Consider the following 288358-nt stretch of genomic DNA (forward strand, 5'->3'; position numbering starts at 1 on the left):
CGAATTCAATTTTGGTTTATTTTCTCTATTATCTGTCTGTGTTTTTATTGTGTTGATTTGGGCTCTTGACTTAATTTTCCTTCTTCTTGCCTTTCATTTGTTCTTTTTCTTTTCTAGCTTCTTGTGGAGGACTCATGATCATTGATTTTAGATTTCTACTATTTTCTATAAAAACATTTAAAGCTATAGGTTTTCCTCTGCATGCAGCTTAGCAGCCTCTCACAAATGGTGATGTGTTGTGCTGTAATTTTCATTCACTAACAATATTTTCTAACTTCCTCCTCCTACACGTGCATTATTTAGGTATGTGTGTTTTTATTTTTAATTTGCAAATCTGTGTAGTTCTAAATATTTTATTGTTATTAACTTCTAAAGCAATTTTAATTTCTAATTTTTGTAGTTATTGAACATGTTCTGTATGAATGTAATCCTTCTAAATTCATCAAGACTGTTTTTTTTTTAATCGCCCTGTGTATGCTCTATCGTGTTAAATGTACTATGTGCATTTGAATGGATATCTATTTTGCAGTTGCTAGCAGTATGTTTTATAAATATCTCACTTATGGTTAGTAGAAAATGATATTCAATTCTTCTGTCTTACTACTCTGGTTCTAGCTTTATAAACTGGTGAGTGAAAAGTATCAATATCTACCCCCATGATTATGGAATTACCTGTTTTCTCTTTTAATTCTTCAAATATTGTTTCAAGCATTTCAATGCTCTATAATCAGATGTGTACTTATTTACGATCTTTATGTCTTACTTATAAAGTTTTCCCTTTAGCATTATGAAATGTCTCATTATCTTTGGTAATACTCCTCATATTGAAGTCTTTTTTATGTGAATCATATACCATCTCTGGCTTTCGTATGCTTATTGCTTAAATGGAACATACTTTCCCATTCTTTTACTTTTATCCATCTGTGTGTTTATATTTAAAATACTTCCCTTGTAGGTGAAATATAGTTGGGTCTTGCTTATTTTATCTATTGTGATTATCTCTGACTTTTAATTGGAGCATACTGCCTCAATATTGAATGCAATTTGTTATCTTCTAGTTCTGTAGTTAGAAGTCCTTCATGGATCTCACTGGCTAAAATTGTTGGTAGAGTTGTGTTCCCATGGGGAGTCTTTAAAGGAGAATCCATTTAACTTGCCTTTTCTAGTGTCTAGAGGTTGTCTATATTTCTTAATTCTTAATGCTTTTCTATCTTCAAAACCAGCAACATAGCATCTCTCTGACCTGGCTTCCACAGTCACATATCTTTCTCTGATTCTCTTCTTCCTCCTTCTTTCAATTTGAACGAACCGGGTAATTACATTTGGCCTACTCTGATAATCCCGGATCACTCCTTATCATAAGTTCAGCTAGTTAGCAACCTTAATCTCAATTGCAATTTAATTTCCTCTTTCCCATGTAGCCTATAATAACCACAAATTCGAGAGATTTGGACTTGGACATCTTTGGAAAGGGGCCATTGAATAATTGCCTACTACAGATCCTAAGGGGCAGTTTGGTGGGGACTTAGGTCAGTGGAGGTTAATAGTCCCATAATCTACCCTATTTTTTTTACTATTAGTAAATGTCCTGTAATAGAGTTAATTCCATGTCAACATAATTATATCTTATTACAGTGGAGGGAAACTTGGCTTCAGATTATTCCACTAATTCAAAGAGGATGTCTTCACTGCTAAGAGAAACAATGAGCTATGTTATTCACATTCCCAAATTTATTGGACTTTTCTCTGGCATCCATCTCTACATCACTCACCGCTAACAGAGGGAGCGATGAGGTAACCCTAGCACCTTTTATCCATATTTACTGGTTCATAGAGAACCTACTGGTGTCTCTCCCTCAGAAAATTTTATTTTTTCATATTTTGCTTTAACCATCTATGTCTCTGAAGAAAGAAAAAGACATTGGGAAAAAAGCTATAGTGTGGAAAATTTCTTTTAGAAACCACACATGTCAATATATGATTATCTTTAGATTGGCATATGTGTATTAAAGAAAGTTTTTTAAGGTTTTAACCTTTCACTTTTCATTGGTTTGTTTGGAATTTTGAGGGATTTGGGTCAGCAACTGCATAAAACCCAGCTGAGATAGAATGGTTCTCAAAAATGACTAAATTATACTACATCCTTTCTTAGTTTTAATCATTTCTATTAATCATTGATTCATTTTTTTTAAATTTTTTTTAAACGTTTTTTAATTTATTTTTGAGACAGAGAGAGACAGAGCATGAACGGGGGAGGGGCAGAGAGAGAGGGAGACACAGAATCGGAAGCAGGCTCCAGGCTCTGAGCTGTCAGCACAGAGCCCGACGCGGGGCTTGAACTCACGGACCGCGAGATCGTGACCTGAGCTGAAGTCCGACGCTTAACCGACTGAGCCACCCAGGCGCCCCAATCATTGATTCATTTAGTTCATTTTGTTATTATTGAATTGGGATTTCAAGTATAGAGCTTTTCATCTTTAACTTTATTCTTCCTTCTGAGGTTGAAAAACATATGCATTTGTGTGTATATGCTTACATACATGTAGATATCAAATAGAATATGCATATAAAAATTTTCCACTTAGAGTCAGTTATTCTAATATACTTAATAGATAGGATTTTTTATTTGTGTTCTTGAAAATTTAGTATGTTTATTTTGTATAGATATATTTTTAATTTATAGAAATTAGGTCATGTTTTATATCTCATTCTTCATTTTCTTTTATTAATTGACATTACATTTAAAAATGATACATCCATATTTTTTATTTTTATGATTACATTGAGTTCATTGACATAAACTTCTTCATAATTCTCCACATTGTATCCATGATACCTTACTTATACAGCCTTCTGATGACAGGGAGAAGATTGGTTGCCTCCAAATCCTTGACATCAAATATGATGTGGCAGTGAACATTCATTCCACCATGTGTCTACTTAGGTACCTATTTGAGAATTTGTTTGAGTCTGTACCCAGGAGCAGAATTTCTGAGTTAAGTGGTATATACATATTCAATTAAGTTCCCAAAGAGTGCTCTCTAGAATGGTCACACAAGCCTTTATTCCCAACAGTAGTGCATCACAGCTCCTATCTTCTACAGTTCTGCCAACAAGTCATTATTCTAAGAAATTCCTAAACAAAAGGCAACTATTTAAACAAAATGAGAGTATAGATATCAGAAATATAGATGTTTAATTCACAATCCTTTTTTAATTTGAAGCAATAAATACCTGAAAATACCTTATAAAAGATAAACTCACTAACTGCAACATGAGAATTTCTATCAATTCAAATTATACTATTTATTCTAGATATTGAGGGGCAGACTTAATCATTTATGTTTACATAGGTGTAGAGGAGTGGGAAATGTAAACAAGATGACACAGAGAAGATCCTAGAGTTATAGTACAGCAATAAGAAATATTTTTTTAAATTTTTTTTTAACATTTATTTATTTTTGAGACAGAGAGAGACAGAGCATGAACGGGGGAGGGGCAGAGAGAAAGGGAGACACAGAATTGGAAGCAGGCTCCAGGCTCTGAGCCATCAGCCCAGAGCCTGATGCGGGGCTCGAACTCACGGACTGCGAGATCGTGACCTGAGCCGAAGTCGGACGCTCAACCGACTGAGCCACCCAGGCGCCCCAAGAAATATTTTGATGTAATGATTATCCAAAGTTATATTGTTAAACTGTGTCACACCCAAAACCAACAGCACACTGTATACACTGTATATTAGCCAACTTTACAATAAATTATATTAAAAAAATAAAATACTTTAAGAAATGAAAAAAAAATTTTTTTAATAAAATTAATTTTAAGTGACCAAAAAACTGCATCATTTTCTGTGACACAAGTTGTCTTATCTTTGTCTTTAAAAATGTTGGTTTAGGGGCACCGGGGTAGCTCAGTTCGTTGGGTGGCTGACTACAGCTTAGGTCATGATCTTGCTACGAGTTCGAGCCCTGCATTGGGCTCTGTCTTGAGTGCTCAGAGCCTGGAGCTTGCTTCCAATTCTGTGTCTCCCTCTCTCTCTGCCCCTTCCCTGCTGCTCTTTATCTCTGTCTCTCTCTCTCAAAAATAATAAACAATAAAAAATTTTTTAATGTTATTTTACAACATAAAATATTATACTTATTACCATATTTGATAGTTATTTTCTTTGCCTGTCCACTTCGACAAATTTAGGTTTGTATCAGTCCATAATTTATTCTTAGAAATTGTCTAAAAATATATGAGGGATTTTTTAAAAAATTGGGATTATAGTTCAAAAAGTGTTATGATAAATAAAAAAGTAACTAGAAAAATATTTATATGCTAAGTGAGTTTGGGGAAAACTGCACACTAACTGATTGAAAACATTGAATTATAAAACAAGTAGGCTTTGGCTTGATAACATTGGTTTAAGTTTATTAACTGTGCTTCTAAGAAAAATCAGAACTGTCCATATGATACAAATATTTTGACTTTTCTTCTTGTTTAATTAGAAGTTTCTTGGGTTAATGTAAAATGGGGAAATCAGATAATATGACTATGAATGGCTAAGTAGAAATGTGGATATGGTGCTCTTTTAAATTATTAAATCTCTGGAGAAGCACATCAATATGAAATATATGCTAATTACGAAGAAAACAACATGCCATAAATATACCAATGACTATTATAGGGAAATGGCATACTGTGGAATATAGAGCTACACTGCCATAGCTCCTTTATCAGGGCATTTGAGAATCAAAGGGACAGGAAGTGATGCCTCTAATCTGTATAAGATCTCAAAGAGAAATGTCTCAAGATTCTTATGTTTTATTTTCCTTAATCACTCACCACAGAATGTTATTCCATATACTTGGCAACATTAATAAGTCTTCTCTTCTGACCAGCATAATTATCCCCACTGATTCTGCTCTTTGAAAGGGCTCAAGAAGTGGATGCTGGATAGTGACCAAAGAAGGCTGTCTTTGACTGGGAGGTAACCAACTCTACCAACTAGTGCTTAATGAAGCTGAAGGGCTTAGCATGGATGCCGTTTACATAGCTTCATGCTTTCAGCAAGGCCAAACCAATATTTTGCCTCATGAACAAACTTCTGAAGTTGGATACAGTATTTTTGGAACCTTCTTTTTCTCCACTGGGGAACTCTGTAATGTTCATTTTTAATACTTCTCCCCTGTCCTCCCCCCTACACACAAAAAAGTAAAACTACAGGAAGAGAAGATTCTTAATGCACTCACTGTAAGTTCTGAGTCCTCCCCTCTCACACACACATTCACATGTGTATAGTTATCCCCCAAGATGCTTCAACAATTGAGATCATTTTATCATGTTCTTCAATTTTTTCTGAACTCTTCACAAAAATGTTTCTTGATTATTCTCAGTCTTTAGTAACATAGTAGTCTATAAAGTATTATGCATCACAGTATTATATAGAATAGCAATATAACAATAAAAGGAGAATGTAATATATAATCAAAGAATCGTTTATAAATTGTGACATTTCCTTACAAAGAATGCTATGTAGCCATTAAATATTTTTAAATGCTTCAATTGCCATTCCTTATCTATCATTTTTAACATGGAATTTCACAGTATGCTGAAAGTTATAAACAGTATAAATACATATTGTCATTTACTGTGATTGTATATAAATATATTTCTATGCATAGATAAAGCCTTGGTAAATATGTAACAAAAGTATTTACAGTGGTTATTTCTGGACTGACTACTAGATAAATTTTTTTCTTTCCCTTTTAGACTTTCCAATATGCCTGAATTTTGTGCAATAATATTACTTTTATGATACAAAGAAAACTATTTTTTAAATGTTAACATTAAAATATTTTATTTTTTTATTTTACTTTTTAAATATAATTTATTGTCAAGTTAGCTAACATACAGTGTATACAGTGTGCTCTTGGCTTCGAGGGTAGTTTCCCATGATTCATTGCTTGCATACAATGCTCAATGCTCATCCTAACAAGTGCCCTCCTCAGTGCCCATCACCCATTTTGCCCTCTCCCTCAGCCCCTCATCAATCCTTAGTTTGTACTCTGTATTTAAGAGTCTCTTATGGTTTGCCTCCCTCTCTGTTTTTAAATGAAATGTGACATATAACTCCACAATGAGACCTGCATAAGCAAAATATAGGACAAAATATATTCCAGCTCTTAGGACACTGAAGGCCTTATTGTTGCCTCACCAACATACATTTCTGAAACAGAATATTTTATTTATTTATATTTATTTATTAGACAGTTTGAAGCATATCATGTGAAAAGAATTTTCTTCTTAAAACACAATTTTTTTAATGTTTATTTATTTTTGAGAGAGAGAGAGAGTGTGCAATCAGGGGAGGGGCAGAGAGAGAGAGGGAGACCCAGAATCCAAGGCAGGCTCCAGGCTCTGAGCCATCAGCACAGAGCCCAACACAGGGCTTGAACCCACGTACTGTGAGATCATGACCTGAGCCGAAGTTGGACACTTAACCAACTGAGCCACCCAGGCACCCCATATGTGAAAAGAATTTAATAGGTGGTGACAATACACTGTAAATAAGACAAATTAGTCTCTCTTTTTTGTTGTATGTATGTATGTATGGATGGATGGATTTTATTTATTGTCAAGTTAGCTAACATACTGTGTAATCTTGGCTTCAGGAGTAGATTTCTGTGATTCATTACTTACGTACAACACCCAGTGCACATCCCAACAAGTACCCTCCTCAATGCCCATCACCCACCTCCCCTACTCCCTCAACCTCCCACCCCCATCAACCCTGTTTGTTCTCTGTATTTAAAAGTCTCTTATGGTTTCCCTCCCTTTCTGTTTGTAACTTGTTTTTCCTTCCCTTCCCCTATGGTCTTTTATTAGGTTTCTCAAATTCTGCATATGAGTGATCATCTGTCTTTCTCTGACTTATTTCACTTAACGTAATACTCTCCAGTTCCATCCATGTTGTTGCAAATGGCATGATTTCATTCTTTTTCTTTGCCAAGTAGCATTCCATTGTACATATAAACCACATCTTCTTTATCCATTCATCAGTTGATGAACATTTGGGCTGTTTCCATAATTTAGCTACTGTTGATAGCACTGCTATAAACATTGGGGTACATGTACCCCTACGAATCAACACTCCTGTATCCTTTGGATAAATTCCCAGCAGTGCAATTGCTAGGTCGTAGGATAGCTCTATTTTTTATTTTTTGAGGAACCACCGTACTGTTTTCCAGAGTGGCTGCACCAGTTTGCATTCCCACCAACAATGCAAGAGAGTTCTCCTTTCTCCACATCCTTGCCAACATCTGTTGTTTCCTGAGTTGTTAATTTTAGCCACTCTGAGCAGTATGAAGTTGTATCTCAATGTGGTCTTGATTTGTTGTATGTTTTCTAAAGAGATTGGTAATAAAACAGTGGACAGGGGAAGTTGTCTCTATGTTCATCTTGTTGAATTTTATAACTATTACCCTTAAAGTATATCTCAAAATAATTGTGCCATAACCTGTTTTGTTTTGTTCTGTTTCTTGAACTATATAATTTGAAGTGTCCATGATGACCTGTCATTGTTTTTGTTGAATCTAATAATATTTTCTTAATACAAAGGTTTGTTGAATGAATAATTTTCAACAAATTTTCTCCTATTTCATAAGTTCAAAATGTCTGACCTATTCCACTTCTAATATATACATACTCCTTGTCAAAGTTTCCAGAATTTGGGTAAAATTATATACAGTGAAATGCACACATTTTAAAACTATGATTCAAGTTATGATAAATACATAAAATCATGTAACCACAACTCCAAACAAGATATACAACATTTTTATCATCCCAGAAAGCTTCCTTGTTGATCTTTCCAGTCACTCACATGGGCAATCCTTCTTCTGATTTCTATTATCTGACTATATATGTATGTGTATATATATATATATATATATATATATATATATATAAATGGAATAATATATATTCCATGTATTATAAATGGAATCATTTTGTACTCTTTTGTGTCTTGACATAATATATATGACATAATGTGTGTATGACATAATACTTTGAAATTTACCCATTTAACTCTTGTTGAACTACTATTCATTCTTTTTTATTGCTAAATAATATTTTATTATGTGACCATACTTTGTTTATCTGTTAATTTTTTTTAATGTTTTTATTTATTTTTGAGAGACAGACAGAGAGAGAGAGAGAGCACACAAGTTGGGGAGGGGCATAGGGAGAGAGGGAGACCCAGAATCTGAAGCAGGCTCCAGGCTCTGAGCTGTCAGCACAGAGGCTCGAACTCGTGAATCGTGAGATCATGACCTGAACCAATGTCAGACGTTCAACCATCTGAGCTACCCAGGCACCCCTGTTTATCTGTTCTTTTGCTGATGAACATTTGAGTTGTTTCAAGTAGTAGGCACTTACAAATAAAGCTGATATGAACATTCATGAACAAGTTTTTCTTTTTTAATATATATTTTCATTTTTCTTGGGTAACTATATAGTCAAGGGTTTTCTGGGGAGGCATATGTTTAATTTTTTAAGAAAATGACAAACTTCTTTCAAAAGTGGTTGTACATTTTTATTCTGGTATCTGTAATGTGCAAGAGTTCTAGTTTCTCTGCATTCTTGACAATACTTGTCAGTGTCAGTCTTCTTAATTTTAGTCATTTTGTTGGTATGAAATAGTATTATATGTTGTGTTATTTCCTTGATGAATAAAGGTCAACTTTGTCTTATTGGTCTTTGCATCTGTTATTTTAATAAATGTCTGTTCAAGTTCTTTGCCCAGTGAAAAAACTGTGGTTGTACTAATTCAAAAAGATACATGCACCCCTATGTTTATTAGAGCATTATTTACAATAGTCAAGATATGGAAGTGTCCATCAGTAGATGAATGGATAAAGAAGATGTGGTATATATATAAAGGGATATTACTCAGCCATAAAAAAGCATGAAATCTTGCCATTTGCAACAATGTGGATGAGTCTAGAGGGTATAATGAAATAAGCCAGAGAAAGACACATATCACATGATTTCACTCATGTGGAATTTAAAAAACAAAACAAAGAAAAAAGAGACAAATTAAGAAATTTAGACTCAAATATAGAGAACAAGATGGTGGTTACCAGAGGGGTGGTAGGTGGGAACATGAGTGAAATAGGTGAATGGGATTAAGTATCATGACGCACCTGGGTGGTTCAGTCCATTAGGTGTCCAACTCTTGATTTTGGCTCAGGCCATGATACCACAGTTCATGGGATCAAGCCCTGCTTCAGGCTCTGTGCTGACAAAGAATTCCTGTTTGGTATTCTCTCCCTGTCTCTCTTTCTCTGCCTGCCCCCTAACCCCTCACTGGTGTAGGGTCTCTCTCTCTCAAAATAAATAAACTTAAAAAAAAGAGTACATTATCATGATGAGCACTAAGTAATGTATAGAGTTGTTGAATCATTGTATTTTACACTTGAAACTAAAGATAAAAAATAAAATAAAATAATGAAAATAAATTTAATTTTTTTAATGTTTCTTTTTGAGTCAGAGAGAGACAGAGTGAACGGGGGAGGGGCAGAGAGAGAGAGGGACACACAGAATCTGAAGCAGGCTCCAGGTTCTGAGCTGTCAGCACAGAGTCTGATGTAGGGCTCAAACTCACAAACCATGAGGTCCTGACCTGAACCGAATTCAGACACTTAACCTACTGGGCCCAACAGGTGCCCCTGAATATAAATTTTAAAATGTAGTTGTTTTTCTTTTTTGATATCGATTTGTTGGAGTTTTTCTTTTTTTTTTTTTTTTTTTTTTTTTTATTTATTTATTTTTTATTTTTGGGACAGAGAGAGACAGAGCATGAACGGGGGAGGGGCAGAGAGAGAGGGAGACACAGAATCGGAAACAGGCTCCAGGCTCTGAGCCATCAGCCCAGAGCCTGACGCGGGGCTCGAACTCACGGACCGTGAGATCGTGACCTGGCTGAAGTCGGACGCTTAACCGACTGCGCCACCCAGGCGCCCCAGTTGGAGTTTTTCTATATTTCAGATCAAAGTTTTTTGTTAGATATATGTACTGTAAATATTTTCTCCTAGACAGTGATTTGCCTTTTCATCTCCTTAATGGTGACTTCTGATTAGCAGAAGTTTAACACTTTTGTTTGTTTCAAGTTTTTACTTAAATTATAGTTAGTTAACATGTAGTGTAATGTAGTTTCAGGAGTAGAATTTAGTGGTCCATCACTTACATACAACATTCAGTGCTCATCACAAGTGCCCTCCTTAGTTCCCATCCCCCATTTAGCCCATCCTCTGCCATGTTGATGAAGTCTAATTCATCTACATTTACATTCAATTGCTGCTGTAACAAACTTAGCAGTTTCAACAACACAAATATACAATTTTAAAGTTCTATAAATCTACCATGGGTCTCAAAGAGCTAAAACCAAGAGGTCAGCAGGCTACATTCCTTGCTGGGGGCTCCAGGGGAGAGATCTGATCCTTGTTCATTAGCATTGTTGGCAGGATTCAGTTCCTTGCAATTGTAAGGACTGGGATCCTATTTTCTTGTTGGCTGCTCACCAAAGGTGGTTCCCAGATTCCAAAGATTTCCTTCATTCTTTGGCTCATGACTCCTTCCTCCATCTTCAGAGCCAGAAATGATGGATTGAGTCCCTCTAACACTGTGAATGTCTCTTTCCTCCTTCTGTCTCACTCTTTTTTGACCCAGTTGCTTTTAAGCACTCTTGTTCGATTGGGCCTACCAGATAATTTCCCTACTCAAGGTCTCTATTCTTTATCACATCTGCAAAGTACCTTTTCACATGTAAGGTAATATTCACAGATTCTGGAGCTTAAGGCATGGACATATTTGGAAACCATTATTATGCCTACCAAATGATCAATTTTGTTCACGACTAATGCCTTTTATGTTTCAAGAATTGTTTGCTTTTTCTATTAGGACAAATTTTTTTTTATGATGCATTCAATAAGTTTTATAGGTTTAACTTTTATGTTTAAGTCTATGATCCATTTCAACTTAATTTCTGTGTGTAGCGAGAAGTTTGAAGTTGAGGTTAATTTTCCATTCATTTATCAATTTTTCACAATGCTGTTTGTTGATAAGACTTTCCTCATTCAATAGATTTTGGGTCTTTGTCAGTAAAATTCATTGATGGCATACATGTAGATATATTTCTGGACTGGATATTCTAGATATTTTCGAATCACAGTAAATTTGGAATCATTGGTCCTCACTTTACAGATAATTCTAACTCCCAGAACTTTTTTTCTCTATTTACACCTAAAATGTCTACTTTGTCCTGTATTGTTATTATCTGTCTAAAAAAAAAACTTTAGGGGCACCTGGGTGGCTGAGTCGGTTAAGTGTCTGACTTCAGCTTAGGTCATGATCTCATGGTTCATGGGTTCAAGCCCTGTGTCAGGCTCTGTGCTGACAGCTCAGAGCCTGGAGCCTGCTTCAGATTCTGTGTATCCCTCTCTATCTGCCCCTCCCCAACTAGCACTCTGTCTCTGTCTCTCAAAAAAAAAAAAAAAAAAAAAAAAAAAGATAAAATAAATTTTTTTTAAAGATTAAAAAAAAACTTTAAACTTCTTCATGTTAATTAGCATTTTTCTCTGAATATTTGAGGGATTTTTTCCCCTAAATATAAAATATGTAGATGACCATAGTGCCATGTAATTTACTTAATGTCAAATGTTTAAAAATTGTTTTAAATTGTTTAAAAAGCTTTGAGATATATATATATATATATATATATATACACACATATATATATATATATTTATACACACATATATATATATATACGTATAAGTATATATATACACATATATATACACATACATACCAAGGTATTTTCCCCAACTCCCTAAAAGGAAGAAAGATTAGACCTTGTAGTCTTGAGTTGTGAGGCTACATTTACTTAGATGTACTGATAGCACTTCTTTCTAAATGTGTGTTCTGGCCAAGTAGGGGAAGATTGTTCTAGAGACAACCTTCTGCACACACATGCAGATAGACCCAGAGCATGGCTTTGTTCTGAAAGCTTTTTGTCCACCAAAGGATTTGGTCAGATTTCCTCAAAGAAGAGGTGATTTGATGCTATTGTTTTAAGAGGGCAGAGGAATTGACACATCGCTGGAGAATCACTTCCCCAGTATTGGGAGAGATTCTAGAGTTTCTGGTTCTTGGAAAGGTAGAGACTCTGCCCTATTCACACAGAGTAGCATGGACAGATCTGCTATATTGTATCATTCCAGAGTTTCTATATACATAGCACAGAGAGCGAAAATGTCCCCTATAGTTTTGTATCTCAGTGTCTCTACAACACAGAGCTGACAAGACCTTGTAAAAAGATGGTTACATAAATGACTGTACAAATTTGCTACTAAGGCTATGGACTTAACAGAAATGGTGAGGGTTGAAAGGTTAACCTGTGGTCAGATGAGAGAAAATCATCTACACAGCCTGTCTAGACCACATTGTCAGATACAGTAATTGAGAGTATCATTATTTAATAAGAATACTGATAATGGTCATTGTTTTGATTGCAAGCGACTCTTCTTATTTTCCCACAAGTTTTAAGGTGATTGGCATTGGAATCTGAACCAAGGAAGGAGGAAGGAGCCATGCAAAACAGGAGATCTAGAATTTATTGCCGTCACAGGAAGTGAGGATTAGAATTAGATTGATTTAATTAATAAAAAATGAAAATAATAAAAGTAAATGTAAAACTGTCAAATTTATATATATTTATGTCATACAATTCATATTGTAGGTGTTGTTTATTTTTTTAAATTTTTAAATTTATTTTTTGTAGGTGTTTTTTTTAATTTCTCTTTGTCCTTAATTCTATATTGTTAGTTTTTGCTATTCATTAAATTTATTTAAAGTCATGATCTGAATTCTAAAGCATATTTCATAATATGGATGTACCATATTTATTTAATCATTGCTGATTTTTAATAATTGTCAAATTATCTTTAAGAAATAGTATATAACTTATTCTCCCATTCATCAGTGCTTGGCTACGGTGCCAATTACATCTCTCAGACCTGAGTTCATCTTGTTTCAGCTTGAAAGGTGAAAATGGCAATGATTTTCCCTTTATTTCTTTTTTTTGAAAAATGTTTACTTATTTTGAGAGAGAGAGAGAACGAGTTGGGGAGAGGGGCCAAGTGAAAGAGAGAGAATCCCAAGCAGGCTCCATGCTATCAGCACAGAGCCCACTGCGGAGCATGATCCTCTGAACCGTGAGATTATGACCTGAGCTGAAATCAAGAGTTGGATGCTTAACTGACTGAGTTACCCAGGCACACCTTCCCTTTATTTCTTTTAAAAAAACTTTTAGAAAACTTTCTCCCTAGAAAACTGTTTCTATTTGTCAAAATCATTGGGATCATTTTGCATAATTTTTCCAAATACTTATTAAATATCTCAGTTCAAATGAGAGCTAATTATGATACTTATAGAATATCAACTGGTACACTTTCTTCATTAACAGCAACCTACTTAAAAATACTTTACAAATATTGTTTTGACTTAAAGACCTGAGAATCCAGCAGATTTATTCTCATTTTAGATTATTTCATTAAATATTCTATGAGTAATTTAGAGTTCTATTATTCCAATTCATTAAGCACAAATAGATTTTTCTAACGTGCATTCTCATATCATTCTGCTTCTCTTTCTGGAGTAATCTATAACAGGATTTGAAGCCAATAGATGATGATGATATGCCTAGTTCCTAGGTATTCCAAGTATCTTGACTATAGCCTTAACCTGGACTGAAGTTTCCTGAATATTTTTCTTGTTCCATAAACTTGTATGAAATATAACCCATAAGTTTTGGTCTGCTTCTTGTAATGGTGAGGCCAGGCTCAGTGTAAGTTATATTCAATACAATTCAAATAGGACAATCAAAATTAACTGGAAAGAAATGTAAAATTTAATTAAAGTTTTAATGGTCAGGGGTATTTCATTTAAAACACACATCAAATTTTTTTGAAAATCACTTTCTTTTGCCTGTTCTCTCTCTAATAACAGTTAGCCCAAAATCTTTCCCCAACTCTGGTCTATCTCCCCTTAAATTGCCTTAAATTTAGATGCTCAAGCTGTGTATCAGATATCTATTGTTATGATAATGTTGCAAAGCAACACAGCAAACCCCAGGCATATAAACAATAAACCCTTTTTAGCTCACAAAACTGAAGGCTTCATTTGATTTGTGCTGGGTTCACCTATGCATCTGTCGTCCCTTATAGGTCAATGAGGCAGCTCTGCTGAGCTTGGCCAGGCTTATTCACATGCTGGAATTAGCTGGCTATTGATTGATCTAGAATGATCTGGATTGGTATGGCTGAGGGCATTTGGGTTTGTTACATGTGTCTCATCCTTTAACAGTTTCACTCAGACATGTTCTTTGCATGGTGATGAGAGAAGGCAAGAAATATTAAGCTAATTGCACTTTTCAAGTCTCTGTTTTCATTACATATTGTAACATCTTTTTGGCCAGAACATGTCACCTGGAAGAATGAAAATTCAGAGTGGAAGAGTTAAATGCAATGAGCCTCCTTGTAATGTAGATAGTAGAGAAGAATCAAGGCCATTAATGCAAACAATAGGCCCAAGGCAGTTTTATTTCTCGTGTGTGTGTGTGTGTGTGTGTGTGTGTGTGTGTTTGCGTCTACCCTGCTGCAATCTCTCCTCTCCCAATAGATTACCTCCATTTGCCCTCTAAATTTACTTTGGTTTGTATAATTAAAATAAAGTAGTTAAGGTAGAACTAACATCAGTGTGGGCATGTGAATTAAGAGTAAGTGGAGGGGAAATAAATAAAATGCGTAATGTTTGGGAAAAGGGAAAGAGGCTGTGAATTTTTCACATGTTAATGTTTTTATCTTGTCACCAAAAAAGTAATGTTGGAAAGAACAGATCCTAAGAGCTTGTTCTTCCACTGAAGAAGCTACCCCAGAGAACAGCTCAGACTTTGCTCCTAGCTATTAGGGAGTCGTTACTCCTTGGCCTGCTCATCTGAATGCAATATTATTCAAAATCAGTTATCCCACTGGAGCAATACTATGGCCCAGATGGTTGAATTATAACATCTCCTCTTCCATATTTTCCAGCTCGAATAATTTCTCTCAAGATTAATGGTGAATAACTGTGGAGTGAAAACTAGTATTTTATCAGTGCTTGAATAGATCCAAAGTTTTCCTCAGAGGTACGTTAGCAGTCCACGACATTGTAAAACTGGCATATGGGGAATAAGACAAGTCAAATCCTTGGTTTTTACAAGAAAATATAATTTTCCCCCAGGACTGCCTGATATTCAAAGTATGAATCATGAACTATGGGTTATAGAAACAGAGAGAAATGCCTCCGCTTATTAATTTTATATTCTTTGGAGTTTCAATTAATAGCATTATGTTTTAATTACCTTCTCAATATAATGGAGGCAGTAAGATTTTTTAAAATAAATATACTAAAATGAACACTTTCAATGCAATACCTTGTAACAGGCGTATCAGTACTCTTTGGTTCTTCTCAAAAGTCCAGCCAATGTATACTCTGGACAAACTGACTAAAAGGAATGATATCCATTTTTTTCCACTATGACAGTGGTTCTTGGCCTTGGCTGCGTATTAAAATCGCCAGAGGAGTTCATGTAAAGCTGTATGTCTGAGATCTACTACAGACCAATGAAGTCAGGATCTCTAAAGAGTTTCTTTCAGCTTAGGTATCCACGTTTTTTGGCAAAATTCCCTGGGTGACTGTGATGTACAGCGAAGGTTCAGAACTATTGCTCTCAGCCAGTGGTTCTCAGTGTGGCTCCTCAAGAAGCAGCAGCAGCAGCAGTGGCAGCACCTGGAACCTGTCCAAAATGCAAATTTGCAGCCCCTTTCCCAGAGCTGCTTAATCAGAAATGATGGGGGTGGAGAGAGTGCCTGGGTGGCTTAGTCAGTTAAGCGTCTGACTCAATTTTGGCTCAGGTCGTGATCTCATGGTTCATGAGTTTGAGCCCTACATAGAGCTCTTCACTGACAGTGCAGAGTCTGCTCGGGATTCTCTCTCAAACTAAATAACCTTAAAAAAAAAAAAAAAAAAAAAAAAAGTAATGGGGGTGGACAACAGCAGGGTTGTGTCTTTTTTTTTTTTTAATGTTGATTTATTTATTTTGAGAGACAGAGATAGAGGGCGAGTGGGGGGCGAGTAAGAGGGAGAAAATCCCAAGAAGTCTGCAGCTGTCAGTCCACGAACCGCGAGATCATGACCTGAGCCGAAACCAAGAGTTAGACCCTTAACCGACTGAGCCACCCAGGCATCCCAGGGTTGTGTATTAATAAGCCTCCCTGTGATTCCGATGCACAGTGAAGTTTGAGAACCAATGATGGAATCAATGGTGATCAAATTTAATGGATAAAAGAATCACCTGAAGTACTTGCTCAATTCGTGGATTTTATTTGTCAATACTCCCAGAACTTTCCACTAAAAAAGTTAATTTTACTGTTGTAACATATAATTTAATCTAAAAATGACCCCAAAATGTCAAGTGGAGGGTTCTGTCCTGAGAGATTCTAAATCAAAATGTAGCAAACTACATTTTTAAAGCATCCAGGAGACCCTAATCCAGAGGACCAATCTCTAATATGAGTAGTATGATCTATAGTCCTCCATCACTGTAGAACACAGAGTCTGTATATATGTGTATATGTATTTGTATGTATATGTATATGTATGTGTATATGTATATGTATATGTATATGTATATGTATATGTGTATATGTCAGTACCCTAACCAATGACCTGCTTTTTTCCCATATCTTCACAGAAATGCCTTCATGAAAATATACCTTCAGGCTATGTTTGGCATAATATTCTTAAGGGTTAAAATAATAGTTCAGTAACAATAATAATTGTTCAGTAGTTCTATTTATAAAACCAATATAATGTATTATAATATATTTCACTTTATATATACAAATATATATTTATACATATATTATATAGAGAGTTGTAACTATAGAAACTATACTTTATAAGGATAAAATTCATTTCTAAGTAAATTATCTTCTATACTGATTACTGAAACAAATTTGCTTATTCAAACAATTAAATTTAAAATATTTCACTTTAGCTCTAACTGCCAGAGAACTCAGAGACACACTTAGTGTCAATTACAATAACTATGTTGACCTAAGTGTTTGATAGTTTCCCCCTCACAGTATTTTTATATTGGCAATTTTATTGAATGTATCCTTTGTTATATCACCTTAAACTCTTAATGAATATAACAAGATGAGAAATACTGTAAAAATATTAACCTTCAAAGTAATTGAAATCCCATTTAAGACATTCGATTATCCTGAGGTAATGAATGTAATACACTGGTTTAAGAAATTCTAAGAACAGGAATATCAAGTACTGGCCAGTTTTTAAAAAGACAGCTGGAAATAATTTTTCAGACACAAATGTGGATGCGTTCTTTGTGTTTAGTTAAAACCTGTAGTCAGCACATTGTGTCAATTGTCTGAATACATTTGACAATATAGATGACAAGACTTATGAGAACTCAATTTCTGGGTTTCTATGAGAAAAAAAACGTAATCTCCAGATTGTGGAAAACTGTGTGGCCTGTTGACCTGAATGCTCCTGAGCCTGGAACTATAGCTCTGAGAAACTCTTGTTGTGTGGCTCACACCCACAGACTGGGCAAATCTCTGGTTGTTTCTATCTGAGTAGAATTGTTCTTAGCACATCCCTGTGGGCTAACAGTCAAATTTTTAGTCTCCATACAAGAAGACTTTAGAACTTCCGACGTAAGTATCAGAATACCCACAGTTTGTTTTCAATAGGCCTCTTAATAAGTGAATTAGGCTCACAGCCATGATGTGCCTAAAAAAAGAAGAAAAAAGTTAAGTGGGAATATATCAAACTATAGACTTATAGAAGGATTTCATTTTGTTTTTAAAGGCAGTCAAGTTTATGAATACTTCCTTAGAAATTCTCTAAGAGATAGTAAATCAACATATTTTACATATTTTCCACACTTCGCTAAGCTTTTATTAAACCAAGGATTCCAACAATGCATGTAAAAATTCATTTCTTTATCCATAGAACTCCATGGAATAGTCTCTTCATGTATTATCGTGAAAAAAATACCACTGAAAAGACAGATGTTTATGATTATCTGTTTCTAGAGAACATGTGCCTCTGAGTATGCCACGTGCAAGGGAGAGTCTCAGCATACAAAGTGGCCTGATTTCTATGTCTATACAAGGAGTTTTATTTTCAAAATATTAGAAATATTTTTAAATTTAAGAAAATTACAATTTTTTTAAAAAATAAAAAAATTATTTTTAAAAAATAAAAAATATTTTTAACCATGTCTTATCAGGCAGAGAGAGCTTTTGCAATACTAACCACTGTCAAAAGTTGCTGACTTTTCAGCTGAGCTAACCCATTTTTAAGTAGTTGTGTATATGTTTTATATTTTTGGACCTTCAAGTGTAACACATAAATTCAAGAACAGGACACCTAAACATATACCTTAATGAATCAGCTGTACCGCCATTTTTTTAAATAAAAAGCATGAAGTGAATAAATCATTAGGTTGTTAAAGGGCCTGAGGGTTCAGCAACACTCTATGAATAAATTTCAATAACCTCAGGAAGAAGTCTAGAAGGTGGCTAGGTTTGGCGTTGATGAAGAGAAGTCTGTGGTCTGTAGGCTTGTAATAAAGAATCCGACTCCATTTTTTGATGTCTGACTGCTAACAGCTTTCAAGTATTGCCATATTGCCCCACACCTGAGCAAGTTAAGGAAGTCCAGGTGCTCCCTGCTTTGGCACACGTGAGAAATTCAAACTTTGAAATGTTGGTCCACAAGGGAATTGTCCTTCTAGCCCCACCCTGTAACTACCATAAAACCCCAAACAAGTTTCTCCTTTCTGCCCTCTCAGCCATTTTCAAGCCTGAGAGACAAGCACACTGTCCCCAGAAATGCCCACTTTGTGAATAATAAACCTTTCAGTACCCTCTTGGCTCAAGAGTGGCTTCATCGGGCTGAAAAGCTGAACCAAGTTTGGGAATGAGGGTCCATTCCTCCTCTGTGGGGTGATTAAAACAATGTTGGATTATACATTATGTCCCTGATTTGGAAACTAAATTTTATAGCTTAAATGAATTTCCTCTTTTTATTTAAGAGAAAATTGATGTTCAGGCATCGATGTTCAGGCAAAATGTATAGCTTAGCTAACAGTACACTTTGATTTACAGAAGGGTTTGGTTGAGACCTAGGTTCTACCATGCTGATATTTTTCTAGCTCACATCCCTTACTTGAACAGAACACTTAAAAGTAAATGCACAAATGTTAATGGTATAGAAAGAGTATGAACACTTTATAAAAGGACTTTATTGTACATGCATATTTTAAAAGCACTGTCCTCACCTTTATGTAGTTTCTACTGTTGTGAACCTCAAACTTCCATCATGCTATCAATCAGTTTATTAAAATTTGTTGGCTATTTTCTTTAGTTCATCCTCCTTGTTTAAATTGTTACATTTGTAGTTATTATAGCTTTTCCTGCAATCTTCTCTTTACTATTTAAGATGCAAAATTTATATTAAGTCAGGAGTCATTAGGTTAATAGGTCCTTGAGGGCAGCAATTCTGTCTTCTTTGATCATTGTTCTCTCCAGTGCCAAGAAAAATAAAAGGGATTATCATGTATAAATATTCAATAAAGATTTTTGAATGTATGGATGAATGCATCAAAAATCTCTGAAAAAGTATAATACAACCTCTATAAACTTGGAGACTCTCACATTTTGCAGTAGAAACTTAAAAAAAAAGTCATTCAAGTCAAATTGTTTGCTGCTTTTATTAATAACACGAATTGCTTATTAGGCATTTATCTTGCCCAGCATTGGGCTAATTACTTTAATTGTATTATTTAACATACTATCCTACTGATTTTATTTCCATTTTATAACCAAAAAATATCTCTTACAGAGGACAATTAGTGTGCCAAATATTTCATTTCTTCTTTTTTGTATAGCTTGGTGAACAAAACTAGTAGAGATTTAGATTCTGCCCCTTCCTGAATAGTGGAACAAAAATAACAGTAAAATTGGAGCATTTCTTGTAATCCCAGGTTTTAGTTGAGTCTGGGGAATAACTAGAACATACCAGCTGACCCAGAGTCTAAGTCCTGGTCAAAATTGACTTGATGAAGTAATGAATTTTCATCCACAGTCCTTCCCTGTATGATTCAGTTCTATATATTATTTCATTCACGTGTTATTAACACATATTTATTAGGTGCCTGTTCCATGCCGGATACCATGGTAATCAATGGTGACCAGTTATGATCCCTCTCTTTGCGGGACCTTCAGCCTAGTGGAGAGGAGGGGAGAAACAGACAAGAATCAGGTTAAAAAGAGTAAATATCTTATTCTAAATGAAAGTTTATATTATATGAACAAAAAGTTATTCTACAAAAAAAAAAACCCCACACATACACAATAAGTTGTCATAAAGAGTGGATGTATTATATGCTACCTGATAAGAAAACTTGATCAGAGACTAAACTCTTTCCCAGAACATCCTGCCTCAGAGGATTATACTCAGCTGAGATTCTTCAAAGGGAAGCTATGTTATGAAGAACAGTGATACTTTCAAACCCCCACCCTAAGGTGGTCACAGGAGCATCCATGCACCATGCACCTGAAAGTACAGCTCAGCTCAGTTGAATGCTAGTTGTGGTATTCAATGTCCCATATCCCAAGAACTCCTCTGGTTGGATCATTTTAGTTGGATTATTCGTGTCTTTCATTGTTAGTAAGTTTACTAAATTGCAGATACAAGTAGTGCTCTCTTTTATCTTTAATGAAGCTAATATAATGGCTCCTCATCTGTTTGCTTGTTTGTGTTAGCCTTCAGTTGGCTTTGAAGTCAGGAAGAGAAGGGTGATATTTATTGGGTTCCCCTAGATTTCCAATTATCACATTTACCATCAAAGTTTTGAACCCAGCTGTCTGCTTTTTATCCCAAGCATTCCTTTTTTTTTTTTTATTCTCCCTCTCATTCTTTTAAACCTGTGCTTGTTTTTCTTTCATAACACGTAACCCATAGACAAAAGAATCTTTCAATGATCTAGAGATTTTGGGTCCTACAATCTGAGACAAATTATGGCAGTGAACCTAGCTATTTTATTTACTATTGTATTCCTAGGAATTAGAACTTTACATAGATATCACTAAACAATAAAAATATTTCTTGAATGTTAAATTCTCTTCTCTTGAGCTAATACTCTTTTAAGATGCTTCATAGTTATCTTCTTTCAAATTATTTTTATAATTATGTGTATGATTTCTTAGATTTGTACACGAACTGGATTATATCACAGGCAGGTGTGACTTCAACTCAAATCCTAGGAGCTGAGATGACAGAGGTCTGCTTGTACACATTCCTGTTTACTTTCTGCTCAAATTGTTCCCATCATAAGGATGTTCATGTATTTTTCTTCATGATATTTATTTATTTTTTTAATTTTAGAGAGATAGAGCATAAGCAGTGGAGAGTGGCAGAGGGAGAGAGAAAATCTTAACACTAGGTGCGGAGCCCGATGTGGGGCTCAATATATGGTTATGGGATCTCATAACCCTGAGATCATCACTTGATCTGAAATCAAGAATCAGACACTCAACCAACTGAGTCACCCAGGAATCCCTTCGTTGTATTTTAAAATCTATATAAACAATATATATGTAACTGAGAATTATTTATTTGTCTAAATATGTGAATCATTCTTACTCTCACAGTGATATCTTCTTATTTGGGCCGGTTGCAAGGCACAGAGATGTCTAACATAATGGTGCTTATGCTATTGTCATTTGCCTTTTTATATGTATATCATTAAGATTAACAGTATAAAAACTACTAGGAGATCCAAAAGGTTGTTATCTTTATGCGCCCACCACTGAAAACACCCCTCTTGAACAAATTCTTAGAAATACCATGAAAAAAAAATATAGAGTTCAACTATAGTTTTATATTAGCTAACTTAAAAAAAAAGATTTAATTTCATAAAATTGGTATATATGCAGTTGAATAGGTATTTTGCTTTACTACTTTTAACAAATGTAAAATATGACTCTTTTGTATTGTCTTTCGTGAAATTTTACATATTGCCTTTTGTGAAATTTTAACTTCTGTGCTATATGAATCACTAACTTAACAAACTAGTATTTATTAAGTTCTTCTTATGTGCCAGAAATTACACAGTCTCTTCAGATGTTTATACAATGCAACACTTCTGATCTCCAGGCACGTTTGTTGTCTAGCAGAGAAGACCAACATATAAACAAGTATTGATACAATGGAGGTATGCGGGGAGGGAAGAGAAATATCTGGTATTTCTTAGCTACTGTAGGACATTTTATTAAATATCAGTTCATTAAATCAGAGCCATTTTCTCTTTTAACAGATAAGAAGCCTAAGTATCAAAGAAGTCATTCCACTTGACCAAGGTCAAAGTCATTCAAGAACACATACTCACATTGGTTCAGCTCTTGCCAGTGTATTTTCATTTTTATTCAGTTTCTTAAGAGGGAGTATCTATAAGAAAAATAAGCCAACAATTGATTCTTTTCCTCTTATTTTTTATACTTATAAGTGATTTTTTTGTAATTTAACTTTATTTTTTATTTTTTAAAATTTACATCCAAATTAGTTACTATATAGTGAAGCAGTGATTTCAGGAGTAGATTCCTTAAATGCCCCTTACCCATTTAGCCCTTCTCCCCTCCCACAACCCCTCCACCAACCCTCAGTTTGTTCTCCATATTTATGAGTCTCTTTTGTTTTGTCCTCCTCCCTGTTTTTTTTAAACATTTTTTTTTAATTTTTTTTTCAACGTTTTTTATTTATTTTTGGGACAGAGAGAGACAGAGCATGAACGGGGGAGGGGCAGAGAGAGAGGGAGACACAGGATCGGAAGCAGGCTCCAGGCTCCGAGCCATCAGCCCAGAGCCCGACGCGGGGCTCGAACTCACAGACCGCGAGATCGTGACCTGGCTGAAGTCGGACGCTTAACCGACTGCGCCACCCAGGCGCCCCCTCCTCCCTGTTTTTATATTATTTTTGTTTCCCTTCCCTTATGTTCATCTGTTTTGTCTCTAAAGTCTTCCTATGAGTGAAGTCATATGATTTTTGTTTTTCTCTGACTGACTAATTTCACTTAGCATAATACCCTCCAGTTCCATCCACGTAGTTGCAAATGGCAAGATTTCATTCTTTTTGATTGCTGAGTAATACTTCATTGTGTGTGTGTGTATATATATATATATATATATATATATATATATACCACATCTTCTTTATCCATTCATCCATTGATGGACATTTGGGCTCTTTCCATACTTTGGCTATCGTTGATAGTGCTGCTATAAACATGGGGTTGCATGTGTCCCTTTGAAACAGCACACTTGTATCCCTTGGATAAATGCCTAGTAGTGCAATTGCTGGGTCGTAGGGTAGTTCTATTTTTAGTTTTTTAAGGAACTTCCATACTGTTTTCCAGAGTGGCTGCACCAGCTTGCATTCCCACCAACAATGCAAAAGAGATCCTCTTTCTCCACATCCTCACCAACATCTGTTGTTGCCTGAGTTGTTAACGTTACCCATTCTGACAGGTGTCAGGTGGTATCTCATTGTGGTTTTGATTTGTATTTCCCTGATGATGACTGATGTGGAGCATTTTTTCATGTGTCAGTTGGCCATCTGGATGTCTTCTTTGAAGAAGTGTCTATTCATGTCTTTTGCCCATTTCTTCACTGGATTATTTGTTTTTTGGGTGTTGAGTTTGATAAGTTCTTTGTAGATTTTGGATACTAATCCTTTATCTGATATGTCATTTGCCAATCTCTTCTTCCATTCTGTAGGCTGCCTTTTAGATTTGCTCATTATTTCCTTTGCTGTGCAGAAGCTTTTTATTTTGATGAGGTCCCAGTAGCTCAATTTTGCTTTTGTTTCCCTTGCCTCGGGAGACATGTTGAGTAAGAAATTGCTGCGGGCAAGATCAAAGCGGTTTTTGCCTGCTTTCTTCTAGAGAATTTTGATGGCTTCCTGTCTTACATTGAGGTCTTTCATCCATTTTGAGTTTATTTTTGTGTATGGTGTAAGAAAGTGGTCGAGAAACCAGAAGCTGGTTCTTTGAAAGAATTAACAAAATTGATAAACCACTAGCCAGTTTGATCAAGAAGAAAAAGGAAAGGACCCAAATAAGTAAAATCAAGAATGAAAGAGGAGAAATCACAACCAATACAACAGATATAAAGACAATAATAAGAGAATATTATGAGCAATTATATGCCAATTAAATGGAAAATCTGGAAGAAATGAACAAATCCTAGAAACATATACACTACCAAAACTGAAACAGGAAGAAATAGAAAATTTGAACAGACCCATAACCAGTGAGGAAATCGAATTAGTTATAAAAAATCTGCAAAAAACAAGAGTCCAGGGCCAGATGGCTTTCCAGGGAAAATCTACCAAACATTCAAGGAAGAGTTAACACCTATTCTCTTGAAGCTGTTCCAAAAAATAGAAATGGAAGGAAAACTTCCAAACTCTTTCTATGAAGCCAGCATTACCTTGATTCCAAAACCAGACAGAGACCCCACTAAAAAGGAGAACTATAGACCAATTTCCCTGATGAACATGGATGTAAAGATCCTCAACAAGATATTAGCCAACCAGATCCAACAATACATTAAAAAAATTATTCACCACGACCAAGTGGGATTTATACCTGGGATGCAGGGCTGGTTCAATATCCGCAACACAATTAATGTGATTCACCACATCAATAAAAGAAAGGACAAGAACGATATGATCCTCTCAATAGATGCAGAGAAAGCATTTGACAAAATACAGCATCCTTTCTTGATAAAAACCCTCAAGAAAGTAGGGATAGAAGGAGCATACCTTGAGATCATAAAAGTCATATAAGAACGACCCAATGCTAATATCATCCTCAATGGGAAAAAACTGACATCTTTCCCCCTAAGGTCAGGAGCAAGACAGGGATGTCCACTCTCACCACTGTTATTCAACATAGTATTGGAAGTCTTAGCCTCTGCAATCAGACCACACAAAGAAATAAAAGGTATCCAAATCGGCCAGGAGGAGGTCAAACTTTCACTCTTCGCAGATGACATGATACTCTATATGGAAAACCCAAAATATTCCACCAAAAACTGCTATAACTGATTCATGAATTCAGCAAAGTTGCAGGATATAAAATCAACACACAGAAATTGGTTGCATTACTATACCCCAACAATGAAGTGACAGAAAGAGAAATCAAGGAATCGATCCCATTTACAGTTGCACCAAAAACCATAAAACACCTAGGAATAAATCTAACCAAACAGGTGAAAAATCTATACACTGAAAACTATAGAAAGCTGATGCAAGAAATTTAAGAAGACATGAAGAAATGGATAAAGATTCCATGCTCCTGGATAGGAAGAAGAAATATTGTTAAAATGTCGATACTACCCAAAGCAATCTACATATTCAATTCAATCCCTATCAAAGTAACACCAGCATTCTTCACAGAGCTAGAACAAATAATCCAAAAATTGGATGGAACCAGAAAAGACCCTGAATAGCCAAAGCAATCTTCAAAAAGAAAACCAAAGCAGGAGGCATCACAATCCCAGACTTCAAGCTATACTACAAAGCTGTAATCATCAAGACAGTATGGTACTGGCACAAGAACAGACACTCAGATCAATGGAACAGAATAGAGAACCCAGAAATGGACCCACAAACGTATGGGCAACTCATCTTTGACAAAGCAGGAAAGAACATCCAATGGAATAAAGAGAGTCTCTTTAGCAAGTGGTGCTGGGAAAACTGGACAGAGACATGCAGAAGAATGAACCTGGACCACTTTCTTACATAAGTGATTTTTTTTAACTTATGTCTTTCTTTGGAGATAGAGTCACTTTGCAAGTGAAAATATATGTCTTTCAAACTAAATCCAAAGCCCTAACTGTGGGCTTGCAATACCAGAGAATCTCCCATTATAACTTAGCTCAAAGTTGTTGCAGCATTTGGTTAAGTTACTTACTTGTAAAAGTGACTAGTTACCCTGTTTCTTGATTTTATATACACCATTCCACTTCCCTCACTTGAGAGTAACCTACTTTAGAACAGTGATTGGATATTTCTTTGGTGTAGTCTGTCCATTTGGGATATGAGTCAAATTTTAATATGTTAATATATTATGTACATTAGAAAGAAAATGTTATTTCAATTATATATATTTACCAAAAATTCTATCATACTCCCAACCTTTGGGAAGAGAGTAGTAGCTAGTTTATCCTTTCTTTCCACACCCATGCCTACCATGACTCTTTCTAGTGTTTGTATAAAGAAAACTAAATTAGAAAATTAGCAATATTTCTCCTATTTAAGAATGCTAAACTTACCATCAAGATGACATTATAAGTTTTGGGGCATCTGGGTGGCTCAGTCGGTTAAGCAGCTGACTTTGGCTCAGGCATGATCTTGTGGTTTGTGAGTTCAAGCCCTGTGTGGGGTTCTGTGCTGACAGCTCAGAACCTGGAGCCTGCTTCAGATGCTGTGTCTCCCTCTCTCTCTGCCCCTCCCCTACTCACGCTCTTCCTCTCTTTCTCTCTCTCAAAAATAAATAAACATTAAAAAAATTTTTTTAAAGAATGACATTATAAGTTTCATAAAAGGATAACTCTAATGTTTAATATTTTAATATTTTTATAATTTATATATAATTTAATATACATATAATTTTAATATTTTAATAATTTAACATTTTTTAAGTACAAATTTGTCAGCTTGTCATGTGTTAAGGCAGGCTGTTATGACTATCATTTAGGGCTGATGCACTAATGCATAATTATCCCATATTATAGCATAACAAACTATCCAAAGAATTATTTATCTATAATTATGGCAAGTTAATTTGTTTCCCGTTGAATTTATAGGACATGAAATATTTCCAAATGTTTGTGTGTGTTTTCAACACAGTGCCAGAAACATCAACATGTGTCTCTTGATAAAATTTGCATTAGAAAACAATATACAAATATGTATATTGAACCCCAATAATGAGTATCCTCAAGTAAATCCTAAGCAGTCATTTTCCAACAGGTTAAAGTATGGGAGGGTAGGAGGTGGAGGTAGGATTAATTTGCCCTGGCCAGGGCACTGTCAAATGGTTAATATCCTTGTTTAAGTTTCCTGTGATCAGAAGTACAATGAAAGTTCCTATTTGAAACATCATGGGGCAGCAAAGGGCATGGCATGAGGCAATTCAAATCAGGGTCTTTGGGAAAATCCAGAAGTTCAATAGTTTGATGTTATGGCTGAGAACTGGGGATGAGAACAGAACTGATCAGGAACAAACATGAAAGATTTTGAGCAACCCTTCTTAATAACAACTTTGCAATTTCGGTTGGTGGCTGCAAGGCTGTTTATTGGTTTGGAATGGCTTGAAGTGTAAATACATACAAGTTGTACTATAATAGTGTAGCTTTGGGATAGGGCTACTGAGGGCTCTGCTACAAAGGGCATTTGTGTCTCTGCTACAAAGGGCATTTGGGCCCTTTTTATGTTGCCAAGAGACCACCTGAGTGTCCCCTTCCCCTCCCATCACTTATCTATTGAAATGCAAGGCTCCAAAGACTAAGACAGCATCTTGTGAATGGTGTTCTACTATTGCTAAACCTTAGGATGACACACACTGCTTTCATCCTTTAAGTATGTATAATATCTAATCTATTCATAATGTCTGTATTATTTGATTACTGACCTATTTTCTTTCACATAACTCTCATTACAGAATTCATATACAAAGCTGACAATAGTAGGAAATGCTGTTCATATGGCCGAATTTCGTCCCTTCTTGTGCATTTCAGTATTTAAATCCATTCCTGTTTTTTGTTTTTCTTTCTTGCTAGACACCTCACATTCACCTCCAGAATATTCTAAAAGTTTAGTGACATCAACTTCACATTTAAATCATAATATGGTTATGAAATTGGTCCATAATACTTCAGTGTAGAAATGGACTAAGATTAGAAAAATTTGTTTTGTTTAAATTTGCATAAGTTATCTAAGAAACACAACACATAAAATTTTAAGTAGTTTTTCTTAATCAAGTAAAATAAAATGAGAATAGTTGAATATATTCTTATTAAAATCTGTCAAAGTCAAATTTTCGTGATTCAAAAATGACTGAATAACTACTTCTGATGTTTTTGTTACTCTGAAGTTTTTCCTAAGATACATGAAATGTTATTACTAAATAATTTATAGCAGTTTATATAGAAGAAAAAACATAAATCGTATGACGCAAATATAAAGTTGGAGAAACTACCTTTGGGTATCATAGAAGTCCTGAAAATATGGAAAGACTAGTCTGGATATATTTGTTATAAAATGCCAGAGCCCTTATATGGCAGGCCTGATGGGAACTTCAGCAGAATGCTACTCAGAAGAAATCCAGGAAACAGACCAAACAGTGCCTCCCATAATGATATCTCTACCTAGATCACATTTCTTCACAAACTTCTGGGATGTTTCATCACTAAGTTCCTAAAATATGATGAGAACAGCAAAACCAGTCTTGGTACATTTATTAAGCAAGAAAAAGTTGCTTGTATTCTTCCACTTGATTTTGGAAATCCAAGTGAAATTTCATGATCTCAGTTTCTCACTACATGGAGTTTGAAGGCCATTCTGTAGATCATTCTGTTAATGTTATTTCTCAGTGACAGTCATCTGATATCAGAAACATTGTGGAAAGTGGTCTAAATCTGACATCAAAAGGTCTTGATTTTGGTCCTATTTTTCTTAGAATATTCAGAGTCTATCTACATAACCTCAGGGTATAAGCTGAGACCTGGAGATGAGAACAACAGGCAACAGGTATCCAAATCTGAACAGAGGTGATTGATTACTCATGCATCACTTGCTAAGAGAAAAGAACACCAGTTCTGCTACCCTTAGTCTCCTACCCAGCTTCTGACCAAATAAGCCTAGAAATTGATGAATTTCTAGAAATTGATGAAGATGAAAGTGTGAGCTTTCTTTGTTGGGTATTCAGTCAAAAAAAGAGTGCTAAATATAACTAGTTGCTTCCTCATCAGAGAGGAAATAGCAGGAGTCTCCCCACTCCTTCAAGCCATCATATGGGCATCCATGGGTTCATCATGGACCTGCAGACAGTGTCTCCTGGAATTTGAGCCTCACAAGGATTGATGCTTGACTCTACTGGAAGATTCTATGAGGTAGAATGAATGTAACTGTGACTGATAAAAAGTGTTGGGAGTGTTTTTGTTTTCTTTATATGGAAGTTTCTATTTTTTTTCTCTTTATTAAATCCTTTTTAAATTTTATTTAAATCCAAGTTAGTTAACATATAGTGTAATAATGGTTTCAGGAGTAGAATTTAGTAATTCATCACTTACATATAATACCCAGTTCTCATCCCAACAAATGCCCTCCTTAATGCCCATCCCCCATTTAGCCCATTTCCCCACCCAAAACCCCACCAGCAACCCTCAGATTGTTCTCTGTATTTAAGAATCTCTTATGGTTTGTCTCTCTCTCTGGTTTTATTTTTTTCTTTCCTTCTCCCTATGCCCATCTGTTTTGTTTCTTAAATTCCACATGTGAGTGAAATCATATAGTATTTATCGTTCTCTGACTATTTCACTTAGCATAATACATTCTAGTATCATCCACATCATTGCAAATGGTAAGATTTCATTAATTTTTATTGCTGAATAATAGTCCATTGTGTATATATATATATATATATATATATATATATATACCACATCTTTATCCATTTATCAATTGATGGACATTTGGGCTCTTTCCATAATTTGGGTATTATTGATAGTACTGTTATTAACATTGGGGTGCATGTATCCCTTCAAGTCAGCATTTTTGTGTCTCTTGGATAATTACCTAGTAGTGTAATTGCTGGATTATAGACTGTTCTATTTTTAATTTTTTGAGGAAAATCCATCCTGTTTTCTAGAGTGGCTGTGCCAGTTTGCATTCCCACCAGCAGTGCAAAAGTGTTCTACTTTCTCCATATCCTTGCCAACATCTACTATTTCCTGTGTTGTTAATTTTACCATCAAACAGGTCTGAGGTGATATGTCATTATGGTTTTGATTTTTATTTACCTGATGATGGGTGATGTTGAGAATTTTTTCAGGTGTCTGTTAACCATCTGGATGTCTTCTCTGGAAAAGTGTCTATTCATGTCTTCTGCCCATTTTTTCACTGGATTATTTGTTTTATTGGGTGTTGAGTTTGATGCGTTCCTTACAGATTTTGTATACTAACCATTTATCTGATATGTCATTTGCAAATATCTTCTCCCCTCCCATCAGTTGCCTTTTAGTTTCGCTGATTGTTTCCTTTACTGTGCAGAAGGTTTTGATCTTGATGAGGTCCCAATAGTTCATTTTGGCTTTTGTTTCCCTTGCCTCCAGAGACATGTCAAGTAAGAAGTTGTTGCAGCCAAGGTCAAAGAGGTTGTTGCCTGTTTTCTCCTCTAGGATTTTTATGGTTTCCTGTCTTACATGTAGGTCTTTCAACCATTTTGAGTTTGTGGTGTAAGAAAGTGTTTATTTTTCTGCATGTGGCTGTCAAGTTTTCCCAATACCATTTACTGAAGAGACTATCTTTTTCCCATTGGATATTCTTTCTTGCTGTTGAAGATTAATTGGCCATACATTTGTGGGTCCATTTCTGCATTCTATGTTTCATTGGAAGAGCCTGAATTTTAGAATTGACAAGATAATGGTGTCAAGTTTGCCTTGGAATTAAATGGGTACCACAGAAGGCAGAGAACTCTACAAATAGAACTTCCTGCTAGAGTATCTCTTAAGGTTAATGTCACCTTTGACTAAGAGAAAACTCAAGATAACAGTAGCTTAAACAATGTAGCCTGACTGTATTTATTTGGCAAATAAGTTGCCCAGGGCAGAAATAGCACTCTATAGTGTCAACAAGCCAGGCTCCATCTTTTTGTTCCACTAGGCATGGTCTCAAGGCAACTTGTCCAAGACAGCTGCTTTTAATCCTTATAGGTCTATGTAGAGATAGTAGAGGTCATACAGCAGAAGAAGAAAAACAGAAAAAAGATTTTTTAAGGATACTTATTAGAAATTAAATATACCAAATATGTACACCATTAGCCAGAGTCAAATCATAGTCACACAAAATTACAAGGTAGCTAGATGATCATTTGGAATATTTCAATTATAAATGAAGGAATCAGCCTGAATCTGATATCTCATACATGAAACCTCAGCTTAATTATTAGATGACTAAAACTATATTATGCCTCATATACAAGTTAGATTTAATTTCACATAGTTTCAACCGAGTATTTGCTACTGTCTTGTTATTTGACCATGGCCTGTCCTCCCTCTGTAGGTCACCACACCTAGTTTCCATGCTCCTGTATTCTGAACAATTGGACGCAGAACAGCTTTTATTCTGTCTTAGGGGAGAAAAAAACCATATTGTGGGGTAAATACTGTAGTCAGGAACAGACTATTTAACTTACTAGACCACATGCTCCTTCTACAGAGTTGAACCTCAGATTAAGGCGTCTGGCCTTGTTTTTGTTTTTGTTTTCTCTAAGAATGTAAGATTCTGCCCTAAATTAAAGTTTTCAGGTTGCCAAACACAAAGCCTTTGGAAACTGATCTCAAAGGAACTGTTTTGTTCTAAGATAAAACCCAGCTGCGTTGTTGTGTGATAAATGGATTCTATCCACTCCACAGTTAGACTCTGGCTGAAGTGCCTATCCCCTCCCCACTTAAGGTTTATTAACAAAAGTTCCAACCTGGACCTGGTTGATATAGGATCTGGATCTGATAACATAATGCATCTTAATTTGTTTTTGAGACAGACCTTTTTCTAAAACTAGGGAATGAAAATAAGAGCAATGAAATTACAAGCTATCCACTATTTGGTCAATTAATTTATTTATAGGGTTCATACTCAGACTACTTCCAAAAGATTTTGAGCAAGCTCAGTATTCAGAACGCTATTCTTCCTCTGCTGAGGGTGGTTTCTGGGTTTTGTCTGTGATCTTCTCATCCTCAATAACTTTCATTCCCGTGCCATCTTAGCCACCCACTCCTGATGGTCCCGAAATGCTCCATCTATTATATTATTAATTCCGAAACACCATTGAAATAACTCCAATCTTTATTAACTAATTATTTCCACTCTATATTTTGAGTAGACTTCCAGGACATGTATGGTAACCTCTCCATTATCACCTGACTGCGTTCCTCTTTTAATTCCTTTTCACTCAGCTTGTATTTCCCATCTAGCATCTCACTGATTCTCATTCTGCAATTCTGGGTCATGCTTTAATCCTTATTTTTTGTCACCTTCCGTATCCATACACACAGCAGGTCTGCTGGCTCAACAACAAACTATATCTTGAATCTATGTAGCACTCTTCATTTCTTCTGTTATGACCCATAGTCATGTTGCCATCATCTCCTTCCTGAATTACTATACTTACCTTCTGATAGAACTGCCTTCTTGTTGTCTCCCCCTCCCATCCTGCAGTCATTTCTCCATGCAGCAGTCTGAATTCTTTTTAAATTAATTTTTAAATTAAATCTTTTATCTTGAGATAATTGTATATTCACATACAGTTGTAAGAAATACTACAGAAAAATCCTGAGTATGTTTACCCAGTTTTCTCCACTGATCACATTTCAAAAATCTATAGCACAATATCACAATCAGGATATTGACATTGATATGGGGAAGATACATAACATTTCAATAACCACTAGGATTCCTCTTGTTCTCCTTTATAATCACACATACCTTCCCCTGGTGACCACAGACCTGGTATCCATTTCTATAATTTTGTCACTGAAAAAATGATTTGTAAATGGAAAAGTACCTTTGGGTTTGGCTTTTTCACTCTGCATAATTATCTAGAGATTAATCCAGGTTGTACATATGTCAATAATTCATTCTTTTTTTTTTTATTGCTGATTAGTACTCAATGGTATGTATGAACTACATTTTGTGTAATCATTCACTATTTGAAAACATGTGTTTACAGGTTTGGGCTATTACAAATATTAATAAAGCTGCTATAAACATTTGTGTACAGGTTTTTATGTGAACATAACTCAGCAATGTAATTTATGGGTTTAAGGTCATGCATGTTTAGTTTTCTGAGTAACTGTGAAGTGGTTTTCCAGAGTGTCTGTACCATTTTACCTTCCCATTAGCAGTATATGAATGATCCAATTTTTCTGCATCCTTGCCAGCATTTGGTGTTGTCTTTATTTTTATTTTAGATATTCTGATAGACATCTAGTGATATATCATTGTGGTTTACCTTACATTTTCCCAAAGACTAATGATATTAAACATATTTTAATGTGTTCATTTTCCATCTGTATATCTTCTTTGGTGAAGTCTGGTCATGTATTTTCCCATTTTCTATTTGGAATGTTTGTTTGTTTTACTTACTATTGAGTCTTGAAAGTTCTTTTGCTTTTGTTCTAGATAGTTCTCTTGACATTTTTTACTATAGTGAGTCTTCTAATTCATGTACATGGTAGACCTCTCCATTAATTTAAATCTTTGATTTTTTTTCATCAGTATTGTATTGTTGTCAGCATACAAGTCTTGTATATGGTTTACTACATTCACAGTCAGGTGTTTTTATTTTTGAGCAATTGTAAATGGTATTGCACATTTGATTTTAGTATCTGTGTGCTCTATTGTTAGTCTATTGAAATACAACTCTTTTTTAAAAATGTTTATTTATTTTTGAGAGAGAGAGAGAACAGAGCAAATGGAGGAGGGGCAGAGAGAGAGGAAGACATAGAATCTGTAGCAGGATTGAGGCTCTGAGCTGTTAGCACAGATCCCCATGTGAGGCTCAAACTCGTGAACTGAGAGATCATGACCTGAACCAAAACTGGACACTTAACTGACTGAACCACCCAGGTACTCCATAGAAATACAACTTTTTTATGTCTGTCATGTATCCTGTGGCTTTGATGTACTCATTTATTAGTTCTAAGAATTTTTCTTAATAGATTCTTTGGGTTTATCTACGTAGACAATCGTGAAATCTGCATATAGGGACAGTTTTATTTCTTCCCTTCAGATATGTATGCTTTCAATTTTCTTTTATTATGTTATTACACTGACTGGTGCTTCTATAATTATGTTGTATAAGGGTGGTGAGGGAAGATATTTCTTATTGTATTTCTATCTCAGGTAATACGCAATCTTTCACTATTAAGTGTAATGTAAATTGTAGATTTTTTTGTAGTGCTGATTATCAAATTAAGGAAATCGTTCTGTCTTTATTTTTCCAAAAGTTTTGTCATAAATAAGTTTTGAGGATTCCTACTTTCAGTTCTGGCATGTAGAGAGCTTGGAAGTCATTACTTCCATGTTACAACAAGAAAAAATGCTGAACAAACTGAAAGTCAATTCCTTTTTTTGGACCCATTAGAAGATTGACGTTCTTAGATCAAACTACCACTCCAAATCTGAAGATGAATATAGAAAATCATAGTCGAGATCAGTCTATCAGAAACAGAAGCCGCTGGAACCATTGCTGTTAGATAAACTTAAGTGATTATTTTGTCAAATTGCTAGAAGCAGAATGTACACTAGTATAAGAGTGGGAAACTCTTGGGGCTTCAGTCTTAAAGGGTCCTAAGACTTTCATGAGTTGTGCCTGTGGAAACCTCACCCACTTTTCATAGTGAAGAAATAAGAAAAAAATTCCTTGTGTTTCTGTCAGAGGGAGGAGAAAACTAACCTTTCTGAGATATTCCCAAAGAATTCACCATAAGGAAAACCAATATTCTAAGAGAAGTAGCTTTACAATAGCCTTATTTATTATGGGGGAAAGGAAGTTACCCATCTCTAACTCCCTCCAGACTTCTTGTCTCACCTGGGGGCAGGCAAGGATAACAGAAGCTAAGAAACAATTCTGATGATTGCAGCCCAGGGACATAGGTCCACTAAAGACAGAGACTTAATCACAGAAATACAGAATGCTTCCCACTCACTCACACAGCTTCCCCCCACATGAACAGGGCTTAATGTGATAACAGTGGATTATAGCTGAAAGAATTGCAAGGATCAATGTTTACTTAAGGAGGGATTAATAGGAAAACCCAAAGGCAACAAATGAGACAAAATCAAGAACACTACCATTTGAGCCTCTGGCAACTATAGCCACAACAAACATTAAACACAGCTGGACTCCTAGTCAGAATCACATAAAACCTTACACTAAAAGCCTATTTAACTCTAGACCTATTTTTCAATATATTGTGTATGGCTTTCAATATAAGCCATAATAAAAGACAAGAAAAACACAGGCTGAAAAGACAAAACAAATATTATAATCAGATTCAAATATGGCAGAGATGTTGCAATTATCAAACTAGGAATTTAAAATAGCTGCGATTAATATGTTAAGGGCTCCAATGGAAAAATATAGAAAACTAAGAAAGAATCAAAGGAAATGCTAGTAATCAAAAAGACTGTAACATAAATTAAAACATGCCTTTGATGGATCCATCAATAGACTGGACACTGGTGAAGAAAGAATCAATGAGCTTGAAGATACGTCAGTATAAACTTCCAAAACTGAAATGCAAAGAGAAAAAAAAGAATGAAAACACACACACAAAAAAACTGCATGGACAATTTCAAAACATGTAACATATGCTTTATTAGAATAACAGAGGGAAAATGTAGATATAAGGCAGCAAAAGTAATATTTTGCTTAAGGCCATTAATTGTTAGGAAAATGCAAATCAAATGCCACAGTGAGGTATCACTCCATACCTCCTATTACGGGTATAATAATAATAAGAAAATAACTGTTGGAGAGAAATTGAACCCATGTATATTGCTGGTGGGAATATAACATGGTTCAGACACTGGAATATAATTTTTCAGTTCCTCAAAAAAGTTAAACACAGAGTTACCATATGGCCTAAAATTCCACTTCTAGATGTATATCCCCAAAATTAAACCAGATACTCAACAAATACATGCACAAGTATGTCCATAGCAGCACTATTCACAGTAGCCAAATGTGGAAACAGTTTAAATGTCCATCATTAGATGAACGGATGCATAAACTGGTATATACAGCTATAAAGAGGAATGAAGAGCTGATACTTGCTACAATATACATGCACGTTTTGCTAAGTGAAAGATGCTAGGTCACTTAAGGTATAACTTCATTTACATGAAATGTCCAGAATAGGTAAATCCATAGAGATAAAATGCAGATTGGTGATTGGTAGGCACTGAGGGAGGGAGGAAAGGGAGAATAACTGCTTAATTGGTATGGAGTTTCCTTCTGGGGTGATGACAGTTTTGGAACTAGATGAAGGTGGTGGGTGCACAGACTGTACTAAATGCCACTGAACTGTTCACTTCAAAATGTCTAATTTTTTATTATGAGAATTTTACCTGAAGAAAAGAAAAAGTATTATAAAAGTCAGTGGCTAAAAACCAAACATAAAAACAAAGTTTAAAAAGCAGCTAGGGATAGGGGCGCCTGGGTGGCACAGTCAGCTAAGCGACTCTTGATCTCAGGTCACAATCGCAGGGTTCGTGAGTTCAAGCACCGCATTAGGCCCTGCACTGATGGCGCTGAGTCTGCTTGGTATTCTGTCTCTCCTTCTTCTCTGCCCTTCCCCCACTTGTGTTCTCTCTCTCTCTCGCTCTCTCAAGGTAAATAAAAAAAACTTAATTTAAAAAATTAAAAAGCAGCTAAGGATACAAAGCTATGTAGGGAACAAAAACACTAATTATGGTAAATTTTTCAATAAAAATAGTGGAGTCCAAATGAAAATAGAAACATATTTTTAAGTGCCAAACACAAATAAATAACCAAACTAACCTGTCAACTAGAATTCTATATCCAGCAAACAAGATCTTCCAAAACTAAGAGTGAAATAAAGGTATATTTAGAAAAATAAAAGATGAGAGAATGACACCAGCACACACCTTCACAATAAGTAATGCTAAAGGAATTCTTTGGGCTGAAGGGAATGGTCAGTAGATGACAATTGAAATCAATGGAAAGACATAAATAGCCCAGCAAGTGGCAAATACATTAATAAATATAAAAGGTTATAACTTTTCTTATATTAATTTTTATTAAATAAGTAAAATTGTCTCTTTAAGCAAAAAAATTAAAAACAAAATTGTATTATCGAGATCATAATATATGTTCATATATAATATATGCAAATATAACCCAACTGATGGGGACAACACAATTGAATTATACGGTTATAGGTTTATTTATATTACCCGAAGTAATATAATAATAAACATAGGCAGGCATATCAAAGGAATCAATAGAGAAATTAAAATGGAAAACTAAGAAGTAGTCTATTAAATCATTAAAAATATGAAAGGAAAAATAACAAAAAACATTTTAACTATCAAGATCGAGCAAGCGCTGATCCGCTGGGGAAGGGGCAGAGAAAAAAGGAGACAGAAGATCTGAAGAGGGCTCTGGCCTGACAGCAGAGAGCCCCCCATACAGGGCTGGAACTCATGAACCATGAGATCACGATCTAGGCCAAAGTCAGATGCTTAACCGACTGTGCCACCCAGGTGCTCCAAGAATGGAAAAATTTTCAGATATGCTTAGGGAATAGTGAATAAAATAGACTCAATGAATCTCCCCAAGATAAGCCGTTATATCTAAACATGAAAATGATTACAATTTCTTTTTCCTCCATATCCATAGACATCACTTTCTAGTTCGCTGCCTCAGAGGAGCATAAAACTTAAAATTAAAACTGAAGTTTTAAAGAAATGACACCTAGTGTTGACATTCTAAATTTTTAGTTAATCTTGGAAGAAGAGAGAGCAGTTAATTTGTGAAAAAAGTACTTTTTCTTTAAATGGTTTTCTTTAAATGAATTATAAGGTGGTGAGGAGAAATCTTGCATAAATGAGTGATGGTGAATGAATGAAAGGTGGATAAACATGGTCACTTGACAGATTCAAAGAAATATATGACATTAGCTATCATGGAGAATTAAAGCATGAAAGCAGGAATTGGAAAAAAGATGAATAAGAAGTTACAGTAATGCAGAAAAATATGATGTTATCAAAGGATGGATGAGAGAGTTGGCAATAGAGCAAACGACATGGATTCAGAGGATGTAAATTGACTTACAAATGTGATCTCAACAAGCCATTTCCTTCATTCTTCTCTGCTGTCTTCATCTCTTAGACCTCCATAGCTTTTTCACAGTCTGTATGGTGAACTAACTTAGTAATGAAAGCAAAATTCCATAACAGTTTTTTGTTGGATTTAGGTAGGACTCAGATCACAGAGATTGAGATTAAATAATTCATGAATGGTATAAAGATGATTGTGGAATTTTGCTGAAGAATTTAAATTTGGAAGGAAAGCAAAACACAGGATTTGGTTAAGAAAATAGGATCAAGTGAAGTATTTTAGGGTTTGTTTATCTGGGGTTGGTTTTTAAAATTTGTCTCCTATAAACTGGAGTGCAATAGCACATCTGAAGATTTGTGACTGATAGTTTTGTGAGAGAAAAAAAAGGCTTAGAGAGTGATTTGGGGAGAACATTTCCTGAACTGATGATCATAATCATTGCCAATTAGCAGTAAAGTTCATTTCATTGTGGATTTTAAAAGTATGTAAGTATAAATAATGCACAGTTTTGTGCGTATGTGTGTGTTAGACTGTTTTGAGAATTGGATAAAAATATCAGAGGTCTTTACTAGATATTATATACATATAACACATATGTACACACACATATATGAAATTACACAATTTTAGTTATTGACAAACCCCTCAAAGTGCATTTAATGAGGAGTACAGTTACCCCTGGTTAAGAGTCCCTGCTCTATAGTTACTGGTGACTGTGTATCTTTGTATGAACACAAAAGTAATTGTAACATTATTTAGTGCAACAAAAATATTAAAAATTTATATCAGTATTTTTGAAGTGAAGATGTATCATACCATATTTCTCTACGATATAATGAAAAAAAGTTATGTCAAATATGCTTAAAAAGCTGTTCTATTTTAGCCTTCAGTGGATTAGAAAGGCAGTTCAGTAGTTTTGAAAGTGAATAATTACAGAGTAGAGCAAGACAGACCTAGAGAGCTCAACTTAGTACTTGAGAACAATGATGTATGTGGTTTACAGAAGTAGGCGCATGTGAAGAATGAGGGAATGCATGAGTGAATGTGTGAGTGAATTAATGAAATGAAAAGGCTTTCAGAGCCAGGTAAGAAAAATGGCAACGCCACAATGATACTGAAGTGCCAAGGGGGTTACTGAGTTTTTTATGTCCAGGCAGCTTTAAGTCCAAAGACCAGCTGTGACTACAGAGTAATCCATCTTTCAGCCTCTGATATAAACTCAAAATATCTGTGCCTTTATGCCTTTCTGCAGCTGAAGAATTTCTTCTTTTTTTTTTTAATAAAACATACCTTCTCCTCAACAAATGAACTCCCACACCCCATTCCACCTTCCCCCATGTTACCTTCCTAATCAGACTCAACCACTGAAGGATTTAAAACTTGGCCAGTTGTAAGCGGAAAAAGTCTCTCTTCTATGAAACTGTGTCTGCAAAGACTGGCTTTTGCCCAAGCCACAGGAACTTTAAACAGTCTGCTAGCTCAGTCAGCATAGACAGGTTCAAGCAGAGTGGGATAAAAAGCTGCTACCAGGCTTTTAATCTTGCAGGTTGCAGGAGCCCTTGATGTTTTATGTTTTATTCTCTTGAAGATGGTTTACAAATGTACAACAGCAGAGTCAAAAACTGCTAAAATCTATTGGTATGTATATCAAGATAGGGGAAAGGGGAAAGAAAACCAGATAATGAAGATGAGTGTTTATTCAGATCCAGATGACTATTCAGATGACCAGACTGCTTAATAGTTAAAATTCTGATTTGGCATTTAATTCAACTCCAAAATTTTTCAAAAACCACTCTAATTTTCACTTCATGAAATAGAAGAATGAGACTAGCTCTGACCCTGTCTTTGACAGTCAGTGCCTATGTGACTTCTGATATCTTAGCATCTCTGAGCATCCATATCTTTATCTGTAAAACAGGATAACTGTTCTATCTGTTGAATGTGTGAATGAAGCATCAGAGACACACAGAGAAGCTGTTCCGTAATCAATCCTCTTTCTTACTGTTAAAGTTATGTCACTTAGTTGGCTTTTTACACATGCTGACATTTGGGACACCTTACCTTTTAAAATATTTAATTGGATATGTAAAATATAATATGACTTCCATTAGAACTCATACTTGACACACAATTTTAGGAAGCATTGATCTACATTTGTCATGCTGGTGAGATTTGTAGCTTAAACATTAAAGTCACTAACTACATCTAAAATATTCTGATCATTTCTAAGGTTAGTCTTTATAGTACAGGTGTTGAGTGTGTAAGTGTTGCATTTTAAGAGGGAGTAAAGATTTTCCTTTCTCTAGAAGCTAAAAATAAGATGCAGAAAAGAAACACAATGTGGTGTTTGGGAACCTGATTCATTCTGATCAACAAAGTATATCCTCCATCAAGAAGGCCTTCTTCATACATTGTTTCAAAACACTTCTTTTACATGATTAGATTATTTCATTTCTTTTAGACATATACTGTCCACAAACCATTTTTCTCTCATCCCATTATTGACACAGGAATAGGAAACAAACCACTTCTAAAATGTAATGATGTACATTGTACTCTTGTTATTCATTTAGCCCCAGCAGGTTGACCTATCAGGTATTGTGAAGGACTCACCCCACATTATCCATCATGTATCATCTATTGATCATCTGTCTATCATCTATTTAGTAGGCTTCATGCCCAGCACAGAGCCCAATGCAGGACTTGAATGCACGATCCTGATATCAAGACCTGAGTTGAGATCAAGAGTCACATGCTTCATCTATTGAACCACCCAGGTGCCCCCCCCCACTTAATTTTTCGAGTCTAAAAAATGAAACAAATCTCAGAAGTTATATTTGAGTGTAGATGAAACTTTATAGAAGTAAAGTCTTTTTTTGGAATGATATAATAAATCATCTAGAGTTTTTTTTAAAAATGAGGTTACCTTATCTAGATGTAATATTCGAACGTAAATAGACCAAGTTGCTTCAAATATATGTCTGGGAAAAACTTATCAGGAAGAAGTATACAAAAATAGAAGTAGGTAAGAAAATTTAGAAGGTGATTTGTGAATTGTCCTCTGAGAAGATGAAGATCTTTACAATAATCTGGAGAGAGTTATAACAATATAATTATAGTCTATGCATCTATCCTTTATTGTGCTCAGTTTCTGCCCTTTTCCACTTTCAGATCCCTTTCTAGCTCAATATCTTTATTTTTTAAAATATTTTATTTAGGGTGCCTGAGTGGCTGTCAGTCAGTTAAGCGTCCAACATCGGCTCAGGTCATGATCTCATGGTTCATGAGTTTGAGCTCCGTGTCAGGCTCTCTGGCCTCAACACAGAGCCTTCTTCAAATCCTCTGTCTCCCACTCTCTGGCCTTCACCCACTCATGCTCTCTCTCTCTCTCTAAAAAATAAGTAAACATTAAAAAAAATATTTTATTCATTTAAGTAATATCCACACCCAACATAGGACTTGAGCTTACAACCCTGAAATCAAGTGCTCTTCTGACTGAGCCAGCCTGACTCCCCTCTAGCTAACTATCTTTAAAGACTGTATTCACATTTCTTTTTTGTGTAGTAACTCTGAATATACTGATCACAAAGTAAAATGACATTTATTGCCTTAGGTTGCTCCAGCTATGGTGGGTGTAGTTAAAAATGTACTGAAATATTGTTTCAGCAGGGTCTGTGAATATTGTACGCAAATATTCTTTGCAGATACAGAGGTCTGAGAATTTTTATTATCCACTTAGAGTACCTCAAATTGAATCACACTAAGTTCATGTGTCAGAAGCTGGAAAAGATGATCTGTTTAAAACAATTATGCAACCAGCAGGTGTCTACATTAATGGCAAAGAGCTTTGCCGTTTTCTCATTGAGTTACATTTAATTCAGCTGGCTCATGGGACAGCTGACAGGATGTGATGGGAACTAGCCATAGTCTGTCCCTAAAAAAGCCCAACTGTGTTTCATTTTATAATGGTTTGTCTCATTTTCCCCTACAACATCCTAGTAATAGTAATGAATCATATGAACTTCTTTGAAACAAGCATCATCTTATCACCTTCTCACATATGTCATTGTCACACAGTTGTCCTTTTTCTTCTTTGCAGGCTGCCCTTTTTCTGATTGTGTTTTTGCCCTGGCAGGCTGCAGCAGTTTGTAGCAAGAGTGACTAAAACCTTTAGAAGTGGAGATGAAGACTTGGGAACCACAGTGTTTACCAAAAGAAAAAGAAAGAGAAAGTTGGCCACTGCACACACTTATCCAATTGTTTTTATGATTTCTTTAGAACAAGGAAAATGATGCTCACAGCTGCATTCCAGCGTGTGTGTGTGTGGTGGGTGGGAAAGCTGTGGAGAGGAAAGAAGGCAGGCAGGGTGCTCCAGTGACCTGGATAAAGTTACTCGATTACAACAATTCATTTTTCTCTAAATCACTCTCAAGCGAAAAAATAATCCAAAATCAGGACAAGGGAATGGAAAACCTTCATAGTTTGGGACTCTATGACATAGTGTGAAACACATTCATAATGAATCAGAGGCATCATTAGTTCTAAAAGGATCCTTAACGTCATTATTTATTTTATTTTGTTTGAAATGTTGAGAGGAAAGTGTAAGTGGGATTTGAAACACGTCTTATTTGACTACTCTTTGAGAGAGGGAGAGGGGCAGAGGGAGAGAGAGAATCTTAAACAGGCTCTGTGCCCAGCACAGAGCCCGATGTGGGGTTCAGTCTCATGACCATGAGATCATGACCTGAGCCGAAATCAACAGTCAGTCACTCAACCTACTGAGCCACCCAGGCGCCCCTTATTTGAATATTGTTTAACAATTCTTATGGCACAGACCCTATTGAGCTGTGCAAAATGACTGTGATGAAATTTGAAGCTATGTAGAGATTGAGATGATTCACTTTCTGCACCCAGAGCAAAGACCAACATTCAGCACAAAGGTAGTAAGTCACAGTAATAATCCAAGATTACCCAGAGGGGAGAAAAAAACTAAAATAATATTTTTGTTTTTCAAAATGTGGATTTTCTTTCCTTCTCTGAGTCTGCCCTCTCATCACTGAACAGGGTGGAGGGGGGGAACATCAGCGTCTACAAGAACACCACAAGAGTAATTAATGAATTTTATAAAGGGTTTGTATAAACACTTGCAGGTTTTTATAAGGGAAATAATATTGACTTGTGTTGTATCCTATGCCCAGTAATGTGGAATGACTTCTCCTGGGTTACAGTGTTAAAGGAATTGGAAAACCCAAAACCTTTCATTGAAAATAAGGCTGCTTTCTGAAGCAAAGTTTGGCTTTGTCTTAAAACATGTTTCCTTTAAATGGACTTTGGTGGATGAGCTAATGCAATGATAATAAGGCAAAGAAGTTTAAAAAAGTAGGAACGGGTTTGAATTTAGAAACTGTGACACAGGCTTTAGGTATTCATCAATTTGCAGTATGCTTGCTAGCCTGTCTTTTTGTAGGCAGAAGTAGTTACATACATCATAAAACCTAGATTAGAGGTTGGATGTCAATGTATTTAATTAGCTGAATAACAATTCCTATAAATTACTCAATATTTCAAATGTGTCCATAATGATTTAAAAAAAAATTACCTTAGCTCCTTGTCTCTTAAGATCTCAAAGTTTTGATATTAGCTTGACTTTTAAAAGCTAAAGGATCACAAATTAATGCAAAATTTCCCTGAAATCAAAGCAGGTATTTGAAAGAAGTTAACTGGGTATGATCTTCCTCTGGGGTTGAGGTGCACAAACAGGAGAGTCTACTTTTTTTTTTCCCAAAATGAACTTTTTCCTAATTTATCTTTTGCCTTCCTTTCTAATTATTTGTCTTATATCTGTGGGTTAGAGTTAAAAGAACAGTAATTAATTTGTCCCTCTCACTTACTAGTGTAATAAAATAACCTAAAAAGTATTCTGTGCTCATACTGCTGTTTGACTCCGTTAAAATAGCACCAGTTCTTAGATGTTTTTATAGCCAGTCCCTAAGACCTTCCAAACCAAGTGAATAAATCCTCAATAAATTGTCTGACATTTTCAAGTGCTAAAATTGTTCAAATAGTTTCCTATATCCTGTGCCCCTCCTCATTTTATTTCACATCTGTGTTTGCCACTAATTAATACCATCTCGTTTTTTATTATTCTTTAAATAGAGAGGCTTTAGAAAATATTTCCCTCTAAGAAATATCTGTTATACAATTTTTTTTATTGCTATGCAGGTTAATTTGACAGCCTTGGTTCTGCCCCCCACCCCTTGAGCAAGAAAATTTTGAGTTCCTCCCTTCAGAAACTAGTGTGGAGTAAAGTTGTGCTTATATTTAGAGCAAAGTAACAGATATTTGTCTAATTTACTTATATATAAATATGATTTTTAAATAAAGTTTGATTATGCTTCCTTTTGAATTTTGTGTACATTGGACCCAAAATGCTAAATGAAAAATCAAGCAATAAAGTTTAATTTAAAAATTGTGTCTTTTATTTTTGACTTTTTATGAGTCTTATAATACTACACCAAGCCTTTCACCCCCCCCCTTTTTTTTTTCCAGTAAAGTCCTTCAGTAGGTACTGCAAAGAAACAGTTACTCAGGTTACTGACCTCTTTTTTATTGGGACGTGTGTGTGTGTTGAAGGATTTCACACTTATTTTCAGTAATGTCAAAAAAGAATTATAATGTGAATATGTATGATGCCATTTATTCTGTTTTTCCTCATATTCAACTTATTTTCATATGCATAATAAAGCTTGCTTATAACAGGAGCTCCTATAAAGATTTCCTCATCACTCTTCTGTAATCTATGCCACATATATATCACACACACAGGCAGTCTACATCTTAAAAATTAAAACCAGATTCACTAATAACTGTACAATCCTAAATTGTAAATCCTGTGGATGGCTTACACAAAGGTATTGAGGATAGAGACACATGCTAAAAGATTCAAGATTATGAATCAAGACACCAGAACTATACAAGATGAAGACCAAAAAAAATGTAAGAACGAGAAAATATGAATAGTTTTCTTTTATTTTTACATGGTGTCTGCTTTTCAAATGGGTATGGGACAGAACAGGGAGCAAACGCAATAACTCTTCCTTTTGTTTTCTTTCTACTCTCAAACATTTTGCGAGTCCTAGTGAGCCAACAATTGGACATGAAAGTCATACAAGAATTGTAATAGTAATAGGAAAAAGAGTATGTATTTTTGCAAAACATCACTTTTCATTCCAGCAGGAGAAAGTATGCGCGGCTGTTTATCTTGGTTTTGCTGCTGCTTTGCACTGTCCAATATGGGCTGGCTGTCTGGAGAGCTTTCCACAGTCGCTTACAAGAGCTTCACTATTCGTCAGGGCAATAAGGAGATGCTTTTGAGTGTGTTGAGTTAAAAGCTCCATTTAGTCTTTCTTTCACTCAATCTGCTTATGTAACTTAAATATTTTTAGTGCCCAGGAGTTCAAAGCAACTAATGTGTTGTGTTTCAGGATGACAAATAGAACACACTAAAAACAGCATTAGAATGTTTTCCTAAGCAAGTTTCAGGGAAATGTGCGGTGCTCTGAATGGGACTCCACATAGCATTTTGGCCCTAGAGCGTTTCCTTCCTTGTGCTCAGGCCTGAATGACTCATTGTGCCTGGCCTTCCCTGCTCTCCAATAGGCCTGAGCCTGACCACGAACAAGCAAGAAGCATAAGCTGAATTCATATGTGGCTCCCAAGTGACAGAAAGGAAATATTCCTTCTGGTAATTTATTGATGAGCTAAGTCCAGATGTAGATGCTTGTTTCACTGAACAGGGCGTCTTCGCAGCTTGGCTCTCCTTTTGAATGGCAGCCAAGGAATTCCTACCAGGAGTTACCAAGAAAACACACTCTTTCTTACTGAGGTTTGAGATATGAATAGCCTTGGAGAATTAATCCAATCTAGGGAACATAGTAAGAGGCTTTTCTGCTGTAGACTGACTGTTAGCAGAAAGCTATTTGAGATATTGTAATAACTCTAGCATTGTAGCCTTATTTCATCTCCAGAGGCATTTGATTTACGAAAATTTTATTAGTGGAAATATCACAGTCTTCACTCACTGGCTGATGTGATCAGTTGTGACACAAGAGGTCCTCTTTGGAGAAATAGAGAAATTTTTGTTAGTTCACTGCATTCAGTAGATGCTGCCTTAAAAGTAAGGATTTTTTCATGTTTATTTATTTGTTTTGAGAGAGAGAGAGAGAGAGAGAGAGAGAACAAGTGGGGGAGGGACAGAGAGAGAGGGAAAGAGAGAATCCCAAGCAGATAGTGCTCTGTACTATCAGCCCATCAGCTATCAGCACATCGACATGGGGCTCAATCTCACGAACCTCAAGATCATGACCTGAGTTGAAATCAAGAGTCAGATGCTTAACCAACAGAGCCACCCAGGTGTCCCAGTAGGGAATTAAAGAAAAAAAAAAAATTGAATTTCATTCAGAATATTTTAATGTCTTCATGAGAACAAAAGAATTGCAAAATGCAATTGCAAAGGTGTTTTTATCACTGGAAATGCAAATGCCTGTCATTCAGTAGATCTTCACATCATTCGGACCACGTGGAAGGTCCATTGAATAAGGCTGTCAGTGAAAGAATACTGAAAGACCTCGGTGGTCATGCTTGATGCTATTTTTCTTACAATAGTACCTATGTATGTAAAGATCCTTTTCCAATACTTGAATAATTCTCCATGGATTTTAATGTATAAAGTCCCAGACTGTAACCGTGAGTTTAGTTTGATTTAGTAAAATGATACATATTGAGAAAATGTCCATTTATCCCCCAAGAACATATGTAACTGTAAAAAATACAGCTAACCAATTTTTTAGGACCTGTTTTGAAAACATATTCTCCTTCTCAAGAAATGTGCGTCCTCTGTGTTTTAATTATTCAATACATCCACCTTTATTTTTTTTACTCCACTTTTCACTGTCTTCCTCCATCTGTGGCTCCTATGACTTCCTGCATCAGACCTCTCTGCACTCCAACACAAGGGTGTGACTCATGTTTACAATTCATTTTTCTCTTTCTGTATTTTCCTCCACATTCGGATACAAATTAGCCAAGATAGGGGAGATTTGATTACTAATTACACAATGAGATTGTTTAATATACTTTTCATCATCTACTTTTCTTCATTTTATCTTCTCCTAGTAATGCATTGTGAAAATACTTTTGAGTTAGCTTGTACAGCACTGATTTACTTTTTTTTTTTAATAAATGCAAAATGTTCCATGGAATAGCTGTGCCTTAATTTACTATTCCTTTCTATACTGAATTGCATTCACTTTTTCCTAACATATCTTCACCCATTACAAGGTAAGTATGTTTGTACAAAGGTTTGTTGTTGTTGTTGTTTACTAACTGATGTTTTTGCTTCCATGTGACTGAATTCCTAGGAATGGATGCTGTGTTTCAAGACCTTATTTTTAATATTAAGAGATATTGTCACATTGCTTTCCAAAAAGACCATAACACTTTATATTTCCATCAGCCATATGTGAAACTTCCCTTTCCCCCAAACTTCTCACCCCCAATTATGACATAGATATTATAATTCTTCCTAAAGGCTACTAATTTAATGACTATGAAATAATAGAGTTTCATAATTTTATTATCAATTGGCAAAATGCAAATTAAAAATATCATGGTTTTTTTCATGCTTGCATCAACTTTTTTAACTTTCTTTTCTTTAGTTTTTGAGCTTACTCTTCCATAAATTATAATTATATAATTGCTGCCAGTTTTATCTGGGTTGATTTTGTTTTTCAATTCCTAAGAACTTTTTGCATATTCTAGATATAAAATCTTTCTTTCATTTGGGTTTACAAGTGTTTTTTCCAAACCTATTTTATTATGTTGAAATTATTTATAATATTTTACCATACAAAGCTTTAATTTATAATAAATAATTAAATTCTAGTTGCTGTTCTTTAAGTTTATTTATTTTGAGAGAGAGAGAGACAGAGAGAGAGAGAAAGAGAGCACTAGTTGGGGAGTGGCAGAGAGAGGGGAGAGAGAGAATCCCAAGTAGGCTCCACACCTTCATGGCAGAGCCCGATGCGGGGCTCCAACCCATGAACCGTGAGATCATGACCTGAACCAAAACCGAGTCCAGTGCTCAACTGTCTGAGCCACCCACATGCCCCTCTGGTTGTTTTTGTTTTTTTTTTAAGCTTTTAGATTTCCAGTCTTGTTTAAGAATTCTTCTGCATCCTCAAATTTTACACATGATCTCCTTGATTTACTTGTAGCACTTTCCTGTTTAATGTTTACAGGTAAATTCTTTATCCATTTGAAATAGATTTTCGAAATAGGTGTTAATGTGGCAGGCTCACTTCATAAGATTTCACAGGGTTTGTATTGTACAACACTAGGGGGTACTATTCACAAAATAGATATATGAATTTTATATATTTAGCTTGACAATTTCCAGTAGCTGGTAACAAGGTTGTGAGAGGCAATTAGCAGCTAATAATAGTTTACTGTTGTAATAAATTACTTTAAACATTTTGATTCAATGATCATAAATGAAATTTCTCCATAATTTTCTTTACTTATATTACTTTAATTAGGTTTTAGTATGAAAGTTATTGTGACATTATACACTAAACTGGAGACTTTTTCATTATTTCCCATGGCATGAAATTCTTCAAATAGTATTGAATTTTTTATAATGTTAAAGTTTAACTGTGACCTTCATCTAATCTGTGCCCTTCTAGATTACAGAATTTTAATCAGTTTTCTAATGTCTTCTATAATTATTAAACTGTTCAAATTTAAATTTAATTGGAAATACTTAGTAATTATATTTCCTAGAACAATCTTATGTTTCTCAAAGGTTTTATAATGTGTTCCTATGGACTAGTATCTAATAATCATCTCAAAAATCCTATGAGGTTTCTTTTGGCTATAGCTGTATATCCCTCCTTAATACTAATTTTATATAGTTTACTTAGTTTTGTATTATCCATTTTCTATCATCAGGCTTATAGGGTAATTTTATTGGTCTTCTCAAAGAACTAGCTTTTGGACTTATTCAACTTGGTAAGTGTGTGTGTGTGTGTGTGTGTGTGTGTGTAGTTACCAGTTCATTAATTTTGGATTATAACACTAATTAATCTTCTGGTATATATTTTTTTATTTTAAATATTTTAGTTACTACTTTGTGCCTTTACAATTGTTTCCTTCTATAATAATTAAGGATTTTAAGCTATACATTTTTTTCCTCCTGAATATAGAGTTGTCTAGTCCCTTAGGTTTTAATGTAAATTGTTCCTATGTTGTGCACGATTTTCTCTCTTGATTTCCTAATTGATTCCAGGTTTGTTTAGTGGTGTGTTTCTTAATTTCTACACGTGATATATTTTGGTCAACACTATTTATTTCCAATTGTATTAGATCATAACCAGAAAATGCTGGCTGTAAGACTATATTGTTAATGTTTTCTTTGTGGCCATGCAGCTAATTAAATTTGCGCAAATGTTCCAGAGTCTGAGAAGACTGTATATACTTTCTTTTTGAAAGAGGCAATGTTTTACACACCTATATGTGTTTGTTGAATGAGTATTCACTTTCTTATATCCTCACTTGTATCTTGGCTGCTAGATGTATCTAATTGGAACAATTGAAGTCCTTCTATATATCTATATATATTGCTTGTTCTCTATGCATTTGTAACAGTTTCTCCTTTATATATTTAGCTGTAATTTCTATGTTACAGATTTTTACCGTGATGCCTTTCACATAGAATCATATCATTACATAATGATATGCTGTTTCAATTCTACCTTGTTTGGTATTAATCAGACTGCTGCCACTTCCACTTTACAAGCACTTCCTCATTTCTCTTTGTTCATTCTTTTATTTTCATCTATTTAATTACATTATCCCTAGTGTTTCTGTAAATAGCACAAATAAGTGTTTTTTCAATCCAATTTTGCCATACTATCTTCTAATGATAAAATCTATTTACTTTCAGTATGAGGAATATTTACTTGATTTTAGTTTTTTTTTCCCCTATCATAGTTATATGTCTTTACATTATTACTTATTTGATCATTCTACTTTTGCAATTGTGAATTTAGGAGTTTGTTTCCCCTTCCTCAGAATTTATAACAAAACATATCTTACTCGATTTTATTTTATTTATTCTATTTTTTCTAATGTTTTTTATGTTTATATTTGAGAGAGAGAGATAGAGAACAGAGGAAGGGCAGAGAGACAGAGGCAGAATCTGAAGCAGGCTCCAGGCTCCAAGCTGTCAGCACGGAGCCCCATGCAGGGCTTGAACTCATAGAGCTTGAACTCATGAGCCATGAGATCATGACCTGAGCCAAAGTAAGAGGCTTAACTGACTGAGCCACCCCGGCACTCCTATTTTACTCTATTTTATATCAAAGCAAGATACCACCTTTTGTTTTCACCTGATACTAAGCCTTCTTACTGCTTTCCCTTACATCTCAATAAGAAGAAACTTTTTGAATAATCTTCATTTCACACCTTCTTCCCTCTTTTCACCTGTTAGAATTTTTTCAAGTTTATTTTTATTTCATTTTGAGAGAGAGATAGAGAGCAAGTGGGGGAAGGACAGACAGAGAGGCAAAGAGGGACAGAATCCTAAACAGCCTGATGTGGGGCTGAAACTCAGGAACCATGATATCATGACCTGAGCCAAAATCAAGAGTCGAATGCTTAACCAACTGAGCCATCCAGCTCCCACCCGCCCTTTAGCTAGAATTTAAGAATACATTTATTACTACTTTATCCAACTCTAAGGCATAAGGTTTTCTTATATTTTGTCTGTTCTATAGTAGTGATTTTTCACATTACACATCACATTAGCAGAAAATCTAGCATTCTCCATTTATATTCAATTAAATGTTACATAGACTAAATGACATACCCCATACATAATTAGGGATCTATTTATCTATCAAATAATTATGGAATGCTCATTGTAAATGACTGTTCTAGGTGCTGGACTGCAGCCATGAACACAACAAATATGTGTGTCCTCATGGAGTCTGCATTCTAATGAGCTTTCTCTCATTTCTTTCTACACCTTGCCTTTCCCCATATTGAATTCTCTGTTCTGGCTGATTACTATTACACTATAAAATTTTCTCAAATATTTTTTTCAATGGGATAAATGAAAAATAATTTTCTTGAATTCTTTTAATCAGTTTGTTAAATGATATCTCAGGGAACAGGTTTTTTGTCAGAATTCTATTGATGTTATTTGACTATATTCAAATAAATACTTGAAGAAACTCAAGTCAATATAGGAGTATAGCAAATGGAAAACTTATATTCAAGACATAGAGATACTTGAACAAGATAGACAGTAATTTAAAATAAGTATGACTATTTGTAGAGAGATAAAACACTTTTTCAATTGATCAAGAATATTTGGTTACAGAAAATATCATTACTGAAAATACAGAATATTATTGAAACAAATATTATTATGGAAACCTTAATATATAAGATAGTGTCAAAATGGCACACTACCAATGAAAATATTATTAAGCTGATCATTTAAGCCAAGTGTTCTATTTCCCTCAGATTGCTGACCGAAAGGATAAGGAGATGATGAATGTAAAAGAAACGTGAAGAGATGTGGACAATAGAACTAGAAATTCCTAAACTCATCAATAGTAGTGGCAAGAAGTAAGAAATGGATAACCTGGAAAAAAGGAACTATATGCAAATAATCATCTAAAATATTTCAGGTCTGAGGAAAGACATGATTCTTCAGATTGAAATGATGCACAAATATTTCTGAATTAAAGAAAGCCCAAACTTGACTACCTTGTTAAAAATTTTCAACACAGAGATAAAGAAGTCTGAAAGCTACCAGAGAGATTATACACAAAGGAATGACCTTCAGATTGCTGGTATACTTTTATTAAGAATTTTGAACATAAGAAAGCAATCGAACAATGTATTTGAAATACTGAGAAAAAGATTAACACAATGATTCTGACTCATTCCGATTATCACTTCAAGATCAAGAGTAAACATATTTTCAACCGATAAGTATTTAAAAAGTTTACCCCATGCAGTATTTGTTCAAAATATCACTAGAAAATACACTGTAGCAGGAAGAAAAAATAAAGCTAAGATAAAAAATAAACAAATAATAAAATAATTAAAAATAAAATAATAATTAAAAAATAAATATAATAAAGAGTTCAGAAGGATTATATGACATGTGTTATCATTTTTAACTGAAATGTAGGTTTTCATACAGTATCATTCATATAGATATAGACAGAGATACAACCTAAGAGTGAAAGTTCACTCTTAAAATGTCAAAACACATCTTTAATTTTATCAAGAAAATGAAATGTTTGCAGTGGAGAAAACTCTTAATGGCCATTGTCAATTAATATTCATTGTTAATGAAACACATATCCAATTGATAGAATAAAGAATTCTATGTCTTAATTGAGGTATCCTATAAAAATTCATGTTAAGACAAATGCAAACTTTTTCACATATGTGAAAGTAAATCAAGTATTAAATGTCCAGTGTTATGGGAGTCATACAGAATTCCTTTAAAGTTAGTATATTATCGGGGCACCTGGGTGGCGCAGTCGGTTAAGCGTCCGACTTCAGCCAGGTCACGATCTCGCGGTCCGTGAGTTCGAGCCCCGCGTCAGGCTCTGGGCTGATGGCCCGGAGCCTGGAGCCTGTTTCCGATTCTGTGTCTCCCTCTCTCTCTGCCCCTCCCCCGTTCATGCTCCGTCTCTCTCTGTCCCAAAAATAAATTAAAAACGTTGAAAAAAAAAATTTAAAATAAAGTTAGTATATTATCATAGAGACACTAAATAAATGAAATAAAAAATCAAGTTAAATAAAAAATAACAATGTCAATGATGTCTCAAAGCAATATCAAGGTTAAACGCCAAACACATGAGAGCTAGGACTACTTGTCTCTTTGAAAGATAACTATATGTAAAATTTTGGTACACCTCTTATGCAATAAAAAATAATAAACTATTTACAATGTACTATTAAACATAACATCTAAAAGGAAAGTAAATATTGTCTGGGCAGAGCCACAAACTAGTCATTTGTTGTTAAATTTCCATGTTATGCATAGCTATCCCATTAGTTTCCTTGGTGGGTAGATGAAATTTCTTTTTTTTTTTTTAAGTTTATTTATTTATTTTGAGAGAGAGAGAGAGAGAGAGAGAGAGCGCGCACATGCGCCTTGGCAGGGGAGGGGCAGTGAGATAGGGGGAGAGAATCTTCAAGCAGACTCTGCATTACTAATGCAGAGCCAACGCGAGGCTGAAACTCAGGGTCTGTGAGATCATGACCTGAGCCAAAATCAAGAGTGAGATGCTTAAACTACTGAAGCACCCAGTTGCCCCAATATGTGAGATTTCTGATGTTTCCTCACTGTATATCTAGCAGCCTCCATTTCCACCAAAGCTTTCCAAATCCATCCTTCTCAGTTACTTTATACCCTAAATACACTATTGCTAGATTTTTCTTCATGAATCACACCACTGAGCATCCTATACAAAACCCCTCAAAAGCTATTTGTTCTTTATAACTTTAGGTCTAAATTCCTTAGTGAGGATTTCAATACCTTAAACACTGCCCTCTAATTATTGTCTCTACTGCTAATTATGTTCTTTACAAATTGAAATGTAGGTGTACTCCTTATATACCTTTTACTTCCAAGACATTAACTTTGCCCCTTTGTTCATGGCACTTCCTTTTCTGGGAGCTTTATTCCCTACCTATTCACAAGTCCAACTTGTACTTAATGCTCCAAGCTTCAGAGCAAGTGACACCTTCTCCATCAACCATGCATTGATTCCTGAGATGGAAGTTCTTTCTGTCTTCTCTGGAATACCATTTTTTTTTTCATGGAGAGCAAAAAAAAAGTCTTTCATATTTGTTCAGTCCCTAATATGTGTTATAACTATATTAGGGACTTCACCCATAGTGTCTCATTAACAAAAAAAATACATATTTTATAGCTGAAGAAAATGAGTCTGATATAGGTTAAGTACCCCATCCAAATCTATCTATCTCATAAATTGAGGAAGTGACCAAAGTTGTCAAAGGGAGGGATCTTACATTCTTGTATATTAAGCTCCAGAGACGTGTATCTGTGCATGATTTGTTAAGCACAGATGAAGTTTAGGAATGAAGGTGGTAGGTGTAGAGAAAACATTAATGTAGTTAAATTCGTAAAAAAGAATTGTATACAAGATCAAGAGAAATTCTGTGCTGAGTAATAAGGAGGATCAACAAAAAGTGATTACAGGAAGAGGATGGGCAGACCTATTCCATTCTTGTCTCTAGAAGAGTGAGTTTTCCCCCCAAGTACTGATGATTTTAACAATCAAACTTCAGGCTTGGTTGATTTGCATTCCACTGAAATCCTGAATCTGGCATTCAAGCTAATGTTTGCCGAAATGATTTTCATTATATTACTTCTAACTTTCTGAAAATGTGCAACTACCTATCTATAAGGTACCTTTAAAGCGGTATCCTTACCTGACATTAATCCTTCATCTCCTAGTAGGAGCTTCAAAAATGTTTGAGTATCTTAAACATTTTTGGATCTTTATCTAGGCTTGGAAACAGTGATAATAACCTCCAAGTGACTGTGACCCAAACCTGATGGTAACATAAGGTTCTGGAGAACAGGCAGATGCTGACCATTTTATCATTCCATCAACGTTAGTCAAGAAGGAAGACAGGCAGAAAGCCAATTTTTCATTTGTGCTCAGAATGACACTTAGCTTAGTGGTGGACAATCTAACTAAATCCCTTAAAACAATTTTGAATGGATTTCAGATAAAGTCTTAAAAAGCCACATTATCTTACTTCCCTATAATACCTTTCTAGTTACAAAAGTAAAAAGGTGTTCTTTCATTTAATATACCTAGTTATCTTAGAGTATTTAAGTATTTTATATATTAAAATATTTTGCAGTTAATTTATAATCAGCAGATAAAAACATATTACACAGATATTTCTATAAAACAAGTCAGCGATATATGGAATTATGGTGGATCACACTGTGTTTTCAACTTTATCCTGCGAAATTATAGTCATGAACCAAAATCAGAGCTCTCTGCATTTGATTTGCATGGCCCTAAGCCTAGCAAGGTTAGCAGGATATAGAAAGGGAGAAATGATTGCCTCATTTTCAGGTTAGGCTTCATGACAACAGATACCACAAGTGAAAGGCCATCATGCAAGACTTAGAAAAAGAGATGGAAGACAGCTAGTTATGTGACATTTTGCTGGCCACTCCCAGCCTATACAATAGGATTGAAGAAAATAAGGACAGAATTGGAGGTTAGGAGAAGGTTCTGGAGAGAGTTGGTGGGTTTTTAAGTCCCACTACTCACCACCTTCACTCTAAGAGGTAATATAGGAAATGGTTTCCTCTCATCAGCCTGTGAAAAGGGTTTCAGTGGGGCTTAGTGCAACCAATTGGAGAGCTTAATATATGGCCTCACAATTTTACAGACACAGTGAACAGTCTGACTCACCTGGCAAGTTGAAAGGGCCAAAGACTGACTGGATCTTTTGATGATGAACACAGAAGAGATGCTACATTGGAGACTTCTGGAATTTGTTGGAGCAAATTTGAGTATTTCCCAATGTCTATACATGGGCTACATACAACAGCGTACTGGTATGTTGTTCTTAGAAACTATAGGGAAATACACTAATGTCGAGGGAAAAGCTCTGGATTATCAGAACCTAAGAACCAAGCTATAAATACCCAGCTAAAGAAGATCCACTTGTCTACATCAAAAGAAGGATCTACAGGTAAAAGATGCTGAGTTAAGAGAAAATTTTTTCAAGAGACCTTGAAGATACTCGTGAAAAGAAGTAGTTTAAACAGCTCCAAGTGCTAGGTGAGTAAGCCAGTGCCACCTTGGATGTTGCTGGTCAAACAAGAACTTTCCTGATATCATTCCTTCCCCTGCAGTTGATAAGATGAAGAACAAAGAGAAACCTATGCAAGGAAAATGAGAAGATGCCAAATACGCCCTTTTGCCATTTCAGTTATCTATAAAATTGAGAGGAAAAAGAGTATTTTTAAGTGAATTTTCAAGAGTTGATTATTAATAAAACTGATATCTGAATTTTTTGAACCAATACTATCTTTTACTTAAGGGACAGCAAAGACTTTATGGACTTTGCCTGGATTTTCATTCAGAGTATAAACTAGTGCCTTGGATTAAATTAAATTTAAATTTAAATTAAAGCTGATTTCTATTATACCATTGGATACCTCTGGTACATTATTAGTTTCAAAGGCACATTAGAAGAAAATAATTTTTAAATGCTTTCCATAAACAGTTTGTCTGTACTTAACAATGGATTCTCAACCAATATGTGAGGACTCTTTTACAATGGCGATGCCCCTTTTCCATTGTAATTATTGGGAGACTCATTACTTGCATTCATTTTGGAAAATTTCTAGAAATATAATAACATGCTTTCTGAAGTCCATTGTTATTTTCAGAGTTGATATAAACTTCCTTTCTAATGAACACTGACAAGGTAAACCCTAATATGCCAGAAACAATAGAGCATATCTTCAATGCTGAAACTCATCTGAAATTCTTTTTGTTCCAAATTAACACTAAATGTCACTTTGGTCATATTGAAGTGATACTATCTAATAAATAGGACTATTTTTAGTTAATTTTAAAGTAGTCATCATTGTCCCAGTATAAATGAACTTAAAAAAAGAGAGCTTAATTTCTATTGTTATTTCCTTTTGTTAATAAAATCCAACCTCTGTCAAGAGTTTTCCTTATTGTTTTTGCAGTGTAGCAAAGTGCACATTGCATATCTCTGCAGTATTTAACATGCTTTGGTAATACCCTGGAACCTTATTGTAGCACACTGAACAATGGATCAGGATTTGGCATAAGGAGGCTATTTCCTTGGTATCACCTAAGGAAATCTATTTACTGGAGGACCAAAGGATCTTGTTAATAAGACCTATAAGGCAGACAACCTGGCCTCAGAGGATAGAGGTATTGGAAGTCTTTACTATAAGTATACGATGGTTTCTCAGTTTCTCCTTTACTTCTAAATTATTTGCCTTCAGCAACCCTGTTTAAATTTTTTTATAAGGTGCACCTGGGAGGTTCAATTGGTTAAATGTCCTACTTCAGCTCAGGTCATGATATCATGGTTCATGAGTCTGAGCCCTGTATTGGGGCTCTGTGCTGACACCTCAGAGCCTGAAGCCTGCTTCAGGTTCTATGTCTCCCTCTCTCTCTGCCCCTCCTCCACTTACACTCTCTCTCTCTCTCAAAAATAAATAAACCCTAAGAAATATAAAAATAAAAATAAATAAAATTTTTATAAGTTTATTTATTTTTTTTGAGAGAGAGGGAAAGAACGTGAGTGGGGGAAGGGCAGAGAGAGGGGGAGAGAGAGAATCCCAAGCAGACTCTGTGCTGTCAAAGCAGAGCCCAGTGCTGGGCTTGATCTCATGAACCATGAAATCATGGCCTGAGCTGAAATCAAGAGTAGGATGCTTAAGTGACTGAGCCACCCAGGCACCCCCAGGGACCCAATTTAAAGTTAACAATTGACATTCCTCTACTCAGTTTATCTTTTTTCCAAAATACATGTTCTTAAATTATTTTTTTCTACTGAATTTGGAAAATTCTATTGAAGATAGTAATATTCTATATTTACTCACTTGAAAATAGGACATAGTTGAATGCAAAATAGCAAAAATAAGACTAGAGGAGAGAGACAATTTTTCTGTTAACTTTGGTTTATCTGTTATGTAAGTATATCACTGCCATTACACTGAATCAACAATATGACACAGATTCATCATTAAGCCTCATTAAGAGGTTAGAACTAGTGGGATTTTTTTCAAATGAATGACATGTTTTACAAGAAAGGAGAGATAGGGGCGCCTGGGTGGCGCCGTCGGTTAAGCGTCCGACTTCAGCCAGGTCACGATCTCGCGGTCCGTGAGTTCGAGCCCCGCGTCGGGCTCTGGGCTGATGGCTCGGAGCCTGGAGCCTGTTTCCGATTCTGTGTCTCCCTCTCTCTCCGCCCCTCCCCCGTTCATGCTCTGTCCCTCTCTGTCCCAAAAATAAAAAAAACAAACAAACAAACAAAAAAAAAACGTTGAAAAAAAAAATTAAAAAAAAAAAAAAAAAGAAAGGAGAGATAATTTTGAGAAGGTTGTACCCTTGATATGCTTTAATAAGGGTATCTAAAATAGAATTTAGTGGGGAAAAAAGGGAGCTGGAACAGATAAGAGGACAAAACAGCAAGGTTTACTTGCTTGATGACTTTAGCAGATAAAAAAAGAATTTTGAGGAGTCAAAAATTCTGAAGTTCAGAGGCAAGGATAATTTTATGTACTGCTAAGAATAATCAACTTGGGAGTAATATATACATGGAAGGTGTGATGAGACATTCATATATAGAGTTCGCAAAAGAAGTAGGGATTATTCTAAAGAAGAGAGCATGATAGTCTAAGGTCATCTAAGATTATGTATGAGAAGATACTAACTAGAACCTGGAGTTGTAATCACGGTCCATGGAAAGTGATGAAAGTACTCATGCTTTATGGAGAATGATTAACTTCCTCATGTTCATTTTATTCTCACTAGAAATGGAAGGTGGGCATTCTGCACTCTTACCAGAGTCCATGCACTGGTAGCCAGTTAAATAATCTTTGTCACTTCAGGAAAAAACATGTTCCATTCCTCTACTTCCCCTTCCATGGCCCTGACATTTAAGTGACTAGAACAGGAAAAAGGTTGTTTATACCCAATTTCTCTCATTCTTCACTTTCTATCACTGCAAATTATTTTTTGAAAAATTTTGACCTCTTTTTGCCAGTATGATCGGTTGTGATACAATAGTTTTCACAGCATTTTATATTTTAAGGTGATTTAATTTTGAATAGCAATATGAGATCATAGTTAACAACCCCAAAATATAGGTGAAAATCTCTCTTCCATCCCAGTTCCCCATCAACCAGCCCTGTTCTTCAATACTGCCAATGGTAAACATTGTTACTAGTTCCTACCCTTCCTTTTATTTACTTCCAGAGTGTCTTTATGAATATACATACAAATATAAATACAGATTATGTCCCACCATTTTACCAAAAACTCATGTCTATTATACACATCATTTTGTATCTTGCTTTTTATTACTTAACAATATTCCTATATGTAGAAAATGTCATACTCCTTTTGTATATCTTTCTTTTTGGTGTAATTTGTTTAACTAATCCTCAAATGACAGACATTCAGTTTATTTCCCAGTGTTGCCACTACAAATAATGATACAATGAATAAACTTACACATTACCATTTCCTATTTCTGCAAATAAATATGTAGATTAAACTCCAAAAATAGAGATGGTTTTTCTTGTTTTTCATTTCTACATACCAAAAACAGAGTCAATCTAAAATGTTTTATGTTTATATATGCCCTTATATGAATTATATTAATATACCACTCCAATAATATAAGTTTTAAAAATATCCCAGACTGCGTCCAACAAATAATAACTGTGACCTTGGGAAATTTTTAAAAAAATCTTTGTAATTCAGTTTCATCACATTTTAAAATTCTCATATAACTAAGTTCTAGTTTTTTTGTTAGATTCCTCACAACTAAATCATATAATGTTATTTGACACAGAAAGTCATGATAGCTTGAACTTTCAAAGATACGTTCTTCTATTGTAAAGTTCTATTGAAATATTCAACAAATAAAGGATATGATTGTTTCTATTATGTTTCTCTCTATGTAATGCCTCAACAAATATGCTATAAAAGTAAAAAATTCAATTAACAAATTATTTGGCCTTCAAAATGTGATATAATTATTCTGATTAAGTTTCTTCAAAAAATTAAATACATTGAATATTTTTGTGTTGATATCTGTAGAAAACTACGTATAAATGTTGGACATGTTTACTTTCAGAGAAAGAGTAATAATTTCATACCATTCATTTTGTAAAAGTGAGACTCGTGTTCCCTCAAAAGTTAAATGGTAAAAATAGATTGTTATGATTCATAGCAATAAAGAAAGGTTTACATCAACATCATTGTATGTTCCTGGAGACTAATTTGGACACCCATACTCAGGAGAGATGGGATGGAAGGAGTAAAATAGAGAATCTTTACATTTCTTATAAAAAATAAAAACAAAATCTATGTGTCAGACAAAAGAACAAGAGCAGAATCTTACTAAAATTACTAAATAGTTTTCTTCTCAGAGGTACAAAATAAACTTCTTGAATTGGTGGCTAACCACAGAATCCCTCAGTGTTATTCAAAAAACAAAGTGACAGCTTTCAGAAGATGTGATTTTTTAAGCCAGATATAATTATAACAAACATTTATTGCTGTATTATTCACAAAGTGTGTGTACAAATCAGATTTCTATATGCATAATTCTTTTTTTTAAGTTAATTTATTTTGACAGAGAGAGAGAGAGGGTGCAAGTGGGTGAGGGGCAGAGAGAGAGAGAGACAGAGAGACAGAGACAGAGAGAGAATCAAAAGCAGGCTCCTCACTGTAAGCACAGAGCCAAATGTGGGGCTCGAACTGTGAGATTAGGACCTGAGCTGAAGCCAGATACTCAACTGACTGAGCCACCCAGGCGTTCCAAATTATGTATAATTCTTAAATGACAAATCGTGATTAATATAAGTGGCATTAATTAAAAATTTGCTTTTAGGGGCACCTGGGTGGCTCAGTTAAGCATTGTACTCTTGATTTTGGCTTAAGTCATTATCACACATTCATGGGTTTGAGCTCTGCTTAGGGCTCTGCACTGGCAGTGCGGAGCCTGCTTGAGATTCTCTCTCTCTCTGCCCCTCCCCTGCTCATGCTCACTCTCTCTCTCTCTCTCTCTCTCTCTCTCTCAAGAAAGAGAAATTTTTAAAAAAATGAAAAAAAATAAAATTTTGCATTTAGTTATGGAGATAAATATTAATGCCATTATACTTACATGCATTATGCACTTACTTGTGAAATATACAGTATTATTCATTGTATGGCCACCTTTTTTATAAAATCATCATGACAATCCCGTGAAGAAAGTGCTATTAAAATTATCCTAAGTGAAATGAATCAAACAGCAAAAGACTAACACAATATGATTTCACATATATGATACATAATCTAAAAAATGAAACAAATGAAGAACCAAAAGTAGGAACAGACCCATAAATATAGATGATAACTGATAGTTACCAGAGGGGATGGAGGCAAATGGAAGCGGCAAAATAGATGTAGAGGAGTGGGAGGTACAGGACTCCCGTTATGGAATAAGTCTTGAGATGAAAGGCACAGCATAGGAAATATAGCCAATGATACTGTGATAGCTTTGTATGCTGATGGATGGTGGCTACACTTGTGGTGAACATAGTATGTTGTACAGAAACTAATGCAACTAACCAGTATGTTGTACAGAAACGAATGCAATGTTCTGTGTCAAACATACTTTAAAAAAAAATCTTCTCAAAAAAATAAAATAAAAATAATCATTTCACATCGAAGGAAACAGGCTTTGAAAAGTTAAATAACTTGCCAAAATGTACAGCTAGCCAGTAGCAGAACCAAAACGCAAATCTGAATCTGTATGTATGCAAACCACCTATCACCATCCTCTTTCCTTGGATTAATCACGTTTTATACTAATTAGAGACTCTAATTTATCACTTTCTACTTTGAAACAGATAATGAAGAAATAATCCTATTAAGGCATTGACTATAACTGTTTTGCTTATCACCAGCAACTACTTAGATTCTTGGTACAAAACTTTAGTATAGTAACAGCTAATGGTTATGGAGATGTTTTCACATGTGAGGGAAGGTGCCATACCGTACGTGATTTGATCTTAATCAAACCCTGCATGGAAGAAATTATTATTATCTTTGTTTTAAAAGTGAGGAAACCAATGTTTACAATGTTTAAATGTTTTCCTCTAGCCAGTATAAGTGCAGCCAAGATAGGAGTACAACTCAATCTGTGCTTTTGGCTAAATTTTGTAGTGAGTACTAAGTAAACTACTTAACTAATTTTAAGTGTTTTATTTGATCACTAAGAGAAATACTGCTTATAATATTTAAATAAAAAAGGAAATATGATAAATACATTTTATTTAATAAACGCAATATAATAATTCAGTGATGATATGTTGACAACTACAATATCCAGACAAGAAACAGAGATGAAGGTAAATCCTACCGATAAGTAACCCAAATTCATCTAAGGAACTCAGAAGAAATAAGCAACAAAAATCTCTGAGGAAAACAACTGTTATATAGCCTACTGTTTTATTTAACTACATTAGAGACACGAGCCCTTAGTGCCAGAGAAACAAACTTCAACTGTTAGTAAAATAAATGTCTCGACTACAAATTTGTTATTTGATTTTTTTAGTTGATAAACTCTGGTAGACAGGAGGTATTTAAAAAGGAGCAAAATGGGTGAAAATAAGAGTTATAGCTATAACAGTAGACAGCAAGGTAAGATAAAAAATATCAACGTAATGGTGATCTGTGAGTATATTCATAACAAACTTCACTACATATCTCAACTGCACCTGAAATGTTACTCTTCCTATTGATTAAATCAACTAGTTTTCATTAAATAAAGATTAGCAACAATAGCCGAAAGAATATTTAGTATACAGAGTCTGTTTAAGATAGAAAGCAAATGAGCACTGCATTTAGGAAGATTTCTACCAAAAATTAATGAAGCAATTTTCGATAATTTGAAAAGTAACTTTGGTTTTCTAAAATTGTTATTTTTTCAAAATAGCTTATTGCTTGGTCTTACCAGATTAATGATTGCTGTCACACATGTTAATAAGCATACTGTTTATATTTCAAAGGCTCAAGTTTGGAGCTAATTTATTGCTTAAAATAAAGATAATAGGAGGGGCACCTGGGTGGCTCAGCTGGTTGAGCATCCGTCTCTTGATGTTGGCTCAGGTCAGGATCCCAGCGGCATAGAATCAAGCCCCACATTGGGCTCCATGCTGAATGTGGAGCCTGCTTAAGATCCTTTTTCTCTCCCTCTTCCCCTCTCCTCTGATTTCTCTCTCTCTCTATTCCTCTAAAATAAAATTAAAAAAAAATAAAGGTAGAGGGGAAAGCAGAAAAATAACTACCAAATTAAGAGGAGATATAAAAATAATGACATAACTGAATATCCTATAATAGTTGTGTTAATGAAGTAAATTTAAAAATAGTTGAATAAACTTGCAATTAAATGTGGCAGGTTAAAGGCATACATGTATGTCTTCTCCCTTATTAAGATCGTTTAGATGAGAAAAGTTATAATTATACAAGGACAAAGAGAAAAAGGGGACAAATAAAGGAAAAGATACATCATTAATATGGAGGCAATAAGAAGCTGGTGAGGTTTTTTTTTTTTTTTTTTTTTTTTATTTATTTTTGGGACAGAGAGAAACAGAGCATGAACGGGGGAGGGGCAGAGAGAGAGGGAGACACAGAATCGGAAACAGGCTCCAGGCTCCGAGCCATCAGCCCAGAGCCTGACGCGGGGCTCGAACTCACGGACCGCGAGATCGTGACCTGGCTGAAGTCGGACGCTTAAACCGACTGCGCCACCCAGGCGCCCCAAGCTGGTGAGGTTTTTAACCCAACTGAGCAAACAGAATTCCAAATGACCATGGAAAGGGATATTAACAAGCAGCAAAGCCTATTTATGCTGTAGAACCAAATAGATTTAAAAATTGGAGATGCTTATTTCTTCAGAAAAGGGTGATGTATGAGATGAAAAGATGAAAAGATGACATTCGATAGGAGAGAGAATTAGCAAATCACGCCATACAAAATATCCAAAGAGTCAGAAAAATGGGTGAACAAAACAAATCCTATACAGGAGATCAGACACCAAAATGGTATTACCCATTACAATTGAAGATGCCCTCAGAATTTAGAGTAAACTTAGTCTCTAACCTAGATTCTATTACCAGCCAAACAATCAAGAATAAAAAGACTATTTCACATGTGCACAGTGTACAAAATTTTTCCTCTTATGCACCTTTTCCTGATAGCATGTTCCACCAAAGTAATGGAACAAACTGAGGAAAAGGAAAATACATAACTCAACATATAGGCACTGGAAACAAAAAAGATGAGTACTTTTTAGGGTAATAGTGAAAATTCCATGATCTCATAGCTATGAAGCGAATCAAATCTGAGCAAGAGGATAGAAAACTATCTGAAATGAAACTGATTACCTGAGAAATTCCACTATTGAGCAATTATATGGGAAGTCATCAAAGTAAATAGTATGGTTCTAATTAAAAATATATCCAAGCAAATTAAAATAAGTAGGTATCAAACCCTTGAAGAACACACAAAATGAAAAATAATGAAAATGTCCATAAGACAGTAGATGTTCAACACAGGACACAATATTTACATAATACAAAATCAATAATGTTTAAATTAATGGACCAAAAATACTATTATATACATTTTATGGATAAAAATTCTAGAATGAGCAGCTAGAATATTTGAAACTGTTTACTTCTAAGGAACTGGTCTTTAGGAATAAGGAAAGTGACACTGAACAGCTGTTTTTCATTATGAATCTGAAGTAAACTTTCACTTTTAAATTACTTACATGTGCTACTTTGATAATCTCTCAAGCATTTGAAAAGATAATTAAATCAGAGAAAAACTTTTATAGATATGAAGAGTTGAATTTTTAACTTATATAAACTTGATTTTTAGGGCACCTGGGTGGCTTAGTCAGTTGAGTGTCTGACTTCGGTTCCGGTCATGATCTCACAGTTCATGAGTTCGAGACCCACATCAGGCTCACTGCCATCAGCACAGAGCCTGCTTCTGATCCTCTGCCCCTCTCTCTCTGCCCCCGCCTCACAATTCTCTCTCTCTCAAAAATAAACATTGAAAAAAAAAACCACTTGATTTTCATATATTGCAGCTTACAATTTTTCACTACTTGATCAAGTCCACACTTAACTGCAGGTAAGAAAGTGTACATAAATTGTACCAATTTTCTAAAAGTGGTAGAATATTATATGACTGAAGTAACTATCATTTATTAAATCACTATTATCTTTTTGCACATAATTTAAATCCAAGAGCAAGTAACTTAACTATTGTTTTTTTTTCTTAACTGAAAATATGAGTATATGCAAAGTATCTGAATTGTCTTTGTAATTTATAGCTAAGATATATAATGTGTAAAATTAAAATATTGTGAAATTTAGTTCTGATATTTCTCATTAAATGTTCTTAATAAACGTTTCACAATCAAATCAATACTTTTAAGTAAAGGAAACTGTGATTAGTTTAAAATACAATCAACATTAATTTTAGGGCTTTTTTTTTACTATCTTGACAATTTTGAGAAGTGATCATTATAAATTCTTTAGAATTTCCCTCAGTAGTCTCATCATTATATTGAAGTTATAGGATTTTAGGAGGAAGACCACAGAGTTAAAGCTCCTCTCTTACCACATTACCTCAAGAACACACACTATTGACATGACTTATCACTGTTGATATTGACCTTGCTCACCTGGCTGAGGTAGTTACTGTTTGTTAGGTTTCTTTATGATACAGTTACTCTTTACTCCCCTTTCCATATTGTACTTTTTGAAAATGAGTCACTATGTCTAGGCACTTTTCAGGTGTGTGGTTGCTTGGATTTCCTTGCTGCTACTGAGGTATCATTTCTTCTAGGCCCTCTTCAGCTAACAGAACAAGGAAGTATATGCATTTATACTGACCTCTCTATATACATATATGTATAAACATTTCTCTATGTTACCATCCATATCCGTTTTAAGCCAAAACATGATTTTATACTGATGTGTCCAACTTTACTCCATTACCAAATGGATCATTCTAGCCTTCTCTCTTTGCTTGTCTAAAATCTCCCAATGTCAGTGGGAAAACCTAGCTCCCATCATCCCTTATTCATTTACTTAAAAATTTAATTCATATATATATATATATGTTTAAATAGATATTCACAGTGATTTCAGAAATTGCAAACATGTTCCTCCAAGGGGAGAAACTTTATCAACTAGAGTAAAATGTTTATATAGAGATATTTTATCTTTAGTCTCCATTCATTGTCATAGTTTCTTAGGTCAATGCTTTTTTCCCCCACATCCACTTCAATAGGTTATTTCATTCATCAACCTAGTTGCCTTTTTTTTTTTAATTTTGCATATGTTCAGGTCCACTTCATGCTGTAAAGTTCTATGGGTTTTGACAAATGCCTAATGTTATGAAGTACTACAGTACCATGCAGAATAATCTCATAGTTTTTTTTTTTTAAAGAGCCCTTCTGATTTACTTATTCAACACTACTCCTTCCACAGAACCCCTTAGCAACCACTGATTTATTTACCGTCTATAGTTTTACCTTTCCCAAAATGTCATGTAAAGTGATTCATATTAGTACCTAGCCTTTTGTGACTGGCTTCTTTCATTTGGCAATATGCATAAGATTTATCCACATTGTTGCTTGGTTTGATAAGCTCACTCTTTTTATCACTGAATAGTATTTTATCATATGACTGTATCACAGGTTATCTATATATTCACCAAATGAAGGGCAACTTCATTGTTTCCAGTTTTGGGCAATTCTGAATAAAGCTGCTATAAATTTTTATGTGCAAATTTTGTGTGGAGATAAATTTTTCTATCAGTCGAGTAAATACTTAGAGGCATGAATGCTGGATCATAACATAAGATTACGCTGAGCTTTGTACGAAACTTCCAACTGTCTTCCAAAGTGGCTATATCATTTTGCATTCTCACTAGCATTAAATGAGAGGTGTTGCTCCTCAACATTATCAGCAATCAGTACTATCAGGTTTTGGATTTGAGACATTCTAATAGGTGGTAGTCATATCTTGTTTTAACTTCCATTCTCTACTGGTAAATTATGATGAAAATTGTGCTATATGATTATTTGTCATGTGTATATTTTTCTAGATGAAGTGTCTGTCCAGATCCCTTGCCTATGGTCTGATTTGTTCACTTTGTTTTCTTATTGTTTTAAGAAATTTTTTTGTATATTTTGAGTGCCAAGTCCTTTCAGATATGTATTTTGAAAATATTTTTCCCTGTCTGTGGCTTGACTATTCATTCTCTAATAGTATCTTTCACAGAGCAGAAGTTTTGAATTTAAGTCCAACATCACCAAAAACTAGGCAATACAGAGTTTTGTCCATGTTTTCTTCTAAAGGTCTTATAGTATTGCATTTTAGATCTACAATCAATTTCAGTTAATTTTGTGTAAGGTGGATGACCTATGTTTAGATTAAATGTTCACATATGAATTTTCAACATTCTAGCACCATTTGTTGAAAAGATGATCCCCTCTCCATTGAATTGTGTCTGTGCTTTTGTTAAAAACAAACAAAAACCCAACAGTTGACTACATCTGTGTGGGTCTATTACTGGGCTCCCAATTCTGCCCATAGATCTGTGCGTCTATGTTTTATCAATACCACACCATCTCGCTTACTGTAGATATTCCACTTGTCTATTTATCCTTGTGAAGGCTTTAATAGTTTATGTCTTTCAAAGAATTGGTTCATTTTCATGTCATTTATCAAATTTGTAGGCATAAAGTTGTTGATAGTATTCCTTTATTATTATTTTAATGTTCATGCACTCAGCAGTAATGACCCCGCTATCATTTCTGATATGGGTAATTTGTGTCCTTTCTCTTTTTTTCTGACTTAGCTTGGTTAGGGATTTATCAATGTTACTGATGTTTTCAAGAACTAACTTTTAGTTTTGTTTATTTTTATCCTTTGAATTGTGTTTTTGGTTTATTGGTTTTTGGCTCTAATTTTTATCATTTCTTTCTCTCTTGGTTTAGTCTTAATTTTCTTTTCATCCTCTGTCTTCCTAAGATGGAAATTTCAGTTATTGATTTTAGAACTTCCTTTTTTTCTATATATATGCACTCAATACTATAAATTTCCTTCTAAGAACTGATGTCACAGCATTCGAACATTTCATTTTCATTTAATTGAAAATATTTGTCAAATTTCTCTTATAATTTCTTCTTTGACCTCTGCATTATTTGGTAATATATTTTTTAATGTCCAAATATTTGGAGATTTTCCAGTTATCTTCCCATTATAGATTTCTAATTCAATTCTCTTGAGTACTGACAAGATATTTTGATTTCTATTTTAAAAGCTTAAGGTTTATTTTAAGTCCATGAATGTGGTCTTTCTTAGTGACTATTCCATGACAACCTGATAAGGATTTGTATTCTACTGTTGTTGGACAGAACATTATAGGAATGTCAACTAGATCAGGTTGATTGATGGTTCAGGTCACTGGTTTTCACTGTACTGTAGCTACCCATTACTAATGGACACGTTTTGGAGGCTTCAACTATAATAATGGATTTGTCTATTTCTCCTTGCAATTCTATCAGATTTTGCCTCACATGGGTTAATTATGTAAAATACTTAAAAATCATCAAAATATTAAAACATAGCAAAATATTTTTAAAAACACCTTAATCTATGAGCATCTCATAAACAGTGTATAAGTGCTCTGCTACTATGGCTGGAAATAGCATACTTAATTCATATTTTTGTTACTTTAAAAACCGTAATAGGAGGATATAATTTCTTAAAGTTACCTTGTAGATAAAAATATCTGAAATGTAGTTTATATATTTTCTCTATTATAAAATCTTTGCATCCTTAAATATATTCAAAATTCAGAATTTTCTGTTAGAAATGGTGTATACCAAATCAAAAGGAAACATGATAATAGGTCTTTCAAGCAGGAGTTCTGAGATGCCACACAGCTATTTACAAACGAATTGCTTTCAGAAGGAAAATGAACCCATACAGATATCGTGGAGAACAGATTCATATCTTTTGTGTTGAGGTTAATGATGGGAAATGTAAAATGACATGCTGGAGAGAAGTAAAGGATAATTAAAGTATTCAAAATTAAGATGTAAATGCCAATCTGACATTTTCTTTTCCATTCCTTTATCTTTCTTAGGTTTGTGAAGATGTTTTTATCAAGCTTCTGTCTTTTTATCATCTGCATAGGCAATAGTTCACCAGTCCAAATGCAAATTTATCCCATGATCTGCTCCGTGGCCTGAAAAGGTGACCTTCAAATATCACTAATCTTCTAAAGAATGAGATAATAGGAAAATAGAATATCACCAGAAGGGATATTTTGAGAGAAATATCATTTGCAAGTTAGTATTTTAAAATGAAATGTCATCAGTAGTAAAATGAGCCCCAACTTTCAAGGATGACTGATTTATAGTTGAAAAAAGAACAAACCTTTAATAAAACTCCTAGTAAATTGGTTGCTTGCACATTCGCAAAATAAAATATAAGTCTGAGCTATCTGATAAAATTATCAAAAATATGCTTTTTCTCTCCTAATTGAACTGAATAGATCTGCAACTAGAATGCAATTCTTTATATTAGACTTTCTCCAATGTTGGTCCTGTTTTGCATCTTAATTCCTTATACCTAAGGAAGTAGGATTGGATTTTTTATGAGACAGAATTAGTAACAAAAAAGCTTTAAAGATATCTCACATTGAAAATTATTTTAATAATATTCACATTATAGATATATAGTTATAATAATATTAAATCAACTGTACCCTGAGAGTTACAACTCTTCTGAAAAGCTCTCATTGAACAAAAGCATAATCACTTAAGAGTATTTTCCTAAACTAAAATAAGAGTTGATTCTAAATTGGTTTTTTTCCCTTATAGTTTAAAGCTTTTATTTACATTTCAGTTAGTTAACATAAGTGTTATATTAGTTTTAGGAGTAAAATTTAGTGATTCATCACTTACTTATAACACCCAGTGCTCCTTACAAGTGCCCTCCATTGTATACATCACCCATTTATCCCATTTCCCTGCCCACCTCCCCTCAGCAACCCTCAGTTTGTTCTCTATAGCATAGTTTTGCAAGTTTTAGTTAGTTTGTTTTGATGGTCTAAATGTCCTATAGTACATTTGTTTGCCTGTGAAATAAGCCAGACAAATATTGTAGGATCTCACTTATATTTAGAATCTAAAAGGAAGCCAAAGTCAGAAACAGTAGGATGGCAGTTACTAAGGGCCGTGGTGATGGAGGAAAGAGGAAATGGGGAGATTCTGTTCAAAGGTTATAAACTTTCAGTTATAAGATGATATCTTCAAGGTATCTAATATTCAACATGATGACTATAGTTAACTATACTGTATTATATACCTGAAAGTTGCTAAGGCAGTATATCTTAAATGTTCTTACCATTCACACACAAAAAGGTATTTGTGTGGAGTGATGGATGTGTTAACTAACTTTATTGTGGTGGTCATTATACTGTGTGTGTGTGTGTGTGTGTGTGAGTGTGTGTGCGTGTGTGAGTGTGTGTGCGTGTGTGTTTTGAATCCTTACATTGTACTCCTTAAACTTTTACAATATTATATGTCAGTAATATCTCAATAAAGCAAGAAAAAAATCTATTTTACTTTGAGGTACAAAGTTGGAACTGTTTTATATTTAACTGCTTGTCCCTGGACTTGCTTATGCTGATGAATATAAGGCTGGCAACTTCTAAGAATAACTCTCTAGGTCATTACACTCTCTTTTAACATGATTAGTCATTTTAAATTTGCTGCATTTTATTTCAATTAGTTTAGTAAATTCTACAGGAAACTTTTTTCATTTCTTCTCTGCAGTTTGTTGGTAGCTAAGTAAAAATATCTGCTCAAAACCAAAAAATTCATTAAAACGCCAAATGATTGCTGCTCATAATATCATCTCTCTTTGAAAACTGCAGCAACCATGAATGAGACTCATGATTTTTCAACATTCACAGGTGGAACCTTGTACAGTCTCTCTAGGAGAAATCAAAGCAAAACTCCAGGTAGTCCGCAGCCCCTTTGCGACACAGAAGTAAAACCCTGACTTGCAAGACATCATGGCAAATTCCTTCAGTATTGCACCTAAAGCTCAGATTGCACCTGCTAACCAAAGCACCTCCCCAGAGGAACAGGTCAAAGGTGGAGAACACATATGTTAAAATTTGTGTAGGGTTGTGTTAGTGCCCAATGGCCTGCCATCTTTTGTAGTTTTTATTTTTTAATAAGCATATTTAGATATAAAATATCCATTAGTGTTTATGAGTTTTCAAGGTTTGAAAAAGGCATAAAAATGTATTATTAGTCCCCCAAAATCTCCCACTTCTCATAGTAATCAACCCCTCCCCTAACCCCCAGCCAAGAACAAACACTAATATGTTTTCTGTACCTACACAATTTGCTTTTCCAGAATGTCATATAAAAAGAATCAAATAGTATATAGGATACAAAAATGTACCCGATATGTACTTTGAAGACATTTCTCCCACTTTATAGCATGTCTTTTCATCCTCTTAACAATATCCTTTGAAGAGAAAAATTCTTCATTTTGATGAGCTCTGTTGGATCAATTTTTCTTTATGAATCATTCTTTGATGTTGTATCTAAGAAATACTTGTTTAACCCATGATCATAATATTTTCCTCTTGAAGTTTTATAGTTTGAGATTTTATATTAGCTCCATAATCAATTTTGAGTTTTTATACATGATACAAATCATAGTCAAGGTTTGTTTTTTTGCAAATGGATGACCAGTTGTTCCAACACCATTTGTTGAAAAGACTATCCTTTCTCCATTGACTTGCCTTTAGAATCTTTGTCAAAAATCAAAGGACCATACATATGTGGGTCTATTACTGGACTCTTAATTCTGTTTCTTTGATTTTTGTGTCTCTTCTTTCACCAATACTGTACAATCTTGATTACTGTAGATTTATAGTAAGTCTTAAAATCAGGGAGTGTGAGGCCTCCAAGTTTGTTCTATTTTTCCAAAATGTATTAATAATTCTTGTTCCTTTGTCTTCTCATATAAATATCAGAGTAATTTTTTCAATTTACATTAAAATTTTTTCAGATTATGGTTGAGATTATACTGTATCAATAGTTCAGTTTGGGGATAATTGGCATCCTAACAATATTGAGTCTTTCAATCCTTGAACATGATATGTCTAATTCTGATTAGCTCCTTTCATCTTTTATCAGTGTTTTGCAATTTTCAGCATATAGATCTCACACATATTTTGTTACATTTGTATCTAAGTATTTTATGTTCATTGCTGATTTATAAATTGTACTGTTTTTATTTTAATGTCCAATTATTTATTATTATATGAAAAAATATAGCTGATATTTGCATATTAGTCTTGTGTCCTGTGACCCTAACAAAAAAGTGGAATTCTTAGACCTGAGGAAAAAATGCTTCATTAGAGAATCCTGAGAATATTCCACCCACAGGATTCCCTTAACCAAGAAAGGCAGCTCTGACTCCTTTCTAGAGAAGTTCTGGCTTGCCTGAAAACCCTGCAAAGAACTTACCTAAGGAATAATGCTTTCTCTCCTCTACATCAGGTCAGGTCATATCTCAGCCCAGCCCAAGTACTAGAAATACAGTTCTGTTTCCATGAAGAAATAGATTACATAATTAAAGGTTTCATAACTAATATGTCCAATCTCATAGTGAGTTCAGTGATTCAGCAGATCTACTCTATATTCATTTTCATCATCCCAAGTGCATATATTTTGTAACTAAGAGAAAACTCATGTTTGTTCTTTTACCTGTATTCAAATCCAGCCTTCAGTTAAAATAAAATAAAATTGCAAGAGGAATCATTAAAATCTTAAAGAATGCACAGGGTTCCTGCGTGGCTCAGTCAGTTAAGCATCTGACTTCAGCTCAGGCCATGATCTCATGGTTTAGTGAGCTGGACCCCTGCATTGGGCTCTGTGCTGGCAGCTCAGAGCCTGGAGCCTGCTTTAGATTCTGTGTCTCCCTCCCTCTCTCCCTGTCCATTTCCTGCTTCTTCCTTATCTCTCTCAAAAATAAATGAACTTTAAAAAATATTTTTAAAAATCTTAAAGAATTCAGAGAGGATGATCCCTACCATTTCTCAGTTAAATTCACCAACATGTCTTCTGCAAAAACCACACTGATCAAAGTGAATGATGCTAGACTATCATGAACCTATAATGTTAGCCCTAATTTCAGTTGCCATACTAGATAAGGTGTCTTTACTGGGATGACCCATACAGTTTTTAAATCTTTAGAAATTCTTTATTTTACCTTAAGGTAGAAATCAAATACATTAGAAGTTTCAAAAGGAAATCATTAATATGTAATGTCTTCACGAGTAAAGAGTACATTTGACTTTTACACATACAAACCAAATTTCCTTTTTTTTTCTTTTTTACTGGAAAGTAAAAATACACTAACAAATAATATAAAATATTTGTTTTTGCCAAAAGCGCAAAGGATTTGCATTTTAAAGTCCAGTATACTTAAAAATTTGAAAAAGAATGAGAAAGACTACTTCACATATTAATCTATACTTTTGCATGAATAAATATTTATCATTGATTACAATGACCCTTCCATTTGCAAACTTTGAATTTCATATAATTGTAAGGTTTATGTCCCAAATATGACCTTTCTGTCATCTGGCAGAAGAAACCAGATTATTTTCAGCAGTTTCAAATATCAAGATCTTCATGGTTTTCTTTTCAAATCCAAATAATAATAACATACCTTTAAAAGGAAAAAAAAAAAAAACTAACTCATGTATACGTGTGACCAATGGCAAAAAGAGATGACCCACTGTATCTTTCAGTGTGTTAAAGCTTTTTAAAAAGTCTATCTTAAACAAAGACAAACAGGTTATTGGAACTTGTATTTGACACTCTGCCAGGCAGAACAAGTGGTCTATTTTAAGTTCCCTCCTTTCTGGGTCGCCTGGGTGGCTCAGTCGGTTAAGCATCCGACTTCAGCTCAGGTCACGATCTCGCGGTCCGTGAATTCGAGCCCCGCATCGGGCTCTGGGCTGATGGCTGGGAGCTTGGAGCCTGCTTCCGATTCTGTGTCTCCCTCTCTCTCTGCCCCTCCCCTGTTCATGCTCTGTCTCTCTCTGTCCCAAAAATAAATAAACGTTAAAAAAAAAAAAAATTTAAGTTCCCTCCTTTCAATTTCATGCCATCTCAGTGAAAATTCCTTGTCTTACATCATTGAAAGATCTGAAAGCAAAGGACTTTTAAGCACAAACGTAAAGTAATAAGCTTTATTGGTGGCTCCTTGTCCTTTGTCTACTTTCTCCAGTAGAGTACTCATAATTGGGACATGTCCTAAGGTGCATGCATGTCTTCTTCATTGATTACAGGTTTGTTTCCAGTAAGTTCTCCTTCAGAATGATTTCTTTATGTAGTAAACCCATCGTGTCAGTTGGATCTGGCCTTAATCACATTTTTAGTTATGTTTATTTTTTAAATCAAAAAGGATTATTGATTGAATAACTTGTGTTAAAAATGTCCTCATAGAAAAAATAGTCTAATAGTTCATTATTTTCTATTGGTTCTATTATTTTATTGCTTGTACTTGTTTGTTTTCTCCTGTATGTGTTTTGGGGGAAGTTCACAGTGTTGAGGGGCAGAGGCCTGGTTTAGAATCCTGTTCCACCCACTATTTACTCTGGGACTTTAGATAAATTGTGCTTAAACAATTTATACCTTAATCCACTCATTTATAAAGTAGAGACTTCAATAATACTTCTTTTATGCAGTTATTGTGCAATATAAAACAAAAAAATCTCAGTGGTTGTGCCATGATAATGACCAGTATACTAGATCCCCAAAGAGTACTAATTTCTATGGTAATAGTAATTATAATTATTGTAAATATTAGCAACATCTTTTCAGTTACAAAGGTTCTCAGACCTCATTTGGTGGAACATTAAGCATTCTGAGAAGGACCTAGTGATCCAAGGTGAATCATGGAGGCACCGGTTCCTTTCTGGAGTCACTGTAAATCACTGGGATCACTGACATTTGTCATTGTATGGTAATGGGGGTGGCGGGGGGGTGGGGAGCATAAGATCAAGGTTTTACAGATTGGAACCTACCAGCCAGATTTCTCAGAATTAATATCTGAATGAGAATATACCATGTATTATATAGATTGTTTTTAATTTTAAAAAATGAATTCCAAAGAAGATGCATATGCTGTACTTCATCTACTTTAATTAAAATGCATCATTATTTTATGTAACACCAAGAAGGAAAGAAGAAATATCACCAAATAAATTATGACACAATATTAAGGCACCATGTATTGTTTGGCTCGTTTTGACTTCAAAGATCTTAAAATGAGTAAAACAATGTACCTCTCAAATGACGATTTGTCATTGCCTATAAAAATGAGAAAGATCAGGCAATATATGTATTGAAGAATAATTGTATTAAAATGTTTCTCTTTAGATTTTCGAGATATTTGAGTATATGAATTAAGCCTTGTGTTAAAAACCTCTAAAAACAAGAAGTACCTGTAATTTGTGGATTTAATTAATTAACTGATAGATAAACAACAAATAATAAAGAGTATATTGGACCAACACCAGCTTGAAACCATTAATCTCTGAACCAGTCATCTTTCTTAGACAACTTTATACTATTGCTCTTTTAAGAGTCAAGCCAGTTCACATCAGAAGCCTACTTTTCTAAAATAAATTGTCAATAACTTTTCATCATATCCATGAGGGGTCTTTTTACTCTTTCACCCAGTTGAGTGAAGCATTAGTTGACCTTTTGATCACTCCTCGCTTTGTTTCACCTTTTACTCAAAGGCTGTCAATACTCAAAACCTAAGGTGAAGAAAGTTCCTGGGACAATTTATTTTTGCCTAAACTTTTCTTCTCTTTTTTTCATATACAATTTTTAAAATTAATTTATTTAAATTCAAGTTAGTTAACATAGAGTGTAGTATTTGTTTCAGGAGTAGAACCCAGTGATTCATCATTTACATATAACACCCAGTGCCCATCCCAACAAATGCCCTCCTTAATGCCCATGACTCATTTAGCTCATCCCTCTACCCATCTCCCCTCCAGAAAGCCTCAGTTTGTCCTCTGTATTTAAGAGTCACTTATGATTTGCCTCCCTCTCTGTTTTTTTTTTCCAACGTTTTTTTTGTTTGTTTGTTTGTTTGTTTTTTTTATTTATTTTTGGGACAGAGAGAGACAGAGCATGAACGGGGGAGGGGCAGAGAGAGAGGGAGACACAGAATCGGAAACAGGCTCCAGGCTCCGAGCCGTCAGCCCAGAGCCTGACGCGGGGCTCGAACTCACGGACCGCGAGATCGTGACCTGGCTGAAGTCGGACGCTTAACCGACTGCGCCACCCAGGCGCCCCTCCCTCTCTGTTTTTATCTTATTTTTAATTCCCTTCCCCTATGTTCATCTGTTTTCTTTCTCTAAAATCTACATGAGTGAAATCATGATATTTGTCTTTCTCTGACTGACTTATTTTGCTTAGCATAATGCACTCTAGTTCCATCCACATTGTTTCAAATGACAAGATCTCATTATTTTTGATCACCAAGTAATTAATATTCCACTGTTGATAGTGCTGCTATAAACATTGGGGTGCATGTGCCCCTTTGAATCAGCATGTCTGTATCCTTTGGATAAATACTTAATAGTGCAATTGTTGGGTTGTAGGGTAGTTCTATTTTTAATTTTTTGAGGAACCTCCATTCTGTTTTCTGGAGTGGCTGAATCAGTTTGCATTCCCCCCAACAGTGCAAGAGGGTTCCCGTGTCTCCACATCCCCGCCAACATCTGTTGTTTCCTGCGTTGCTAAATTTTAGCCATGGGCTGGTATCTCATTGTGGTTTTGATTTATATTTCCCCAATGATGAGTGCTGTTGAGCATCTTTTCATGTGTCTGTTAGCCATCTGGATGTCTTCTTTGGAAAAGTTTTTATTCATGTCTTCCCATTTCTTCACTGGATTATATGATTCTTGGGTGTTGAGTTTGATAAGTTCACTATAGATTCTGTATACTAACCCTTTATCCAATATGTCATTTGCAATATCTTCTCCCATTCCATCAGTTATCTTTTAGTTTTGCTGATTGTTTTCTTTGCTGTGCAGAAGCTTTTTATCTCGATGAGGTGCCAATAGTTCATTTTTACTTTTGTTTCTCTTGCCCCCAGAGACATGGTTAGTAAGAAGTTGCTGCTGCTGAGGTCAAAGAGGCTGCTGCTTGTATGCCTAATCTCTTCTGTTTCTTGCACTTACAAAATTATAGAGCTAAGTAGGTTTTAGTTGTCTTGTATTCTAATTTCTTCCTCTTACTAAAACAAAACATAACAAAAAAAGCTCAAATCCTGGGGTCCCTGGGTGGCTCAATAGGTTAAGCATCCAACTTTGGCTCAAGTCACGATCTTGTGGTTTGTGAGTTCGAGCCCTGCATTGGGCTCTGTGCTGACACCTCAAAGACTAGAGCCTGCTTCAGATTCTGTGTCTTCCTCTCTCTCTGCCCCTCCCCTGTTCACACTCTGTCTCTCTCTCTCTGTCTCAAATATTAATAAAAAGCTCAGATTTGATCAAAAAAAGCTCAAATCCTGAAAGATGTTAACATTTGCCATGTGAATAATTTACCAGTTAATAACAGAATTAGAAATGGAACACAAATCCCCCCAGATCTGACCATAATAATCATTCTTCTGGGCTATACATATTTTCAGTGAGAGTTCAGTTCTCTATCTTCTCATAAGATATTGATCTTGTGTCTATAGATTATGATCTTCTTATCAACATTGATAGCATCAAAAGAGCACTTACACATGGTTTAGCCACCACCTTGTCTTCATCCATCTGTTTATATGAACAGCTGAAGTTTCATCAATCTTATGTAAACTATGACAAATGCTATCTTTAGATAATGGCTACTTTGTATTTACCAACTCTACCTCCCACTTGGACCTCTGCACTCATGCCTGAATATCCATTGTGGCATATCTAAGGGACCCTTCTTTCTGGTGATTTAGAGCTCTGACAACAGTTGCCAATCCCCTCATAAAGAGAAAATTAAATTGCAGGGCTAAGGTTCCAGACAGAATATGAAAGTCTCACAACAAATTTTTCACCTGGGAGTTAATCTCACTTCAACAGATGATAAAATAGGAGTCTTTTTTGAGTGCCATGGTGAAGATTCTTACTTAGATATTTGCTTTTGACTGCAAGAAGCATGATAACTAATTAGTGAAGGAACTCCTTGCATTTCCTATCAATTATTTATGGTCTTACCCCTAAACTCATGTTTATATGCATTATGTGATTCTTAATGGAGACAGATCTTACATGGAAACTTGCCTATAGAATTTTGTGAACATTGAAAAATTATGCTTCTCGAAAAACATTTTTATTGGCAACAGGCTTGCCAAAATATGAGTCAAATATGAGAGAAACATTTTATTTGTGAAGGGTGAGAAAATCCCTAATGTGACAATAAACCAAAACAACTACTTAGAGTCAGCGTTTCAGTAAATTAATCCAAACCAATTGATATCACTAGCCTGTTAGCCAACAACTTCATGTGTGTTAACCCTTTTCATTCCTTCTTACATTTGGAAAACTGGCCTATTTGCTGATTGGAAACTCTTTCAGTATTCTATCTTCAATTAGATGGGTCTGTTATTGTCACTGATGTAAGTTTATTTAAAAAAAATAATATAGATAGTAGCTCTAGTAAAGGCAAGGTATCTAGTTTCAGATGATACTAATAACAGTTGTAAAAATAAAAAATATATATAATCATCAATGGCTTACATCTAGATATCACTAAAAATAGAAATCTATGGATAAGGCAAACACGGTGAGTGAAGTCCACATGAAAACTGCTTTGACCTGAAGAAAGTTATTTTGTTTACTCCATAGAGAATAAAGCTCTAGCAGAAATCAGAAGACTTGTTTGGTTGAGGAGTTAGAAGTCAAATTTCCAGGCTGCCACCAAAGTAGCTGGAGATTAGGCAGAAAATGCAGGGAAAATAGAGAGCTAAGAGAGAGAGCCCCAAATTTTGCATACAAACATCCTATCAAATCCTATACCGATTCCTGAATTCATGTGGATGTAGCAAGTCTCCAAGGCACCCAACCAAAAGTAACAGCTAGATGCTAAAATAACTAATCAGGTATTATGACAACTGACTAGTGCTGAGGAGAGAGTTTGGAATTCACTTCCAAATTATAGGGTCTTGGTAAATACCTGAAGCTTTCTATTGAAACGCAAGGACCATATTTGGACCCTTGCAGGAAATGAAAGAATGTGGCAGATACAACATCTGGAGAAATATTGGATAATAAATTTTTGAACATTCTTATATTAACACTATACTGTCTCCATTACTGTAATTTTATTTTTTAATTTTTTTTAATGTTTATTTATTTTTGAGACAGAGACAGAGCATGAGCGGGGGAAGGTCAGAGAGAGAGGGAGGGTCAGAGAGAGAGGGAGACACAGAATCTGAAACAGGCTCCAGGCTCTGAGCTGTCAGCACAGAGCCCGACGCGGGTCCAAACTCACGGACGGCGAGATCATGCCCTGAGCCGAAGTCGGACACTTAACCGACTGAGCCACCCAGGCACCCCTCCATTACTGTAATTTTAAAATAAATGTTAAAATAAGGAGTATAAATTACTGCAACATTATTCTTTCTTCAGGTTTTAATTTTTTTGGTTATTTAGGTTCTTTATGTTTCTGTATAAATTTTAGAATCAGTTTGTCAGTTTCTACAAAAAAAAAGCCTACCAGTTTTTAAAAATTTTTATTAAATTCCAGTTAGTTAAAACATACAATGCAATATTATTTTCAGGTGTACGACATAGTGATTCAACACTTCCATACAAAGACCTGGTGCTCATTACAACAAGAGTACTCTCCTTAGTCTCTATCACCTATTTCACCCATCCCCTACCCACCTCTTTTCTAGTAACCATCTGTTTGTACTCTATAGTTAAGTCTCTTTCTTGGTTTGCCCCTCTCTCTTTTTTTCCCTTTGCTCTTTTTTTTTTTCCCTTACATTCCACATATGAGTGAAATCCTATGGTATTTGTCTTCATCTGATTAAGTTATTTCACTTATTATACTCTCTAGCTCCATCCATGTCATTGTAAATGACAAACTTTTGTTCTTTTTTATGGTTAATATTCCAGTGTGTGTGTGTGTGTGTACCACATCTTCTTTACCCATTCATCAGTTGATGGACGTTTGGGCTCTTTCCATACTTTGGCTATTGTAGATAATGCTGCTTTAAACATCAAGGTGCATATAAATCACAATTTCTTTATCCATTCATCAGTTGATGGATGTTTAGGCTCTTTCCATAATTTGGCTATTGTTGAGAGTGCTGCTATAAACATTGGGGTACAAGTGCCCCTATGCATCAGTACTCCTGTATCCCTTGGGTAAATTCCTAGCAGTGCTACTGCTGGGTCATAGGGTAGGTCTATTTTTAATTTTTTGAGGAACCTCCACACTGTTTTCCAGAGTGGCTGCATGAAATAAGCCATACAGAGAAAGACAGATACCATATGGTTTCACTCTTATATGGATTCTGAGAAACTTAACAGAAACCCATGGGGGAGGGGAAGGAAAAAAAAAAAGAGAGAGGTTAGAGTGGGAGAGAGCCACAGCATAAGAGACTCTTAAAAAATGAGAACAAACTGAGGGCTGATGGGGGTTGGGAGGGAGGGGAGGGTGGGTGATGGGTATTGAAGAGCGCATCTTTTGGGATGAGCACTGGGTGTTGTATGGAAACCAATCTGACAATAAATTTCATATATTAAAAAAAAACCTCGAGGTGCATATACTTCTTTGAATTAGTATTTTTTGTATTCTTTGGGTAAATACCTAGTAGTGCTATGCTGGATTGTAGGGTAGTTTTATTTGTTTATTTTTAATTTACTTTTAATGTTTTTAATTTTACTTTTGAGAGAGAGAGAGAGAGAGAGAGAGAGAGAACAAGCGGGAGAAAGCAGAGAGAGAGGGAGACACAGGATCTGAAGCAGGCTCCGGCACAGAGCCTGATGTGGGACTCAAGCTCACAGACCAAGAGATCATGACCTGAGTCGAAGTTGGACACTTAACCAACTGAGTCACCCAGGTGCCTCTATTTTTAACTTTTTCAGGAACCTCTATACCATTTTCCAGAGTGGCTGCACCAGTTTGCGTTCTCACCATCAGTGCAAAAGGGTTCCCCTTTCTTCACATTCTCACCAACACCTATTGTTTCTTGTGTTGTTGATTTTAGCCATTCTGACAGGTATGAGGTGATTATCTCATTGTAGTTTTGATTTTATGTCCCTGATGCTCAGTGATACTGAGCATCTTTTCATGTTATCTGGTGGCCATCTGTATGTCTTCTTTGGACAAATGTCTGTTCATGACTTCTGCCCATTTTAATTGGATTATTTGGGTTTTAGGATTCAGTTTCATTAGTTCTTTATAAATTTTGGATACTAACCATGTATTAGATACATCATTTGCAAATATCTTCTCCCATTCCATAGACTGCCTTTTAGTTTTCTTGATTGTTTCCTTCACTGTGCAGAAGTTTTTTATCTTGATGAAGTCCCAATAATTTATTTTTCTTTTTATTTACCTTCCCTCAGGAGATATATCTAGAAAGAAGTTGCTATGACCTATGTCGAAGAGGTTACTGTCTTTGCTCTCCTCTAGGATTCTTATAGTTTTACTTAAAAGTTTTTATTTCCAAATGCTTGTTTTTAACATAAAGACTATGATTAATTTTTGTATATTGACTCCATACTTTGTAACTTTGCTAAATTAATTGATGCCAGTGATTTTTTGAAAATACCTTAAAATTTTCTATATACCTGATTATATAGTCTGTGAATACATACATACTGTTGAACAACATATTGTTGAAGAGAAGTGGTTGAAGGTTAAGATATCCTTGCCTTGTTCCCAATGTTAGAGGGAAAGCAGTTTGTCTTTCATTATTACTTATGATGTTAGCTGTAGGTTTTTCATAGATATTGCTTAATAGTTTGAGAAAATAAATTTGTCTTTCTAGCTTGCTGAGAGTTTTTTTTTCTTGCATTGCTCTGATAATTCCCACTTGGTCAGTTATGATGTGAGATACATACTTGTGTGTGTGTGTGTGTGTGTGTGTGTGTATCCTATCAAGATTTTTTTTCATGATGTAGTTTTATTTTCATATAACATCTTTTTTGGTTTTGGTAAAAGGGTAACCCTATTCTTATATATATTTATAGAAATAATTTATTCCAAGAATGTTTCTGTATTTTTTGTCCTTGTAATCAAACATTTAATGTATTAGTTCTAAACTGTTTTGATAATAACTAAAGCTTTATGCTATATTTTCACATATTGTGAAACAAGTTAAGTATGCATACAATGCAGATCTAAGAGCTGGAAATTATTTTCTCTGGCTATATATTCTATACCTTACAATTATTAAATGCTATTTCATCTCCAGTATAGACAATTCACTTTTGTAAAATATGTGAAGGTCTCTAAATGTTTCAGTCTTAAAGTGCAGCTTGTCTAAATTCGACAAAATGCACATAGAATTTGATGCACTTTGGTGATTGACATAGCTTCTCTTTGTAAATGTCATTGTTATAATCAGTTTGCAAAAGGAAAATGGACAATAATGAGTTGCCATCAGTCAATTGAACTGCTGAATAGGTATCACCAAGAGTAAATGCTATAAATGCCAAGATCTTCTTCCCCATAATTTTGGGGAAAATAAAGATAGATAAGATATCTGGCACTACTAAAATATGATCAGATTGAAAACATTCTACATACTTCCTTTTCCATTGATGGTAATAACAAGATCCTAAAAAGCAATAATATGCCTACAGAGCTTCTCTGAGAATGACATTTTAAAAATCAAGTGTTTTCACTTTCAGAGGAAATTCCATTATGAAAATCTATGGGAACAGTCAAGTACTAAAGTCAAGTGAATGAAGTTTTAGGCAAATTCAAATATTCTATATCAAGCAACTACTTCCAAGAATTTGTTCCTGATTTCTCTACATTTTAGCAATGGAAAAGCTGGATTAAAAAGTAAATGAAGTCATGGTGATTTAAACATGTAATAAATACATCCCTTTACATTGTCAGCAAATATCCCAAATCTAGCTCTATCCTTTTTGCTTTTTTAAGGTTATTTATTTATTTTGAGAGAGAGAGTGAGAGAGAAAGCAGGGGAGGGACAGAGAGAGAAGGAACAGAAAATCCCAAGCAGGCTCTGTGTTGTCAGTACAGAGTGTAACACGGGGATCAAACTCACAAACCCCAAGATCATGACCTGAGCCAAAACCAAGAGTCAGATGCTTAACCGGCTGTGCCACCAAGAGGCCCCTCTATCCTTTTTAGAGACAACTTTGCATTTTTTCCTGTAAAAACAAGAAAATAAGGCAAGATTTGGGCCAACCTTGCACTGAGTGACAAAAGCATGAACAGTATGAGGCAGCAAATCTTAAAAATGTGGTCTGGAGACCCCTGGGGGTGCACAAAATCCCCTCAGGGTTCAAGAGTTCTTCATTATAATAATGACATGGTGTTTATCATTTTCACTTTCATTCCTTTCACACAAGGATAGAGTTTTTCAAGACTTCATGGTAAGCAATATCTCAGTGAATTGAATGCTGAAACAGGTTTGAGAATCTAGCTTTCTTCAATTAAATCAGACATTACATAGATATGCAAAAATGTAAAGCAAGGAGGCCAGAATGATGCATGTAATAGTGGATTAGTTGGAGACATCAATATGAAGAAATTTTGAGGTTAGTATATCAATGTGGATGGTTACATATAGAAACATTTATGGATATGTGTATATACATGGATTAGTATACACACATAGAATTCTTTGCTATGATAACAGATAAGGCCTAGAAGCAATGAAGGCAACAAGTTCTGTTAACACCCAGATCTTAATTTCTAATACCAACTCTTGGTTTTCATTAGGAATGAAAGAGCCTTCAATAGTCAAAGTTGAAACATTTGTGCAATATCAAAAAATTAAGTAGTATTGGATTATAAACAATGCATAAATATCTATGAATCCATATTGATATAAATAAATTATGAAATAATCAATCAATAGAAGACACAAATCTCCAATGTAAAAAATTCAAATAATATATATAATATATATACTATATATACTATATATACTATAATATACTATAATATACTATAATATATATACACTATATACTATATGTGTATATATACATATACATATAGTATATAGTGTGTATATATATATATATAAATATAGTATATATAGTATATAGTGTGTATATATATATACACTATATATAAATATATAAATATATAGTGTATATATATAGTGTATACTATATATAGTATATAGTGTGTGTGTATATATATATATATATATATACTATACATATACTATATATAGTATATAGTGTGTATATATATATATAAAACAACCCACTCCTGTAGACTGTTTGTGTCCACTTCAAATCAATGTATTTGGAGGGATGATTATCTTTGGGATGTGATTATGAAGTAGGAGCCCTCATTAATGGGATTAGAGTCCTTATAAAAGAGACTCCAGAGATAGATCCACTCAACCTTCTGCCATGTGAAGTTACAATGAGAAGACAGCCATCTATGAATCAGGAAACAGGTCTTCATTAGATACTGGATCTGCCAGTGTCTTGATTTTGTACTTCCTAACCTCTGGAACTGTGAGAAATAAACATTTGTTGTTTGAGCCACACAGACTATGGTATTGTTTTTTTTTTTTAATTATTATGTATTTATTTTAGGAGAGATACAGAGAGAGAGCATGAGTGAGCTGTGAAGGGTCAGAGAGGGGAGGGGAGATAGAATCCCATGCAGACTCTGCATTGTCAACACAGAGTGCAACATGGGGCTCAACCTCATGACCATGAGATCACGACCTGAATGAAAACCAAGAGTTAGGTGCTTAACCGACTGGCCACCCAGGCTCTGCCATGATATATATATATATAGATAGATATATAGATATATAGATATATAGATATATAGATATAGCTGTCAGAATGAACTGAGATGAAAATCAGTACTGACAAGAGGTATTTGTCACTGAGAAGTGACACTGAGTATTAGTACTGAGAAGTATTTGTCACTGCTGTAACAAATATTTAAAAATGTGGAAGTAGCTATGGAATTGGGTAATGGAACTGGGAGCTGGAAGAGCTTTGAGGTGCATGTTGGAAAAGCTTAGATTGCCAAGAACAGAATCTTAAAAGTGATTCTGGTTAGGGCTCAGATTAAAAAAGAACTGTAGAGATGAACAAGAAGAGGAGAGAGCTTCAGACTCCTTAGAGAATACCTAATGGTCATTAACAGAATGTCAGAAATATGGACAGTAAACGCCATAGTGATGAGGTCTCAGACTGAAATGAGGGACATGCTATTGGAAACTGGAAGAAATTAGCAAAGAGCTTGGTTGATTTGTGTTCATGTTCCAGTGTTTTATAGAAGGTAGAACTTACAAGTGATGAAATGGAATCTTTAGATAGAATTACTTCTAAGCAAAATATTGAAGATATGGAGTGGCTTCTCCTGATTGCTTATAATAAAATGCAAGAAAAGGAAAATGATTTAGAGATAGAGTTGTTAAGCAAAAGGGAATTGGAACTTAAAGATTTAGAAAATCCTCAGTCTATCCATATTACTAAAAATGAGAATACTAACAATGTAGCCAAGTGACTATTTGATAAGGAGATTAGTATGGCAAAGCCACCCAATCAGAAGCCGGGAGATATTCTCTGTGCAGGGCCATCTCCGCAGGTGTACAGAGTACAAGGACCCAGGGCACAGAACAATCTCAAAGGGTGGTGTTACCTCTCCAGTTAAGGTGGGACCCATGCCTCCTCGTAGTTCCTCAGGGATGAGGCTGTCTCAAAGAACTTCAGTGTGGGCTGTGACCAATAAAGCCACCTTTGGGACAGGACCCAGGCCAAGAGCCAATACAAGGAAGTCCCCTGAACCTTTGAGGTGATGTTGCTACCCCAGTGGCCTGGACGACAGAGCACGGAGCCAAAGAGGATTATTTTCAAGCTTTAAGTTTTAAAGGAATTTTCCTGTTAAGTTTTAGACTTAGCTGGGACCTGTGACTCTTTTCTTCTTTTCTATTTTTAGAATGGAGATGTCTATGCCGGCTTTGTCCTATCACTGTATTTTGGAAGCATGTAACTTGTTTGGTTTTATAGGCTCACAGCAGATGAAGAATTTGCCTCATGATGAATCATCCTGCAAGCCTCACCTGTATCTAATTTAGATGAAAGATGAGATTTTGGACTTAGACTTTCAAATTGATGCTGGAATAAGTTAAGACTTTGGAGGCAGCTGTGATGGAATGAATGCCTTTGCACACGAGAAGTACATGAATTTGGGGGCCAGGACCATAATTCTATAGAATAACTTTTTGTGTCTCCCCCAAAATTCATATGCTGAAACCAAATCCCCGGTGTGATAGTATTAGAAGGTGGGCCTTTGGGAGGTAATTAGGTCATGAGGACACAGCCCTCATAAATGGAATTAGAACCCTTATAAAAGAGACCCCAGAGAGCTTTCTTCCTTTCACATCATGTGTGGGCACAGTAAGAAGATTACATTCTATGAACTAGGAAAAAGATCCCTATCAGACACCAAATCTGCCAGCACCTTGACCTTGGACTTCCATCATCCAGAACTTTGAGAAATAAAATTTTGTTGTTCATAAGATACCCAATTTATGGTATTCTGTTATATTTTTTTTTGTTTGGCAAAACAGTTATTTTTCATAAACTACATTACTTATATTAACATGTAATGAGCTTTTATTGAATTTATAAATAAATTTTAATAAAAATTTTTAAAAGTATAATGTATGCTTTCCCTTCCTACATCAGCAGATTATGATTCATACCTAATACACTTTGTTTTATTTGCCTATTTATCTCTAGGACTTAAAACAAAATGCTTAACATATAGTAAAACCTCAAGATACATTTTCTGATAGAGTTATTGAAAGCACAGTAACCCTGATAAGACCAACCTAGTTTTGTGTTATACAGAAAAACTTACTTCTGAGAAGCAATAAAGTTTTAGGCAGTGATTATAAGGTAGAGGAAGAAATCAGTCCAATCTAAACCACAGGTGTTCAGCCAAGAGAGTTGATGCTTTGATCTAGAGAAGAATAGCCCAATTTGAAAATCTTGAACTTGAATATGATTTTAGTCTACATGAAGATTGATAAATCATGGAAATAGACCTGAAAAAAATAAAACAAATTTGAGTCACATAAAAGTGTCATGATAAAAAAGAAAAAAAGAAACCTTGTAGTGTTGGTTTTAAGATCAAGAGATTTGTGGAAGCTGGGAGGACTTTGGAGATATGCTAAGAGAAGCCTACAAGTCTTTTAGGAGGCTGTCACTGGAGGCCTAAGAAGACTTGAGGAGGCTGGGGGTGAGCTAGGAAAGGAAAGCAAGGGAAATGTTATTAGTACCAGCAGGAAAGGGCACCTAACTCTATGTAGGTAGAAAGTTTGGCAACACCGTTTCTGCAGTAAAGTGGAAAGAAGAAAACTAACTCCATGATCTAGCTAGGAGAATTCCCAGCAGAAGATTGAAAATGACATGTGGCTTCATTTTGCTACCTACCATTACAGTACAAGAGAAATGAAATAAATAATAAGCTGTTAATATAAAGAGACTGTAGGGGTGACTGGGTGGCTCAGTTGGTTAAGCATTCAACTCTTGATTTCATCTCAGGCCATGATTTCACAGTTTCATGAGTTTGAGCCCCACATTGGACTCTGCACTGACCTGGCAGAGCCTGTTTGGGATTCTCTCTCTCTCTCTCTCTCTCTCTCTCTCTCTCTGTCTCCTTCCCTTGCTCATGCTCTCTCTGTCTCCCTCAAAATACATAAATAAACTTAAAAAACAAAAGAGACTGGAAGCTTCTGAGTTCAAAAATGAAACTGTTTCTCATTCGCAGCCACTCTATATGAGAATCATCCTCAAATTAAGAAGTATTTTCAGAGCACATATCAAATACAGGGACTATAAAATTCTCTATTAGAATATCAGAAATTTCAAAGGAAATGCCTCATAGAAACTTCCATACATTTAAAAGCCCCACTAAGAAGTCTCGGTGTCTTATAGATTCTATTTAATAGTGAGATTTTTAAAGAATTCTAAGCATATTGTTAAACAGCAATTTCCCAGGGAGACTAAGAGATCTGTGGGTGTGACTTTCTTCTAGTGTAATGAATTATAAGTTGATACAAAAGAAACAGATTTTAAAATAAATATTCCAATTTGGACTGAATGGTACAGAGAGGATACAAAATTACACAAAGATTCTGAACCTCAAATTTCCATTGGAATGAAGCATTGTAAAAAACTTAGCTACAGAGAAGACCTACTTTGCATGGGAAGGAAGGATTGCTCAGGATGGCAACAAGAACCAAGTGTAGAGCTGAAGACCATGGAGAACTCTCCTCAGGAAAGTAGGACTGAGCCATATTTAAGAAGGTGGTGGGGCGCCTGGGTGGGTCAGTGGATGAAGGGTCCGACTTCACCTCAGGTCATGAACTCACAGTAGTTCATGGGTTCAATCCCAGCATCAGGCTCTTCACTGACAGCTCAGAGCCTGGAGCCTGTTTTAGATTCTATGTATCCCCTTGTCTCTCTGCCCCTCCCCCTGCCTATTCTTTCTCTGTCTCTCTCTCTTTCTCTCTCTGTCCCTCTCTGTCTCTCTCTCTCTCTCTCTCTCACACACACACACAAATAAACATTAAAAAAAGGAAGGTGGCAACATGTTACCAGCTGGATTTCAGAATTGTTATGACCAATGTCTTCTGTTTGCATATCATTTTTTCTCTTTTTAGAATGGACTTGACTACAGCAATTATTCACTCCTTTTGCACCATTGTATAAAGGGTGTTTATGGGCAAATAACTTGTTTCATTGGATTGTAGATTTTAGATTAAGAATACTATCCAAGGAGCCGTACCTGAGAATTATCATCTGTAACTAATCCTGATTCATATGATGAGATGTTGGACTTTTAGTTGATGCAATAATGGGATGAGACTTTGAGATTCTTGAGAGAGAGACATAACTGTATTTTGCATATCAGGGGGTATAAAATGTGTGGACAACATTTTCCATCCCATATGTTCTTACAATTTAACATTGACACTGCTTTCATCAAATGATGGGATCCATGCTACCACTTAGGTTTGACTAGCCAGGAGATACTTTTTTGTATGTTTGTGTATTTTAGGATATCTCTTTTAAAAATCTATAGCAATTATTGTGGCCAGAGAATTACCAAAATCTCCATTTTGTGGTGCTAATGAGTTCTTAAAAGGTGTAACTGAAGAAACAATTATCGTTGACTTTACATTGATTTTACATTGTCCAAATTACAGTAGATTAGTTGATCTACATGACTTAAGGAGAAATGGAATTTATATGAACTTGGGTCCTTGTAAGAAGGGCCAAGTCCATGAGGTCATACATAGAATGAGTATAAGTATAATGACAGAGCACCTGGGAAGGAGCAGCAGCTAGGGAACATGAATTTTGGAGTTGGAATTAGATAGAATCATTGGAATCAATTCTACTTGTCTTAATCATATAAATATTTAGCACTTCTAGAATTATTTCCAGCTTCTGAGAGGTTTAAAGATAAGTGACACATCTTTGAAAATAAATCATGCATAGTTTGTTTCTACAAGCAAAAAGAAAAAATGGTATGATTATTTGAGTCTAGTCATTCATAAATTCTTATTTGGATTCATTCTAGCAAGTAGCAAATAATGTATTTTAAGTAACATACAACTTGTTGTAGTGGTTTGACATCTTATTAAATATTTTTCAAAGTAAATGAAAAAACACTGGAGAAAATAAAATATCTTCTTCACTAGAGAGCCACAGTACTGAAAGGTTATCATTTTCCCATTTAATATAAATCTAGATCTCAATCATATGTATTCAGTATCACAATTTTTTAGAAAAGTTATAATTTTTTGCATTCTATATCATTACAATACAGGAAATGGCAAGGTGGAATAGAGTTTTAAAGAAAATGACATTTGTTTTCCTTTTACATATTCTTTTTGTTTCAAATTTTTATTTGAATTCTAGAAGTTAACATATGGTGTAATATTGGTTTCAGGAGTAGAATTTAGTGATTCATCACTTACATACCCAGTGATCATCCCAACAGGTGCCTTCCTTAATACCATCACCCATTTAGCCCATCCCCTACCCACCTCCCTTCATCAACCCTCAGTTTGTTCTCTATAGTTAAGAGACTCTTATGATTTGCTTCCCTCTCTTTTTTTCCTTACCATATGTTTATCTGTTTTGTTTCTTAACTTCCACATATGAGTTAAATCATATGGTATTTGTCTCTGACTGACTTATTTCACTTAGTATAACATACTAGCTCCATCCACGTAATTGCAAATGGCAAGATTTCATTCCTTTTTCATCACTGAGTAATATTCCATTATATATATATATATATATATATATATATATATATATACACACACACACACACACACACGCACGCACACACGCACGCACTACATCTTCTTTATCAGTAGATGGACATTTGGGTTCTTACCAGAGTTTGACTATTATTGATAATGCTGATATAAACATTGGGGTGCATGTGCCCCTTCCAATCTATATTTTTGTATCCTTTTGGTAAATACCTAGTAGTGCAATTTCTGAGTCATAGGGTAGTTCTATTTTTAACTTTTTGAGGAACTTCCATACTGTTTTCCAGGGTGGATACACCAGTTTTCATTCCCACTAACATTGTAAGAGGGCTCCCCTCTCCCCACATCCTTGCCAACATCTGTTTTTTTAGCCATTCTTACAGGTGTGAGGTAATATTTCATTATAATTTTGATTTGTACTTCCCTGATGATAAGCGATGTTGAACATCTTTTCATGTCTGTTAGCCATCTGGATGTCTTCTTTGGAAAAATGACTACTCATGTTTTCTACCCATTTTTTAAATGTTTATTTTTTGAGAGAGAGAGAAAGAGAGAACACAAGTGGGGAAGGGGCAGAGAGAGAGGGGGAGAGAGAAAGAATCCCAAGCAGTTTCCACGCTCAGTGCAGAGCCCACGCAGGGCTTGAAACCAAAAACCATGAGATCATGACCTAGCTGAAACCAAGAGTTGGACACTTAACTGAGTGAGTCACCCAGATGCCCATCTTCTGCCCATTTCTTAATTGGATTATTTGTTTTGGGGTGTTGAGTTTGATACGTTCTTTATAGATTTTGGATACTAACCTTTTATCAGATATGACATTTGCAAATATCTTCTCCCATTCTGAATGTTGCCTTTTAGTTTTGTTGATTATTTCCTTCCCTGTGCAGAAGCTTTTTATCATGATGAAGTCCCAATAGTTCATTTTTGCTTTTGTTTCCCTTGCCTCTGGAGGATTGTATAATATGAGGTTGCTATGGCCGATGTCAAAGAGGTTGTTGCCCGTGTTCTCCTTGAGGATTATGTTGGTTTCTTGTCTCGTGTTTAGGTCTTTCAACCATTTTGACTTTTTTTGTGTGTATGGTGTTAAAAAAGTGGTCCAGTTTCATTCTCTGCATGTTGCTGTCCAGTTTTCTCAACTTGTTTTTTTTTTCCATTGGATATTCTTTCCTGCTTTGTCGAATAATTCAACAAACAGTATAAGAAGCACTATGCTTGCTAAGTTAACAAGAAAAGTAGTCCCTATCTTTATTAGATCTTACATTCTAATAGTTAGATATTGATAAAATAATCACAAGAAACAAATTTAAATTATAATAAGAGCTTAGAAGAAAGGTACATAGCAACTCTTGGTGGGAAGTAGTCAAGGAAGACTTTCCTGAGGAAAAGAAATAACCCGAGATATACAAGATGAGCAGGCATTAGAGTTATGCGAGATTTACCAGACTGGGTAAACAGAGATGGGTAAAGAAAATCTGGAGAGCACCGCCTGGCAAAGTCCAGTGGCAAAGGGTGGTATCAGATACTCTAGGACCTGAGAGGAACCAGATGTAGCTAATGTGAAGACAGCAAGAGGAGAATGTTGTAAGCCGGAGGGGGTCAGGCCAAGGGAATTTTTAACTGTGATAAAGAATTTGGTCTCAATACAAAGGGCAAAGGGAAGTCACAGAAGGGTGTAGGTATGATTTCAGCTTTTTAAGCTCATGTTGGTTACCTAGTAAAGAAATGATGAAATATGGCTGGAAAGGATACAAGAACAATAAGAAAGATATTGCGCTAGTCTTTATAACAGGTCATAAGAGAAGTTGATAAGAAAGGTTGCGAAAATGGAGAAAATGATACTTGGGGAAAATTTAGCAAGTATAAGGCCTTAGAGATAAAAGAGGTATGTGCAGAGTAGGTGTTAAGAGTGAGCTCTGCTGTCTAGCTGGGACATTTGAGTGATTTCTGAGATAGAGAATCATGGAGGAAAGAACTAAGTTGCATCAGTTAAGCTTCAACAACAGGCAAGAGATACTGATGATGAGTTTAACTGGAAGGAATATTTTCTTGGGTACCAGTTTAATATTCATCTACTCGTAATCAAATATGTTTTTAAAATAATGAATTGTGGGGCGCCTAGGTGGCGCAGTCGGTTAAGAGTCCGACTTCAGCCAGGTCACGATCTCGCGGTCCGTGAGTTCGAGCCCCGCGTCAGGCTCTGGGCTGATGGCTCGGAGCCTGGAGCCTGTTTCCGATTCTGTGTCTCCCTCTCCTCTCTGCCCCTCCCCCGTTCATGCTCTGTCTCTCTCTGTCCCAAAAATAAATAAAAAACGTTGAAAAAAAAAATTTTAAAAAAAATAATTAATTGTGTTTCACAGTCCTGTAATTGCATAATTGCATGCACTCAGCTAATTCATTTCCACATCCAAACCTGTGTATACTATTCTATGATTATTTATTGTGCATATGCCCTGTTTTTCCAATTAAATTGAAAACTTCTGGTTGCTAAAGTAAAGACCATGCTTTACTTTATTTTCATATATTTGTCTTGTTTACTAACATATTCTCAAATCCTCATTAAATATTTGTTGAATGAATAAATGAATGAATGGATATGGTGCTTTCTCAATAACTACTTCACAAATGAATAATGCATATTTATATCCTTGTATGTGCTTGTGTGAATTGAACCTGAAAATGTGTTTTTAAATCAACCTAGTGAACATATTTCAAGTATGTCAAAAAAATATTTCCACCCTCCTCTCTCAATCACCAATGACAATTCTTCAAAAACAGAAGTTAGGGAAAGAGAAATAGGAACAGCAGAAATGTCAAGGATGGATCCTTGCCAAGTCAAGGATGACTTGGGTGCACAGATTATACTCACATGTCTGCCCTCTATTTTGGAATCTGATAATTCCTTCATATTAGATATAAAAAGAAGACTTATGACAATAAAAATTACCATGGACAATATATTGTGATATTCTTCATTCATCAAAGGCTTCCTGAATCTTTCTAGCTGGAAGTATGTTTCATTCTCTTTTGAATTGCAATTGCCCATATTTCTCCAAATGCCCTATTGGCAAAATTTCTACTTTTTAAAATTATGTCTCTTTATGATTATGCAACAAACACTCACTCAATTATAAATGAGTGGATGGTGAATTGGTTTTTCCCAGCAAATAAAGCGTTGACTTACTTATTTGTAAGACATATTTTTTTAGAAAGGAATTTGGCAAAGAATGACTCATTACAGTGAGTTTTGTTTTAAAATAGGTCTTTTCTCCAATGATTTTATTCCTTCCTGTATATTTTCAAGTTTGTTTGCTTTCATAGATAATAACTACCAGAAGACTAAAAATGTGAAAACAATTTATGGTTTTCAAAAATTTCTTGGTGTTCACACTAACATGCACCATTATACTTTGCAGAGGAGTTAATATCCCTCAATAAATAGCAAATCAACAAATGTTGCCCTTAATGTTACAGCTGTCCTCAAGCAACTCTGTAACCTCACTGCTTTTTTTGTGTATGAAAATGAAAAAAGATAATCCTACAGAATTATTTTTACAGTTTGAACAAATATAATTGTAATGTGTAATAAGTCTCACTCCTACAGACTGTTGACAGTTTTGTCAGCTCAGTACTCTTGCTTCCCATGGCAACAGCATCTCCTTCTGTTTGGAAATGATTTCTCCCTGTCAGTTCCAGCCCTAGTTTTCTGACCCAATGTGTGGATAGTTATGAGCTAACTTCGGCTTATCAATGCCCTTCTTGGGATATTTCTAAATGAAACTAAGGGATATTTTTTTCCTACCCGTGGACCATATCCCAGTCACATGGAGGTGCCAGACTGAATGACAAAGCTGAAACTCAAAGGAAAATAGAAATGACAGACCCAGGAAGAGTCCTGATGGCATTCAAATTCCTGGTTTCTACTTCCCCAAGACCAGCTATTCTTTGTTCTTATAATGGTTTGGTGAATAAATTTCCTTATTATTTGTGTTACTTTGAATTGTATTTCTGTCATTACAATCAAAGTAGAGTTAAATAAAATGCTAGAGGATATTCATCTGGGTCATTTTGGCTCTAGCAATAGCAAATATAACCAAAGCTATGAATAGACCATTGGGTGAATATGCTTACTGAGAATGTGTTTCTCCAGCCAAGTATGAATAGCCACTATACATGACTGCAAAGTGAGAATTTGGGCATTTTCTCTTTTATGTCTACCTGTCATTAAAAAAAAAAAAAACATAAAAACCAAAACGAGGTAAATTTTCATGGGACCAAAGTGGATTAAAGAACAAAAATTAGTACTTTTCTGGAAATATTAAATAGGCATATTTTAATCATAGTATCTAAAAAATAGTAATGCAAGTTAGGAGAAGTGTTAGCTTGTCCTCATAAATCATATACATGTATTTCTCACTTGGTTTAAATGTCAGAGTGTTTCAGATGATTTCCTCCTGTGGTATTTTGAGTGCGGAAGATAGCAAAGGTCATGACCATTTGTGGTCAATAAACAGTTTTGTTCTACCCTCTCCCAGAGCAAGAAGATTTAGGCTGGTTATTAATTCAGGTGGCCTGGCTAAAATCCATCTTCAATAATTATGTTTCTGTCTACGTAAAATTGATAATGTAGTTTCAGCGAGAGAACTTATTCATGGTTGTCATCAGTTTAAAAAAAAAAAAACAAAAACGCAATATCAACAAACACTCTATTATGCTCTAAAAAGAACAAAGGTTTCATTTTGCTTCAATGTGAATGCTCTTGAAGACTAAAATAACTAAGCAGATAACATTTACTCTATGTCACCAGCTAGCGCACTTTAAGCAACAAGAAATCTCTCAGACTTGTAAACATTCTGTTAAGTAATTTATATGAAAGTATCTTAGAAAGTCTACTCTAATCTCTCTCTTTTATCCATTTACCTTTCTGCTCCCAATCCCTGCTCAACTTTCACTTGTTCTCTGAAGACTTTGGTGCCCCCACCTCTCATCTGCTAGGTTAAATTAAGCACCCTTTTCCACTGACCTGGAACACTTCGATTATAGCACATACTGTGCTATCCCTTCTCCTTCTTGGACTGCTAGGTCATTCTGTTCTATTCCATTCCATTCCATTCTATTCCATTCCACTTCACTCTACTTTATTCTATTCTTCTTTCTTTGCATCCCCCAACTTAGTATCATGCCTTATATATGCTATATTTAAGTATGCAATAAAGGTTTATTGAACACATGAATGTGAAATCAACATTTTTTGCACATTTAAATGGAAACTGAAATAATCCTCTTGAAGAACAAATCTAGTACTATTCAATATATGTAAAGGGATTAAGACTTTGCATCCAGAAAGAAAAAAAAAAAAGGAGTATTTGGAGATTAATGGTGCCCAGTGTCCTAAAAAGACACCATAGTCCTATTTGTCAAGTGATGAGCCTGGGGTGTGTTGCAGCTGGAAAACCATTTTGAGTTGGTGTGCATGCTTTTGTCGCATCCATGGAGATGGCTTTACCTTAGGAGAGCATGTATCTTCTGAGGAAAAGAAATATCATTTCTGAGGAAAAGAATATCAAGGCCTGGTCAAGTGAACTAGAGTTACAGATGGGACTCTTAGCCCATGAGAGGCAGGAAATCAGGTGATTAATGAGGAGAAAACAGAATGAGGTCAAGTCAGTACCCAGCCTTAGTGTCCCAAGCAACACCAGGAATAGGGATACTAACGGTTACAAAGTATTAGATATACCATCCCATTGTATGCCTTTAGAGCAATTTACCCAAACCAGTTCCACATTAATAGACATTTATGCTGTGCACAGTATTTTCTATTGCTGCAATGAGAAATGGAAGTACAAATATATATATGTTCACTATAAATTCCTAGAGGAGAATATCTGGGTCAAAGTGTTCATGAATTTGTAATTTTGATAGTTATTGCCAGATTATTTACCATATGGTTTTACCTATTCATATTCTTCCCAACAATATATGAATGCCTTTTTCATACACCTTTGTCAATCCACTTTATTATTCCTTTTTGATCTTTGCCAGTCTGTTAGGTGAGAAAAATTTTTTACATAGTTTTAATTTGCATTTCTTGTACTAAGAGTGATATTTGCATTATTTCATATATTTAAGAACTAATTGTGTTTCTTTTTTATGTGCTGTCCATTTATATCTATTCTTATTTTCCATTAGATGTGTGATATTTCTCTTATTGACTTACAAATATTCTATATATTATCAAAATAAACACTTCATTGTGAGCTGCAAATATTTGTTACAATATATTGGTTTTTTTTTTAACTTTACTTTGTTTTTCATTATGCCAACTGTTTTTTAGTCTTAGGTAAACAAAGGTACAATCTTCTCTTTTCTAGCATTAAGTTTTTATGTACCACTTGGAAAAGTTTTCTCAGTCATAAATTCTAAAAGCTTGCTTGTGTTCAAATCCTAGTTTTCCTCTAACTAGCTGTGTGACCTGGACAAATCATTTAATTGCTCTGGGCCTATCTTTTCTCTATGAAATGGAGTAACAATACCACATAATTCATAGAGTTGTTGTGAGGAATAAATAAGCTATAATGTAATTAACATAAAGTTTGTCTTATATTAACAAGATAATAACAAGAGTAATAATAATAAATAGTTGTTTTGTTGTTGAATGAAATGAGTGCTGGACCAATTACCTTTTTTCCCCCCAAAGGATCCATTTCTCACCCCTCCTCCCCCATTTCTTAGATTGGTAAATGGAGACAATATTGAGCCAGCCAGTCCTTCTACTTGGAGATTAACTTCATCAGTCCTCTCTTTAAAATCCTTATTGAACATGAACAAAGTCAAATCTAAAATGATGCTTTAGGAGTTGACATAGGAAGTGAATGTTACTAAATAACTTACTCTCTTATTGTAAACAAGCCTGCCTAGAACCAAACTACTGATGTATTCTGAAACTCTCCAGATTTTGTTGAACATATGTGTTTGTATGGGCAGCTGCTCTGTTGATTTCAGAGTAGTTAGATTTATTTATGATTGCCATAGAAACGACATGAAGATGCATTTTCCACCAAACACACCTAGCAACTCTGTGGATGTCTGTATATTCAATTTATCCATGGTTACCCTGGGGATTGCTCAGAATATGAATGCCCCTACCATTTCTTCAAGCTCACAATTATAAACTAGCATCTTGGTGATTTTGTTGCCCTGCCAACAAGAGAAGGTGCTTCCCATGGTTACATAGCTCTACTACCAGCATAGACTAAAAAGCAAATGTCTATCTAAAATAAATGCAATAATTTAGACCCCCTTGTATTGTTACATTGCATGTGGAAAAATAGTGTGTTCCAAATTAAGTTCTAATATTTACTAAGGATTTTGGTATTTCACATACATTACATATAAAAACTTTAGTATTCAATTTTTTTGCTTCTAAATGTGTTAATTAAATTTTACTTCAAATACCACAAAATCACAAGCTCATTACAATCAGTAAGCCAGTTCAAATCATCATCACCAGCATCATCTTCTAATATACTAACCCCATCCCACAAAGATTGAATTACAGTGGGAAAAGAGTTTGTGAAATTAATATCTGGTTAAATTATAATAGATTCATTTTACTCCAACATTTGTTTGATGAACAATTCCTTTTCCTCCATCAGAGCTCTACAAAGAGAAAATGTTAAATTGTAAAGCAGGGAAGGTCATATTGTAGAGAATTGAAATAATAGCATTTTAAACTTTGGAACTTAGAAAGACTTTAAAATGAATTGATCTTCCTTTCATTTGAAATATAACTTGACGAGGGTCACCCAACAGAAACTAGTCTAAATTCAAGGACATTAAACCGATAGTCATTCAACAGACATTTGTTTAACAACTAGTATAAGCTTGACAATCGTTGGGTCTTAAGAATATGAAATATATAAGACATAGCTTTTTCCTCAAGAAATTCACAATATTATAAAGAAAACCTCAATTTTTAGATTTTCTGGTCCCTTTCCTCTTCTTTAGATTGATCCAGGTCCTTTATTTTCTAATCATCTAAATCAGGGGTATAACATGGATATGGGTAAATTGGCAAGTACAACTTGGATGTAGGTAAAATTAACAAAAACATAAAATGTAACCGGAAGAAAGAGTCTGAATGAACAAATGAATATAGTTTAAAAAGGAAGATCCCAGAAAGGAGAAGAGTGGATATATTTGATTACGCAGATTTTGACATGACAAGGTATATATCTTTTCTTTTTAACATAAGGAAGGAAAAGCCTATGAGCCACCTGACAGAGTTTGAATTAGCTAAGGAAAAATATTATGTCTGTAACCTGAAATGAGATTATTTCAGTCACAGTTGGTCTAGAAAAAGAACTTTCAATAAGCACCCATTTAATAATCATTTATTTAATACCTAATATGTATATTTAAACTCAGAAATATGGTGTTATAGAAAGAACCAGGCAGGTTAGATTCCATTTTACAAGTGTAGGTTGAGTGGCCAGCTATATGACAGAGATTCTGGTAGGTGCTAGGGATATGGAGTTAAACAAGCTTTGCCTGGCTTTTGTCCCAGGACCTTTATCAGAAGGCACAGGCAAGAAAAGAGGTGATCCTACAATGCAATATGTGCTTTCAGAGGAGAAGGCTAGTTTTCTGTGGGTCACTGAGGAAAACTTATTCCACACTGAAGAATAGCTTATAAAGCTTCAGAGGTAAAGGGATACATTACACACCTTAGAAATGAAAAATTAAAAGTTTATTATAGACTATAAAGAGAAGGTAATGTGAGAGGAAGCTGCCTGAATCACATCATTCAGGACTTTGTAAACTCTGAAAATGAGTTAGGATTATATTAGAGGTCAGTGTGGAGACTGAGGTTTCAGATGGGGGAGTGATGGGAGTAGATGCACTCTTTGGAAGGATTACTCTGGCTTCAGTATGAATATCTGAAGAATGGCAATACTAGATGCATAAAAGCCAGTCAGGGGTTTTATCTATAATTCTGGAAGGAAATTACAATAACTTGTACTAGTGAATGGCTGTAGAGATGAAGAGCAATTTCTTGCCTGGATAATTGGTTAGAGGGTGATACCATTCTCTGAGGATAAAGAATGAAAACTCAGCTTTGCTTGTGCAGATATTAAATTAAGTTATGGACAGACTGAACTGAAGTGTTCTTGGTCTTCCAGATAGAGAAGATGTACAGATTTTATTTAGGTTGAGGATTTGGGCATAATCTCTACTTAAATGCTTGTTAAAGCCCTGAAAGAAGAGATCACATAAGCAAAGAGTATGGAGTGGAGAGAAAGAAAGGAACCAAAATAGCATTCCAAGAATGTGTATGGTTAGGATATGGAGAGAGGAAGAAAAGGATGAATAGAATACCAAAGAATGGTGATAAAGGTGAGAGCTGGGGAATCAAAGAATGTAGTAATATGACTCTCAGTGAACGACCAAGTTGGCATTAGCTGGAGGAGGAATGTGAGAATGAAAATTAAGAGCTACTTTTAAAAGATGATTATCCTTAAATATTCAGTCCAGAGTGCTCACCATTACACAATGGAACCTATCCTTAAATATTCAAGAGAAGGATCCATTACAACAAAGAATCTGGATATACAAGAAGGAGGAGTGGCAGTCATAGAATTGGTGATTGATTGCATTAACTTGCCCAAATAGATGAAGAAGCTGGGTGCCAGAGCACAGCGAAGTTCAATTTGTACAAGAGAAATCATGCTACTTTCCTTGCAAAATGCTCAAAGAGAAGTAAAGAAGGTAAATAGGTAGAGGTAATTTATAGCTTTAATGGCAAGAAGTTGAGAGACTTCTAATCTGATGCGTTCTACAGTCTCTGTCTATTAAGGGATGAGGTCATCTGCTCTGAGTGAAATGGACGTGATGGGCTCAGAGGTGCGAGGAGAATGGGAGATCTGAAATTGTCACTGTGGAAAACTGAAAAAGACCTCACTAGGAAAATATAAATTATTACTGAGCAGCACTGAGGGCCCAGAGTTGGAGACCAGCTATTTTCAATGGTTCAAATGGTTGAATGAATTTCTCAGCAGAGTTCAGAATCACAGGAGAATCAGATGGATATAGATTTGTAATTTTGCCAGGCAAATATCATAGATATTCTATAGGGTAAGTTAATGAAGCAAATATCTTGACTTGAGTGTGTTTCATGTGATGGGCTATAAATTCTAAGTTCTTTACAGAAGGAAGTGAACCCAAGAAGATATTGATAACTTTATGGTGAAAAGTAGGAGCTAGAAACCCTGTGAGGAGAAAGAACAGGTATAGAGAAAGATATGTAGTGAACAAGCAGGAAAGCTATGGAGCCTGGTGATAAACACACACACACACACACACACACACATGCACACACACACACACACACACAACACCCAGTCATATCTGTGTAAATGGTGGCATATTACACTGCTAAGAATACATGTGTTTATATCCTATGATGTTATAGAAATTGTCATTTATAGGAGAGATATGAATAGATCAGAAGTATAAATGTTGTTACATAGAAAAATTTACTTAATAATGGTTTTCTTTGTAATTTACTTTATGTTTGGGGTTTCCTGCTGAAAAATTGCATTAAAAACTGTCCATAATGCTTTAAAATTTTTTCCAAGTTTTTAAATTGTCTTTATTTTTTACTTAAAAGTCTTCCTTACAAGGAGCTGTTATGGAGGAGAATTGGTGATTGTGATGAGAAAGAAGATGTCATTGATTCTCATTTCTCAACATGTGAATCCCTTCATGAATGTGAAAAGAGAATCAGAACACTAACAAGCATTTTGGCACCTTATCAGCACTTGAAAAGTGCTAGGTGGTAACACCTAAACAATTGCTTGTACTTTTTAAATATATATTTCACAAAAACAATTTGTAATGATTTTCTGTATGGTGGAAGACTGCTATTGTTACTGACATCTATCAATCAATATCTGCTTATTTGACACTAATAAAAAAAAAAAGGAGCAGCACATTAAATAGAGGACAATTTATTTACCCATTTTACCACTGGTGGATATTTGGTGTGTTTCAAGTGGGGGGCTGTTAAACTACAATGTGGCTATGGACATTATTTTATATGTCTCCATTATGCATATAAGTAAGATTTTCCTTGAGGTGAATATTTAAGAGGGATCATACTCCATTGTGGGATATAAACATGACCAGCTTTTTAGTTAATGTTAGTTTTCTTAAATGTATGCACGAATTTATACTCTTCTCAACAGGGCATAAAAGCTCCTATTGCTCCACACTTTTGGGAACCCTGGGTCTTAATTCAAGACATGAATCTGAACTTCCATCCTCCTAGAGCTTTGTATCCTGTCACTTCTTTGTAGTTGACAATTTACAACATAGATTCTAGCCTCTAGGGTTGGCTGGTGCCTCAAGCAATAGCAGATTATAACACTGGTTTACACCTAGGGGATCATGCTTTCTTATAATTTCTGGCCACCTTTGTTTCCATTACCTTACTGACAGCCAAGACAGGCTTTATATAAGTTTTTAGTGTTGCTTGTTTGTTTTTAATACAGAGTTTTAGGTGTTCTGGGTGAGAAAATAAATGAATAACATCATGATCAACAGGCAAAGGATCATGAGATACTACTATGAACAACTCTATACCTATAGACTGGACAACCTAGAAGAAATGAAAATATTCCTAGAAAAATACAACTTCCCCAAACCGAATCATCAAGAAATAGAAAATTTAAACAGAACTGAGTAAGAAGATTGAATCAGTAATCAAAATTCTCCTAACAAAGAAAAGCCCAGGACCAGATGGTTTCACGGATGAATCTTATTAAGCATTTGCAGAAGAATTCATGCCAATCCTTCTCAGACTTTTCCAAAAAACTGGAGAGGAAGGAACACTCCCAAACTCATTTTATGAAGCCAATATTTTTCTGGTGCCAAAGCCAGATAAGGACACTACAAGAAAAGAAAAGAAAACTATAGGCCGATATCCATGATTAATATAGATGCAAAAATTCTCAACCAAATACTAGCAAACCAAATTCAACAGCATATTAAAAGTATCATGGACCATGATCAAGTAGTATTCATAATGGAAATGCAAGGATGGTTCAACATATGGAAATCAATAAATGTGATTCATAATAGAATAAAAAATAAAAATTATATGATCATCTCAATAGATGCAGAAAAGGGATTTGACAAAATTCAACATTCATTCATAATAAAACTTCTCAACAAATTAAGTATAGAAGGAACATACCTCAACATAATAAAGGCTATAAATGACAAGCCCACATGACTAATATCATACTCAATGGTGAAAGGCTGAAAACTTTGCCTCTAAGATCAAGAACAAAACAAGGGTGCCCACTCTCATGCTAAATGTGACTAGATTACAATAAATGAACCAGGGAAATCTAATTTATTTAACACATCTTAAGAAAAAAAAATACATTTAATAGAGAAGCTTTACATTATTATATAATATGATATTATTAGATGAACAACATTGATGATACTTTTCTAGGAGCTGTGTTGCTTCATTTCAGAGCAAATGTAAGACCTATAGAACCTTGGGTGATAGAGCCATGCGGTAATAGCAGCATGTGACTTGTAAAAACCTAATGACTGTGAGAAAATCAATCTTAATCTATTCCAGTCTCCTGAGTAGTTTGTCTCATGGGATTTTTGAAGAATAACATAAATTAATGCATTTGTGATATGCTTGCAACTGCTAAAGTGCTGTGTTTAAAGTATTAATGAAACTAAAATAAAATAAAGATGTCTTTTATATCCTCAAATATATGTTGATGATTTTTTCTGATGGGGCCTTATTTCAAGAATATTTATAGTTTATTATAATGTTAATATATAAAATAAATTCATGCTATACATGGTACCAACAAGAATCAGGTCATGTACAATTTTATTATTTCAATCCTGTGATGCAGTTAATATTATAGTTATTATAATTATGGATCACGTTTTATAGAAGATGAAACTGAAGTTTAGAAAACTGTAATGGCTTAACTAAAGTCATTCTGTTGGGATTGGATTCTGGATCTTCCTAGTAAATCTGGAGTGGCACAGGCAAAACCCAAAGGAGGGCTTGCTTAGGAGTGAAATTTTAAAACAGAGCTCACTAGTGTTTGTTGGTTTCCATAAGAACATTTTCTTTTTTTTAATTTAATTTTTTTAATGTATGTTTATTTTTGAGAGAGAGAAAGAGCATGAGTGGGGAGGGGCAGAGAGAGAGGGAGACACAGCATCTGAAGCAGACTCCAGGCTCTGAGCTGTCAGCACAAAGCTTGATGCAGGGGCTCAAACCCACAACCTGTAAGATCATGATCTAAGCTGAACTCGGATGCTCAATTGACTGAGCCACCCAGGTGCCCCAGAACACTTTCAATTAATATATGCTTTGCAAAAAATACTTCAAGTAACAATAATAAACTAGAATTCATCATAAATATTGATATTATAAGTCTCTAAAAATACAGCTTAAATTCAGTAATCAAGAATAATTTGTTTATGCATTGTGAGTCATCGTAGGTATTCTATTCTATTAGATATATTTATACAAATTATGTTCTGTACTGTCCTGTACAGGATTATCATGGCAAAAAACAAACTCAGACAATTCTGATTCATTAAGGGTCCCCTGATTTGCTCTCACTCCTGTGTACAGGCTGTGCCCTTGAAGAGGGCCTAGTGAGTTTAGGAGTCTCCTTCTGGGGGTGTCTTCCAGGCATGGTGACCTATGATGACGATTCCTTTATTTATTTTATTTATTTATTTTTTTAAAGAATTTTTTTTTTAACGTTTATTTATTTTTGAGACAGAGAGAGACAGAGCATGAATAGGGGAGGGGCAGAGAGAGGGGGAGACACAGAATCGGAAGCAGGTTCCAGGCTCTGAGCCATCAGCCCAGAGCCCGATGCGGGGCTCGAACTCACAGACCGTGAGATCCTGACCTGAGTTGAAGTCGGACGCCTAACCGACTGAGCCACCCAGGCGCCCCGATGACGATTCCTTTAAAAACAGCTCGATTATTTATCCACTGAAGACTTTGTCAGGTCAAGTAATGTCTAATGCTACTTCACATTCATGTCTGTAGAAGTGGTCTTCATAAACCTCAGTATTCCATTTATTTGTTAATTACTTTTAATTTGGGTGAGTAACCACAAGGAAAATATTGATGGGTTAATTACAGCCTTGTGTTCCATAAAATCAGACAACATGGGGCATGTTTTCTATTTTATCATAATAAAATATTTTTCTATAATATTAAAATACTCAAATATTTCTATTTTTCTATAATAAAAATGTTCTCACTTAAGGAACCAATGTTATATGAAATAAATAAAAACTTAAAGCACAAATAAATTTATAATAATATTATAATGCATGTAACCTAATCTTGGAAATACACTAGAGTTAGTGTTGAGTTAGTAGAGTGTAAATCTTTTGAGTGAGAAATCTCCCGTAAGCCACTGCTGTTCTAGGACCCCAATCAATTTTGTTATCTAGAAACTCAAGGACAGCTTTAATCTGTCCTTATTAGCCACATGGCTTTGCGTAAACTGGTATCAAATGATGAGAAATAACATATTCTCCATTCAGTACAAACATCACAGTGGTGTACCTAACATCTCATCAATATGGACATCACCTTTCTTTCCTTTTCTAGTCCCATTAAGAGCTGCCAGTGACCATCTGGAGGTTATGTGGAGAGACCCTGTTTGAAAATGCAGCCCTTCAATGGAAAGCAGAATCCAAATATATAGAAGGAGATCAGATAAATTATTTTTTTTTTAATTTTGCAAATGTGAACTCTGTTTCTAACACTGTTTAAGGGAAGAAGTCTAATAAGTACACATTCCTAACACTCTTCATCAGCTCTAAATCTCTCTTTGGATCCTTTTAATAGCATTCTCTCTCTCTTAAGGCAAAACAGAAAGAGAAGCAATTGTAGAGTTGAATGATGGTGCTGCTGTGCAAGTAAGCCCCCTCTAGTCTGTTTTCTACTGCTAAAGTTTCCTGTTACCTAATCTGGTTTGTCAGAAAGATAGATGAGCCAAAGGTGTGTTATAGATGGGCCGAGATATTGCTCCTTCCAGCCTGGGTGCAACTGGTTGGAGCCTGGATCTCCGGAGGTGCCCCAGCCCTTCTTCCAAATGTGCCGTATTAATATAACTTTCTGTGTGAGCTATGACGTGAAAAAAAGGTTGTGCACATTGAGTTAGACCTTATGTCATCCCTAACTTACTTAGAAGGCTTAACAAATTTTACAAATTAAACACAGGTTCCTGGGGATATTGATTCAGTGGGTCTGAGGTTGTATAATATGTATTTTAAAAGAGTTCCCCAGATGATTCTGATTATCTCTCAGGTCTAAGAAGCATTAGACTAAATAACCTTTCCAAATTATGAAATTAAATTATTCTAAGACTGTTTCAATTCGTTTATGGGGTTACATCACACGGGAACATTATGTTTTAGAAATACTTTATTAGAAGCTGACGAGGTTGTTAAGAAGCTGTGGTTGTGGTGATTCTTCCTTAATTAACACCCACAGAAGAACATCCCTGGTAGCCATGCAGAAATGTGACTATTGGGGATGGCATTGTATTTGCCAATGATACATGTATGCATTACAAGAAGCATGCAGCAGTGAATGGGTTCCCCATATGGCCTTACTTAATGCCCTTCCTTCAATGAGGTATATTAGCAAATAGGATGATGGAAGAAAACAGTAATAATAATAATGATCACAATAACAATTACAATAAATAAAAATTACTGGCAACCTTTACTTAGAAACAACAGGCAAAAACACTTCCATTATGGTATTTTCATTTTTTTGGTCACAGTATAAAGACAGAATTTATCATATTTTACTAACAAATGAGTCCTTTTTAGAGTTCCAGACTTTACTGGACAAAGAGAAAAAAATTACTCTGAAAAAAGTATTAATTTCTTATCCTATTTGAAAATGTTGATCAATCTCTGAGATCAAGAAAAATGTTTCAGTTTTGAAGAGTGGATTCAATCTGACACATGAAATGTACAATGGCAAGCAGCCTGAATGAAAGATAGCCATCTTGGCAAAGGAATTAGTGTGATGCAAGATTAAACACCCAAGCTGTTAGGGATGCCTTTCTTTCTTTCTTTATTTTTTTGGAATAACTTCCTTTGGTCCAAATGGTGCCGGGTACTCCTAATGAAACACTGCCAAACAAGGTTATCTAAGGCAACATGGTATTGAAAGGAGATTGCAAGTAATCTTAAAGAGCTGTCTTTTATCAAAACTTCCAGTTATCAGATTCAAGTAAACATAATTCAGTTAGACTAAGTACAAGTCAAAATATAACACCAACAAGAGATAATTAATTCCCCATGGCAATACTTCAGAAGATGTCAAAGTGCTTGTATTTGTACTCTATGAAAAGAAGGCAATACTTCTTGGTGTTTTCAATGCCTATGCCTATTGTTAATCAGAAACTTACACTTTAACATAATGTTATTAATGAATTTCTCAATGTTTAATGCAACATTAACAGAACACAACTTACTTCATTATGCATATTCTGCATATTATACTTATGAAAACATATTATTAGTGGGTTGAGAATCCTAATATGTCATGACTGCAACAATGGTCAAGATATTAGCCCTTTAGTGATACTTAATTTTATTGGGTTAGCAGAAATGGTAATGCAAACAAATGACCTTGAAGGACATGCTTTCCACCATAATAGCAAGTGAAAGCATATAAGAAATACTGAAAAATCTCTTGTTAGGAAGCAGAAGCATACAAATAATGAATTGCAAACTTCAGAATATATTAATCTGTGGTATGAAGGAAGTGAAGATTCAAAAAATTTAGTCTTGAGGATACAATATAAGATACTAAAAATGGGATATTTCACTATGTAACCAGTGTTTTAAATTTTTAATATATACAGAGTATAAAACTGAAACATGTAGACAATCTGATAGGTGCTGTACAACAACCTTAGAATCTAGATAATATTTAACTGCTTAACAGACTTTTGTCAATTACGCATCACCTTACCTCGGTGAACCAGTGATGAACTTCTTGAACTAATGCACTGAGAATGATGCAATACCATTTCGGTGATGTTCCTGCCAAAAAAGCTTTAACCTGATGCTAATCATGAGGAAAAAATCAGACAAATCCAAACAGCAAAACAAGTGGCTTAGAGTCTTCAAAAATGTCAATGTCATGAAGGACTTTTAGAAAAAAAAAATGTAGAATTCTACTCGATGCAAGAGGACTAAAGAGAAATGATAACTAAAGCAATGTTGATCCTTGATTGGATACTGAATTGGAAGGAAAAAGAAATAGATATAAGATACATTACTAGAATAAAAACAATATTTGAATATAGATGGTAAATAGATAATAATATTTTATCAGTTTATATTTTATAAGTGTAATAACTGTATTATTGTAAAGTAAGAGAATTTGGGAAGAGGGGGGAGGAGGAAAAACATAATAAAGTACCTAGAGGTGAATTTTCATGATGTCTGAAACATTTGTCAGTGTCAGAGAAAATATATGTATATAAACTTTTGAATATATATGTGCATATATACATGTGTATATGTATAAATATATGTATATGTCTCATATATGTGCATATATGTATGTAGAGATGGAGAGAGGAAGGGAGAAAGGGAGAGAAAAGAAAGAAAGAAAGAAGAAAGAAAGAAAGAAAGAAAGAGTAAATATTGAGAATTGATGACCCTAGGTAAAAGGTATGTGTATGTTTATTGTATACTTGTTACATTTTTACCGGAAGTTAAAATTTTTCAAAAAAATTTCTTGGGCAGAATGAGCTATTTTCTGGTTTACTTAATTCATACCTTCAACAACAATGCCTTTTTTTTTAAAAGTGTCTTTATTTTTAGAAAGAGAGAGAGAGAAAGAAGTTGTGAGCAGGGAGGGGGCAAAGACAGGGAGAGAGAGAATCCCAAGCAGGTTGTGCGCTGTCAGCAAAGAGCCAGACGCAGGGCTTGATCTTGCCAACCATAAGATCATGATCTGAGCCAAAATCAAGAGTTGGTCGCTTAGTCAAATGAGCCACCCAGGTGTCCCCAAACCTTTTTTAAATTTTAAAAGAATGTTTAATTAAAAAATAAGTGACATACAACAGTGTGTTGTTTCAGTGTCAGGTATACAACATAGTGATTTGATATTTATATGCATTATGAAGTGGTCACCATAATAAGTCTAGTTGCCATCTGTCACCATACAAATTTGTTACAATAGTATTGATTGTAGTCCCTATGTTGTATACATCCCTGTGTTTTATTTATTTTATAATTGGAAGACTGTACTTATTAATTCCTTTCACCTATTTTGTCCATCCTCCTCACCCCTTCCCCTCTGGCAACCATCAGTTCTCTGTTTCTATGAGTCTGTTTCTATTTGTTTGGTTTGTTTATTTTTTTTTAGATTCCACCTTATAAGTGAAGTCAGATGGTATTTGTCTTTCTCTGTCTGACTTATTTCACTTAGCATAATACCCTCTAGGTCCACCCATGTTGTCTCAAACAACAAGATTTCATTATTTTATATGGCTGGGTAATATTCATTGTGTATATATGTATATATGTATCTGTGTGTATACGTGGTGTGTGTGTGTGTGTGTACCACATACAATCCAGCACTTCTAGGTCTTCAACTGAAAGAAATGAAAACACTAACTTGAAAACACATATGCACTCCTATGTTCATTGTAGCATTTACACTAAAATATGGAAGCAACATCAAACCTTTATGGCCGGGGTGCCTCAGTGGCTCAGCTGGTTAAGTGTTAGACTTGATATCGGCTCAGGTCATGATCTCATGGTTCCTGAGATCCAGCCCTGTGTCAGGCTCTGCACTGACAGCGCAGACCCTGCTTGGGATTATCTCACTCTCTCTCATTCTGCCCCTCCCCCCACTCTCTCTCAAAATAATAAACATTAAAAAAAAAAGAGTACACCTCATTAAAAAAAAAAAAAAACTTTTATGGCATAAAAGATTTGATAGTGAGAACATGACCCAAACTGCAAGAAGAGCAGGTGGTTGGAAGAGAATTGTAACATAGTGTAGCTTGAGAACCCAGGTTCAAGTTCCAGGTGAGCACTGACCAACTAGGAGGTTATGGTTATTTGTTTCATCTTTCTTACCAGCAGACTGCTTATGTCTAACATGATGGAGTTGAACCAGGATGACTTCAGAAGTCACATATAATTCAGATTTAATGATTCTAAGGCAGACTGACAGGAAAAAGATAATTCCATAAAGGACTTGAAAGCAATCAGCAAGCTATGTTAGATACCAGAAATGTGCAGGAGTGTTTGGCACTTAATCATCTGGAAAACTATGACATTTCTATTCTCCATTATTATTTTTTAAAGAAAAGCAAAAATGGAGTTGGAGCATCACCAATCACATTAAACTATTGCTACTAGCATGTGATAGAGTACCTGAGGCTGATGGGATTTCTACAGAAATCTGAAAACAGAAAAACTAAAAAGTTGTTCAACCATCCATATATGGCTTGGAAAAGCAAGCAATGTATCAGTTGTACATTTGCACAAATAAAAGATGAACTGTGCTACTGCGAAAGGCATTGAGGCAGGTTTTTATTTCTTTAGTTCATTGTGAGAAAGATTTTTAACATAGAATGAACTATGTTCAACAGATCACCTATATGAATCAATGGCTGAGGATTCTTAATTGAATAGTATGACAATTTCTTTGTCCATTTCTTTCTGTTTATCAAAGTGATTTTTGGAAAATTTGAAAAGACTAATTGTTTCAAGACATTCTGAAATGCTGTGATTACCATAAAGAAATGTGGATATGAGATCTAGAAAAGGGGAGATACTGACTTACTTAAAGTCCATCAAAAAGGTAATTCTAATAGTGCTCTGTCCATATGAAAGGAGTCTCAATGTACCTAGTAAAGTCCAAGCTTCTTTCCTGGTACTTTAGGTTCTGCCAGTCTAGTCTTATTCTTTATTCTGTATGCAAAGCATGTATGTTATACTTGTTGCCCAAAGTCTTGCACATGACACTCTAAGCTTATTATACTGTTAGCACTTTCTGGACAAACGCTGTTCTGTCTCATACTCTTGACTTTGGAGAACGCCCTTATCCTCATCTTTACCTCATGTGAGGTTATATTTACACTATCTCCATGAAACTTTCCCCTAGGAGGCAGTATAGTGCAGTGTTTAAGAGGACCTTCTAAAGTCAGAAAAATCTGAGTGTGTGAACGGTCCAGTTGGAGAAGTGTTTTAAGAAGTTACTTAACCCCACTGAGCCTCATTTTAAAAGGTTTTTCATTAACAAAAGGACATAATAGTGCTTATAGCATAAAATTATTAATAAGATTCAATGAAATAATGTGTATAAAATGTTTAGCACAGAACCTGACCCAAAGCAAAAGAATTCCTCTCTGCTCTCTTTCCACAATTCCTCTCCTACCACTACTTTTACTACTATTTGTGATCCCGTAACATTTTATTTGCCCTCTTACGACACTTAATCACATTCTGCCTATCACTCAATAAAACGAGCATTCTGTCTTCATCATTAGATTGAGAAAACAAAGACTACACAAAGAGAATAAACACAAAGTTTCCCATCTTTGTTTATCTATGAAATAAAAAAAAAAAACCCAGTGGTTTATATAACATAGGTGTTTAATAAATATTAATTTGAATGGATTGAAGTGTTGAATTTTTAAACATGAACACTTTATCTTTTCTTTTGATGTTAATGTTGAATCTATTAAATCTATTATACTAACACTGACTATTCAAAAGAGAATATTCAAATTACAATAAATTGACATAATAGCAAATCATTTTTTGAGATTATTTAAAAATATGTCCTCAATATTGTATGCCTATTTCAAGTAACAAAAAATTACAACTTTGTTAATTCTATGTCCCAATAACTGGAGCCATCTTATGTCTGTAGAGCTATCTTTAAAATTCCTTTGAGACCTCCATTCTTTCATCCGTTTACCACACATTCTATCAAATGGTTGACAAAAAAAATTGCCTATTAGGAAAGCCCCACCTACCCATCATTTACTGATTTAATGGTTCATCCTAGAGATTCTGATGAGTTGGATTAATTTTGTAAAGCATCTGGTGTGATCACTGAAAATAAAATTCCAGTGTTCCAGTACTGACCTAGCCCACACAGTCAGAGTTCAGCTTAGCCATCAAAAGTTGTTTGCTCAGAGAAGATACAATTTTAATTTATTTTCCAACAAGATCACTCCTAAATATTAGTTTTCATAAATAGAAACTTTTAAAATAGTAAGTATGATAAAGATATGAATTGCTTTTTTGTGTGTGAAAAAGTTTGTGAAATACACAATGCAGACCTTGTACATATTTTCAGTCATAGAATGTAGTATCTCTCTTTCTTTCCCTCGATGGGCCCTCTACAATTAGCCAAGATTACTCATTTTATTTTCCCCACATTCTTTTTCTCTCTCTCTACTTTTGCCCAAGCTAAACTCCCTCATCTAAAAATTATTTCCTTTATTCCAGGCTTCTCTTCCCACCAATATATGTCCGTTAAGACCTAGCTGAGGTCCAAGTGGTCTCTCAGTATTCTCAAGTTCTATTACACTTCTCTCTACATTTTACATAAAAATATCATCAAAGTTATGACTTTGTAGCCTTATGTGGAGGGAAATAAAGAATACCTGCATTTACAAACCAAGGGAAATAAGTTTGAGACCAAAGGTAATGTTAGGTGGCAAACAAGTTCTCCATTTATTGGATGAAGATTCCTCAAGAGTTAGGATATTTTTTAGCAAAAATAATTTTTCATCATGGCTAAATATTTAACAATCAGACTAAACAGGAAACACATTCAAAGCTTATTTTGTACAACTGTTTGATTCTTCCTAATAATTTATATTACATCTTTTGAATTTGTTGGAATTCTGTTTTAGTTGCCAGAATTAATTTAATAATTTGCTTTCTACAAGAAAAAGTTATATTTTTAAAAAATTCCACTCCAAAATGCTCATTTTGCTAATGAATGGGGTAAATGGACATAATAATACAATGTATTTATTTTATTTGAATTTATTATATTTATATTATATTTATTTGAATACTTTACTTTCGTGTCACAATAAAATACTTCCAGTAGTAGGCAGAAACTTAAGATGATTATACTTTTCAAAGAAGAGAACTGTCCTGGGTAAATTCCACATTTACAGAGCTTTTCTCCTGAGTACAGTCCAGAGTCCATGTGCTACAGTTTGGCTAGAACTCAAAAAGAGAGCCATGGTTTTCTGGTTCAAGCTTTCAAGAATGGATTTTAGAGCTTCCAATAAAACCTGAAATAGAGGAGAAATAACCAGGAAAGAAGACCGCCATAGAGTGGAAGACCTCAACATTGCATGTTAACTCCCATGAAAGTCTTGACTGAAATGAAACGAGTTTGTGGGGATGGAAGGAACTCTGAGGAACCTATTAAAAAGCAAAAATTAAAGGCTAACAAGGAAGAATAAAGACTAGAGTTTGGAGATTTAGTCCTACATTGTTAGCCTTGGTAAATAATTGTGAATTTGTATTAAAGTCCAGAATGACTACGTAGGAAAAAAACATATTAGAACTAAAGGATTCATCCTAAGAAAAAAAAAATCTATCCTTCATAGTTTAAGGTAATCAGGCTGTAATTTCGCGGTTTGCTAGAACAAGAATCAATACTCTTCATAAGAAGAAAACCTGGAGGCATCACGATTCCAGACTTCAGGCTATATTACAAAGCTGTAGTCATTAAGACAGTATGATACTGGCACAAAACAGACACACAGATCAATGGAACAGAATAAAAAACCCAGAAACGGACCATAAATATGTAGTCAACTAATCTTAGGCAAAGCAGGAAAGAATATCCAATGGAGAAAAAATAGTCTCTTCAACAAAAAACCTAAATGTGACATAGGGTACCATCAAAATCCTAAAGGAGAATACAGGCAGCAATCTCTTTAAACATTGGCCATAGCAACTTCCTACTAGACACCTCCAGAGGCAAGGGAAACAAAAGCAAAAATGAACTACTGAGACTTCATCAAGATAAAAAGCTTTTGCACAGGGAAGGAAACAATCAACAAAACTAAAAGGTACCATTCAGAATGGGAAAAGATATTTGCAAATGACATATCTGATAAGGGGTTAGTATCCAAAATCTATAAAGAACCTATCAAACTCAACACACACACACACACACACACACCAAAAACCAAAACCAAAACAAAACAAAAAAACAAATAATCCAGTTAAGAAATGGGCAGAATACACAAATAGTCATTTTTCTAAAGAAGACATATAGATGGTTAACAGACATATGAAAAGATGCTCAACATTACTCATCATCAGGGAAATACAAATCAAAATTACAATGAAATACCACCTCATACCTGTCAGAATGTCTAAAATTAACAACACAGGAAACAATAGATGTTGGCAAGGATATGGAGAAAGAACAACACTTGTGTACTGTTGGTGGGAATGCAAACTGGTGCAGCCACTCTGGAAAACAGTATGGAGGTTCCTCAAAAAAGCATTATCAACAATATGGAAAATTATGGAAAGAGACCAAATGTCCATCGACTGATGAATGGATAAAGAAGTTGTAGTATGTATATAAAATGGAATATTACTCAGCCATAAAAAAGAATGAAATCTTGCCATTTGCAATGTTGTGGATGGAGCTAGGTTATATGATCCTAAGAAAAATACTTCAGAATAGACAAATACCATATTATTTCACTCATATGTGGAATTTAAGAAACAGAACGGATGAACATAGGGGAAAGAACATAAAACAGAAAGGGTGGCAAACAATAACTTAACAATAGAGAACCAACCTAGGGTTCTAGAGGGGAGGTAGGCGGGGTATGGGCTAAATGGGTGGTGGGGATTAAGAAAAGCACTTGTGGTCAGCACTAGGTGTTGCACGGAAGTGACGAATCACTAAATTCTACACCTGATACTAATATTATACTATACGTTAACTAACGAATGTAAATAAAAACTGGAAACATTAAAAAAAGAAGATAACAATTTCTAACTACTCTAAAACATATTCAAAATATCAAGTATGCAATAAAAATTAATTAAATGGTGAAGATAAAGGGAGAGGCTTAAATTATTATATCAAAATCTCACTGCTGATATTAAAGATATTAAAAGTATAGTAAAAGAATATTATAAACAACTACATAAAAATAAATTTACCAACTTGGAAAAATAGATAAAATCCTTTAAAAAACAGAACCTTACTAAAATTAACACAAAAAGATACAGAAAATCTGTGCATAAACTCCTTAAAAATTTTTTACCAAAATGGATTCAAGAAGATACAGAAAATCTGAAGTGCCCAATATCTATCCAGTAAAGAAACTGAATTGATTTTCAAAACTGTGCCACAAGGGAAAAAAACATAAAGATTACTTTAGCAGTAAATTCTACCAAGGACTTCTTAATTAGGAAATAAATAATAGTTACACAACCATTTCATAAAATGGAAGAAGAGAGAACATATCACAAATCCTTCATGAATACAGAATTACCCTAATACAAAATCTGACAAAGATATTATAAGAAATGAAAAGTACCATCAAAAATCCCTCATGAACAGGGGCGCCTGGGTGGCTCAGTCAACTAAGCATCTTCCTTTGGCTCAGGTCACAATCTCATGGCTTGTGGGTGTGAGTACAGCATAGGGCCCTGTGCTGGCAACTCAGAGCCAGGAGCTGATTTGGATTCTGTGTCTCCTATCTCTCTGGCCCTACCCCCCTCATGTTCTTTCTCTCTCTCACTCTCTCAAAAATAAATGTGTTGAAAAAATTTTTTTAAATCCCTCATGAACAAAAATTCTTATTAAAATATTAGCCAAATAAAGTCAGCAATGGATAAAAATTATAATGTATCATGATCTAGTGAGATTTATCTACTCCTCATTGGAAGGTTTTTAAAATATCAGTAATTTATAAAAGATAAAGGGGAAAACTATATGATCATCCAAATAGATACATAAAAAGCATTCAATAAAAGTAAACTTTCATTTACAATTAAAAATAAAGTCCTTTGCAAACTAGGGGTAGAAAGAAAATTTCTCAATATGAAATTACCCATGAAAAGCTGCAGCCAACATTTAATTTAAAAAAGAACTATAAGAAAAAACCAAAAATTTCTTTTCTGTCTACTTCCAGTCAACATTTACTACTAAATAAAATAAACTAAGAAAAAGAGAATGGCATAAATATTGGAAGGAAATAAATAAAATTGTATTTATTTATAGATGATGTAATTGTTCATAAAAAATCTGAATATGTGAAAAATAACCTCTAGAATCAACCAATTTGGCAGTTACTAGATAAAGGTAAATGTAAAAAAATAATTATATTTGTAGGTGTTAGTAGCAAATAGTTGGAAAATCAAAATTAAAATTCATTTAAAATTTCATTCACAATAGCATCAGAAACCTAAAATATTTAAGAATAAATTTAACAAAGATGTGCAAATTCTCTATTCTACAAACTTAAGAAAAACAGAGAAAAATTAAGGAAGACTTAAATTGAGAAATATGTCATGTTAGTGATGCAGAAGAGGCCTTTTGATTATGGTATCAATTCTCTCCAAATTGATCTTAAAACCAATACAATCCAATCTAAATCCCACACATTTTTTTAAAATAAATTGACAAGGTGATTTCAAAATGTATGTGGAAATACAAAAGATCTATAATAGTTAAAGCAATATTGAAGAAGGAGTAGAGAGAACACACATTACCTCATTTAAAGATTTATTATGCTATAGTAATTATGGTATTTTTATAAATATAGACAAACATTCCTGTGACTGATTCATTCCATAAGTGGAAGTCTATTATCTCCCTACCCCTTCACCCACTTTGCCCAACCTCTTCCTCTGGCAACTATTAGTTTCTTCTCTGTGTTTATAGGTTTGATTCTGCTTTTGTTTATTCATTTGTCTTATTTTTTAGATTTCATGTATGAGTGAAATTATATGGTATTTATCTTTCTCAGTATGACTCATTTCACTTAGTTTCACACCCTCTAGGTCAATTCATGATGTTGCAAATGGTAAGATCTCAGCCTAGGAAATCTAGTCAGTGATATTGTAATAGTATTGAATGGTAACAGGTGGTAGGTACAATTGTTGTGAGCATAGCATAACATATAGAGAAGTTGAATCCCATGTTGTGCACCTGAAACTAAGGTAACATTGTGTGTCAACTATACTCAAAATTTTTAAAAAACACCTATAGACAGGGGCGTCTGGGTGGCTCAGTGGGTTAAGTATTCTACTTCGGCTCAGGTCACGATGTCACAGTTTGTGAGTTTGAGTCCCACGTAGGGTTCTGTGCTATGTCAGCATGGAGCCTGCCTGGAATTCTCTCTCCCTCTCTTTCTGCCCCTACCCCACTCATGTTCTCCCTCTCTCTCAAAATAAATAAATGTTACAAATTTATTTTAAAAATATTTAAAAAATATTTTTGATAAAAAAAGAAATATGTAGACAGATGAATAGAACCACTTAAACTGCTCAAATAATTCAAAACATATATGAACAGTTAATGTTTGACAGAGGCTCCAAGGCTATTCAATGAGGAAAAGAAGTTTTTTGAACAAATAGTGCTGAAACTGAAGGAACATGAAAAAATATGAACTTTTAACCCTACTTCTCTCTATAATCAAAAAACTAATTTGGGGTGGGTGATAGGCCTAAATGTAAAAGCCAGAAACAAAGTTTCTAGAATAAATGCAGGGTAGCATCTTCACAGCTTCAATGTAAACAAGGAATTCTTGAACAAGATACAACAGAATAAAACATAAAAGACAAAATGTTGATTAATAATCATAATAATTAAAAATTTTTGTTCACCATAGGATACTAATAAGAAAATAAAAATTAATCCATAGACTTAAAAATATATTCACCCTGTGGATAGCAAACAAGAAATTATATACAGAATAGATAATGAATGTCTACTAATAAAAAATGTATTTAATTACTGATCAAAATAATTGATTTTTTGATCAATTTTTAAAAGTGTATCTCATCATTTTTACTTCTTATCTAAAATGTCCATCATTATTAATCATAGGAATATAAATATTAAAACTTCCCTTAAAATTCCATTAAAATGACTAAAATTAAATTGCCTGAAAACATCAAACATTGGCAAGGATTTAGAGAATCCAAAATATTCATTCATCGCTGATTTGAATGTAAGACAGTTACCAGACAGTTACTAGCACTTTAGAAAGCTGGGAATTTCTTATGAAATTAAATGTGCACCCATCACATGACTCAAGAATTCTGCTTCTAGTTTGTTCCCAAGAGAAATAAAAAGATGTGTCTGTGGATGCTATAGCAGCTTTTTTAATAATAGGTCAAAGACTAAAAACAGGCATGTAAGTGTTGAATCATAAATTGTATATCTGAAACGAATATTACATTGTATGCTAATTAACTGAAATTTAAATAAAAAATTTTTTAAAAAGCGTAAAGACAGTCTTATTTCACTCAAAAAATATAAATAAAATAAAAATAAGTCATATGTTTATTACTCAGGAAATGGCTAAACAAGTTGTGATATAATCATACAACAAAATTCTACTCAACAGTGAAAAAAAAATAAATTTTAATTGTAGGCAAATGTATGACAGAATATCAGAACTTTATGTTGAGCAGAGGAAGGCAGCCTCCAAGTATCCACTATATAATCCATTTAATGAGGTTCAAGAACAGGTGACACTAATGTATAGGGAATTTCATCTTAATCATGGTTGTCCATTGAGACAAAGTTGGTATTTACTGGAAAGGGTTATAAGAGAACTTTCTGAGGTGATGGAAATGTTCTGTGTTTTTACTGCACTAGTGCTTACACGGACATATTCACTTTTAAAAACTTACATACTCAAAACACTTATGATCTACATTATTTGAAAAGTTTATCAACCTCATAAAGTTGCTATCATAAAAGGACACGTGGTTGGTTAATATACTAATTCAACAAGTTTTTATGTGCTAGACATTTAAATTGGCTTTGGGGAAATACCTTCTTAAACTCCATCCCTCACATTTACAAGGTTTATGGTTTAATAAACACACAAAAAGTGTCAAATCTAGTAGAAGAAAAAAATATGAAAATCATTTAAATTTACAACATACTTGCTATAATAGCCAAGTTTTGGCACAGAGGAAGGGATAATCAACTTTCATGGCTGCGTCAGTAAGGCTTTCCTAGAGAGAAGGATTCTCAAATTGGGATCTGAAGTTTATGTAGTAGGATTTTGTTTGTTTTTTTGTTTTCATTTTTTTAATGAGTAAAAAATAAAGTGGAATGTACGCACACATACATCTTTGCTTTGTCAGCTGAAAGAGCCTAGAAGCAAGGACATCCCAGTAGCAATAAGCACACTTAGTTTCAAGATCTTGGTTCCTAATACAATTATCAAAAAAAAGGAATCAGGCCTCCTTGGGAAATGTTTGATTCTAGGATTGGAGGAGGAAATAGACAAGATGAACCTGGAGTATCCTGTGAGAAGTGCTAAAACAAACAAACAGAACACCAACAATAACATAAAACACAATGATGGGGAAATGTCAAAAAGACAGAGGGACCAACTGAGAGCTCAGGTAATGAAAATGGCACTTTACTTCTCTGGACTTCTTCCCTAAACCATATAATACCAGCCTCATAAATTAAAAAAAAAATCAGAAAAATCCTAACGGAGGGACACTTTACAAAATACCTCACCAGTACTCCTCAAAACTATCAAGGCCATCAGAAACCAGGGAAGTCCGAGAAACTGTAACTATCAAAAAGACTGAAAGGAAACATGACAACTAAATGTAGTGTGGTATCTTGGATGAGGTCCTAGAGTAAAAAGAGAACACTAAGCAAAAACTAAGAAAATCTGAATGAAAGACGGATTTTAGTTAATAATGTATCTACAGCAGTTCATTAATTGTAACAAAGGTATCATACTTATGTTATTTATTAATAATAGGTGAAATCAAGCATGGAGTATATAGAAACTGTACTATTTACTCAATTTTTATGTAAATCTAAATCTGTTCTAAAAATAAATTCTTAAAAAAATGAATGCATAAAGACATAGATATAGGAAATTTTAAGTAATTCCATATGTCTGGAAGGTGTAGTATGTCAGAGAGTGACAGGAAATGACATTAGAAGAGTAACCACGGGGGCGCCTGGGTGGCTCGGTCGGTTAAGCCTCCGACTTCAGCTCAGGTCACGTCTCACGGTCCGTGAGCTCGAGCCCCGCGTCGGGCTCTGGGCTGATGGCTCAGAGCCTGGAGCCTACTTCCGATTCTGTGTCTCCCTCTCTCTCTGTCCCTCCCCCGTTCATGCTCTGTCTCTCTCTGTCTCAAAAACAAATAAACGTTAAAAAATTAAAAAAAAAAAAAAAAAAAAAGAAGAGTAACCACGGTGTTTTTTCATCCCTTGTTGATTACCTATGTCATGCTAAGGAATCTGGATTTGATTCCTTATAAGAATTTAATTGGACAATCACATCACAGAAACAGAAGTAAGTTCGTTTGTAATATTTAACCTCAAGCTGACCTTCATAAGAAATTTGTGCCCTGGTGCTTCCTGTCTACTAAATGATAATTTTGTAAAATTAGTTAGCACAACTAGAAGCATATGAAAGCCAGTGAATTAGGTCCCAGCTGTAATGATAAAAGAATCAGGATCCATTCGGTACTCAATGCACAGTGATTATTATTGTTTTATTTTGTTTTGTTATGTTTTATATTTGTTGCTAACTACATTCCAGCAAACTGCTAAACTTTTAAGATATGGCAACAAACTTAGAGTTCCTGTTCTAGGTGTTACTTCTTTTCAGTAAAAGATAAAAGAGTTGGACTCATAACCCTTGTCTAATAATCATCATTAAATATTTGGCATTTAGTTAGATATCTGTTATGTGCTAGGCCTTCATACATATTTTTTCTACTTATTTTAACAATCTCTTGAAGATTATTTCTATTTTTTAGGCAGTGAGACTCAGGCTTGAAGAAGTTGACTTGTTCAAATTCAAAATGTTAGTCAGAAGGACTCTGAAAAGAGAATCAAGAAATCAGTAAAGAAAATTTCTCTGCAAACACACCCTCATGTGTTCCCAGCTTTAATTGGGTAGATAAAAGTGTCCTTGTACTTCAGCCAAGTCTGTGTACATTCCGCATTAAGACTGAACCAAAGACTGGCTGTGAATTTTGTCTAGGCTCTAACACTATACAATAAAACTGTGAAGCAAGTTTTAGTTTTGAAATTCTCACTTGGGAGAGCCCTTTAGTTTAATATCTTCTTTTAAAATAATGTCTCCTTGACCTTAGAATGAGAACCCAATCTGGCTTCTAGTGATCAAAATGATGTCTGGACCAACATTACAAGCAAGGTAGGTCATTTTAAATGGAAGACACTTGGTTGTGTTTATAATCATGTTGTTGGCCTTATCGATGCAGGTTTAGAAGCAGAGGCTCTGTATCATGCAACTGAGAAAAACCAGCCCCATAAGCTCAGTGTGGGAGAACTATTTATAGTTAAGGTAAAAAAAAAAAACAACAAAAAACTTTCACTGACATTGGCCACACTACCAGGAGAGCATTTCCTAGAACTGACAGAACCTTGGGGTTGTTTACATACTTTGCTAAGGGATATACAGTATTAAGGTCATCCCTTGTCTCCCATGTGAAATCTTCAGTAAAGCATACAATGCGTGGAATTGATAGCATGTGACCAGATTCTTAGAGGAGTTTGACAGGTGCTGAGCTCTGATGCATTTACCCAGAAATTGCACAGTAGGGCAGCTGTAATTCCTGATGAAAATCTAAAGTAATTTTATGCTGAGATTTATCTTGGGCAGAAATAGAAATATCATGGACTAGTTCACAGAACTGGTACTTCTAATATAAAATATTCTGTAACACAAGTCAGTTGGCTTTCATGGTTTCCCAGAATAATATTTTCTCCATGCACACCGAAAAACAGACATTTACAGTAATATTTCCAGATTTCACATTTTATTTTCAAATATGGATCTTGTGGAGCATTCACCTCTTAATTTCCTGTGATGTTTTTTTCTTGACACTTGAAAATGGAAGTAGTTTAGACTTATTTTATGTATTTTTTTCTGAATATGAAACCAACTTTGAGAATAAATTAAATATGCACATGATTTGGGCCACACTAAATTTTTATCATGCTTCAGTAGTTTTCTTCTACAGATGCTCTAGAATATTATAGTTCTAGGTGAATTTATTAAATGCCTTTATAGCATCTTTTGTTATTATTTATGGAATTTTTTCTTTAGTTCTTTGATTTAATAAGTTATGCTCATTGATTTCTAATAATGAGTTACCCTTGAACTATTGAAATGAGCACTTTTTAAAATACTATTTTGCTACAATATGTAGTAATATTTTATTTGAAAAATTGCCTTTTTTTTTACAATGGGGCTGATATGCAATTTTATTTTTTTACATTTGCTAGATATAACATTTTTATATTAAACTTTTTCTGACTTTATAAGGCAAATGGAGAGTCTATAAGTCAGTATAGATGAGTTTATTTTGCAAAAAAACCACAAAATTTTGGTGGATCAAAGCAACAAATCTGTGAATCTAAAAACATTCGCCCCATATTTTACTATATTTTAGTATTATCTATGTTCTTGAGGTGTGTGTGTGTGTGTGTGTGTGTGTGTGCGTGTGACTCAAATTAAATTCTTAATTTGGTCTTTGGGCTTTCTGTTGCATGGCCTGTGGGATAGTTTGCCTCATTTTATAAAGGAATATTTGTTATTTTTCTAAAATACAACCAAGGTCTTCCATGCATAGGAAGCTTGGATTATCCATCTAAGCAAAAATTAGGTTACCACATGAAATTTTCTGTCAAAAATGTCATGTTTACTACTTATATACCTGATATCTTCAGCACATGGATCTCCTTTCAGTTGGCAAAGATAATGTGGCTACTTGATCTAGGAAGCTCTTGACAACATCTACCAGATAATTTCTGATGCGAGAGTAGCTGGGTGCAAGTCAGACATCACCTCTTTACTATATGTCTTTGAGCAAGTTTCAATGAGAGGGGACTTGATCAAATCAATAAATTAGGAGAATAGTAAAAATGTCCCGCTTTATGCTTTAGGTCTCACAAGCCAGGAGCATATCTTTTTCATAAAATCTTTACGTCTATAACACATAGAAGATAATAAACATTGACGAAAAAATCATGCTTCTGTTTTTTAAGCTCTATCAGAGAAATATCTTCAATATATTAAAGAAATTACACTTTAGGTTTACATCAAAGATATCAAGGGAAAAAATCAATTTAGCTGTAGTCTGCTGATAAATTTACTGAATCAAAGAACCTATATTTGGAGCCTATATACTGGGTTTTAATCTAGTGCCCCTAAAGGTTTACAACATTAAAAACATTTAATTTAATATCCATTTCATAATGACCCATAAAATGCATCACTCCTTGAATTCAGTTGCAAGAAAAATAAATGTCTCTTCAGATAAAAAGCACAATATAATTAATTGAGTTCCATTTTTATTTTGCTTCTAGAAAATTTGAAACCAAATCGGCACTTACCAGAATTAATCTGTTCAGGTTACAAAGTGACCACCATAACTTTGTTTCTAATAATCAGCCTTATTTTAATTATATTTTTAATTTTCTTATCTTATATTGTCTTAAATTTTATATTCTAGCATAAAGGATGTTAGTAAAATAAGTGAATCACAGAATTCAGCTAAAAGGTGGAGTGGTATCAAAATGAATATACAAAAATAACATTATACAACTGATAAAATTGCTGATAAATATTCAATGCCTTCCCTTTTCCTTACTTATCTGTGTTTAGTGTTTTTTTTTTAATAAAGTTATTTTACAGTCTTATAAATAGTGGAGTGAGGGCAAATGCACAACAACCAGCTTTTGGGGGGCCAAAGAGCCCTGCTTTGTAGCATTTATTGGTTTCAAGCTAAAAACATGAAATCATTAAACACAGTCTTGGAAAGAAATGCTCAGTAGCTCACTAGTTTATAGTATCTCCACCATAACGAGGCAGTAGATGTAAATAATCTCAAGAGCATTGATAACATTAAAATGTAGCAAAATAGGAGCATCTGGGTGGCTCAGTCGGTTGAGTGTCTGACTTCGGTTCAGGTCATGATCTCATAGTTCATGGGTTCAAGCCCTGCATCAGGCTCTGCACTGACAGCTCAGAGTCTGGAGCCTGCTTCAGAGTCTGGGTCTGCCCCTCCCCCACTCATGCTCTGTCTCTCTATCTCTCTCAAAAGTAAATAAACATTAAAAAAACAATATATCTTAAAAATGTAGCAAAATAATTAAGATATGATGAATTTTTAGAATATATTATCTTTGTTTCAATACAATTTGTTAGTTTATAGAATTTAATATTTAATCACTGGTATCTATAACTGGCTCACAAAATTTCTGACAATTTAACACTCTGCAGTGTAAGCCAGTCCTAGCACATAATAACCCATATATATCAAGATAAGTATTTTTAAAACCTTCCAAATAACCATTTACAGTTAGGCAAATGTTGACCCAGATTTCCAAAATTGCCTTTTAGTTCACTTTCAGAGTGACTACCTCAGTTGTTAATTAGAATTAAATGTAATGACTTATCACTCTCTAGGTATGAACCCTAAAGTTTTTCTCTGCTCTCTCAAGTAGTTTAGAGAAGGTAAATCAGCTATGGATAATTATCAGCTTGTCATCTTCTATCCATTCTGAATGAAATGCAATAATGAGTCTCTGCTTTCCACACAGACCAGTGAAAACACAGTGCTAACAATAAAAGAAAATCCACCTCGAAAGGATGATAAATATAATTTTAGAGTTTCCTAGCTTTCTTTCATGGAACACTACAGATGGAAAAAAGGAAGAAGGCAAGGTAATTTTCATGCGAAGGGCACACTTCATTGTTAGTGTCTAAACACGGAGAAGGAGTGGGAAGAAGGGGTTCATATTGGCAAAGTTCTGCCACTTTTCCACTTTTCCCTCAGATTGGCTTCCTACAATTCAAATACACAGAAAGACGGGAGGTCTGCTGGAGATGGGTGCCAGGTAAGGAAGCTGGTGGAATCATGTTAAGAAAAGAAAGCTTCTAGTTCACCATTATTCGAGACCTCCTTTGAAGCTTGACTAGATTAATAGCTTTTTAAAGATGTGGTGAAAAGTGTTATCATGTGAAACTTTGCAAAACCAGACTTACAGTGTTAGGAAATATGCTGTAGGGAACTGTTCAAATTTAGCAAGGGAAATACTAGATGACCTAATAAGCCATTTCCTCCTTCAGATTCAATGGTGCTGTAATTTATGTATTTGGCTCAATTAGAGCAGAAGGTCACATAAGGTTTTTAAATCCTGTATTTTTTTTTCTAGATTCATATCATGTCTGCTTCTAAACGCTAAATATTTTTAAGGCTAAAGCTTTCAGCACTACAAAATGTCTACTATTTACTATAGGGGTTGAAGCATTCTTATAGCTTACCATTAATTTCAAATGAAGAGTCCAGCTATAAGATTTACAGTTTCTAATGACAGTGCTTTAAAATTGTTGCTAAGAAATTATATAGGAAAGGTATCCAGTTTTTGTTTGTTTTATTTTTAAAGCAAGTTGCTTTTTATAAGAATGGTTACATATGAATGTCAAGTCCACAAAAGCAAAGTAAAACGTAAAAGTATGACAATAATAAGATCATTACAAAATGTAATAGTTACATGGTTTAAACATATGACTATATAAAACTTTGTGCTTTTATATTTCTACCTTAATTTATCTGGATAATAGCTGTAATCATACACTTTATTTAGAATGGATAGCATTAGAAGAAATTTTCAAATTTGAGAGGAGGGAAAGAAGGAAGAAAGGTAGGGAGGGAAGGAAGGAAGGAAGGAAGGAAGGAAGGAAGGAAGGAAGGAAGGAGGAAGTCCTAAGCAATCATTGTATTTTGTTTTTATTCTCTCAATATTGGACAGATGATGTCTACTGGTATAACCTTTAAAATGAATAACTAGAAAATCACAACTTTCAAGTCCTTAGTTTCTTCATCTATAAAATGTAAAAAGTAGATTAAAAAGTGGGGTGAGTGATCTCTGAGGTGTTTTTCATGTCTAAATTATCTTTTCTAATATGAATAAACCAAATAATGTATTTAAAAATGCAATCAATTTTAATTACAATTTCCCTTTGAAACAACAATATGACAATGATAACATCCAGCCCATCTGGGCCCTAAAGCCCCTCTATCAGTGTTGTGTTTTCCTCCTTTCCTTTCTACTAGGAACATGGGAAAGTCACATACACTTCTTCATTTTTATAAACCTAAAACTAAATTGTTTTTCAGTTTACTACAATATTTCCATCTCTGCCATTCACTAAAACTGCTCATGCTAAAATCACCCATCACTTTCTAATTCCCAAATCCAAAGAACACTATTAAGTTTGATTTTGATTTCTTTGTGGTCTTTAATAATGGTGGTCCCATCTCTCCTAATGGAAACCTGTTCTTCCCGACTTTCTTTTCATCTTTGTATTCCTGAAACATATCTTGTATTAGCAAAGAATAGGCTGTATGTGGATGTTCTTTGAGTAAGTGAACTGCTCAGAGTAACTTTCCTTCCTCCAACTTAGTTTCGGTCACATCATCAAAGATATGCTTTTCCTAAGCATTACTTTAATATTCCACAATTATATCCACAAGCGAAAGAGTAAAAGGTACCTAAGTGACCTTTCTGGTTTTGCTTTTTATAACTCGGGATTTGGATATTTTTTTCCTACCGGCTCGGGCTCCACCTCGGCTTCCTCTCTCTCCAGACTGTCCCAGACCTGGCATTGAGTGTGGCTGCTCAGCTTTCATCATCTGTCCTGGCCAGCGGAATGTTCCCTCTGATGCTCCTCCCTTGGCTGGCTGTAGCTCCCTACTTTCATTTTCACTAGGGGCACAGCCATTCACCAGCTTCCACTGGAAACACTTTTCCAGACATTCCTTCAGGGTAAGTGCCATTTCCATAACTGGCCACTGGATTCCGTCATTATTTTTTTTACACTTTACTATCCTCAAATTTGTCTTTTTCAACTTCACAATCACAGTAAAAGAGGTTTCATTTTCATTGCTTTGTTTTTCTCCTTATATGAAGCAACGATTTGTATTTTATTTACTTTATGAAAGAAACCATGCATATTTTTTCTCAATTACCTCCTCTTTCTCCTATCTTTATACTTCTTTTCCCTGTGATTCTTCATAGAGATGTGTCTTAATCTGACAAAGTCTTAATCTGGATTTTAAGTTTAAAAAATAAATTTATTTAGTTCACAACCCCAATGATAGAATCTTCTCTTTTCCAGTTGAGGTATTTAATTTAAAAAAGTTTAGCTCTAAGATTGTTGTGAAATATCTTCAGGTATTAAAGCCTGATGATCTCCTTTGAGAGAAATCTGAGCTCAGCGTTTTCCCTTGATAAACTTTCTTACCTTTTACCACAATCTTATTACCATCCAGAATAAAATCATATGGAGTGTGAGGTTGGCGTCACCCATTGGCCCCATCTCATTTGAAGTGTCTGTAACTCTATCTCTGATTTGGAAACAAATCCATATTTCTTTGAATAAATTGCCTACTGAAGAATCATTCAGCAAACCAAAAGAGTTAATCTGTATAAACCAAGGAGAATTATAGAAATGGTTAGAAGATACTTAAGATGTGCTTTTATCTGTGTGTCGACTGTTCTTGATGCAATGAACTGTCTGGCTCCAGCTGACTTTTTCCCTCGCTCTTTCTCCTGCAAGAAACAAGAAAGAGCTTGAGGCTTTCTCATAATGTATTCATAGGAACATAGAGTTTCTGTTAAATATTTAATTTCCCTGGTGATATTCTGAAAGAAGTTTTCAATAGCATGACATTTTAAAGTCAGCCATTTTAGGTGTATAAAAACTCATGCTCAGTTGTGAAGATGTAACATATCTTAAACTTCAGAGAAAGTAATCACGTGCTCAAAGTGTTGTAGAATCACACTTTTGAACTTCACTGTCATCTATTCCTATGAAAAATACTGCTGCAGAAAGTCTGAATATTTTCTGAATGTAAAAATTCCTTCTTTTTCTGTTTCCATAATGTTGGTTGGAGTAGTGCTTTATTTATGGATATTGGATTATGTTCTGACTGAAATCTGTTTCTTTCATTTATTCTGCCCTTCAAAAGCGAATTTCAGCCTTAAAACTCAGTCCATTTCAATAATGCAGTTGTTTTGGTATAACTTTCTTCAAAATGGTAATGTCTCAAACAACTTCGATGAAGAATTTAAATAGTCCTGTGGAAATGAGGTCAAATCATTTGCTGAAAATTCCACTTTGCTGCTTTTTTTTTTTTCTAAAAAGGTGTTACTTTATGGAGTTCTTTCTTGGCATCAGTAGAAGACCGTGACTCATAATGAGTAGACGTCTGTGTGTCATAGGGATGTGAAGAGGTCACGCTCTGTCAAAGTATGTAGGCGGAAAGGAGAGCTGTCCTCTTGTGGAGAAAGTAAAATAAGGCTCATATATTTTTTTAAGAGCCACTCTCTCTATGTAAAACTTGGCTATACTTGTGGTCTCTCTGTGAGAAGAAACTTCTTTATACAGATCTTCCTTGACTTAGGGTGGGGTTGCCTCCTGATAAATCCATCGTAAGTTGAAAATATTATAAGTTGAAAATGCATTTAATATACCTATTCTACTAATCATAGCTCAGCCTACTCTTTAAATGTGCCCAGAGCACTCACATCTGTCTACAGTTGGGCAAAATCATCTAACACAAAACTTATTTTGTAATAAATAAATTAGTTGAATACTCCTATGACTGATAGGATACTGTACTGAAACTGAATGGCTGGAAGTATGTCAGTTGTTTACCCTCATGGTTGAGGGGCTGACCGGTATTGAGAAAAGATGAAAATTTAAAATTCAAAGTTCAGTTTACTGAATGTGAATCACTTTTGCATTATCATAAAGTTGAAAAATCATAAGTTGAACCATTGTAAGCTGGCGACCATCTGTATTCAAAATGTTTACATAGAAGTTTGGTTAACCCACCACATTTTTGTCTTTGTGCATGTGGGAATTGCTGCAGCCATAGCTAAATGGTAGATGGTGGTGGCAAAACTGGTAGTGAAAGCAAAACTGAAAATGAATAGTAAGCATCAGTCTCTGGAAGGTTTTCTGTCTCAGCGCTCAGGCAAATTGGGGTTCCCAGACACTGCAGTGAGTCCAGAACCTACATGTAAGCTGAAGTTTTTGCAAAAAACTACAACCAGAAGTAAAGGGTAAATGATGCATCAGAGATTGGCAGACCTAAACTTGAGGCAATGCTGCCCCACCTGTGGCAAATTTATGAGTAAGGTAGTTTAACTAATTTGAAATACGGGTAGATTCTGAAGATAAAGCTAACAGTTTTGTATAATTCATAGCATAAAACGCTGGGAACTTACCAGCGCTTGGAAAATAATGGCTATGTGACCATACCAAAAACTGTGAAATTTTGTGGAGGTGAACAAGGAGACTGAAATTAGTATTGTATGTGTTCTTATGAAGTCAGCACAATCCTCGTGTTCATATGTGAGAACTTTACAAAATAACAACGAAGGTTGATATTCCCTTCGTAAAAATATCAGACTAATGTTTTACTACCACTTTCGCAAGGCTATTATTATTTTCCACATTTACTAATGAGGAAAACAAGGCCATACACGGTAAAAGGATTTGTCCAAGATCTTATGGGCAAAAAGTGGCAAACATTTTTACTGAAATCAAGATATTTTGGTTCCAGGCTCCTGTTCTTTCCACCATGCACACTGCCTCCAGGTGAGGCACACTGGATGACTTTCAAAATGCTGAGGGTACCTGGAATATCTCTTCTTAATTTAATTAAAATAAAAGACACACATAGTATATGTTTTCCTTACTTGGAAATAGCTGAAGTAATTTTGGTTTTCCTCCCTCACTTTCCCTGAAGACCGTTTACACTTGGTCAGACCACACAAGAAACATTTCAAGAAAAACAAGCATTTTTAAAGAAGTTGAAGTAACTGAAAGCAGGGATAAGAATGGAAACTCCTTTTAAATATAAGTATATCATTTACCCTTTGGTAAGCTAGATTATATATACCCATATCAATTGCATTTTACAGCTTTCAGTCTTAACAGAATTGTAAGCAATGCTGAGATTCAAAGGCAAGTTGGCTCATACACGTATATGATAATGTGTAAGTCCTATTTTCATCTTTTCATTTTATTACTGCCTTGTAAAATATTGGCCCTGGAATCCAACTTATAAAATAATGAAAAGTGCCATTCATTTTGTCTTGTGGTTTTCTTAGAGAACTGTGCAGCTCTTTATAAATCACTGTTGATTGAAAGCGCATGTTCTAAACAAGTATATGCCACGGGCAGATATGGGCTAAAAAATGAAGGGAAATATAAAGCATATTACATAGAGAGTATATATTTTCAACCACTTTCACATCCCTTTTATCCCCTCTTGTTAAACGAGTAAAACTCTTTTGTTGAGTCATTTCTTGGTCATGGATATTTATTAAGAACTGATTATGTGCAAGCACTATTTATAGGCACCACGGGCCCGTTTATGAATAGGCACCACGGGCCCGTTTATGAATGATGTAGGTAAGATCTTTGCATTCTTTTTTTTTGTTTTTTTTAAATTTTTTTTCAACGTTTTTTTTATTTTTTTTTATTTTTTTTATTTTTTTTATTTTTGGACAGAGAGAGACAGAGCATGAACGGGGGAGGGGCAGAGAGAGAGGGAGACACAGAATCGGAAACAGGCTCCAGGCTCCCAGCCATCAGCCCAGAGCCTGATGCGGGGCTCGAACTCACGGACTGCGAGATCGTGACCTGGCTGAAGTCGGACGCTTAACCAACTGCGCCACCCAGGCGCCCCAAGATCTTTGCATTCTTAAGGTTCACATAGTAGATGAGAAAAAGGTCTTGTGAATCAAAGCTCACTATACATATATTAACCACAACTGAAGCTCTTTCAACTGACCCCTGAATTATCCACACTCTTGATCCTCTCTGTAAAAATATAATGGTGGCTGCCTCTGGTGCCCAGAACATGGTAGTAGCATATTCCTCAATATGCTTACTCCCTCTGTTTCTGAAAGCTGGGCTCCTTATTAATAATTAGTGTTAATAACTAACTTAAAAATAATTAGTTATGTTTTGGGGTACTAGGTGGCTCAGTCGGGTAAGCTTCTGACTCTTGATTTCAGCTCAGGTCATAATCTCACCGTGTGGGGAATTAAGCCTCCATGCCTGGTGCGGAGTTTGCTTCAGTTCTCTCTCTCTCTCTCTCTACCCCTCCTCCCCACATGCACGATCTCTTTCTCTCTCTCTCAAAATAAATTAAAAAAAAAAAACTTAAAAAGAATTAGTTGTGTTTCTTCTCCAAGCTACTATTGGTTTCATCTCTATAAATAAGTGTGTTAACATATATATTAATATATAATTACATATTCTAATTAAATTCTATAAAAATGAATAAGATAAAAGTGCAAAAAGAGGATGATGCTTGTATTAAAAACTAACTGCAAAGGTTTTATATGCTTGCTCCAATTTTTTAGTCAAATTATGTGTGAACAAAGCAATTGTGAAAGATTGGTGGAAAGAAAATATTGAAAATGATTTACCAAATTGCCTCCCAAGTTTCTCTATTTTTTCCCATTGTTTTATAAAACACAAACTACCAGGGGCGCCTGGGTGGCGCAGTCGGTTAAGCGTCCGACTTCAGCCAGGTCACGATCTCGCGGTCCGTGAGTTCGAGCCCCGCGTCAGGCTCTGTGCCGATGGCTCGGAGCCTGGAGCCTGTTTCCGATTCTGTGTCTCCCTCTCTCTCTGCCCCTCCCCCGTTCATGCTCTGTCTCTCTCTGTCCCAAAAATAAATAAAAAACGTTGAAAAAAAAATTTAAAAAAAAACAAAAAACACAAACTACCAGTTGATAGTGATACATCATGGTTTTTTTTTTTTTCATTTCTCTTTATTTTGGTAGAATACACATCATATAAAATCTACCAATTTAACCGTTCTAAAATATGCAACTCAGTGGCATTAAGTGTGTTCACAATGTTGTGTAATCTTTACTAGTTTTAGAATTTTTCATCACCCAACAATGGAAATTTTATACCCATTAAGTTGTCACTCCCCATTACCTTCTCTCAGACCCTAACAACCACTAATCTGTTTTTTGTCACTGTGCATTTGCCTATTCTAGATATTTCATATATATAGAATCATACAAGATGTGGTCTATTATGTGTTGACTTCTTTAATTTAGCATAATGTTTTCAAGATTCTTCCACGTGTAACATATGTCAGTACTTCATTCTTTTTTTATAGCTGAATAATATTTTACAGTATGGATATATCACATTTGTTTATGCATTCATTTGCTGATGTACATTTGGATTATTTCCACCTTTTAGCTATTGTGAATAATGCTACTATGAACACTTGGTGTACAAATTCTTTGCTTTAGTACTTGTTTCCAATTCTTTTGAGTTTTTTTCTAGGACAGGAATTACTGGGTCATATAGTAATTCTATGTTTAACACGTTGAGAAACCATTGCTCATGTTTTGGTGTCATATTTAAGGAAAAATTTTCAATGCAAGGTCATGAACATTTGCTTCTTGGTATCATAATACTACTGGCCTCATGGAATATGTTAAATATTCCTTCTTTCTCTATTTTTTGGAAGAGCTTGAGAATGATTTGTGTTAATTCTTGTCTAAATACTTGGTAGAATTCACCAGCAAAGCCCTCTGGTTCCGGACTTTTCTTTTTTGGGAGTTTTCTTTTTATTTAAATTATTATTATTATTATTACTATTATTACTATTATGGCTTCAATCTCTTCACTTGTTATAAGTATTTTCATCTTCTTTTAAAAGAAATATTCTTTTATTTCTTCTTGAGTCAGTTATGGTAGTTTATGTGTTTCTAGGAATTTGTCCATTTCATCTAAGTTACAAATTTTTGATGTACAATTGTTCATGGTATTTTTTATAATTCCTTTTATTTCTGTAAGGTTTGTAGTAATGTTCCAACCTTCATTTTTTATTAGTTAACAGCGCCTTCATTCTTTTTGTCTTAGTTGATCCAGCTAAAGATTTGTCAATTTTCTTGATCTTTCAGAGAACCAAATTTTGGTTTCTTTAATATTCTCTATAATTTTTCTACTCTCTATTTTATATATCTCCTCACCAATCTTCCTTTTTTAAAAATTTCATTTTTTTAAAATTTACATCCAAATTACTTAGCATATAGTGCAACAATGATTTCAGGAGTAGATTCCCTAATGCCCCCTACCCATTTAGCCCATCCCTACTCCCACAACCCCTCCAGCAACCCTTTGTTCATTCTCCATATTGAAGAGTCTTTTATGTTTTGTCCTCCTCCCTGTTTTTATATTATTTTTGCTTCCCTTCCCTTATGTTCATCTGTTCTGTGTCTTAAAGTCCTCATATGAGTGAAGTCATTTGATATTTGTCTTTCTCTGACTATTTTCGCTTAGCATAATACCCTCTAGTTCCATCCATGTTGTTGCAAATGGCAAGATTTCATTTTGATTGCCAAGTAATACACCAATCTTTCTTATTTCCTTCCTGCTGCTAGTTTTAGGTATAATTTGCTCCTCTTTTTCTAGTTCCTAACAGTATAAAATTACTTTATTGATTTGAGATCTTTTATTCTTCTTTCTGCAGGCATTTACAGCTATAAATTTTACTCTGAGCAATGCTTTCCCTGCATTCCATTAAGTTTTGGTATGTTGTATTGTTTTTTTGTTCCTCTCAAGGTACCTTCCTTGTGATTTCCTCTTGACCCCAATGGTTTTGTTAGAGTGTATTTTATTTCCACATTTTTGTGAATTTTCCAGTTTTTCTTCTGTTATTGATTTAATTCTATGTAGTAGGAGAAGATGCTGTGTATAACTTAATCTTTTAAAAATTTATTGAATTTTGTTTGCTGGCTTAAGATATTGTCTATCCTTGAGAATGGTCCATGTACACATGAGGAGAATGTATATTCTACTGTTGCTGGGTGGAGGGTTCTGTATATGCATTGTTCAAATCCTCTTATTTTGTCACTCGTCTTCTGTCTAGTTGTTCTATCCACTATTTAGATTAGGGTTTTGAGGCATGCAACTGTTATTATAGAATTGCCTGTTTATCCTTCCAATTCTGTCGATTTTTGATTCATATATTTTGGTTTTTTTTTTTAATTGGATGCATATATATTTATAATTATTACATTTTCTTCATAAAGTTACTTTTTATCAATACATAATGTCCCTCTTAATCTCTTGCAACAATTTTCTCTTAAAGTCTATTTTGTCTGAAATTTATATAGATGGGTGGCTCTCTATTGGTTACTATTTGCATGGAATTTTGCAAATTTCTATTTGCATGGAATTTATTTTGTGATCCTTTTTACTTTCAGCCTTTTCTTGTCTTTGGATCTAAAGTGAGTCACATGTAGACAGCATAGAGATGGATCATGTTTTTTTTTTGGTTTGTTTTGTTAATTGGAGATTTTAATCCATACACAATTAAAGTAATTAATACCAGGGAAGAACTTGCCATTTTGTTATTTGTTTTCTGTATGCTGTATCTTTTTTTATTGTTTCTTATTTCCCCCATACTTCCTTCTCTTGTGCTTAATTGTGACTTTTTTGTACTGTCTCATTCTGATTTCCTTATTTCCTTTTTTGTTTATTATTAATTTTCTTAGTGGTTACTTTGGGATTTACAATTAGCATCTTAAACTTGTTTTTTTAATTTCTTTTATTTTTATTAAAAAAATTTTTTTAACATTTATTCATTTTTGAGAGACAGAGAGAGACAGAGCATGAGCAGAGAAGGGGCAGAGAGAGAGAGACACAGAATCTGAAACAGGCTCCAGGCTCTGAGCTGTCAGCACAGAGCTTGAGACGGGGCTTGAACTCACAAACTGCGAGATCCTGACCTGAGCTGAAATCGGATACTCAACTGACTGAGCCACCCAGGCGCCCCAACATCTTAAATTTTTTAACAATCCAGTTTGAGATTAATTTGGCTTTAATGATATACAAAAACTCTGTTATGACACATACATTCACATCCTTCCCACTTATATTGTTATTGCCCCAGATTATATCTTTATACATTATGTATCCACTAATACAGATTTATAATTATTGTTTTATGCATAGACATTTTATAGAACACAGGAAAAGAAAGAGCTACAAATCAAAATACCATAATACTTAGTTTCATATTTACCTACATATTTAGCTTTAGCAGTGTTCTTGATTTCTTTGCATTGCTTTGAATTAATGCCTAGCATCCTTTTCACTTCAGCCTGAAGGACTCTCTTTTGCATTTCTATTAAGGTTTGCCTGATAGTAATTAACTCTTTCAGTTTTTGTTTATATGGGAATATTTTAATTTCTCCTTCATTCTTGAAGGATAGTTCTGCTAGGTATAGAATTCTTGGCTGACAGTTCCTCCCCCACCCCCTGTCAGTACTTTAAGTAGGTCATCCCATTATTTTCTGTTCTCCATGGGTTCTTGAAAGAATTTATCTGTTGATCTTATTGAAGATACCTTGTACATTATAAGTTATTTCTCACTTGCTGCTTTGAAGATTCTCTTCCTCTCTGGCTTTCAATAGTTTGAGTATAATGTATCTCTATGCAGATAACTTTGAGCTTATCCTACTTGGTATCCATGGAGATCCATAGATGCATTTTCCATCAAATGTGAGAAGTTTTTGACCATAATTTCTCTAAGTATTCTTTATGATCCTATATCTCTCATATCTCTTTGTGTATGTTCTAATGGTTGGTAGTGTCATACAAGCCTCTGAGACTCTATTTGCTTTTTATCCTATTTTCTTTCTGCTCCTCAAACTGAATAATTTCTTTTGACCTACCATAAACTTTGCCAATTCTTTCATTTGCCTGCTCAAATCTGCTGTTGAACCCCTTTAGTGATTTTTCATTTCAGCCATTGTAGTTTTCTTCTCCATAATCTATTACATTCCATTTCATAATTTCCCTTTGTTGATTATTCTTTGTTTACTGAGCCATTGTTTTCCCACCCCTTTAGTTATATGTGCATTTAGCATATTTAAGAGAGTTGATATAAACTCTTTGTCAACTACATCCAATATATGGGTTTACTTAAGACCATTTTTGTTCAATTATTTTTTCCTGTGTATGGCCCATATTTGCTTCTTTGCATGCTTCACAATCTTTTATTGAAAAGTGAACATTTATTATGTGCAAACAAAAAAGAAAAAAAAGAAATTTAAAAATCACACTCTAAGTCTTTTCATATTGACTCTGTGTTGTGGCATTCCCTAAATACTTCTCCAGGCCATTTACAACTTTGTCTTAGTCTACACTTCCAGCTTGCACTGATACTAAAGGTCAGATACAGTTGAAAGCTTTTGGGCTCCTCAGATCTTTTCTGAGTATGTGTCCTATGCTGAGCATGTCTGTAGGACTGTAGGTTCCTTTGTATATGTGGCAATTTTTCAAACCTCTTATTCTCCCTCAAAACCTCACTACTCAGCTTTTCCTTCCAGGCTTTTGGCACATCTATTGTTTATTTCTACTATTATTTTTCACACTAGACAGCAGTGGCTTGTTCATTTGGCTTTTATTGTTTTTGAGCGCTTTATTACTGTTCAGTGTTGTAGAGTTTTGAGTTAAGCAAAACAAAGGTAGACTCCTGGTTAGGCAAAACCAGATAAGCACAATTCCTTGGGAACAAAACTCACTCTGTTACCTCTGGAACCAAGTGCTTACAGTAGGGATAGGCTGTCATTTTCAAGATTGCTGGTGCACCAAGGTAAGGGGTAGATCTAGGTTAGTTAAAACATCTTATCTTGTTTTAGTGACCTTTCTCCTGGTGAAGTATCCTCTCAGTTGCTCCAAACTTTTGACTATCTTCCTGCATTCCAGTAAGGATAGTTTTACAGTTTTTGACAAGTGCTTAGGTGTTTCTGGGGAGGGATAGTCCCTAGATGTCCCTACTCCAACATTATCACTGACCTCACCCTATAGGTATTTTCTACACAACAAAGTCTGGATTCCAAAGTAGACCCTTAGACAAAGGAAAAGTCCTGACCTGAAATTAAACACTGAAAAATACATACAGATTTAAATTTACACTAAATAAAATATGCACAGTTGATATATAATTTTTAATTCCTCCCTGGATGTAGCTGTTTCTATTTCCCAAATGTGAATCTTTATTGCATGAAGTAAGAGAATTGTTTTTTTTTTTACTATATTATCAGTTAATATTCATATGAGTTATATAGAATTGGCAGAAGAGATAGAATTATGGCTTATTTAAAAAAAATAAAGAATTAAAGTCTCTAAATCTTTAAGTAATATGCCTAAGGATATATTTCAGGAAGCAAAAGAATGTAGAAGCAGTAAGAACAAAAAAATCTGAGACCATGTTATACTTCAGGCTTTTTGCGTACATTAACTCATTTAATTCTCACAAGAACTTGAAAGTTAAGTTGTATCAGGTACAGGGGAGATGGTCAAGACTGGGGATGGAGGGTTGCAGAAAAGGGATTTGAATCCAGACTTGCCAGACTCGAAAGTTCAAATTCTATCTATGTGTCATGCTTCAGCTCAAGGGGAGGAGTATAGGAATGGTGGCTGGGGGAGAGGAGTGAACAAGAAGTGAGGGGCACCTGGATGGCTCCACCAGTTAAGTGTCTGACTCTTGATTTTGGCTCAGGTCATAGTCCCACCATTTGTGAGTCTGAGCCCCACATCAGCCTCTGCATTGATGTGTGGAGCTTGCTTAGGATTCTCTCTCTCCCCCTCTCCATCCACCCTCCCCCCACCTCCCATGCTCTCTCTCTCTCAAAATAAATAAATAAACTTAAAAAAAAAAACAAGACATGAAAGTATCAGATAAAGATATGGCATTTGTGAGCTACATGAATTTTAACACGTCACTTCTTCCCTGGGTCCTCTCCAATTAATTAATATAAAAGGTTCAATCTGTATGAGTTCTTAAGAACATTTAAATGGGATAACACTGATTCACATGGTCTTTTTTCCTAATAAACATGCCGCATCCACTAAAACCACTGTTTGCCATTGTTTACTAAGACTACACACCCATGTCTACCTATGACGTAAGTGTATATGTTCTACAAAAGACATGTCCAGGAATGTCTGCATCATTACATTTTTTTTATTCCGTTTAAAAAAATTTTTATAATATCTCCACCCAAAAACGTGAATGAACCTCACAAACAGTATGACAAAGTGAGACACAAATCAAGTGTATATGGCATACTACATGATTTCATTTACATGAAGTTCAAGAAAAAGCAAAATTAATCCATGGTGAAAGAAATCAGAATAATGGTTATCTTTATCTTAGTGGTGCTGCAGATGGGTATCCACTAGGAATGGGCCCTAAGAAAGCTTGTAGGGTGCTGGAAATGTTCTATGTATTGATCTCATTGGTGGTTCTCAGGTGCATCCATATTTAAGAACTCACTAAGGTGTATTCTTAAGCTTTGTGTATGTTACATCTCAATTTAAAAATTTTTGCATCACCTGGGAGGCTCAGTTGACTGAGTGTCTGACTTCAGCTCAGGTTATAATCTTATGGTTCATGAGTTTGAGCCCTGCATTGGGCTTGCTGCTATCAGCACGGAGCCTGCTTGGGATCCTCTGTCCCCTCTCTCTCTGCCTCTCCCCAGCTCACACTCTCTCTCCATCTCTCAAAAATGAATAAACGTTAAAATTTTTTTTTGAAAAAACAATAATTTCTTCCATAAGTTATGATAGGAAAAATCTAATATCTTTTACTATCTCTTCCTATAATCTGAACAGTTTATCTAAAATTTTTAATATTTTTAAATATTATTCTTGTTTTGGGGCGCCTGGGTGGCGCAGTCGGTTAAGCGTCCGACTTCAGCCAGGTCACGATCTCGCGGTCCGTGAGTTTGAGCCCCGCGTCAGGCTCTGGGCTGACGGCTCGGAGCCTGGAGCCTGTTTCCGATTCTGTGTCTCCCTCTCTCTCTGACCCTCCCCCGTTCATGCTCTGTCTCTCTCTGTCCCAAAAATAAATAAAAAACGTTGAAAAAAAAAAAATTATAAAAAAAAAAAAATATATTATTCTTGTTTGGATATTTACTACTAGACAAAATGGTGGAACTTCAAAGAGATAACATTTGTGATTTCTTGAACTGGCAATTGATTCATTTCTACCTCTTTTGCTACAGTAGAATAATTCAATTCACAATCACAGTAATTTATGTTAGTTTACATAAAATAATGCTGTTGTGGGGCACCTGGGTGGCTCAGTTGGTTAAGCATCCGACTTTGGCTCAGGTCATGATCTCATAGTCCATGAGTTCGAGCCCCACCTTAGGCTCTGTGCTGACAGCTCAGAACCTGGAGCCTGCTTCAGATTCTGTGTCTCTCTCTCTCTGACCTTCACCTGTTCATGCTCTGACTCTGTCTGTCTCAAAAATAAATAAACATTAAAAAAAAAATTTTTTAAATAATGCTGTTGCTCATTACAGATGCAAGAAAAAAGCTTGCATAACACACGATTAGACTAATAGCTAAATGCATTTAATATTTTTAAGTTCAGAAGACCAATCAGTAGTTTGTGAAACCACTAATTAGTGGAATTTTCTTATCTGAAGACTTCAGTTGATTTTTCTTTATTAAGGAACGCATATCATTCTTATGGCAACTAAGTATTTTTCCTGTCTGTAAATGGATTCCATTTCTATTATTAAAAAGACATGACATGAAAAGAAACTCACAATTATTTCTTCGATCTATAGTCCTGTATAGTGTATTCTGCATTAAGTCATCTTTAACCAATACTGGAAGCTTCTGTGTCAGTATGTCAGGCAGTATTTGGCATAGATGCTGTAGCAAGAACCCAAGATGTCTATGTCAGAAAATAAGTGAATGTAAAGCTCACTAATGTTCTGGATGATTTCACCAAGTATTGGCTACAGAGACAGTGGAAAATAAGGTATCTTCTTTCTGCCTCACTTCTATTTCCCTATGGCAGCATGTTTCCATAAATGAGTAACAGATACGCTAAAATGAAGTTCTGTCATCTAATAAGACCGGGGAACTCTGGGTTGAACAAAATATAAAAGACTTACCAGTGTCTTTAATCAGTTAATGTACACTGCAAATCTCAAGGAGATTTACAGCATTTTCTAAATTTATTTGATCATGAAAACATTTCATGGAATAAAATTCTTAGAAAAAGTATATTTTAAAGGACTCGTTCTTCATTTATATTGAAATGGTTTTTTACTGCCTGCCTTCACTTGTTCTACCTTCACAAAGTTTATGTCTATCACACATCAACACTGTATGCTAATTAATAAAGATAGATGTAAACTAAATTTAAAGTTTAAAGAGAATTGTGGTTTGTAAGCAGTTTTAATGGGGGAATTTTTTTTTCCAAAAAAAAAAAATCATAACTGAAGTCCAAAAATAAAAGATAAAGTGGAGCTGCCTTTTTGACATGGGGATTGAATCCACTATTCAACCTGCCACTCCTCCCATACCCCACTATTCACCATTCTGGGACTCTTATGTGGAAACCTAAATTTCAAAATACTAACCCAAGAAAACAATGCCTTAATCCAACCTGTTCAGTTTCAGTGTAAGGAGCTGATGTGTTGAGAGTGACCTGCAACCTGAAGGATGCAGAGGAGAGTGATGGCAGCAAGGGGAGGAGAATCTAAGAGCCCTACTTTTAACTTCATTGCTCATTTCATCATATCTTCCTAGTACATCACTTTATATAAAGCGCCATGGTGTGTTAAGCAAAATACAAAGTATATTCTTCTTTGGAAAAGAGTGAATTATTTCAGTATGTGATTTCACATTCTTAAAGCAATTCCATAGAAGTCATTTTTCTTAAGATGACTTTGTGGTGAGCAATTCAGAACTGCTTCAGTCCTTGTGATTACTAGAAGTTATTTTCTATTTTTTTTAATGTTTTATTTATTTTTGAGACAGAGAGAGAGACAGAGCATGAGCAGGGGAGGGGCAGAGAGAGAGGGAGACACAGAATCGGAAGCAGGCTCCAGGCTCCGAGCTGTCAGCACAGAGACCGACCCAGGGCCCCAACTTGAGAATCGTGACATCATGACCTGAGCCGAGGTCGGATGCTCAACCAACTGAGCCACCCAGGCGCCCCTATTTTCAATTTCTTAACGTCTATGTATTTCAGGGAAAGGCTACATTTAAACACAAAGTGAAGATAATCTTCTAGTCAATTTGATGGTTTCCATATTACCAATTGGAATATTTTAAAGCCATATTAAAATATCTAAAGTAATGGCTGTAAGTTCTCATAGCTACCCAAAAGGGACTCTCTACCCAAAAGGGACTGCAAATTATTTTTTGTGTAATCACTATGGCATTTAATAAGACATGTAGTTGAATACATTTTTCTTCTCATCCTGGTGTGGGGTCCTTTTCTATATCCCTTCTAAAGTCCCAGCCTGTGCAATGCTAAAATAATAGAACTGAATCTGTTTACTACAATGGAGAAAAGCAAGGATGACTTAATTAGCATAATTATACATTGTAATTATGCCATGATAGCTAGTCAATATTAACAAGGAAGACATATGCTTGTTTTGTAAATATTTCACTCTCATGCAGAAGGATCTGAAATATTACCAGTTCCATCCAATCCCCATTCTCCTCATGGACCTCCAGTTCCAAATGGAAATTATTGACCCTGAGACTCAAGACCCCAGGGAGAGGAGAAGGGTTAAAACTCTGAAGGCTCTGGGGGATGAGGACAAGGGAAAAAGACAAGAGAGAATATGTAGATAATGGGAAGCTATATGGGGAAAATAAATAATTGCTGTATACCATTACTCAGAACTGTCTTAATAGACTAGTAATAGACTAAACAATGGTTGATTACCTATTCTATACTATCATATTCAGTTATGCTTCTTTCTCTCAGCCTTCACAATAACCACATCCAAGTGAAAGTGGTGTTTCTACTTCTAAGTGTGTTAATGTTGAATGAAATGTTAGAGAACAAATATCTCTCAGTTGAAATGTTAGGCAGCTAATGCATCCAAAATAGTTTAAACCATCTATTCATAAAAATACTAAAATTCTAACAGTATCTTGCTGTATTTGGCTGAAAGTTTTCAGTTTGGTGGAAGTAGATATTGCTGCCTGTAAGAACTATCTCATTATTTTGATACTATATTTGCTCTTTCCCTCTGACAATTTGAGTTTTTATAACCTTGTTCTTTTGTGGTATTTTTCTTGTTAGTTGAATTGTGCACTTTATTCCTCACCAGAAACAAACTTCCTATCACTTTGGATGTCATTTAGCTACCATCTCTCAGTATGTTAAATAACTAATGGTCTTGTGTTTTCCAAGCACTCAACTTGTATTGAAATAACTGCATAATACTTGTTTCTCAGCAATGGTATTATACAAGTTTATGGTGTCTAAGGCAAATTACCTTTAAAGGAATAAACACAATAACATGATTCATATACTCTTTGGAACAATGAAACACATTCCCACATAGTTAGTTAACAAAATCTCAATGCATATGGACTGGACTAAGAGGTAGCCTAGAAAGAATGAACATTTATACATTTATTTTTTAAGTAGTAGGGAATTATTAAAGGTTGGAGAAGAGGGGAGATGATCAGAGCTGTGCTTTAGGAAGATGACTCTGCCTGCTGATGTCATACATAAATAAAATCCTATCAACCTTCTGATTTGAACCCTCCAGTGGCCTCCCCTCTCCTACCACTCTCTTTCACATAAACTTCAGCCATACTGGAATCCATGCCAAACCATCAACACAGCTGTCACACTTCCAGCTTCACAGCTTTTGCTCTGGCCATTCCCTCAGCCTCGAATTCTCTTCCTTCATATAGCCACATGGCACACTCCATCTATTCATAACTTTTGGCCCCATCACTTCCTCAATGAGCTAATTTGACCACTTTATTAACACTATAACACTGTTCTCCACAGGATCCTTATCTTGGAATCACTACTGTAGAAAGCCCCACATATCACAAACACACAGAAAATAAATTTATTGAGATGCCCATGGGTTCTCTGTCACTCAGGACCCAGCACCAGTACTAATGTACTATGACCCACAACCCTAAATATCTCGTCTTATGACTAGCACCATTCAGACAAGCACCTGTGTCTGAATGAGCTGGAAGTTTGTGGGTTGAGTCACTGAAAACCTCAGATGCCGACGCTGCTTCAGGGCAGAAGATGAACAGAGCGCACAAGTAAGAGAAAAGACAAATTCATTAACTGGTCAAATCCTTTCTTTTCAACTGCATGAATGTGGTTTCTTGCATGAAGAAGTGTATCTTTCTAGTAGTGGCAAACATCCATTTCTTGCTTTATTTTCTAATCTGTTGCTCCAGAGATACTCACAAATTGGCATAATTTTACAAATGGCAATTAAGAAAAATCTGCGATATCAAATAATTCATGTTACTCTAAAATTTTATGTATGCATTTGTACATGTATTTTTATATATTTATGTATACATTAAACCTTGAAAACATATGTGAAGTGTAATACTGATTATGTATGGATGGAGATAGTGCTTTAAGTACTTATGGAAGTCAAATATAGAAAATTATGTGATGAAATCAAAATATCTCATAACACTTCTGCTTACCAACCATTTATCACATATGACCCAGATTATTGTGTTTTGAAGTGATATCTTAAAGTGATATCTAGAATTTTTTGTTCATTTCAAATTTGAGTACGGCTTTAAGTATGGCTTTTGACAAATCTAGTTGCTTCTGTCTCAACAAGGCAGATTCTCCAAACTAAAGCTCATTAAACAAAATTATCTAAAATTTAGTAATGGATGCCTAATTAGGCATTACTATTAGTAGAACATAAATTATATAGAAATCTTGATTTTGACCAGCACAATTAGTGATTTTGCTAAAATGAAGGCAATAAAAATAAATGTTATGAACAAATGTATGATAAATTATGATTATTTTGTCTTTTTGAAGTTACTCATTAGAATATTAGTACATCAACAAGACATTCAGACATGTGCAATAAAAATTAAATTCAGTAGTTTGAAGTATTTTGATTAGTTTTAATCAGGTAAAAATCATTGCTTAATGCATTTTGTTATTATGAGGATATTTTCTCAAGGGGAGAAAGTAGAATATAATTTATAAAATATTTTTTTGGCTGTTTATGAATTTAAGTGTTTAGGTATAAGATATATGAGCTTCCATTTGTCCCCTTGCACTGGTCTTGCAGAAGAGAGAGACTGGTACAGGTACTTCTTAAAGAATTTCATTTCTTTACTAAGAATCTTGAGGGATATGGCTGTATATGAGGTCTTGAGAAAGAGTCATATAAGAGCAAATCCACAGAGACAGTCCATCCAGTTACTGTGCTTCCTTTGAAAGAAAGACAAAGTCACAAGACTCCACTAGGACCTGAGCTTTAAAATAAGTAAATATCACCACAGATAAGCAAATAAAGAAATAAACACTTACTGTAGAGAAGGGGACTAATATTTGCTGACTGTACCAAACCCAATTCTGCTCTGAATTATTATGTGATAGGAAAAATTCTAGGTGCAACATATGTTATCCAATAAACATCAAGGAAACACTGTGACAGAGCAGTGACTATTCCCATTTTAAAAAAGGGAGAACTGAGGCTTAAAGATGGCAAGTTATCCTCCAGGAGAAATGCCTGGTTGTCTCACATGAGCCTCGTTATTTCTTAGTTCCTTTTCTTTCTTTTCTTTCTGTTCCATGGGTCTTGGGGAATTCATCCTCTTCTCTTCTCCTCTCTGTAGATGTCTCAATTGCAAAAGATATGTTTCTTCCAAGTCTGACTGTGTTGAAATGGTAAGATGTAACATTTCTGATTCCCCTCTTTCTTTTTGTGTTCCCCACTTCCTTTTCAGATTTTAAAGGCTTACATGTGAATAATAATGGAGAAGGTAAAAAAGTAATAACTAAATGAACAAATTGGGACAGTCTACAAAATTTATGAAGACTTTTGCTGTCTTATTGTCATAGTGCCTGGTTTATAGTCTTTGACTTCCTATAAAGCACAAAATGTTAAGCTTCTATTCTTTTTTTTTTTTTTTTCCTAATGAGTTTCAACATTCTTGCCCTTCTTGACACTGTTCCTTTAACCTTCAATCATTGCCTTTAGGAAAGACCACTAAGTAATCTTTTCCTTGTTGGTGGACCTTCTACCTACTATGAAAATTCCATCAGAGAAAAATATGTGTGAATCAATACTGCGATACAATCAGTGTTTCTGTTGTCTCCAGTGCACTGAGCCTCCATCTCGTCTAGGAATGAGCCTTCTGGGCATTTCCTCACAGTCACATAATGAATGGGTGGCAGTGCAGAGGTAAAAGCTGAATCTGTCAAACCCCAAAGCCAGTATCTTTCTTTTACAGCCCAGGCTCTTTTGTGTTGATCCTCTCGAACCCCTTGCGCAGCATGACCCAAGTGACTGACTTTACTGCTGACAGAGTTGTCTGTGGCTACTTGGTTCTCAGGCCTACAGCAAGACACACTGGAGCACTGAGGAGGTCTCACAGAGGTCCCCCATTCAGGGTATATTGAATGACAGTCACCTATGAATGCTTTCAGGTTCGCATGTAGGAAGCCACTCCTAAGCATACAGAAATCACGAGGGACAGATGGAAAGAGAGCAATGGGGGAGCTAACGTATCTTTTTGAGTATTCTAGATTTCTGACATGTAACCAAGTGCTACTCCATGGTGAAAATGAAGGCTAGGGAGCTTTACCTGTGCTGATACCACAGGGACAAATACTGCTGAGTGTGTAGGCAGGAGCCAGCCCATTAAGTGATGATCCTGTCCTCCTGCCTTCTGCTTGGGGCTCAGCCATGGAATTTATAAATATTCAAGTAGTATTTCCTGAGAGGCTGTTTTAATTCTTGAGGTTTCTTTGAATGTATGATTTGAGCATTAACTTGAAAATCTGATGTTTCAAATTTATTTTAAAAAACTTGAAAAATACTTTGAACTGTTAATTTTTTTCTTCCTTTTAGAGATTAGGTCATAAGGTATTTGTGTGAGTAGTCTTTTTCAGTAATAAAGTCAGACTCTAATATGGTAAAAATAACAAAACACAGACCCAGAGAGGCCTGAGTTCCAATTCTGGCTCTTTTTTTATTATGTGATTTTGTATAATTTATACTCTAAAGATTCTGTTTCTTTCGCTATAAAATAAAAATAAGAATAGAATTTCTAAAAATTCTGTAAAAATAACATGCCAAAGTGCCTAATACAGTGTGTCTAGTAAGCAGAATCCAGTAAATATTAGTCAAATCTGATTTTTACTCTATTCTGGAGATAAATCAAAATAAAATATTTATAAATAACCTATAATCAGTTAGGCACTAGAGTTCCAAAGATGAAAAAAAGATCCTGTTTAAGATCTTGAAGCTCATCACAGTTTACAATTGAGGGAAAGCCTGCAAATCATGAATTACAAAACAGTTTAATGTGTGTTTAGGTGACATTAAGAATGACTTCATCCCAGGTCTATAACAGTCACAGTATCAGCTCCCTTCTGCTTGAAGTCTTTGATAGAAATATGCATCACAAACAAAGTTAGTTAGAGAAATATATTTTACTAAATGTAAGACACTAAGGAGTTTAATTGAACCTCATGGAACATTACTTGTCTGAAAAGAGAAGTCTAGACTGCCTCTTTTCATTGTGAAAAGGCCATCCCTAATCTCATACTTAAATCTTGGATCCCCCCCCACCCCCCGTGTTTAAGAAAGCACAATCCTATATACACTAACTAATGGGAAATAAGAAATGTTTTTCCACATGCTTGAAGCAGTTCTGGCTGAGATTACAGACTTGAAGGTCAGGAAGGCAAGAGTTTTGAGTGGATGGACAGACAAGCCAGAGGGGGCAGCATATATTGAGGTTTGGAGATGGAAGACAGAAAACCCTGGTGTCATCTAGGGAAATGCAAATAGTTCAACATTGCTAGAACACAAAGTTCAGGTAAAACATCAAGACATAAAATTGAAGGTGTAGGTAGGGGCCAGTTCATGGAAGTTTTGTGTGCCTTGTCAAAGAATTTAGGATTTGTCTAGTAGGCAATAAGTACTTATTGAAGGATGTTAAGCAAGTAAGTGATATAAACAGATATGTTATTTACAAAGACAAACTTGGCAAGAGTGAGAGGGACTAGAGGGAGCTGAAATGAAGACAAGGAAAATGGTTATTGCAGTAGTCCACATTGAAAATCTTGAGGATCTGGGTGCGCCTGGGTGGCGCATTCGGTTGGGCGTCCAACTTCAGCCAGGTCACGATCTCGCGGTCCGTGAGTTTGAGCCCCGCATCAGGCTCTGGGCTGATGGCTCAGAGCCTGGAGCCTGTTTCCGATTCTGTGTCTCCCTCTCTCTCTGCCCCTCCCCCGTTCATGCTCTGTCTCTCTCTGTCCCAAAAATAAATAAACGTTGAAAAAAAATTAAAAAAAAAAAGAAAATCTTGAGGATCTGAATGATAGTTAACATTCTTAAGATGACAAAGCTAGCAATTTGCAGATCTAGGTTTATCTAGTTCTTACATACTTTATGGTCAAAGGTTAACATGAAGTTTTCAAGGATGAATCAACATCATTGAAAATCCAACTGTGGTGGACTTGACCAAGAAGGAGCAGGGTGGAGAAGGCAAATTAGTAATTGAGCATCTCATGCAAACATGGACGGCACCTTTGACTTCTTCCTCTACTTCCCTGTACCACAACCAAGTCAGTTGCTCTTTCCTATTACGTTTACCTGAGTAATGAATGAATGAAGAATGAAGCCATATCTTCAGAGAGAGGATGATTGTTTCTCTGAAGAATGATCCTTTATCAGACCCAGAAGAGACCTAGGCAGCAAGTGACCTTCCCAGGGATCTAAGATTGTGTTGACTCCTCTCTCAGCCAACTTAAGCTAAGTTATGCTTGATGATAAACAATCTCAAAGTCCTTACAAAATCACAGTTTCTTTCCTCCCTCATGTCTTTTTTCAGTCAATTTCAGCTCTGGTCCACATCTTTTTCATGCTGGGATCCAGGCTGTAAATTCTACCTGTACATTCTGGTCTTGAAATAGAGAGAAAATAGAGATGACTCTTCAAACTTCTGCTGTGAAATAGCTCAAACAAATTCTATTAAATTTCATTGGCCAAAGCTGGTCACGTGAACAAAGACAGACATCAAAGGGCAGGAAGTATGATCCGCTTGCAGGAATGCACAATAGACAGAGGCCCAAAATGGAGTGGCAATAAATATTTTCCAATATTCGTATACTGGAATTATTGAAATCAAGCCCTCGTTGGGTATTTCTGGATATTTTAAAGTGGGTCTGGGTTAATAGGAATCTATTTTAATGAGGGACTGAAATAAATCATTGTAAGAGAAGAAACTTCCATGGAGTAGCTCAGTTCAGTTACAGATTACCTGGAACTAAGTAGCATAATTGTCCAAGCATAGACACTCTTAATTCAGATGGCTGGTTGTAAATCATATCTCTATCACTTCTATATTATATGGCCATTGGCAAATTCCTCAAATTATACACTTTTCATTTGTAAAATTGGATTTTTTTTAAAGGAAGGAACCTCTTTGCATAAAACTTGAAAGACATACAGAGTTAGGGTCTGCAAAACAGTCTCTTAGTGGTATCAGAACAAGCATATGTAACAGAGTAGTGTCCCAAGCTCAGTGGTGGCAGAGGGTGGTGGTATGGCATTATGGCACAGTGCAGATCCAAAAAAAAGTCATGCATGCTGCCTCCTCCTGACTCATGGCAGTGTCTCCCCTCTGCTCCATCAGCACTTTCTAGGTTTTAGCAGAGCTGCCCACCCTGGCAGAGCAGCATTGTGGTCACTCTGGACATCACATTAGTGGAGCAATTTGGTAGCAATGGCATAGCTGACATAGATGGGACTTGTTGTTGAGCCTAGAAAATATATCGTAGGTACAGCAGAAATAAATAGTGGTGAGCAGGCACATAACTGGTAGAGAGATCACTAACGGAAACTTCAGTGAGAAAATCTTTCATGGGAATGAAAATTAAAAATCCTTGATGTTACTGGGGCACCTGGGTGGCTCAGTCAGTTGAGCGTCCAACTCTTGGTCTCAGCTCAGGTCATGATCAGCCCTTTTCGAGCTCTGAGCTGACAATGCAAAGCCTGCTTGGGATTCTCTCTCCTCTCTTTCTGTTCCTCCTCCCCACCTCCTTCCCGTCGCGCACATGCACTCTCTCTCAAAATAAATAAACGTTAAAAAAAAATCCTTGCTGTCACTGAAACATTATACTCTACCAAAGGGAAACATGGTTTAAACTCATTTATCTTCTTTTTGAGAAAAATGGTGAATGCCATCTTTATAAGAAAGGCACAGTTGAGCTGATAATTAGTTGAAAGTAGAGGGAGCCCTGAAACTAGGAATGACCTGATCCCCACACTCAGTAAAGCAACCATCAATCATCTCCCATGAAGGCATTCAAAGAACAGATTGTTTTAAAATTGCATTCTTCACTCATAAACTGTCAGCTTCCCAGGTGTCTGACCTGGCTCTCCAGACCAGGTACCTTGGGTCAGGCCACTTTGAAAACAGGTAAGACAGGTTTTGAGAGCCTTGCCTTCAGAGTCCTAATCGTCCATCTGGCCTATTAGCCCTTGTAAGAACCTGAATTCTGAATTTGGAGGTCATACCCCTTGAAGATATTCCCTCTAAACCCACCCTGACATTGAAATCATCCTGGTTTAATTCTCCTCCCTTCCTAACTGTTCCTGGATATTTTCTGATAGATATCTACTTTGATTTCCTTCCCACTACTAACTTGCCAGCAGTTTCTTGGACACTATAACAGAAATACTACTTGGAAAACACTCAGCTCCCATCTCCTGAATTTTGTCTGCTAAAGCATCTAGACCAGCTTATTCTAGGATTATCCTTTTTTTAAAGGTTATTTATCTATTTTGAGAGTGAAAGCAAGCAGGGTAGGGGCAGAGAGAAGAAAGACAGAATCCCAAGCTGGCTCCATGCTGGCAGTGCAGAGCCTGATGCAGGACTCGAATCCACAAATGGTGAGATCATGACCGAAGCCAAGATCAAGAGTCAGACACTTACGTCGGGCTCTGTGCTGACAGCTCAGACAGGAGTCCACTTCAGATTCTGTGTCTCCCTCTCTCTCTGCCCCTCTCCTGCTCACACTCTGTCTCTCTCTCTCTCAAAAATAAATAAACATTAATTTTTTTTTTAAAGAGTCGACACTTAACCAACAGAGCCACCCAGGTGCCCCTAGGGTTAACCTTTTTATATCGTGGCAGCCCCTGGAATGTGCCTGTAGGGACTGTAGAAGATCCTGTTGGTTACCTGTTAGAATTTCCAACACTATCCTGTACCACTTTTAGGATTCTAAATACACACACACATACACACACACACACACACACACACACACACACACACACAGTAGCACTTCTAAAGAGATGGATTTTCAGCAGAAACACAAGGATATTTAGGGTGATACAGTCAACATGAAAGGCAATTTTACTGTTAACACTTCTCAGGTGCCAATCTGTGATGGTCCTCTGTCCACATGAATACATAGAATGTATAGAGGTTAACAATTTTAACAATTACAATGATTCTATTTACTGGAATGGTCTCAACTAATTGTGTATTTAAAGTCTATGTCATAGAAAGGCCTCAGGCTCTAGTAAATGCATAAACACTAAGAGACTATTATGTGTAAGATAGTCATTAGTATTTTATGAGCTAGTAAACAGACCACATGAAGCTTCATTTCATGACCAGCTTTCAAATTTCAATATATATATATTGGTAGAGAGATCACTAATGGAAACTTCAGTGAAATATATATAAAATATATAAAAATATAAATATATATTTTTAAAAATATATTTAAAATATATTATATATATTATATACTATATAATATATAATATATATTAAATATATTATAAAATATATTATATAACATATAATATATTGCATATTAATATTTGCAATATATATTACAATATATTATATATAATTTATAATAATTTATATATAATATAAGTGTGTGTGTGTGTATGTGTATTTAGAATCCTAAAAGTGGTACAGGATAGTGTTGGAAATTTTAATAGATAAACAACATAATCTTCTACAGTCCCTACAGGCACATTCCAGGGACTGTCACTACACAAAAGGGTTAAACCTAGGGACACCTGGGTGGTTCTGTCAGTTAAGTGTCTTTACAATATGGATTGTATAATTAGATTTGCACTAATTTAAAATTGTTTAAATTTAAAGTGAAGCTTGCTTTGATTAAAATATGTAAACTATTTTAAAAAACTTCAGTGGACATTAATTCCTTTTGCAATGCCACTGAAGCTTAATTTATTTGGTCACCATCCTAAGACAATAAATCCCTAAACCTAAGTGACCATTTTTGTTCCATTATGTTCTTTATAAACAGGAAGTTGCTCTGGGCTTAAGTTAGTGAAATAAGTCACTTAGAGAAAATATCCAAAGAAGTAAAAAAACCAGTGAAAGGGCAACATAATCATAATTGAGGTTTGTTATAGGTCTAATGCTTACAGTTAGAAAGATATGAACTTTCATTTGGAATTAAACATTAAATATAGCATAGGACTGGTGACATGTGCCATTTATCTAAGCCTTGGAAATGATCTTTCTCTTGAAAAAGTACAGCCAAATTACTATTTCCATGTTTGTCTTTGTTCATTTTGCCACAGGAAAGTAAAAGTTAACAGGAGTCCTTATTGAGGAACTCTATCATCTGGCAACTTAATCTCCATCAATGCAACAGTGCTTTTAGCATCAAGTGAAATCAAGTGGGGCCATGATTGTTAATGTGGAAAACATCCTATTTGATAATCTCAAGAAAATACATTTAGACCACTCTAATTTATAGCTATTTTATAACTGAATTAGATCTGATGAAGCAAATAAGAAAAGTATCCTATAGACAAAACTTAAAAACATATTATGGTTAATGACAGTTAAAACATAGTCATTTATTTAGAAAATGTAAGTGCCTACCACATGTGCTGTGGTATATTAAGGGATAAAAGTAATCATAAGCTAGTTAAACAGATAGGAAATTCCTCTCCAAAATACTTGTCTATGATTAAAAGCATTTTCCTTTGGCCACGATCAATAGATTAAGTCTTTCATATGTGTTAATGACACCATGGTTTTCTTATTAATCAGAAATAGTTCCAATAGTATAAATGTATAACTACTAACAGAAGAAATGAATAAGAGTCAGAAATGAAAAAGGAAGGAAGGAATGAAAAAGCTAACATCTTACCTATGGACCCTCTACAGCATATTTTCTCAGGCTCGTTTTTGCTTCCTTCATACAAATATTTTCAAATTACATCTCCATACATGTATTCATTTCCCAGAACTGATCTTGTTTACAAATATCTAGAAGTTGTTTATTTCTAAATATCACGGAAAAATGAACTTTCAATAACTAATCCTGTGAAATTTGCTTCTGTATTTTTTAAAATGTTGATGAGATTGCTCTTTAAACCACTCCACGTGCCTTGCATAAAGTCACACATTTGAGATTTTAGTGCTTAGAAAATGTTCCTTCAAAACTATGAAGCTCAACTGTGGTGATAATCTCTTTCACTGTTTCTCTTTCTGCCTTAAATTCAAGCAAGTTGCGTCAATGTGAAGCAGCATCACAGAAACTACCTTTCCCTCGGGCTTAGCATGTTTTCTTCTTGTCCCCATTCTAACCTGTCCCCTCCGTTTCTTTTTTTACTAACCTGAGATATGACTTGCTTTGGATATTTCCCTCCAAAATCTTTTTATGAAGTAAAATAACACATAAATTAAAGAAGAACAGATGTTTTAAATGGATAATAAACTAAAGCTCAGCAACAGTGCACAGTGGTCATATTCAAATTTAATTTAATGGTAGAAAAAAGGGAAGAGGAGAAGAAAGAAAAAATGAAATAGCAAAGTGATTTTCCAAGAGACCAAAAGACCCATGAAAACTATAATTTATAGCAGTTGATGAAATGCCCTTTTAGGTCATACTTTGGGTGGGGGGCATCTGCTAATATTCAAACCAGCCAAATTCTTTGAAATGTCACTTACTATGAGGACTTTTTTAAAACATCTCATGAGACATGGGATATGAAAATGATTTTATGTCATTCTTTCTCATGTATTATTCAAAATCAAAATCATATTGGAAGAAGATGAAATCTCCAAGTTATCTTGTTAGAAATTCAGACTAAAGCATTTCATAAAGCAAATCCTAACAGCAGAAATTAGCATCAAAAAGAACCAAGTGTCAAATAAATTTCTCTTTGTCAATAAGGCTTACATGCGCCAAGCCAAATCTCCCCCCTCCCCCGCTCAAAGCCTCCATGACTCCCCATTACAGATTTTAAAAAAAACACTAAATTCCTTTGCTTGATAATTAACAAGGTCTATAATCTGACCTAGTTTCCATTCTAGTCTTTTCTGCTTTCCCATCACTTCTTCCAACCCTTTCCATGGACTGTTACACTGCAGAAATACCACATGATGCTCATTTCTCCGGCGACACTGCAGGCAGCTTTATATTGATGCTTTCTCTGATGCCTTTTGTGCTTCAGGGAATACTCTTCTATTCTCCCTCCACCTTTGACTAACTGTGGCCACTCTTTAGATCATAGGGCATCTGAACCCCCTGGGAATCTTGGCAAGGTGCTCAGCCATCCTCTCACTGGAAAGATGCCAGATAGTTGCTCTTCTTTTCCTTTGTAGCATGAATATGGACACTCGTGATAGTCCCTGCTTTTTTAATCTGTGAATATCGATGCAAAAAAGAAGAACCAGGAGGAATTTTCTCTGGTGGCAGAGGTTGTTATAGCAAGAAAGTGTTCCCAAGGTTGCTGTGACAGTAGTATACTGTGGCATGAACAGGAGCTCATTCTCAAAGCATGATTGGGAGGTCTTACATCTGGCTGTATTGCACTGTAGCATGATTCTCTAGCATTCCTAGAGATCACTGCTTCTCAATATCCTTCTAGCAAGTTACTCTTTTGCTCAAACTCATGGAGTAAGTTTCTGAAAGTAGAGGTCCTGGTTATATACAAAGCCCATCAAAATCCTTTCCAAAATTACTTAGGGCCCACATCAAATTTCATCATCTCTGTGAAATCTTTGCTTTGTATTTTTATGTGGAAAGAATGTCTCTATTCTATAAAAGTCTTATAATAGTTAATGTGTATATTTCTTACAAAACTCATTACCTTCTGCCCAATATGTATTTGTTTAGAAGTTTTATCTTGAGAAATACAGTGTAGACTTCTTGAAGGCAGAAACTAGGCCACATTCATCGTATTACACGGATTCACAAAATCTGACATGGTAACTTTCAGATGGCAAAGCTTGTGACTAATTGAAGTGATTGAAAGAATAACACAAGGTAAAAGTATTTATAAAACAGTTTTGAGTCAATTTATTAAGAGAAGGTTATCCACTTAAGTCATATGTTTCACACATAGTAAACACCAAATAATACTATTTTTATTAAGGTGTTTCATATATATGCATTATATACATATACACATATGTACACGCATGTATATGTATGTACATATATGCATGTATGTATGCATATGTGTGTATATGTGTATATATTAATATGAGATTACTTCCATACTTGACCTACACAGAAATTGGCGCAAAGAGAATTGCCCTCATCCCACATAAAAAAAAACATACCTTAAGTTCTCCAGTTAAGAACAAGTGAGGAATAACTGCTGTCTTGAGAAACTGCAGAGGTGTGGGTCAGCATACTTCTGGTGACTCTAGAGAGATGAAAGAGAGAAGACACTGTGATCATGGTACTTGCTATAATGCCAAGAGGCATTAGGGTGGAGTGGTTAAGAGCAGGAATTTTGGCACCAGGCTATCACGATCTGAATTCTAGTCCTACTACTTTATAGACATGTAAACTTGAGTAAGTTTTTTAACTACTATATGCCTCAGTTTCCTCCCCTGGACCATAGGCACAGTAATGTCATCTTCTTCATAGGAATTTTATAATGATTAAATATTTTAGTATATGTAAAGTACATAGAGTCATAAGAAGTAGTACCTATGAGAGTAAATATTTGTTAACTGTTAGGCAGCATTACTGTCTCTAATGCTTTACTGAATCTGGTTTCTGTTTCATCATCTTTGCCACTTGTGACCCCACCCTCCCAGTGCATCCCTTCATCCTGTATTTCTGCTCTTGAGGAAGCTTCTACAGCCTTGGGTGTTTATAGTCTCACTATATAGCACTGGTTCCAGAGAGGTTGTTGACCTAAACTGGGAATTTAATGGCTATTATTTTCATGAAAAAGGAACTCATGTTCCAAAATATTGATATAAAGCTTTACTTAATGAAATGTAACTATTTCATTAAGATTAAACTGTCGTATAGCAGGGTGAAGGACAGGGGTTTGTAACTACAGACTCCAAGTATGGTGTGGTTGCGAGATCAATGTGTTTCTCTCCAAAAACGAACTGGAATTTAAGCAAAAGGATAACAACTTCTTTAAAAATAATGTTCAAAATGCTCTAAATGTTTTCAAAACCCCATTTCTTCCATTAAATAACTTTTTCAGTAATCTGAATTTCATAAGAAATTATCGGGGAAGTTGTTTGTAAGAAGTAAGTTAGGCTCATTTTATTCTAGGTACCAACCACTTAAGATCATTATTTAAAAAAAATAAAAGAATGCTGTTTTCTTTTCCTTTTTTTCTCCAAAAGACAAAAGTGAAAAAAGCTGTTAATTCTATCACACCATGTATAAAAGAATCTGTTAAACCAAATTAAAGTCATTACTGACTTTTCGACAAATTTATGGATATGAAATTCTTTTCATTTTATGCAAAATAATTCTGTAATACTTTGGATCCCAGTTACTTTAATGGTAGGACATCCAGTGAGGAGTAATTATAAAGGAACAAATAGTAATTTTATCATTTGGGACTTCATGTGCTCCTCCTTATTTTCCATCAACCCTTGGTTAAAGATATTCAATGACTTCTAAACTAGTTTTTCCCATTTCTAATTTTAAATCTTGGTGTTCTGACAATGTTTCAATCTGGTTGCACTTATTGGATTATCTGAGATGTGATGGATATATTTTTCAGTAGAAACAAAAAAATCATGTTTTCTTGGTACCATACACATTGTTATAATGCAACTATAATAAGGGATTTGTATTTATTTCAGCTAACAAATTTTAAGTTAAACCTCAAATAATTGTAGTTTAAGTTGTTATTTTCTGAGCCATTTTAAAGTAAGTCAATGTATTGACATGAAAAATCAAATGTCTTTTGGTGAAAGAAAAAAATACACAACCGTATTCTACTGTTAATTCTACTGTTAATTTTTATTAACACTTTCATTATAGCATTTTCTTATTGATATGAATTTTAAGTAGTTTTCCCTCATTATCAGTAGGAAATGTAAAAAAAAAAAAAACAAAAAAAAGAAAAGAAAAGGTTTCTTTCTGTGTAAATACACATAACCGAGATAATATAGTGTTGGAATTTTTATCTTAGAGTTCATTATTATTAAAATTGTTACTCTCAGCTTGAAAGTGCCCAGCATTAACTCTGAACCAGCAACATTTGTTTCATGTAGATTTTCATATTATAAGATGAAATATATACTTCCTAAACCAAAGGCTAAATGTTTAGCATACACTGTAATAAAATGAAAATGTAATTTTAATTAATAAGTATTCAGTATAACTTTACCAAAAATATCAGGGCATCAGAGGAAGGCAAGACACATTTATGAAGTATCTAGTGATTTTAGAAATTTTACATATGCCAGTTAACTAAATCTTCATCAAGATCCTGAGAAGCAGGACTTATACTTGTTTTAGAGAGAAAAGAGAGAAGGAAAAAAGCTGAGACTATTAATAAGGATAAGAACTATTCAATCTCACCAGGAAGCTGGCTGAGTTAGGCATGCACATGAGGCTGCCTAGATGTGGGTCCAAAACTTATACTCTTTACTTTCATTTCATTTTTAAGTTTTGTTTACAGTGCTCTGATGTGTTCCCACCTGTGAATTGCCCTTGACCTACCTCAGCACAGTATAAGAAAGACGTATCAAGATAAGACTAGTAATACCAACTACAGTAAAGATATCTAGGTGAAGAATTCCATAAATTCTAACATAAAAGCAGATACTTTATTGAAGAAAACACTTTTGTTTTTTGGCTTCTATTGTTAGTCTTTAAATCAATTACATGGCTAAAAGTCAATAGTCATATCTACCCACAGATTCTTTTCCTATTCACCCTATTCCTTATCTCATTATACCTGCAGTGCCCTTCATTCTACCTATTTGAATTGCAAATATGAGGGGAAATGAGTTCAAGATGATAGAGAACTAAGATAAGGAAAATTCACTATTGAAAATACAGTAGTCATGGAAATTTAATTTTAACATTCCTGTGCAGTTTAGAATTGAGAGCTAGGCATCAGTGTTGGCAGTTTTAACGTAAACTAGCTGGTAAGCTACCTCTATGCCTCTGTAGCTTTCCACCCAAGGTTGAGAGTCTGCAGATCTGACAGATGAATGTTCTCTATAGTTCTTCTTGGTTAATAATGATTAAGAAGATGGTATTTGGGGGTGCCTGGGTGGCTCAGTGGGTTGTGCATCCAACTCTTGATTTCAGCTCAGGTCATAATCCCAGGGTCATGGAATTGAGCCCCACGTCAGGCTCTGTGCTGAGCATGGAGCCTGCTTAAGATTCTCTCTCTTTCTCTCTCTCTCTCTCTCTCTCTCTCTCCCTCCCTCTGCCCTCATGCTCTCTCTCTCTCTCTCTCTAAAACATAAAAAATAAAAAGAAGATGGTATTTGGCTTTCACTCTGTCATCACAGCATAAACATTTGAGATGAAGCTATCACAAGATAACCATTTTAAGATAAGTCATTTGATGACAACCAAAGAGGTAAGTAAAGAGCATATCAAAGTACCCTATTCATTCCACACAAGAAATAAATGATAGCAAAATTATGACAATACTTATACATGGTATCATTTTAGGTTTGGAGATTTGGGGATTGCCATTTTAGGTATCTGGATTACTTGGATTGGGGAAGAAGAGGAAAAAGGAAGGCAAAAAACTATTCTGGTACCTTCTGCTGGCTTTCAAAAGCAAGCAACAAAGCAACAGATATGGAGTGTGAGATCGGTACCTCCTTGCTACACTCCAAGAAAGGAGCAACTGTCTGCTCAGCTGAGTCTGACCTCTGCTGACCTCTGTCATTGTAGGCTGAATTCATACCACATAAGAAAGTTTTGGTTTTGACTCCAAGTAATCTGTTACTTGCATTTAATCCAAGCACTTTCCAACAAGAACAGTGCACTCTTCTTGTTCACAAAATTACCCAGAAGTGCTGGGCGTTTTCATAAATCTTTCAAAAGAAGCTTTCCAATGCCAGCTTTCTTCCTAAAGTTCATTCAGGCAGTATTTTTAAGCAAAGGTTACTTTGGAATTGATAATATTATGGTGAAATAATGTGAATTAAGGAGATAATAATCTTAAACTGAAAAATCTAAAACTATTGGGTATGCATGTCTCAGTTTTAATACCAGATAGTTGTGTTCAAGAAGCAGTAAAGTTGGGGTGCCTGGGTGGCTCAGTCTGTTGGGCATCCGACTTCAGCTCGGGTCATGATCTCATAGTTCATGAGTTCGAGCCCAGTGGCGGGTTCTGTGCTGATAGCTCAGAGCCTGGAGGCTGTTTTCGATTCGGTGTCTCCCTCTCTCTCTGCCCCTCCCCCACTCATCCTCTCTCTCTCTTTCTCTCTCTCTCTCTCTCTCTCTCAGAAACAAACATTAAAAAATTTAAAAAAAGAGTGAAGTTTTCTTTCTAATATACTATAATCAAGATTAAGCATACTTTCTTTTTTTACATTTAAAATCATATTTTACTAATATAGTCTCAAATATATACAAAAGAATAATATCACTTAAAATTTTCATCTTCTTATAAGCCTTTAAAAGAATATATAAAACACTTTTACATCATGTTATGTACTCTAAAAAAATGGAAAAGTTGCATTTTAAAATTAACAGGGCTCCTGGGGCACCTGGGTGGCTCAGTCAATTGAGTGTCCGACTTCGGGTCAGGTCATGATCTCACGGTCCGGACTGTGACTTCGAGTCCCGCGTCGGGTTCTGTGCTAACAGCTTGGAGCCTGGAGCCTGCTTCAGATTCTGTGTCTCCCTCTTTATGCCCTTCCCCCACTCATGCTCTACCTCTCTCTCCCTGTCAAAAATAAATAAACTTTAAAAAAAAAAGTCTTTAAAATTAACAGGGCTCCTGAGTGGGCACAGTCGATTAAATGTCCAACTTTGGCTCAGGTCATGATCTCACAGTTCATGAGTTTGAACCCCACATTGGGGCTCTGTGCTGACAACTCAGAGCCTGGAACCTGCTTGGGATTCTGTGTCTTCCTCTCTCTCTGCCCCTCCCCCACTCGTGCTCTGTCTTTCTTTCTCAAAAATAAACATTAAAAAAATTTTAAATGATCAATAGTAGGCTTAATTTTTATTTTAGATAAATTTTTGGAATAAATTATTAATCCTAAGGTTTACTACTTTTGAAAAAATTAAATCAATGATTGGTAAGAGTATGTTTCACAAAAGCTGATAGGTCTAAACAATGCTATGAAATGTAAGGTTAATTTTAGTCACAATTTTGTGTTTATTATATGTCAGGTATTTTCCTTAGTATGTTAGATATATTTACTTATTTAATCCTTATAACAACCCTATGTATGGTTTGTTTCTTATTCCTCTCAACCTCCTCTTATTCCTCCTCCATCACCTACTCCTCCTCTTTCTTCTTCTTCATTATCATCATCACTCTTCTTTAGAGATGAGGAAATTGAATCCAGAGAAGGTAAGTAATAAAGGCAAGCTCAAATAACTGGTAAGAGCCAGAGCCCAAGTTCAAACCCTGGCACTTTGGGGCCTGAGCTTGGTACCCTTAGCCTCCATGCTGTCTATATCACCTTTCACTCTGCTGCTTGATTTTAAAGCTATTTGATGAAGTTCCTCACAGGTGATAGCTTAGGTTTGAATGACCATACTCAGGTGTGCTAATCAGTGACTAGAAAAGGATCTTTCATAATATGCCACAAGACTTCTAAGGACATGTAGAATTCTATGGTTTTTCCTGATTCTGTCATGTCTAACTTTCTATCCACAGATTTTGTGAAAAGAAAGACGATTTATTTATCAAACTGGCAGAGCTCCAAGCATATGCATGATAGTTAACACAGAAGAGAACAAAATTAAGATTCAAACTGGCCTTGACAGAATCAAAATTTTGCCACTTTTTTTTTCTTTTTTATTTATTTATTTATTTATTTATTTATTTATTTTTTAATATATGAAATTTACTGTCAAATTGGTTTCCATACAACACCCAGTGCTCATCCCAAAAGGTGCCCTCCTCAATACCCATCACCCACCCTGCCCTCCCTCCCACCCCCCATCAACCCTCAGTTTGTTCTCAGTTTTTAACAGTCTCTTATGCTTTGGCTCTCTCCCACTCTAACCTCTTTTTTTTTTTTTTTTTCCCTTCCCCTCCCCCATGGGTTTCTGTTACGTTTCTCAGGATCCACATAAGAGTGAAACCATATGGTATCTGTCTTTCTCTGTATGGCTTATTTCACTTAGCATCACACTCTCCAGTTCCATCCACGTTGCTACAAAAGGCCATATTTCATTTTTTCTCATTGCCATGTAGTATTCCATTGTGTATATAAACCACAATTTCTTTATCCATTCATCAGTTGATGGACATTTAGGCTCTTTCCATAATTTGGCTATTGTTGAGAGTGCTGCTATAAACATTGGGGTACAAGTGCCCCTATGCATCAGTACTCCTGTATCCCTTGGATAAATTCCTAGCAGTGCTATTGCTGGGTCATAGGGTAGGTCTATTTTTAATTTTCTGAGGAACCTCCACACTGCTTTCCAGAGCGGCTGCACCAATTTGCATTCCCACCAACAGTGCAAGAGGGTTCCCGTCTCTCCACATCCTCTCCAGCATCTATAGTCTCCTGATTTCTTCATTTTGGCCACTCTGACTGGCGTGAGGTGGTATCTGAGTGTGGTTTTGATTTGTATTTCCCTGATGAGGAGCGACGTTGAACATCTTTTCATGTGCCTGTTGGCCATCCGGATGTCTTCTTTAGAGAAGTGTCTATTCATGTTTTCTGCCCATTTCTTCACTGGGTTATTTGTTTTTCGGGTGTGGAGTTTGATGAGCTCTTTATAGATTTTGGATACTAGCCCTTTGTCCGATGTGTCATTTGCAAATATCTTTTCCCATTCCGTTGGTTGCCTTTTAGTTTTGTTGGTTGTTTCCTTTGCTGTGCAGAAGCTTTTTATCTTCATAAGGTCCCAGTAATTCACTTTTGCTTTTAATTCCCTTGCCTTTGGGGATGTGCCGAGTAAGAGATTGCTACGGCTGAGGTCAGAGAGGTCTTTTCCTGCTTTCTCCTCTAAGGTTTTGATGGTTTCCTGTCTCACATTCAGGTCCTTTATCCATTTTGAGTTTATTTTTGTGAATGGTGTGAGAAAGTGGTCTAGTTTCAACCTTCTGCATGTTGCTGTCCAGTTCTCCCAGCACCATTTGTTAAAGAGACTGTCTTTTTTCCATTGGATGTTCTTTCCTGCTTTGTCAAAAATGAGTTGGCCATACGTTTGTGGGTCTAGTTCTGGGGTTTCTATTCGATTCCATTGGTCTATGTGTCTGTTTTTATGCCAATACCATGCTGTCTTGATGATGACAGCTTTGTAGTAGAGGCTAAAGTCTGGGATTGTGATGCCTCCTGCTTTGGTCTTCTTCTTCAAAATTACTTTGGCTATTCGGGGCCTTTTGTGGTTCCATATGAATTTTAGGATTGCTTGTTCTAGTTTCGAGAAGAATGCTGGTGCAATTTTGATTGGGATTGCATTGAATGTGTAGATAGCTTTGGGTAGTATTGACATTTTGACAATATTTATTCTTCCAATCCATGAGCAGGGAATGTCTTTCCATTTCTTTATATCTTCTTCAATTACCTGCATAAGCTTTCTATAGTTTTCAGCATACAGATCTTTTACATCTTTGGTTAGATTTATTCCTAGGTATTTTATGCTTCTTCGTGCAATTGTGAATGGGATCAGTTTCTTTATTTGTCTTTCTGTTGCTTCATTGTTAGTGTATAAGAATGCAACGGATTTCTGTACATTGATTTTGTATCCGGCAACTTTGCTGAATTCATGTATCAGTTCTAGCAGACTTTTGGTGGAGTCTATCGGATTTTCCATGTATAATATCATGTCATCTGCAAAAAGCGAAAGCTTGACTTCATCTTTGCCAATTTTGATGCCTTTGATTTCCTTTTGTTGTCTGATTGCTGATGCTAGAACTTCCAGCACTATATTAAACAGCAGCGGTGAGAGTGGGCATCCCTGTCGTGTTCCTGATCTCAGGGAAAAAGCTCTCAGTTTTTCCCCATTGAGGATGATGTTAGCTGTGGGCTTTTCATAAATGGCTTTTATGATCTTTAAGTATGTTCCTTCTATCCCGACTTTCTCAAGGGTTTTTATTAAGAAAGGTGCTAGATTTTGTCAAAGGCCTTTTCTGCATCGATTGACAGGATCATATGGTTCTTCTCTTTTTTTTTGTTAATGTGATGTATCACGTTGATCGATTTGCGAATGTTGAACCAGCCCTGCATCCCAGGAATGAATCCCACTTGATCATGGTGAATAATTCTTTTTATATGCTGTTGAATTCGATTTGCTAGTATCTTATTGAGAATTTTTGCATCCATATTCATCAGGGATATTGGCCTGTAGTTCTCTTTTTTTACTGGGTCTCTGGTTTAGGAATCAAAGTAATACTGGCTTCATAGAATGAGTCTGGAAGTTTTCCTTCCCTTTCTATTTCTTGGAATAGCTTGAGAAGGATAGGTATTATCTCTGCTTTAAACGTCTGGTAGAACTCCCCTGGGAAGCCATCTGGTCCTGGACTCTTATTTGTTGGGAGATTTTTGATAACCGATTCAATTTCTTCACTGGTTATGGGTCTGTTCAAGCTTTCTATTTCCTCCTGATTGAGTTTTGGAAGAGGGTGGGTGTTTAGGAATTTGTCCATTTCTTCCAGGTTGTCCAATTTGTTGGCATATAATTTTTCATAGTATTCCCTGATAATTGTTTGTATCTCTGAGGGATTGGTTGTAATAATTCCATTTTCATTCATGATTTTATCTATTTGGGTCATCTCCCTTTTCTTTTTGAGAAGCCTGGCTAGAGGTTTGTCAATTTTGTTTATTTTTTCAAAAAACCAACTCTTGGTTTCGTTGATCTGCTCTACAGTTTTTTTAGATTCTATATTGTTTATTTCTGCTCTGATCTTTATGATTTCTCTTCTTCTGCTGGGTTTAGGCTGCCTTTGCTGTTCTGCTTCTATTTCCTTTAGGTGTGCTGTTAGATTTTGTATTTGGGATTTTTCTTGTTTCTTGAGATAGGCCTGGATTGCAATGTATTTTCCTCTCAGGACTGCCTTCGCTGCGTCCCAAAGAGTTTGGATTGTTGTATTTTCATTTTCGTTTGTTTCCATATATTTTTTAATTTCTTCTCTAATTGCCTGGTTGACCCACTCATTCGTTAGTAGGGTGTTCTTTAACCTCCATGCTTTTGGAGGTTTTCCAGACTTTTTCCTGTGGTTGATTTCAAGCTTCATAGCATTGTGGTCTGAAAGTATGCATGGTATAATTTCAATTCTTGTAAACTTATGAAGGGCTGTTTTGTGACCCAGTATATGATCTATCTTGGAGAATGTTCCATGTGCACTCGAGAAGAAAGTATATTCTGTTGCTTCGGGATGCAGAGTTCTAAATATATCTGTCAAGACCATCTGATCCAATGTATCATTCAGGGCCCTTGTTTCTTTATTGACTGTGTGTCTAGATGATCTATCCATTTCTGTAAGTGGGGTGTTAAAGTCCCCTGCAATTACCACATTCTTATCAATAAGGTTGCTTATGTTTATGAGTAACTGTTTTATATATCTGGGGGCTCCGGTATTTGGCGCATAGACATTTATAATTGTTAGCTCTTCCTGATGGATAGACCCTGTAATTATTATATAATGCCCTTCTTCATCTCTTGTTACAGCCTTTAATTTAAAGTCTAGTTTGTCTGATATAAGTATGGCTACTCCAGCTTTCTTTTGGCTTCCAGTAGCATGATAAATAGTTCTCCATCCCCTCACTCTCAATCTAAAGGTGTCCTCAGATCTCAAATGAGTCTCTTGTAGACAGCAAATAGATGGGTCTTGTTTTTTTATCCATTCTGATACCCTATGTCTTTTGGTTGGCGCATTTAATCCATTTACATTCAGTGTTATTATAGAAAGATACGGGTTTAGAGTCATTGTGATGTCTGTATGTTTTATGCTTGTAGTGATGTCTCTGGTACTTTGTCTCACAGGATCCCCCTTAGGATCTCTTGTAGGGCTGGTTTCGTGGTGACAAATTCCTTCAGTTTTTGTTTGTTTGGGAAGACCTTTATCTCTCCTTCTATTCTAAATGACAGACTTGCTGGATAAAGGATTCTCGGCTGCATATTTTTTCTGTTTAGCACACTGAAGATATCGTGCCAAGCCTTTCTGGCCTGCCAAGTTTCAAAGGAGAGATCAGTCACGAGTCTTATAGGTCTCCCTTTATATGTGAGGGCATGTTTATCCCTTGCTGCTTTCAGAATTTTCTCTTTATCCTTGTATTTTGCCAGTTTCACTATGATATGTCGTGCAGAAGATCGATTCAAGTTACGTCTGAAGGGAGTTCTCTGTGCCTCTTGGATTTCAATGCCTTTTTCCTTCCCCAGTTCAGGGAAGTTCTCAGCTATAATTTCTTCAAGTACCCCTTCAGCACCTTTCCCTCTCTCTTCCTCCTCTGGGATACCAATTATGCGTATATTATTTCTTTTTAGTGTATCACTTAGTTCTCTAATTTTCCCCTCATACTCCTGGATTTTTTTTATCTCTCTTTCTTTCAGCTTCCTCTTTCTCCATAACTTTATCTTCTAGTTCACCTATTCTCTCCTCTGCCTCTTCAATCCGAGCCGTGGTGGTTTCCATTTTGTTTTGCATTTCGTTTAAAGCGTTTTTCAGCTCCTCGTGACTGTTCCTTAGTCCCTTGATCTCTGTAGCAAGAGATTCTCTGCTGTCCTGTATACTGTTTTCAAGCCCAGCGATTAATTTTATGACTATTATTCTAAATTCACTTTCTGTTATATTATTTAAATCCTTTTTGATCAGTTCATTAGCTGTTGTTATTTCCTGGAGATTCTTCTGAGGGGAATTCTTCCGTTTGGTCATTTTGGATAGTCCCTGGAGCGGTGAGGACCCGCAGGGCACTTCCCCCGTGCTGTGGTGTATAACTGGAGTTGGTGGGCGGGGCCGCAGTCCGACCTGATGTCTGCCCCCAGCCCACCGCTGGGGCCACAGTCAGACTGGTGAGTGCCTTCTCTTCCCCTCTCCTAGGGGCGGGATTCACTGTGGGGTGGCGTGGCCCGTCTGGGCTACTTGCACACTGCCAGGCTTGTGGTGCTGGGGATCTGGCGTATTAGCTGGGGTGGGTAGGCAAGGTGCACGGGGGCAGGAGGGGCAGGCTTAGCTCGCTTCTCCTTAGGTGATCCACTTCAGGAGGGGCCCTGTGGCAGCGGGAGGGAGTCAGATCCGCTGCCGGAGGTTTGGCTCCGCAGAAGCACAGAGTTGGGTGTTTGCGCGGAGCGAGCAAGTTCCCTGGCAGGAACTGGTTCTCTTTGGGATTTTGGCTGGGGGATGGGCGGGGGAGATGGCGCTGGCGAGCGCCTTTGTTCCCCGCCAAGCTGAGCTCTGCCGTACGTCCGGGGGCTCAGCAGCTCTCCCTCCCTTTGTCCTCCAGCCTTCCCGCTTTCTGAGCAGAGCTGTTAACTTATGACCTCCCAGACGCTAAGTCGCGCTTGCTGTCAGAACACAGTCCATCCGGCCCCTCCGCTTTTGCCAGCCCGTCGGGGGCTCTGCTTGGCCGGCGAGCCGCCCCTCCGCCCCGGCTCCCTCCCGCCAGTCCGTGGAGCGCGCACCGCCTCGCCGCCCTTCCTACCCTCTTCCGTGGGCCTCTCGTCTGCGCTTGGCTCCGGAGACTCCGTTCTGCTAATCCTCTGGCGGTTTTCTGGGTTCTTTAGGCAGGTGTAGGTGGAATCTAAGTGATTAGCAGGACGCGCGGTGAGCCCAGCGTCCTCCTACGCCGCCATCTTCCGGAACCAAAATTTTGCCACTTTAACAAGATCAGCACTCAATTCCTGCTTGGAGATTAAAAACAACAATAGCAACAAAAATAAGGAGCACACAAAACAGAATGAAAAAGACTGTCTGACAGCAATTGACTTGAAAAAGATCAGAGTGCTTTAGCTGACCACAGATTGCAGCAACCAAACCAAAGATGATGTCACTGAACAACAGCCACCACCACCAACCCTTTTCTCCAATATGCCAACTATATGTTTATATGTTGCATTGAGAGAGAAAATATTGCTCAAATAGATTGAGATTTTCTCCATCAATGTATTTGGTCCTAGTCAGACAACATCCAGAATACCGAATGAAGTCCTAGATGTCATGGTACAGGACAGAGTAGAGAGAATTTAGAATAATTTAGGTGGGATAGTTTAGAATCTGGTCTGAATATCGTGCCATAAAAGAGTGGTTGGAAAACTAGAGAAGGGGAGGTCTAATTAAGAACAGAATAGAATTTTTTTTTAAGGTTTATTTATTTATGAGACAGAGAGAGACAGAGCATGAGTGGGGGAGGGGCAGAGAGAGAGGAAGACACAGAATCCGAAGCAGGCTCCAGGCTCTGAGCTGTCAGCACAGAGCCCGATGTGGGGCTCGAACTCACAGACTGTGAGATCATGACCTGAGCTGAAGTCGGTCACTCAACCAACTGAGCCACCCAGGCGCCCCAAACAGAATAGAATTTTTAAATATTGAGAGGTATCATGTGTAGAGAGGAATAGACTTATTTTCCCCAATGTTTCAAAAGGAAAATATGACCAATAGGTAGGAGATGCAAGAAGATAGATAACAGTTTCAATAATGTAAATGCTTGTCTCATGAAGAAATGAGTTCTCCATCCCTGAAAGTAAGCAACCAGGGGATGAATAAACTTAGGCCTACTGTTGTGAAGCTCCCTGATTTGAGAAAGAACTTAAATGACCTCTGAGGTCCCTTCCAATGTTAAAATACTATTAATTAACCTCTTTCTACATCACATATTTTATTCTCTTATCTGAATTACTAAATGTTACCTCAGTTTAAATTAAGGAAACTAAATATTTTTGTTAATTTAGTACCTTTTAATCAATAATAATATCAAGTGCAAATATATTATTAGGGAAAAATTAAGTGAAATAATGTGTTTAAAAAAACTTTTGTCTGCAAGTAAGATATGATAAGTCTCCAGATTTATTTTCGAAATCACAACACAGTGGAAACATTTAAGATACAAATTTAATGAACTGGTATAAAGAAAAGATAATTGGTTTAAAAAAAAAACATAAAAAAGATTTTAGTGCATCTTTGCACCTCTGAGGGTTTGTCACTAACCAGAAAATCTACATAATTAAGAAAGAAGTCTATTTTATGCTCATCTAAATTTCGTATTTGACCAGGACTAAGCAGTCCTTACAATGCATCTTTCAGAATAGATAGTACAAGAATCTTCATCTCTCAATGACTAGGATAATTATAGCTTCAAACAGAAGAATCAGGCTGTAGCCCAACACCACTGCTTTCAAAGTGTACTTTTGATGGTCACTGGCACCTCATATTTTTGAAATTCTTGTTTAATTTTATAAATGAAAGATTTTTGCTGAATTGAAACTGTCCACCTGATCTTTGCTAATGGGACTAAAGGCCCATTAGTATGGAAACGAATGCCATCTAAGCTAATTATTTTAAATGCAAGTATTCAGCTGAATCTACATCTGAGACCTGACAGGCAACACATGACTTTTTTAACAATTGTTCAGGGCTGCAAAAAATAGAGTTTTTCTCGAATGCAAAAGGTGACTGCTATACAATGCATTTCTGGTTTAGCTTAGTTTCTGCAGTTTGACTCTACTATATTTTAATTTTTAAAATTTTTTTTTCAACATTTATTTATTTTTGGGACAGAGAGAGACAGAGCATGAACGGGGGAGGGGCAGAGAGAGAGGGAGACACAGAATCGGAAACAGGCTCCAGGCTCTGAGCCATCAGCCCAGAGCCTGACGCGGGGCTCGAACTCACGGACCGCAAGATCGTGACCTGGCTGAAGTCGGACGCCCAACCGACTGCGCCACCCAGGCGCCCCTACTATATTTTAAATGAGATGGGAAAAAGTAGTGATTATTTTTTTCCTGAAACCAACAGATAGCAAGCATTATATAGCTTAAAAATTCCAGATCTGATTTTAATAATGTCCTAACAACCTAAAAAATATAACACCATAAATAATGCTACATGGCTACATTTCCACATATATTCAAACCCAAGGTAGAGTATGTTTCCTGTGGCTGAGAAGCATTTAGAGTATTCAGATTTTATCTTATTTATTAAATCCATAAATTGCTGAATTATTTGGGGATGTCCAAGGCACACAGAATTATTTCCATAATGAAGAAAATATAGCCCAGGAATTTTAATACTTACCAAATCACTAAAATATTTTTGTTGTGTTTTGTTTTGTATTTAATTGTATATCTCTAAACTGTGATGCCAAGTTTAACTCAGGATGACATACTATGAATGACAAATTATGAAAGGTCATCACGGCACAGAATTGGAAAAATCCTTCATTAGCTCCTCCTCCTCCCCTTCTCTTCCCCAAACCCCTTCTTTTCCTCCTTCTCCGCTTCCTCCTCTTTTTCCTCTTCTTCCACTTCTTAGTTCTTTCTCTTTCCCCTTCTTTCTCGAGTCCTTCTTCCATCCCTTTATTTTTCCCTTTTCTCTTCCCTTTTTAGTTAAACAAATGCCTGCTGTAAAGTTTGAATACCAAAATATTTTCTTTTTATAGATGTTTCTTCTTGCTCCATTTGTAAAAAAATATTCTTATGAAGATGTAATGTTAAATACAGATCAAAACTTGTATCTTACTTGTTTATGATCCTAGATCATCACAGATGAGGTATTTCTGTGTTTATAATTTAAATCTTTTAAATATGAAAAACTATGTATACTATATAAATTTGAAAGCAATGTGAAAGTATTAATTTTATATGATTTCCAGTTTCAACTTCCTTAATTTTAAAGCTTAATCTGGTGTTGAACATTGCAGCCACGTTTTTTCTATCATTAAAAAATTCCTACAAATTATTTTTCTACAGCTCACTCTATATTTGCTATTTTCACGTGTGTGTGTGTGTGTGTGTGTGTGTGTGTGTTCACATGTGGATGCCGGTGTGAATATAGTGAACACTTAGTGATTAACGTTTCAATCCGATAGTTGGAGTTCTAAGCTTATTTGACTATATTTTGATAGCTTTTTAAGTCCCCAATGTATTGACTAAAGAAGTGAGTTGGCAAAAATGGATGAATCTCAATTAATTATCATATGACATTATTCACTATACTGTGACAAAATAAAATTAAAAAATTGAGGAACAGCAAGGAAGGAGAAGTGAGCCCCATCCAGTTGAAATACTTAACTCAGGACTTATCCAAGTGGAATCTTTCTCAGTTTTCCTTTGGGGTTGTTCCATGGCAGGAAAAGGGGGAAAATGCAAAATTCTGTTATTGCAGAGTTAATGTGTGAGGACAGCATATCCTGCCAAAAAGGTCAGACAAATGCCACCTTGATTCTCATTTTAATGGCCTAGCCAGTTATTCTTCTTAAACAACATTCTAGTGACTGGTGAGAAGAATGGGGAGAAAAAACCTAGACCACATGCAGGAAGATTTTTTTTAACTAATGATTTGATGCTAAAATTTTCTCATCCAGGAAAATTTTCAGACTTTCTTATAACACCCCAGGTTTTCCTTCCATTTTTTGGTAAAGTATACAAAAACTGCAAAATCAGCCTGAAACAACTCCTAATGCTAGAGGAAATAATGGGACGCCGGCCAACAATGTGTCTGATTTCATCAGTCAGGACAAGGTACTCTCTTTCTGAGGCCAACCATCCTGACAGACCTAATCCTTTCATCAGCAGACTGACGGACAAGTGTAAATCTGTAGAGTTAAACAGTCTCAACGGTCTGTGTGGAGGGTAAGGGGAGTTTAAAAAAAAAAAAAGTTTAAAACCTGACACATATGGGCTTCCAAATAAAGGTTTGACATTTCCAAATACAAATATCACACTGGCACCTGGGTGTCGCAGTTGGTCAAGCACCTGACTCTTGATTTCGGTTCAGGTCACGATCTCACAGTCATGAGATGGAGCTTTGCATCAAGCTCTGCACTGAGCTTGAAGCCTGCTTGGGATTCTCTCTCTCCCTTTCTCTCTGCTCTTCCCCAAAACTCCCTCTCAAAATAAATAAATAAACATTTATATATCTATATATCTATATATCTATATCTATATCTATATCTATATCTATATCTATAGATATCTATATATAGATATATATATAAATCTATAGATATATCTATATATCTATAGATATAGATATATAGATATATAAATCTATAGATATATCTATATCTATAGATATAGATATATAGATATATAGATATAATATATATATCCCTGTTTTTCTCTCCAGCCTGCTAATGCTTAGACAAGAAAGCATGAAATAGGTCTTTAACATTCACATATCATTTTTAAAAAAATGTTTGTTTATTTATTTGAGACAGAAAGAGAGAGTGGGGCAGGGCAGAGAGAAGGAGAAAGAGAATCTTAAGCAGGCTCCTCACTGCCAGTGCAGAGCTGGAGGAGGGGTTTGATCTCCCAGACCATGAGATGTCCTGAACTGAAACCAAGAGCCAGACACTTAACTGACCGAGCCACCCAGGCACCTCTCACATATCATTTTTAATGATAGCTTTATATCTAGAAACAGATCCTGCATAAGGATATATGAAATAATTGAGAATAAATTATTATAGGCTTAAAATCATGCAAGAAAAAAAAATTATATCCCTCATCTGACCTGTGTGTCAATTATCTTCCACCTTGATTTTGCAACACCAAGCACTTCAATGTTCTCAAAAGGCATTGTGCAATTCTTCTAAATATTCAAAACAAAATTATGCTTCATTTTCTTAATTAAAAAAAATTATTTTAATGTTTATTTATTTCAGAGAGAGAGAGAGAGACAGAGCACCAACAGGGGAGAGGCAGAAAGAGCCAGAGACAGAATCTGAAACAGGCTTCAGGCTCTGAGCTGTTAGCACAGAGCCCGACATGGGGCTTGAACCCACGAACCGTGAGATCATGAGCTGAGCTGAAGTTGGACACATAACCGACTGAGACCCCCAGGTGCCCTCATTTTCTTAATTTTAAAAACTAAACAAAATATGATATCTAAAACTTTTAGGAGATGGTGGCCATGGGGAAGGAGTGGTAGAGCATCAAAGCAATTGTGTGTGACATCTGGACCTAAGTCTGGTCGCCCATGCTCTAGGAGGAGCATGTGACAAGTGGCCCCATGGCTCTTTAAGTCACTTCCATCTGAAAAATGGGGGGAGAAAATCAAGTCCTAACCACCCAAAGGAATCGCTTTAATGATACAATCGTTCTTTTTAAAGTGTAGAAGAAACATTTAGCGTAAACACGAAATAAAAAATAGTGATGTTTGCTTGTAATTACAGGTCACTTTTGGTTTTCCTAAGACATCAAATCCCCAGGGCTAGACTGTGGGTGCATAAGGGAAATTGTGTGGATCTCTTTGTGGGTGGTATCACAACTAGGTTTCAGTTAAATAACAGAGTCTTCTATAGCTGGTCTTCTTAGTTTTTTAAAAGGTAAATATACTTAGAGGAACAGCCCTGCATGATGGCAGAAAAAGTGGTTTCTAATGTGGTAAGAGTTGAAAGACCTCTACCGACTTACCCCAAACTATTTCTGCCACCAGCCTGCGGTGTTCCCAGAAAATTTCTCACCGTTCCTTTGGGACATTATCTCCAAAATGCCCATTAAAATGCAAATGTATTACCTCACAGCTCTCACATATTGACTCACTATCCTCCATTTTTATATCAGCGAGGATTTGCTTGGTCTGCAAGACAATTTTGGTGAGAGTAAGCAAACTCGGGTTCAGCCACAAAGAAAACTAAAAGGAGCAAGACGCATTTTGCAGAAGAGACCTGGGGCAGTGAGTACCGTGGTCAGAGAATGCTGAGAGGGACAAGTGCACATGGTTGGGGCAGGGAAAGACGAGGTACACGTCCTTGTGTCCCTGCAGACTCCTATACCCAGCTCTACATTCCTAAATTACACAATGATTTCTTCCTCTTTACAACTTCCAAAGCACCTTGTATTTTACCACCCACCAGATAGGCATCCTATATATTTCCTTGTCTTGGTGGTGGTTATGTGTCCGTTTGTCCTCTGCCTACTTTTAATTCTGTGTCCCTACGTTTGGGGGTCTTTCTTCCAAATCTCAGTGATTTCCAAAGCTCTTAGCAAAAGACTTGTATGTAAGTGCTGTACTAATACTTATTAAATAAACAAATAAAACCAGTATACTGGAGATGGTTACATTGGGTGGGATTCTAGCAAATGTGGAATCAGACTTTCTCATTTTGCACAATCCAGGCAAGGATTTACAAAACTTCGTGATCCAGTTGCTTACCTGCCTAGTTATCATGGCACATTCTATGCACTATTACTTTGTCCACTTTTGGGGTTTTTTTGTTTGTTTTGTTTTACATCTGTCTCTCTGATTCAACTTTGATGAAGAAGACCAAAACTTATTTATTGTTTTAATGGTTTTTATTCATTTTTACTATCTTTTCTCCCTTTTTTCTACATTTCACCAGATGCCCCCAACCACCACCTCAACATCTCTGACAATACCTGACACATAATACTAAAGAAGCCTGAGAAGGAATAAAAACAGAGAAAAAGGAAGGAAGGAAGCAAAGGAATGAGGGAAGCAATAAGAAATATACTTACAATCATTTTAAGTTTTTCTTTCAAGGGAACCTGTGACTAAATGATATGCACATGCTAGCAGGTTGCTTGGCCATTTCTGAGGAACGGTTTGTACACATGAGTCGTGCTGAGCTTGACATGTTTGGAGTGGGGAGCAGCAGTGGCCAAGGGAAAGTTTCGGTGTCATGCCAGCTGTTTTATGTCTCTTTCATCTCATTACTACTTTTCCAGAATGGAATTCTTCATAGGATTGTATCATGCCAACTAGTTCTCTTATTTTGTAGGTTGAACAGCCTGAGATGTGAATGTGCCCTTCTCCTTGGGTGTTCTACAAAAGATAACTGAGAAATGGGAACTACAGTTTCCGAAGGTCTTAACTCATACTACTCAGATAATGTTATCCCACCTCAAATTCCACTTTTAGTTACAGAAGTTGAACAATTCTGTCTAGTCTTTTGGAGATATTGTTGAGAAATTGTTTACTTTGTCAAGGTCCACGATTGCATGGGTCATTAACCATGCATGCAGCTACTGAACAAAAACTGCCCAGACAGCAACTTTTCTAAACAGGTCTCTGGCACAGCCCCATTGTCCTTTGGTCTTTCATGGCAGTGCTATTTCACTTGCTTTTTAATACATGGCCTGAAAGCCCATGTTTTGACTATGGAGGACAACAAGCTTCTGCACACTGGGCCATTTTGTCAAAATTATTTTTGCTCAGCCTACAAAAGGACACAATGATCTATGTATTAGGTCAAGTCTTTGTGTTATTCATTTTTCTCTTCTCTTGTACATAGATCTAAACATCATAGGCATTCAATAAATGTTGAATGAATATACTTCTAAGTTAACCAAAGCCTATAGACTTTTTCCCAGCAATGACATAGTAGATTTAACAAGCATGACTGTCTAGCTACATCTGAAAGAAACTCACAAAGAGGGAACTGATAGCTCACATATTAGTACCAGTAGTTTCTCAGGGCAAGATGTGTAAGAGGGGATTCACAGTTCAGAACCATTTAGTATCGTGAGGTGAAATGAAAGTTTTTAATTTTGGTTAAAAGTGTGCTATAGTTTTGGGGGGCACCTGTGAGCCCTTCAGAGCCATTGAATAATTGAGAGCTATTACATGGGGGTGGGAATAAATACGGGACACATTTTTCACCATCGTCGTTGACTCTAGGTGGTTTTGGATAAGTACAATGTTATCATTTACAAAACCTGGGCTGTGTAGTCCCTATGTCCCAAGAAAATTGAGAAAGATGAAATTATAATTGTAAAACAAACAAACAAAAATTAAGTTCCTCAAGAAAAAAAAATTGGTACACTTTCTCAAATATGCCTCTGAAGCTCTGTAGGATTTATTCAAGTGCAGAATGAATGCTCTCAGTTTGGCAACTAGGATTCATGTGATGACTCAGCAGCTTTCAGTTCCAGTAAAGCCAACAACTTTATAGACTTCAGTAATTCTTGTGTTTATGATGCATAAGAAAGAAGAAAAAATAAATACAGTATAATGTAACTATAAAAGATTGAGAAGACTTTCTATGATTCCCAGGAGGATGAAAACCCTGGAGTTGGGTACAATAGAATTCTGTAGAAATTAGGAATCTCAGAAACTCCAGTGACATTTCAGTTCTTTGTAAATTAAGTGAAGTTGTTTTCTTTTTTTCAACCTCTAAAACTATGGTCACTCCCTACTTCTCATTAGTTGTCCAACAAATGAAGTAAAGGTCTATAAAAAACACGATTAAAGAAGGCAATCTGATTTTTTGTTTAGCAACAAAGGACAATGGCTGTCACAAGAGCAAAGTGCCCTGAAGTTTCATATGGCCTCTTTCAGACATTAAAAGAGTGTGACCTGTGCAGAGGAGCCCCCAGTCAGCAATCATCCAGCCCTATACAAGAAGATTCCATGTAGTCTCCTTAGTAGCAAGTTTGATAAGAAAGCCCACTAAAGATTTCTGATATATCATTAAGAGTAAGTCACGATTCATGGAGGGTTCTCACAATATACATGGAGAAAAATAGATCATTTGTTTTGTATGACTTTGAAATATGCATCATTGCTTCTGAAGATATTTACAAGAAAGCATAGTCTTATTTTCTCTCATGGAAGTCATTCATTCTCAATCTACAGAAACCAATTTTCAGGCATGTGATTCAAAAGCTCAAAATAATTTCATAACATGAACACACAGTAGACACACAACTCCAGAGATGTACAAAAGGAAAAAAGGGAAGAAACATTACACAAGCAAGATACTATCTAAATAGACCCTTTGCGAACAAAATTATTAGTACACAATAGTGTAAAAGTATGATAAGAAAACCTGAGAGAAACAAGTCAAAATATTCAATCAAATACAAGAGTTCAGTCAAATGAGATTAGAAAAAAAATCTCTTCTCGATCAGCAATATCTAGGTAAATATGTAATAGGGGATTATCATTTATGCAGAAACAACAAAAATATAAATCACTTGACATTACTCTTTTTTTAAATGTTTATTTACTTATTTTGAGAGAGAGAGAGAGAGAGAGAGCACATGCACAAGCAGAGAGAGGGAGAAAGAGAATCCCAAGCAGGCTCTGCACTGTCAGTGCAGAGCCCAATGTGAGGCTTAAACTCAAGAGTTGGACACTTAACTGACTGTGCCATCCAGGTGCCCCATAAAATACTTAACATTACTCTTGACCCAAACTGAAATGTATAAAAAAAATTATCACCTTTTGCTAATAAGCTCATAAAGATATTTTTATATTTTTTGACAGGAAAACTTAGTCAATGTAAAGATGTCAATTCTTTCCAAAGTAATTTATGGGCTTCAAGAAATTTCAATTCAAATTCAGGAAAGGAGGGCAGGTTTTGAACAATGAAGAATTTTTTGAAAAATAAAAATAACTAATGTGCCCTGTTCTTACCAGATATCAAACTACAATACAATCCATGATAATCAAAACAATACAATTTTGGCAGGCGAACTGATGGCTAGGTAAGATTATCAGAATAAATAGATCAGAAAATCACCTATCATAGATACTACTTTCATGTATAATAAGGGTGAGATCATAGATTGGTGGGGAAAAATTATTTATTAAAGGGTACTGGGAAAGTGATTATTATATGGGAGGAAAACAGAGCCTTACTTTATAATTTATATTTTAAAATTTGTGTGGACTGAAATGTATAATACAAAGCTATTAAGATTATCAGGCTGTGATTTAGGCTCACACATTTAAAAAAAATTTTTTAATATTTATTTTTTTGAGAGAGAGAGAGAGAGAGAGACAGAGCATGGGTCAGGGAGGGGCAGAGATGGAGGGAGACAGAATCTGAAACAGCTCCAGGCTCTGAGCTGTCAGCATAGAGCCAACGCAGGGCTCGAACCTACAAATCATGAGATCATGACCTGAGCCGAAGTCTGACGCTCAGCTGAGTCACCCAGGCGCCCTTAGGCATTTATTTTTAAATAAAATAAATGAAAAGAATAATGAAGAATAATTTATCAAAAACCTTCTAGATACCAAGAAACATGATAAAATAAAAGGGAAAAATTGAGAAAAATTTCCAGTAAATGTAACGAAAACATAACCAATAGGAAAAATATATGTAAGTTCAAATCCAGGATGAGAAATAAATAGTCTCAGAAATTGATTCAAAATGACCTTAGGTTTGTCTAAGACATATCACAGACTAGCTGTGAAATTTCATAACCCATCCAAGAAGTGGACATAAAAGAAGCCCTGACTGTTCAGCCAAAGGAATTCATAGAGAAGGCTGATTCTATGCCTTGGTCAATGACGAGTGAAGGTCTAAAGTCAGAAGTACACAAACTTCCCCCCAAACCTCTATGGCAGTGGAAGTTATTGGTATATTTTGCTGTGTAGTTGTTACTATAGGAGACTCCAGAGAATGACAGTGTAATTGTCATCTTTGCATATCCTCTAGGAAAAACCAACATTTATTTTCTAGAACTCTCCCTTCCTTTTTTAGTCAAAAGCTTAGATTCAGAGTGGTGAGAGAAATGGTTTGCCAAAAGATGAGGGCTCCCAAATGAGGAGGAAAGGGGGATAATCTGAAGTTCACAAGAGGTGGAAAATGTGTCCTCTTAATATCAGCTCTTAAGAATAGCAAGATTCCTTTTCTCCCCCCTGGTGTGCATACAGCAGCCAGAAGAACATCAGCATGATGTTCTGCCACCTATTGAAACATCTTTTATCCTAGTTGCTGACTTCATAAGATTCCTATCCACCAAAGTTAATTTTCCCAGAATCAGAGACCAGGATGCTATTAAATTTGCATTGAAGGGGGCACCTGGGTGGCTCAGTCAGTTAAGCATCGACTCTTGATTTTGGCTTAAGTCATGATCTCATAGTTTGTGGGTGTGAGTCCCACGTCAAGCTCTGTGCCAACAGTGCAAAGCCTGCTTGGGATTCTCTCTCTCTCCCTTTCTGTCTGCCCTTCCCCAGCTCACATGTTCTCTCTCTCTCTCTCTCTCTCAAGAATAAATAAATTAATTAAAATTTTAAATTTGCATTAAAGAAAATGTCTGAGAAAAAGGAAATAAGGAAGGGGGTCGGGCAAAGCTGGGAGCCTCATCAGACTCCAGCACAAGTCTGGGGAAAGGAAGGAAATTTGGGTGGAAGCACCCTGGATACCTGGCAGCCTATGAAAGTCTTGGTAAGTTCTTCTGGGGCTCATTGGCCAAAGTCACCCTCAGTTTCCCTTCTGTACAGAGTTTCCCTTCTGTACAAGCACTGTGGGTGCTTGGCCTCTGGAAACATGATGAGTGGTGAATTTTGAGCTCAACAGCTGGGGCACAGGGCAACTGCCTCCTTGTACGGGCAGCGCTGCAGGCCCATTCTGATACTGCCACTCCCTTCAGAGCCAGCACATAATTCACCTCTTCCTCAAGCTTCCACAGCACCCCTGGATAGAACTGGTTCTTCCTTTGGAACATACAGATACTTCTAGTAGTACATTTCTTCTCCCAGGTAGAAATATTTGTTTGGGAGTCTCTCTCTCTCCTACCGAGCTATAAGATAATAAAGGAAGAGGTTTATGTGTTTTCATTCTCACAGTCTGAGGCCATGCACAGTGACTGGCATGTAGTAGAGACTTAATGTCAGTCACTGATTTGGTGAAATTATCTCTTGTATTGTCTTGTAACCAATTGAATTTGAACAGTCTTCATGTTTATAGTAGGTCTTGTAACTCCAACTGGACTGTAAACTCCCTGAAGACAGCAAAAAAACAGTTTATGTATTAACTTTTTGATTTTGAAATAATTTCAAATTTATGGAGGTTGAATTAGGACAAGGAACTCCAGTGTGTCCTTTACCCTCATGGATTGTTAGCATTTTGTCACATTTGCCATGTCATTCATTTTTTTTTTCTGTTTCTTCTACCTACACATTATATCTATATCTGTATTTCTATATACAAATATAGAGACAGAGATAATTATTATATATAGACAGAGATAATTACATACAGAGAGATAGAAGTATCATCAGCATTATTGTTATTTGAACCACTTAAAAGAAAACTGCAAATTTTCTGCCCCTTTACCCCTGACTGCATTCACTTTTATAACCATAATAGAATTCCCAAAATCATGAAATTTAACATTGTCCCAATAGTGATACTTATAGCAAATACTTTTTTTCTGATTCTGGATCCAGTCCAAGATCACATGGTATATTTAATTTTCATGTTTTGATCTCCTTTAACATGGAGGGATTCTTCATTCTTTAAAATCAGAGTATTTTAACCTTTTTGAATGTTTCACTTCACTGCATACGGTGTTATAGCAGGTACACAATAAACATTAAATATGTATGTTCATGTATGGAGCTATGTATCACAGAGACATATATGGACCATGGCAAAATTATTTTTTCTCTTTCTTTGTAATACAATCAGGAATTCAGTGGTTTCATCAATTTTATAACCAATAATAGTATATGACCTTTTCAAAATATGATTGTGGAAATTCAAGTGCACTGCATTCTTATTTTACAGAGGACATTTTTAGGGAAACTCAAATGATTTTAAAAGGTGATGTTATTAGCCTGTTCTAATCTCTTCAATTGGGTAAAAATTAATATTCATGCACATGGAGACTTCTGCCGAGGCAAATTTAATAGAAAATGCACAAACTGAACAATTTAAGAATGTTTGTGAAACATTCATTCAGAACTAAAACAGTGATATTACATAGCTTTCGTTTAGTAAATTGCATTTTCTATTATCCATGAAAGTTAGCATATCTCAAGGTATAAAATTAACTAAGCATTTAAACAAGATGCACAGGAAATAAGACACCATGTGAAACACCATGGGGTGTATTTCTGATGATAAATGGACTTGGGTAAGGAAATTAGAATTGTATTGGAGGTTCTAGCCAGTAATCAAGAAAAGAAAGAAAAGCTATCCAGGTTGGAAAGAAAGAAGTAAGCTATACCTCTGTTTGCCGATGACATGGTTTTATATGTAGAAAATCTTCATAAGGGACTTGTATCCAGAATATGCAAAGAATCCTCAATAATAAAAATACAATTAAAAAATAGGCAAAGGGTTGGGGCACCTGGGTGGCTCAGTCGGTTAAGTATCTGACTTCAGCTCAGGTCCTGGAGACTGCTTTGGATTCTGTGTCTTCCTCTCTATCTTCTCCTCCCCTGCTCTCTCTATTTTTCTCTCAAAAAATAAACATTAAAAAAAATGTTTTAAATGGGCAAAGGATCTGAATAGACATTTCTCCAAGAAAAATATGCAAATGGTCAATAAGCACATGAAAAGATGCCTAACATCACCAATCATTAGGGAAATGAAAATCAAAACCACAATGAGATACCACTTCACATGCAGTAGGATGGCTGTAATCAAAAAGGAAAAAAAAAAAAACAAAAAACAAAGGATGTGGAGAGATTGTAACTCTCACTACAGTAGTAGTGAGTATGTAAATTGGTGCAGCTTTTTAGAAAATTAATATGGCATTTCCACAAATGACTAAATATAAGTTACCATATAAACCAGCAATCTACTTCCAGGCATATATCCAAAGAAATGAAAAAAATGTATGTTCACACAAAAGCTTGTACACAAATATCATAGCAGCATTATTCATAATAGTGAAAAGTAGAAACTTCAGTGTCCATCAAATGATGAATGGATAAATAAAATATGATCTATGAACACAATGGGATATTATCTGAAAATAAAAAAAAATTAGTACTGCTACAGTATGAATGAACCTTGAAAACATGCTAAGTGAAAGGAGTCAGTCACCAAGGATCACATATTGTATTATTCTGTTTATCTGAAGTTTCCAGCATAGGCATAGGAAGTACAGAAGTAGACTAGTGGTTGATGGAAGCTGGCAGGTCAATGGAAGGGATTGGTGGGGAATGGCTAATGAGCTTGGAGTTTCTGTTTGGAGTAATGAAAATGTTCTAAAATTGTTGTAATCGATGCAACAACTCTGTGAATATACTAAAAGATACTGAATTATATATTTTAAGTGGATTGACTGCATGATATGTGAATGATACCTAAATAAAACTGAGAGAGATAGAGGCAACCAAAGGAATACTCTGCAACGTGGGAAAGAGGTGTTCTATAAATGAGGCAAAGGTTAGGTTGTCTGTTTCTTCACTGCAGGCTAAGACTTGTTAGCTCAAAAGTTGGCCAGTGCCAAACTCAAGTTTTTATACATCCAATTATTTTAAAAATAGGTCAAGTAAACAATTTTTAGCCATTTAGAGCTTGCCTACTTTGCATGCCCTACAAAACCTCACCCAAAGCAGTTACTGACAAGATAGGGCCTTATGGTTGTAAGGCTCTAAGTTGCTGCTGCTCTTTGGTGCTGTTTGACCCAGAGACTTCCACAGTGCTTCTGAGTGACATCACCCAGACATATAAGCACCCTCTTTAATACCCCTACTTCCCTGGGAGTTCCCTTGCCTTCCTCCCCTTCTAGTTAGTGGCATCTTCACCATAAGCTGTGAGGGAATTCCCTTCACATTGCAACGCTATCCAAGCACCAATAAAGTTTGTTGTGTGTTACGGCCCATCCTGTCGTATCTTTTTTCTTGATCAGTCCCTGGATTGCTTGAATCTCTTACAGAAGGTAAGCTGGCTTGGGATCCCAGGACCAGAAGAACAGGATGGTGACACCCTTCTCTACCCTTCTGCTGCCCAGACCTTGCATTTCCCAATGCTCAACCTGCCAAAAGAAGACAGCCCAGCTAGACTCCTTTTTCTACCAGGTCAAGCACAAATCTGTCTGACAACATCAGGTGAGGCTGACGTGACCAGCAAGGAGATGGATTGGAAGTCCTGTTAGTAATAAGCAGAAAGGAGCAGCACTTGTCTTCCGTGCTATTCCTGAGACTTCCCCATTCTGTCAAGAGATACTGTGAGATGAGCAAGCAAAATTGTTAAGGTGCTCACACTTTACTTGAAGTGGTAAAATATTGATACATGCATATGTATGCATATGTTGATACATGCATAAGTCACATGCATACATTGTCATTTCCAGAACAATCACTGCAGAAACTGTACAAAGAGACACACTCAAAAACACTATATATAAATCAAGATGTATTCTTTAGTTTGAAGTAATCTATCAGAACATAAGAAAAGAGAAACAGAAAAATGAAAACTTAAAGAAACAAATGCAAAATAAATAACAGAAGATTTAAGCCCTAAAATAAGAATAATTACATTAAAGGTAAATATTTCAAATACACCAATCAAAGGACTGAGGTCAATAGAATGGGTACATACTATGACCTGTCTGTATTGTATGCTGTAGAAATCCAATGACATAACTATATTGAAATTAAAAAGATGAAAAAACATTGATGGAAATATTAAGCAAGTAAAAGCATGTATGGTTATATTACTATCTGATAAAGTACATCTCATAGCAAAGAAAATTTTAAGAGACAGTGAGGCACATAACAATAAACGGATTAACCCATCAGAAAGATATAATGACACTAAATGTGTATGCACCAAACAATGGACTTTCAAAATACATGAGGGAAAACTGATAGAGCTGGAAGGAGAAATAGATGAATCCACAATTATAGTTGGGGATTTCAATGTCCCCTCTCAGCAACTGATAGAACTAATAGAAAACAAGCATATAGAAGTTCTGTACAAAATACTTATCTAATAGGATCTAATGGATATGTAGAGAATATCCCACCTAGCAATAGCAGAAAACACTCCGTGCCCATGGATCATTCATCAAGGCAGACCATATCCAAAAGCTCAACATATTTAAAATAATTGAAATAATACAGAGTATGTTCTCTGGCCATAATAGAATGAAACTAGAAATCAATAACAGACAACAGGAAAATCTCTAAACACATGGAACACCCCTAAAAATCCATGGGTCAGAGGAAGCTTAAAAATACGCAGAATGAAACTGAAAACACAGCATATCGACATATGTGGTTTACCACTAAACCTGTGCTGAAAGGGAAATTTATAGCAATAAATGTTTAGATTAGAAATGAGGAGAGATTTCAAATAAATAATCTGAATTGCTGTATCAAGAAATTAGAAAAAGAAAAGCAAAATAAACTCAAAACAATCAGAGGATTTCCTCCCTCTGATAATTTCCTTCCTCTGGTAATAAGGAAAAGAGAATAATACATCAATGAAGTTGAAACAAGGAACAATAGAGAAGTGCAACTAAAAAAACGCATTCTTTGAAAAAAATCAATAAAATTGAAAAACTGCTAGCAAGACATGTAAAAGTAAAGAAGGAAGACACAAATTATTAACGTAAGAAATTAAATACGGTATACCATTACAGATTCAGCATCTATTAAAAAGATAATAAGTAAACACTCTGAACAACTTTACACTAAAAAATTCAACAATTTAGAAGGAATTGACCAATTCCTTGTAGATTACAAACTACTAAAACTCAACCAAGATAAAATCTAAATCTAAATTTGCAATTTAAATAGCATTATAATCAATTAAGAAATTGGATTTATAATTTTAAACCTCAAAAGAAAAAAAAAAAAAAAACCTCCCAGAACTAATATTGAACCTTGCTGACTTCATATATTAGTTCTTGTTTTGTTTTGTTTTGGTTTTTTTCTTGTAAATTCCTTGGGATTTTCCACATAGACAATCTGTATGGACTTTTATTTCTTTTACTTGCAGTGGGTAGAATTTCCAGTGCAATGTTGATTGAAAGTGGTGAAAACAGACAACCTCCAATGATCTTTGGAGGAAAGCATTCATTCTTTTACTGATTGATTGGTTGATTGATTTAAACATCATTAGCTGTTTTGTAGATCCTCTTAATCCCATGGACATAACTCTCCTCTATTAATTTTTCTCTAAATGTTTGGTAAAATTCTCCAGTGAAACTATCTGAGCTTGGATAAATCTCTGTATTCATTTTTATAACTATATGTGAAGATCCAATTATCTCAATACAAAATTTGAATTAAAAAATAAAATTAAACTTGGAAGTTTAAATTTAAAGGAGCATTTAAAGCATTTTCTTTTTCTTTAGAATGAGTAAAAGGAAATTTTTTTGATAAATTAAATAGGAAAAAATAAGAAAATATTCTAAGAAAACAATTAAAGGCAAAGAACTGTCCTAAAATGAAAGCAGTAGGTTATAGATCAAAATAGAAATAAGAGGGGCGCCTGGGTGGCGCAGTCGGTTAAGCGTCTGACTTCAGCCAGGTCACGATCTCGCGGTCTGTGAGTTCGAGCCCCGCGTCAGGCTCTGAGCTGATGGCTCGGAGCCTGGAGCCTGTTTCCGATTCTGTGTCTCCCTCTCTCTCTGCCCCTCCCCCGTTCATGCTCTGTCTCTCTCTGTCCCAAAAATAAATAAAAAACGTTGAAAAAAAAAAATTAAAAAAAAAAAAAAAACAAAATAGAAATAAGAAAATAACAGCAAGGAGCATACCTCAGGGAAAAAAAAGGCGGGAAAAAAGTCCAAAACATGCCAAGATATTTATTGACAACATAACATGCCTCTGTAATAAAATAAAGAGGAAGATGGAAAGAAGGAAAAAAGCAAGATAGTAGAGATACCGAATGATTACATTTGAAAATGATGTCTTACGTTTGCCATCAACACTGGAGAGAGTTTGAAACAGATTTTAAGACTCCCCCCACTTTTTTCACCGTCATGTGAAATGGGGGTAATTCCCTTTATAAACAAGTTCCTGTTTGACAAGATCAGGACCCATAGCCACAAATAAACCCGGGGACAAATAGGCCTCATGCATTTGCCAAATCCATACCTCCAGTCTTGACTTTTAGTCTGAATTTCAGACCAGTATACTCATTTGTTTAATCATCACTTGTACTTTTATCCTTCAAACCTGGCATAAGAACATCATTTTGTATTGATCTTTCGAATTGGAAACTTGGATGTCATCCTTGATTCTTCTCTTTTCATTACTGCTCACTTCCAAAAACTTACCAAATCTGATATCTTCTACTTCTTTCTTTCCCCTCAGCCCTTGCTTTGGTTTAGGTCACCATTATTTGTGGCTTACAGAAGCTCCCTAACTGCTCTAATGAGGTTTTTCCCCCATACTCAATTTGCTCTTCACACTGAAATCTATAAAGTATACTTGAAAAACATATATACTCAAAACACATCACTGCTTAAAAATATTCCCAGGTTCCTTCATGCAGCACAGCATGGCCATACAATGTATGCTCAAATCAGAACACTATAAAGTGACAGGAAAAATTAGGATGAGACAAGTATAAACTGGGCCTGTTCTGGGGAGCCTGTGATATGTGATCACTTTACTTTGTCCAATGCTATATTCAAAGCCCTTTACTATCTTCTCCTGATGGCCCCCTCCTCTCAGGACTGGCTACATAACTTGCAGGTCTCAATGCAAAATAAAATGTGATGTTCTCTTTTCAAAGACTAAGAATTTCTTAATTCTTAATTAAGACTGAGCCTGGCTGGCTCAGTTGGTGGAGTATGAGACTCTTAAACTCGGGGTTGCGAGTTCAAGCTCTATGTTGGGTGGAGAGAGTATTTAAAAAAAATGTTTGGGGCACATGGGTGGCTCAATCAGTTGAGCATACTGACTCTTGATTTTGGGTTAGGTCATGATACCAGGGTAATGGGATAGAGCCACATCTGGCTCCACACTGAGTGTGGAGCGTTCTAAGATTCTCTCTCTCTTTTCCTCTCTGTCTCTCTACCGTGCTCATTCTCTCTCTCTCTAAAATAATAAAATAAAATAAAATAAAGTAAAAAATTTAAGAATTTCGATTTGGTCACCACAAAGCATTAACCCAAGCAAGCGTTCTTTGGTGTATAGGACTCTATGTGAATATACAGGTTACACATCCATGAAGCTGTCCAGCCCCCACCCCTAGAATTGTCTTTTCCTTTGAGTTGGAAATTCTCACTGCTTTACACAATACCACTTCATAACTGCCTGTCTCTGTATTCTCTATTCCATCTTCTTGAAGTGCTGTTCTCTGTTTCTTTGGTTTCTAAACACAGTATGAGATATGACTAAAATGGTGCTTCTTCAATCAAATATTGCCTTTGTTTCTTTATCAGTTCAATTATTCATATATGTTGTGATATTGCTTATGTCTATTATAACACTTACCATATTCAAGTACAATAGATTGCCTTTTACAATATCTTTTTCAACATATTTTGCAGCAATTTTGTCCTAGCTATTTTAAAGTGTCTGTCTGATCTGGGCCATTTCTGTGTGTATTTCTATTGACTTTTTTTCTTTATTGACCATGGACTCCTTATCTTGCTTTTTTAATATCTCATTATTTTTTATTGCATGCAAGATATTTGTGTGAAAGAATAGAAGAGCCTGAAGTAATATTAACTTCCAAAAAAGGTTATCCCCCTTCTTTCATTTGGATTCTAGAGTGAAAGACTATACCAGTATGATACACAGTTGGGCTGAGCCAACTTTCATCAATGGCTTCACATGTTTTAAGGAAGGATCTAGATTTTCCTCTGAGCGTGGCTTAGGATCTGAGCACTGGTTAAATTCAGGAGTTTTCTTTGTCTTTGGAACTGAGCCACCATCTCTTTGTACTAAGAACAGTATACCTCTGCTTTATAGCTTAGCTGCCAACTTTTTGATTAACTGGGCAGAAGATTTTGACATCCAGGGTCACCCCTGGTTCCAACTCTATTCTTCCTATTCCCCAGACTTGCAAGGGCAGCTATTTTACATGCTATGAAAAAATGGAATGTCACAAAGGTTTTCCTTCCTTCCCGCCTCAGTGTGTTTTCTGAGAGAACTGCACATCTCAGCTCTCCTGCACATTGTCCCCTTTCCCTCCAGTGGGTGCTGTGTTATACTTACAGGAGGCTCTGTGCCTCAGAGAGTCTCTCTCTCAGCTCTGCTGACTCGTCCCAGATTTTTGGCATAGTAGTTTCAAGCACAAGGTGAAGACTAGTGGGAAATAGTTGGTGGGTGGTTGCAGGTTTGCTCTGTGGTTTTTAGGCTCTTTGGAAGTCTAATCTCTCATGCCAGCCTACGCACAGCCATTAAAAGTTCATTAAAAGTTTAGCTGGTTTCTCCTTACCTGCTTTTATGGTAGGTACCTCCTCTTCTGCTCCTTGGCCTGAAATGCAAACAGCTGTGGAACTCTTCTCTCTTGTGAAGGGCTTGTCATCTTTCTGGAAATTAGTTTATTTAGGTTTCACTGCATCTTCAGCTCTCTGAAGGATCATAAAAAAAAAAAAAAAAAAAAGACTTCTGTGGTTTTGAAGGTTATCCAGCTTCTTCTGGTTGTTAGGATGAAAGCAATGATTTCCTGTGACTTTCTATATCCTAACCAGAAGTCCCACGTAATCTTTTTGTAATTCCTTGGTAATATATTTAAGGTTCTGAGATGAGAAAGAATTACAACACAATGAAGAGCTCTTCCATATTAAACACTTCCGTGCACTATCACTTTCTTAAAGAGCAAATTAATTTTTTTTTTAGTTTAAATACTTTATGATAAAATATTAGATTAGGTGAAGTGATTTTTAAGATTTTCTATTTATTTGACCTATGGTTGACCCTTAAACAGATATTTGCATCATAGTTCTCAGAATAAAATGACCCATCCAATTTAAGCTTTATTAGAAAATGAAAGTCGTGAATCTAATCAGGCTAGGTGCTTCCACATACATTGTCCCATTGGTACTTCACAACCACCTTCTGAGGTCCACTATGTATATATATATCTATATCGATATCGATATCGATATCGATATCGATATAGATATACAGAGAGAGAGAGCACGAGTTGGGAAGGGATAGAGTGAGAGGGGGACAGAAGATCCTAAGTGGACTCTGTACTGAGAGCAGCATGCCCGTTGTGGGGCTTGAACTCATGAACCATGAGATCATGACCTGAGCCAAAGTCGGATGCTCAAACGATAAGCCACCCAAGTGCACCCACAATACTAATATAGGCAATTAACATTCTTCTCTTTCTATATATGAATAAATTCAAGCTAAAAGACCTGCCAGAGATTATGAATGGTTGCAGCTCTGCTAGCTCCCACACTGTTTCAGAAATTGTGGCTTTTGACCACATTTTTCAAGGTGTACTGGGTTTTAGGAGGAGGAACCTCAGTCTTCATAAGAGAACTAAGTGGAGAAAGAAACAGGCTTGCATAATGCCGTGTCCTTTTCTTCTCCAGTTACATCATACTATTTACTTCTAGAGAGTGTGATTTCCCTGTATATACCTCTTGCAGTCTTCTCATAGCCATGGTACCCGGGCACTATGAAGAAGATGAATTTACTCATATAGTGTGTGAGATGGGTGGCAAATTGTTATCTGAGCTTTATGGGCAGAGCATAAACATGCAGATGTAAGGTTGTCCTATGGGCTTCCTGATAGTTCTCTGATATAGCTGCCATACTATTTCCAGAGAATCCCTCTTACACAATGAATAAAGTCCCAACTATTCAGCCTATTACTTTACTGAAGGATAGACAACTTTATACCACCTGCCTTTCTAGCCTTACTATCTTCTGCATGCCCCTTGTATTTTGGTCATGTAAATCCTTTTACTGCTCACTGAACATGAAGATGAGATTTGATGTGATGGAAGAAGCACGAGAAGACAAAAATTTGAGGAGTTCATGGTTTCTAATCCTGCTTGGACCTCATATGTTATATTTCTTGTCTATATTATGAATAGGTTTTAATAGAGAATATCAAAGTTCTCTTCAAATTCTAACATTGTTTAGTTAAATGAATTTTTTGTTTCAACTTTTAGTTTATTTGTTTTTTTTTTAATTTTTTTATTTTTTAAAATTTACATCCAAATTAGTTAGCATATAGTGCAACAATGATTTCACGAGTAGATTCCATAATGCCCCTTACCCATTTAGCCCATCCCCCTCCCACAATCCCTCCAGTAACCCTCAGTTTGTTCTCCGTATTTGAGTCTCTTCTGTTTTGTCCCCCTCCCTGTTTTTATCTTATTGTTGTTTCCCTTCCCTTATGTTCATCTGTTTTGTCTCTTAAAGTCCTCATAATAGTGAAGTCATATGATTTTTGTCTTTCTCTGACTGACTGACTAATTTCATTTAGCATAATACCCTCCAGTTCCATCCACGTAGTTGCAAATAGCAAGATTTCATTCTTTTTGATTGCCGAGTAAGACTCCATTGTATATATATATCACATCTTTATCCATTCATCCATCGATGGACATGTTGGCTTTTTCCATACTTTGGCTATTGTTGATAGTGCTGCTATAAACATGGGGGTGCATGTATCCCTTCGAAACAGCACACCTGTATCCTGTGGATAAATGCCTACTAGTGCAATTGCTGGATAGTAGGGTAGTTCTATTTTTAGTTTTTTGAGGAACCTCCATACTGTTTTCCAGAGTGGCTGCACCAGCTTGCATTCCCAAAGTGTATTTGTTTTTGATATTGACATAGTCCAAATAAAAGGAAAGATCATTGTTAATTCTCTCTTACTGTTACCTTGGCAAAGAACTGCCTCGGCCTTAGATAGTATTATTTGATAAATACGTCTTGAAATACTCAATCGTTCAACTCAGAAATCTCATTGTTTAAATTTATTTTAATAAGAATGCCATGCAAAATTTTTTTCTTATTGGTTTTGATATTAATAAACTGCAGCAAAAGCATTTTTAGAATTTGGGTTCTCAAACTCAGTTATGCTTTTAAAGAAAAGAATGAAGAGAAGCATTGTCGTTGTTTATAATAATATTTGGTTCATGATTCCACCTGGACTAGTGGACTTTTCACCATATTTCCATATTTAGAGACTGAATACAAACTATGTTTCCAGAAGTTTCTCATCCTCCAGTCTCACTGAGAAAGCAGCTAGACCATTTGTCAACAAAGGAGAGTGTTTTCTGCTGAGGTAATTTACTAACCAGATGCTGAGATGGCCATCTCATGCCAGGGTGCATTCTGCAGCCAGAGACTACACCTTCTATTTCAGGTTTTATGACAAATCTTCTATGTTTTTAGAGCAACTCCAGACACTGACAGTGCTGAGACACTGTTTTTAAACAGATAATATATCTGGATTGGTTCCCTTCAAAATAGGTCCAGGAGACACTCTATCTACTTCCTTCTGACACTAAATCTGACACAGGTTTCTTCTTTGGGGTCTTTCTTTGCTTTCAGAATCACCCATCCCCACCAGTGACAATTGAATATCTTCAGTTAAGTGGTATAAGACAATTCAAAATAACTGCTACTGGCAACTTAACTGAATATAGAGCTGTTTGTTCTGAAGATGTTCTCGCCTAGGGCCAAGAATCAATGGGTTTTGCTTTGATAAGAAATTAAGCCCTTGATCTGAAATTTTGCTTGTATGGGATTCTTTGGTGCTTTGGCTGTCCTAGCAGCTTTAGGTCACTGAATATCTATTCCATTGAAGCAGTCATCGACTGATGACACTAAATAGTCAAGCTGTATTTCTTAAACCTGTGTTATTTATTAACATAACAGCAGTCACTTAGAAGTATAGGAATCAACAAGATCTTAGATAAAAATAATGGTGGCATTTTCATTGGAAGGGGCAACATGAAATGGAATTCCTATTTTTTGAATAAAGACCTACAATATAATACATACTCTGTATGTTCTCTAATTACACTTAATATTCTGAAAGCATGAGATAAGACTATTCACCTTTTATAAAAAATAGAAATAAGGTGCAGAAATACCCAGATCCTTACCCAGGTTACTCAGCCAGGTCTGTCTGACTCTAAGGCCCTGTGCTTTTTTTTTTTTTCAGGACACCTTATTGATTTCTGTCCAATTGTCTTATCCCTTAAAAAAGCATCCTTTTATTACAGAAAAAACACCCTCAATTCTATCTGAGGGATGGGAGAAGAGGTTAAGATGACTCAAATGGAGAAAAAAAAATTATTTTCTTCCAAGACCTTAAATGTCTTTCCTTGAAACTGATTAACTTTAAACATAATTTAAATCAAACAAATACTTGGGGTTTCAAAAAAAGAGAAGGGAAGGAAGAAAAATTTTTGTTAATTTAAATAAAACAACAAAAATGCAAGAAAGTCACAGAAGTGAGGAGGTTTTTTTCCACATTTATCTTCAGAAAGCCTTATTTTTAACAAGCTTAAAAAAAAAAGAAGAAGGTAAGACAAAGATTAAATATGAACATCTAAGAAAAATGGCAGGGTAAGTAAATGGAATTTCAACTATTTGAACTCTCTAATTCATGACGTTAAGGCAAAAACAAATGGAGTTTATTCTGTATTGAGCTATGTACAAATAAACTTTCCTGAATATACATTTATGTTTCTCGGTTAAATTCAATGTTATTTATCTGTCTTGGTATATAGAGATGGGTCCTAATGAAATTAAGAGCATGACAGAAGAGATAAAGAGTTTCATTTGTTAAGAATCAAGTAAATTCATGACATAGGGACTTATTTATCTTATGAGAGTTATGGACAGAGGTGGAAGTTAGGAAAACAAGAAGCATCTAGGTTTGTCTACCTAAAGGCACCAAAAACTCATCTTCTAAAAGTGAGGACCAAAATGGCCTAAATACAATGGCCTGAGAGGAGTGAATTAAACACAGATTACAGAACTTAAACATGCCAGACTTATTTGTCCTAGTAATAGAATGTAGCAGTGTAGTATTTCAGTTGTTTTTACAACTTGGATGTACCTTAGTTTCAGATTGTGCTGTAAAACTGGAAGTTCCCCAGCAGCTGTGGGTACATAGTTTCACTGGGCAGTGAGGGAGGCATGATGATGGATCATGATTCCTTCAAGTGCCACTAATGTTAACATCACTGGTGTCATTATTCACTGGGTGATGAGCAAGAGGGTCACTTTTTCTCCAACACATCCCACACAGTCTGGCTTTGGGAAAGGTTCGTTTTCAACAAGGAAGCAAAGGCCCACGTGTTACTAAAAACACAGACCGTGTAACTGTGGAAATAAACCCAATTGTCTCTATAAGTCTCTTCAATGACTTAGTACCAAAAAGAAAAAAAAAAAAAAGCCATTCTTTGAGCCACAGCTACTATAAACTGTAGGTAAAACTTACCCTCTAAGTTAGGCACTGCTGATTATGTGTTCTTTATAGATATGTTACATATATATAATATATAAATATAAACATATATATATATATATATAATACATACATATGCAATAATGTGTGTGCGGTATACAACTCATTCTGTGTAAAAATACAGAAATTGAAGTATTTGTATAAAATTAATTCTATATTCTATATTTGCTCTACATGCATAGTAAATTGTAGTCACTATTTGATTTCCTAGAAAGACAAATTTAAGTCACTATACATACCAATGGGATTATTTTATGTTAGTTAGGATGTCATCACCACCAATTCCTCACTGTTCTGTTAGGAAGGAATCAGTAGCAGACAAAAAATTCTGTCTAAAATCATTTCATGTCCAGTTTGAAAATTTCATTTCTTTCTCTTAAGCTCTCAAGTTTCTCTCTTAAGCTGATGCTAGTTTTGATGATAAATTAATCCATAGGACTTTGATTCACAGAGAGAAGGGAACCTTTCATAAGATTTAGTTTTACAGAAGAAAATAATGAATTTGTCCATTTGTATGCCAGTTTTCTCCTCTATTCACACTTACAATTTAATAGCTAAAGGAAAAATGTATTTTATGCAGGATATAGCCATAAACTCACTAAAATAACTTTTAAAAGTATGAAGTAATCTATCATTTACATCAGAAAAAAAAGTCAGCTGCTTTCCTTTGTTAAAAATGACCACATATGTGCTTTTATTGATTCCTGTTGAGTTTATGTAAAATACGATTTCAACTTCACCAGTCGTGGTGAGAGTAAGGTATGTGGCAACCATTGACACCTGGCCAGTTAGCCTAAGATACAGCCCTTTTAAACTGTGGCCCCTGATTCTGGCTCTTCATTCTCATTTCTCTGGGACTATTTAAAAACTACTATGCGCAGGTTGCACCCCAACTAATTGAATAAGAATTCCTGACTCTGGATATGCGGCATCAGAATTTTCTGTAATGTCCCAATGTTCTACCTTAAAGCCAGTGTTGAGAAGCAACATTGTCTTTCAACAATGTAAAAGAATAAAGTTGTTAAAAGGAACAACAACAAATCTCATTGACATGTACAGTGGATTGATTTCCAATAATCTTTCAGATAAATGAGGAACTCTCTAATCACTAGCCAATAATAGCTGACCATTTTTCCACCTAGGTTAAGTTGTTTATCTAACTATATTTAGATGGAAGTAATCTAGCAAATATACTGCTGCATGTTTAAGTAGCTTCTCCTACATTGTATCCAAGGGCTGGCAAATACATTTGTTTATTAATCAAAAACTTTTGTGGATTAATGATTATGTGCCAAGGATCATTCCCAGATGGAATCATGGAGTTGAGTCAAACATGACCTCTCCATTCAAGTACTTTATAGCATGAATGTGTGTATTTATTTAACATATATAATTGAGACTTATTGTAAACCAGAAATAGTTCTAAGCTCTAGGGATATCTCAGAAAACACAATAGGGGAAAAAATTTCTGCTCTGTGAAGCTTGTTTTCCAGGAAAAGCAACAAGAAATAAAATAGAAAATATTTGATCTGAAGAAAGTAAGAGCAATGAAGGGGGATAGGAAATGAGGGTAGGAAAAGACTTAAGTACAGTGTCAAATAGGAAAGCTGAGAAGTTTCAATGACAGTTTGATATTTTTGAAGGGGTGGAGATATAAGCCATGTGATTATTTGGAGAAGAACGTTTCAAGTAGAGAAAAAGGCAAGTGCATATGCTCAGAGCCAAGAGTTTGTCTGAGGAGTTCAATGAAGAGCAAGGCAGCCAGGTGGTAAGGCAGCCAGCTGACAGTATGAGGAGAGGTCAGGGAAGTGACACAGGCCATAAGATGCAGGGCCTTGTCAGGACTGAATGAGATGGGGACCCAGTGAAAGGTTTTGAGTTGAGGACTAACAAGATCTGATATTCCATTTAAATGACTCACTATTGTCACTGTGCTGAGGATTGACAAGTATGGAAGGAGGAGACCAGTTAGGCTATTACAAGATTCTAAGGACAACATGGCCCTGTTCAGATCTTTTGGAAGTAGAAAGACAAAAGTAAATGAACTCACTAGAGTGCAAGGAAGGCTTTGTAGATATTTTGTGTGTCTTGTGAGCCTTCATATAATAATAAGAGAGAGACCATCTGGAGAGGAAGGAAAAAAAACATTTCTTAGAAAAGGAAAAATAAACAAGGTATAAGCTACCATGGTACATTTAGAAGTGACTTACTGTCTATGAGAATGTAGGGTGAATGGCATGGGTGATGGAATTGGGGCTGGAAATGGAGAGTGAAAAGCTCAGTGTACCATGCTCACCAGCTGGACTTTATAGTATAAGCAATGAAGGAATATCCAAGGTTTTTAGGGAATCTAGAAACCATGAGGAAGGAAGGCGAGAAAGAGGAGCATCTGAAGACAGACACGGATTAGAGGCTTCTTGTTGGAGGCGCGGGGGTGGTTCAGTCAGTCAAGAGTCCAACTCTTGATTTAGGCTCAGGTCATGATCTCACAGTTTGTGGGACTGAGCCCTGCGTCGGGCTCTGTGCTGACAGTGTGGAGCCTGCTTGGGATTTTCTCTCTCCCTCTCTCCCTACCCCTCCCCTGCTCTCAATCTCTCTCTGTCTCTCTCTCTCTCTCTCTAAAAATAAATAAGTAAACATTAAAAAAAATTCTTGCCACTGTCACTAATAGAAAACATAAGAAAGTATTTGCAATTATGGCAAGAGCTATCACAATAATGTGTGTAGAATGCAGTGAGGTGGGGGAAGAGAAAAAAATTAGCTAAACAGAAACATCAAGAAAGGTTTTATTCAGGAAGTAATCTTTAAACTGGCTTTTGAGGATTTAGTAGATTGTTTCATTCATACGCGATGAAAAGGACTTCCAAGCAGGGGGAGTGTCAAGGGCACAGAGACCTGAAAGCCCCATGGCAAATTAGCAGACAAAGAAGGTGACTGGAGCATAGGGCATAAACAGAAAGGGAGATGGTAGCAGGAGACAAGGCAATGGCTCTGTGAAATTTGGACATAGTTCAAGTTTTATAGGCAATGGGGATCCAAAGAAAGGTATGAAGTGCTGCGATACTGTGCTCAGATCTGTACTTTAGAAAGCTGCTTTGTGTCAGTGCTCAGGGAAAAATGGGATTTGGTGAGACTAGAGGAAGAAAGACTGGACTGTACATAGACTATTGAAATGGTCCAGGACAGAAATAAAGCGTCACATTAGTCAAGGAGTCCTGTGAAGTAAGGGATGAATTCAAGAAGCTTTTCAGAGACTAAATCAATTGGATTTGGTGATAAATTATGTTAGGGAAGTAAATTAGAGGAAGGAATTTCAATGACACATAGATCCTATCTTGGGTCTCTAGGTTTATGGCTGTACATTTAGGAAGTAGAGGAAAAGAAGCAGGTCGGATGATGGGGTGGGAAAGAATCAGCTTAGTTTTGGACCTACTAAATTCTAGATGGGCCTCTTAGATTTAGATTTGAATGTCTCATAAGCAACTTGGTATGTATAAGAGTTCAGTACCTATCATAAAAGAGGTATTCAATAAATGTTTTCTCAATTTTCAGATGCAACATTTTAAGTGAAATGAAACTAGGCCGATCTAACTTGTCCCACTTGCAATATGCTTCAACTCTTCAAAAAAAAAAAATCCTCTCACAATTATATCACACATTATTCATGCATTGGATAATACATTTGGTCTCCCATCCCAGCTGCCAGTGTTAAATTCTATGCTACACAATGTATCTATGGGCCAGACTAAAATCAAGAGTGTGATGAGAGGGAAAATGGCTCTGAATTGTCTTCCTGATAGAATCCCTATTGGGCTGTCACTCTCCTTTGGCACAATTTAAAAAGGCTTACTTTCATGTCATTTGATAAATGTTTAACTATAATCCTCAAATTAGAAAATCTTTAATTTCCATGTCATCATGAAGAAACGTCACACATTAAAAAAGAGATGTGCTGATGAAAAATTCATTCAGCCATGGACCACAGAAACAGAGAGGCATGATTTATGCATTCTTTGAACTAATACTTTGCTATGATTCTAATGGTGTTGCATAGCTATTTTGCAAGATAAATGGAAAAAGTACTTATACATAGTTTTTCATTAAGATAAAATGTAATTGTTTAGTTCATTTAATAATCGTTGTATGATTAAGTAATCCATACAAATTAAATAACTTACTGTGCTTTATAAATTCATATTAAAAGAAACTCCATGAAAATTTGTGGCATGAATAAAAGCATGAGCTAAGGAAAAGATAGTGGTATTTCTTGTTCAGTATAAAAAGTCTCAAAGCACTCATGAATTTTGAAATTCTTCTTTGAGTGATGAGAATAAGTGAAAGCATTTCATACATTAAAAGAATATAAAGTATGCTTTTCTTCCATTTACATATTGATTTATTGCTTTGATATCAAACACATCATTAAAGAATGTAAACATAGTTATAAAACAAATTGTTAAATGTCTGAGTCCGAGTTCCCCGACAAAAGAAGGAAATTATGTGTATTTGAGGGTAGTTAATTCTTATGTATACAATTATGTATTTTTCTTAGTGTGTTTTCCTAGAAAGAAATGTTACATATTAAACTAAATTATGTCCAAGATTCTTAGTCTGTTTCCTATTCTTAATACTAAAATCCATGAAGAACTTCCGAGAGATAAGCTTCATTCTTAATAGCAGGAAAATTCACTAATAAAACACTTAAGGTAGGCCATTTATTTCATTAATCCTGAAAATCCCACATAGTAGTAATATTATTGACCCAGTTTTATAGTCAAGAAAAATGAGAATTAGAAAAAATAAATACTTTTCCCTAATACCACATATCTATAGTTGGCAGAATGATTATCTTGGCCTCAAGTGTATATATTAATTCAGAGTTTAAACCTTAATATCTTCTCTGTACCCCAAAATGTGCTGAGAACAAATAAGATACTGATGCAGGATGGTTATGCTTCTGACCTTCCATCAGGAGAATGTGTTCTTTGTGTTATACCACATGAATGAGAATGACCTTTAGTGACCCATGTACAGTCTCAACCTAACTCCTGTTAGCCACTAGCCACCTAAAGGTCAGATCTGGAGGTGATGTCTGCAACACCAGAGAGGAATTTTGTGACTTAGCAGAAATAACAATAAGAAGTAAGAGTCTCCAAGTTCTACTCCTGATTCTGTCACATGACTTTGGTTTGTGTTTAAACCCCTGGATCTCTCTTTCCTTGGCTGAATGAAGGTTGGATAGATGGTTTCCTCCCAGCCTTTGATATCTTTGTTTGTACAGATCTAATTGGCCAAGCCAAGATTTAAGGCATGTCCTTGGTCTTGGAATGACTAGAGAACTTCTACAAATTAAGTGGTTTGCATGGTCAGAGAAGACAATGGTATGTTCCAAAGTTTATAATAGATGTTAAATGACTAAAAGAAAGGTGGTTTTGTTTTAATAGTTGGACCCTGGGTCAGGATTTAGATGGTGAATAATTCCAAACAAATTTATTTTATTCATAACACTATTCATAACACTATTTTAGTCAGTCTCCATGGACAGCCTCATATCGACTGTGAGACCAATGGGCCTAGGGTCATGCCCATCATCATATTTACTGCTCAAAATGTCCTAACACAGTAAGACAAGACTTAAAGTAATAGGTGTTTGTGCTGTTGATGAAACTTGGGCACAAATATTTGATTAATATTAGACTGTGCCCTGCTAGAGAATCTAAGTGGAATATTGAGGAAGAGGCCCATTTCTGAGAAGTATGGGTCACTTAGCTCAGAATCAAAACCCTAGAGTTCTTAATTCCACGTCTATGATTTTTGACTTTAACTAAGTGTCTTGATAATGATCTTATAGTCATTTTATTAGAATATAGGCATGTTGGTTGTGTACTATCATAGAGAAAAATTTTCTTATACTGTGGTCATAATATTAATGTAGTATCATAGGAAGATGTCAATAATTGCAAAATACTTAATATAAACTATTCAGTTCTATGTAGGAGTGTTTATGTGAAACCTTAAAAAATAAGAAAGTCTTCGTTCTTTAAAAGTCTTTCAAGTTTCATTCAGGTGAGTGTACCAAGGCAACTGTAAGCACACAGAATTTGTTGAATATAGAAAAACAGATTAATCTTTTCAGGATGAATGTAAGGAATGATATTCAAGAACCTCTCCAGATGCCATTTTAAAAGGACTTGCTCTATATCCTACGAATTATTCTTAATAAATATGTAGGTAACACTTTCCTTTTTCTCTCTCAGCTCTGTTTCTAATGGAATATACACTCTCACCATGTAGACGGCTGCAAGTGTTCTGATCCTAACATTATGATTTTCCAAGTCACTAGAAAACCTACCAGTTAATTGTTTTGTTCAAAGATCCTGGAAATAGGGTTTATAGTCAAAAGAAAAACAATAGTTTCATGCACAGCTGAGCAAAGAAAGCATATTTCAGAAATGCTATTGATTTGGAGGCAAAAAATCTTTGAAAATTGATGAAGTTTTGAGGACATTCTCAAGAGGACTCTATCCTATTCATGAAATAGTAGATGCTAAAGCAATAAAGCGATTAGTTAATGCATTGTTCTATGCTTCTTCCAAATAAAAACTGATGCGATATTAGCATTTTCACAGTTGCTAGTATCCGTTCTACATCTCCAACTTGAGACAGTGATAGGTATTCAATTATCAGAGTAGTCAAAATTTGTCATCTAAAACCTTCATACAAATTAATTACTTTTTCTGTTACTGTTCTTGTCATAAAGGGTATCACAATGGTGATCGAAACCAGCATTCTTATCTCACATTTCCTAGCAGTTTTGATTTTCAAGACCTTAACTTCTCTTCTGTCAGTCAATGCAGGATTTTTCACAGGAGTGCTGTGGACACCTTATGCACGAACACCCCATGGTGTTTAAATGCCAGTCACAGCCACAGAACCACAACTGCAATTGCCCCCACACGCTACTCAATACTGGTTGAGAACCCTTTGCTGTATTTCTTGTAACCCCTCAAGGCAGATCCAAAGTTCCCTTTTCTTTCCTCCTTGTTCCTCTGTTAATTTCAATGGAATTTGTTTTTATTTTTATTTTTTGCCGCACTGCATGTAGGTTAATTCATTCCTGCTCGCTCCCATTTTTTCTCCTTTTCCCTCCCCGCTTTATGTCTTCTTCTTGCCTTCTCACTCTCTTTCTCTCTGTTTGTCTCTCTCCTTCCCTAACCTATCTGTAGTCTCTGAGCCAATCGAGGACAAGAACTATGTGATGTTCACTTTTGTTCTGCAGCATACACCAAAGTGTCTGACACGGAGTAGACACTGAATAAATGTTTTCGAATTGAATCAAATTGCTCTGCTTTGTAAAGGACTGTGGGCTTTTCCAATCCAGAAGTATTTTAATCATGCCAGTTGGCATCCATCTAATTTTAACTCTGAAGCCAGATCTGGCAGGCATCAGAAGCACTTACAAAACTTTTAAAAATACAGTTTCAAGGGCTCCACTCCATATCTACTAAATCAGAATCTGCTGCAGAAAAGCCTGAGAAATGGTATTTTGAAAAGTGCCAATTTTCACCTATACCAGGGCTTTTAGTAGAATTTTTTAAATTTCATTATATTATTGAGAAAATAGAGAGATACCCCTTAGGAATATTTCAGACTCTCTTCTATTTCATAGGGCACAGTGCAGGAAGTAGGGTGACTTGAAGAGCATTCATCAAAAAAAAAAAAAAAAGCATTGAACTATCATACATTTTGACTGCATCAAATAACAAAAGTATACTAAAAAGTTTATTGAGATAGCAACTTAAATTATTCAAGTACATGGTGAAAACGCTTAGCAAAGATAAAAATTCTAAAATATATTTTCTCCTTTTTGGTGAAAGTGTTTAAAGGTAAACACACTCTAACAATTCAGATGCTTGGCAGCCATTTCCAGTTACATTTGTGTTTGAAATATTCCTTTTGCATAGCACTTATATACTGTTCTTTTTACTGTGCCAAATAGAATTTTCAATGCCAATGTGGGCCATGGAATTTTTATTTGAGCATGGACTATTAGAAATCTTAGTCACCCTTTCCCTTCTCTTCCTTGTTGGAAGATATCTATATTCCTTCAGTCAAGATACCTCTTGGGTAATCATGTTTTCATCTAGTTATATTTTAAATGATCAGTATAAGAAAATATATGAGATTATAATGCTTTTGGGGAGACAATGGCCAAGAAAGCTTAAATCTACCTTTGTACCAGCCATTTCCTCATGTGAGGTCCCCAAAGGAGACCTAAATACAAGGAAAATGGTAAAGTAAAGCAAAATTCCATCCAAGTTTTGCTAAGAAATGACCTAAACTCAAATATAGCTGCTATTAAAAGCCTGGGACAGAGTACACGATTTAAGCTTAAGAAAGCTTCTCTCATTCTCTTTCAGCCAAAACCTAAATATGACCATTTTACCACCTTTGAGCCCAGACATATCAGATAGGACAACGAAGAGTGAAGTGATGGGCTCACTAATGAGAAATGATGTGGCCTTCCCTTGGGTGGGTGAGAGATACCCTCGGCCCATTACCATAGTTGTTAGACAGAGGGTGAAATACGTTTATTAGGGATTTTTTGTACTTCTGTGCAACCTAGATGAAGGGAGAAGATAAAGCACTGCCCCAACACCCCCAAAAGCAAATAGTCAAGGTCTTTCCCATTCAGAAGATAGTACCATGGAAAGAATGAGGCAGGGTGTCTATGAACTTCAATGATATCACTAAACCAGCCTTTCGGGGGCGGGGCAGGGGAGGAGGGAGTAGGAGATAAAAAGCTGAATGAAAAGCTCTCCTGAGGTGAGGAGAGAAGCCTCTAGATCCACTCTCCTCTAGAGACCTAAGGCTACCACTTACTGGGCCCTCACTAAATGACCAGCACCTTTCATAAGCTGTGTATGTAGAAATAAAGACCTAACAAATGAGAATAAACAAAGGCTATTTATTCAGAGCTTATAATAGCAAAGGAGTCAACCACCATCAATTGCATTCTGGCAGACTTGAAGGCAGGGAGAGGGATAGGAAAGCTTTATAGTGGAAAATAGGGAAGGCATCAGGTATGCTGTGAATGGAGGCTTTTAGCATAGGGATGCTTTAGGCAGGCTAACTAGAAGTGAAGTATCCTATGTAATTGGTTAGGGATGCATATTTGGCTTTCTTAGGTAGGTCTTAACCTGGAAGTGGGGACAATAATTAGAAAAGCTGTCTGTTATTAATCAAGTCCTGACCATTCTAGTCTGATTGCTACAGAAGTTATAGTTTGGCTTCCTGAATTATTACTAAAGAAAGCAGTCTGACTTCTTGCAGATTTGACTTAAAATAGGCCAGCTTCCTGGATGGGTTATTAAAGGTATGGAGCTGGTTTTTTGGGCAGATTGTTGAAGATTTGGGTCACACTTCTAGTTTGATATATGGGTGGCCATTATCTGTTTGCATATTCAGGCTTCACTTATAATCTTATTACCACTCAAAGAGTGATCCATGAACCAGCAGTGTTGGGGGTCAACTGTGAGCTTGTGATAAATGCAGAATACCAAGCTTCTCCCCAGATTTTCAGAATCAGAATCTACCAAGTGATTCTCATGAAAAGCAATGCTTGAGAAACACTGAGCCCTAATTCATCTTCATTGTACCACAGGCAGGCACTATGTCCATTTTAAAGATGAGGAAATGAAAGTTTAGAGGGTTTTAATGACTAACCCAAGTATGTGTCTAGTAGATGGCAGAGCTAGGATAATCAGCCCTGTTGACTGCCAAGCACTGCCATTTGTACTCAACTGAAAATAATTACTATTCTCAACAGGTGAAGAACTAATCAGAGCCATGAGGTGGCACAGTACCGTGTTCCAAGATAAATTATTCCTAACAGGAAGCACTGGGCAATGAAAAGAAGTGTCCATACTTCTTTGTCCATATACTTTGATGAAGCCTCATTTGGGGACATCAGGGTTAGTGAGCATTAGGTTCCCCAAGGCAAGGAGATTCTTGCTGTTACAGAAAATCCTCAGAGGGCCCTCATTGGAGCAGACTACTGAGCTTTGACATGGGACATTTCTTCCTTTTCATAGGAAATAAATAGAATTATAATCTATGATCTTTATTCTTAAACAAGAAATATCCTTCCACAGAAGATATAAATGCAACAAAGGTAGAATTGTGCATTGTACACAAAATTCCTGAATTCCTTATTTGTCCAGAAATAATGTTTTCTTTCTTGCTCTATATTTCAGGGCATAAAGAAGATGCTCCAAAGAGTTAGAAAGTTGTGATTCTGTCCCACCATTGAAACTGCCTCAAATACAATTAGAAAATTATAAAAAAAAAGTCATCAAAAACCCACTATTTTGTGCATCTAGTGAGGCCATAATAGGGATGGAAACATTTTCTTGCCTCTGAAACAGTGACTTGGTCATGTCCAAGAAGCTTGACTATGGGTTGTGGGTCAATCCCTCCAGGTTCCCAATGGCCAGGTGAGTTACAGCAGCTCCTAGAATCACCACTGTGAGTATTAAAGGTTAATTAACAAAGACTGATATCATTTGAAGTTTAAAATGAAAGTAGGTTTTTTCTCGCTTCTCTGTTTGCTGTTCTACCTGTAGTAAGGCAAGAAATGCAGTTAGTTGGTACTTTTTTTTACATAACGTATTACATATTTTATAGGAAAAAAATGTGTGATTAAAAAAAAAAAAAACCTTCTTCCCTAATTTTTTGTATAACCACATTTGGGAATACATTTATAACCAAAGCACCAACCTTCACCTGATGTCAACCCTCAACCAGTAGGTATAAACACTACAGAAATAAGTAATGTGAAAGGGAATGATCACAAAATGCATCAGATTATGGCAGATGCCAATTTTTTTATTCTTTACTACAAAATATATTCAAAGAAACGTTCATTTTTATTTTTATTTAATCCCAGTATACAAAACCCAAAATCTGATTTTGGATAAATAAAGATCCAGATGAACTTAGGTAAATGGTGTATTTACTAAAGAAAAACAACACAGACTATTAAGTAAATGTTTATAACAAAATTGGGATACAGTTTAACTGATATACCAGTTTTAAGTAACAATCCACCAGTAGAGGTGAAAAAGCAGTATTCTGATATATACATATAAATATAATTTTTTCCTGAATACAGTTTTAGGTTTTCATTCTTTTTCCAAAGCATATACAATCTCACTCTTAACTTAGAGGAGAAAACATTAGGAAAAAGAAGGCCATTTCACTTCCTTTTGAGGTTCAAGACCTTATGTAGGATATTGTGTTGTGGCTCATGTTTTATTTGTACAGAAGGCTCAATACTGTGAAGTTGCAAAAACTTTGGGGGTATTTTTCATGCATCAGAATACTAACCCCTAGGGGTAACAAACCTGGAAGTGGACAAAGTAGAAAAATTTCAGTCATTTCTTTCAAAAATCTAGGAGCACCTGAATGGCTTACATGGTTAAGTGTCTGACTCTTGATTTCAGCTCAGGTCATGATCTGCCGCATAGGGCTCTGTGCTGACAAGACACAGCCTCCTTGGGATTCTTGCTCTCTGCCACCCCCTCCCTTCTCTCAAAATAAATAAATAAACATTAAAAAAATTACTAGAGAGGTTCATGTCCCAGACTTCCATGGAACTTAGTTTGAAAGTGACAAATCAACGTGGCAGCTGAAAATACATAATTGAGTCTCTTTACTTTATAACTCTTTCTGTCACATGCAAAAAAAAAAAAAAAGTGTAATCTTTAAAAATTTTAAATGCCTCCAAACCATGATAATCCAACTATTTGGTATACTTTGTACATTTTAGTGTCTTTCTAAAAATTAAATTATACATATATTATATATATATATGAACAAAAACAAGACTATTGATAAAATATTTTCTCAAAGCAGACAGAAAAGTAATGAAATTATAATACAAGACACACAGCGAGCCAGAGAGAAAAGCCTTAGATCCTGGAATCCCAAATGAGACAAAGCAGAAGTTATGGCCACACTCATTCCCAATTGTAAATGCTTTATTATTAATGGGGAGTAAAGTGAATATAAATATAGCACAGACATCATTCAACATTTAAGTTCCCTAAAATGACAGAAAGTATTTTAATTACAAACTCAGTATGCATCGCTTGCTTTCACTAAAGAAGCCAAACTGGAATGTTATTTTTTCTTTATGAAATTTTCCTTTTGGTATTCAAACCCAGAGAAGGCATCATATTTCCACTTTGACTGCAAATTCAGTAGTGCTGAGGGATACTTAATAGGTGCTTGTGGTGGTTGCAGGGTAAATTCAAAGAAAGTTGAAGCCTTGGATGAGTCACAAAGCCAACATCTTTAAGTACAATGGAAAATGCTTTACATATGTGTGCATTTTTCCTATTGAGAGGATAGATACCCTAAAGTTCAGGAGCACAGAAAATGGACGTGCTGTTTGTTCATCTGTGACTATAGAGCAATAATTCATTTGTCTAGCATTTAAAATAATGTCTGGTCTTCTAAGCAACAGGTGTACAGGAAATTGGGCTAAAAGTTGTAAGAATCTAGGTCCAATTTGGAGAACACGTTTGACAATGGTTATATTCCTTTTTACTTCTCAGAATAAACTGATAAGGATTTTTCAAAAGTTTTAAAATGGAACTTCTCATTGTTGCATTTAAAATTTAACCAGATCCACAAATGGCATTGTTTCTTGATAGAATGAACTAAATACTATTAAAAAATCAAGTGCAATTGCTTCAGATGATATAAATCCTCTTCATTAAACTTATTTCTCAAGAACACTCCTATTAAACTAAGAAGCAATAAGAAAGAGAGGGAAAACCACTGAGAAGAAAGTTAGAAATCTCAAGTCCCTGCTGCTAAAAATTTATGTGATTTTAGGCAGGTAACTCACTTCACCTTAGAACCTTAGGAAATTATGATATTAGCGTTTATCTCCGAAGTCCCTTCCAGTGCTAATGTTTTATGATCATATTATTTCTTGGATGCTTCAGCTTTACCATAATAACAATATTAACACCAACAATACCAATAATAACAACAATAGTAAGAGGAAAGAGGCATTGGGAAATAATTGGAAGAACACAACGGGAGGCAGGCAATGTACATTCTAATTACTTCACTGTCAGTAGATTGTGAAATGACCTAGAATGAGATGCTTCTCTGGGTCTTACTTTCTTTTTCTTTTTTCTCTGATAGGACAAGTAAAATGCTTTCAAACCAAATTCTACATAACTGTAGGGTTTCACATATGTGCTTCATGCAAAACCGCACACACACACACACACACACACACACCCCTCTACATATAAAATAGTGAAAACAAAAAGCAATATACCTGTTTAAATATGTGTTTTTTCCTAATTATAATATCAAGAGTCCACCAACTCATTGATTATCTTGTTTTATATTGACTTTATAAAAAAGCATGCCATGCCATTTGTATTTAATCGAGAAATAAATCTTGAGATTTTCAGCAATTTGACTTTAAATATATGTCCCTATTATAATGAGCCATGTGGAAAAGAATTGTGCAATATCAAATATTCACTTTGTCAAAAATGTCTCCTGTTTTTACTGACTTTGCAAAATATTACAGAAATTGATTTATAAATGAAAGTGATACTAGTAACATTGATTTTTATTTTAAATATTAAAATTCCTTGGAAATTTTTATTTAACTAAAAGATTCATATTTTAAGCTTGAATATCTTGAATAAACTATTCTATAAGTTTTCTTCCAATCTTGAACAATTTTAAACAATTGGCCAGAGAAGAGGTCTAAAAGTTATCTTAAATTAGACACAGAAAAAGCAATGTTTATATACTCTGTCAAAGGTAGTTGCCTGCTGAGTTTCTTGTAAGGCAGCTCTCAATGAAGAGAAATGTCATTCTAATCCTGGGATAGTCTTGACAAGAATCCAAAATCTTTATTGATAAAGGATACTTTTCAATCCATAATGAAAATTCTGATCATTCCAAAGTGAGCTAGTAGCCTCTTCTAAAGAACAGAATTGCTGACTGGAAGTCAGCCTTCCTGTGGGAAAGAAACATGCCCGTCATGCCAAGGATATTAGTGGGACCAAACCCTTTAGAGTAGCAAAAGGTGGCAAATGTTTTCCTATGCTATTGTTCCAGTGGGGAGAAATGGAATGATCTTTGCTTCCTTAAGCTTAATGAAATAGTCATGCATCATTTGTCTAAGGTTTTGTGCACACTGTACTTTGTCATATTGTATTACTGACTTTGGACTTACTTGTCTATTGAGTGGGCAGATTCCCATGAAATGGGAGACAAGAGTTACAGTAGAATGGAAATGGAATTGAGGGTATGGATAATAAAATTGTTTTCTCATTTTTAGAGAAATTTGGGAATAAAGTAAGAGAAGTGTAAATGACAAGATTCTGGGGTAATAATTAATTCCCTGTTGAACTGGTTCAATCCTGGAAATTTGTTAATGAAAATACTCGTTTGCCTTATCCTTCTTAAGCAATTCATTTTCTTCTTTTCGTATTTCATTATTTCTAAGAATATCTATTGCTAAGCCATTATGGGTCTGCTCATCTATGATACTGGGAATACTACCTCCCTTCTCAAAGCCCAACTCAAATGCCACTCACCTATTAATAAGTTCTTTTGATTCCCCGAGTGGTCTAATTTCTATCTCTTTTATAAAATCAATCAAGCTCTAAGAGTGATATTAATATGTCTTTAATGTTTTCTAACATTTTCATTTCAGGAAAAAATAGAGGTGCTTTTTAAAAGCTAACAATTTATTTTCTTGTAAAAGGTAAGAAACTCTAACATTGGTATTGAAAACAATACCAGAGCTAAAAATGCATGTATATATTCCAAAGTGTGGGACATTACAGACAGAATGAAAGAATGAATGAAGCCAAAGAATAATCTGATAAATTAAATAAAAAAGTTCAGATCCCCCAAATTTGTAAAATGGCCACCATCTCTGAAAGAGTACATACTTAGGAGTGTCTCAAAAGGTCTTCCACAAGGAACAGTGAGTTGTGTTCGTTTGTAGAAGAGTAGTGATTGCAGCTGACAAGGAACAGCCCTGGGACTACAGGTTCCTACATACCCACTGCAGGGCACTGTGCATGTTTCCTCCCCTCCCTAGGTAGACAGAGAACTTCCCAGCACAATTAACATCAGAGGAATCTTATACAGTGAAGGAAGAAGAAATGAATGAATGAGGCAATGCCCAAAATGCTCACTATTCTTAGTATTTTATTTTAGAAAGAGTTCATAGGGGAACCTGGGTGGCTCAGTCTGTTAAGCAACCGACTTCGGCTCAGGTCATGATTTCATTGTCAGTAAGTTTGAGCCCCACGTTGGGATCTGTGCTGACAGCTCAGAGCCTGGAGCCTGCTTTTGATTCTATCTCTCTCTCTCTCTGGCCCTCCTCAGCTCACACTCTGCTCTATCTCTCAAAAATGAAGAAACATTAAAAAAAATTTTTTTAGAAAGAGTTCATAAAATTTCTAGTGCTCATTTTGAGCTGTTTAGTGAAATATTTCATTTTTAAAAGTTACTTGTTAGGCCACGTCTGATCCAAAACATACCTCCACATCTGCTACCCTAAGTAGCTTTATAAGAAGTTGTTTTTCTGGTTTCCCTGGGATTAAGGGCTGAGGATGATTTCTGTCTCCAATCCATTCCTGTAAATATGAAACTGCAGTCAAGCATTGCACATTTATGTCTCTCTGAGAGCAGGTGGAGGCAAAGTAAACCTGATGAACTTCAGGCTGCTTTTATTCAGTCTGTTTTGTTTGCTTCTTGGTATCCAGATTATCCCAAGTGACATGATTCAAGCTGAAGTTTTCACTGAAGTGCTCATATGATTTTCTCCTCAGACTTGAAAGCAGAAGCATAGCAACAAGAAGAAAATAGTGGTTACTGACCATGATTCTATCAACACCCTTCTCGTTTATACTCAAATGGGGGTGGGGGGAGAACAGGAGGCAAATCACCTTTGTGATCTTGCATTATTGAATGTGGCTATTCCAAGAATGGTTGGGAGGAGGTGAATAAACACTTCATCAAAATCTACAGAGGCAATCGGCACAGAGAAGCTGCATCAAACATTATGTGATCATTTTCCTCTTAATATCTTTTGCCTCCTAATCTCACTGGTGGCATTAGAGTGGTATATGGCTTGAATAGCAATGTGTCCCCTTGTCCAGGTAAGGCTGGCAGTGTAATAGCAAGGGTAATGGTCTCCCATTCCAGCTCATAGGTGTTGTTAACCCCAAAGCAAATTGCACAGTCCATCCTGCTGTGAGTTATTACATAGAAGTTTGACACTCAACCCCAAAGCAAACTGTAGCTCTAGCCTACTGTTGAGTTGTTTTCTGTTGTTATCGAAGTTTGGAATTCAATACTATTCTTTTTTTCCTACTTTTCTCTGACTATTTCCCAGTGTATAATAATTTATGTTACCTATAGTAGTCTACAAAGCATATTTCAAATGCTTAATGCACATGCCCTCTCCCAAGCCCCACACTGATTTTTGCAATAGCGCTTTTCTCTAACTGGTTCTGAGTTCCAAGAGATACACTTGAGAAATATAAGGACCAAATTTGTCATTTTTGCCTAAACCAGTAGTTGTTTTCAGTGTGAAGTCTGTGACCTAAGTGTCTGGGCTTTGCCTGGAGTTATTAAAAGGGCAGATTTCTCAAGCTCAGTCCTTGACTTACTCAATTGAAATCCTGAAGGTGGTGCTGTGAAATCTACAGCTTTTAGTAAGTCTTATTTCTTCCTTACTTCTTATGAGAGACATTGGGGGATATAAACATAAAATCTTCATTCTTTATATTTGCTCTCATGCTTCCGTATGAAACTAACCACGGTTGCATGGACAGCATCAAATCTCACACTCTCCTGCTGCCTGAAGTCCAGTCAACAGATGCCTCCACCAGCGTTCACTACCCCACTCGCACCCCCATCTTGTTGCTAGCTGCTGAAAGTGTACTTTTACTGACTCTGTGACCAGGAGCTATTGTGAGTGAAAGCTGTTTAATTGTGTAGTAAAGATAAGTGATCTCCACCACCATCACCCTAGTCCCTGGAAAAATGGATCATAGGTGACTCACAAGCTGTTGGATTGCCCATTTTTCTTTCTGTTGGCCCAGTTCTGACATTAGGTTGCAGTTTGCTGGACTTGTATAAAGTGAGGCAGAGGTTGGAGGTTGGGAAGTCCTGGTAAACAATGGAGAGTGTCAACAGCCTCCCTCAGGTCAACATGTTACCCTTTTTGTTAAAAGTCATAATTCCCCTCTTGTTTAAATTATAGGTCATTGAGATTATTGCTCATGCTTTCAGTAAACCCAGTAAAAGGAAAGATAAACTCACACGCTCCAGTGGATGGGAGAAAATTACTAAAGTAATAAGATGAAATGAGCAGAGGTTAAGCGAGGAAGCCCATGACTTTTAATAGAAACCACTTACAGCTTAAAAGGTCCATTATGTTAGCTGTTTTTTCAATTTTAGAACATTATAGTTGAAAGAGTATCTTAGGTAATTAAATGAATTTCTTCCCTGACTTCCCTCTCTTTAAAGATCTCAGAACTCATGAAGTTTATATTAAAGAGCACTCCACTTCAGGGTGCCTGGGTGGCTCAGTTGGTTGAGCTTCCAACTTCGGCTCAGGTTATGATCTCACAGTTCATGGGCTCTAGCCCCACATCTGACTCTGTGCTGACAGCTCAGAGCCTGGAACCTGCTTCAGATTCTGTGCCTCCCTCTCTCTCTGCCCCTCCCCTGCTCATTCTCTGTCTCTCTCTCAAAAGTAAATAAACATTAAAAAAAAATTTTTTTTTAAAGCACGCCATTTCAATACTTTATATTGCTAAAAAGTTCTTCCTTGGGTTGTGCCAAATTCTGTCACTTTCTAGGTTCCATAGCTGGTTCTGGATACACTTTATGGTGCACTATTATCGATACTAATCCTAGACCTACAGGGTAAGTCCTTCAGATAATTGAAGACAATGCTCATGCCCATGTCCCTGGACCCAGCAAACATTCCTTCCCAGTGACATTTTCAAGCTCCCTGAAATCCTCACTGTGTTTGCCTCTGGAAAAGTGCATATTTACTCATGTCTCTTAGAATGTGATCCTCTGAACTGAACAGAATACACTAGGCATGGCTGGACATGTCCTGGACATTGTGCTTTTGTAACACAACCTAAAATTCTATTCATTCACTCATTCGTTCATTAGTGTACTGCAATCATCACAATAATATTCACAATAATATTCACATTCACATTGACTTAAAAGTCAATTAAAACTTTTAGGTCTCTCCTTACCACATACCACCTCCATGCTGGTATTTAGGCAAGCCTCCTGCACTCTATACTGGTTCTTTTAATTTTTAAAAATGTAAATATACTACTAAATGCATTTACTGATAGATTTTAATCTATTTTGTCTTGAATAATTCAGTTCACAGAATGATTCTTTTTTTTCCAGTGTTTAAATTTTCCTTCCAAGAATCACACCTCAAATGTAATGGACCTCTCATTTTGGGAGGAAATATTATATAAAGTATTATTGGCACATTTTCAGATTTTAAAAATATTCTCAAGATCTATTTACTACCAAAAGTAAATAAACCAAGGGATTATTTACCAAATCATTTCTACTTGTTCATATATATATATATAGGGAAATATATGTGTAGAAATAATGTTTTCTATATGTGTGTGTAGAGATGATTTATATATCATAGATATTCTATGATCCTATTCATTTGTATGCAGTATATATATGACAGATGTATATATCATACATGAATCTATTTCAATTTAGTTATCTCTGTTTTATATTATGTCAGAGAGTATTTATATAATCTCATTTAAGTCCATCACAATTCAAGAGTTATTGAATGCTTGTACTAATGTATTTAACAAATATTTATTCAACACCTAACATAGCAACAGGCATAGGGGCTGAGCATATACTGGTGAATAAAATAGTCATCATATCTAGTCTCATGGAGCACATAAGTTATGACCTAGTGGTGAAGACAGAAAACTAACATACATGCAAAGAAATACATATACAATTACAATGTGTGATAAACCTGATAATGGGGGGAAAAAAAACAGAAAAACAGGTTGGATGACCTATTTTAGTAGGGTGGTCTATACAGCATTTTTAAACCAACCCTATACAAAGTATTCATTGCCAATAAAAAAAAAATCAATTCCATTTCTGTCATAGTTTATAATGCCTATTTGGAACTATGCATCTGTTCAAAGGTTTTTGTGGCTATTTGAGTAAGCCTTAAGACACCATTATTATATAGTTTTAAGACAGACAATGTATTTGGTCTGAGATATGGAAAAAATGATGGTTGAAATTATTCTGTTTCCTTCAAAAGGGTTCTGAGTTCTCAGTTTTTCTGTGGGATCCTTAGGAACAAACCCCATAATTCATAATTGTAACCTTTTTGGTTTGTCATAAATTTATAGCTATTGCCAAATGATATCAATTTAGGAAACACATTACAAAGTCTTGAAAAGAGAGCTGTGCAATTATGTGATCATAGTTACATCCCTTGATGGTATTAGGTTTGCTAGGAATTTCTAGGCTGTGAGTAGTAGCAGTTTTCTGGAATTTCTTAAAGCCATCATTTGGCTGCCTCTTGCAGAGTTTGTTCCCCGTAAAATAAGATTAAAGGAATAGTATTAGCTAACCTCATCTATTTTTGTTAATGAAAATAAATCTACTATGTCTAATCAGTTTGCTACTGTGAAGGAAGAAGTGCTTTTGAGTTTATTTCACCTAATCAATAGTGGGGTTTAGGAAAAGCAATGAGTTAGACTATATCCAGGAATTGGTGATTGGTGGAAGAGATACTAACCAAAATTCAGGGAAGTAAACAAACAGTCAAAGCTCAGGACTCAAACAAAGATGTCATGTCAGAAAGCTTGTCTGAACAATGACATAGAAGATTCAGACCAGAATGGGTATGAAGAATTTATCAAATTCTGGGATAATGGAAGGGGTAAGGGCACTTTTTTGGTATGAGCACTGGGTGTTATATGTAAGTGATGAATCACCAAGTTCTACTCCTGAAGCCAATACTACACTGTACGTTAGCTAACTTGAATTTAAATAAATAATTTTTTAACAAAAGAAATGAATAGAAAGATATAGGGGTTATCAGATAACTCCTATAATGGCAAGCTGTAAGCCATTCCAAGAGTCCCTCAAAAACAGTAATGTTGAGAAATGAATCAGGCCCAACCCACAGAAAATGGGCTTAGCAGTAAAATAGGCCCCTAGCTAGTAGCTAGAGTTTAGGATTAGTCTTCCTACTTTCTCAATAATTTCCTGTGCCTTGGCACAGACAGAGAAATTTCTGGTAAGGAAGAGACCCACCCAGAAGTTAGTCAGGGAAATTGATCTGTGCAGAGGTCAGGGCAGGGTGGCAGTAAGTAGCTCTTTTCCTATTTAAGTGTCCAGTAAAATGTTGGTATTGCCTACACAGCTGCAGACCACATTCAAGCCCATGGGAAAGTTACATTCATGGTAGAAACAGTTGGGAGAATTCCTGAGATTTAGAGAAATGGTTGAACCATGAAGCTTGGGGTAAAGACCAAAAATCTGATCAAGTTTGAACAAAGGCATAGCAGAATCAGTCTATGAACTCGGCTTAGGGACAAGTAGAGGGAAGAGAGATGGTGAGGTAGGGGCCAAAGTGGCAGTAGAGATCTGATCTGGGCTAGTGAAAGAATAGACAGTTCCAGAAATGCAGGAGAAAATTAATTAAGGGCTGAATTTCAAGCCCCCTCTCTTTAGGACTCCTTTCCAGGCAGAAACACAAATATCAAGACTGACTAGACCCCAGTTCCCGGTGATTAGATGCAGAGGAAGAATTAAATGGGATGTAGCTAGGTCTATTGATGGAGGCGGGGCATTGTTTAAGTCAGGAAGGAGAAGCTCTGGTATTCAGCTGGGGCCCATCGAATGGTCCGGCCATCCACAGTAGTATTTAAAATAGGGTTCCCCACTGGGAAAGTTGGTGGAGACAAACTGTCTGCATAGTGCAGGCAAAACTAAATCTAAAAGCCTTCTGATGTGGAGTTGAGAGAGATCAGGAACTCGTGGCTCAGAAGTTTGTTGGGGTAATAGCAAGCAGACTACATCTCAATGTATGCATTGGCGCTGGGAGGGCTTTTGATTTGCTGATCTATGACCTCATCCTTGACTCATGGAGAGAGTCAAATAGCCCGAATTAGCTCATTTATTAATGGTACACTCTGGAACAGGCCGGCTGGGAGCAAAGGCTGATAGTGATGATAAGCCATGAGGTGTGATGTGGCTGAATTTTCAGGAAACTGACATTTGTGCAGAACTAATGTCTGCATCATTTACCACATTTTCCTAATATGTCGGGCATGTGGACTTTGATAACTTGGTGGCAGTGTGAAATGGCATCTCCAAAACATAAGTGAAGCAGAAGTTTTAATTGTCATCTTGATGGAACCAGGCAGATCAACAAATCAGATGGAGTATGACAGGAAACACAGTTAGTCCCATACTTGAGGCTGAAGAACCATGTTCCAATCCATGGGGATATCCTTTTCCAATGATGTAAGTACATGGGGAGGTGAATAAGGAATGGACAGCAGCCAGATCAGCTGGTTAAATTCAAACACTCAATGAAGGCATTCACAGAAAATTGAAACTGGATCACTCTCACATTCAAGAATATAAAAATGATCTTATAATATCAAAATTATGGCTTTTTCACAAATTCTTCCATATCCATACAACCAAGTGAAGATTTTAGAAAATTCTTTGTGCACATGTGCAAATTCTTTTAGACATAAAGCAACTTTGTAAATAATCAAGACCATACATTTCAGATTTAAATCCTATGGCATTGATTTGGAAGAAGTGTTCGGTATGAAGTGTATCTCCACAAAGACTGATACCATGCAGCTGACTGGACCGTAAAAATGGAAGCCAATTACTTTTATCCAAAGGACAGAAAAATAAACCAGTTTGTTATTTTCCCTCCAATGACATTAGTTTTCATTCTATTAAAAGAATTTCAAAAACACACAGACACTTGGTGAAGGAAAGAGACGACCTTCTAATCTTATTGTCCTTATATCTAGTCTTATTGTTATTCATTTTCTTCACAAGTTAAATGAGGGGACAGCCATATTTGCCAGAGTAAATCAGGTGTCCTGTCATGATTAGGGAGAGAAGAGTAACGTGATCTGACTGAAATCCACAAGGCATTCTTTATTAGCCAAAAACAAAATCTATTTGGCTTTTTCTTTAGGTTAAGGAGTTGTAGTTCCTTAGTAAAAACATGTCCCCCCCCGCCCAGAGAGTTCAAAAATTCAGCCAACATAAGTCATAAATCATACGATTTATGTGTAGTCGGATTCCCGTGTAGTCGGATAGTTATCAAGCTGTGACTTAAAGGTGCCCTTCAGAGTCTGCTCATTTTTTTGCCAAGTTAACCCATATATCCACCATGAACTAGGGGTCACGCCATAAAGATGAGCCATAAAATGATGTGCATAAGTCACTCCTTTTTTATTCCTCTTCAACATATTCTCTAAACCAGACTCTGGTTTCAATCTGTTATTCATCCTCTAGAAATTATTAGTGTAATTTCCAATGGAATCTGTTATTTCAATGAATTACTATAATTTTTCTTATTCAAAATTTGCATAGAATAATATATTTTCCTTTAACTTTAATTTGATACAAAAACAACCCAAACTAGGAAATGTCATGTTAAGTGGTAAATGGACCATAACTACTTGAAAATTAATCCATCTCTAATTAAGAAACTATGAAGCAAATGGGCTATTATGCTTCATTGGTCTTATATATGGTTTCAATAGTAACATTATGTTCTCCAGACTTTCTAAAATGTGTTCAAGATAATGGCATAAGTCCACTTTTTCCTTCTTTTAAACTTCCCTTTTATTTAAAAAAACAGAACAACCAAAAAGTCTTTAGATTTCTTCAATTGAATTGCATAAAGAACAAAGCTGTTAATAGGAGAGTTTAATATAACTTATGTGATATCTACATCAATACATTTTCTAAATAAAATGTTGGGATATGTATATTTGTACATTTTTAAGTACAAAAAATAGTGGTTTTCCCCACTATCCCAAAGTAGAGCATTCCTGTGAAACTTTTCATAAGCTGAAATGGCATAAAGCAAAGAAGTAATTATCATTAATTTATATTGAAAAATTTTTGAACATTCCCAGACTCAAAAAATAACCTCTCTTAGGCTTTTCTGATACCTTAGGACACATGTTGCTAATGGATGTACAAAATAAATAGAGGTTAAGCACAGATGGTAACAGACACAGTTCAAAGCTATGGCAACCTGATGCTAAGCTGCTAGGTGTAGTTCCTGGGAAGGAGCTTGGGGTGCTGCTCTCACTGCTGGGGTGCTTCTGTAAAGGCTCGCTGCAAAACAAAGGCTGAATGCTATTTTAGCTTTTAAGCTTTGTACCTTTTTTGTAAAAGTGAATTTTTTCTTCAGATTTCTTTCAGTTAGCAAAAACAGGTACTAATGTAGGTCTTTTGTAAAAAAGAAGTGGCATACTGAAAACTTTCCAAAAAAAGTGGGGAATTCTTATACTTGAAGAATGTGGAAAAGAATTCCTGGCAGTTTGGGACTGCCCCTTAGGAAAACGGAATCTATTCTCAATGGCTGGTTATCGGGATATCTCTCATACCTCACTCATTTTTGGCAAGAAGAGATTTCCTCACACTTTGATTACAGTTCATAGGATTTATTTATGCTCTGCCCTCAAAGAAGGCAAGTAATGCCAGAATATTGTCCTTGCATACTGAGGAGAAAAAATTTCAAAATATATAATAAAAAATTTATTTTCTTCTTCATTTTTTCTTTTCAACATTAATTTTCTTCTTTAGAATTATGATTTCATAATGGCCATATGTCATGCTGCTAGCTATTAGAAATACCAAAGAAAAACATATATCTGAATCCAAGCTTAACACTGTATCTATCTTTGTCTTATCTACCTCCATTCTCTGTCTTTTCACCTACTGCCAGCTGGCCTTTTTTTCCCCTCTCCTAATATATAATATTTATGGGGCAAGGTTCATAAGTTAAACTTCAATGTTAAAATTTCAACAAAAGGATAGAATCACTCAATAACAGTTACTGACAGTGGATGGGGGACAATTTTTCCAGGCTTCTAATATTTCCTTTCATGTGAAGGGAGTTGCAGTAAAGAAGGAGGAAGAACTGAACCTGAAGGCATAACTTTAGAGAAAGAAACTGAGCTTGCGGAGATTTTCTGTACTTTTTCCCAGAAGCCAAGCTGCCAGCCAAGCTGCCAATAGAGAGCTCTGCTCCTTTTAGTTGTATGGCATTCATGCTGTACGCATATGGAAGCGTATATTGGTCAGCACTGCCTGACCCAGCAGGCAAGTTATTGGATGCACGTTTGAGGGTAAGAACCTAATGCCATCAGGAGCTAAGTCACATTCTTCATTATCACCTTTGTTTGTATAAAGTTAACTTTTGGCCTCATTTATCAATTGGTAGAAAATTTTAATGAATAAAAATAGTGGAACTTATTGAGCCTCCTCAAATTCAATACTTTTCTCCCTCATGCATTTCTCACTGACTTTCAACCCCACCCTACCTGACCCTTCTTCAGGAGTTTAGAACTAGAAGTCCAGAAACTAACTTTATTTGTGTTTTTGGAATACCCAATCAAAGTGAGATTATGTTACCCTTCAGTAGCAAATTCTGACCCACTGTCTGTTCCCCCTGCCAAAAATCATAGGTAACCCAATTACTCTTTTTTTAGGTATAAAATCAATGGAACTCTAAGTCAGCCATGGTGTCTCATGAAAGAAAAATGAGGTACAAAGGAAATACTATTGATAGAAACACTTAATAAACATTTATTCTGCAGCATTGACCCAGCGAGCACACATTTAGCCGGCCTTCTGACCTCTATAGTTCTACCAGCTGTAGTTTGATACTGAAATAGCAAGAAACATATGCAGGCAAGTTAATCTTTGTTCTTTATTTTGATGTCTCTTTTATTTTTCTTATTATAGTGAAGCATGCCCTACTCCAGAGACAGTACCCAGAATCTATCAACACAGATGTTAGATCAAACAGATCACACCAAAATTGGGAGAGTGGTACAGGATCACCATTGCTTCTCTGATGGGACTTATAAACATAAACCCATGAAAATTGGAAGAAACTAGAGAGGCCTATTATAGGTGTAGTAGGTCTGCTTGTTGGTAAGCCGAGATCTGTCTCTCTTCACTGCCATTAAGGCTTAATGATGACTCTTTAGTCAAGAGGGCCTCAATTTAGGTGACAAGAGAAGTAAGAGAAAATTCCATTCCTCTGGCTTAGGGGGAATATAGAAGAAGAAGCTAAAAGGAAAAAGACAGTCAAGAATGAGGCACTACTTTTTGGATTGGTTGTTCACCCTTCAGACTTAGGTCAGACTAAGTGACGATCATGAGTTATGTTGAGACAAACAGTAGGGTAGGGTGATGGTGATAGGGGACTTTTGGTTTGCTTTAAATGTGTGACACTGGGAGAAGATGGCCTCATGAGCTGCCTCTGCACCAATCTGAAGCCAGGTAGGAGGAATAACATTAAAGCAAAGTCAGAGACATTGCTAGTTAGATAGTTGTAGTTTAATTAACTTTTCTAGGCTCTCTTCAATTCCCTTGTGGCATGCATGGAGCACTGAATTTCTTTTTGTTTCCTGCATAGATGTACAGTGCCACAAGTTGTATTTTGTATTTATTTATTACTTATCTATCATCTCTATGTTTTATTTTTACTAACATGCTATCTCAGTATCTACATTTTGAGTAATTATCACAAAATTTCTCCCAGAACAGGCAAATCTGAACTTGGTAGTAGTTCAACATCTCTCTTCCCATTTCCTCTTCATATTTTATCCACAGGCACTTCTTATTTTTTATGACAATACTGAAAAGAAAGGAGTGTCTAATCCAGAGTCCTGGCTCACTCTCTGGTGACTTAGGCACTCAAGGCCAACTCTTTCTGACCATGGGTCTTTCTATCATCTCTACAGAACATAAGCCCTTGTATACCTTGAAACTGATAGTCAGCAGCATAACCAGAAATTTTGGCATTCAAAGCCAACATCCCCTTGAAATCACTAGGATGTATACAAGTACTTATAATTTATAAGCTACTCCATAAAACCTAATGACTTGTGAAGGTACCTGAGATACCAGAAGTCACATTGCTTTACATCTGGATATTGGTAACCTAGTTGAGAATCATTTGCCAGAAACATCCCTGAGAGGAACATACGAACTAAAGACTGCTAAGAAGAAAAAAAGGGATCCTTCAACTTCCTATAGGCAAAGGCTATGCTCCCGGTGGCTCAAAAAATGTCACATTTTCTCTTTGTCATATTTCTTCACAAGGATTTTTAACATGTATATAAAATGTCACAGTCTTTAGAGTACTTGGCTAGCAAATGCCTTGAAAATTCATTGGGAAAGCTCACTATCAGCTGGTATTCGATAATCTCCCTATTCTGAGTAAAATCTATGGAAATTTAAAAACAAAAATGGAAGTAATTTCAAAATTTTAAGAACTTATTAAGAAAGGATTTGGAGAATTTAATTACTCATTTCCACATGATTAGGGTTTCACTGGGGGCAGGTGGAAATTATTGCCATATATTAACTATTACAATAGCTTCCTTGGATAGTTTCTGTGCTTCCACACTTGTCCTCCTCTTGATTGCTTCCAGTATGGTAGCCAAAATGTAATTTTTAAAGATAATAAGTCATATTATCTTTAATATCCTACTCAATAATATCCTACTCAAAGCACCTTCGTGGTTTCCCAACATACTTAAAATCTCAAATTCTTACCACAGCCATACATACTACAAACATGTACCTTGCAAATGTATCTCCTACAATATTCCTTCTTGCTCACTCTTTTCCAGCCACATTATCTCTTTGCCTTACCTTTAACACACAAGACACATGCTACTCTTAGGGCACTTGCACCTGCTATTCTCTCTGTCTGGTATTACCTTCCTCCAGATGTGGAAATACTCATCCCCTCACTTTTTTAGGATCTTTGTCCAAAATCAATTTCTCAGAGGAAACTCTGACCAATGGCCTGAAAAGTGACTTCCAGTCACTCTGTCCTCTTACACCGGCTTATTTTTCTCAAAGCACTACTACTATCTCACATAATGTTATATATTTATTTGTTGTCTCTCTAAAAGATATTATATGTTCTGTAAGATAAAGAAATGAATTTGGTTTCCAGCATATAGAACAATGCATTAGTAGCCACTCAATAAATACTTATTGAGTGAATTTTATTTTAGACATTGCTGTAAATAAATACAGTGTATTTATGTGATGTGATCTTGTTACTTGATTTTTAAATTGGTGTACACAAGAATACAACATCTGCACCTCATTGAATTAATTTTGTTGTGTCACAAGCAGCAAACCATTTTTTTACTGTTTTCCAGAATTCTAACTATGCTAGTCTTTGTGATGAACTCAATAAAGATTGAAGAAGTTGATTTACACATAGATTTTCCATGGAGAGAGAATCTAATTATGTCATTTGTTATAAAAATCATGACCTAGAGGCTGCATTTAATACTTACTGATAGAAGCCAAACCAGAGAGTACTGGGAAAAGATTGTTCCTCTTTGACTTTAACATTAATTACTTGGCATCTTTTTGTGGAAGATATCCTTCTTATTTACATTTTTCCTCATCTAATATTTTTTTTTCTCAATAGTATGATAGTGTACACAGAGCAAAGTCTTTGGAGAGAGACAGTTACTGTATTAAGGCACTGATTCCAGCTTGTATGGGCTGTAGCCTTCCATTTTCAACTTCAGTCTTTATTTGCTCATTTGTCAAGGAGTCAAAATATCTACATTGCAATGTGCGTGAGGAGTTACTGAGGTAATGATCTGTAAAGGACATGGTCTAGAACCTGGCACATGGCCTGTGCTAAATTGCCCTTCCCTTTCATTCTCCTCCCCTTTATCTGTACCTAAAATAAAACCTTATTGGGAAAAGAAAGCCAGACTCATCCAGATTTTTTCAGAGAATCTAGAAAAGTTACTGCATTTTTTTCAATCATAGGAAAGTCATGTCTTATTCAGTTGAATCCTTTGCTTTAATATTTATGCTTTTGTAAAGTAAGAAAATTGACAAGTTGACATCAGTCTTTCTTCTCCCATCTCCAGCCTTGCAAACACAGCATTTTCTGTGGCTAAGGCGTTGTCAGTCGATATTACAGTAAGAGCTGATATACTGGACACATTTGGTGGTCTCAGCCAGCCAAATATAACTCTGACAAGCATATCCTGGCCAGTCCTCCATTTCCGTTCACTGTTAGAACTCTAAATCCAAGCACATACCATCCCACTGTATGCTTCCAAGACATTCACAGGATTATATTTAATTACAGAGAACATAAATTATCAGTGTTATTGTTTTTGCTCGTAATCTGTTAGAGCTGTGTCAGATATTCTGGATCAATTGCTTTGCCTATGGGTTTGAATGTATCCAAACTTAATCTAAGTTAATACAAATGAAGTCTGTTAAGTATTAATCAGTTATCCCCCTTGTTCTACAAAGACAATATCTGCTTATAGAGCATTAAAATTGAATTAGGATAGTTTCATGTGCATCAGCAAAATGTTATAACATTTCTTCGGACGCCTGGGTGGCTCAGTCAGTTGAGCGTCCAACTTCCACTCAGGTCCTGATCTCACAGTCTGTGAGTTTGTGCCCCACGTCGGGCTCTGTGCTGACAGCTCAGAGCCTGGAGCCGGCTTCGGATTCTGTGTCTCCCTCTCTCTCTGCTCCTCCCCTGCCCATGCTCTGCCTGTCTCTGTCTCAAAAATAAATAAAAACATTAAAAAACTTTAAAAAAATATAACATTTCTCCTAGACTATCTCACTTGGATTACATTTAAGTTAATCAGAAATATAGAAAATTGAGTTTGATAGATACTTTTGATTTAAAAAAAAGGCAAATTCCTATTGGAATTTAAAGCATGGTTTTAAATTGCTTTAAGGGGGTGCCTAAGTGGCTCGGTTGGTTAACCATCAGACTCTTGATTTTGGCTTAGGTCACAATCTCACAGCTCCTGAATTCTAACCTTGCATCAGGTTCTGTACTGATAGTGCAGAGCCACCTTGAGATTCTATTTCTTTCCCTCTCTCTCTGCCCTTCCCCAGATTGTGCGCGCTCTCTCTCTCTCTCCCTCAAAATAAATATACTTTAGAAAAAATTAAAATAAATAAAATTGCTTTAAGAGCCATTCTAATAATTAACTAATTTTTCTTACAGGTTCTTGCAAGGCCACAAGATTGCTCAAACAAATGACCATCACAATAATACTGGATTCATGACACTAGATATAGGATTTGATTTTTCTAAATTATTTTTCAGTAGAAGTTCAAATACATTGCTATTTTCAAACTGGATATAATTTTAAACATGGATTTAAAAAGTATATTTTTAATGCCTGGTCGGCACTCTCTACTGACACAACTAAAAAGGGACAATTCTTCCAGTTATAAAGCCATAAAATCACAAGAGAGGATTATACTATTAAATTGGTCTCTGGGGCAAAATTACATTGATGTTGTTACTAAAAATAATTAATTACTTTCTCATCCTTTCATGAATAAAGTGCTATACATGATCTTTTACACTATACTAGCTCTGGCTTTTTTTTCCTTTTTCATTTGTATTTATTTATTGCTGTAATAAGGATAAAAGCAAGAAACCTAAGGATGAAATGGAGGGATTCCCCCATGACTTGAGAATTGATAATAGCTAGATGTGGCTAAAACTTACTCAAATTGTGTACAATGACAGTATGCAGCTTTAAAGATTTTTTTTAAATAAAAAGTATTTATTTAAACATGTAAATAAAAAATATATATAAAAATAAATATATTTGTGTGTACATAGCTTATAACATACACACACACACATATCTTTCTTCGTTCTGTCCACTTATAGGGCCTAGAACCAATGAGCACATCCATACCCAGATCTTGGTTTCTAAATACTGTTCTCAAAAAAAAAAAAAAAAAAAAGAGAAAGAAAAAGAAAAGAAAAGAAAAGGAAAGGAAAGGAAAGAAAAGAAACAGAGCTCCTTAGAGAATGGCTGATTCTAGGATTAAGGTAAGGAAAATATAAGATGTTCCTGGGGCATCTTACAGAACCAGAAATTAGGGAAGTAGTAAAAAAAACAAGGGTCAATGGTAGATGGGGTCATGTCAGAAAGATATAGGAGCCAACCTGGAAAGAGCTTCTAATGGCCAAAGCTGGAACAATATGAGCAGCAGAATGAATAATGATGGTATTGAATTACTATAACCCAAAGAATAAAATAAAAATCCCTGACTCCATATTAACATATATAAATAGGAGAGAAGTATAAAAATAGGGTTCCAGAGGAACTCCCAATAGCATACTTCCCTTCCAGAAGGTGGAGCTTAATTCTCATCCTACTGAGTGTGGGCTGGACCTTAGAGTGAAGACAACCTGGCAGACACTCCTTTAGGTAAGTGATCAAGAGTAAAATCACTAGTGCTGAGTCATGTTGATATCCTACATTCCCTGAAAGGAAGCAATGAGAAGGGCACTTTACCTCTGCATTATTCTTCTCCCAAAGTCTTACTTCCAGTCTAATTATGAAATGGATCAAGCAAACTCATATTGACGGAAATTCTACAAAATACTTGATCATTGTTCATCAAAACTGTCAAGATCTTGGGGCGCCTGGGTGGCTCAGTCGGTTAAGCGGCCGACTTCGGCTCAGGTCATGATCTCACGGTCCGTGAGTTCGAGCCCCGCGTCAGGCTCTGTGCTGACAGGTCAGAGCCTGGAGCCTGTTTCAGATTCTGTGTCTCCCTCTCTCTGACCCTCCCCCGTTCATGCTTTGTCTCTCTCTGTCTCAAAAATAAATAAACGTTAAAAAAAAATTAAAAAAAAAACAAACTGTCAAGATCTTAAACAAAAACAAAAACAAAACAAAAACAAAACGCAGCAAGGAAAGACTGAAAAAGTCACATATCATAGGAACCCAAGAAGATATAGAGACTACATAAAATGTACTACCCTGGATTTAGATTAAATCCCAGATAAATAAAGGACTTCAGTGAAAAAAAAAATGGTAAAATCTGAATAAGTCTGTAGTTTAATCAACAGCATTGTACTAATGCTAAATTCTTAGTTTTGACAAAAAATACTGTGGTCATGTAAAATGTTAACATTGGGGAAAGCTGGCTAAAGGGTATATGGGAGTTTTCTGTATTATCTTTATAATTTTGCTATAAATATAACATTATTCCAAAATAAAAAGTTAAATAAAATTATCCAGTTTTTTTTTTCTTGCTTATTTCTGCCTAAGTGATGCATGGTACTAATGAATAGATTATCCACAATCTCATTCAACAATGGAACCAGACTGCACCCTTACACTGGAGAGTTTTAGCACAAGTTTTACTAAAAGTAAAATCTCAATATTGTGCATGCTTAACCTAATGTTGATTTATGGGGAAAAAAGTAAGACAGAGGTCAGCCCCTGAATACTATGTGGACTTAGTCCATGCAAATTCAAACATGGGTATTTGAAGCTCCTCTAACACATCCAGCAAACTGCACATCTTGTTGAATGGGACCTCATAATAGTGCATAAAATAAAAGGAAGACATGTTGTAAATACTTGGCTTTCTCATACAACTAATTTTTGTCAAATATTTATTATGCTCCAGCTACTCTGCTGGGCAGTAGGGATACAAGATGAGTGGAAAAGATATTATCTCACTTTAGCAAATTTACCATTTGATGGGCTGCCTTTGAACATATTCATCCCTTTAGATTCCAAGGCCAAGAAATATTTTTCTGTGTGACTTTCACACTCCCACTTTCTTTCATCAAGAGAAAAAAAATCTATTTGAAATTAATCACTTTCAAACCAGAACTAGAAACATGAAAGACTTGTTTTTTCATTAAGTCTATTCATAAGGCTCAGAGTTAATCTTTACTTCATTCCCTTGCCCAAAATACTCCTGAAAAATAGAATGTTTATTCATGCCTATTTAGCTCATTGCAATAGAAAGGCTACTTTTGGTGCTGCTTCCAAAAGCATAGGGAGCCAAGTGAATGAGATAGTAGAAAAAATCTGAATGTTAAAGTCAGCTTTTTTTTTTTTTTTTTTTTTTTTTTTTTTTTATTTTTGGGACAGAGAGAGACAGGGCATGAACGGGGGAGGTGCAGAGAGAGGGAGACACAGAATCGGAAACAGGCTCCAGGCTCCGAGCCATCAGCCCAGAGCCTGACGCGGGGCTCGAACTCACGGACCGCGAGATCGTGACCTGGCTGAAGTCGGACGCTTAACCGACTGCGCCACCCAGGCGCCCCAAAAGTCAGCTTTTTAATTTCAAGATCAATAAAAGTATTTCATGCCAAGTACAGTATCTTTTTACATGAACACTATTTCATTTCAGTATATGAAGCTTCATTTCAACTACACAGGTTTTTTTCTAAGGGAAGAATTCAGTAGTTACTAAACATATATAGTTCTAAAGGGTTTAGATTGTGAAGCCATGCTATTATTTATATACCATTGTATGTTCCTTTTTACAATTTTTTAGAAGGAAATCAATAAAAGCAGGGCTAACTGATATTTCCCAACCTCCTCTTCTCAAAGACCAAGATTTGAGTTACAGTATTTTCATATAACAAATCAAACAATAATTATTCTGATTTTTTATGTAGTATAAATAAATATCAAAGAGTTTATATCTGGAATTGATTATTAGAAGCAAAAAATTGTACTCATAAAAGCATTTTGCCCTTTTCCCATGAATTATGCATTAGCTTGAGCTCTTAGCTGTCAGTACAAAAGCATAGGTTAGATTTCTTACATTTAAGTCCAGGTTTTAAAAAAGGAGTAGAAGGAGGGAGAGAGAAATTTATCATAATATTTGAGTGTCTCATACAATCAAAGGACACTATCTGGCTGGTCCTCAGGATCTTTGTTCCTTTCTCCATGTTTCCATCTCTTTTTTTTCTAATCATGGCCACCAGTGGCATCAAGCTTGGGTTTGAACCTAGTGCTATCAATTACTAGCCTTTTTTCCCTTAGAAAAATTATTTAATCCCTATCTCAATATATGAAATGGGGATGAAAATAATAGCACCTACTTCACTGAGTTGCTGCAAACAGTGAATGACTTGCTATGTGTAGAACATTAGGACAGGGCCTGGCATAGCAGAAATTCTAGAAGTGTTATTGTCTGTAGTCTAAGGTTACCACCAAAGATTTTTCCATAGTCATTAATTTAACAAATAAGGTAAATGGAGTTTTGCCCAACATAGTTCATTAAAAAATGAAGAAAATAGAGGCACCTGGGTGGCTCAGTCGGGTAAGCATCTGACTTTGGCTCAGGTCATGATCTCATGGTTTGTGAGTTGAGCCCCACATCAGGCTCTGTGCTGACAGCAAAGAGCCCAGAGCCTGCTTTGGATTCTGTCTCCCTCTCTCTCTCTTCCCTTCCCCTACTTGTGTGCTCTCTCTCTCTCTCTCAAAAATAAATAACCAGTAAAAAAAAAAAATTTTAATGAAGACAATAAAACCACAATAACATTGACTAATTAAATCAGAAAAATTAAAGCATCATTTTGCAAAAAGAGTCTGTGCAAGCCCTGAGCTCTAGAATTTTTACAGTCATTTACTTTGTTTGGCCAATGTCTGGCAGATAAACAGTGCCTTTTATACAGCCCTCTGGATCACAACAACCTTGAGACACCCTTGACAGACTGTGGGAGGCTGGGTGCTAAGATGTCCACTGGAAATTAACTGAGAACACAAGAAGAGAGAAGAATCAGAAAATAGGATGTAAAATGGATGCTTTGTTTTCTCTTACCTCTGGCCAAAAATGATGAAATGGGGAGTAAAAAGATATTGAGAAATAAAAGCTGACATCTGTTCTGTTTTGTTTTTCTCTTGTATCCCTCCCAGTGTTCTCTTTGGTTCTAATCTTTAATTTTTCCCATTTAAATAACCCTGGAGAAGAGGCAAATAGGGCTTCTTGGGCTATCTCATTTCCAATCTTCTGTATATTGTCAAACCTTGAGTTTTCCTGTATTTCTTTAGCCTTAGTTTTAAAATGAAGGGTATTTCAAGTATAGCAGAAAGAATGAACAAGTGAAAGAAAGGGGCTAAACAAACAAGTGAAATGAAAGAATTTCAGTACTAGGTACTCTTAGGGAATGGCAGAGTTAAGAAAATAATTCTAGATGAAAAAAAAAAAGGACAAAAAGAGAGGAGCATAGTTGCTGTTGGCTAATTATTTCAAGTGTTTTATAAGACTTTTATAAGATTTGAAACCTTGAATTGCAAATAACTTGTTCTGCAAGTATTCCTCAAGATGAGCAAACATTTCTAATAAATTTTAACTTGAAAAATGAACGATGTCTTGCAGTATTAGTAGAATGTGAGGCTGAATGTCACATGATCACAACTGAGCCCATGGTTCTTGAAATTCGCTTTGATATACAAGTGCTCGCAAACCAAGATTCTACTGTATTTCAATTCAAGGTTCAACTTGGAAGACAAAGAGTAAATACTTAAGGAGAATATATCACTTGACCACTACTAAGTATGATTTATGTCAAGTGTAGAAGTATGGAAGTACAATTTATCTCAAGTATGATACTCATAATAGATACTACAAGTCATTTGTTAAGATCTAATATACATAATTAACAGCATAAACTCTTTAAAAATTAGGAATCAAAATATACTTTAACATTAAGAATCTATATTTAAAACCAATGATCTACTTTTCCTAACAATGAAAATATTAGAATTGTGATGAAATGCTTGAGGTCATATTAAAATTAAAATTAGATAAAGATGTCCATTATGATATGAAACAGACTAGTCACATAACTTTTGAAAACTATAGACATGTACTAAAACCCCATCATCACCCACCAAATCTATTAAAATCTTTTATAATTAATAAAAATTAGTAAATTAGTTGGCTATAAAACATACAATGTCAATAGCTATATTCTATTTTAGCAACAACCAATAAGACCCATTTCATAATAGCAACCATAATCCTAAAACATCTAAGATTAGCTTTCTTCAGAGGCCTACAGGGGAAAACAAAACAAAACAAAACTTTAAAACTCTACTTTAAGAGACAGAACACTTTAATAATTGGAAGAATATGCCAAATTCCTAGAAACTAAGGTTGAATATTTTAAAAATATCATCTAATAAAATTAATTTTTTAGTTTTAATGAGTCTAATAAAAATGCCAATGAGATTGTTTTTGGAACTTGATGAAATGATTCTAAAGTTCATATGCCATGGTAATGGACAAGACGCTCTAAAACATTTAAAAAAGATGAATAACTAGGGGAAACTTGCCTATAGATATATCTCCCACCTCCAAGAATGTGTTTTCTGCTAAACAAAAACTGTAAAGTCTTGGAAATTGGGAGGAACTTAGAAGTATAATTTTGTGAAAACTCTCCATTATATATCTATAAACAACAGTCAAGTTAGGAGTTGCACATATGTCCTTCAGAGCAATTTTCCCTACCTCTCCCTGTACAGAGACATGCGTGATTTTGCTTCCTATATGTATAGTTACTTGAAAGCAATATGACTAGATATTTTTCAAAGAACTCTGTAATTAAAATTTGTCTTGAATTCAGACTATTCAAATCAGTCCAAATTACTCACATTTACTACATTTATAGGACTCATGGAGCTAATCACTCTCTGATACAGATTGCTTTTTCATGTAACAAACTGCTCTTTAAATGAGCAGCTTCATGAATTCAGGTTTTTCCTCTTTTAAAAAATTAGAGAGAGACAAAACCATAATATTGAGTCTGAACTTGGGATGAGGTTTGCTAGGACTTAAATAAAAGAAAGCAAATAAACTTAGTAAGTTTCACATGGGCAGACAAGAGTGTCTTCTTTCCTTTATCTTAGATAATATGAATTCTCACCTGACACCTTCCTAGTGATAAAACTAATCAGTAAAATGTCCCCAAATCATTACGTTAATGTATACTACTTTCTCATCTACAGCCTAAGATGCTGGTGTCTAGTAAAAAGAGTAAAAAGACTTTCTAAGAAATAGCTAGAAAAGATAGAGTGAAACGTAGCACACTATCCAGCAAAACCCTTTGAGAACACAAATACTTGGTGTTAATTTTATTGTTTTATCTACCTATTTCTTTATTTTTCCTTTAGTTTTATTTTAATCTTTTATTTAATATTTTTGCAACTATTTCTTTCTTATGCATGTGCCTTAAACAGCTAGAGAATTTGGACTTACTTATGTCCATTCCAGTAAGACAAACCCATTTTTGTCCTTTTTTTCTAGTCATATAATTGGATTTAGCATGAACACACACACACACACACACACACACACACACGCACGCACACGCACACGCACACACACACACTTAGAAGACACACCAGTAGCTACAGAAAATGCATATATGAAGCAGAATTGTACTCAAGCCATCTATTTGCTTTTTAAAAGTCTATAATGTCATAAAAATTATCAACTCTTTTTTTTTTAAAGAGAACTTCTAGGCCTCTTATCTTCTGAAATTATGAAATACCATTCCAACCCTTCCCTGGTATCTGTGTTTTGCCTCTATTTTTGCAGGCATGAGATGTGGTTGCCCCTCAAGCAATGGGGTGGTTGAGCAAAGAATTTATTTGAACTGAGTTTATTTGCATTGGCTTTTGTCACTTTAACATAAGGGAAAAGCAAAACCTACCAGGAGCTACCCAAACCAGAAGCCTCGGTGACAAGTCAGGGAAAAACAAATGTATTTGTTTATGATGAAAGAGCAACCTCTACCAATATACTAAAAAAGCCTTAAGATATGGTAAGGGTTTCTTTTTGCTCTATGTCCCTACTTATCTGTACATAGCAGCCAAATTGTCTAATTGGGTTATCTGCCCAAAATGAGTTAAAGCCTGAGGTGTTCATATTTGCCTTGGTTCTGCTTCTCTTGTTGCTTGCACAGCTTTATACCAATTAAGAGTCAAACTGGTGAGCATAAGGATAATGTAATGCAATACTTGTTGCATTGATGAATTGTACTGATTTCCAAGGGGCCAGAAACAAGAGAAAAGGTAAAAGCACTCAGATCAAGCTGATACGGTGGATGAACATGCATCTGGGATGGGGTTACAGATTCAGGACTGGTCTGTGCTGGGACTGAGTGTTCTACCCACTTCTGTTATAAAAGAGACAAAATGAAGAGCTTGGGATTATGTTCAGACGGAGCCTCCACACCTCAATGTAGTGGCCACACACTCCTATCAGCGGGTTTCAAAACCGGGCTAAGGATCAAGTCATTACCATTGGCTGATTCAACAGATTTACGTCTGAACTAAAACTGATGTAAAAAAATCAGATTTAACTTCTTCTGAAGGAGCTTTTAGGATTTAATAATGGCATCTTCTTCTAAGGGCTAGGGAAAAAAGTGCTGGGACACAGCTTTTGAAGTAGGCAATGAGCATCAACATTCCTAACAGTCAAATCCCAGCAACTTGAACTTGGCAGATAACTTTGTAAGGAAAGTGAGCACTGCTGAAAAGGGGTTTTGGCTGTTGAATAATTTTTTTTTCCCTTTGCACTTGATAAAGTTTAAAAGTACACATAGAAAACACTTGGTTGAACCAAATAAATGCTGTATATACCAGATTATTAGTCTCATGTGTGACTTCTGGGTACATTTTTGAGGGTAGCATCCATCTAAAGGCATTTTAAAATTAGAGCTTTCTCATGAATGTGGTAAAAATGGAATTTATAATAAGGTCACTAATGGAATGTATTTGCATGACTCATTTATCCTTTTATAGGATATGCATGGCCAGACACAGGGTGTTATCTACAGTGTTTCTACAATTACTTCTCTGGGACTTTCATCCAGCTTTAAGGAGCTTCAAAGAAAGAGTAAATGAAACATATCTCTCCTGGGTGACTTTAAAAACAGGTAAATGATTTTTAAATGAAAGAAAAATAATCTCTTGAAGATTGTGTGTAGGAATCTGCACTTTAACAAGTAGTTGAGATGGCAATGACAGAAAAATTGAGGGAAAATCAAATTTACATGAATCTTTAAATTTAGACTTCAAAAAGATGGTCTATGTATTAAGAAATTATAAGAAAATGCTTGCTTATATATTTTATGTTCTAATAGTAACCATAACAAGGAAAACAGAGCAAAAATGAAACAAAAACATTGTTTCAATCTTAAGGAGCAATTTGAGTTGGCAATGCCTTCTTCCTTATACCAAGTACCAACTCCCCACCACCCCCCACCCCCAGTTAGTGAGTAACAAGGAAAATCTTGAGCCAAATATGTCAACTTTCTATAGCTACTTGAACATTTTATAAATCTTAAAGAAATTATCATTTAAAATTTATAATGAGCAAAAGATAGTCTGTTGGTGCTTTAACTCTTCAGGTGTAATGCCATTTTCTCCCTTTGTATTTTGATGTTTCATTTGCCACTGGACGTTCTGTCATTACCAACACTGGCCTGACTTATTATCATTAACATGGAGAGAATTAATCCACTGGAAAAAACTACCAGAGAACCCAGGCAAACTATTGATTTCCTTTATCAAATTCTTTACCTACTCCTTAGTATGAAAATTCTGTTACTTTCTGGTTATATACAGCTTGAGATCAGAGGCCATACAGAAAATAGAAAGAAATGAAGTCAATGGTCAAGCTCCGGTTCAGCTGTACTTCGAAATGAGTTGGGTGTATGCCTCAGGCTCTCAGGCACCAGAAGCCTGCAACAAGGAACACTAGTCCTTCAGGTCCTTGGTCCTCCTGGGGCAACTCTCAGTTTTGAGCAACCTTGACAGATGAAAGTGACTGGGAGGGCAGGAGGTGCATTTAACCTTATACCTACAGTCTGGCAGAACATCAGAAACCCTGAGACACATTTCTTGACAAAAATGACCACAGAAAAAGAGGGTAAGGGCAGGTAGAGGGACAAAATGGAGAGCTGCAAAAGGCAAGCTGGGCCTTCCTTCTATATAGACCTGAAGTCAATTGTTAAATGTCCATGATGTCAACTTGGCCATCTGTATTCCCGGGATCTGAAATCTACAGTGCTTTCTTTTATCCAAAACAAAGAATTCTGGTGCCCTTGGCCCTGGGAAGAGGGTTCAAATATAGTCTGCTATTCAGCATATATTATGCTATTCAGTCTTTGCATAAAACTTGGTTAAAATGTTTGATACTTGAAAGAGTTGGTTTAAAGCATAGTTAAATATCCATTCTCCAGCTTTACCTCTGTCTTAAGTTATAAGAGAGAATTGTTCCTAGATTATCTTAGCCTCTTACAAAAACATCTTCTAAAGGTTAAGATTTAATATTATGCTCTCTGCTTTTAGAGAGATAAAATTAAAACCTTGGACATATAACTGCCTACTCCATGTCCCTTTTGTAAGGATCCCCATGATAAATTCCTTCTAGGATTCAGTCAGGAAAAGAATTTCCTTCAGATAGATTTTAATACTACATATACTGGGCAGAGGGAAATTAAATAAGTTAATCTGCTTTTCTTTTGAAATTGTCTTCCAGGGGCACCTGGGTGGCTCAGTCAGTTAAGTGTCTGACTCTTGATCTCGGCTGAGGTCTTGATCTCAGGGTCTTGAGTTCAAGCCCTGTGTTGGGCTTCATGCTGGGTATGGAAGCTACTTAAAAAAAAAAAAAAAAAAAAGTTGCCTTCCAAATTCACCGTGCAGCTACAAGTAACAAAGCCATTTAACTTTCTGTTATAATGGACTAGGTCTCTCTTCCTTTCTAATCGACATTACTCATACTCGAGATCTATAGATTACCTGTTTCAGAGTCACCAAGAAGGCCTCTGAAAATTACAGGTCCTGAACCACTCCCCAGAGATTCTGATATAGTAGCTTTTGAAAGTGTCATAAGAATATTCACTTTATTCAAGCAAGCCTCATGGGTATATGCATCGTGAGTTTAAAACTATTCCAAGTGGTTTTGATTGGCCTTCTAGTAATACTAGGGGATTCATATCTCTCTTTTTTTTTTCCTAATTGAACAATATGACTGACTTGAGATATTCACATACATATGCACAGTCTTTCCCTGCCCCTCCCCAAAGAGGTAAGATAATGGAGGTAACAGATGACCAGATGGAAGGAATAAACACACAAGGTGAACTTCTCTGGAAATGTATAAAACTCATACAGAAGTGTGCTGCTTATCACTAAGGACACATTAAGAAAAATATATACATAAAGAAACCAAGGGATTCTGCAAAGAAACCTAGCAAGCCTTCTGCATAAAAGAATGAAACTTCAGGCTTCTAGTTTACAGATACTTAAGGACAGGATCCCAAACTCTTTGTAAGTTTGTTTTTATTTTATTTTTTTCTTTAAGGCTTTTCACGCAAAAGGTTTTGTTTGGGTTGAAAACTAATTGCAGGGATTTGATTACTAGATAGTTTCCAGCTTGCCTCTGCAAATGGTTTTTTACAAACATGAAAACCAGGGTATAGGTGATTTAGAGTGAACTCCATTGGAGTTCTGAGACACCCATATGACAGCATATTTTCTAACACAATTATTGATTCTTCCTAATGTGAACAAAAACAAAAAATATAGAAGATTAGCATATAACTAGGCAAAACAAATTTTAAAAAATTGTTATGGGGTGCCTGGGTGGCTCAGTCAGTTGTGTCCAACTCTTGATTTCAGCTCAGGTCATGATCTTACTAGTTGGTGAGTTTGAGCCCTGTGTCAGGCTCCACATTGACAGTGCAGAACTTGCTTGGGATTCTCTCTCTTTCTCTGTTTCTCTCTCTCTCTCTCTGCCCCTCCCCCTCTCACCCTGTGCATGCTTGCACGTGCTCTCTCTCTCTCAAAAAATAAAAAAAAGTAAAACCTTGTTAGCTTTCCAATAAATTTTTAAAATAATACAAAACATTTTTAAAAGAAATTATAGATTATTTATAGCATACTCAAAAGTATAAAATAGGTAATACAGACTAAATTTATTTTTAAATGTATGTAAATGTAATCTGATGTATTCTTTATCAATCTAATCTTTCATTTTCATAGAAGTCACATAGCAAAATATCTCACATTTGCATAAAGAATTACATAAAAACAGGCAGCACTAATTTGTGGTCACAATTTTTTTGCAAGATGAGTTTGAAGATTCACACAAAATAAAAAGATGGTAGTTAATTGGTTTTTAAATCCTTATTTAGACTTCTAAAAAATATGGTAGACAAGCATAAATATTCAATCCTTTGGCTATAACTAACAGAAATAACCAAAATGGTAAAAACATACTAATAATTATAATGAAAGAAAGTCCAACGCACTGAAAACTAGGGAAGGTGCCACTCATAGGCTACAAAATTCAAAAATTTCTGTTTCATATACTGCAAATGGAATCAGGTGGATTGTGAAACTCACAACTCACTTTCCTAAGAAAGCAATGTAGTCTCACAAGCAACCCGCAGACGGGCTAGGAGAAGCTGGATTAGTTATTCTATTTTCGAGAAGCAAAGGTCAAAGAGCTCTGAGAGAGGGGGAATGCCTATCACTGCTGTAAATCAGAATCAGCTGAGTGAGGAAATGCCCAAGCAAGCCCAGCTATGCCTAAAGGAAAGCAAGCTCTTTGCTGGCTTGGTCAATGGATTTTATGGTTGGATGAAGCCATTTCCTAAAACAGAAAGAGCTAAAACATGTAATCAGAGAATATTTAGAAAATAACAATAATGAAAAATGTTCCACATAAAAATGTTGAGATGCAGCCAAAATTATGCTCTGGGAAAAAAAACAAAAAAAAAAAAAAAACCAAAAAAAACCAAAAACTAACTCTCACTACTTTCATGATTAAACAGGAAGGAATAAAAATAAATTAACTAAATATCCAACTCTCTAAATTAAGACTAGAACAAGAAAATAAACCCAGATTAAGGAGGCAAAATAAACAGCAGCTAACTGCTGTTAGCTAGAAGAGTTAACTCTTCTAGTTTCTCTGTATATAGGATTTCATTTTAATCTTCTCTACACCCCTTTGAAATAGATACTACTAATAACATTATTTTAAAGATGAGGAAACTGAGATGCAGAGAATTGAATTTTAAAAAAGCAAAAATGGGATAATTAACAAATAAAAATACTTAGTTATTAGCAAAAGTAAATTAAACACAAAAGAGGATTTATATATACCCATTAATAGGAATGCAAAAGATGACATGCTTACAGATGTAAAATATTCATAAAGTTTAAAAGGAAATTATGTTTAGCTCTCTTAACCTTGAAAATATCAAAGAAATTGATGAACTTCCCAGTAAAATGTACATCATCAGCTTTGGCTCAAGAAAAGGTACAAAATCTGAAGGTCAAAGAATTGAAAATGTTGTCAATAAATTCTTCAAAATAATGGCAAAGTCCTGGATGGGTTTTAAGGATGGGGGGGGGCAAAGAATAAATTCTTACATAATCCAAATTCCTATTAGTCCCCCTACAAATAGCCTGACCTCTTAGTGCTACCTTCTCTAGCCCCTTCCAAATTTCAAATTAAAAACAAACAAACAAACAAACAAACAAACAAACAAAACAAGTATGTTCCAGGCTATAATTGTTCCATTCCCAAGCCAAAACATGGAACTGAATATATATACATGTTCATTTACTCTTTATCCAGTTACTACATTAAATGGTGATAAAGGAATGCAGAATGTATATACATACCTAAAACTACACACCAAACAGTAGAAAAGCTAAAAGCAGATGATGCAGGGGTCAACACATTTCTAGAAGAATTGAGGTGAACTGTGTGTTTACCATGGGTCAAAGCTCTGTACAATTGGCCTTCGGCAGCTGGCACAGGGGAAGGAAGCCAACCTGCCTGGGAGAGCAGAGACAGATTGCAGGGACAACAGAAAGCAGCAGGCCCAAGTGGGGTGCTGTGTGCATATATTATTGTATATTATGTATACTATTGTATATTACATATGTCATTGAATATTGTATATTACACATATACATACATTGTATATTATATAATATACCCTTTATGTTACACATGGAAGAGGAGGGAAAGCACTGTAGCACAACTCTCTGGAGAAGAAACAGGGAAGGTAGAAGAGATATTCTTGTCTTAAAGCTCTCTTTATTCTATCACTTGGGACCATCCGGTTTAGCTGAGCAAGCCCTGCCCGCACATGCTGAGGCAATTGCTGTCAGCCTATCCAGATAGGCTAGGCCTCAGTCAGCCTCTCTGTTGCTTTATTCCTAAAATAGCCAATATATGTCTAACAGAGAAAGAGTCAATAATAAAGCAATAGAAGTAATGGTAACAGTAGGTGAACCCGGTTAGAGGTAATATGAATCTCCTTTATACTATTGTTCTTATAACTTTTCTGTAACTTTGGATTTTTAATCTGTTACAAATTAAAAGTTAAAATTTTAAAATATTGCTTTCCGCACAAGTTTCTCAGGAAGACAATACATTATGTGCTCCTCCAAAATACGAAAGTAGACTAAACAAATTAGAGCACAGGATACAGGAAGCTGGAACTATGTACCAGGCAAGAGGCAGAGGAAATGTCCAGACGCAGAGGGAGAAGAGTAAAGATTGAAGGTCAGAAGTTTCTGGACAAGATTTCCTTCAGGAAGTTGAAACTTATGAAATGCTTTATACAACTTAATCTATCGAAAGGGGACTTAGAAAATGTGGATAACTTGATCTTTAACTAGTAATTATATAGAAAACTAAGTAAACAAAAAACTAGGTATCATTAATTAACAGAGAAATAAACTGTTTTGGAATGAATAAGTAGTCTTAATTTTCAACATGGCTCTGGTGGAAGAATATTTATACATAGCAAAATAGAGTAAATGAATATTATTCTCACCATATTGGGAAGAAAAAGGGGCATATTACATGAGTGAAAACATGGGATAAAGAGGAGTTCAATCCCTTTTATCCTTTGTAGAAAGTCAAAATGAAAAATCACGAAGCAGCAAGACAAGAAAATTAGAGGTTTTTAATGGAAATAACAAAAGAATTAGCCACGAGGAGCAAATGCAGTGAATTCCAAAAAGGGAAATTGGGAAGGAGGGAATAGTGAATGGTTAGTTTACATAAAAAACACTGTAAAATTAATTGACTCTAACTTTTGTGCACGTACAACTTGAACAAAAATAGATAAAGAAAAAGCAGAGACTGGGATGTGGAGAATATGGGGAAAGGAAATGCAGCAGGAGTGCTGATATCCTCGGTGTAGGAGTGGAGGCCTTGACATGCTGGCTGATGGAACAAGCAGCAGAGGTCCATGGTTCAGAATGCATATGTCCTCTGGAGCACAGCAAATTCCCCAGCAACACTGGGAAGACAGGGTGCTGGCAGATGGAAAGTCGATAAGTGCAAAGTAATCACAAGTCAAGAGATAATGTCTAAGCTAATAAATGAAGGAATATTTTTCAGAAATACAGAAAAAACTTTGAGAAACTCTGAAACAAATGGATGAAAAAGGATGACTCTAGGAAACAAGATTCAAGGAGGGGAGTAGAGGAAAAGGAGCTGGGTGAATTTTATTAAAAGCCGTCCCTTACCATTTAAATTTGAGTCTGTGCACTTGCTCTACTTTGATAAAAATGCAATTTTTAAAAACCTATTTAAAAAGCATTAAATAAGGTAGGAAGTTTTGGAATGCATTTTTGAAGCTAGAATAACCCTGATATTGATAAAAACAGAATATTTAAATTACCAACCAATACACTTATGAATATAGAGGAAAAATCCTAAATAACGCAGAGTATTGCTATATGGGACTCAAAATAGTATTTTTAAAATTAATATTATACGACAAGCATGGTTTCTTCTTGAAATTCATGCTGATTTAATATTTGAGAATATATTAACACAATTTATCATATGAAGAAGTCAAAGAGAAAAAAGAGTAGATCATTTTGTGAGATAACAAAATGGTATTTGACAACACTAAATAGCCTTCTTATTAAATAAAAAGACCTTTAGATAATTAGCAGCCCTAATATCCCCTAACTCAGGTTAATGTGCCCCTACATTTGTTTATTTTAAATACAATTGAGTGTAGAACCATCGTTTAGTGGTGATTTAGCAGTGGAAGGGAAAAAAAAAAGAAAAGACTAAATCCATGAACTTGTGAAACTTACCTCTAGGGAAGCATGTAGCAAATAAATAAAAAGTAATATGATTCCTGGTTGTGCTAAATTTAAAGTAAATAAAGCAGAGTGAGAGATAGAAAATGAGATTTCTGTTTTAGATGAATTGGTGAGGGTCTAATTTGCTGAAGCAGTGACTTTTTTATTGAAGTATAGTTGACACACAATGTTACATTACTTTCAGGTACAACATAGTGATTGGACAACTCTACAGATTATGCTATGTTCACAAGCTGAAATAGTGATTTTTGAGGAGGAAGTGTGCCATGTAATTATCCAAGATACAAATATTTCAAGCAAAGGGGCAGCATGGGTTCTCTTAGAATGAATGAAAGAATGAAGAGAGTTTGGAAGAAAGCCAGGTGCCAGATCATGAGTGGTCTTACACATCACACTGAGGGCTGCTGGGTCAATTGTTCCACTTTCCAAATAACAACATGTCAGCCATGCTCCTCTCTTAGGTTTCTGGATCTCCAAAAAGAGTTTTCTTGAGGCATCTAGGTGGCTCAGTCTGTTAAGCCTCTGACTTCAACTCAGGTCATGATCTCGTGGTTTGTGAGTTTGAGCCCCACATTGGGCTCCGTGCTGACAGCTCAGAGCCTGGAGCCTGCTTCAGATTCTGTGCCTCCCTCTCTCTCTGCCCCTCCCCAGCTCGCGCTCTCTCTCTTTCTCTCTCAAAAATAAATAAACATTAAAAAAATGTTTTTTAAAGTTTCTTTAAAAAAAAAATTGAACATTTTTGTCCACGCTTCTGCCTTCTTTCTGCTGTAGATTTCTCTCTCACTTGTCTCTCCCAAATTGTGCCTCAAGTCACCTTTCCACTGCTTTAAAGCCACCTGCTCTGTCAGACTCTGCCCAGTCTGAACACAGCTGCACTGTCCCACATTGCCTAGAGTCCCATCACTGCTCACCTCCATGTGGTCATTGCCTTGCTGTCACCCACAGTGGTCCTGCTCCTGAGATGTTGTGTAAAGGCTGATGCTATCCCCTCACTAACTATTATATATATATATGCACATATATATGTATATATATAATTTTATATATAAACTTATTTTAGATATTATATATTATGATTATTACATATTGTAATAAATATTATATTTTTAAAATATACTTAGCTTATTATATATATTTTTATATATGATATATTATATATAACAATATATAATATGTGTTATATATTATAATATATAATTCATTTATTATTTATTATAATAAATTATTTATTTTAATAAATGAACAATGAATGAATATATATATAATATTTTTAGATAATACTTTTGGTACATGGAAAACCTAAGAAAATTGAGCAAAAACTCAGAATTCTTTAGAAAGTTCAGCAATGCGGATGATTTAAAAACTCACTATTTATAATCAAGAGGTTTTCTTATGCTAGTAACAAACCACTAAAAAATAATTCTACAGCCATAAACATTACAAAAAATTTAGGAATAAATTCAGTAATAAATATGCAGGAATATGCCTGTATAGTCTACACCACTTTACTGAGATGAACTAGAAGACTGGCATGAGTAAAGAAGACACAATTTCTTGGATAGAGAAAGCAAATCTTAAGGGTCTTTCTGAATTTTACTAAGTCTAAACTTTATGTGGAAGAAAAATGGAATCACATAGGAAAATATTCATTATATATACACACATACATATACATTTATATTGTAAATATATATACTTATATATTACATTAATTTAGTAACTAGACAATTAGTTATTTAAACTTTGAAACTGTCAAAAGAACACATCTACATCAGTAGATCAGTGCCATGGAATAAAACACCAAGGAGGAGACCTGGACCCTGACTTGTTGGGAGTTATTTCTAACTAGGGATATGGAAGTAGTTAATTGGTAAATCAGAATACTGGTTGGATTCTCTGGGAAGTACACATTGAGATGAATTTAGAAGAGCAAAAGTTTCTTGGGGATTAACATTCAGGAAGGAAAAAAGGAGGACACAGGATTGGGCCAGGAAGCTGTCCCACCACGAAGCAGACCTGACCGAAGTGAAGTCTCTGACAGTCCAAAGGGGAGCGATGGAGTGATAGAGGGTACACTGCTCATTGGAGGCATCCCTCACTGAGTGGAAAAAGCCTGCCCTTCTACAACTGCTTTGCCTGGTCACTGGCCAGAGGCCAGCCCAAGAAGAGTGTGACTGACCTTTGCTTGAAAGCTGAGGTGGGGGGCGCCTGGGTGGCTTGGTCGGTTAAGCGTCTGACTTAGGCTCAGGTCATGATCTCACGGTCCGTGGGTTCGAGCCCCGCGTCGGGCTCTGTGCTGACAGCTCAGAGCCTGGAGCCTGCTTCAGATTCTGTGTCTCCCTCTCTCTCTCTGACCCTCCCCTGTTCATGGTCTGTCTCTCTCTGTCTGAAAAATAAATAAACGTTAAAAAAAAAAAATTGAAAGCTGAGGTGTACTCTTGGAGGAGCTCACAGCTGGAGGCTGGCAGTTAGGCATGCCCCTCAAGACTGAGCAGAGTCCTTTTCATGAGGGACAGGAACAGTGTGTCTCTGTATGTGTCACAACCAGTGAAAAGAATAAGTCGTGACTCTACCTCACTCTATAGGCTAAGATCAGTTCCAAATGGGTTAAAGAATTAAATGTAAAGAAAAGAAACAACTGTTTTCAAAAGTTGTATAATCTTCAGCTGGTAAAAGGTATAACATAAAAGACGGAAGTAAAAAGGGAAAAAATAATAAATGAGCTACATAAGACCCACAGCCCCATATATCTTAAGACAACATAAAATTTAAAGGCAAATGTAAGTTTGAACAAAATAATTGAAACAAAGATTAAAGATAATGGTCATTTATATTGTATAAGGATTGTAACAACTCAGTGGGAAAAAATACAAACACTTCAATAAAAATGGCCAGGAACATGAATGTTTTTGTGAAAGCAGAAAGGCAAAAGTGATAAACATGGAAATACTATAAGCAGTATCATAACAAAAGACAGCGTTTGAGATTAAGGAGATGCCTTTCCCTACCAGACCCTGAGTTGGCAAAGGTGGCAAAAATGAAAACTTGCATGTATCTTTTAAAAATTGATTTTTTGGGGCTGCACCTGGGTGGCTCGGTCGGTTAAGTGTCTGACTCTTGATTTCAGCTCAGGTTGTGGTCTCACAGTTTGTGGGATCAAGCTCCACGTTGGGCTCTGGCTAACGGCGCTGAACCTGCTTGGGATTCTCTCTCTCCCTTTCTCTTCTGCCTCTTTGCTCCCCTTCCCCATCTCTCTCTAAGAAATAAATTAATTAATTAAATTGTTTTTTAAAATATTGATTTTTGGTGATAATGTGCCCAAACCAAAACTCCACTTTTTGTTCATAGCAAAATGATTTGTGACGACAGAGTCATGCTAATGGTTTTCTGAGTGAGAGCTAATGACATATCACTGACCAAAGTAATAAATAGATTTAATTTAAAAATAAATATACCTGAAGTGTAGATTATGCTTTTGCACACTGAAGGAAACACTAGTGACCTGAAAGAATTGATCCTAACAGTCTTTGAAAAGGCAACAGACAGAAAACACTGATTTTTCTTGCAACCTCAGAGGGGCTAAAGAGAAAGTAGCTGAGGGAACAAATATATATTTATAAATATTATTAAATATATATTTTTCAAGATTTAATTTGATTTCATTTTTATTTTTAATATATAAATATTATATATGTAAATGTTATATATACAAACATACTACATATAATTCTTCATTGAGGAAGAAGTAAGTGGTGTGACATAAAGGAAAAAGCAATGAAAGAGGCAGTGAATGGAGAAGACACTAAGGTGAGAGTCTGGCTCCTATTCTAGAATTAGGAAGTTTCCTGGGGTAAATCTTTGGAGCCTGGTTAATACCCTCAGCTATCGATGCTTAATATCCCCTTGGTCAGTTGTCTCTTTTGTTCTTGTCAGCTTTTGTTCTGGTCTCCCCACCAACCATCCTGCATCTTGCTGTTAAAAGGACCTTTCTGATTTCTCCAAAGAAGAAACTTCCTCAGGATCTGGCTTCTTTGTATTTCTTGCTTCACCTTCTTGCCATAGAGAGTTAATTCTACTTTCATTAATGTGCCAGAAACTCCCACTCTTTCATGATTTTGCTCATGCTATTTGCTCCCTGGAATTTCCACATTAGCAATCTATTAAATTCCTACTCATCTGTCAAAACTCAAGTCAAGCATTATCTATACTTTGGAATCTTCTTCGACACTCCAAGTATGAGTTTTCACTGGACACTGCAACATACACTTATTTATTGCCCACATTCAGCTATATGCATGTAATCAAAAGAAAAAGAGAGAGAGAGAGAGAGTGTGTACAGGTCAATGAACCACTAGCCATTCCAGTCTGCAAGTGTAGGCACCCCAATGACAAAGAAATGGGAGACTTGAATCTACTCCCCTTTGGGCAGTCTTTGTTCCTATGTGTCCCTCATAGGGTTGGCATCCTCCAAATCTTACAAGATTTTTTAAACAAGAATATTTCAACTATGTCGTCTGATAGCCAACTGAAAACAACAACAATCTTTTCTAGATGCTTGAAGGAAAGCAGGCTGGTGTAGACTCATTGAGAAATAGTATGTAAACTTCCAACCTGATGACTTCTTACGGATTTTTAAGGATAATTTCAATACATAATTTTTTTTTTGGTTCAAGTGTTTACTTCATATTCTAACCCTACATAAAATGTGACTTTTCTTTAATAATCTTACAGTTTTGTTCCCTTATTCTGCATGTTTTTATTTATGTGGTTATGAGCTCATTGAGGACTATGTTCAGAATATATCAGCTATTCAATAAATGTTTGTAAAATGAACAAATTGTGTGGCTGATCATCTCAAGGATCAGCCCTCTGCTTGAAAACAGCTCCCAGATCTAACAACTGTGTATGTCAAGATGTGAAATACTGCCAAGCAATGCTCTTGAAGAAGCTCATAGATAACAGAAGCTTTCAAAAGACATACCCCTGAAATTGACATAAAGTCAAATTTTTAAGTCTGCTAAAAACATTTGGAATATGGGATGGTTTGGGCCCCCCTTAACGCAATCAGACCAAATATTCACCTATTTTTCCTGGTCCTAAACCAAGATTTACAGAAAATATACTTACTTAGTTCAGTTAAGCTGCTTATGGATGCTAGCAATAATCTTTCAAAGCATTTAACCTATAATTTAATGAAAAGTTTATTTGTAACTGTATGACAGCAATGTATATATGGCAATATGGGTGGTTTGGAGTTTTTCAAGGAAAGGACTGGAAATTTCACTTATTCAGTATCTGTTTTATATATGTAACAGTAAATCCAGGTGGGATTTATGGCTATGTAAATGTATCATGAAGTATCTTTAAAATATACACATGTACTGCGTACAAGAGGTTTTTTTTAATGTTAGAAAAAGAAAATGATGATGAAATTCAGTTGAAAAAGAATAATCCAATTCAGAAAGAAATGTGAGATGAACCTTGCTTTTGGCCAATAGTTACCTTATAGGGTTATGCTGAGGGTTTAGTTAATATTTGTGTATATTTATTACATTAAGTAGCATATATAAGTGATCAAATATATTGAATATTTTCTTATTGGCATTAAAAAAAAACAATGCCCTATAAATATGGAAAGGAGCTAAGGTTTGAGCCTCTTTTTTTTTTTTTTTACTCAAGTCAAGAAAACAGTCATTTGTTTTCTGCCTGACAAGATGTAAAGGTGCTCACACAACATTTGAGACCTAATTACATGTTAGCCTTTATGATGTTTCTTTTAATATAGCAGGAAGAGGTATGTCTTCCAAAAGTCCTATGTATCTATGCTATTTAAATTTCATTAAAACACTCATGTGTCATTATGTCATAGTGTTTATTCAAAATTGTTCCAGGAAATATGAACAGTAGGTTGAAGTTAAAGCTGCCTTTTCTCAAACATCAAATGTGTATTGTAAGCAGCAAGGAGAAAAGTGGAGACAAAAGACTTGAACTGTGGAAAAGTCACATTTCACAACAAAGAAAACTGAACTGAAAGTGAGGCCTGAGTTTCATTCCTATTGAGGGACACTGTGGTCCATATTGAGGGGTTCACCTGCTTAGTTAGACCCACAAGAGTGACTCCTGTACCCAGAACACAAATGCTGGTGCTCCTGTCCCTCTACACACTTTCCCTGGTCATCAAATCTCTGGGTGATTTCAGTTGTTCAAATAATTACTTATAAAATTCTTTTAAAGACATTCCTTATTCTTGGGACACTTTAAGTGTGTCTAGTTGCTTGTTCTTGTGTAAGAAAGAGATATCACTTCTGTGAACCTTCTCAGCACCAGACAAATCTTTTTCTGTCCCTGAAGCAGGTGCTACTTTCTCTTACTAAAAGTAAGAATTGAATTTCTGGGAGGGCACCCTGTACTGCATTTGTATGGTGTTAGTTCTACTCAGAGCTTATCTAGAGCCCTGTGGTACTTACGACCGTGAGAACCTGAAGTATGGTGTTACAGAAGGGTGGTGGAAATAGGAGGATGGTCCATTTAGAGTGGATGGTGGGGGCTGGTGCCCACAGCTGTGATGGCACTCACAGCCTTTCTATTTTTAAAAGTTTCTCCCTTGGGGAGAAAAATAATATTTTCACTCAATCACCAAAGTGAGCCAAAAATCATACTGATGATACAGATACTATTGTGTGTTATCCTATTTCTTGGGTTGTGTGAATTACCTCCTGAAATGTGATGTGATGTTACAACAGAACCAGGACAGAGTGTGATGTTTGTGTAGGGGGGAGGGCGTTATAGTGAAGGAGGAAGGGAATAAACCAACTTCCCAGTACCCCTAAAACTATGACTGTAGTGACAACTCTATTCCTTTCCTTTGGATATTGGTTCAATAAACAAGTTATTAAACGAAGAAACTTTCTAGTTTATTATCTAAAGTATTTGGTCCTAAATTCTATTGACTGTAAAAAAAAATGAGTCGTTTCTTCTTTTGCTCGCACAAATTAATAAAAATAATTCTCCAGTGATTAGTGTGTTTATCTTTGTACCAATCCACTCTTAGTGTCACACTGTTATTTTTACAAAAGGTGGATAATTTTAAAACAACTATTTAAAGGCAATAAAAAGCATCCAAAGTAACAGAATTAGGAGAAAAGTTTACTCTTAAGAAACTGGTACTGTGACAGGTAAGAATTGTGAGTTTGTGGCCCTTTTCCCCAAAGGTGTTCCCCATGGAAAATTGCAACCTTACTAGCTCAAGGCGACAGGAGACAAAGTTCAAGCTAAAATTTTATAGATAGGATAAGGCAAGAATGAACTATAAAAGAAATATTTGATAAACTGGACTTCATTAGCAGAGGAAAAGATGCCCATTATTATTTATCAGAAAAATATAAGAAAAATACAATGAGATACCACTACATACCCATCAGAATGACTAAGATAAAAAAGACTTGCAATACCAAGTGTTGCTGGAGATTTAGAGCAACTCTCACAAGCTTTTGTTGGGAATGCAAAATGGCATAGCTACTTTGGAAAACAATTTGACAGTTTCTGATAAAGTTAAATATAAATTTACCATATGACCCAGCAACTCCACTCCTAGGTATTTACCCAAGAGAAATGTATATGTATAATGTATACTGAATACTCATAGTAGCTTTCTTCATAATATCCAAAAACTAGGTCCATGAATGAACAAATTATAGTCATCTAGATAACTGGATGCTCTTCAGTAATATAAAGGAACTAATTACTGATAAATGCAGCATGAATGAATTTCAAAACCATGCTGAGTAAAAGATGCTACACACAAAAGTGTACATATTGTGTGATTCTATTTACACAAAATTCTAAATAATGCAGACTAAACTATGGAGACAAAGTAGACCACAGGAAACAGAGTTTGAAGGTGGGACAGAAGGACATCGACTACCAAAGTTCTCAAGAGAATTTTTGGAGAGACAGAAATCTCTATCTTGTCTGTGGTGGTAGTTACATGATTACCTTTGTCAAAAATCATTGCCTGCATTGTATTGTATATAAGTTATACTTGATGGACTTTTTTGGTTTTAGAGAGAGGAGGTAGGAAACATAAAATGCAGGATGATTCCAAAGGTACAGAACCTATCTTCCTAAAAATGGGATTAGCAGAGGTTCCTCAAACCTCCCTGTGAATACTTCATACAGTCCCATGAGCTGGGATGCAGGGCACAGGGCATAACCTTCAGGGCCATGTCCCAGCCTACTGTCCTGCTTAGGGCTTGGTTGGCAGAAGCAAGGGACAATTCTGGCTGCTGCTGGCCAGGTGAGTGTGCAAGTTAGTCTTTCTCCTCTGGTGTGGAAGAATTACACTGAGGGTTAAGTGTAAGAGTCCTGATTTGTGCCTCAGACCTAAGCTCATTTCCCCAGCCCAGGTTTAGCAGTTTAAAAAACAAATATATAACTGTTTAAACTGCTTAAAAGTCATGGGTGTGATGGTTAATTTTTTATATCAACTTGACTGGACCACAAGGTGCCAGATATTTGGTTAAACATCACTCTGGGGTGTCTGTGAGTGTGTTTGTGGATGACATTAACATTTGAATCCATAGACTGAGTAAAGCAGATTGGCCTCTCCAGTGTGGGTGGGTACTACCCAATCTGTCAATGTCTTGAATAGAACAGAAAGCTGAATAAGGGAGAATTCCCTCTCTCTCTGCTTGTCTGTCTTTGGGGGGGGGGGGGGGGGGGGTCCAGCAGTCGTCCTACCTTTGGATTTGGACTTGAACTAGAACTATATACCATTGGCTCTTCTGGATCTCCAAATTGTTGGCTGCAAAACTTGGATTTTTCAGTCTCCATAACTGCATGAGCTGATTCTTAATAATAAATGTCTTTATATACTATATATGTATATACTATATATGTATATATGTATATAATGCAATAATGTGTGTGTGTGTGTATATATATATACACACACATATATACACTATATATGTATGTATAATAATAATGAGTATAACCAGCTCCCTAGAGAGGCCTGGAAAGCCTTTTAGCATATCACACATTATACATATTGAAAATTGGTGGCTAAAGCACGCTGAGGCCTCCATCCACAAGAATTTTTCACATTCTGTATTTGATATTCTTTGGTACAAACTGAGAAAATAGACGCTGAATAATATGAACAGAGAGAAATTTGGAGGCCTAAAAACAAAAGAAAGAGTGACCTCTATCATTTGCATGTTAGATCAATTCTATTACTTGAGAATACACCATAAAATTGGGATACTTTTTAATTCAGGAATGTAAGCATTTTGGACAGGGCAGATTTGCCCTTATCAGAGTGCCATCAAAAGGGATTCAGGTTCTATAATATTCTGTTGATAAACTGGCTGATTCCTGTACCCCTATCCTTATCCACCTATTTCATACAGACTCTGGGAGGTAAAATTCCCAGAATCAAATAATTTTGCATATCGCTCTCTTCCCCCCCCCCCCCCCTTTGGATGACCCTATCCTGTAATAGGCTCCAGAATGGAACTGAGAGTCTCACAAAATGCATCATAACAGAATCCATTAGCACTCCTAAAGAACAGATATAAGTTGTGAAGCATATTTAGCTCAAAATGTGTAATTTAAATGAGGAAGCCTTCACTTAAATACCTAGAGTTTGAAGCTCTCTTATGTGGTAACTCTTGGCTGTTTTACCTTTGGCTTGGAATACTCAGATCCTTTGCAATACCAATGTGAGAGATTTTCAGGGGCTTTATGTTGATTTTCCCAAGATAGGAGGCAATCATGGAACTGAATCCCTTTTCATAATTCTTCAGCATTGATTGGAGAGGAAATGTGTGTGGTCCCTTCTGCCTTTCACATTGAGAAAGCCTTAATGACGTCACTTATCCTAAATTGAAGTAGGCTTATCTATGGCAGCAGCTGCCTACTGTCTTCTTCCATTTCTAAAGCATTGTATCACTCAGTGGTTGGGGCTTGGTTGGGAGAAGCAGGGGACAATTCTGGCTGCTGTCTTTAGTGGTTCTGCTTCAACCCAATCTTTTAAATCTGTTTTTCTATTTTCTTCCATTCTTTAGCTCATACAAATAAAATTTTAATGTATTTTTATTTCTGTAGTTCAAACAATATGGAGTAAGAAATAATAATTGAGCAGGAAAAAAAAAATAAATGAGGAAGTCTTTATAAATTGGTCTAATCTGTTCTAAAAAAGCATTACCGGGGCACCTGGGTGGTTCAGTTGGTTAAGTGTCTGATTTCGGCTCAGGTCATGATTTCCCAGTCCATGAATTTGAGCCGTGCATTGGGCTCTGGGCTGACAGCTCAGAGCCTGGAGCCTGCTTCGGATTCTGTGGCTCCCTCTCTCTGCCTTTTCCCTGCTTGCTCTTCGTTTCTCTCTCTCTCTCTCTCTCTCTCTCTCTCTCTCTCTCTCTCTCAAAAATAAGTAAAAAATAAAAAAAAATTTTTAAGTGCATTACCATACATAACAAGTTACATAACGTCAGACATATATTTGACATTTTCCAAAATTCTTGGGTAATACCTTCTTTTACAGTTTTTAAATCAAGTGTGAAGTTACTAAGAATTATGAGCAATTTCTCTATTGTTCAATATGCTGATTCTATATGACATTAGGAGTAACAGTCTTTCTGACGACTGACAGTCAATTGCAAAGGGACCATGTGTGTTAGGGTGTGGGGCCTCTGAAGGACCCTCTTAGGCTTTAAGCCTCTTCTGTTAATATTCATGGAACTGCATAATAGCTCATTCTGAAGGCCCTTCTTGGTGGCCAAGGTGACTGTTTTTATTGGTAAATTCAGAAATAGTAATAAAATAAAAGATTTGAAAATCCTCAAAGAAAACTAGAGTGAACAGTCTGCCTGATTCAACCACTGTTTGCAAATATTTATTTTTTCATCTCTAAACCTCAGAGTGTGTTTGATTTGAAGCACTGAAACAGCAATTGCTCTGACCGACAGAAAATTTTTATGCTGAATAAACCACCTCATAAGCTGAAGCTTAAACATTTAGGGTGAATGTCTTGACACAGCATTCCCTTGTGAAGCATCTGGAATTCTGGTTTTCAATTGACTTAATTTTCATGTCACTCCAGGAAAACTTCCTAGGACCTTAAGGAATGAAGTCCTTACATTTCAGCATGCAGTTCCTTATGAAACAAAAAGTGTCACTTGTATCTCCCTAGGATGAAACATGAAGTGTTTACTCTTTCCTGATCTAATTTTTAAAAAGGATGTAGAATGCTGTTACCTGCTGGATATGCTAGTCTCCTCAGATAAAAAGACAAAGTGAAAAGCTGGACTAGTCTACCTCAACTCATTTCCTAAAATTATAGTTTTTATTTTTTGAGAAAGCCTATTTTACTCTAGTCATCCTATCCTCCTCTACAAATTAAAGAATAAGAAGGTAGTTCCATCTACATTAGAATCAACTGAATCTACACTAGCTTTAATTTATTGAAAAACGCAGCTTTTATATTGTCACGGTTCACACAGTGCTTAGCTGACCATAAGAGCTGTGGTGACTTCACAACATTTCTCCTCTCAGCTTTAAACTTTATGACTTGATCTACCACATTCTCTGCAGTATTTTCTGAATCCTCTTGATGTTCACCTTTGAAACAACAGGCATATAGGCATATCTCACATGAGTGGACTGAAACTGGATCCAGTGGCCAAAAAAACATCATCCACACTGTCAGCCATTCACCAGCCAGCTAGCAAGTTGTCAGCGACATGTATGGAGGTGCAGGTCTATGGAGTCAAATAGCTATTACTAGGCATAGTGGGACCAGTGGAATCAAAGGCAAACGCTCACACTTCTTTATATAACAAGACCAGAGGTTGTTTCCATTGCCCAGAATGCTTTTTTCCTGCTGATCTCATGGATCTTGCCTTCTCATCCTCCAGTCCTCACCTTAACCATTACCTCCCTTATAATACCTCCTTTAACTGCCCTAGCTAAGTAGGTCTTGTCCCAAGTCTATTATTCTCAACCATGGCACCTTTTTGGTTTGTTTGTTTCAGATAAGTATCACAATTTATAATACTACATGAATCTTTGTTTACTTTTTGATCACCTGTGCTCCCAGCTAGACTGCAAACTCTATTAAGAGAGAAACATTCAGTTCAATAGAGCAGATACCCAGCATGGTAGAATTTGGTTCCTAATATGCATGCAGTGAACATTTGATAAGTGGTTAAACAAATAATGAAGGTGTATATATTCTTAAAAAAAAAAAAAAAAACTAAACTAAAAGGATATGCAACAATGTCTAGTTGTTTTGGAGGTTTAACTGATTTTAATTTTTATCTTTATTGATTTCTGTATTTATTTTCTATATGAAGATCTATTTCTCACAGAAAGATTTTTCAGATTTTAGAAAGAAATAGGAAAAGAAACAAATGGATAAAAATACTTTCATAAAATACAATTTATCTACTAAAACACAATTTTTTTTTTAAATTTTGAAGGTAATTTTTACATAGCAGTGAATGTAAAAGCATATATTTGCTGAGTCATTCCAGGTGAACCTTTCTAGTACATTTTATGTGTTGCCCTTTTTGACTCCTAAAAATAATTGTTCCATGCTTATAGAAAAGGACAGATATCTTAAGATAAAATGGCAGATATTTTAGCAGGGACAATGTAAAGATGAAAACTGGCATCACATTTTCAACTTCCTATTCTTGGTAGAAGGACAGTTTTGGGATACATTGGAAAAGAAGTGATTACATTACATTACATTAACATTTTGTACTTAGTAAAAATTATAGGTAATTGTATCCCAAGCAGTAAAAACCAACTGACACTAAAAACTGGATGTAAACGGATTTAATTTTGTTTGCAATGTTTAAGAATATATATAGTGATTAGAAAGGGTTTAGAAAAATGAATAAATAAAGTTCATTAAAGGAATAAAAACAGGTACATGGACTAAAAAACAAAAAAAAAATTAAGTTCTGATTCCTTGAAAAAGAGAAATCTATTGGTTATCATTGATAGTTTCATGGCTATTGTTTGGAAGAGGAAGGATTGTTTTAAGGAAAACTGATCTTTTACTTCATCAAAACCTAGATAAGAACAAGAGAGTATGAGTTGAAGAGAATTCAGTCAACTATAAGGAAATGATCTTTTTCCTTTTATTTACCATTCTGGACATTTATTTTTCAATAAATTTTTTTAGGAAGAATTTTCTGATGTAGGGTGAGTCAACACTGAAAGGAGATTTGTGCAGTCATAGTACTATAGTCCTTGAAAATCACTGAAAATTCAAAAGTTTATTACTAGAGTAAAAAAGCAAATATTCTGCTGACCTTGTGTCAAGAAAATCAACACAGTGAATACTTCCAGCTCTGATGTTCTGTTATATCCTGCCAATATGGGGTAAGGCTAAGGACTTAGAAGAATCTAAGACAAATTGCAACTAAATCCCCACCCACCCAGTTTCCTCCACCCATCTCCCATACACTCTGCCCCAGGACAACTTGTCATTTTTCTTCAAATCATTTATCTGAGTATCACAGTGAAGTTCTGATTAGTTGAATGCTCATACACATGAAAGATCAAGTAAATGTGGTTTCAATATTGATTTGGCAAACCACATACCAAGAAAAGTAGATAGGGTCATTCCAAAAATTAATCACAGATTTTTGGGTGATAAGCAGTACAATGCCACACTTGCACAGAGCACAAATGTTTCATTTTTTAGATTTACAGTGATACAGAGCCGAGAGACATTTGCAAGAAATATTACCCAGTCGGTGGTCCTTGCTTTACTTACTATTGCTGTCAGAGCAAGCACTGATTCTGCGCTAAATTTCACTCACTCAAGCAAAAGGCCATAAATTTAATGTTAAGAAAATAACACTGCACCAAGCAAATTATTTTCAAGTCAGTGAGATCAATAAGTGTGTTGTAATTCTGATATGTTTGAATTATCCATATTGCTTTTCAGATCTGTTTCTGTTATTGATTGATCACACACCATATATTGTACTTCAAACCAATTCACATCTTAAGCTAGAAATGCTTAAACATTTTAAGATAGGTGTTTGCCCACAAGACTCACACCAAGACTTGCATCAAGAAATTATAAGCACTGAAACCAAAAGAACCAAATTGATCTGTGAAATGTCTATGTATTCAATATGCTTTAAGGCAAAGATTGAGTCATTGACGTTTTGATCGTCAAGTTTCTTACATTATAGGCCAATTCTTACAAGATGCTGCATATTTCCGAAATAACTATAGGCCTGCTATTCCATGGAGGTCTTGCTTTCTTACAAAATGAACCAATGGTAATTCTTCAGTCTTTCATGATGAAAGCAGCACTGAGAACCTTTATTACAATTTGCTATCAACTAGAGAGAAGAGAAAAGATAAGACATAGAAAGCCATCAAAGTTCTATAAACCAATTATTCTTATATGATGTGGTCTATTCAGCATCAGTTGAGAGAAACTTATACTAAAGACTACCAAACCAAACCAAACCAAACAAAACAAAATGAGGCTTCTTCTAGGCTTGGAAATTCTCTACCAAGAGAAAAACAAACTAAGGACTCCCCAGGTCATTACAATAACTTAACTCTACACTGGATTTCAATCCTCCCTTAGAAATATGTGTTCTTAATAACTTCATAGAGTCAGTCAGATTTATTCCCACTTGGTCTGCAGTGGCCAAATCTTAAAAATATGGGTCTTGTACGAACTCTTAAAAATAGGGTCTTGTAAATATTTTTCAACTTCCCCAACTGCAGAATTCCATTTTCTAATGCTAGAGTGTTCCCATTTTAGGATTTCCAATCCCTCTGTCTTTACTGGTACTAGTTCAAACTAAAAGTTTATTATTGCTCTGACTAGGGTGTCTGGGTGGCTCAGTCAGTTGAGCATCCAACTTTGACTCCGGTCATGATCTCAAGGTTTGTGAGTTTGAGCCCCATGTTGGGCTCTGTGCTGACAGCTCAGAGCCTGGAGCCTGCTTCAGATTCTGTGTGTGTGTGTGTCTCTCTCTCCCCTCTCCTGATCAAGCTCTATCTTTCTCTATCCCTCGAAAACTAATAAACATTAAAAAAAATTAAAGTCTCTGACTAAAGAAGAAATGTCAATAAACGAGTATTCACATTTGATGTCACCAAATGATCAAAGACCAACCTTAGTAGCTTTAGATAAAATGCACTTATCTTTCACTTAAATATCACTACAAGCAAAATATATCAAGACATAGTTGACGAGAAGATTGATAAATATTTACCAGGAAAAAAAAAACGAATAAATACTGAGTAGAATATTGGCTAAAAAACATCTATCTTGGAATAGGTCCAGGTTTTGGAGGAAATTAATTCATCAAAGAGATTCTGTATTTACTTAGGTACAGACTTTCATGAGGAGAAATTTGAGAAATTCTAAGAGCTTTTGTCTCCTATCAAGACTTACATATTTTGGCATTGGTTCCCATGGACCCTCCTCAACATACACAGAAAAACCATTCTGGGATCCTTATATCATTTAGTAGTTACCCAATGAGTTAGAGCCTATTGTTCTCTATTCAAAGACTCTATGAAAACCAAAGAGGAGATTAAACTCTTTCATAGATAAAGAACTGGAATGACAGAAAATCTTTATGTATGACCAATGTCATACACTCTTGGAGCATTTTAAAATAGCAAGTTTCAATGACCCCCCTTCCAAAAAAAAAAAAAAAAAGTATTAAGTTTCTTACTTGCTAAGTTTGCTTTGTTTAATGTTAAATTCCCACCATTCAATGCAAAACACTGTAGTTACAATTCTTTTTCTCCAGTTCCAAACTGCATTTGCTTCCTATTAGGGATTTATATGTGTGCATGTACTGACTCTACACTGTGATTATCCTTTACTCCTCCGCAAACTATTTCTCTACTTCTGCCGTAATTCCTTCTTCTTTCTTCCATCTATGAGTGAGAAGGCTCTGGCAGCTGACTCCTAGACCAGCATCCCATGTTTCTGGATGGACTCTCAGAATCTGAGCATTACGGGAGGTGTAGTTCTGACATGGTTCCAAATCTCTTTTAAAAAGTGGTTAACCAGCTATGATACAGACAGGCCACAAGAACTACTTATAGTCACACATAACATTCAGTTATAACTGAAGCCCTCTGGTACAAAAAGAACTTGAAAAGTTGAACTTAGACCCCAGTTTTACCATTTATTATTTCATGAGTATGAACAAGTCATCTTTCTCCATATTTCCATTTTCTCCATTTTACAACTATAAAGACATGTGTTCTGCCTAAGGCCCTACAAACATCCAGCATACCTGGGCTCCTGTATTGACCCTGGGCTGTCGATACAGGAGCTTAAGAGGGCATCGTGTTCTAGAAAGTATTCGGAAAATAATTAGGTGCTATACTTGGGATTGCTTTGCACAAATTGCTGTGCCTGATGCTACAATGGATACACAGAAGTCACAACCTAGTAAGGGAGATAGTGCATGCACTCAGGAGTGATACATAGCAATTAGCACTACATGAGTACCAACTGGTGCCACAGTATACCACCAAAATATTGATCTTGTCAAAACAATGCATTATAAGTAGAGGAAAGTCTTTATTTTCTGTGTGGCCTGATCTTTTATACATTAAACATTGTCACTCCTATATTATAGTGTCTGAATTTAAACATTTAGATGAATGGTAAAAAATTAGTATTTGCAGCTATCACATGCTAGCTATTTGTCCAATCTAGCCGTGTCACATTTTTGTATAGCAATGCTTATTTGGGCAATTATCATGATACTTAATTACGTTTTGCTTTATGGTTTCATAACAAGTGGCAAAGTTTTTTTAAATATGTAGAGAATCTAAAATTAAGAATTATGGTCTTGCATTTAATAAAGTTAAAAAAAAATCATCAGATGAGCCAAAAATTCCAAATCATGGCTTAGATACACTTCTGAAATTAAATGTCCTATAAAATTAAAACAATAGACCATATATTCAACTGTTATGTAAAACAGTATAATGCTCTTTATAAATGTTATATATAAGATGTTATATAAATGTTAAGTATAAATGTTATGTAAAAGAGTATAATAGTACAAAGACCACTTTGTACTAAAAAATACAGTAAATATTTAGATTTTACCTTTTTTTTTTTTTTTTTTAGTATTTTAGTATTTTAGCACAAAGGTAATAAAGCATTTGAGCCTGCTATTCAGCTTCTTGTACCTTTGATTTTTCAGGAAGTTTTTAGGAATGCATTAATTGTGAAAGTAGTAGAAAACTGATAGAAGAGTGCTGTGGGAATTGGCAGGAGAAAGAAATTTCTAGATGGGAGAATAATCGCTGAGTATCAAAAGAGAACTAGAATTTGAATTTAGGAAGTGAAAGGACATTCTAGATATAGTGAACTCCTTGATCAAAAGCCTTGGGAAAACACAGAGCATATGTGACTAAAGAAAGTGATGCGTTCTGGAAAGCAATGGAAAATCATAGTTGGGAAGTTAGAAATAGTTGCAAAATAGCAAACAAGATTTCAAACACTCAACCTATCTCTTTGTAACCATTCTTCTCAATTTTGCCTACATATGTTTTCTTTTTCCACAGCTAAAGACACTTGGCCATTAAATTTATGCTCTGAACTCCACTTCCAGGCTTGAGATACAATTCTTAATCTGAGGAGGAGAAATTTAAGGGACTCAATCCAAAACACTGGAACAAACATCAAGTTATAGTTGCTGTTAATGCTTAAACCCTTGCCATTTGTAAAATAGGAAAAATGTGAATCTTAATTTGGGGATTCTTATTTGGTCCCTGCTGAGTGGGTCTCAGTTATGGTAATATGGACAGGTCTTGTTCCTTAGCCAGCTATTTTTTGGATTATCTGCCTATTATAATCTGACCAGTGTTTCAGACCATGTAGGAATGGAGTCATGTTTCCTCCTTTCTCCAGCCCACTGGTTTAGATCCTTCCATGTGATCCAAGTTATTCCAGTACTAACTATCTTTTTGTACTTAAAGATCTCTGAATATCACCAGCTTCTTAGTTTCCCATAGCTTTCCTTTGTCTACTTGTTGAACCCCAACTGCCCTCTCTTGGTTGGTCATTGTGACTATTGCCTACCCATAAGGGTACCATGTTCTTTCCATTGATCTGGTCTTTTTTGGTGGTGATCATAGTTAAATGAGTCCAGATCCTACCACCCAAATCTGCTACAATTAATAGGGTCATTCCATTCATGAACTGACAGATGATATATTTTTTCCTCCATTCTAATTTTCTGAATTTTATAAAATATAGCCAACACATTGGACCTTTATCCAAGGTGCCATCATGAACTACTATACTAACTTCTTGCCATTTGTGGTATAGGCACTAAAATAACTCTTACCTTAAAAGAAAAAAAAAAGTGAGACATGAAAGTAGATGTATGTAATTTTTTTAGTAAAGAATCAGAAGCTTAGGTATTCAGATAATTGCCATTGGATGGCACATTGCTTCTATCAATGACAGAACAGTTACTGCATTTGTGTTTCTTGGAGCCAGTCCTCACTTAGAGTGCACAAGTGGATGATAATTGATGGTATGTATTTTATAAGTATGTGATCACACAGCAGGGAGTGAGGGTGGATCAGTTGCTCAACCAAATTCCTGAACCTACACTATCTGGAGAACTGATATTGGGCATTAAGGGAGCAGCAAAGCAAGTAAAATATACTAGCCTACTTCCACAAACATCCAAGAGCAATGGTGGACAACCCTGGCTAAGATCAGGATCAGCTGAACAGCTTTTAAAAGCAACAGATGCCCAGGCGATAAATCCTAGAGTCTTGGGGTGGAGTGGGATTCTGAGGAGAGACCAGGGTTAGAATTCACTACTCCATGGTCAAATTGGGGAGTAGGCAAAGATTTATGAAATCAGCATCCAAAGACAGGTTAATATGCACAGCAGCCAGACATGTTTGCTTTTGACAAAGATAAACCATATGGGGATTTAAGAAATTCTATTATGTTACAGTTTGCCATTTGTCTATTTCATGCTCTTTATATCATTTCAGAAATTATCCAAACATTGTAAAAATCGATGAATCCGAGAAAACCGCCAGAGGATTAGCAGAACGGAGTCTCCGGAGCCAAGCGCAGACGAGAGGCCCACGGAAGAGGGTAGGAAGGGCGGCGAGGCGGTGCGCGCTCCACAGACTGGCGGGAGGGAGCCGGGGCGGAGGGGCGGCTCGCCGGCCAAGCAGAGCCCCCGAGTCGGGCTGGCAAAAGCGGAGGGGCCGGACGGACTGTGTTCCGACAGCAAGCGCGACTTAGCGTCTGGGAGGTCATAAGTTAACAGCTCTGCTCAGAAAGCGGGAAGGCTGGAGGACAAAGGGAGGGAGAGCTGCTGAGCCCCCGGACGGCAGAGCTCAGCTTGGCGGGGAACAAAGGCGCTCGCCAGCGCCATCTCCCCCGCCCATCCCCCAGCCAAAATCCCAAAGAGAACCAGTTCCTGCCAGGGAACTTGCTCGCTCCGCGCAAACACCCAACTCTGTGCTTCTGCGGAGCCAAACCTCCGGCAGCGGATCTGACTCCCTCCCGCTGCCACAGGGCCCCTCCTGAAGTGGATCACCTAAGGAGAAGCGAGCTAAGCCTGCCCCTCCCGCCCCCGTGCACCTTGCCTACCCACCCCAGCTAATAGCCAGCTCCCCAGCACCACAAGCCTGGCAGTGTGCAAGTAGACCAGACGGGCCACACCACCCCACAGTGAATCCCGCCCCTAGGAGAGGGGAAGAGAAGGCACACACCAGTCTGACTGTGGCCCCAGCGGTGGGCTGGGGGCAGACATCAGGTCGGACTGCGGCCCCGCCCACCAACTCCAGTTATACACCACAGCACGGGGGAAGTGCCCTGCGGGTCCTCACCACTCCAGGGACTGTCCAAAATGACCAAACGGAAGAATTCCCCTCAGAAGAATCTCCAGGAAATAACAACAGCTAATGAACTGATCAAAAAGGATTTAAATAATATAACAGAAAGTGAATTTAGAATAATAGTCATAAAATTAATCGCTGGGCTTGAAAACAGTATACAGGACAGCAGAGAATCTCTTGCCACAGAGATCAAGGGACTAAGGAACAGTCACGAGGAGCTGAAAAACGCTTTAAATGAAATGCAAAACAAAATGGAAACCACGACGGCTCGGATTGAAGAGGCAGAGGAGAGAATAGGTGAACTAGAAGATAAAGTTATGGAGAAAGAGGAAGCTGAAAGAAAGAGAGATAAAAAAATCCAGGAGTATGAGGGGAAAATTAGAGAACTAAGTGATACACTAAAAAGAAATAATATACGCATAATTGGTATTCCAGAGGAGGAAGAGAGAGGGAAAGGTGCTGAAGGGGTACTTGAAGAAATTATAGCTGAGAACTTCCCTGAACTGGGGAAGGAAAAAGGCATTGAAATCCAAGAGGCACAGAGAACTCCCTTCAGACGTAACTTGAATCGATCTTCTGCACGACATATCATAGTGAAACTGGCAAAATACAAGGATAAAGAGAAAATTCTGAAAGCAGCAAGGGATAAACATGCCCTCACATATAAAGGGAGTCCTATAAGACTCGTGACTGATCTCTCCTTTGAAACTTGGCAGGCCAGAAAGGCTTGGCACGATATCTTCAGTGTGCTAAACAGAAAAAATATGCAGCCGAGAATCCTTTATCCAGCAAGTCTGTCATTTAGAATAGAAGGAGAGATAAAGGTCTTCCCAAACAAACAAAAACTGAAGGAATTTGTCACCACGAAACCAGCCCTACAAGAGATCCTAAGGGGGATCCTGTGAGACAAAGTACCAGAGACATCACTACAAGCATAAAACATACAGACATCACAATGACTCTAAACCCGTATCTTTCTATAATAACACTGAATGTAAATGGATTAAATGCACCAACCAAAAGACATAGGGTATCAGAATGGATAAAAAAACAAGACCCATCTATTTGCTGTCTACAAGAGACTCATTTTAGAGCTGAGGACACCTTTAGATTGAGAGTGAGGGGATGGAGAACTATTTATCATGCTACTGGAAGCCAAAAGAAAGCTGGAGTAGCCATACTTATATCAGACAAACTAGACTTTAAATTAAAGGCTGTAACAAGAGATGAAGAAGGGCATTATATAATAATTACAGGGTCTATCCATCAGGAAGAGCTAACAATTATAAATGTCTATGCGCCAAATACCAGAGCCCCCAGATATATAAAACAATTACTCATAAACATAAGCAACCTTATTGATAAGAATGTGGTCATTGCAGGGGACTTTAACACCCCACTTACAGAAATGGATAGATCATCTAGACACACAGTCAATAAAGAAACAAGGGCCCTGAATGATACATTGGATCAGATGGACTTGACAGATATATTTAGAACTCTGCATCCCGAAGCAACAGAATACACTTTCTTCTCGAGTGCACATGGAACATTCTCCAAGATAGATCATATACTGGGTCACAAAACAGCCCTTCATAAGTTTACAAGAATTGAAATTATACCATGCATACTTTCAGACCACAATGCTATGAAGCTTGAAATCAACCACAGGAAAAAGTCTGGAAAACCTCCAAAAGCATGGAGGTTAAAGAACACCCTACTAACGAATGAGTGGGTCAACCAGGCAATTAGAGAAGAAATTAAAAAATATATGGAAACAAACGAAAATGAAAATACAACAATCCAAACGCTTTGGGACGCAGCGAAGGCAGTCCTGAGAGGAAAATACATTGCAATCCAGGCCTATCTCAAGAAACAAGAAAAATCCCAAATACAAAATCTAACAGCACACCTAAAGGAAATAGAGGCAGAACAGCAAAGGCAGCCTAAACCCAGCAGAAGAAGAGAAATCATAAAGATCAGAGCAGAAATAAACAATATAGAATCTAAAAAAACTGTAGAGCAGATCAACGAAACTAAGAGTTGGTTTTTTGAAAAAATAAACAAAATTGACCAACCTCTAGCCAGGCTTCTCAAAAAGAAAAGGGAGATGACCCAAATAGATAAAATCATGAATGAAAATGGAATTATTACAACCAATCCCTCAGAGATACAAACAATTATCAGGGAATACTATGAAAAATTATATGCCAACAAATTGGACAACCTGGAAGAAATGGACAAATTCCTAAACACCCACACTCTTCCAAAACTCAATCAGGAGGAAATAGAAAGCTTGAACAGACCCATAACCAGCGAAGAAATTGAATCGGTTATCAAAAATCTCCCAACAAATAAGAGTCCAGGACCAGATGGCTTCCCAGGGGAGTTCTACCAGACGTTTAAAGCAGAGATAATACCTATCCTTCTCAAGCTATTCCAAGAAATAGAAAGGGAAGGAAAACTTCCAGACTCATTCTATGAAGCCAGTATTACTTTGATTCCTAAACCAGACAGAGACCCAGTAAAAAAAGAGAACTACAGGCCAATATCCCTGATGAATATGGATGCAAAAATTCTCAATAAGATACTAGCAAATCGAATTCAACAGCATATAAAAAGAATTATTCACCATGATCAAGTGGGATTCATTCCTGGGATGCAGGGCTGGTTCAACATTCGCAAATCGATCAACGTGATACATCACATTAACAAAAAAAAAGAGAAGAACCATATGATCCTGTCAATCGATGCAGAAAAGGCCTTTGACAAAATCCAGCACCCTTTCTTAATAAAAACCCTTGAGAAAGTCGGGATAGAAGGAACATACTTAAAGATCATAAAAGCCATTTATGAAAAGCCCACAGCTAACATCATCCTCAATGGGGAAAAACTGAGAGCTTTTTCCCTGAGATCAGGAACACGACAGGGATGCCCACTCTCACCGCTGCTGTTTAATATAGTGCTGGAAGTTCTAGCATCAGCAATCAGACAACAAAAGGAAATCAAAGGCATCCAAATTGGCAAAGATGAAGTCAAGCTTTCGCTTTTTGCAGATGACATGATATTATACATGGAAAATCCGATAGACTCCACCAAAAGTCTGCTAGAACTGATACATGAATTCAGCAAAGTTGCCGGATACAAAATCAATGTACAGAAATCAGTTGCATTCTTATACACTAACAATGAGGCAACAGAAAGACAAATAAAGAAACTGATCCCATTCACAATTGCACCAAGAAGCATAAAATACCTAGGAATAAATCTAACCAAAGATGTAAAAGATCTGTATGCTGAAAACTATAGAAAGCTTATGCAGGTAATTGAAGAAGATATAAAGAAATGGAAAGACATTCCCTGCTCATGGATTGGAAGAATAAATATTGTCAAAATGTCAATACTACCCAAAGCTATCTACACATTCAATGCAATCCCAATCAAAATTGCACCAGCATTCTTCTCGAAACTAGAACAAGCAATCCTAAAATTCATATGGAACCACAAAAGGCCCCGAATAGCCAAAGTAATTTTGAAGAAGAAGACCAAAGCAGGAGGCATCACAATCCCAGACTTTAGCCTCTACTACAAAGCTGTCATCATCAAGACAGCATGGTATTGGCATAAAAACAGACACATAGACCAATGGAATCGAATAGAAACCCCAGAACTAGACCCACAAACGTATGGCCAACTCATTTTTGACAAAGCAGGAAAGAACATCCAATGGAAAAAAGACAGTCTCTTTAACAAATGGTGCTGGGAGAACTGGACAGCAACATGCAGAAGGTTGAAACTAGACCACTTTCTCACACCATTCACAAAAATAAACTCAAAATGGATAAAGGACCTGAATGTGAGACAGGAAACCATCAAAACCTTAGAGGAGAAAGCAGGAAAAGACCTCTCTGACCTCAGCCGTAGCAATCTCTTACTCGGCACATCCCCAAAGGCAAGGGAATTAAAAGCAAAAGTGAATTACTGGGACCTTATGAAGATAAAAAGCTTCTGCACAGCAAAGGAAACAACCAACAAAACTAAAAGGCAACCAACGGAATGGGAAAAGATATTTGCAAATGACACATCGGACAAAGGGCTAGTATCCAAAATCTATAAAGAGCTCATCAAACTCCACACCCAAAAAACAAATAACCCAGTGAAGAAATGGGCAGAAAACATGAATAGACACTTCTCTAAAGAAGACATCCAGATGGCCAACAGGCACATGAAAAGATGTTCAACGTCGCTCCTCATCAGGGAAATACAAATCAAAACCACACTCAGATACCACCTCACGCCAGTCAGAGTGGCCAAAATGAAGAAATCAGGAGACTATAGATGCTGGAGAGGATGTGGAGAGACGGGAACCCTCTTGCACTGTTGGTGGGAATGCAAATTGGTGCAGCCGCTCTGGAAAGCAGTGTGGAGGTTCCTCAAAAAATTAAAAATAGACCTACCCTATGACCCAGCAATAGCACTGCTAGGAATTTATCCAAGGGATACAGGAGTACTGATGCATAGGGGCACTTGTACCCCAATGTTTATAGCAGCACTCTCAACAATCGCCAAATTATGGAAAGAGCCTAAATGTCCATCAACTGATGAATGGATAAAGAAATTGTGGTTTATATACACAATGGAATACTACGTGGCAATGAGAAAGAATGAAATATGGCCTTTTGTAGCAACGTGGATGGAACTGGAGAGTGTGATGCTAAGTGAAATAAGCCATACAGAGAAAGACAGATACCATATGGTTTCACTCTTATGTGGATCCTGAGAAACGTAACAGAAACACATGGGGGAGGGGAAGGGAAAAAAAAAAAAAAAGAGGTTAGAGTGGGAGAGAGCCAAAGCATAAGAGACTGTTAAAAACTGAGAACAAACTGAGGGTTGATGGGGGGTGGGAGGGAGGGCAGGGTGGGTGATGGGTATTGAGGAGGGCACCTTTTGGGATGAGCACTGGGTGTTGTATGGAAACCAATTTGACAGTAAATTTCATATATTAAAAAATAAATAAATTAAAAAATAATAATAAAAAAAAAAAAAAAAAATCGATGAATCCTAAACAACCCTGATGATAAAAAGCACCTGTGACTCTCTTTAAAAATACAAAGTCCAGGGCCATAACGTAGTGTCACTGAATCAGACTTTCCGAGGAAAACGCCTAGGAAGCTGGATTGTAGCAAGTGTCCCAGGTGATTCTTATCATTGAGGAAATTTGGAAAACACTGATCTGGATACTGAAGACTGGTGGACTTTGAACTTGCTTGTGATCTGGGGCCTGTGAGCACATGACAAACACATTTTAAGAGGCACACACAAGTTTGAAGCTCTCCCACTGCCTGTACTGTGGTCACCCAGATGTCTTTATAGTTCCTTGACTATTCCATGCCTATTCCCACACCAGAGACTCTGCTTCTGCTGTTTACCAGTCTGGAAACTTCCCCCAACTATTTATCCTTTGCCACTTTTTCAGAAAAGCCCTCTCAGTTCTGACTAACTAGATCAGGTGACCTGTTAAAAATGTTTTGCACTCCATGCTTAACTTCATAATAATCATTACTGTTTCTGTTTATCTATCTCTAGTGATAATATTTTAGTATCTGTCTCCTCTACTAGATGGTAAACCCCCGTGGGATGGGACATGGCTTATATGTTCACAGCTTTATCTCCAGTATTTCACAACAGCAATGAATGCATACATGAATGAATACATGAATGAATAAAAGTGCTCAGTGTCAGCATATAAAGATGGAGCAAGGTCATAAGGAGAGAACTGTGAGAATGACTGAGATCAACAATGCAAAGCTGGAAGGCTTCAGAGGCAGCAAGGATTATGCTGGGCTCTAAAGCAAGCTGCAAGGGGACTGGCATAACACAGAGGAGCGGAAACATGCCAGGTGGGCGGAAGGCTCCACGAATGCCCTGGAGAAGAGAGACAGTGTTTGCGTTCTGAACAAGGAGCCAGGCTGCTTGAATTAAGCAGAGAGAACAATCAGGCTATGATGAAAGTGGAGGACAGTTAGATAAAGAGTGACTCATGATCAGTTCTGATTTGACGTAAGCAGAAACTCAGAGATCCTGCAGGGTTCAGAGAAGGAGAGAGATGATCAAAACAGAGCTTGCAGGGGATGACTCACACTCTTTGTGTAGGACTGAATGAAGGGATAGGACTAAAGATACGTGAAACCAGCCAGGAGGCTGTGGCAATCAAATTGCAGTGCAATTAGGAATCAAAATGGGTGCTCTGTTTTATTTGGGTATGTCCTACCTAGTGTCACAAAAGTTTGACGCACCTGGGTGGAAATATGATATAACAGCCATAGAATACAGGAAGGGAAGGGTCCTAAGAGCTAATCAGTAAGGTTTGGACAAACTTCCATAGAAGAAGAGGGAAGAGAATCAATGAAGATACTAGTTTGTAGACCCAAAAGGCTGCATGCTGCAAAATGGGATGGAGAAATACAAAGGCAGGGAAGTGTGAGAACAAGAGAAAATAACGAACTCCGTTCTTAGCATGAATTCATAGTATGACATTTCAGGAAGCCTATCCTTTATTCAAGAGGGATTATAGGACATGAAAAAGGGCCCAAGAATAAGAAAATCTGTTACTTCAGGACCATGATCTCTGAAATCTGAAAAGATAACCCATGGTTATGAGGGTGCTGGAGGGGATAGTAACCTGCCCCCAACTCCACCCCTGGATGCTGGTCTCCCTGCCTCTAATCTCCTGTTTTAGCATTTCATATGCATCTGCCAAAGTGCTCGTCTATAATTCAGATATAATCATATCTCTGCCTTGCTTAACATCTTTAAATGACTGTTTAAAACTAAAACCTTCAGGATGAAGGGCAGATAGATTTGCTAGCACAAAAGTTCCTTTAGAATGCGTCCCCTGCCCCTCCCTTCTTTTTTCTCTCTCTTCATGGACAGTGTATACTTTTTATATCAGTAATCTGTTCATTTCCCTGAATGATATGTGCTCTCTCTTCCCTCCCTACCTTGGTAAGTGGCATTACCTATAGCTAAGTTATCCTTACCACCCTCTTGTTGCCTGATAACTTTCATTCGTTTTTCAAAACTTCAATCATCAGCCCCTCTAGGAAGTCTTCCCTTGATTCCCTCTGCAGCTCTCCCATGTGCTTACATAGATGATTGGAAAACTCAAATTTTTGTGCTGTCTTTTTATTTTAATTCTAACTAAAATGTGATCTTCCTTAAGGCAAAGATGGTGTCTTTCATGCCTCTATTTTTTATGCCTAGCACAGTGCCTGATACATTGTTTGAAGAAAAAAAAGTAAGGACAGAAGAAAAAGGAGAGGACAGAAGGAGCAAAGGAAGTAAGGGATAGCTTTTCCTCCCACCAAAAGTTCTACTAAAAGGTTGAGAAGACAGGGAGAGAGGTTAGCTGGTACACCCCAAATTGAAGGATACTGAGTAAATTAAATGTCAGATTCATGGTACCTATTACACAGCATGAACTATTTATAATTCCTCATCATTTTAATAATTCCATGTGGAGCACTGTGTTAATCACTGATGTTAGACACTGTGCTGGTAAAGTTAGGTGGCATAAAAATGAGTAAGTTTCGGTCTCTGGCCCAAGGCTATCACAGTTCATTTGGGGAGACATATGTTGAATTGATGCCTGACCAAGGCACATGCAGTACAGAAGAGGAAGGAGCCAAACATTCTGGACAGTAGTGTGGTTCGTGGAGGTTTCAAAAGGCCAGTGACTCAAAGGGATGAGTAGACATGTGCCAGGGTTAAAAAGGGAGAGAAATCCTGGATGGCCCAGTCAGTTAAGCAACTGACTCCTAATTTCAGCTTAGGTCACGATTTCACGGTTCCTGGGTTTGAGCCCCACCATGGGCTCTGAGCTGACAGTGCAGAGCCTGCTTGGGATTCTCTCCCTCCCTTTCTCTTTCTCTTGGGATTCTCTTGGGATTCTCTCCCTCCCTTTCTCAAAATAAAAAAAGAAACTTAAAAAAAGTGGGGAGGGGAGGGAAAGCATTCCAGAGAAATGACCGAGATATCTTGGGGAATGGCAGAGTTTGGAATGACTGCATTTGGCCAAATACTCTTCATTTGTTATTTTTAGGAGCTTGGAGGATACAGAGATAATGAAATATAGTTTCATATTCCTTCTCAATACCCTAAACTTGTTAGTTTTTCCACTTTCTCCTTCTTTTGCAATACCCCTTGCTATCTTCCTTCTGTCTTTTCCCCACATCATGTTTGTTCAATGTACTGATCGGTTCTGCTCTTCTCATTCTTCTTTGTTTCTCCTCACTGCAGTGTCTAAAGCAGTTAATCAACCCCCTACCTCCAGAAAACAGTTCATGACCATCTACTCCCATTAGAGCATGTCAAGGGGATAGGGTGGTGGTCTCTATTCGCTGAACACTCATAGTATACTCCCTCTGACAGGCATATGGTTAAATAAGTTTTCTGATTACCATGTTGCATGATTCATCATAATTCATCATGTCATTAAAGGACTCTTCTGATCATTCTGAAAAGAAACAATGCATGCCAATTTAACGGACACCCTGGCTAGATGATATTAATAGATAATCTTGCCATCTAAGTTGAATGTTTGGGAAAGGAGACAATACTGCCATAGCACATCCCTAGCACTGTTACTACACATGTCTCTCTTGGACACAGAAGTGAGTCTTGGGTTGACCAGTCTTAGATCCAGCCTATGGTTGCTCATGTTTAAAGGCTTTTTGTGAACCTGGAGGCTCCTGTGGGAGGTCATGGACCTAACATGGGCTAAGCAACTAACATGTACCAAGTTCTTTGCTTGGTGCCCTTAATATTTCACTCATTCTCACCAAGAAGAAATGCATGGTAATTCTTCTAGTTTTCTAGATTAGTTATCATAATGGTAGATATCTTAGGTATTTCACTCAAAGTAACAAGTACCTCATAAATAAGTAGAGAAGCTGCCATCTGAATTTGAGTATATAATACCAAGGATGCTGTTTTCCTGGTATGTTTGTAGGCATTTGTTCTTTTCTTCCCAGCAAGCATCACTAGCAAATCATGACAGTATCACCCCCATGATTGAATATAGTCTCCGAAGCATTGAAAAGAAGTTCTCCAGATGCTCCCCACCAATTAATGGGAGCATCCAAGCTCAACAAGATTGCTTTCTATAATTATTGCTTTGACCTTACCAGCGTTTCTATATTATAGAAATAAGCAGCTGAAGAGATCAAGAAAGTAGACCTAAACTATAGAGACTTCTCAGCTTTACAGCTGAACCATACCTACATAGTCTCATTCCTTGAGAAAGGGCCCCTCCTACCCAGTCACATGTTCTCATTCTGCCCACATTTGCCATCTTATCTCTTTCAGATTAGTCATAAAATTATGAGCTGCTTATGTGTCAATGCCAAACTGCCAATTGTTAGTCCTACCTCACAGTAGCATTTTAAACAGTCTCTTCTCCTCAAAAGCCATTTATTCAGACATACTTTATGTTTGAGAATAATTGGACCCATTAGCAATCTAACTATCCCTATTTACCTCTTTGCATTTCCCCTTATTAGAGTGGATACATTACTATATAGGGAGAAAAGAAGTGGTAGATTATAGAATGGCTTTAAAAAATTTTTTTTAAGTTTATTTATTTGCTTTGAGAGAGAGAGAGAGAGAGAGAGAGAGAGCAAGCTGGGGAGGGGCAGAAAGAGGGAAAGAGAGTGAATCCCAAGCAGGCTCCTCACTGTCAGCTCAGAGCCCAATGCGGAGGTTGAACTGACCAAACCATGAGATTATGACCTGAGCCGAAATCTAGAGTCGGATGCTTAACCTTAAGACTGAGCCACCAAGGTACCCCAAGATTATAGTATGACTTCTAATCTATTTACCGGCAGTGTTTTCTTTCACCTGAGAGAAATCCAGAAGCCTTTCTCTAGTAACACTGAGAGTTTAACATACATAGAGCTGCCTGGAAGTGAGTTAAATGCTCATACATGGGTATGCTTATTCAATTCTCAAATAGCCTTGTAAAGCTGTTGCTGTTAGTACCCCATTACACAGATGAGAACATTGAAGCTTTTAACAGACAAAAGTAATTTTCCTGAAATCACAAAACTAACTAAGATGTCTGTATTTGTACCTGAGAAATTTGTCTGCACACTTTTTAAGCAGCGTGTTATACTGTTTCCCTCCATTCACCACACACAGCCCCCTCTGTTTCTTACTTACTCTGTTTCTTACCTACTGCCTAGCATACAATGTAGCCATAGACAATAAAGGAGGCTGTTACCAGAACATAATTAATTGTGAAAGTGATTCAGAACCATTTGAAGTCTCCACCCCAGCCATAGGGCCTCCCTCTCACCCATTCTGTGGAGATCAAGCTCTATAGCCAAATGGAGGAAACTGCCTCTTGAGGCCCTTTTTATTCTTGGGCAACTAAATATCTTCTAGTCCAAAAAAATGCAGAATATACTCGGATCTCCTCTATTCTTGGATTTGATACCTTCTCACAGATGTAGCTCACTGTGCACTCTGGAACAGCCTTGCTTATGGCTGGATTTTAAGGTGTCTTTCCCAGCTTAGGTCAGATCTGCTGAGGGTTTTATTCTAGAGCTAAACTCTGGGATTCTGCTTTGTCTTTGTGTCTTATACTAGGTCTAAAAATATCCTTAAAACAGGCAATCTAACAGTGATAGCTCTGAGTAACACCTACATGTCCTATCTGTAAAACTATAGTTTTATAGTTTTATAGTATTTTTGGACCTTTATGTCCATCTTGCTTTCATCACTAAAACTTTCCCATTCCATTACCTAGGAAACAAAAAAGATTAATAGTTACTTAAGGGGTGCCTGGGTGGCTCAGTAGGTTAAGCATCCAACTTCAGCTCAGGTCATGATTTCTCAGTGAGTTCGAGCCCCATGTCAGGCTCTGTGCTGACAGTCCAGAGCCTGGAACCTGCTCCAGATTCTGTGTCTCCCTCTCTCTCTGCCTCTCCCCTGCTCGTGCTCTCTCTCTCTCTCTCTCAAAAGTAAATAAACATTAAAAAAAATTTTTTAAAAGATTAATAGTTATTTAAATCGCTATGGAAAAATCCATCAAGCTTAGGCAGCTCAAAATTCCTAGCACTTTTCACTTGTGGTGGGAAGTTTTCATTCATAGATTGCTTTATTGTGGCATGGGCTCCATGAAGGAAGTGATATCATGTTTCATAATGGGGGATGGCAGGTTGACTTTCCCATATAGGTCACCTCTCTGGGATTCACAATATGGGTGTGCTCAGGCCATTCCTTACTGATTCAGTCTTCAATCCAAGAATCCATAAACAACTCTTGATAATCCCTAGCATATTAACTATCAGCACCTTCAGTGAATACTTTAGATCTGAAAATGAAAAAAAATGTTTACAGGATTGGACCTAGAAGTGGCTAAGGAAAAAAAATATATATATGTATATAAAAAGTAGGAGCAGATCAAAGATCAGTTCAACATACTTCATGAATTTGCCTGGGGCTACTCCCTTTATAGAACTCAAATTCATCTTTGGCATGGGTGACTTATATTGCCAATCACCTGACTTGACATGAAAAGGTAGAGAATGGCATCAGACTAGTGCCATCTGGTATCATTGTTCTTTTTTGAGAACCAAAAGTAAAATTAAAATGTAAGGAGGAAAACAATGAAGATTGTAGTTGGGAGAAATGAAAAACACATTTTGATGTTTATTTCACTGGTCTCACAAGGCTAACTTTGTAACAAACAAAGGGATGCGGTAGATTAAAAACTAGCATTAAAATAAAGAAATACAGAAATGAATCAAGTATTTAGACATGGAAATATACAGATCTTCCACTTTAGTTTGTACAGCTGTTTGTTTTTAAAGCATAGAACTGTTCATCTAAAATAGAGTTATAAACCAAAATCATCTTGGAGACCCATGAAATTCTTCTTCTAAAATGGTTCCATTTTCTTGGTTGAGGCCCAAATTATTCTGATCACATTAGTTTGTCTTGGATAATATTGGTTCAGTTGAATTATCTAATCATTATTGCCATCTCACTCAGAGAATTTGTTTTGTCATTTTCCCACAATCTAAAAGACTTTAAAAAAAAAAAAAAAAGAAAGACTTTAATGCCCACAGTATTGTTTATAAAAATAAAGGTCAAAATCATTTTTACAATTGCTTAATACAAAGATTTTTCTAGTCTTGGAAAGAGCTGTGTGTTCTAATTCTGGCAAATCTACAGAGAATTCAGAGAATTCTGTTAGCCTTTTCCTATTTTCTTAGAATATTGTGATAAAAAAGAAACATGGGTTGGCACTTATTTTAACCTATAGAAGGGCAAATAACACATTCAAAATAATAAAATATGAACAACTCAATATTCAAATAAGTTCCTTGGGGTGATTTGGAGAATCTGCTAAAATTTTGAAGAGGATGCCTGGAAGATGCTAGACATGACATTTCTCTGCATGCTTCTAGAGAAAAAAATCATTAATGATAAAGAAGGAGAATACCTTCTCAACATTTTGGAGGAAACAAACATATATATATAGGGTAGGTATATATTAGGTAGATATATATATATATATATTAGGGTAGACCAGGGAAAGTTCAATGTAGTGTCAAGGTAGCTAATTTCACTCCCTGCTGATTCTCTCTGCTGAGAATCAAGATGGTTCATGAAGATCCTTCAGAAAGTGAATGTAAAACTCTTCATTTGATTTAACCCTGGTTAATTTCAAGGGTAACCTGTACAACTATTGGCCTAAATCACTAAATTATTTGCAAACATGGTCATTTTTTTAATGAATAGAAAATGTTTTATTTTGTTTTGTTTTTGAATCATTGACCATATACTTGAAGATTTTTTTTGGGTTGAAAAGGAGTATATTCCATATTAAAATCTTATTAGTAATTTCTGAGGTTAATCCCCCGTAAAGGGAATGTGCACATCACATCCAGTCTTCATCAGGGGCCCTTACATTAAAAATAATTTCTGAATTTCCCTGCAAGGTTTTAAAAGGTTTAATTTTGTCACTTGTATACAGACTAAATGCAACATTTCATGGATCCAGAACTTAAAATAAGAAGATGCCACAGACTGAATGTTTATGTCTCTCAAAATCATATGTTGGAACCTAATCCTCAATTCTATGGTATGAGGAGGTGGGGGCTTTGGGAAGCAATAAAGTTTTCAAAACAGTGGTTAGGTCATTAGTGCCCTTATAAAAAAAAAAAAACCCAGACAGATTTTTTGCCCCTTTTACCACGTAAAGACACAGAGAAAAGAAAATATCTACCAGGAAACTATTTTTGACCATACATTGAATCTTCCATCACCTTGATCTGAGACTTCCCAGCCTCCAGAATTGTGAAAAATAAATTTCTGTTTGTAAGCTATGATCTATGGCATTTTGTTATAGCAGCCTGAGCTGACTAAGGGGAGGGGAGTAAGGAGGTAAAGAACTCATTTCCATGGTAATCCAAGGAAAGAACATGCATAATTTAGACATGGTTTGTTAATAAGAATATACTAAATTCCTGCAATTTTGAAAAAGAGAAATTTACAAGTAGAACATATATTTTGTTCTTGTTTTTGTTCTTTAAAAAAGACCAAACAAAAGAATAGGGAAAAGATGAAATAAGTTTGTGAGTTGCAGACTGTAGTTGGGTAACGAAAATAATAAAATATCATTACTTGGGTGTGTATTTGTGTATGTGTATGTATATATTTGGTTTTATTAAAAACCATCTCTTATCTTTTTTAGAAGTATGAGATATACACTAAAAAATAAAAACAAATAACGGGGTTGAACAGAATTAAAGGTTATCATTGATATTACTATCAAGATTAACATTTTAAATTCTTCCTTAATCTTGCTATAGCTAAAGTCAAACAGATTTTTCCATTAGAAACAACACAACAACACTGCAGACATTTCACCAAGCTTAAGTGTGAAAAGAGTCCAAAGCAAACATAAATTGAGGCAATAGCCAACCCCAAAGTTTCAAATCCTATTAAAAAGAATGCAGTGGTGTTGAAAATTCCATGGCTTGAAATACAGTGATGCATCCAGTTGTTTTATTTTATAATTTGTAATTAAATTGGAATTATCAAGATATATTTTGGCCTTCCAAATAATCTGATAAATATTAAAAGACCTTGAAATGTTAATCATTGCAAATAAAATTAGTTATGTGGAGATTATTTCCAGAAAAAAAAATCATTTGATTGTTTTACTTACAGTCAACTCTTGTTGGAAGGCAACAGTCAGTCCCCTCATTTTCACTTACAAAACAAAGTACGCATGCAGTCATTTGATTGTTTGGGCTTTTAAATTTGGCTCTGAATCCTTTGGAGTATAATCCCTTTACTGGAAATTCAGTTAAAGTAACTCCTTCTATCTCTAAATGCTAACCAGATAAACCACATTTCCTGCTTTCACTCCCTTCTCCACCTCTCTGCAGATTTAGTGCTGATTGGCAGTGAAGATTATAGCCTTTGACAACAAGGCAGGTTGATGACAACAGTCATCTTCTATCATTTGGCATCTATTTTCCTCTCTTTTTTGTTCATCTACAACTATTGTCAACTCCGGCTGCTCATTAGACACCTGGAGGGCTTTTTAAAACCGTTTCCTCCCCTTTCCTAAGACATTTTTATTTAATAGGTCTGGGGTGGAATCCAAATAATAATATTTTAAAAGAAACTTCTCAGGTAATTCTAATGTGTAAACAGAATTGAAAACGCTCTGTTTACTGGGAGTTAGGATGCAGGGCAGGAACCAAGGCGCAGAGTGGCCTCCTGATAACCAATCAGGAAGCTCTGAGCCTCTCCTCAGTGAACCAATCGGGATAATCTGAACTTTAGTGAGCCAGTTGCCTGTTACTGCGTGGAATAGACTCTAAGACCTCACTCTCTCAACTGGAAAGTGCGCAGAAATCACCCACCATCTTGTTAAAAGGTGGTTTCTGTTTGGTACATCCATATGGCACCTGAGAGTCTGCATTTCTAACATGGTTCCAGTGATGTGGCAGCTACCCTTACACAGTTCACACTCTGAGTGGCAAGTATTTAGGATAAATCTGGTCCCATAATAAAAATGTCGCCAAGTTTCTTTCAAAAGAATGTGATACTGATACAAAAGGGCGTAGCACACAGTTATAATAATGAAACTTTAGAAACAAATGTCTAATAACAGGGCCAATGTGAAGGGATAATAGTCAATATGCGTTTTCAAAAAGTTGTGAGTAGCATCGAAAAATCAGTAAAATATACGATGAAAAAAGTAAAATATAAAATTATATGTAACCTACATAGGAAAATCCCAGTTACATTCAAGTGGATGGAAACAGACTGAAAGAAAGTGATCCAATATGTAAACTGTGAATGCAACAGGTTTTGTGATTATGAGCAACTTTATTTTCTGTCTGTGTTTTTCATTTTATTCAATTAATACTTTTTATCATTATAATAAGATTAAAACATATTAAGCAAGAGATCGATCTAAGATGGCGACTGTAGAACCGGAAACCACCCCTACTCCTAATCCCCCGCCTTCAGAAGAAAAGAAAACAGAATCTAATCAGGAAGTTGCTAACCCAGAACACTGTATTAAGCATCCTTTACGGAGCAGATGGGCACTCTGGTTTTTTAAAAATGATAAAAGCAAAACTTGGCAAGCAAACCTTCGGCTGATCTCTAAGTGTGGCACTGTTGAAGACTTTTGGGCTCTGTACAACCACATCCAGTTGTCTAGTAATTTAATGCCTGGCTGTGACTACTCACTTTTTAAGGATGGTATTTGAGCCTATGTGGGAAGATGAGAAAAACAAATGAGGAGGACGATGGTTAATTACATTGAACAAACAGCAGAGATAAAGTGATCTGGATGGTTTTTGGCTAGAGACACTGCTGTGCCTTATTAGAGAATCTTTTGATGACTACAGTGATGTTGTATGTGGGGCTGTTGTTAATGTTAGAGCTAAAGGTGATAAGATAGCAATATGGACTGCTGAATGTGAAAACAGAGAGGCTGTTATACATATAGGGAAGATATACAAGGAAAGGTTAGGACTTCCTCCAAAGATAGTGATTGGTTGTCAGTCCCATGTAGACACAGCTACTAAGAGGGGCTCCACCACTAAAAATAGGTTTGTTGTTTAAGAGGACACCTTCTGAGTATTCTCATAGGAGACTGCATTAAGAAATCGAGATTTGGGAGCTGAACCAAAGCCTCTTCGAAAGCAGAGTGGACTGCATTTAAGTTTGGTTTCCATCTAAATGTTGCTAAGATATAAGAGAAGTCTCATTTGCTTTTGCCTTGTACTTCTGTGTTCACGGTTTTTTGTTTTTGTTTGTTTGTTTGTTTTTTGCTTAAGAGTGTCCACTACCCCAATCAAGAATTACAATACACATCATCCCCAGAATCCATGAATGTGTTCCTGGCCCACTCTGTAATAGCTTACTAGGATTACCATTATAAACACATTTTACCCATCTACAATATTCAAAAAAGAACTTGCATTTCTGTACCTTAAAGGAAAAAAAAATTCTGTTTATGTTCCATTGTGTGCAGGAGCATATTTTGCTGATTTGAAAGAGTATGATGCATACAGCAATCTAGCAAAATCTAGCAATTTTATTTATTTCTTTTTACAGCATTGTCTTTGCTGTACTCTTGCTGATGGCTGCTAGATTTAAATTTATTTGCTTCCCTACTTTATAACATTAGTGATTCTGATTTCAGTTTTTCATTTGTTTTGCTTTTGTTTTTTTCCTCATGTAACAGTGGTGAAGGATCCAGAAATGTGACATAAAGGTGGAATAAACATTAATTTTGTGCATTCTTTGTTTTTTTTGTTTTGTTTTGTTTTGTTTTTGTAACTACAAAGCTTTGCTACAAATTTAGGCATTTCATTCAAATCAGTGATCTATGTTTGTGTGATTTCTTAAACCTAATTGTGGCTTATATAAAAAAAATGTAACATCATAATTACATTCCTAATTAGAATTAGTATCTCTGTTTTTGTATCTTTATGCTGTATTTTAACACTTTGTATTACTTAGGTTGTTTTGTTTTGGTTAAAAAATGGCTCAAGTAAAAGCGGTCCCATTCATATTAAGACAGTGTACAAAACTGTAAATAAAATGTGTACAGCGAATTGTCTTTTAAACAACTAGATTTGTTCTTTTATTGCTCCATCTCTATAGAAGGAATTTGTATTTCTTATTGCCAGGCAGTCTCTATTGTGTCTTCTTATAGTGTCTTCCACATGAACAGCAAAAGTTTGGAGCACTATTTTATTATGTTTATTATAATTTTTAATAAATTGAACAGGTAGCATCATATACATGGAATTAAAAAAACATATTAAGCAAAATACTGTATTACATCAGATAATACATTTCTTTTTTTTTTTTTTTAATGTTTATTTATTTTTGAGAGAGACAGAGACAGAATGTGAGTGTGTTAGGGCAGACAGAGAGGGAGACACAGAATCCGAAGCAGTCTCCAGGCTCTGAGCTGTCAGCACAGAACCTGACGCGGGGCTTGAACTCATGAGCCGTGAGATCATGACCTGAGCCAAAGTCAGACGCTCAACTGACTGAGCCACCCAGGCACCCCAAGTAAACTTTTTTTTTTTTTTTTTTTAAAGAGAAGTAATTTGGGACACACTTATACTGAAAAATTATTCATTATTTATATGATATCAAATTTAACTGGGCATCCTATTTTTTCTTTTTCTTTTTGTTTGTTTGTTTTTGCTAAATCTGGCAAATATATCCTGAAATGCAACAAAACATTTGGGCAATTGGTTTGGCCTTGGAATTATGGCAGAAAAAGAAAAAATAAAAAAAAAAACAAATAGTGTTATTTCTCACCTTAAACTTACAATCAAACCAAGAAAAGGATAATCCCAAATTCTAATTTTTTCATTAAATACTTGAGGCAGAAAATGGACAGTAAAGCAATCTTACTGGAAATCAGTCTGAGTCAGCATTAAAAAGATTAAAAAGAAAAATTCAATTTTGAAAACATCATTATCAACATGACATTTCTTTGTAAAGGTTCTTATTAATTGCTTTTCCATTCAGTAAAAATTTTCTGAATTAAATACAAAAGTCATCTGTTAATCAACAAGATTTACTTTTAAACTTAAACCAAAATGAAAATAAGACTATGAAAATAATATTTCATTCTAGTTCAGCTTGTTTTGTACATGGACCCAGCACCAGGATTTTGATACTTAATCACTTCAAGCTTATAGGTTTCAATTATTTTATTAAGCAATTTTTCTAACAATTAGATGTTTAGGCCTTAGGCCCTTTTCAGTTTTACGTTTCTTTCTATAGTTTCAATGTGTCTTTTAGGGAGAGAGAAGAATTTCCAATAAGATCACAAATTACATGATGGCAGAGAGTAACACTATCTTCACCTTTCCTTCCAACTTTAGTCCCATGATGCCGTGAGCCCCCTGTCCCCTCACTAAGTTCCAAGTGTGGATTGCATTGCAGATGTGCATCTTTCACAAAGATTTTTAAAGAGAAGCTTCAACATTTATATAAGAAGGGAGAGACATCATGCTAAGATATTACAGTCCGCCTTGGGCATGCCGAGGGCAAGCTTGTCATTTAAAAAACAAAAGCCCCAGAAGACTTGTAGATACACAACAAGAGATTTGTACAAGGTTATTTATAGCAGCGCTATTTGCAATCAGAATAGAAACTAAACTAAACTAAACTAAACTTGCTAATAGTCATTATTAGTAGAATACATAAACCATCACCATGCATTCATATATTGAAATATTACAAAATATTTGAATTTCATATACACAAAATAACATGGTCATAATGTCTACCAAAGATAAGCAAGACATGTAGCATAATTACACATATATAAATCTCAAAATATGTAAAACAAAACAATATACTATTTAAGTTTACAAATAATGTAGTAAAACTATAAGAAGACAAGGGAATGAAAAATACAAAATCCAGATAATAGTTACCTTTGAGGGAAAGGGACAAACTGAGACCAGCAAAAGAGATACAGTGGGCTTCAAGGTAGTGATAATGGTCACTTTGTTAATGTAGGTCATGGTGATCACTCTATTATGATTCTGTATACCATCCATACTTTTTACTTTTATTATCACAATAATATTCATTATACAAACTAATAATAATAAGCAACTTTATCATCCCAGGCACATTTATTTATTTGTTTGCTTGTTTATTGAGTATCTATACAGATATATAGATATATATATAGATATATATATATAGATATATATATATATATATATATAGAGAGAGAGAGAGAGAGAGAGAGAGAGAGAGAATGTAATATAATATACTTAGTAAGTTGATTTTGGGGGGCTTATTTTAGTAAACATACCCAAATTAACATTAGATGGTAGCTAGTGGAGTCATCATAGGAGTTGAGGGAGGTATTTTAAAAGAGAAACTTGACTATATTCCTACTCTGAGCATGAGCAATAAAAAGAAAGGGGTTGGGTTGAAGAAAAAATAACTGATGAAGTCTCAGAAAGTGGATGAATTAATCTTAAACAGAATGACAAAAGAAGGGGATGATAGGGACAGGTTTATAGCAAGTAAGACAGAGAGCTCAGAGTGAGACTCACAACCAGGGTGGACCACTGGGAATAAAGGCTGAGAACTGTGAAGCTTTAGTAGAATTGATGAAATACATGAGATCTGCCAAGTAAAAATAGGATTGAGAAATTGTTATTATAATCAATTATAATGATACCAATCTGCAAAACTGTGAGATTTTTGCCCAGCAGTTTAGAAATAGAGAGGAAGACTTTCAGTAACAGCCCATGGTTACTTGTGATGATGGTATCTGTGAGGGAGGAGGGTATCTGTAGGTCAGATAATCAATCATAATATATATGTAGCATTCAGGAAAAAAAATTATCATTAAGAAAAGATTGAAGGGTCCAATTGAATGAAAATATTCCACAAAGACCAGGTATAGTGGAATAAGTTAACAGCTCTAGAAGGATATGGCATCAGGCATTATGCTCAGTGAACAAGACACTTAGGTTTTCAGTGGTGGAGCAGTTTGTACTTATGACAAGGTTCATGGTGTGATGTGGAAAGTGGGCGGTTGAAGTCAATTGGTAGGTAAGTTCATTGTCATTAAAGAGGGTAAGGGATCATGAAGCTAAAATCACCAGCATTGAGAGTAATGTCATTCAGATTATGGTGTGAACAGGAATGGGGAGGAAGATTTTGAGCCTGACAAGACCTTCAATCAAGGTAGGCGCTTTGCCAGAAATTAAGTCGAGCACAGGAACAATGGGTGGTGTACTCAGCTTACAGAAGCCGCAAAGAATTCTGACATTTTACAGGAAAATGGAGGAACTATAATCTGCAAGTGCTGAGATTCTTAGTTAAACCATAAGGACCCTTGTAAATAATTTTAGAGAATTCTCAAATCTAGAGAATTATCTGCAATTTCTTCAAGTTCGTACTAGTTGAATACTAATTCTTCACCAACCTGGTTAAAAAATTCTAAGCTTCCTATAGAATGTATTAAACAAATCAAAATGCACTGTGGTGTCATTGGGGATTGAGGGAAAGGAACTATAAGTAGATGTATAATACTTGTACATAACATCAAAGAAGTCCACCACCTAATGGAAGTGAGGATGGTGGCAGGGGCCACAGTGTAAAAAATTACTAGGAGAACAGTAGAAGTCAAGGCCAAGAATGAGGGGAATATTAAATGTTGGCTATAAATGGAAATAGCCAGTCAAGAGTCCAAATTAGAGCACTCTTCAAATGGTGAGGAATAACACACAATCTACAGAACTGACTTAGGACAGTTTCCCCAAAACACAGATTCTGACACAGAGAATGCTCTTTGGGAACAATACCTGTAAGAAAATGAGGGAAGCCGAATTGGACGTAGGGAGAAGTTGAACTGTCATGCAGTTGCAGCAAAGGTCCCCATCAATCCTACAGACAGCTCCAGAACTGGAGTATCCCTTCAGTGTTTTCCCAAATCTCCAGTAGGGCAGAACATTGTCCCCCACATTGACAAGTTATTAGAGGTGGGCCAGCCCCCAAGAAGGAGCATGATCTTTTGAAAGTCAGTTACTTTGGCCAAAGGGTATTCTAGAGAAGGACTCATCTGAGAGCAATAAACAACTAGCACTTCCACAGCTGAGCAAGTGAGTGAGTGTAAACTGTGGCATATCAATGCATCTGTATAGCCCACCCCTTGTGTTGCTCAGATTCATTTGCTACATATACTAAGTTGATCACACCTCTCCAAGTTTCTGGTTGGTTTCCTCTTCTGAGGAAATTTACAAGAGGATGGTTATTAGAACAAACTATAAACTCTGCCACTGCAGCTGGACTCAAGACCATAGCTGATACTCATTTTCTTCTTCCTCCACTACCCATTCCAGATGTCCCTCACCCTTGGCTAGCATCTCTGCAATTTAGGTGGCTGCCAGGTAAAGAGACCCAGATCCTCATCCCTAATGGAGCTAAATTCCCTGCTCATCAAGCTCTTCTCAGGCTGCTATCCTGTCCATTTACCATTAAAATTATGCAGGGAAATAAGCACTAGTAAATCACGTGGGTACCAAGCGTACTACTGCTGATCAGAACCAGTCACTCCTGACAAAGTGGTGACTTCTCTTCTTGCCTAATTGTGTCTCCAACTCTTAAATGCTGAGGCAGCAACTGCAGTTTCAAATGTAATGGAGCTCTTACTGTGTTCTCAGGTGGAAGCATCCCTCTATGGGAATCAGACTCACAGAAGTGCAAATTCACCAAAGGAATCACTGGAAATGATTGGAAGTGGGACTTGGTTCTTAGTTCTTGGTTCTTGGTTCTTAGACCCATATATTTTACCAACTGGGGTCACAGCTCCTTATATGGCCATGATTTAGGGTATAGACTGCTTTCTGGAGAATGGTGTTTCATCTTCCTAGGGTATTATCTCTAAGCTGTCACTTCAGCTCCACCTTTACAAATAAACATTCTATTTATTTATTTTGAGGTGGTGAAATGGAAGAGAGAGGGGGAGAGAGAGAATCCCAAGCAGACTTCGCATTGTTAGCGCAGAGTCTGATGAGGGGCTCAATTTCATGAACTGTGAAATCATCAACCTGAGCTGAAATCAAGAGTTGGATGCTTAACCAACCAAGCTACCCAGGTGCCCCTAAAATACTCCATATTAATATCATGTCACTAGCTTCTTGGAAGCTTGGTATGTGAGAAGACCAGAAGATCCTATAGTCGTGCACCTGCTCTCACACTTCCTTTGATGTAAAGCAGGTCTCTTGGTCTGAGGTGACATTATACAATATACCTTGTTGGTAGCTCAAACACTATGTAAGTTCTTGGATAAAAGTGATGACTGAGGCAACATGGCAGGAAAGGAAATTTATACTTGCAACATGTGTTCATTCCAGATAAACCAAAGTCCCTCCTTCCAAGATGGTTTAATCAAGGGATAGTAGCATACCAGGGGCTCAACATTAGTCTCCATTGCTAGTGGTTTGGATGTTCAGCAGTGTGGTAACTAGATCAGTGTTGATGAGTGCAAGTCCATGCTGTTGGACACATGCACAGCCTCCCTACCTGCCACCATTGTTAATGTGTCCATGAGCTCATTAAGTCAGCAGTGAGTTGGCTAAAGATAGTGCTAAGTATCCTCTCACAGCTGACTCACTCTATCTACTTGGTGGTTTCTTGCCTCTTTTTTGGTGGATGCTCTCTTGCGGGCATGTGATACCAAAATCTGTACACTTCAAGCCAATTACCATAGGTCCATCCTGTTTTCAAGTATAGGTTTTATTATTACTCGTATATAGAAACAGATCAGGAGACAACTGCCATTGAAAGGATAGTTTGTTACACTCACAGATCCCAAGGACAGGGGGTAGGTCATAACATAGGGAGACAAACAGAGAAGTACCATAGTCAGGAGGCAGAGGGAGAGGAGGAAACTGTAGCAAGAGCCTTTACTGGGGTTTATGTGGGAAGAAGCTTAGAGAGGATAAGCAGGTGAAATCATGAGTAAGTTGTTTTCTATCTCTAGGAATTAACTAACCCTGAGAGGGACAGTCTTTCCAGGGTCAGGACCAGGATATCAAATAATCAAAAATACAGAATAATAAAACATGATTAATACATACCCATTTCCTCTTCTCCATACCTATTTGACCCTTATTTTTCAACTTTTATCCTTCTAGGACCCTAAAAAAAAAAAAAACCCTAAAAAACAACAACAACAACAAAAACCAAAAAACCAAAAAAAAAAAAAAAACAAAAACAAAACTAAGCTATTCACCACTGCCAATGAGTCCATATATATTTTTACCTCAAGCTACTTCTCTCCACAGAAAGTGGATGATGAGGTACACTGGTAGAAATAGAGAGACTGGTGTATCTTCTGCCCTCTGGATCAGATATGTTTTACCAAAATCTTATACTTGCCACTATTTCCTTATCTTGATGTCATCGATATAATGGACCATCTACAGAATGTTCAGATGATCCAGGCCCTCTCAGACTAGAGTATGACAGAGAATAGAGAAGTTAACATAGCCCTGAAGCAGAAGACAAATGCATACTGCTGGCTGTCCCACATGAATTCAAATTGCCTTTGTTGCTTCTTCTTGCTATGGGGAAAACAAAACAAAACAAAAACAGACTCACCAGACTAATTTACCTAAGACTATGTTGATCTGCTTTAGAACAGATACTACATCTAATATACCAGTTGCAGTTGGGGTTACTATTTGCCTAAATTTGTGATAAGCTATTAGCATGTGCCAAGCTATACCTATTTTTTTTTAATTTTTTTAAAATTTTTTGTTTATTTATTTTTTGAGAGGAAGCTTGACACAGTGTGAGCAGGGGAGGTGCAGAGAGAGAGAGGAAGACACAGAATCTGAAGCAGGCTCCAGGCTCTGAGCTGTCAGTACAGAGCCTGAGGTGGGGCTCGAACCCACAAATCGTGAGATCATGACCTGAGCTGAAGTCAGACACTCAACTGACTGAGCCACCCAGGTGCCCCTATACCTATTTTTTTAAAGATCAGACTGGTGAATTAAATAGATAGACTGGTGAATTAAATAGACCACCATTCCTGAATCCTTTAGGTTTTTAAGGGTGATGTTCTCTGATGTTTCTCCTAGGATATAAATATTTTTAAATTTATGATCTTGGCTGGGGGTGGGGCAGGGGTGGGAGGGAAGTGCATTTCAAAGTTCCCATTTGGCCTACTCTACTCTTTTAGCTCTTGCCCCTCAGGACAAGGGACCAATGTAGGCATTCTGCCAACTACCAAATATATCCATTCTGATTGTATATTTGGGGACTGGAAAAATAACTATTAAATGGATGTGTGTGTGTGGACCCATTTAATTTTAATGGATGTGTGTGTGTGGATGTGTGAGCTGGACCTAGGCCAGGATTCCACTTTTTAATCTAATCCACAAATGCCTCTCTCATTAAGAGGGGAAGTCTTGGTGATATTTGGATTCAAGATTGTCAATCTCAACCTAAGCCCTATGTGCAACAGTTCTCAAAATATCTGAGTATTTCCTTTACTTACATGAATGGCCATAGGTTGCTTTAGGGGCATTATTACATACACGTATGGTATTACAAGTTGCTTCCTTATGAGCATTCAGCCTTCCCTTCAGTCAGTAATTCAGTATCTAAAATTAGGATGAGGTTCAAGTGTTGGACAAGAGATCATGATGTTTTATTATAGTGCCTATCCAATAAATCTTGATTTCTTTTGGTCATATAAATTTTATAAATTGAGCAATTTTCTTATTGGCTGCCTATTTATCTTACACCTAGGAATATCATGTTCTATAATATCTTCATAGTTTTATGTAGGTCATATCCTGCTGGCTGTCCTTTAGACCTTGCTACAAATTATGATGATTGTACCTACACTGCCTCAAAAATTTTAGTTTTGCCTCCTGCTTTCCATTATTCTGACTCCATCATCCCCAATGCTATCAAGGAGCCTAGTTCTATAACAGCATCTCTGATGTCACCCTTGGCCTATAGTTCATCACTGAACTACTCAGAAGTGCTATAGCCTGGTTACCCTTTATTAGAGCATCTCTTATCAGTTTGGTAAGGTGGAGTTTCACCCAGGTTCTCCCACAGCAAGCTGGGATTTTCCAGCTTTACATGGTGTACCTCCTCCAGCATGCTTATTTGTCCAAACCTCTTGGTGTCTTGCTCCACTGTCTACCACAGTAGTTCTAACATCCCTAATTTTTTTATTGCGACCATCCCTTTTTCAAACTTCCAAGAATGTTACAATGCTAACACTGTTTCTTAAAGTCTTCAGCAGGGTAATAAATTTTAGATTATAAGACAGTGCTCTTACTCAAACTCATGTTCTCACCTCCCTACCTTGATTCTACCCTCAGAATCATATATGCTCTCCAGGCTCCTACTGGTACACGTTGGCTGGCCCATGTTGGCTGGTCCTGCAGCATTTCCTATTTGATGTTACCATGTCTCTGGCAGGGCAAGGTTATGTCTTGACCCTAGTTATTTTTCTGATGCCTACTGGGAGAGGGGAGATAGATCCTGAAAGGGTGTGTATTATGTTATGAGGCAAAGACCCCTGAATTTTCTTAAAGCAGAGGAGGAATTCTAGACTTCAACAGGAAAAAGTGGGCTATCTCTATAGGTTCATTGTCCTAGGGAAGCTGGAGATTCAATATTTCTGAGTACATTGACTCCTATCTCTGTTCCACATCTTAATGCCAAACACCTTTGCAGTCAAGGTCCTGAGTATAGTGGTCTTGCCAGAGTTAAAGATTCAAAGTTTTCTGGAACTATTCTGCCCTTATAATTAGGTCCTGGGTTTTAGCCTCACCTTTTTTTTTTTTTTTTTTTTTTTTGCCTTCTAGCTGTTCGAGATGAGACTCTCTTTATATGCTGCTTAAGAGACCTTCTGGCTTTCACATATCACCTTAAATTATTGATTAATTACCTCCTGCCTTTCATTGTCTTTTTCCAATATCACCCAGCAAGAACCAGGAGATTTCAAAGTCCCTATACTTATTACTTTCTTCAAACTTCTTCAAATTTTCTAATTAAAAAAATATTTTATATATATATTTTATATATAATATATATAAATATATACAATTTATATCTATAAAATATTTATAAATACTTATTATATAAAACTATATAAAAATATATAAATTATATATAAATTATATAAAATTATATAAAAAATATTTATATATACACACCTCTATAAATATTTGTTTAAATAGGTACTTAAGTTCTGTAATAATGTTATAATTAAGGATATATCAACATTTCCTCATAAATAAATCAGATAAGCAAACTTTACATCCTTCTTCTTTCTCATCAATTCCATTGAGTTAAATTACTAGAAGAGGAATTTTTGTGGTCAAAATGATACATTTATCTTAAAAGCTTTTGGCATATATTGTGAAATATTTTCCAGAAATGTTAGACTAGTTTACACTTCCACTAGCAGTGAATGACAAATCTGTATCGCCCAACTTTTGTAATATCATTTGTGGTGATTTTTGTTAATATGCCAAGATAAAAAGGCATTTCCTTTTTTATTTTAAATATTTTGAATTTGAAATGTTATTGCCTAGGTATGCTTTTCTTTTGTTAGTTGGGTACCTGAATTATTCAGAAAGGTCAACAATGATGTTCAAAACAATGAAGGTCAACTGGTGCAGTGTTTACAAACTGTTCTCTGAATATTTGTGTTCTCTGATACCGAGAAACTCAAGCCATCGAAGGGAGGGAGCCATCTTGGGAAAGAGAAGCCATGCTGTGGAGGAAGGGAAGGGAGGCAGAGAACACTCAGGCAACCCCACTCCTCCACATACACGCCTACTTTGTTTCAAAAAGTGTCTACATTTATTTTTGTTTTATTTATTTGGCATCTCCTTAAGATTTTCTTTTAGGTGAAAGGTCAAGTAAAGCCACTTTGAAAACTACTACTTCTTGCCTAACCTTCCAGTGTTTTAGATGAGGAGGAAACTGAAACTCGGAAAGCTGGTGGCCTCTAGCAGCCAAGACCAGCACCTTGAGTTGGTGCCATCGAGGTAGGTGATCGATCACCTCCACTCCACTGCTTCAAATGTTTTTTCTGATTACCCAGGCAGAAAACAGTACAAGGTGATTCAAGCATGAAAAGTGTCAAAACTTTCTACTTAAACTTTCTCCAGCTACTGCCCTTCAGGATTCTTTTAAGTGTGAATCTTTCAGTAAGACCTTTACCATGTCACCTCGTCCAGCTGGCCTTTACTTCACATTCTGTGGCTCTCAAATTAAAGCAACCTCATGATGTGGATTTCTGTAAATGCATTATTTTAAATGAAAGATCAGAGATTAAATAAACTGCCTTAGTTTTCTATCAGTTATACACTGGGATTCACATTTTCCCTTATCTCTTCTAAATATTTGAACGATAATGTTTTCCCAATAGTGGTTAGTGTATAATTTACCAAATCATAATTTACTGATTCAGTTTGGATTTGAGGAACATTATCTTGGTTATTCAGTCCTTGGACATTATCAGAGCTGAAGATACATTTCTGTTTCAGATTTTACATATTTTGGCAATTGTTTTTAGCTCATGTACTTTTTTGCCCTAAAGCAGTTTCAAGAGAGTACAATTTTAAACATCAAAAAGGGAATAATGATACTTTAATTGAACTTTGAACTTTAAGGACTACCAACAAGTTATGCACTCTAAAAATAACCTTAATTATTTCCAGTTTTTCTACTTTTTTCTATTATTAACTCTTTATCTTCTTATTTAATATTTCATATCCTATGATCTATACCTACCACTTACAGTAGTACCTTCTATGTACTTACATGTGTATCTGCAGGGGCGCCTGGGTGTCTCAGTTAGTTAAGTGTCCAACTTTGGCTAAGGTCATTATCTCGCAGTTCATGGGTTCAAGCCCTGCATCAGTCTCTGTGCTGACAACTTGGAACCTGGAGCCTGCTTCAGATTCTGTGTCTCCTTCTCTCTCTGTCCCTCCACCCCCCCCCACTCTCTCTCTCTCTCTCTCTCTCTCTCTCTCTCTCAAATAAATAAACATTAAAAAAAAATGTATCTGAATTAGCCCATTTAGTCCTCATAGTAACAAATATTTAGGTGGATTAGGGACTGTTATTATGTCCATTTCACAGATGCAGAAACAGAGTCTTACAGAGGTTTAGTGTCAAAAAGGCTTTCAATCATGGTTCATTTCTTTCTGGAATTCAAGTTTCATACAGCACCTTTTTTTCCTCCCATGGTACAGAAAGAAATTCCACAATTGTGCCTTTGATTGAACCTTAATTTCTGTGGCCTCTCCAAGCACTCCAAGTCATATTTCAAATTATAAAAATTTTACTAGACATATAGTAAAATATACTTTATACTCATAGCCAAATTTCTCAAGATCCAACAACCTGAAGGCATTCTACTACAAATACAAACACTAAGTTGTCTCAGACCCTTTAACATTCAGTAATTCATGTGTGCATTGAAATGAAAGTACAAAATCATAATGGTTTGATTTATAAAATCACAAGTCTCTTGAAGGTAAGGCTTTATCTTGCCAAAAGCACGCACACACTTATATATTTGTAAAATATGAACCTAGAACTTTAAATTTCTGAAAAATTAGGGACAAAACTTCAGAAAAATTGGGGACAAGTTTGCTACATTGTCCCCTTTCAGAAACCACATCCTTTGACTTTCTGATTCTGCTCATGGATAGATCTTCAGTTCTTGGGTGTTAAATGTTAAAAATTACAATAACTACGCTCTTGAATTAATATAAAGATAACCCAATAAATCTTTATTAGTATATGTGTTATATCAATTCTACAGGTGATTTTGAAAAAAAAATCATTAAATGATGAGGATTTATTGGGGCCCAATAACTGTGTTTTGATAATATTTATGATCTAAAAAGGGAGGGTAGAGTGAGACATGTTGACAAGGTTGTTGCTAACACTTATGGAAAATGAAAATGATCTAGAATTCAGTTTCACATTTTATATTTTCCAACACTGGGACATGAAACTATGAGGTATTCCAATGATCTTACATTTTTATATGATTGGCAAAGAATTTGAACTCCTCCTCAAATGTATCTCACTGACAAAATTTTTGCGAGATGACAAATAGGTTTCTTTGTTTATCAGTTTGGAAAATAAACCCTACAGCCTTAAACAAATTTGCTTAAGGTCAACACAGAACAGAGATCAGGTTACAAAGAACGTGAGATTATACTTCAGTGTGCCATCACAATCCATTAGCCTCATTGTTACTTCAGTTGCCATTTTCATTACTGGCTCTGCGTCTGCAAATTTTTATCCAGCTACTGGTTAGCAAGGTTTCTTCTGTACATCAATGTCTTAGTTTAAATTTTTAAGAGATGGGTCTGATTGATCAAGCTCACCTTTTGATGCCAGGCCATAGGTCTCCTATGACAAATGTGATTTGTGCTGATATTACAGCATGTGACAAGCAGGATTACTGACAGAAGAGTAGAGGCTCTTGAACTGCTCTTATTGGTCACCACAACAGCCCTGGGTCCAGCTATCTTAAGGTCTCTGCCTGCTTATTTCTAGATTTTTTTTTTTTGAGATTTCAAAAGTTTTATTGAAACTTACAATAAAGCTCAAATTTTACTTGAGCTAGTTTGAGTAGGTTTCTGTTCCTTAGAAACAAAGAGCCTATTCCAGAACAGTTTTCTAACAGCCTTGTCAAATTTATCACTTCCACTTTTCATGTCTTAAAATATATAGGGTAACTAATATACATTATTTTATCTTTGAAAAAATTTCCTTTTTAGGAGAAAGTTTAAAATGAAAATAAAATATACTCCAATTTCATGAAAATAGGCAGTGTCTCCAATATATAAGAAATGAATAAATGAGGGCACTTATGAGAATTAGGAAGTAGAAAAAAGTGAGGGAGAGAAGGAAGGATAACTGTTTTTCCCTTTGCTTTGCTTTGCTTTCCCAAAGATTTAGGTGTTAGATGGGTAAGTTGCTGTAAATTGAAATACGATATGGCAGTTAAGTGGATATCCCCAAAGCTAGATGGCTTAGGTTCGAATTTAGCTTTGCTAAAGTTAGTGGATGGCCTGTGAAACCAGTCTCCCTGTATCTCAGTCTCTCACCGTTAAATTTGGTGGAATAACTTTCAGTTTTTAATGACTTACTTAGGTACTATAAGAATAGACTAAAGCCTATGTATTCATAGTAACTTAACAGATATATAACTCCAGTGGGCATTTATTATATCCTTCTGATTGGACAAAGATATGACAAATAACCCTAGATGACTCTGTGAATTGGCTAGGGAGTCTGAATATAATAAGACTGAAACTTTTTTCTCAGTGGTCCAAGACAGTATAGACCCTGTCTCTACAGCCCAGTTTGGGGAACTGCAATAGGCCTAGACCGTAACACAGGTTCTTCCTTAATTATTTCTTCCATCAGAAAATCTTATAATCTCAAATCTTTTACTCCCTTTCCCCTGAGGGATATCCACTTAAGAGTCCAATATGCTCTTGGATTGAATAGTACCTGGGCAAAAAGTGTGTGCAATGATTCATTACAGGTATAATTTTTACTTTTGTTCCAAGGTCTCCTTTTGGTAGGTGCTACAAATCTATAATCTAGAATTGCACAGATTCTTAATGTTGGCTTGCAAACCTTGTCCGCATTTAGAGATCTGGACTCTAAATCTTTGGCTGGGACCTTACCACCTTGATTGGTAAACATAAGGCTTTTGGTTATTTCTTGGCTGCCTAGGTTCAATCCCAGTACTATCATGGCCCAAGGGAGGTACTTGGTGTACCAAGTAAGACTGGTTTCAAACATCTGGAGTTTACTGTCTGGATTTCTATTCCCTTGTCAGCTGTGTTTCTTTGCGTAACCTTTTGGTTGGGTTTACTTGCTCCTGGGCTCTATGATTCCTGCTACCCACAGTCCTGGTATTACCATACCTGACACTTGCTTCTTCAGGAACAGCAGACTAGATGGGTGTCAGGATAGGAGCTAGAACTAATGTTTACGAGTGACTACTAAGTTT

General features: G+C 35.8%; 1 long non-coding RNA gene and 1 pseudogene across 1 annotated transcript; one reads left to right on the forward strand and one right to left on the reverse strand.

Annotated features, from left to right (window-relative positions):
* Window positions 1-19403: 19403 nt before the first annotated feature.
* Window positions 19404-173743, reverse strand: LOC131514488 (uncharacterized). The gene is made up of 4 exons (XR_009263095.1): window positions 173370-173743; window positions 154928-155013; window positions 22571-22629; window positions 19404-20406 (listed from the first exon to the last, which is right to left on the reverse strand). It is a non-coding gene; the product is annotated as an uncharacterized LOC131514488 (long non-coding RNA).
* Window positions 173744-272725: 98982 nt separating this feature from the next.
* Window positions 272726-273402, forward strand: LOC131514486 (eukaryotic translation initiation factor 4E-like; annotated as a pseudogene).
* Window positions 273403-288358: the final 14956 nt, after the last annotated feature.

This window comes from Neofelis nebulosa, chromosome 6 (assembly GCF_028018385.1).
Source record: "Neofelis nebulosa isolate mNeoNeb1 chromosome 6, mNeoNeb1.pri, whole genome shotgun sequence".
NCBI lineage: Eukaryota > Metazoa > Chordata > Mammalia > Carnivora > Felidae > Neofelis > Neofelis nebulosa.